The sequence below is a fragment of the Podarcis liolepis genome, assembly GCF_965112155.1.
Source record: "Podarcis liolepis genome assembly, chromosome: 8".
NCBI classification, from domain to species: Eukaryota; Metazoa; Chordata; class Lepidosauria; order Squamata; family Lacertidae; genus Podarcis; species Podarcis liolepis.
In genome coordinates this window covers 27,467,386-27,755,743 of record NC_139560.1, presented here as the reverse complement: position 1 = coordinate 27,755,743, position 288,358 = coordinate 27,467,386, and the positions used below count along the sequence as shown (strand labels likewise).

Sequence of the window (288,358 nt, the reverse complement as noted above, 5' to 3'; positions counted from 1 at the left end):
TCTGTCTTTACTGTGCTTCAATAGTTTCCCCATGATCGTCATAGCAACTGGAATCAAAGCTGTTGTCCAACTGTTGCACAAGCATATTATGTCATTCTTTTGTGAGACAAGAAAATGACAGCAGCAACAAAGCTTACCATCTTTTTTTAACTCTATAAAAAATGAACTTTTGCAAGTAAACATATAATATCATTCTATGAATGACAGCTTTCTTTTCACATCACCACACCACAGAAAAACTGACCATTAAAGCACACACACACACACACACACACATGCTTTATCAATCTACACAAAACCAATTTTTATTGTTAAAATCAAGAATAGGTCGAATACACTTTCAAAACAGAAGCACAAGTATTGTGTGCATGTGTATTTAATTTGGGTTTTTAACTCCATTGCTCCTGAAAAAGAACTGTATATTCTCTGATCACGGTTGAAACTATATTTGTTGTGGATAGCACCTTTGCTTCTTCCTATATACATAAAAATGTAAGGTTGTCATCACGCTAGTACTTGTGCACATGCACAGCCAGCAGAAGAGGGAAGAGCTTAGGCAGGCATGTGTGTGAGTCAGTGAGAGAGCTAATGTGTGGGAAGCCTTTCTGCCTGCAGTGGAACTTTGTGTCAAATTGCCTGGGGCAGCCCCACAGAGAGTTCCAGAAAGGAGCATGGCAACATTCTCTGCATTCTCAGAGGCAGCCACAAACAAGTCAGTACCTCCTTCCTTGGATGGGAGGAGGACAGGGTCCATGTGCTTGTTTTGTTGCCTAGACACTACAGAGCACATGCCTTTAAAGGCTACAAAAGAAGGGCAATGGGGCTGCCAGAAAGGTTGAGGAGCCAAAGAGGGGGTTATGTAGTTTGTAGGAGTGCACCTGCGCGCGCACACACACCCTGGCCAGGCCAGCCTTCTTGGGGAAAAGCAGCAACACCTCCTTGGTCCTTCCCAACTCTCTCTTTTTTTATTCCTTACACACACAGCCCACAAACATTTCCCCCTCCTGATCATGGCCTTAAGACTAACCTTCTGGATTAGGCCAATGGTCCATCTCGTCCAGCATCCTGTTCTCACAGGAGCCAAACTGATGCCTGTAGTAATCCAGCAAGCAAAACATGAGCTCAACAGCACTCACCCCTCCTGCGGTTTTTAGGTAGTAGTATTCAGGAGCATGTCATTGCTGCCTCCAACTGATTGTAACTAATGCATAGCCATCATGGCTAATGGTCTCTCCTCCATGCATTTGTCCAATCCTTTTTTAAAGCCATCTAGGTTCAGTGACTATCACTGCCTCCTGTGGGAGTAAGTTTCATAGTTTAACTGCACACTGTGTGAAGAAGTACTTAGTTTTATCTGTCCTGAATGCACTTCCTAAGCATGGGATGGAATAGGATGGGACAGGGTGGGACAGGAGAGGGAGGAAAGACCCACCTTGAGGTCTATGAAGGATGAAAAGTGGAAGAAAAATGTAAGGAAATAAATAAACTAGGCAGAGTATCAGGGGTTAATTGGTTTCATGTGATTTTTGAGTGACCAAGGAAGCAGGAATGACACAGAGCTCCTGGAGCAACACAAATCTACCTAATAAAATGGTCTGTCTTATCTAAACAAGTATAATTATCTGTCAGTGTTAATTATTGTGCTGTGGATTTATATTAATGGAATCCCATAAATTAGGTCTTTCTGCCTCTGCCTCTGTCTTGTTCAATTTGTATGTAAAACATCTCCCCTATGTTTAGAGGGTCACTGTCTAGAAAATTCACAGCACAGTCCTACGCATGTCTACTCAGAAGTAAGCCCCATTGAAATCCACTGGATTTCCTTCCAAGCAAGTTTATATAGGATTGCAGCCCCAGGCTTTTTTGAAAACAACACACACACACGGGTCTCCCAAAACAGATCAATACAAAGTGTTCAGGCTAGACTTTAAGTTTCAGCTAAAGTCACATATTGAGCTTTGAACTTCCTTGCACACAGCCGGAATAACTTCTCAGAGTCTCCAAAACTGCGTTGGACCTTCACTGCTTCAACCAGCTTGACACTCTCCTGGGAATGAAGCATCCCAGTTCCACCCAAACGTCAGTCTGTATCATAAATAAAAGATGGTTATCCTTGCACTATGTTATTTTATGGCTTCTGTAGTGAAGAATGGGTCAGGGATTATGAGAGTGGAGCAAGGAAGTGCCACAGGACAATCTGTCTTCCATCCTTTGCTGTGAGTGTGCATTCTGCAGCACTGTATACTGTCCTGGGTGATTAACTGGAGCAGTTCTTTGTCTCCGCTTTTCAGCAGAAAAGATAAGCCACTACATGAATCCCAGCAAAGCTTCCCACAAACTAGCTTGATATTTGTCACTGGAGAATCCATAACATTTTCCACATGAATGCCATGCCTCAGGTCCTCAGGATGCTGGAAGTTTTTTCTGGTTTAGGCCATTGTTCGCCTCTTAGGGTTTAGAATTACGCTCTGCTCCCAGTGCTGAATGAGCCAAAGAACATGGGATCAATAACTATATGTAGACAAAAGTGTAGTAAAGTCTTTATTGTTCACTTATTGCATTCATAGCCCACCTTTTTCTCCAAGGATCTCAAGTTGGTGTATATGGTCCTTCTCCATCTCCTCATTTCATTTTAGACTGAGAAACAATGACCTGCCCAAGGTCACCCAATGAGCTTCATCATGGCCAAGTGGAGATTGGAGCCCTGGTCTCTGGGGTCCTAGACCAACACTCTACCCATTCCTCCACACTGGCTCTCCAAAATGGTCAGTTTTTATTTGCTACAGCTCAAAAATTTCAGCACAACATAAGGCACATAACTAGATATCGGACAGCATGCTGCTGACCAGTGCCACCACCCAATCAAATATGGTGCTGTAAACATTGGTAGGGGGTAGCAGAAACCTCAGACCTGCCCAAGGTGGGCTCTCCCTACAAATTGGCTGAAGCAGAACCAGCATGGCTTCTGTGAGGAAAAGTTCTGTCTCACTAACCTTTTAGTGTTTGTTGTGATTGTGAGAACAAGATGCAAGAATGGATGGGTCTTTGCTCTGGTCCTCCTCCCAGCACCAGCATCTCATCAAAGAAGCACTGAGACTATACAGTTTTGCCAGTCTAGCTGGCCCTGCACTTGGAACTGGCAGCATTTCTGAGGGTGGTATTCAACTAAACACTTGGGCTAGCACATAGATTCATATTAGCACAATGGGATTCCCCCTCCTCTCCTTGTGAACGACCCACACCATCCCCAAATTTGCTCCAGAAGTTTGAGTGAACACCTAGAACAGATTTAGGGGGTGCATGAGGAAGGAAAGGGGGAGACAGTTCTGTCATGCAAGGAGAATTCCTTCCACTGATAGAATGCTCTCCTTAGTTCTACTTTGAATAAAACCCAGACAAATTATCTTATCTTAACTGACATAGTTTAGTTAGGAGATTACAATCAAGTAGAAACTGAGGCAGAGAAGGGGAAGGGGAAAGGAAAAGGAGGCACAGCAGGAGAGGTAACCTTGAAAGCTAATAGTTTATCACCATCCAAAGTAGGAGAGTTGGAGGATCAATGTAAAGAATTTGCAAAGCACTATGCAGTGGTTATTCTTTGAGAGTGAAGTGGTGATATGATTTTTGTTTTCAGCTAAACATCTGGAATCAGTTTCTACTTAACTTCTAGCAATCAAAATCTATTATACTGAAGATGTCTATAAGTTATATTAAAGCTGACAACAGTTTATTGGAATTTGACAGCTTTCAGAAGGTAAATGAAGGTAAAACCACTTTCTTAAAGGGAACAATATATTTAGCCCAGCAGGTTTTTGACCTCACAATGATCCATTGTGTTTACCTGCCAACCATTTTCTAGAGGGGGGTAGAATTGCCTTTGTCATAGTTGAGAAACACACCACTTTGTTGACCATAACTTTATATGAAATAACCTGCATCATTTTTCACCTTTGAAAAATGAACAGTGAAGCTGTTTGCTCTTTACAGGAGAGAAAGGAACCAAGCATTAGTTACAATCAAACATCTGACAAAATGCTTAGCACAGCACTGTGGGGCTGGCAGTCCAGGGTGCAGATGAAGATAGTTTCACTGGAGCCCAGAAATGCAAGATATGGAGCAGGGGGGAAGATCTGTTCTCGTTTTAATCTGACTCTATCAAATCCACACTTCCCAAACCAAGACACAAATTCGAATGCAACTATCCTTCAAAATTCACACTTCTCTGAATTTTGCAATACAGTTCTACAGTCAACAGATCTGTATAAAAAATGTGTGCGTGTGTGTGTGTATGTATTAATTTAAATTACACACATATACAAAGAATTTACAATCTCATACTACAAAAAGAAAATTAAAGAAAAAAGAAAAGAAGAAAAAAGAAAAGAAGAAAATACAGAAAAAAGAAAGAGGAAAAAGCAGATTTACGTGCATAAAAAAGACTTACGGTAATACTTAAATAAAAAAGACTTCTGACAAAATGAGTCCTCCAATCATTCTCATTGTACTGTTTATACTGTCATTTTCCCCCGCACAGTTTTATATTCTTTAATATTGTTCCCGTCTACTCCACAAACAGTATTTGTTGTGTTTACAAGTATCACTCAAGTTCTGCTAATATGGTGTGGTTGGTACAATATGATCTTATATAATCCTTAAATATTCTCCATTCTCCAAATATTTTCCGGATCAATACTCCTCTAACTCTTCCCATCAGTTTTGCTGTGTATGTGTATATTAGGTAGAACTTGATTCTGCAATTGTTGCTGTCCCAACCAAAGTGCCCAGTGCCATAGCCTGTGATGTGTTTTGGGATCACTTTCTGCTTATGCAGCCTGATTATATGGGTAAGGTGCTTGCAGCTCTATGCCTGATCCTGTGCTCCCTTGATCTTTGTCCCTCCTGGCTTCTTAAACTTGCAGAGGAGGTCTGTCTGGTTGGGTCTGCAGTGCAGTTAATGCTTCATTGTATCATGGGATGGTCTCTGCTACCTTAAAAGACCAGGTGTATGTTCATTCCTAAAGAAGCCAATTCTGGATTCATTGGTTTCAATTAACATATGACCAGTCACAACACCCCCTATTTAGAGAATGTGATGGAGAGAATTTTGGGAGAGCAACTGCATACATTCTTGGATGATACAGTCAGAGATGGATAACGTGGCTGAGACAGTTATATTGAATTTTATTTCCTGAGAGAGAGAGAGAGAGAGAGAGAGAGAGAGAGAGAGAATATATACAATAGAGAGGAGTTTAATAACAGCATTCTTATTATGCATACTGCAGTCATGTATTTCATTCTTGGTCCTAGTACTTTCCTAGTCTTCCTTATTTTCCGCCTATTGAAAGGATGCAAACATATCTTATAAAATTATAGCTGCATTTCTGTTTTAAAAAAACAAAAACCAAAGAAGTAAACAATAAACTACATTTTCATATTTTTTATATGAAAATAATAATCCCATGCATAGTGTTAATATATTGAGCACTACAAAGAGTTGAATATCAACATGTTTGATTCAGGATTCCTCTAACATTTACTGTCCGTAAACAGGTTTCAGTGTGCTGATGCAGGAGTCCTGATACAGGAGTAGGATATTGTTTTATTTGTCTTTCTGAAAGGTAACAAAGTGGTCAAAGAACTCAAAAGTGAAGTTGCTGGGGATGAGCCAAAAAGATATACATCCACGCAACTTAACAACTGTATTCACAAAAATGGGGCCCTACTTTCACTAAAACAAGTTAATTCAGTGAGATCCGGCTTGGGATAGTTCTACCACGCCCAGAACTTAAATGTCACCACCATATGTGGCTAATATGGAATTCAGTACCATCTGTAAACAGAAGTAGAAGGGGAAAAGCTCCAGAATTATCCTTCACACTGGATAAAGGGGAAATAGAATGACAGAGGCCAAAATACCATGCAATGTGCCCTTAGAGGCAACAAAAATCCTAACTTTAAAGATACATCAATGGCATATATGCTTGCTATAACTCTCCAAGAAAGTGATGGAGTCATACTAGAAGCTGAGTGGAAACTTCAGCTCAGTTTCCTAGGGCAGTGTGCTCAGATATGACATTTCTTTTTTAAGGACAACTCTGATTTAGCACTGTCAAAGTGAAAAGAAAAATTATCTTCCATTTTGAGGTGGTGTAGAAGGCAGGTTGGCTTTCTGTTTGAAAGTACCAAATCTGAATAACAGTTTATTTTCAAAGCATTTTCAGCAACAAAGTACCTTCTAAGCTTTCATTTCCTCAATTCTGGTTTGGAGACAAATTATGGCTTACCATAGTTTGTCCTATTAGTACATCATTAGTTGCCACAAATCAGGACACAGGGGAAGGAACTGGCACATGGGAGCAGGAAGGAGGGAGCTCCCATGTTCCAAGTTTTTTAATGATAGCCAAACCAAATGTTAGCAATGGCATCCAAACTGAGCCTATGAAATTCTCACTCACAGAATGCAGTGATGGCCACCAAGTTGGATTGCTTTTAAAGGGGGATTAGACTAATTCATGAAGGATAAGGCTATCAGTAACTACTAATCCTTATGGCTATCTCTCATCCAGTATCAAAAACAGTATGTCTCTGAATATCAGCTGCTGGGACACACCAGCAAAAAAGCTTCTGATCTTCCCATAGACATCTGATTCAGGAACAAGATGGTGGACTAGATAGACCTTTTCTCTGATCCAGCAGGACTCTTTGTCTGTTTTTTGGCCTATGTGTCTGGCTGCTGTTAAAGACTGGGCAGTCCTACCACACAAGCTTGTAAACCACCCCATTATAAAGGACTTCAAATCATCAACACATTTTGCGCTAGTTTTTTTTATTAGCCTGCCTTTTTTGTGAAATAGGCAGGGGGGAAGAAATTAAATGACATTAGCCATAATATTACTACTTCAAAGCAATACTGGCTTTAACAGACATATTCTTCTTCTATAACTCTGTGAAGAAAGGAGAGGAGAAGAAAGAAAAGATTAAAATCAGGTCACTCCTTCGCTGAGCAATATAGGCTACCTTAATTGGTTTGTGTCACTCGACAGAGAATAACAGCAGTGTAGTTCTGAGTAAAATACTTCAGCAAGTAATTACCATTTCCTAGAAATTGATCCTTCCAACCTGGCTCTCCCAGAGCAGCTGCAGGAGATCGCCTCTAAAATAACAGTAACAGCAGGCTATGGTGAAATAAGACTGTTTATCCAAATCTCATTCTGTGTGTGTGGTTTTTTTTTTTGTTCCTTCCCCCCCTTGCAAATGTGGCCTGGAGGAAATGAGATAGAATGAGCTAAATGAACCAGGTTTAACTTGCACAAAGGAACAAAGAGACCTGTCCACTTTGCATTAAGAGCAATGGGGGCGATTCTGTGTGCTTTTCCCGCCATGCTATTGTTAAGACTGCAGAAACAGGAGACTAATGTCAGGGTGGTAATGATACGAGAAAGGCTTGCAAGTTTGGAGCCTATGGGTTGTTCTATTAATTGCAGGCTCGATTATTGCACACTCTAAGCAGAAAACCCTGCACAGTCATTGGATGAGGTGACACAATTAGTACGCAGGGAAGGCAGCGTTTGACAGAGGCGCAACGAGAAGTGTGCACAGCAAATTGCTGTGAATTGTTTCTACATGGCATTTAAATAGACTTAATTTGCTTGCACAGCTCGGTAATCTTTCTAAAGGGGAGAGGTAGCCATGCAGGTTGTTCGAGGGATGCAATGGCTCTCCGATGTGGGCACAGCATCAGAAAGATTTCACAGCTGAACGAAAGGAAGTTTTGCTACCATTGAGTGCTAGAGGGAGAGGTAAGAACACAGGATTGGATCCACGGTGCCCATCTGTGAATGGAAGGGCTTTCCCCAATTTAGCACAACATCCTTCTATGAGAAAAGAGAACTGAACTCCAGTGGTGTGCTTCTTGTAGCCCTATGCCTTGCACAACATCTCAAGATCCACATCTGTACTCAGTCAGCATTGTGCATAGTCCCTGTCACTTGTGCGCACAGCGTCACTATCAGAATTTCTTCTGCATCCAGCCCACAGAAGACAGATTGTGATTGGCCTTTCTAGGTGTTCGAAACTCATTGAGCCTCAGAATTCACCTAACCAACAAATCAAAAATTTGAGAAGTATCTGTATTGGAACTGTAGTGGGACTGGTACTTTTTTACTTGGTCATCAACAGAGTGAGATCAGAGGGAGACGAAATGCAAAAGCTACACACAGTGCTAGTTATGCAAATGCCTAAGTGTATGCAAAATAATCATCTAATTATTAATGTTTGGCCTCACTCTGTACTCCTCACCATTCTCGTCCCTTGTTCTGCATGCAGTTGCTTGCCAGCTCCTGATAACTCTTCATACTTGCGATGAGTACATTTGCCACAAGAAATTTGTCAGTCATCACAGTACTGCAAGATTCTTGGTTACTTTCAAAATCAAGTTCCTCCCTTGATTTTAACCTCTGGGGAGAGCTTCATCTGAACAAAGTGGGAAGAAAACAACATGTGCATCGGTAATCACACATCCATTGGGCACACACATAATCGTTGCCGCCTGTGCTTTAATTGAATTTTAATTATGGATGATTATATTTCTGAGAAACCTTTTTGGTTCCGTGGAACAGATCCTTAGTAGTGTTGGCCTTGGGGACCAAATTTAACAGGTTGGGGGGCTGCCCACCTGGCAATCACATGAGGTCACTGTGACATTGCATGGGTGATAGGTGGTCAGGGCTGCTCACCCATCAAAAGCCATGCTGTGATTTTTGCAAAGCACCCCTTGAACTGGCTTCTGGCCTTCATTAATAGAATGGGTAGGCCAGTTCAAATAGCACGTCACTCTGCTTCTCCTTTAAGCAACCAGCAGCAGTAGCACCCCTCCATGGCCTGCTTAAACACGACCACCAAGCCTCACAATACTACGTTAATTGCATAGAGTCTAATGACTGAAAGGGACTACTGACATGTGGCTAACAGCAATTAGTGATTTAATGGGGTAAGTATAGGGAAGCTTGCTGCTACCCAAGGCATGGCACATAATAAGTGGATTTAAATGTAGCAGCTTTGTGTTTCCTCATTCAATAATAAGCCTACACAGCCTCAGTCATATCTTATACCTTCTATTATCATGCTCTTCCCACAAAATCTTTCTGTACCAACACTTTCAGAGTTGCATTCACTGCCAAACTGTTGAGAAGGTTTCTTTTCATGGCCCAGGGATCATGCAGTGTGCAGCAGATGAAGCTGATGAGGGTGATGTTCAGGCTACTTTCATAAGTGGAGAAGCACTAATGCCTTATCTGGAGCCCTCCCAACCGGAAGCAAATCACTCCAGGTCTGACCAACTTACACAAGGCCTCAGTTGGCTCCAGCTCCTTGCGTCTTCTGTAGATGCCTTTGCATAACCATTTGGAACTGTCCAAGGTGCTGTTCGAGCAGACTTTGACTGCTTCCCCTGTGAGTCTCAAGCTTCCATGGAACCAAGCAGTGTTTCCCAAACTTGGGTCTCCAGCTGTTTTTGAACCATCCCCGACCACTGGTCTTTCTAGCTAGGGATGATAGGAGTTGTCCAAAAACACCTGGAGACCCAAGTTTGGGGAACACTGAACTAGAAGATCTTCTACTCCACCTTTGAGTCCTCACTAGTGTTTCATCAGCCCCACCCACCTGTTCCCAGTCTATAGTCTTTCCTCAGTCTCTGTCTCTCCTTTTCTTCCTTCATCTCAGGAAACCAAGCCTTCTCTCTAGGGTAGAGAAACAGGTCACAGCACAGGCTGTTGGGAAATGTTATCCTAAGACTATATGTCCCTTTCTTATAATACAGAATGTGCCAGGTTCTTCTAGGCATCTGAACTTCCACTTTCTTTAGCACTAGCACCTTCCAGATGTTGTAGGACTACAATGCCCATCAACCCTAGAAAGCACAATAGTTCCAGCTGAAGCTGATGGGAGTTGTAGTTCAACCACATTCAGAAGGCACAAGATTGGTGAACGCTGTTCTAAGGGAAGCTGGGGAGTGATCATCTCAGAATATGTGATGGATCATTTAAACTATCATTAGTTCAAATAAGCCAGGATCAAACCATGGTATATTATCCTGACTTGTTAAGCAACCATAGTTTAAACCAGGCATCCCCAAACTCAGCCCTCCAGATGCTTTGGGACTACAATTCCCATCATCCCTGACCACTGGTCCTGTTATCTAGGGATGATGGGAGTTGTAGTCCCAAAACATCTAGAGGGCCGAGTTTGGGGGTGCCTGGTTTAAACTGTAGTTCTCTGAGTTCAAATGTCATAAGGAGCTTCAGTTCACTTAAAATCAGAAAACTGGTTTAGAATTTCAGCCTTCCTTATCTTTCCCAGAATCAGTCACAAAACAATCAAAGTTTGCAAGCTCATCTCTTGAATGAACCAAGGCATCACGTAAGAAGTTCAGCGCACTGAACTCCCCATTGCATTTTAGCTTGTTTAATGCAAGAAACTAATTTACTGGTTTTACTGCTTCTTGGACAATCCTTGGGCTGGTAATTCAATTTTACATTCATTTAGCTTGTATTGTGTAGGGGAACATCTGCAACAACTCCTAACAATAACTACATTTCAAAACAATTACACAGTAATAACTAAGCTGGAGGATACTATCAAAAACACACAAGAAAACGAAAAGAAGAACAAACATATGAGGCTGGAGGAGTCAAATTAAATTTGATCCTTAATCGGGAAAATGAAAATGTATGGAAGAGGAGACACAGACAGTAATGCTAAAAACACTGTTACCACTGGGCAGTACCAGTCCTGATTCCACAGAGTGAGATGCAGTGGAGCACAGAAGGCTGCAGATATGCTGGGCAGGTGCACGAACAAGGACAGTTGGAAATACTCCTTTTTTTCCAAGAAGGAGCATCTTTTACTCACTCATATATAGGGATGGAAATATCTCTTTATTTTGGTTGCTCTCTCTTCCTTTTTTTTTTTTCAGTCTTATGTTCAGTTTGCCACATTTCCACAACAGTTTCTGGTTTTTAAAAAGAAACCCTCCCCCCGCAAAAAAATCATCAATATGTCGGTGCATTTCTGAACATGCTCATTACTAGAGATTCATCCAGCTTTCTGGAATAGAACAGAAAGTTCTAATGGTAAGATTCAAGCATAAGATTAAAGCATAAGATTATGGTAGCATTTTCATGTTGAGGTCATCCTATTCCACAGACAAGAAAATTGCTGTAGCATACCTGACAGGTCTCTTCTCAGCTACAGTCATGCGTAATGATAATAATTAAGGAACTGTTGCAGTTCTGTAGCATTTCTCAAAAGAAGCCAGCAGTGCTGTTAATGTTCTTCACCATTTAGATTTCATAGCATTTGCCTTTGTTTGGGCCCACCCTCTTTTCAGCTGTAAACAGTGTATATTGGTGCTAGATCTTCAGGCAGCAAGCATTACAATAAGCACTAGGAAACTATGTACAAGGAGCATAGGCTCCAAGAATTCTCACTGGATTTCATCCGGGCAACCACCTTTCCCCTTTGTGTAAAACTCAAGGATCCACAACTGCACAGAAATTACCACCCTGGACACTTTTGTGAAAAATGAATAAATAAATATTAACATAGTAAAGATAAAGGTAAAGGGACCCCTGACCATTAGGTCCAGTCGTGGCTGACTCTGGGGTTGTGGCACTCATCTCGCTTTACTGGCCGAGGGAGCCAGCGTACAGCTTCCGGGTCATGTGGCCATCATGACTAAGCCGCTTCTGGAGAACCAGAGCAGCGCACGGAAACACCGTTTACCTTCCCGCTGGAGCGGTGCCTATTTATCTACTTGCACTTTGACGTGCTTTCAAACTGCTAGGTTGGCAGGAGCAGGGACCGAGCAACAGGAGCTCACCCTGTCACGGGGATTTGAACCGCCGACCTTCTGATCATAGGACTACTTTTAAAAAGGAGAGGGGGCTTACCTATGAATTGCTAGTCAGGCAGCCATCCTATGCACAAGAAGCTGGTGCAAAGCAAACTAGTATAAATTAAGCTGCCGTAAAGTTACACTAGATCCAAAATCCATTCTGCAGTGGGGCTGCTACTGCTCTGTCTAAGCCTGGCAGAGCGGACACAATCCTTTAAAGTAGTGTTCTATGCTGGGTTAGCTGGTCACATGGCCAAGCTGAATAGGTGTAGGATCCAACCTAAGTCCTCACTCTGTGGTTCAACCTCTGTCACCCCACCAGAATGCCTCTTTTTTGGCCTCAGCCCAACCATTATTATTATTATTATTATTATTATTATTATTATTATTATTATTTATACCACACCCATCTGGCTGGGTTGCCCCAGCCACTCTGGACAGTTTCCAACACATATAAAAACATAATAAAACATCCAACATTAAAAACCTCCCAATGCAGGCCTGCCACCAGAAGTCTTCTAAAAGTTGGATAGTTATTTATCTCCATGACAACTGATGGGAGGGCCTTCCATTGGGAGGGTGCCACTGCCAAGAAGGCCCTGTGCCTGGTTCCTTGTAACTTCAGTTCTCACAGTGAGGGAACCGCTAGAAGCCCCTCAGAGCTGGAACTCAGTGCCAGCTTCGGCTGATCCAGAATGAGCAAGTTACATTGATTGATCTGGGGTTGGGAATGTAATGCTAACTGAGCCTGGTTGAGCTGAGAATCAGCTGGCTGAGTCTGAGATCTACTGCAACCTAAGCTGCTCATCCTGAATGACCTTACCATAGGATTGCCCCCTTAAAATGATTATGGATAGATATAGATATAGATATAGATATAGATATAGATATAGATATAGATATAGATATAGATATAGATATAGATATAGATATAGATATAGATATAGATATAGATATAGATATAGATATAGATATAGATATAGATATAGATATAGATATAGATATAGATATATCTTTCTTAAGGAAATCAGCCCTGAGTGCTCACTGGAAGGACAGATCGTAAAGCTGAGGCTCCAATACTTTGGCCACCTCATGAGAAGAGAAGACTCCCTGGAAAAGACCCTGATGTTGGGAAAGATGGAGGGCACAAGGAGAAGGGGACGACAGAGGACAAGATGGTTGGACAGTGTTCTCGAAGCTACCAAGATGTGTTTGACCAAACTGCGGGAGGCAGTGGAAGACAGGAGTGCCTGGCGTGCTTTGGTCCATGGGGTCACGAAGAGTCCGACACAGCTAAACTACTAAACAACAACAACATTACATATAGATATAGATATAGATATAGATATAGATATAGATATAGATATAGATATAGATATAGATATAGATATAGATATAGATATAGATATATTCACCAAACATGCTTGTTTCGAGATTTTATTTTTATTTTCCTTCCAGAACATTCCCTTGCTACATTGCCGATTACTATAACAATGTAATCAAAGTTAACACTCTGCAGCCAACAAGCAACCTAATTGTTTTTCAATACTGGATTGTAATTAAACCGCAGGGCTGTGCTGGAGGCAGTGCAGCAAGATGGAAGGCATCTCCAAGATTTGGATTGTGGTCTATGAATAAGTAGAAATGGCACAAGAATAAACTGCTGGATTAACCAAAGGGGATTTTACTTTTCCATTTGATCAGAAAAGCACAGGGTTTAAATGCAGAACTTTGCAACCTCTCGTGGGGTTTGTTTCTTCTTACATAAAGGACAGCAGCTATTTTCTCAGGGCAAATCAAAGTATCAGCATTTTAGTATGCTGCTATGAAACATACGGGGATTTGTGTGGGGAGAGCACAAAGCTCTTCAAATTGAACTTCAGTGAAAGGATTATTTCAAAAACAAAGAACCTAATCTAATATCACTGTAAGTATATTACGAAAACCCGATCAGAATTCTTTTGGTGGCTGATCAGCAAGCATATGTTGCCTGGGATTCAGAGATTTATATGGGCCAAATATGATTAAAACATATTTGTTAACTTACAAATCTTTTATTCAAGAACTGAGGAATCAGCTGCCAGGTAGTTCTTTAAATTATGGAAGAAACCTCAAAGGACATCTAGACCAAACCCCTGCCAGTTCAGGCTCTCCACTACTACTGTGGAACGCCCTCCCATCAGATGTCAAAGAGAAAAACAACTACCAGACTTTTAGAAGACATCTGAAGGCAGCCCTGTTTAGGGGAGCTTGTGATGTTTAAAAGACTATTGTATTTTAATATTCTGTTGGTAGCCGCCCAGAGTGGCTGGGGAAACCCAGCCAGATGGGCGGGGTATAAATAAATTGTTGTTGTTGTTGTTGTTGTTGTTGTTGTTGTTGTTGTTGTTGTTGTTGTTTTACAGCATCCCTAATGTGAGGCCATCCAGCCTCTGCTTAAGAACCACTAGTGAAGGAGAGTCCACCACCTTCTGAGATAGCCTCTCCCACTGTTGAACAGTTTGTCAAGCACCATAATAAAACCCACATTATTTTGCACAATTAAGTCTGATATACCCATGTGTCCATGATAGTTGCGGTTCTATTATATTTATAACAGTACTATTTTTAATGTAATCGATCATAAGCTGAATGACTGAGCGGAATGCTTGAACAGAAGTTAGCTCTGCTGTAAAAAGAAAGGACTTTGCCTCTGAGAAGCACAGAGGTAAGCTAGCTTCCTTGGAAATTTCAAATGAGCAAGGCATCGATTGGCTCAGAATTGCACAGTCATGGCAGTGGTCTTCCAGAAAGTACAGCAGTATGCTGTTATGGTCAGAGATCCTGTAATCACGAGGTCAGCTTGCCTGCCATGTGACTTTGGGCAGAACAAACAGAGAAAAAATAAGCTTGGGGAATGGAACAAGTAGAGGTAAGAAAACAGTAAGAATTTTGGGGGCAGAGACACTCTGGGGCCAAGCCTTCTGCAGCATCCCACCTACCCATCATTCCTCTGAGCAACTGTCTTTGGTAACTATATCCCTGCAGCACAGGGGTTCTTGAACAGATTAAATTAAAAGTTTCCTTCTGAGAACTGGTCCCACTGCTTTGGCTTGTGATTTCACCCACCAATCCCAGGCTACTTTCATGGCAAGCTGATGCAAAAAATAAATAAATCCCCTCCAGGTAGCTGCAATTTGCCTCAGGAAAGATAGCTCCCTGTTCCCTCTGCTCAGTAGTAATTATGGTTTAAACTATAGTTATGTTCAATGACTGTAATGTGTAGTTGGCCCACCAAAGGGTTGGTTTCTATGCTGATACATTCTATTTTGGGGCTGTAAACTTAAACACATATTTACATAATCCGACTTGTGGTTCCCACAGGATTATTTCAGAATTAATGAGTAGTTGAGGATTGCAGTCAGATGCCAGGTTTCCATTAGAGTAGATGACCTAGTGGAAGTTTTCGCTTAAAGCGTCTTTCAAATCGCTTGCCACGGGTACCTCAATAGGAATAATAATAATAATAATAATAATAATAATAATAATAATATATTATTTATACCCTGCCCATCTGGCAGGGTTTCCCCAGCCACTCTGAGTGACTCCCAACAGAATATTAAAAACATGATGTCTTCTAAAAGCCAGATAGTTGTTTATTTCTTTGACATCGGATGTCAGGCGTTCCACAGGGCGGGTGCCACTACCGAGAAGGCCCTCTGCCTGGTTCCCTGTAAGCTCACTTATTGCAGCGAGGGAACTGCCAGAAGGCCCACGGAGCTGGACCTCAGTGTCTAAAAGGTGGCACTGCTAGTCAAACTCCAGTGGCAGGTGACCTCTGAGCAATTCCTCCCATAAGTGGAACTGCTGTTGATGGGAATTATTCCAAATATGTGGTCACTTAGCTGAAAAGGCTTCTACAACCTTTTGTGGAAGGTTCCTCAATTGGATGTGGGCAGAAATGAAAAATGTCGAAAAGCTTTAACACTTGCTAACCCTGTTAACTTGAGTCAAATAACTCAATTCCCAGCAACTTTCAGTTGGCATTTATATCTCAAGAAGGAGCACCAGTTTTAGTCTGTTGCACTATTTTAATCTTTGTTGTGCAGCTGTAACCAACCTGAGATCATTCGTGCTCAGTTAAAGTGCTTATTACCTCCTGCACGACAGTAACTTGGGGAGAAGGAAACCATACTTATTGGGAGGTCGTTTATGAATGGCAGTCTTTAAAATGAAGGGTTATCACAAGAAGTCAGACATTATAGCCGTGCAGGTATATAACCTTCAAAATACTGGAATTTTTATATTATTAATTTATTTAGTGGCCAATTATCAGCCCTTAGCACAAAGCAGCAAGAGGTCTTTTCTGTCAGGGGGAATGTACAAGCATCAATCGCCTGATGTGATAAGATGCACCTAAAATAATTGACCATAAAATCTTGGGAAACGAAATTATTTAAACAGACAATATAAAGACGGAACAGAAGTGACAGCAGTGCAGTTGAGTGGGGATGTTAATAAAGAAATCATAAACAATATGGATAGTGGAGCAGAAGCTGTAAGGATGAAAATGGGTATGTCACATTAAAGTTGCTAGAGAAAATGTACTTTGAAATATTTGTATACAAAGAGACGCTTGGGAGAAAGCCATCAGAAATGTTAGTTTCCCCTGTCATGTTATCCGGTCAAAATATACTGGGGGTCAAGTTCAATGTCACCTAACCAGAGAGAGGCTCACGCCAAGGTCTGTGCCAGAAACACTTCCCCGGCCTCTGTAGGTTCAGCCATTATGTGTGAGGGTTTTATGCATGCACTGATTTTAATTAGATAATTAATTTGTACATTTATATCTCTCCTTTCCTCCAAAGAGCTCAAGTGCCATGCCTGGTTCTCTTTCTCTCCATTTTATCCTCACAATAACCTTTTACGGCAGATTAGGCTGTGGAAACATCGGCTGGCCCACGTTTTGTGGCTGAGCGGGGATTAGAACCTTGTTCTCCCTGGTTCTGCAACAACATTCTAACCACTACAGCATTGGAAGACACAAGACCTACCCACCTTGGAAGACTGGCAGATGCAACTAATAGACTACATGGAGATGGCGGAAATGACTGGCAGAATTCGAGACCAGGGAGAAGAGTCGGTGGAAGAAGATTGGAGGAAATTTAAAATGTATTTGCAGAAATATTGCAAAATTTTTGAATGTTGAGGACATTGAAATGAAATGCAGGGGTTTTAGCAACAAGGTAAATTGTAAGATTGGATTAACAAAGAGAGAGACTAACAGGACATGAATTTGCTGAACTAACTTTTAAAAGGGATACAAAAATGGGAGACGTGAGGGAGTCAGGAAAATAAGTTAATCAAAGAGGAAAAATTAAGAAAGAAGGAATTTGTGTCTTTTTATATGTGCTTTTTTCTTTTCTTTTTTGTGTTTAATGTTTGTTTTTCTGTATTTTGTAATTTTGTATTTTTTTCGTTTTTTGTATTTGTTTAAACTTTTTTATGGATAAAACCTAATAAAATATTATTAAAAAAACATTCTAATCACTACATTGGATTTAGGTTTATATTGATCCAGAAATGTGCTAATGTACAGTGCTCCCCTCTACTCTTCCAGTCAGCCATGTCTTTCTCCATGATACTCCCACTCAGTTTTCCAAATATATTGTTATAGATGGGGGAAGGCACCCTAAACCCTAGAAATTAACAAATTGTAAGATTTTGACTATTTGGGGTGTGAAGGGAGAAATGCAAACTGCAGAGAAATTTTGCATGGGCTAGCCAATACCCAACCTCTCTCACCACCAAGGAAATACAACAAGTGAATAGTAAGAGAACTCATACAAGTAACGCTGACACAACCCCTCACACCAATTCATAAACCAAGAACTCATACATTGACTACTAATAATGAAACATACGTTGTAGATATTTTTCCACATTTATTATGCTACTTTTGTGATATACAAATGGTATGAGAAAACTTGGTAAACTTTTTTGTATAACATTATTCTTGTTTATAAAACCCTCTCTCTCTCTCTCTCTCTCTCTCTCTCTCTATATATATATATATATATATATATATATTAAACACAAGAAGGAAAAATAAACAAAACAAGGTCATTGAGAGCCATGGGCAATGCAAGAGAACTGCCCTCCCCCTTGCCCTGCAATATGAACAGAGACAGGGCTTTGCAAAGTTGCCAGGATAACTGTGTGTTTGAGGTGACAAGAAAAAGGAGTCTGCAAGGGGTTCTAGGAAGGAGGAGAAGGAAGGTTCTAGGATCAATATTCTGCAGGTTGGCTGGTAAATAGGTCAATAAACCATATTTCTTAAAGTTACAACAGTCTTCGCCATGTCTCAGTTCTCCAAAGGAACACAAACTCTGGGTGACTGCCTGGAACCACATGGGCTCTTGCCACCGCTCAGCCGAGAGAGGGGAGGTCACCCAACTTTTGTAACAATATATATGGACTGACTCTTCAATAGTCAGTCAGCATTCCTGGTTCCCCAAGCACACAGTCCAAACTGGGCCTATTGGGCATGGGCAATAAATTCTATTCAGTCCATTTAAAAGGAGAATGTGTGCTTTCCAAAACAATAAGTGAATAACTGACTGGTGGTACACTTACGTGTGCGCACACACACACACACACACACACACTGGGCCAGCCTTGCCCTTAGGCAGATTGAGGCAACCCTTAGATGGGTGTCTCACGCAGCTGATTTTGGGTAACATGAAAGAACAGCAAATCATTTCATATAATATTTCCTTGTGGGACTTTCTCTATCTAGGGTCATAGCAACTTGGCCAACTTTGGGTGCTATGCACTGGTAAAGGGCAAGATTTGCTATCCCTCCTGGGCAGCCAAACGTCTTAGGATGGCACTGAGCAAACAAATATATCTGGCTGGCCTCCCTCAGGAGCAGGATGTTGATCTAGCTGAGTCTGAATCTTATTTTAGCAAGGGAATCCTGACATTCATGCCCTGTGCTGTTGGCCCAGTCTGGATCTACTTGAGTTTTAAGTGTTTGGAGAAAATCTTGGCTCTTTAGATAAATGCTTTCAAGAAACATCAAACTATTTAACTGGGGAAAGTCACCTCAGCAAATGCAGCGCCTATTTATTCAGAAGCTACCTCGAGGTTTACCTTTACGCACCATTGATAGGGATTAGTCACAGCAGAAAGAGGAATGTATTTGTCTTTCTTCCTTACTGAAGGCCATTAAAAACATTTTTAAAGTCCAATAAACAGCATTGCATGACATCGGCTCTGCTTCACTCAAACTCTTTGTTCCTTTCAGTCCCGAGCAGAAAAAAATGGCACATCTTGAAACAAACATTTTTTAAAAAATGATGCCCAGGATATTGCCGTAGTGAGTATAAAAAAGTATTTGCACACAATCAAGTTAGGTAATGATGCAAAAAATTGCTCCATAAATCAATCAGCCAGCTATACTTGTTTCATTAAGAGATAATATAACTGTGATATAATTTCAGTAAAATTGGCAAGGCTGTTCAAATTTGATATCCATCCAGGGTTGTTTTTTGTTTTTTAAAAAAGGCACAACTCAGCACTTTAGAAACAAAGGAACTGGGGTGAAGGTAGAGATAGTGCAGATGTACGTTTTCATGATGTTTTATGCATAACAGCAAGGTTGCAATACATTCGTCATTATGGCAAAAGGTCTATATAGAATACTAACTATTGCTCAAAGAAAAGTTGCCCTTCCGTGCACCCTGAGAGGCTAACCACAAATTGAACTGAGTCTGAGAGACAGAGAAAGAGGGAAGAGAGAGGCAGTTAATTTATTATTGTGATACATTATGTGCCAGATTCTGCTTTCTTGGTTAAACATAAGCAATTATTATCAGGCACAAGTTAGATCCCTTTGCATGCAGCAGAGAGAGGATGTCTTGCAGAATGTGTTGTAACTCTCCAGCCTTGGGGGGGGGGGATGGGGAAGGGAGGACTCTGACAAGCTTGTGTATCTGGTCATACTGAAAGGGGGGGGGAGGATTTGTCTGGGTGACAGCTCACTCGTGAGAGATTGCCCCTGGATTACTGCCCCTTGGGTCTTTCCCAGTTCAAAATATAGACCCTGTTAAAAATGCATGACTAGCCTAAGACCTAGACCAAGGATGGGGAACGGGTGGTATTTCAGATGGTGTTGGAAGCCCCAGCCAGCATGGCCAATGAATTGGGGGGGGAGTCATAGTCCCACAACATATGGAGGACCACAGGCTCCCTGATCTAGACATTTCTATCCACCCATCACTCTCCTTGCTTGAACTGTGGCACTGAAAACTACTAAGATGTATTATTTATATATAGCGATCAAACAATATATTATATATAATAAATATTAATATGTAATTGTGAGATTGCACAATTAATTGAAGAACTCTTACCAGGCTTTAGCAAATTAGCTTTAATCTATTTAATGTGAATAAATGTGCCTGTTTCTAAGGCTGCAATGCTATACACATTTTCCTAAGAGCAAGCCTCGTTGAAGTCAACAGGGCTTCTGAGGATAGCAGTATGGAGGAGCCTTTCTTAAGTCCTTCTCAAAAGAGCTATTACCTCTTGCATTTTTCATATATTTAAAAGGGGTTTGAATCGCAGAGTTGGAAGGGCTCTCAGAGGTCATCTCACCCAAGCCAAAGTCGGAAGGGCTCTCGGAGGTCATCTCACACAAGCCATTGATCAGTGCTGGATCTGCCATGCAGGAAGTACCGGTAATCACAGCATCTCTGATAGATAGTTGCCTGCCGCTGCTTAAATTCTTAAGCAAAGGAAAGCCAACCACCTTCACTCCAGTGTTCCACTCCCTGATTAACTGATTAATGGTTATACTTCTACTCCAAATGAAGTTTGAAAATTTAGGGAAGGTTCATAGCTCAGTGGCAGAGCACCCATATGCAGAAGGTCCAGGTACTATCTCTGACATCTTGAGGTAGGGCAGGGAGAGACCCCAGTCTGAAATTCTGGAGACCCACTACCAGTCAGTGTAGGGAGTGATGGCCAAACTTGGCCCTCCAGCTGTTTGGGGACTACAATGCCCATCATCCCTAGCTAACAGGACCATGGTCAGGGATGATGGGAATTGTAGTCCCAAAACAGCTGGAGGGCCAAGTTTGGCCATCACTGGTGTAGGGGAACCTTTTTTGGCCTGGTGGGCCAGAAGTTTATCCAGGACCTGCCTGTTAGAATTCCTGCTCCATGATTGCAGTCATGGGATTTTTGTCTATCACATGACGGTGTATGTTTTGACTCCACAGAGTGGGAAGTGATGGCGACAGGATGTTTGTGTTACTGTGTTCCGTGAAGTGGGACTATTGTCCTTCGTTTTTACTCTTTGCTGTCTGATGCTAGAGAGAGAGGGAGCCATGTTGCAGTGCTCCATGTGTGTTTATATGTAAATAAAGTAGATTAACCAAAATGCTGTGTTGCTGAGGTCTGTTGCGAAAGCTGCGAAGACTCTGTGGATTCCTAAGTGTGCCGATGTCTGTTGGCATCGGTCGCTGTGATGTTCGGGCTGAAGAAAGCTTTTGAAGCTCCCGAACGAACAAGTCAGGCATAGGTCTCTACCAGGGTCCTACTCAACTGTAGGATGATCTCCTGACAACGGTTATGGGCTCAGGGATCGGGGCCACAGACCCAGTGCCAGCAGAGGAAGAACCGGGCGTTCTTTTTGTCCCGGTTGGGGTCTCCTGGAACCAGCAGCATGAGGCAAGCCTCTTCAGAGATGGAAGAGAAAAAAGCTGCACACTGGTCAAAGTTGTCCCACAGGATGCGAGAAGATAGTAACCAAGCAGTGAGTTTCTGGTAAGCTGGTCCCTACTTGCACAGCCCTGACTTCCCAGTCGCCTTGCCCCTCCCACTCTACCTCCTGGCAAGCAACAGTGACCCACCTGCCAAGAACTTGGGTAATTGCTGCTAGCCTACAACTGCCCCCTGTCCCAGGGGGTAACCAGGACTTGCAAAATGTGAATCCACAGCTGCTGTCTGCCCAGAAGTGTCAGAACAACAGATAACATCATTGGCACATTATGGGCAGTGCTTTGCAAGTCATAGGTATAGTATGTTCATTAATATACCTTCTCCAGAGAAAACGTAATAATTAAGCTTGTTGATGGTCATCTGGCCTGTATAATGCTGCCTGAAGCAGGATTTCCTGTTAAGCTTAATATTTTCCCCTTTTATCCACATGCATTTTTCTAATTGTGCTGACTAGTGTGCAGAGTATCCTTTTGTTCTCTGGTGTTTGTGTAAAGTATCAGTGAAGGCAGTTAGCAATGGCAACCTGTTTGTACTTACCCCTCACATCTGTACTCTGTTCACGTGCACTAGGCCTGATCTTGTAATATGCTGAACGCTTCTGGGGAGGTGCTCATCTCCCTCAGCATGCATTGATTTCAGCAGATGAACAGCCTGCCATTTTCAATATCTTTTATTGCGGCTGTGGGATGCTACAGGCTCCTTTATAAATCAGATTAGAGAATACTTGCAAAGAAATTTGGGTTGCATCTCAAATCTGAATAAACATCTCATCATCACAAGCAGCTCCAAACAGGCCAAAACAATGCCCAACTTGCAGGTTCCAAATTAAAATTCCATGCAACATCTTCATTTGCAGTACAGCCACTGTCACCTTTTCTCAAAAGGGCCCAAAAAGTATCATTGCTATAGATCGGATAATTTCTGCCAGGCTGCTTGTGGAGGGGTCATATGCACATCTAATATACCCACAGCCCATGTGGTTCCGGCTTTGTAATTTGTTAGTACTTGGTGGTTTCCTGTCAATTTGCACTTTAAAAAAATGAAAAGAGGGGGAATGTCATGTGATCAGCATAATGAGCCAATCTGCATGCCCTGAGAAACAGCAGTGACATGGCTTTACCCACTGCACTGATATCTATCAATATGGTAGCATTAACCATGTGATAGGGACGTGGGTGGGGCTGTGGATTAAACCACAGAGCCTAGGACTTGCTCATCAGAAGGTCGTGGTTTGAATCCCCACGACGGGATGAGCTCCCGTTGCTCGGTCCCTACTCCTGCCAACCTAGCAGTTTGAAAGCATGCAAAAGTGCAAGTAGATAAATAGGTACTGCTCCAGCGGGAAGGTAAACGGTGTTTCCGTGTGCTGCTCTGGTTCGCCAGAAGCAGCTTAGTCATGCTGGCCACATGACCTAGAAGCTGTATGCTGGCTCCCTCAGCCAATAAAGCAAGATGAGCGCCGCAACCCCAAAGTCAGTCACGACTGGACCTATTGGTCAGGGGTCCCTTTACCTTTACCTTTAACCATTTGATATATTTGCTTAGCTGAAGAGCAACAGGGCTGGTCTTACTTATGCAGGTGTCTACACCAGCCTGCCCTGAGCCCTATAAGCTAGTCTGAGGCCTTCTGTTGCAGCAGAGGGCAATATCCCCTCACTAGTGCTGAAGCAAAATTCAACTGCTTGTCCAATCAGCTTTTATTCATGGGATTGGAGGGACACCTCCTTGTCCTTTGCCCCAGGCAGCAAAATGCACTGCACTGCACTGGGCTGGCCAATCAACTCCCATTTGCTCCAAGCAGAATGGCTAGTGGTCAGGGATGATTATTCATTATTATCAGGTTTTATTAATTTAAATAGCACTTTACATACAGCTAGGCTACAAAACATAAAAAGCAGTTGCACAACATTGTGTAAATAATTTTTTTTAAAAAAAAATACTACCACCATTCAAATGCGCAATAAGCATACCCCGCTAAAAAAAAAAAAATTGTCCGTGATATAAATGTGCATTGAAACAATCCCATTAAAACAACAAAGCAATTAAAATAGGAAACCTGGGTCAAGAGATCAAGAGAATGCCTCTGTAAACAGGTAAATGCGCAGTAGCCAGCAGACCTGTCCTGATTGATTGATTGATTGATTGATTGATTGATTATTGATGCATTTAAAATCTGCACTTTCATGAAAGCATAACAAGGCAGCATACAACATACAAAAGTATAATAAAATCAGTCACAGCATCGTTAAAACATCAGTTGGAAAAAATTAAAAATAACATACTTCAAAGGCCAGTCTAAACAATACAGTTTTTGGAACATGTCTAAAGGAGGCAGGAACACCTGTATGGACCAGCTCTGTACTAAAGACTCAATCCCTAGTAAAAGCCAATTAAGCCTCAGTGGTGTGTGGAACCATCATATAATCTCAGTGATTGAGGTGGAGTGTTCAAATGGTTCTTACACAGTTCTTTGGATCCAAATTGTTTAGGGCTTTGTGGAACCTGGCCTTGTGGAAAGTTGGCAACCTGTGCAAATGGGATTTAAGAGTCTAACAACTTCTGAAGAGCACCAAGTTGGCTATAAAAAGAACAAAAGGAATTGGGATTTTGAACCAGCTGCATCTTTCAAACTGCCAAAGGCAACCACAGGTCTCTATCGCTTGAGCAATTTCTTGGGAAAGTGGAGTTTTCAGATGAAGCTGGTCATAGGAAGAAAGAAGCCACAGTTCTTGAGGAACCTCAGCTTCCTTGAATGTGAGAGGTTAACGAAGAGGAAATGGATCGAAATGGTAGTAACACTGGCCAGTCATGATAAAGAACAGTAGTGGCAGAGCACAGAGAAAGCCTTTCTAGACTTAAAGCAGTTGCTCTTTCTTGAAACTGCAACAGTTTCAGTGGAAGAAAGGAGGAAAGAAGAATGGGTTGAATGTGTCTCACCAATGCTGGGAGCACATGTAACAAGGCTGCTGAATTGGAAACATATGTTAAGGAAACATTGGCTTAATTGGAATGGCAGGGACTGGTTAAAATGAGATATCAGCCGCAAGGATAAAATATTGCTTGAGGGGGGAGGGTTTCTGATGGGCTTCATGGTAAAAAAAAACCTGCAGAACGAGCAAAAATATGAACAGAGGAGAAATGTCAGGCCCATTGAAAGGAGGGGGGAATATTAAGCTGAGACTGCAAAGACCATTTGGAATCAAGTGAAGGGTTAGATATGGGAAAAAATTGATCCTTGGCTATTGCCAAAAACCTTCTGGAAGCAAATAGACAGCAGACCAGGAAATGTTTGTGTGCAAGTAAAGGAAGTTTGTAACAATGCCAGGGCAGCAATTGTGCTGAGTTAAATGATCTACATATCAACTGGAAAGGCATTTAGAGGCGAAAGTGAGGAAGGAAGCCTGATCCTGCCTGGACCTGAGCTCCAGGACAGGGTTCCTTCCTCAGAAAATACACTGGACCATGAAATATTTATCCCAGTGTTTTGGAGAGGAACAAATGCTTCACTGCCACCAAGTAGGGGTGCTCGAAATTTTCATTCATTCTTAAGCCAAGAGACCTGATTCACACTTCCTAGACTAATACCTGGACCAGAATGCAGTTAGGCTTTTCACACATGGAATTTGTTCACTGTATATGTCAGACAGTTTCACTCCAGACTTGATATGTCAGCTGCATTTACAGTATTAGACTTGGGGATGAGGATTAACACTTGCCTGCAAAAGGCAAATAACTTTGTTACTCCAAAAGACAACTCGTTCAATGGACTATTTCCATTGAACTTGCATGTCAACAGAACACTATCTTGTACTTTTAGGTTTAGGTTTTTGTCATTTTTTATTCATTAATAAGTACTTACTAGCTCATATTGACTTTCTTGCATCTGGAATGATGATGATGATGACAACAACAACAACAACAACAACAACAACAACATGCAAGTAAAATGCATATAAAATTTGCATTTAGGATAAAATGTACAAAAAAGAGAATTTCAAGGTAGAATGCATCCAAAAGTCATATTTTGTTTTTTAAAAAATAATGTGATTTTTTGGTGCTTTCTTTTTACAAAAATGCTGATTGGTGTAGAACTGGGATGGAAAAGACTTATGACTAAACTTGTGAAAAACTGAAATAGTTCAGAAATGGACTTAATCCCTACAGCAAAGGCAGACCACTAACTGTTGACTTATTCAAAAAATGGAAAAACTGGAAAGTTTGCAAAGATGGAGAAATGAGTTAATGGACAAAAAATGGATAGCATATAGAAGGCTTCCTTTCAGGATGCTGGGAAAATCAGGTAGATAGAACCCATTTAAGTGGAAAGAAGACCAGCATGTCAGGGTTAAGAGTTGCAGGATGTGATATTTTTAATTAGTGTAGCACAAAGATTAAAAGATTAACCAGACAGTAGAAAAATGGTACTGATATAACAGACACAGTCAGCACCATAACAATTAGGTTGGGGGGGAGAATGTGAAATAGCTTAAGGAAAGCTGGCTGGAATACAGCCATGGGGGAGATGCTGAGACATATTTAAGATTCATTGGGGAAAGATAAAAACCAACACACATCTGAGAAATAGATATCAGAAAACTGAAAAGCAGACAGAGGAAAGTGTGTTTAAATATGTATACTACTTTGCCTTGTTCTGAAAATCCGGCTTAAACAGGTTTTGTCAAAGGTTTCTCTTAGCTAATGTCACTGACCATTTCCATTAGGTTGTATCAGCAACAGCAGATTCCTGCCCTGTAGCTGAGAAGCTTTTCAAAGTTTTCTTTTCTTTACCAATATGTCCCTTTGTTGCTTTTTCTGTGTGTGGTACAGCACGGAAGTGACGTGTGGCTGTAAATCCTACCAGGACACTTATAACTTGATCAACGGGCTACAGTTTTACATGACTACATTGCAGCTCAGGGGGTGCCATCGCTATGGGGCCAAGGTGCCTTTGCCCCCCCCAACAGCTGTTGAGAGGAAGCTGGGTGCCCTCAAACTTGAGGGGGTGGAGACCAAGCATGACATGCTTCTGCAACTAACATCAAACAGAGGTATCTTTTGCAGTAATGGAGCATATGCCCACACTGCCCAGGGTGGGCATGCTCCCAAGGGGGGGGCATGGTGTGGAGGGTGCCCTCCCAGGCACAGGATAGCCACTCAGGTGCCCAGAGCGGCACGCATGCCCTGCAGCCAGGGGCGGAACAAGCCACCCATAGTGGCTCAACTAGGGCCAGGGCCTTTTCAGTACCGGCCCCGCAGGGCCTGCAAGACAGAGCTGTTCCACCTGCCCTTTGGTTTGGAATCAGTCTGACCCTTATGTTTCCCTCCCCTTATAGTTTTGATCTATGGGCTACTTTTAAAATGAGGCTGCATTTTAAATTGTATTTTAACCTGTATTTTAAATTGGGTCCCCCCCCCTATTTTACTTTAATTTTACTGGGGTTAGCTGCCCTGAGCCCGGCTCTGGCTGGGGAGGGCAGGGTATAAATAAATTATTATTATTATTATTATTATTATTATTATTATTATTATTATTATGGTGGACATTCGGTGTGCCCACGACTCCCAAGCCTCCCCCAAGCTGTCAAAACAAAGGGGGAAGGTGGGGTGTCACCGGCAAAGCAGTACAGCTCCCCCCTTACCTCAACGGCTCGGGGTAGGCTTGGGAGTCATGGGTGGGCGGTGCACCAAATGTCACCCCCCTCAGTGAGGGCACCCAGAGATATCCACCCCAGCACCTCCCCCTCCCTATGCCCCTGGTCTTTTGGTGCCACGCTTCCCCACCAATAAGGGCTGTCAGATGGAAGAGGGAACATGCTTGTTTTCTCCTGTTCTGGAAGGTACCAACAGCTTCAATTTACAAAAAATGAGATTCCGACTAAACATTTGGAAAAACTTTCTGGCAGTAAGAGCTGTTTGACAGTGGAGCAGATGCCCTCGGAAGGTTGTGGACTCTTCTTCCTTGGAGGTTTTTAAGCTGGAGTTCAGCAGACCCACCACCCCAGACCTCAGGCACAAACGCTGGCAGTGGTGGCCAAGGCCCAGCCCTACATGGTATGCCAGCTCTGAGGGGCAGGCAGAGGGCAGGGCTGCCCTGGGTGGGAAGAAAGGGGAAGAAAAGCAGAGTGCAAGGAATCTTGATTTAAAAAAAATAATAAGAAAAATGCTTTGTGTGTCTGTGTCTTGCCCCTTGTGTAGTGGTGCTGACACTTGCCCTTCTTCTGATTGGAAGTTGGGGTGGGGAGTAAGAAATATTTCTATTTTCATCTGAGGAGTGTTGGAGGCTATTTCCCTCACAGAGCTACATTTTTCAGAGTCCCCTATGATGAAATATTGTTGTTAAACCACTCTGAACTATAGCTCTTTAAGGGGAATTGAGGAGGCAGGGTCTCCTAACAGCTCTCTGAATCCTTAACAAACTACAGCTCACTGAATTCTTTTGGGGAAAGCCCTGCCTGTGGTATCAGAGTCCTTTAACTGTATGGTGTGAATGTGGCCAGTGTTTGATGGCCTGGTTCTGGAATTTTCACAAGAATCACCCCCAGGAAAGGGTCACATGATGAGTCAAAAAGTATCAGGGATTTATGGCTGGAAGAAGAACAATTAAAAATAAAGACTGTTGTGAATCATGTTGACGAATAACAAACAATTTGGGCACTCTCCAGCCAGCGCGGAGCACTTTGAAATCCAGTGGATTTCAAGGAAGCTGAGTTAAGCACATGCTTCACTTGCCAAAGGCCATAAAACTGACTTTAATTTGCCTAAATTTGGATTGATGTTGCCCTGTGCCGGGTCCAGCTCCAAGTCGTTGGACAACCTGGGTGAGCTGCCTCCATCATCCTCATCTGGTGGTACCTTCCCTGCTTCTGTCCTCACTTCCACACACCCCTGTGACTTACTAGATAACGGGCAGACTCCCCCCCCCCCGGGAACCATTTCCAGTCCAAGAGCAGCATTCCCTTCTGAGTAACTTTTCAGAGGCCACATGGCATTGGAAAGTGGTGCTCGAGAGAGGAAAAAATGGGTGGACTAACACATGTGAATTCTATCTTTGTACCATAGGCTTGTTTCTTTTCCTCCCTCTCTATCCTCCATCCAGGCCAACAAGAAGCACTGCCAGAGTTCCAGCCAGGCACAAACACTCCAGGAAGGGGCAAAGCAGGAATGGCGAGGGGTGTGGCTTGGGAGAGAGTGGCCTGGGGAGAGACCCACGGGCCAGATAGAGACCAATGGTAAGCCCCCACTGCCCCTCCACTGAGGTTTGTCCCTAGTGAAGGGACAATAGAGTCACTTCAAAGGTCAGGGCCAAATAACACTAATGGCTTCTTCCCCCTTACCTATAAGGGGAATCAAGTCCTATCTAATCCAGGGCAAAAGGGCATCTGATGTAGTGGCTGGTCATCTTAGTACAGTGGTTCATAAGATATCACTGATAGAGGGGGAGGAAAGCAATGGTGAAAATGGTCCAGCGAGTTGGTGCAGGGGTGGGGATCATAGCGATTAGGCTTAAAGATTCGTATCTCACTAGCTCTAGGTGATATCAAACTGTGCTATGTTATAAATTTATATGCAGTTGCATTTCTATCCCCTACATAGCTTCTTACAGGATAGGGCAACTTGTTCCTCGCATAGACCTGCTCATTGAAATTCAATATATTCAGCACATTGGAAATTCAGCAGAAGCCAGAGGTTCACAGTATATTTGCATATTTTCATGGCTAACATCGTTTGCATAAAATTGATGTTAACATGTTGGGAACCAGACCATTGCCAGCGGACATGTTTCTTTTGTTCCTTTTGTGGTGCCATTTGTACAAATTCTGGAACAAGACTGGAAGTAGCATTTGTTTATGTCAGTGAAGCAAGTGCAAAAGTACTAGCATTTGTTGTGATATGTTCAAGGCTGTTTTATCAGTCAGCTGGACACCCAGGACAGATTCTGAGGGCTTTGCCGTTGCAATGCAGGAAGAAGGAACCTGGTCATCAGAATAATAATAATAATAATAATAATAATAATAATAATAATAATAATAATAATTTATTATTTGTACCCCGCCCATCTGGCTGGGTTTCCTCAGCCACTCTGGGCGGCTTCCATAGAAACAAAAAATACAGTAAAGTATCACAGATTAAAAGCTTCCCTGAACAGGGCTGCCTTAAGATGCCTTCTAAATGTCAGGTAGTTATTCATCGCTTTGACATCTGATGGGAGGGCGTTCCACAGGGCAGGCGCCACTACCAAGAAGGCCCTCTGCCTGGTTCCCTGTAGCTTTGCTTCTCGCAATGAGGGAACCGCCAGAAGGCCCTCGGCTCTGGACCTCAGCGTCCGGGCAGAACGATGGGGGTGGAGACGCTGCTTCAGGTATACTGGGCCGAGGCCGTTTAGGGCTTTAAAGGTCAACACCAGAATGGGTTGCTTTTCCCCCCACCCCCTGTGTGTTGAATATGGAGCCCCAGATTGCCCACTAAGAATATATGAACAAGCAGCTGGATAATAATAATAATAATAATAATAATAATAATAATAATAATAATAAATTTATTTATACCCCGCCCTCCCCAGCCAGAGCCGGGCTCAGGGCAGTTAACACCAGTAAAATTACAGTAAAAAATAATGGGGGGGGGACAATTTAAAATACAGGTTAAAATGCAATTTATAATGCAGTCTCATTTTAATAGTAGCCCATAGATCAAAACCATAAGGGGAGGGAAACATAAGGGTCAGACTGAGCCCAAACCAAAGGCCAGACAGGACAGCTCTGTCTTGCAGGCCCTGTGGAAAGATGTCAAGTCCCACAGGGCCCTAGTCTCTTATGACAGAGCGTTCCACCAAGTCGGGGCCAGCACTGAAAAGGACCTGGCCCTAGTTGAGACCAATCTAACCACCTTGCGACCTGGGACCTCCAAAATGTTGTCATTTGTGGACCTTAAGGTCCTCCACGGGGCATACCGGGAGAGGCGGTCCCATAGGTACGTGGGTCCTAGGCCGCATAGGGCTTTAAAGGTCAAAACCAGCACCTTAAACCTGACCCTGTACTCCACTGGGAGCCAGTGCAGTTGGTAAAGCACTGGATGAATGTGATCCCGCAGCAAGGACCCCGTAAGTCCAATGGCCCACCCAGTCTACCATCTCATTCTCTCAGTGACCAACCAGGTGGCTGTAGGAAACCTGCAAGCAGGATCTGAGCACAGCAGCACTCTCCCTTCCTGTGGTTTCCTGGAACTGGTATTCAGAAGCATTGCTGCCACCAACTGCGAAGACAGAGCATAGCCATTGTCGCTAATAGGCATCAATGACCCTCTCCATGGATATGTCTAATCTTCTTTTAAAGCCATCCCACTTGGTGGCCATCACTGCCTCCTGTGAAAGTGAGTTCCTGCATGAAGAAGTATTTTCTTTTACCCATCCTGAAGCTGCCAACATTCAGCTTCATTGGATGTCCATGAGTTCTAGTGTAATGAGAAAAACTTCTCCCTGGCCACTTTCTTCATGCCACATATAATAAGAAAAGCTTCTGCCTTGTCACATCTTATAAGCCTTTTCTCTAAGCTAAAAAGTTTCTAACACAGCAACCTTTCCTTATAGGGAATTCACTCCATCCCCTTGATCAATCCCCTTCAGATGTCCATAGATTGTGGGTGGGAACCTGAGGATCCTCCATGCCTCTCCATCTAACCCTCAAGACTCTTCCCAAGCCACATCAGCCCAGCTCCATCAGGTACTGTCAGGTACTGGGCAGAGGAGGAATGGTGGAGACCGCCTCCCCAGTCTGACTCTTCCGGGGAGGAAGAAGAGGAAGACAGTATAGATTTACAACAGGGGTTTTGTCAGGTGTGCATGCAGGAGCTAGGCCCTGTGACCAATAGGACTTTGCAGGACTGGGGCCTTCCTAAGTTTGTTCTGAAGAGGCAAGGTGCAGCCTCACAGGGGAGGCTGATTGGTAACTCACAGCACCTGGTGGCAAGAGCTGGGAAGGGATATAAGGTCAGCATTTCCCTTCGGCTCTTTCCCGCAGCAACACGCTTCCTGCCTTGCTGTGTTTGGCTTCTTGATCCTCAGACCCTCAGATTCTTGACTCCCAGGCCTCTGACCCTTGGACTCTTGGCTTCCTGACTCTTGGCTTCTGGACCCCCGTTCCTGCTCCCACCCCGCTATCTTGCCCCCAGACCTGACATCCCCTGCCGGGACTTTGATTGCCTGTGAACCGTACCGTGACAGGTTTAAGGGAGGTCACAGCTCAGAGGCAGATGAGGGGGGAAGTTGGGAAATCATGGAATAGCCAGAGCACCACCTGGCTGACACGTCATTAGAAAGCATTCCAGACCCTCCGTCTCCCAGAACCCAGCAAGCCTTGAAAGTAGGAGCGCAAAGAGCTCAAAGACAGAGAGCACGTAGATGAGGAAGTGGGAGAGACAGGGGGTGGCGATTCACTCGGGACAACGTCATTATCCAAGAGACTGGGTTTTATAGCCTCTCTCTGTAAATACTGACTAAAAAAATGGTGGTAAGAAATCTTCTCTTGTCTTTATACTCTCCTGGGCAACAGCTGGGAGTCGCTGACAGCATCCTGACAGGTACTTCGGCATGACTGGAATGTATTCATGAATTGTTATCTATGTTGCTTAGCTGGAGGATGGAGATTCTGAAGGGGTGATGGTAGAGGAACCCTACTGTACAAAGGCAAACATAACATGTTGCTCCAACCGATCCACAACTGGCATGCAGGCTTTGAAAAACTGCTTATGAGGGAACATGGTCCTGCAGCTGAAAAAGTTCCCCCACCCTTGCCATGAAACTTAGCGTACAGTGATCGCAACAATGAAAATCCCTATAGAAGAACAAGAGAATAAATAGTTGTTAGAATTAACCTTCTGATTACTCTTGGGAATAAAAATTAATATAGTGGACAGGCAGTGTCAAGGAGCTGTCAAGCGTGCCCAGGTCAGCCACAGGGCAAGGAAGAACAGGAGACACAGAATGCAATTAGCTTTTTATTAACAGAAATAGCAAGAGAGTCCTCTGGTTCTACTTAATCCAGCTGAGACGTTGCTGAAACTGACCACTAGCCCCACCCTTCCCCCTCTAGCCTCTCACTTTGGATCCCTCCCAAGCAGACAAAGGCTGCATCAAGAGGATGGGCTCCTCCTCTGGGCCTGTCTGGCCTGTTGCTCAGCAACATGCAGGACTCTCCTAGAGCAGTGTGTCAGAGGGGAAGGAGATACAGAAGGACTGGGACTGCCCTGCTGCTGGGTAGCAGGGGCAACCTAAGACTTGCTTCTGTCTAAGTCTGTGTTCACACTATGAATCTCAGCCTCTAACCCTGTCTTAGAAAGCCCTCCTTCTCCTGACCACCACCACCCTTGATCACTCAAATCCCCTGCTTCTTGCTCATCCCTTCCCCAAACTGCTCTTAAGCATTCCACCACCACAATCCAGGATCTAGGTCATCTTCTGTGTCCTCCCTGTGTCCTCTTGGGCAGGTGGAACCCACCACTCTTCCTCAGCCAGCCAGTCCCTGACAGGAAGGACCACAAGTCCAAAAGGAAGATCTCAGCACAACAGCATTCCTCCTACTCATTATTTCCAGAAACTGGCATTCAGAAGCATACTGCCTCTGACAGTGGAGGTAGTCTTAGGATATAGTTTCATTCCACCTTTAGAACAGATGTGTGGATTGTTGTATGTCACATGTCTGTTTACATTCCAGCACAGCCTACTGGGAACTTCCATTGTATATTGCTTTTGTTCTTCTTCTGTTTGCTGGGACATGAAGGGAAGCAGACATGTTTTTGGTTTTTTTCCCCTGATGCTGAATAAAATGCTGTAAATATGATTACACATGTCTCTGTCTGCCACTTCCATTGTAAAAAGTTATTCACTCTGCTGATAAGAGCATGCTTCTGAGGCTTGAGTCACTGATTGATACTGATCCTAGAACTGAAGTTTGCCCGGCTGCCGGCCGGTGGCTGGAGCCAGCTGGGGGCCTGCCAAATGCCCCCGTCTCCCTGGACGCATCCCAACAGGTAGAACATAGCCATCATACTGTAACTAGTAGCCATCATTATTATTTTTAGCCATTCTAATGGGAACTACCTTTTGTTCTATCTACTGTACCATGGTTTGCTCTGGGCGAGCCATTTTCTTGTCATTCTGCTTTGGGTTGCCTTTGTAATACCAATGAACAAAATAAGTACCGTAATTAACCAGACATCATGCTGGTGCCAAAACATGGGCTGCTTCCACCATCCATACACTCTGTTTCATTATATCAAGATGGACTGGAAGGAGCCCGCCAGCCAGGAGAAAACTGACATTGTTTTATGCACACCTGTGCTTATTTAATTCAAATGGCTTTCCAAAATACCATTTACTTCTTCTCTGTAATATATAAAGAATAATGTGTTTCTAAGCAGCTGAATTAATGTGCTGGGTTATGCAAGGGCTGCGGTACACTCAGGACAAAACAAAGAACTGTGAAACAAAAGAAAGGTTATTTGGGAACTGCTTATGAAAAGAAACAAAAGTAGTGTAGCCCCAAGTGCACTTAATAGGAAGTTAGCCCAATTTCAAGCAATATTTCAGTGTGAGTATTCTTAGGATCAGGTGGTTAGCTTAGGATGTTAAATGTGTCGTAAATCAGGACTTCGTACTTACGTCTTTGTTAAAACAAAACAATAAAACTAGACATGCTCGAAACCAATGGTTTTCTTCCCTTAGCCATGCTGAGAGCCAGACACACATACAGTTTGTAGCCATGGAAACAACCATTTCAGCAAACACAAACTTGAACATCCCTGTTAAGTGACAGCTCCTTTCTTATTAAGAGAAGCTGTTCGATCTGGCATGGCACTACAATCCCATCTGGGACTGAACCTATCGCAAGCAGTTGTGTGAAGTCTTCCAGATAAGAAAAAATTACTCAGCATTGGATTAAACTCAGGAAGGAAGATGACTAGTTGGAATACTCTGAACACATTTAGCCACATCTCCAGGGACATCAGTATAGGTATCTGGCAAGGAATGCTAGATGCAGGATCCAAGGGCAACTAGTGAAGAAGTTCCAGAGGGGTAGCCATGATAGTCTTCTCTAGCAGTAACAACAGAGTGGTTTAACAGCCAGTCCCTCTTCCCAGGGAATTCTGGGAACTGTAGCTCTGTAGAGGGAATATGGGTCTCATAGCAGCTCTCAGCACCCTTAGCAAACTACAGCTCCCATGATTCTTTGGGGGAAGCTGTCGCTATTAAAACGATATAATAGTGCTTTACAGGGTGTGTGTTTTTCAGGCAGAACTCACCAGAACACAGTTCCGGCACCTCTCAGGTAGGCCATTGCCATTATAAGAGAACAAGGGAAGCATTTATGGTGAGTTCTGGACCTTTTTTTTAGAAAAATAGCACTGGTGCTTTAAATGTATGGCATGGATGTGGTCCAAGGCAGAAAGAGCAGAAAATTTGAGAGTGCAGAAGACTTTCAGGTGTCTGGGGGTGATGGAGCTGAAGGAATGAAGTTCATGGGTGGGGGTTTAAGACCAGAGAGAGAAAGGAGGACAAAGTATTGGGAGGTAACAGTGGGATGTTTGCACTTGACAGGGAGGTGTTGTTGGTGTCGCATTCAGCAATGGTTGGCTGTGAATGGAGTGTTCTGGTTTCATAACCTCCATCACAACCTGCAGAGCTACACTTCAAGGAATGGGTCATTTTGTGAGAGGCTTCTTGTCCTCTGTCTTCCATTTCAGCTTCCCTAAGTAGACTAAAAACTAATTTTCTCCCTCCAGCAGTACTGTTGTGGAAAGTGAGTGAAAATGTCTGAGAAGGTTGGAGGGAGAAGGAAGTAGGGGGAATCCTGCATCTCTTTCAGCAAATTTAGATATGAGGGATAGCAGAGAACAATAGCTAGGAATGAGCAAATACACACCCTTCCCATTTTGCCAAAGTAGATAGAAATTTTGGTGAACTTTTGTGGCAGCAGATTTTCATGAGCATTAAATTTATCACCCAGGCAGAGTCATTTCTCTCAGTGACCCACAGCAGGCAGCTACATTTTCTTCCCTGTAATCCCCCTCTGAGAGAAGCTATTACATAATTTCCCCCTTATAATTGGCCTGTGGGAGATGTAATAGCATCCTGGAGTTTCATTCTGGGACAAAGGGGATGTCACCTCCTGCTTTGCACTTGCCCTAGAAAGCCCTTGTGAATGACACTTGATATAGCATCATTTAGAGGCATTGTGGGAGATGGAGTAAGGACTGCAGAGAAATTCATTTTGTTCACATCTTGATGTGGAGATGCCATACTCACTGTTCTCAACCAACATGTGAATTAAAGTACATCTCTTCTTTGAAATGTTCACTTCTCTGAATCTATCAATGCAGCTCTCCAACCAAAGAATGCACACAACAATGTATCCAGCAGGGGGGAGATTACAAAATTGCATCCAGTCAGTAGAAAAGAGCTTGTGCAAATGCATACGCTGGACAAAATTGTACATACTAGACAAAATATTCATATCAGAAGAAATACATTAAACATTATCAGGCAGAAGTTTTTTTGGGCTTTTAAAAAACAAATTCACACACGTTCAGAAAGGGGGTGAAAAACTGGAGACTGAGAGAAGGCCAAACTGACAGATTCGTCCATCCATGAGACAGATGGGAATTGAAGGCCACCGAAATGAAAAAGAAAAATAATAAATCTGCTATCACCAAAGCTACTGAAAAGCAAGGTGGCAAAGGATCAAATGAGTCAGTAGATTTCATCCCCACATGGGTCTCCACTTGGGCAAATAACACCAATCTTCGTCCTACTTCTAGTCACAGCTGTCTGATGTGAAAGGAGCAAATCACCAAAGGTGCATTGCAGTTGAGCCACTCCTAGTCATTTTCCTGAGGTGAATTGATTTGTGGTTGTGATGAGGTTGAGTTTGGAGCTTCTCATTCTCTTCCCACCCAAATGAAAACAAACAAAAAACCCCAAACCAAACTATGTTGAAGCTCTTGACACAAGGATTCCAAATCGAATAACACTGATTTGTCCCGACTGACGGAGTGTGTGTGTAACCCTGTTATTCATAGAGAGCTGGTGTAGAGAGGTCAATGAAGAGCCAGAGATTGTCCATGACAACAACCGCATTGGCCATTTTCTGAGCACTCCTCTCTGGTGCAGTGGGATTTTGCTCCTCTGTTATTTTTCAAACTCTGCAATGCGTTTATGTTCCAAAGTGAAGAACTTCATTTTGTGCTTTCATTTAAGTGTGGAAATTAATCACTGGGGAGTGTAATTAAACATATGATGCTTGAGGAAAGTAGAATAAAATTTGAAGTAGAACATCTTTAGCCTGCATTTTGTCCTCGACATGTTAGATAATGCTTAATGAAGCATTTTACATCCTATTAAAGCTTTATGGCACACAGTACCTCCTACTTTAAAAATGCTGAGAGCCAGCATATAATTACAGTTTAAAATTAGATAATACTTATCAACTGTAAACACATTATATAACTGTCCCACTGTAATGTAATAACAATGTTTATACAGCTTGTGGTAAAAAGCAGAAAGCTGCCATAAAACATGTGCATTTGCTGACACAAAAATGAATCACTGTTTTTTAGGACAGGCATATGGTGAGCAGCTACAACTTGATGGGGACCCCTGTGCAACACAAAGTCCAAATCATGTAGAAACTTCTTTGTGAGCAGCTGTGCACATGTATTTCATCAGAAATAATGACTCCCAACAGACTTCCACTCCAAAATATGTACTTCCTGGAGCATCAGCATGTCTGAGTCTGGGGCCCAAATTGTGGCTCCACTCTCCAGTCTTCATGTCTTGATCCCTGCGTGTGGATAACATGTGAAGAGGCTGCACAGGTTGTTGACTTAGAGCTGTCCAAGGTTCTGGAGCTCCAGTCTGACACTACCTTCTCGGTTGATTGATATATGGCTGGATCTGCCCAGGAACCTCCTCTTGGCCAGGCTATCATCCCACTGCTCTCTCCTCTAATGAGTCAATATGCTTTATTTCCATTGTTTCTGGTAAACACGTAATGTGCTGCTATCCAATAATAAAGTTAGCAATATAAAATATTTATTCTAATTAAGTGGTATTTTTGGTTTTTTATCACCATCATCATTAATTTTATTTGTTATCTGCCAAATGGTCCCTAGGTGACTCACAACAATTAGAAACAGTCTTACAATTTTTTTCTGAGGGGCAATGAATTGAAGAGGCCAGAAAATGAATGTAAAGATATATAATTTTTGTATATGGAAATGCTAAGGTATGAGCCTAGCACACATGTTCAGCAAAACTCTCCTTTAGGTCACATTCCCTTCTGGACAACTTTCCAGAGGACACATGCCACAAGTGGGCATAGCCAGAGTCAAAACTGAGTGGTATAACAGCTGTAAATTTTAGCTTTGTAGAGTACACTGGTTTCTCTTCACACAGACAAAATCCTATGTACACCAGCGGTTCTCAACCTGTGGGTCCCCAGATGTTATTGGACTACAACTTCCATCATCCCTGAACTCTGGTGTTGCTAGCTAGGGGTGATGTAGTTCAACAACATCTGGGGACCCACAGGTTGAGAAAGGCTGCTCTACACAGACAAGCAAGAGGCACTGTCAGAGTTTAAGAGTCCATCCCAGCCACACAGCCACACACTTGGAGTTACAAAGCAGAGCCGGTGAAAGGAGTAGCCTGGTGAGAGTACAGAGGGCTAAGTAGAGTGGTCTGGGTCTGGCCCCTGGATTCCCCACCCCCACCCCCCTGGCATATAGGATTACAACTGACATCACATTTCACTGCATGGTTCCTGATCCAGCAGAGAATTAGTGTGTGTGTGTGTGTGTGTGTGTGTGTGTGTGTGTGTGTGTCCACCACCTTCAATGGATTGGGGTCCATATTTTATTTTTTTACTTCTAAGCTCTTTCTGAGCTAGTGTATATAGTACAATGATACCTGAAATTTCCTGAAGAAATATATCCAAAATGTACTGAAACATAAAAGCATTGCACTCAACTCCAAATCTACTTGTGGATTAGCAGTTTTGCTTTTACGGGGTAAGATAATTATGTACCCTGTTAAAGAAGCTTATTTTGCTGATTAGACTCCTTTCAGATGACTACCCACAATAGCTACTAGGCTAGGAACAAATTGTGTTTAGAGACAATATGCTTTCATGACTAAGGAAATCATTAAATTCGCTCTTTTTCTCTTTGCTCCCTTGTTTTTGTTTTTTCTTTCACAAACAGTTGTGGGCGAGTGAAGATAATTCATTTGGAATGCTGAACAAATGCATACGAGGAAATAATATATAATGATTCATTACCATATTAACAGTCTGTCAACACTTCGGCTTTTTCGGAATACTGACGCGACACTTGTTGGTTTTACAGTTTTATAGTAGTAAAGCATGATCAGCAGAAGAGAAGAGAAGAAAAGAGATCTGGTGTTTGGTTTCCTTTTCATTTTCTTCATCCGATAAATGCTGCCCTATGAAGCCAATGAGCATCCTTGCCCTTCAGTTCACTGTTAGGCCTCATCTGCACCATACTTTTAAGGAGGCACCATACCACTTTAAGCAGTCATGGCCTCGTCCAAAAAATCCTGGAAACTGCAGTTTGTTAAGGGTGCTGAAAGCTGTTAGGAGACTCCAATTTACCTCACAGAGCTACAATTTCTTGAGTGATTTAACACTCAGTCCCTCTTCTCAGGGAACTCCTCCAGGATCAGAGAAAGTATGCTAGTGAGTGTGAACAAGAGAGTGCTATTGTGCTTTCATCCTGCTTGAGGGCTTCATATAGACATCTGGTTGGCCTCTGAGGGAACAGAACGTGGCACTAGATAGCCCTTTGGTCTCATCCAGTAGGTCCTTCATTTTCTTTTTTTTAAAAAACTACCAAACAACAGCAGGAGTTTAATGAAAACAGGGATGGAGTTACACTGAGGGGAGATTAGCAGTTTAAAGCAAGGTTTGCATACAGCAAGAAGAAGTTGGGAAAGGCTTAGTGGTGTTAGCATTTTTGTCTTACTTTCTGTGGTATACCCATTTTTGCTATTATTAATAACTGTTAAAAACACACACACCCTCAGTGTTTCTCCATCCCTGCTTTATTCAAACCTCTGCTGTTGTTTCAAACCACCACTTTTTCCTATTGGTGTCCCTGTACCCCTGTTTCACTCAAATGTCTGTCACTATATTAAACCACTTTCCCCCCTCTCAATGGGGAAAGTGTCACACAGAGTGACCCTTCTCGCCGCCACCACCAACAAGGCCTCTCCCCAAGGAATTTACTACAGACAAGACTTTCCTCCTTTTCCTTCCCCCCACTCCTAACCTCTAGAGCCTTGGAAACAGCCAATGACAGCAGTGCAATGAAGGAATAGTGCAGATATAGTCCAGAGATAAAACGTTTTTGGCACACTGTGTTGTTTTCAGGCTTTGGAAAGGCACCTGAAATTGCAGGGTTATTTGTAGCGAGTGATTTGCTGACCATTCCTTTTTTGTGTGTAGCTCCACTCAAGACACAAAGCCATCATCGTTTGTGGAATGCTTCTGATTTTCCAAGCGTTCTGCAGCCTTTATCATGTCCTCACAATAGCGCTGAGAGATGGTTCTCTCTTAACACATTCCAAAAGCATGGGGCATACACAGAAAGAACGCCTTTTTCATGGTAGGCATTACAGCCGATAATGAAATTCAGAAGCATATCTCTGCAAATATCCATTTAGGATGTGGAGAATTTATATGCTTTATATTCCTTTCTTCTCTCAGCTATACATTCACACTACACATAGAACCATTTAAAAAAGGTTTCAATCACATATAAAACTCCGTAGAAATTTCCATTTTTTGCCTGTAAAAGGCAAAAAAATATAAAAAGGCCAACCCTAGAATTAGATTTGTTCTCACTCTGCCAGCTTTTGTGTTGCTATGTTCCGTTTACTTTACTTTTAACATGGATTTGTATGCACCTTGATGGACAGCTTCTCCTATGGGCTATTTTAAATTTTGCTCTTTAAGTTCAATATACTGGCCTTGAAATTTATCTTTTAAACAGCTGTTTTCCAGCACTTAAATGTGTACCTTTCCTGAGGATCATAAAATACTTCAGGTGCTGAAATGTTGCTGCTGCATTGATCACTTCTGAACAGAAATTATTTGAATCCCTGCACTTTTATAACAATATGTTGTTGCCGACGTGGGCACTTATCTATGACTGATTGGCTGTATATTTCTATGTCATGTTCTTTAGTGGTGAAATAAACACTGGCTGGTCAAGGAACAAAGTATTCATCTGAATTCATTGACCATAGAAAAAGCAAAGCAAAAGCATAATCCAATGTGTAAACTGTAGGGAATGATCTGGTCTGTCATATTTTCTGCTTTTAAAATCTTACTGGCACTCCAGGCCACATAAATAACATAGCCTTTTCATACTTCTGCAATAGCCACAGTGGTGTAAATTGAGGAGTTAGATTACAAATCAGCTCTCTGGGGTCTAAATATGCTAGCACATAATAGGAAAGCAAGACTCAGGCACATTTTACAAGTACAGATGGACAAATCTGTCAACTTCAGTTGCTCTTGGTTTCTCATTTTTCCAATATTAACTTCAGTTTACCACATTTCCACACCCCTTTGCAAAGTGCTCTTGAAAATTTCTCAGCATTTTAGACTGCATTTCTCCCAGTAAACATATTTTTTTTGAATCCTAACTAGTGTCTGTATTTAGATTTTTATTCATTTTATGCATGTGCTGCATAAGTGGCAAATCATTTTGGGGTGCCTCCTGGGAAGTGACTTATAATTGAAATAAATAACTTTTAATACTGTATCTGTATGCGGTTGTTACCCACGCTGGACCTTGTGGTCAAAAGTGGGTAAGAAATCCAAAAGGGGAGGAGGATTAGCTGCTTTGATCACTGCTTTAGATGGTTTTTAAATGTTTATGTCTAATTGTATAGTGTTATCACTATGGTGTCTGCCACTTTGGGCTCTTTTGGGAGAAAAGGCAAGGTATAAATGGAATGAATAAATAAAGAAGTGTTGCCTCAGAAGGGGCTGGAGTGTTGGACTTTGGCTGGGGAGACATAGCTATGCAGTCATGTAGCTGAGCCCATCCTTAATCCCAGGGTTGTGTGTGCCCTGTGTGTTGTGTCACTGGAAACTTTTAGTTGTATGCCTCATGATGTTGTTGTTGTTGTTCAGTCGTTTAGTCGTGTCCGACTCTTCGTGATCCCATGGACCAGAGCTCGCCAGGCACTCCTGTCTTCCACTGCCTCTCGCAGTTTGGTCAAACTCATGCTGGTAGCTTCAAAAACACTGTCCAACCATCTCGTCCTCTGTCATCCCCTTCTCCTTGTGCCCTCCATCTTTCCCAACATCAGGGTCTTTGTTAGGGAGTCTTCTCTTCTCATGAGGTGGCCAAAGTATTGGAGCCTCAGCTTCAGGATCTGTCCTTCCAGTGAGCTCTCAGGGCTGATTTCCTTAAGAATGGATAGGTTTGATCTTCTTGCTGTCCATGGGACTCTCAAGAGTCTGTATGCCTCATGCAGAGGTCTAAAACACAGAGGCTCTTTTTCACCTTAGCTGTGCAAACGAAGACTGATTCCACGAGACTTCTGTTTTTGAATGCTGATGTTCAGAATCCACACCTTCTGTTCAGGCTATTAATTGCATTAATGACTATTGCAGAGGGATTGTGCACTGAACACAAACTGATATGGGCACGAGGTTAGCCAGACATGACTGGAGCATGCAGGATGCACAAGCAATGGTAATTTGTTAGTTACCACATGGGGGTTGTTGCTGTGCTATGCCATACATTGAAACTGGATATAGCACTGAGCTAATTGGAATAAATGACTCAGCACAGTTAGAGCATAAAGGTCAAAAAGAAAAACAGATTTCCTTAAGTGGAACTAACAGTGTGGTGAGGAACGGAGACAGGAAGAAGAACTGCCTGTGTGGAGAAAAGTTTATAATCAGGTTTTGGTCCCTGACACGGGGAAAATTATTGACTCTATATATTGTAGCTAACACACATGCATGTAGCTGCCTGTTCTGCCATGCGTAAACTAGCATCAAACTGCTTTGCTGATGGAAATTGTATTACGCAAGTGGTTCTAAGTGAGCTCACAGGCAATTGGGCTTATTTATTTATCTGGCCTGTTCAACATGCCCAGATTAATATGACATGGCATTAACAAAAGTCAAAGCGAATCATTATTTCATGGCTATTATGCTATCGGAATGGCAGTGGTTAGCAGGGAGGTCACAGACTTTGGGGTTGAGCAGAGATACACCCAAACTTTTCACCCGCAGCCATTACTAAGTTTATAGTGCCATTTTTCTGTCGTCATGGGAGTTTAGTGGGTGGGAGGATATCACCGGGTTTCATCTCAGGACAGCAACTAAAGTCTGGCTAGGTGAGCTAAATTTTTTTATTATTATTATTATTATTATTATTATTATTATTATTATTTACCAATAGCCCACCCATCTCATCTGGCCAGGCCTCCCCAGCCACTCTGGGTGACTTACAACAGAATATTAGAAACACAATAAATCATGAAGCATTAAAAACTTCCCTAAACAGGGCTGTCTTCAGGTGTCTTCCAAAAGTCAGTTACTTGTTTATTTCCTTGACATCTGGTGGGAGGGCATTCCACAGGGCGGGCACTACTGCCGAGAAGGCCCTCCACCTGGTTCCCTGCAACTAATTAATCAAGATCATGAAAATGACAATAGCAGGACAAACCAGACATTATTCTAGCTCTGATCCTGTCCACTTGTAGTACAGTATGTCAATGCCAGAAAAATTCCACTGAAGTGTACACAAAGCAGGCCAATTAGAAAACAATCCATCCACCCCCTGTTGTTCTCCCCAACATCTCAGAAAGCAAAGGTCATTAGAAGACAACAACTTCATAACAAACAAGACAGTGGTCCTCCCTCCCACCTTTTCCTCATCATTAACCTTTAAAAAGCTTGTCATCATGGGAAATCATGGCTGCAAACAGAATAGCAGAACTCAAAAAAGGATTAGGAATGCCCATGTCATATGGATATGCATTTGTGTTCATGGCTACCAGGCAATCTTATTTTTAGAATATTCTTATTGGTATCTATGTTGTTCAGGGGCGCTGTCTTCTTCTGGGTCACATGCCAGTGGTAAGCAAGGACAGAAGTAAAGGCAGGCAGAGCAACAAATAGGCTTGCTTGTACACACACCCATTGCTATCCTCCATCCAGGCAAGCAAGCAGGCAAGCAGGATTATCAGAATTCAAAGACCTGTTCTAGCCAGTCAAAAGACTCAAGAAGGCTCCAAAGCAGGACCAGTGAAGGATGTGGACGGGGAGGTGAGATGCAGCCTGGGGAAAGTCCAGAGGGCCAGATGGAAAGAACCAGAGGGCCAAATTAGGCTCCCAACCTGATGATTCCTATCCCTGGTCTAGAAAATGGAAGACACCAAACAGGGCAAAACTACTTGTGCATGTTCCAACCAAATTAAAAGATTGTCATCTTAAGCATGCTTACCTTGCAGGTATATCTTACTGAAATAAATAGAACTGAATTCTGCAAGTCTCACTGTAAACAAAGAGTTTGAAGGGATTTGTGAAGTGCTTGATTCTGTTTGGATCATGCCCATTGTCTGCTTATTTGCATCTTACTTGTCCATTAGGCAGATCTGAACAACCTTTTTTTAAAAAAAAAATACAACATTAAACAACATCAAATAGCATCATGGAACCAGGGATGGGAGTAAAATTAGTTTTTATTTGCATTTTATTGAGAAACTACCTAATTTGCACTTCTTGAATGAAGCAAAACACAAGTATTCAAAGTCTGCAATTATCTGAATTTTGCAATTCAGATTTCCAAGAAAACAATGTGTACCAAAAAAAAAATCTATATTAGGGGAAAGGGTGAATAAAAATGCACACATTCATCAAAAGAACATACAAGGAAGCATTGCATTAGGGAAATGTGCAGATAAGGAGAGATGCAAACTAAAATTCTGAACAATTTTCACGAGGAATTTTTTAAAATGCAAATTGCTGCAGAGATTCAGGGACCTGAATTCAATATTGGAAAAAGGAGAGAAACTGAGGGAAACCAAAACCGACAGATTTGTCCATCCCTAGATGGAACCAATAGCAGGAATCATGCAACTCAACCAGGCACTGTCCAGACCCAGACCTGCTTTGCAGCAGCAAGGTGTTAAATTCATGTGACTTCCAGCCACACCTTCAACTACAATCCCCTAGTCATTGCTGGCTCCTTTGTTTATGATCTTCACCCCACCTTGCTTCCTGATCATTAGTAATTGTTAATAGGAATTCTGGAACCAAAGGACTTTTCCCATTCAGTAGCAACCTGTACACACAATAGTGCCATCTACTTCAGATGAAGAATGAATGGCTCTTACAGAATTTGAGGTCTTAGTACGACATGGATGGACATGCTGTTTCACTTTAGTCGTATAAGCCTTGAGACCATTCCATGGACTGGGGATGTCAGTAGGCATGTCTTTAGTGTGGGATCAGGAGAGAAGAGAAAAAGTCATTCCACTTCTAGATTTTGATTAATTATTACAGTTGAAGGTTAAATTTATAGACACAGGGTGGGGGAAATGATACTTTCAGCAGGTAAAGGAATAAGTCTTCAGGAAGTTTGTCTGGGGCTTTCTGAAACATTTTAGCTGTCTGTAGCTTTCAGTTTGCCTTAAACCACAGCACTAGATGTTGAGCTGATGATTTCAGAGAACTACCTGCAGAGACACTAGGGTCTCTTTCATGAGTGGGTATTCGCTCTTCCGGGAATTCATGTAGTTTTCTTCTCATGGCCCTTTCCTGACATGAATGTTCTTTCAACTGATAATCCAGTAGCCTCAGTGACTCTCAGCCTGCCTTCTCGCTTCTGATACACTTCAAGGAGGGAACAGCAATGGAAAGAGAGAGGAAATACAAGGGAGATACTTTGTGAATGGGAAAGTCTGCAAAGAGAATAGAGGCTGTTTTGTTAGAAGTACTTGGCAGTCAAAGAATTTCAAATAATAGTGAGTCAGAAAAGGGATAGGTTGGAGAGAAACTGAGGAAAGGTTTCAAGCGTGCGTACATACACCAGGATTTGGATTCAATGTGTAGTGAGTTAGAGTGTTGGATTTAAAAAGACCTGAATTTGAATCCCTTATCAGCTATGAAGCTTCATGAAGGAATTTCAGCCAATCATTAACTCTCTCAATAACTTACAGGTGCAGGGGAGTTGTGAAGCTAAAATAAGGGGAACATGTTCGTTTTGAAGGATATGAAGTATATACATGAAAGGCAGGCAGGCTGGCTAACTAACTGAGAGTCAGTGTGTTGTAGTGGTTAAGAGCAGTAGACTTGTAATCTGGTGAACCAGGTTCGCTTCCCCGCTCCTCCACATGCAGCTGCTGTGTGACCTTGGGCCAGTCACACTTCTTTGAAGTCTCTCAGCCCCACTCACCTCACAGAGTGTTTGTTGTGGGGGAGGAAGGGAAAGGAGATTGTGAGCCGCTTTGAGACTACTTCAGGTAGTGATAAAGTGGGATATCAAATCCAAACTCCTCTTCTTCTTCTCTGTAAACACTGTGGTATTTGCCTGGGCTTTGGGGTACAGAGCTCAGAAGTAGAGTTGGGAGTAGTAGAACCCAGCATATATATATATTTGCAAGTCTAGAGATAAACCACAGTACAAAAGATACCTAGTTGCTTAAGATGATGTACAGGTAAAATAAAGCCTTGGCCCTTAAGCAAACCATCTGAGGGAGTTGACATCTTGTTTAATGAAAGTGCCCTAATCTGAAGAGGCTACTCACTCACAAGGCCTTCCAACAATGACACAGATCAAGGGGGAAATCCCATCCTTTCCTCTTATCTGCCCACACAGCAGAATTACTCTCACACTTGCGAGGTGTTAGGACTTTGCCTGAAGTTTCAGTCTAATTCTTTTGGTCCTCATTGAAAGAGTAAAATCTCAGGGTGGCAGGCCAGAATCAAGGGGGATGGAACTATGTTCTGCTTTTCTTAAGAACGTCTCCTCTCCATTTTGCTCCACCACCTAGGGATAAGGGACAAATGAAGTCCACAAGACTTCATTCGTCAGGTACTAGGCACTACCATGGTCTCCCTCAACCCACCAGGTGTCATCTGCGTCCATCAAATGCAACAGGGCTTTGACAATGCACTGTGAGACTCGATTCTCCTACTCTGCAGACACAACCCTAGTTTAATTCATAAGTTTGTGAGGATTTGAGCCTTAGGAGGCCTAGCAGTTCTGTTATTACTGGATCTAGAATCATCCCACCATGCTACTGAGGGCTCATTTGCTTATTAATGTTGTATAGTTAAGACCTGAGGTCCCAAACATGATATCCATGAACACCATTGCATTTTCATCTTCCCTTGGTGTCCTTTTCTTTATAAAAAACAAAACAAAAAATGAGCTGTGTGTATTTGACTTGGGGTGGGAAGGTTGTTTGCTGGGAAAGACTGCCTGTCCAGGGCTGTTGCCTAATTCTTGCCTGTATTTTATTTGTTTGTGGGTATATGTAGGTGTTTTGCCTGTTTGAGGAGCAGTGGTGATTCTGAGCGTGACTAGATTTTTCCTTTTGTGAAATGGGTATTTTGTGATGCGCATTGCATTTCTTTCGATTTCCAAATGTCCAGGTGCCAAAAGGTTGAGGTGGGGGCTGCTTTAAGCCAGTCATCTGTTTTTATCAACACAACAAGATAGTGCCAACACAAGTACAAACAGATACATAGTAGAAGTAAGAATATAGCCATGGGAACTGTTATTGACTTTCTCAACCATATTAGTACATATCTAGCAAGGGTCAGAACTGATCACATGGACCAAAATAAATAAAGAAGTGAGTGTATCAGCCTTTAAAATGTTCTTTCACTGGAGTTTTCCTTTTATGTTATATTAAGCAAAGTAAAAGATCCAAAATCCAAGCTGGGAACTTGATTTATTCATTCTTGGTACTGAATGTGGTTTTCCTTAAGTCGTTGGAAAAACTCTGCATATTTGCATTAACCAGTATTATTTTTCATCCAGATCTATCTCTTTTTTGACCCTTCAGCTGCTGCGAAAATTAATCATGCTATTACTCAAATCTAAAACCAAGATTTATCTCACCATAGAATAATAAATCTTGTTTAGAATGCAGCAGGGTTTTTTCCTAACTTAATGATTCTGCAGTCAAAAGAATGTTAAGGTTGTGACAAAATCAACAAAAGCCAGGAAATCCAAAGTTAATGCTGAATATCATCCATAAAGCACATCATTAACCCCCGTCATTGCATCGTGTATCGTTTCCAGGGACATCTGCAGTTGCTTACAATTACTGGGCAAGTTAAGGACAAGCAACTGAGCCAGGAACATTCAAGGCAGCATCTTCACAGGTTTTATGCTACAGTGGCGCATCCCAGCTATATCTTGAGCCAGTGCAGGCAGCAGAGTATGGCAAATTTCAAGCATACCTAGGAGGTGAATACAGTACATTACACTGGTGGGACAACCCAGTGATGTCCAATCAGCTGCTGTTCACCTGCCTTACCTATGTCCCCCACTCTTCTGTCTGGCCAACATTCCTCTTTCCTTGCCACATTCTGCTACTTTTGATCCTCTGCCTGTCTTTGGATATTACTTTGATTACAGAAAGCACAGGGAACTTGTGGCACTCTAGCCCCATCCATCTCAGCTGGCAGAGATGCTGGGAGTTGTAGTCCAACAACATTCCGGAGGTTCCCCAGGCCTGGATCACAGTATCATTTAGGCTGTCCTATACCCTGCAAGTGTCCCAGAAAAACCGGGACATCCTGTTTCTTATCAAAAGAGAATAGTGGCCATTTGGGTTGCTGCGATTTTGCCACCCCAAAAAATGTGCTTTTTCAGGACCATTATCTCATGCAGCACCCCAAAAAGACATGCTTTGTGGAGCCATGCCTGAAAAAAGTGCTTTTTTGTCAAGGGAAACCATGGTGTGAGATCAAGACAACCAAAATGGCCACCATGCTTTCATGATAAAAAATGGGAAGATGGCATATGGGAAGATGGGGTCCCAGATTTTGGCTTCAAAGTGTTGGAGGATATGTTGTCATTACCACAGACAAATGCAAAGAGTGACTGGGGAAACCCAGCCAGATGGGCGGGGTATAAATAATAAAATTGTTGTTATTGTTGTTGTTGTTCATCCTTCTGAGTCCTGGGACACTTGAAAGTACCTGTAATGATCTCTGGCAGACAAGCAAGCCTCGGTAAAAAAATTATTTAGAAAAAGACACACCCAGAGCCCGGCTTCTCACCTGCTCACATTTACGGTTGTTGGTCAGTCTGAAGTTTCGCCCTTCCCACAGCAGGAAGGATGCCAGACTCCTGCCTTTCGCCTCTTGCTCTTACATTGCCTTCTGATTTCATCCTGATGCATAGATTGGAAAATGAGAGGCTGACCTCCCCTCTCCTCCCCATTCTCACTCGACCCAGACTCAGACCTCTGCTTATCCGCTGATTGCCTAGCAACGCTCTGGCTGCCTTCCAACTCTTCCTCTCCTTGAGAGCTCATAGAATAAAATCATAGAATCATAGAGTTGGAAGAGACCACAAGGGCCATCAAGTCCAACCCCCTGCCAAGCAGGAAACACCATCAGAGCACTCCTGACAGATGGTTGTCAAGCCTCTGCTTAAAGACCTCCAAAGGAGACTCCACCACACTCCTTGGCAGCAAATTCCACTGTCAAACAGCTCTTACTGTCAGGAAGTTCTCCCTAATGTTTAGGTGGAATCTTCTTTCTTGTAGTTTGGATCCATTGCTCCATGTCCGCTTCTCTGGAGCAGCAGAAAACAACCTTTCTCCCTCCTCTATGTGACATCCTTTTATATATTTGAACATGGCTATCATATCACCCCTTAACCTCCTCTTCTCCAGGCTAAACATGCCCAGCTCCCTTAGCCGTTCCTCATAAGGCATCGTTTCCAGGCCTTTGACCATTTTGGTTGCCCTCCTCTGGACACGTTCCAGTTTGTCAGTGTCCTTCTTGAACTGTGGTGCCCAGAACTGGACACAGTACTCCAGGTGAGGTCTGACCAGAGCAGAATACAGTGGCACTATTACCTCCCTTGATCTAGATGCTATACTCCTATTGATGCAGCCCAGAACTGCATTGGCTTTTTTAGCTGCCGCGTCACACTGTTGGCTCATGTCAAGTTTGTGGTCAACCAAGACTCCTAGAGCCTTTTCACATGTACTGCTCTCAAGCCAGGTGTCACCCATCTTGTATTTGTGCCTCTCATATTTTTTTTTGCCCAAGTGCAGTACTTTACATTTCTCCCTGTTAAAGTTCATCTTGTTTGTTTTGGCCCAGTTCTCTAATCTGTCAAGGTTGTTTTGAAGTGTGATCCTGTCCTCTGGGGTGTTAGCCACCCCTCCCTGCAAATTTGATCAGGATGCCCTTGAGTCCATCATCCAAGTCGTTGATAAAGATGTTGAATAAGACCGGGCCCAAGACAGAACCCTGTGGCACCCCACTAGTCACTCTTCTCCAGGATGAAGAGGAACCATTGATGGGTTCGGTCAGTCAGCCAAATCCATTGAGTGGTAGCATAGTCAAGACTGCATTTTACCAGCTTCTTTACAAGAATATCATGGGGCACCTTGTCAAATGCCTTGCTGAAATCAAGGTAGGCTACATCCACTGCGTTCCCTTCATCTACCAGGCTTGTAATTCTGTCAAAAAACGAGATCAGGTTAGTCTGACATGACTTATTTTTCAGATCAGGTTAGTCTGACATGACTTATTTTTCAGAAATCCATGCTGACTATTGGTGATCACAGCATTCCTTTCTAGGTGCTCACAGACCGTTTGCTTTATGATCTGCTCCAGAATCTTCCCTGGTATTGATGTCAGACTGACTGGGCGGTAATTATTTGGGTCCTCTCTTTTCCCCCTTTTGAAAATAGGGACAACATTTGCCCTCCTCCAGTCTGCCGGGACTTCACCTGTTCTCCAGGAATTCTCAAAGATGACTGCCAGTGGTTCTGAGATCACATCTGCCAGTTCTTTTAATACTCTTGGATGCCATTCATCTGGCCCTGGAGACTTGAATAGAGTCTTCTCCGCAAAGGGTGGTCGAACTGCCCTTTCTCGATTCTGTCAGCCAGTTCTCATCTGCTGAGTCAGTCCCTTGTACACCTAGTTCAATTTCTGAGTCTGACTCATCCCCTGTGCTCTGGGGGACCACGTTCCTGACAGTGCCGGACCTGGCTGACTGCTGGCACCAGGGTTGGGTTGACAAAACTTGGCCACTTGTGAGCTCTAATACCAACATTCAGGCCTCCAAACAATCCATCAAATCTCACCATGTCCTCCATCGCCACACTTATTCTTTTACCTAAACACAGAAATGTTCTTGGAGTAAAGGAATACTTTTGGCCCACACTGCCTTACTTGCTTGCTTCAACAATTCTTTTCAAGACATAGATGAAAATCCTCAAACAAATAGGCTTCGACAGGACTATTGCACCAATGGGGCCAATGTTTGAAATAAGCCTTAGGATAGCTTGACTGCAGGCAATTACAAAGCAATCTACTGACTTAATTGAATTGCTCTTTTGTGACTTGAAGGGCGAGAATACTACTAGCAAACTTTGGGTTTAATTTTTTTTTCTTGGGGGCTGGATTTTTTAACAAAATAATTCTTACCTAGAATACAAAGTATAATTAATTGGCAATACTTTTGGATAGAATACTTCTGACTCATTTAACAGGCAATAAGTACTTCAGTCTGATAACATGAAGTAGTTAATTTGCTCGTAGGCATCCTTCAGTTGGAACAGGTAGCAAAAGAAAATACAGAGCTGTTTAGGTTGGAATGGTTTTGCTTGCTATCATTATGACTGATTTATATGTTTCTATAGTGTATCTGCCAAGTTGTTAATTAATAAGCCAGGGTAAGAAATCATGAGACTATATTGGCTGTGAGTCCTGGAAGATCTGCTCCCTGCCTTATAGGCCCCACCTGGCCTGAGGGGGTGGGGCCCTGACAGACTCCAGCTGCAAAAGCTGGCTCTGTGAACTGCCCTGAGACCCCTGGGTATAGGGCAATGTGTATGTGTGTGTAGTCATAAATAAATAAATAAATAAATAAATAAATAAATAAATAAATAAATAAGCAAGAGAACATCTTGGCTGGGAGTCCAGGAAACCTGATCCCTGCATTGCAGGCCTTTTTCTACCTGGCCTAGGAGGGCGGGACCCTGACTCCAACTACAAAAGCTGAGGCTGCTGAGCAGACTCTCAGGATAGGATGTTTTGTTAGTGGAGTTGTTGCAGGAGGGTTGTATCTTTTTTTTTTTTTTTACATCTTGTGATTTATGTAGAAATTGTTTAGTTAGGTTATGTATTTTTGGTGTTTTATTTATTGTTTATGACTTCTTTTGTAGATATGTATTTTTTAATGTTGTAAGCCACCCTGAGCATGTTTTGAACTGTGGAAAGGCAGCATACAAATAAAATTATACAGGTATGTGAAATAATAATAAAGACATTATATGTTTCTTCTTTGTCAACAACCTTTATCATCAAGACAAAGGAATTTAAATTAACGTAGACTTCAATACTACATCCAGTTAAGCTGGAAGGATTGCAGATTACTTCCGAGTAGACAGGTCTACAGGGTTGCCAGCCCCCTAGGGCTGACCTGAAGCCTCCAGATTTGCCTGCCTTTCCTCAAGTGGGTGGCAAGGAGAGGGCTTGAATCCCCAGGTGGGCAAAAGCAGCTTAAAATGATGATGATGATGATGATGATGATGATGATGAATGTGCATGCAGCTTGCAAGCTCTCATCCTCTCACAATTAACCACCATCTCTGCAGGCTGCCCCCTGCACCCCAAGACAGCCCTAGTTCTCAAATTAGGGCCCTGAAAACTCAGTGTCTGGGATACATGTGTAGACAGCATATTGGCTCAAACCAATGGGGATTTTTAAAAAACAAAACAGCACTGTGGGGAACACTGGATAAGTCTGCTCACCTCCCACCCTGGCTGGAGCAGCAGAACTTGGGAACTGGCAGTACAGTCATACCTCATGTTATGTTTGCTTCACGTTACGTTTTTTCAGGTTGCATCCCACAGCGACCCGGAAGTACTGGAAAGGGTTACTTCCGGGTTACTTCCTGGTTTCGCTAATCGCCCATGCGCAGAAGCACTAAACCACGTTTCGCACATGCGCAAAAGTGCCAAATCTCGCCACACACCTGCACAGATATGGCACTTCAGGTTGTGGGCTTTTCATGTTGCCAACGGTCCTCCGGAACGGATCCTGTTCACAACCAGAGGTACCATTGTATATCTGCTAGTTCACCACACTCTACCCCCAGCCAGTCCTATTCACCTAAACTCATATAACGATTATGGAGTTCTATATAGTTCAGATGAGTGAGACACTCCCTCTTTGTTCCCCACCCTGGTCTCTACTTATTTTGGTCTCCAGCCATGATTTGCCATTGTTACTTTTGCTGATAGGTTTCAAAATGAAATGGGTATCGACAAGCCTTGCATCTCCAAGTGCTCTTACGTCAGCAAAATCTACGCAATATATCTCTACTTCCATTCTGTATATATAGAAAGAGAAGTGTGATAGATGCTTACTCCGTGACATTTATCTTCACACCCATTAAAAAGATAACTCTCGCCACTGTTGTAAAGGAGCTGGGAAGATAAATGCTTCAACAGAGCCATTTTGTTATTAGGTTTTGGGGAAGAATTCTCCCCTCCTGAGAAGCTCCAAGCGGCCTGATGCATTTACTGGGAAAGACATGTCTTGGGAAACATCAGAGGAGTCAACCCCTAGTCAACTCCCCAATAAAATATTTGAGAGGACTGCCCCCCAAAAGTTGATGGGCATTGCTTTTCAAATGGGGGCTTACCTGGCCCCCATATTTTATTCAAGTTGGCACCTCTAGGAAACACTGAAATTGTTTGTGCACAAAGATTGATACAGTACTAATTTTTTTAAAATGCAAGACAAGCCCACTTAGCTCCTTCATGAAACTATACATAGGTATGCTGAGGTTATTGTTTATGATGGTGATGAGATAGACACTGTACCCATAATCCCTGTCCGCCATTGGTAACATCTCCCAAGCATATTCTTACCAATCTTCCCCATGCAAACCTCACTTTCAAGCATCCCCACCAACTGCACCCACAACACAGCTAATCCTCAGCCAACTGTATGTTGCAAAGGAAGTTCTGGTCTTCAAAGAAAAAAGAGGAAGCAGTATTAAGCATAATTTACAGGCAGCTCATTCAACCATCTCCATAGGGCAACACAGTACCATACAAACAACAGCAGTGTCATTCGCCCCCTGTCTTTCAACATGCAATGACCAGAGTGTTGGCTTTTTGCAGTATAGTGACGCTGCAGAGAGCTTGCTGGGGAGATCATGCATTAAAAGGAAAGGACTCAAAAATAACTTAAAGAAGGTTTTAATAAGAAAAACAAAAACTCCATTAACACTAAATACATTAACAAACAAACATGACCCAACCACCAACCCATCCCCCAGGGTAATGGGAGAGCTAGATGCTGCTCCTTATATACTCTACCCAAATGCTGACACACCTTAATCAAATACAACTCAGCAGCACCTGCTATGTTTCACAGCTGTAAAGCTGGGTCTCATTATCTTGCTCTGGCCCTTGCTCTGGCCCCTTAAAGACACATACACATGGAGTGGAACAATGATGAACCTTTACATTTAAAGAAACCATTCAACATTTCCCCTGTGGTTCATCATTGTGGAACAAAAACAAAGCATACTTTGTACATGTTTTTCATGTGTAACCTTTGGAAGTGCTTTAGTAAAAATGTCCGCAATTTGATTGTCACCTGGAACATATTTAAATACAACCATTTCATCAGCAATTAGTTTCTTTACAAATTCTAAACGTAATCTTAAGACTCTAGTGCGCTGCGTATTGGTCTCTGAACACAGGATAGCAAGTCCACTCTGGGAATCAAGGTAAACTCTTACTGGTAGTGTTACTTGCATCTGTAGGTCTGCAAATACTTGCAGATACCATTCTACATCACGAGTGGCCTGAACGCATGCACATAATTCACTCTCTGTTGTGGAGAGACAAATAATGTTTTGTGTCTGGGACTTCCATTCAAATGGACAAGCGTTGTAACAAAACACCATACCAGACACACCCCTGCAATTATTTTGTTCTACTGCATGAGATGCATCGCAGAAAATTTCAAAACCTTTGTCAATACATGTTGTAAACTGCAACCTATAATGTTTGGTATGTTTAAGGTACATCACCACTCTCTTAAGAGCAGAGAAACATTGCGTAGTGGGCTTTTCCACATTGTGATGCATCTTTTAACAAAAGCTTAACTGTTTCATATTTTACACTTGGTGAATAACACAAATCATAATCTTCGCCTGGAATTTGTTGAAAGCCTCTAGCAACTAGTCTTGCCTTGTACCTTACAACTTCATTTTTGTCATTCATTTTAACTCTATAAACCCATTTTGAATCAATAAGTCTCATATCTGGGGTTTGTGGTACAAGAGACCAAGTGTTATGCTCTTTTAAAGAAGCTATCTCAGAGTTCATAGCTTTATACCAATTTACAGCTTGGTGCTTAGGTAAATTCTGAACATCATTGTAGCTTTTTGGCTCAAAAACCACCTTATTGGCATACACAGTATTAAAATGTTCATCTGCAAAACGTTGTGGCTTCTGCCTCTTTCTATCTGAACGTCTCAGTCCGGAAGGAGAGTCAGACTCCTCAGACTTAATGGGACTCAATGAACTACTAGTTTCAGGTTGTAAATCATCATTGTCAGACTGAAGATGTGCCTGTAGGCTAAGCTCACGGTCAGAAAACTCAAGAGAATCTAACCTCCCCTCAGGTGCCTGTGACTTTAAGTCAAACAAATTATCAGATTCAACAGGCTTTTTGTCTTTTTCTATTAATTCAGAATCACCATTTCCTCCTGCTGCTGCTGCTGCTTCCTCTTCTTCCTCAGTATCATTTATACCATCGGTATCTTGGAAAACAGCAACCCCATTCCAATTTACAGTTTGTATCATGCTTCTGGTAATATGAAATTTGCCAGTTGCTGGTATGTAAATTCTGTACGCCCCCTGCTGGTAGCCCATTAATTTTCCCTGGACACTACGTTCACCCAATTTCTGCTTAGCAGGATAATGCATAATTACATCTGAACCCCAAATACGTAGGTATTTCAGATTAGGGCGTTTTTTAAACAACTTCTCATAGGGGGTGACATCTAAACCAGAATGATAACTGCGATTTCTAACATAACAAAATGCATGGAGCGCTTCAGCCCAAAAGTCTTTGGGCAGATTAGCATCGTGCAGATAAGTTTTAACCCCTGCCTGCAAGTCACGCTGCACAACTTCAACAAGCCCATTTTGCCAGGGACTTCGGGGGCAAGATAACTCATGAGTAGTCCCCTGCGCTTCCAGGAATTTCTCAAAATTTTCAGAAACAAATTCCCCGCCCCGGTCAGAAAACAGGTTCTTAATAGGTTTGTTAAAGTGCGTTTTTACCCAGTTGCAAAAAACCTTGTACTTCTCAAATGCTTGGGACTTCTCAGCTATTGCATAAGTCCAACAGTATCTACTATACTGGTCTATGAGGGTAAGCCAGTACTTTGAACCTCCTAATGAGGGTGGGAGTGGCCCAACTAAATCACAATGTACACGCTCAAATGGCTCAGTTACTTTCCTATCTGAGCACCTACCCTTGCGTGCAACCTTAATCTTATTCTTGCAACAGGATAGACACTGCATAAAGAATTTACATGGTTTTAAGTTGAGGCCATTGACAATATTCTTTGTCTTAATTACATCAGCAAAATTCAGGTGTCCCAGAATTCTGTGCGCCATGTGGACACACCCAGAATGTGGTCTTACATTCCTCAACCCCTGGCTTAACTGTGCTGCTCTGCAATTTATATGCGATTGTGAGTAGGTGCGAAAATACAGTCTATATAAACCATCAGATTCCCGGGCATACAATAGACGTTTGTTCCCCTCGAAAAACTCACACATAGACTTTAAGAAACGCACAGTTATGCCTTGACGGGCAAAGCACCTTACTGACAATAAATTGTCCACTGACGGGCAGTAAATGCAGTTCGCTATTGTAATGTTTAAAGAGTCAAGTTTAACGGTACCCCTGCCAAGCGACTGCAAGACTTGTGAATTGGCTAAATGTACATTACCAATTTCCTCTTCGAAAGAAATAAACAAGCTTCGATCATTGCAGATATGCTGAGATGCTCCTGAGTCGACAACAAAAGACTTCCACTTGGCACCTTTAATTCTTTTACGATCTTTAGTCCGAGCGTGAAAAGCTCGCGGCTCGTTTCTGTCTTTACTATACGATGCCGGCTGCTGGGCTGACGACCGTGATTGACGAACAGAAACAGGCTTGGGAGTACTTTGCTTTCTTTTGGATCTGCAGTCCCTTGCAAAATGTCCTTGCTTATTGCAGAACCAACAACGCTTTGCAGCTTTAAATGCAGTTGTATCACCACAGGTTTGCATATGGCGTTCCTCATTCTTTCTGGAAACAGGAGTGCTTATGGCACAAGCCTCCCTTCTATCCAACTCGCCCATTAATCTGGCCGTTACCCCTTCCACAGTTAATTGTGCTGGTGGAACGGCAGATATCTGGCTAGCTATACCATCAAAGTCCTCATTAAGGGAACAAAGGATGATAAAAACATACTGAATATCAGGTATCTCCATGTCCCTTCGAATTAACTCGCCGCGTATTGCCTCCAGACGTCTCAAGTGTGCTGCCAAATCACCACCAGGCTGCAACTTCGTCTGGTACAACTGCTTGAAAAAGGTCAATGCAGACGCTGACTCTTCTCTAACATGCACTGCTGCAAGACTGTCCCACATTTCTTTGGCAGTTTTCTTATTTCTTATATAGACTACTTGCTGGTCGCTGACTGCCAAATTAATTATCGCCCTGGCTTTCGCATCTCCTTTTGACCAAGCATTAGTTACAGGGTCAGGAGGGTCATCAGTTACATAGGTCCATACTTCTCTAGAGGTCAAAAGCGCCTCCACCCGAAAAGACCATAAACTATAGTTCTCATCTGTTAGCTGTGGGAAGACCAGAGCCTTCTCAGCTTCAGGAACCCGGTCAACCATTCTGCAACTCTTCCAGACCCACAAAAACTATGCTAACAGGAGAAGGAGTTTTCAAACCTTTCTCAGAGTCCAAAAATATGCAGTCATCCTCTCAGCAGCTGGGCCCATAACCAAAGATGTTGGCTTTTTGCAGTATAGTGACGCTGCAGAGAGCTTGCTGGGGAGATCATGCATTAAAAGGAAAGGACTCAAAAATAACTTAAAGAAGGTTTTAATAAGAAAAACAAAAACTCCATTAACACTAAATACATTAACAAACAAACATGACCCAACCACCAACCCATCCCCCAGGGTAATGGGAGAGCTAGATGCTGCTCCTTATATACTCTACCCAAATGCTGACACACCTTAATCAAATACAACTCAGCAGCACCTGCTATGTTTCACAGCTGTAAAGCTGGGTCTCATTATCTTGCTCTGGCCCTTGCTCTGGCCCCTTAAAGACACATACACATGGAGTGGAACAATGATGAACCTTTACATTTAAAGAAACCATTCAACACAGAGATGATGGGAACTGCATGGCACCTGGCTGGGAAAGGCTGCTTTAGGTGGACTACTATAGTCAGACAACAACAATTAACCAAGAGCACTCCTAATCTCTATTTTGGAAAAATCGCAATGGACAAACACCAGTTGACAAGCAACCATTAGATGTTTTGGTAAGGACACAAGACATGGCTTTCTACAGATGCGGAAGTGCAGGATCTGGACTAAGAGTCGAAGGTAAAGGAACGACCAGCAAATGCTTTCTGATATTCTCCAGGTTAGCTTGTCATCCCCCCCCCACCCCCTTAAGTTTAAAACATTGTACAGATTCTCATCACCCAAGCAACTGTGTCTGATAGATTGCTTGGCATTCAGTACTACATTCCATGATTAAAGTTAACCAGCATCCTGGTGAAAGGCAGAGCTGGAGATTCATTATGCTAATAGAGCAACTGAGAATTTGTTAGCTTTTTCAATAGGTCTGATATAGGAAAAATTATGGGGGCAGCACTGGCAAAACTTGTCACCTTCATTCTAAGAAAATAGGCGGATTCAATATATCTGAAAGCACAGCCAGTGTTTACCTTGTTAGCTTCACTGAGACTACATATCAGATAGATCTTTTGTATTATTCATACTATAAAAAGACCACAAGAAAAGCCATTCCTTTCTTTCCATCACCTTGTGCAGATGCTAAATGCAGAAAACGTGCAAGGGATTCAAAGATAAAACTTACAGTGCAATCCGTGTCTACTCATAAGCAAGTCCCATGGAGTTTTGTGAGGCTTGCTCCCAGGTAATTGGGTATCTGATTGCAATCTCAGGGAAATTTTATTTTCTACATCAAAAAATTATGTTAATCTAGGAAAAAGATTAGATATATCACAATTTAAATGACAACAAATCAATGATTGTGCAACTGTCAAGTTTGAAGCAAGGAGCCTCCCTGTGCAAATTTCTGAGCCCTTGAAAGTCAAGTTCTAAAATCAGAGGTTCCCCCATGAGTGGAGGAGATTTATTGCTTCATACAGTCACCCCAAAACTCATGCAAAGTGATGAGAACAATGTGAGCAAAGTTAGCACACTTGGGACTAATCTGCACTGGTCAGTTAATATGTTTAAAATGTGTTATAAAAATGTGACACCAGAGGGCGCTGTAGAGCAGCAATCGGTCATCAATGGGAAATTTCATTGAGAGCTATATTATGTGGGTTTTTAAGCATTTGGTTTTTTTTTTTCAGATCAGTGTAGATCCAGCCTTGGTCTCACAATGTCTCCCGTCTTGCATGATGGCCTTGCAGTATATGGTCTCGGAATACCTGAAGACATCTTGAATCAGCCACAGGAAATAACATAATGCAACAGAATTAAAAGTTATTCAAAGACCAGAGACAGTTCAAAACCAGTTCAATAAAAGCAAATAAACATTTTTTTTCAATAAAAGGCTTAGCAATGAATTGTTCCTGCTAATCGTAATCAAGGACTTCTGGTGAGTCACAACAAACCACACAACCTCTTATCAGATATATAGAAAGCCAGACTTCCTGTATCTATCATTTAATTACTGTTAAATGATTTCCCTGCTAGTGACCCAAACCAAATGTAAAAATTTGGAATCTCCAGGGGAGGAGGTGGAATGTAACATTACAGTAAACACTTTATTAGTCTGCTAATCATAAATGGCTTTTTAGAAATTCTTCAGTGAAGTATGGATGGATAGCTGTAGCGTAAGTGTAAAAATGTGGTTGTTTTGGTTTTTTTTAAAAAAAGTGCTGACTAGTATAAAACAAGAACATTTATAATGAACAGCATGTTTAATTCCCAATGTTGAATTCTGAGCTGTCTCACAGAAGATGGATTAGATTTGCTCCAGGGTGCAGGATTGGAACCAAAGTATGGAAACTGTAGAGAAACGGATTTCTGCTAAACTTTCGGAGAAATGTCCTAATGATACAAGTTGTTTGCCAGTGGAACAATCTGGAGATGGCAGCAGGCCTGGCACACCCAAGAGGCAAGGAGAGATGACTGCCTCAGGTGGAAGGATTTGCCAGGGCAGCAGAAACCTGATGTCAATCTTTCTTGTTCCTGGTGTAGATCTTCCCTCACCACTTCTTCCCTGGCACAGGTCCGCCTTACGTGCCAAAATGTCTTGGGATGCCCCTGGGTGGTGGACTGCCAGTGGCCAGAGGTATTTAAGCAAAGAGCAGATTATTTCAGAGGTCCATTCCAACTCTGTGATTCTCTCTATGTGTTGGCTTTGCCCTTGTTAAACACATACCGTACTTTTCCGTGTATAACACGCCCCCTATTTTGGGGGACTGAAAATTTAGAAAATAGGGGGGACCTTTTTGGGGGAGAGGATTGCCCACAGTTGTTGAGTTGGGGGGGCAATAGTTAAGCTTTTTTTAGGGGGAAATGCTCACCCACCAGACCGACACTGCCACTCACGCACGTCGACAAAGCAACCTATCCTCTGTCCCATTGCCGAAAAAAGCAGCAAATTGCCCGCCCAATTGCCACAGCAACCGCCAATCAACAACAGCCCTTGCAGCAGCCACCAATAACAATCTCCAACTCACACCAACAACCAATCCCATGGTCTCACAGTGCACTACCAATGTACAGTGGTGCCCCGCAAGACGAATGCCTCGCAAGATGGAAAACTCGCTAGACGAAAGAGTTTTCCGTTTTGGAGGTGCTTCGCAAAACGAATCTCCTATGGGCTTGCTTCACAAGACGACAATGTCTTGCGAGTTCCTGCGGGGTTTTTTTCCTTCCCCCCCTTTTTCTAAGCCGCTAAGCCGCTTATCAGCTGATCCGATAAGCCGCTAAAAGCCGCTAATAGCGCTAATAGCGCTAATCCGTCAATGGGCTTGCTTCGCAAGACGAAAAAACCGCTAGACGAAGAGAATCACAGAACGGATTCTTTTCATCTTGCGAGGCACCACTGTATAAGACGACCCCTAATTTTGAACATGATTTTGGAATTTAAAAAACCATAGTCTTATAAATGGAAAAGTACGGTATATGCACAAAGTGTGTAAAAAATCCTTTTGCAGAAGTGATTGCAACATGGTCCCATCTTCACCATACATCAGGTAAGCTGAAAAAAAGTGTATTTTCCTCCACTGCCAGCAAGGGCATTAAGACTGGCAAACGGAACTTGGTTGTTTTTGCCATGGCCTGATGATTAGCAGTTTGTGAAAAAGCCCAGAGGTGGGCTTTTTCAATGGTGGCAGCAGCGCCGTGGAATGCCCCTCACTTCTGAAATATGAGAGAACCCATCAGTACTAGCATTGGAAAAATGTTTGTTTCTCCTGCAACCAAAGGACTGTGACATCTCAAAGGGAGTAGCACCCAGACCAACCCAATCTATCATTATTTTGGTTAGAGAAGCTGACGCCAAGCCTGCCATCTTAAATAAAAATGCTTTAGCAGAGGACGAGTACATCTCCCCCCCCCCCCAACATGCTGGTATTTTCTAAATTTAAACTCACTCCGTGATTGAAGTGAGTATAGTTTTCCTGAAGGTTGATGGGCACCTAGCAACCAGATAGAGTAATTTATCACTGTTAGGAAATAGCAGCTTCCAACCACAGAAACAGTTGTTAGCAAAAGTGTGTTTGTGTATATGTGTTCTCATCATTTGAATTTACTCTAATTTTTTCTTTGAAAACCCCATGTCTTTGAAAACCTCATTTTGAGCTTCATTACAAACAGCAGGGGGAAAACTCACAATAATTCAAAAACAGAGTTCAGAACATTGGGTTCTCTGCTTCCTAAAGCATAGTAAATGGCAACATGTACAATTAAACACACCCTTCCTGCTCTGAGCTCACACTAACACCCCATGTATACATCATTCGAAGGCATCTGAGTAAGATTTCCAGTGATCAAATATTTATCCAAATTACAAAAAAGTAAAGGCAGCCTTGTTGACCCATCAGAATAATAGTAAAATCCATATTATGGCCAACTAAAGTATCACAAAAGATCAAACACATACACACATATAATGAATTGCAGGTGTTCCGGATGAATTATGTTAATGGTATAATATATTCATGTTTATGTTTTTAAATATGTTGCAAGTCGCTTGGAGACCTCTGAGTAACAACTGACTAACAAGTCTAATAAATAGTGTGTAAATGTTTGAGCTCCCCAGAACTCTTCATCAGGCCAGATCATAAACTGAGCAGGGAGGACTTGGCTAATGTTGAAGCCATGGAGTCTGAATGTGGTCACAGACCATCTTGACTGAGATTATGACCAGATGAAGAATCGGTGACTTTTTTTTTTTAAACGATTCTTGGCCTAATCCACTATTCAAAAAACTCATGTTCAGACTGTGGCCACATTCACACTATACATTAAAAGAACTATGATACCAGTTTAAGCAGTCATGGCTTCCCCAAACAAATTCTGGGAGCTGTAGAGCTACAGAGTTCCCTGTAAAGAGGAATTTATTTTTAAACCACTTTGAGAATTGTAGCTGTCTGGGAGGGGAACAGTGGTCTCCTAACAGCTCTCAGCACCCTTAACAAACTGAAGCTCCCAGAATTCTTGGGGAGAAGCCATTGCTAAAGTGGTATCATAGTGCTTTGAATGCCAAGTGTGGATATGGCTTATGCGCCACCTTTTGAGCACCAACTTCCCCAAGCCCCAATCTGGTGCCCATATCTGCTGAATCACATGTGTACAGACTGAGGCATAATATGTTGGACCTTGTTGTTGTTTAGTCGTTTAGTCGTGTCCGACTCTTCGTGACCTCATGGACCAGAGCACACCAGGCACTCCTGTCTTCCACTGCCTCCCACAGTTTGGTCAAACTCATGTTCATAGCTTCGAGAACACTGTCCAACCATCTCGTCCTCTATCATCCTCTTCTCCTTGTGCCCTCAGTCTTTCCCAACATCAGGGTCTTTTCCAGGGAGTCTTCTCTTCTCATGAGGTGGCCAAAGTATTGGAGCCTCAGCTTCATGATCTGTCCTTCCAGTGAGCACTCAGGGCTGATTTCCCTAAGAATGGATAGGTTTGATCTTATTGAAGTCCATGGGACCTTATAGTGCAGGAATAACTGTGTTGCAGTTTGTCCTATAAAAAGAAGTACACAGAGAGAGATGCAGGCCAGCCCAGCAGGAGAGGAGGAGTACACAGCCTCCAGCAAACATGCTCACAAGAGGTTCAAAAAGGGCACATCAATGAAGTGGCAAGAGCAAGTAAGGGCAAGTTGGTCTTTGCCAGCTAGGTGACCACGACAGCACTGCTTTTCCCAGCAGTAGGGAGAAATAATACATTTAAATGTAATTAAAACACTAGACCTTAGCAGGAGACAGTTGAGCAGCTTAGAAAGAAGATACCAGATGAAGTATCCAGTACGCTATCTATAACCCTTGAACAACCACAATCCACACCAGAATCACAAAAGGAACAAGTTGGTTAAAAATATGCAGGGTGGTAGACACACACACACTTCCCAAACTATGAAATACTGTACTTGGAATTGTGGGTAATAAAAGCAATATCTCAGTGACAATAGCATCCTGGGAAATGGTGCAGTCTGGAGCAAACACCACATACAACAAATGTGCATTTATTGTGGGACACACATGCCATGCACCAACTATGTGAAAATCCTAAGAAGTGTCCATAAATTCCTCATCGTATAGTTTGCATCTTCTGCTTGCAGAACGTGGGGCTTTCAGCACAGCATCAGTTAAAGTCAGCATTTTACGATGGCAAGAAACCGGGCCAGGCTTGGTGCCCTTGTTAATGTTACAGATGACACAATGGATAGGATCAATATTGTAATGAAAATAATATTAAATCAGAGCTGGGGGAAAGAACGTATTTGGGAGGGGGGGCAGGGTTTTGCAGTTACCTTTTGCTCATGGAATTCAACCAAGACTTTTTCAATCTATTGAAGCCTGGCTTTCAAGGAGGCTGCAAAAAGAAAATCTGAAGAACACAATAGAAAACTGCTACACTAGCAAGAATAATACAAAAGGGTGAATCAAACTGCATCAACCTTGTATCAATACAAGAGGAGCAAAGCAATAGGGCATTCCATTGAAGAGCTGGCTGAGATAACTGCAGGAGATAGTTCAGCAGATACAGTTGACCTTTGGTGATAATGATAACATTATGGGAGATATTTATTTGTATTTATGAATTTATGGCCTCACCTACACCGCCCTAAGCAGCTCAGCTCAGGACTAGGGAAGCTTATAAAATTATGTCCATCTGAAGTTCTCTCCAGATTTGGGTATTCCAAATTATTACTCAGGTTTGCAGTGCTCAGGTTTTCCATGCTTCAGTTCTGATGTACGAACATGGATCAGAATGTGCTGTTTGTTGCAGTTTTCTCTTCACATCTTTCTCTCTTTCATCCTTACAGATTACAGGTTACAGAAGTGCGCATACACATGGATGAAAACACCATGCGAAGGGAAATTTTGAAATGTCATTTCCTGGGACTTTACCATGTGTGTTGATAAAAACACAGCACCAAAAGTTGTGCCCATGGCATGCTACAGTAACCTATTGAGTGGGGAGGGAAGACATGTATGACACACTGTGCCAAATTGTGAAGTTAATTTTAGAAATTCTCTAAAGTGGAAGACAGGCAAAAACAATAATAGACCGCAGGAGAGCACACCTAAAGCATGCCTAACATGCATATATATGAGTGAAAATAACATACAAAAATTAATTACATATGGGGAAATTGTTCACTAAACATGTGTATTAGGCAAAAAAAAATGCATACAAACATATGTATAAGAAGAATTCTCACTAAAATGCTGATGGGTTTCTCATGGGCACCTGTGTAGAATTATAACAATACCAAAGGAATCCATCCCTTACTTGGGTCAACATTTTCAACTGCATATTATTTCATAATCCATATTTTAAATCTGTCCATATTGTCCATAGTACTTGTTACATTACAAGTGTTATTAAAACCCTGCTAATGTTTTCATCTGCTTACAGTGGTCTCCTAAATAAATTATGATTTTTCACCCCCATTCTTTCTTAAAGTTTTTGTCTTCTTGGTTCCTGAGCTTTCTGGTCAGTTTTGCCATTTCAGCATAGTCCATCAGCTTGGTTTGCCATTCCTCTCTGGACGGACTTTATCTTCTTTCCATCTCTGGGCTAGTAACATCCGCGCAGCTGTTGTTGCATACATAAAAAGTCTTTTCTGATCCTTTGGAATATCGATACCTACAAAGCCTAATAAAAAAGCTTCTGGTTTTTAAATAAAAGTTATTTTAAACATTTATTTTTTCATTTCATTATATATCTTTTCACAGAATGCTTTTATTACTTTACACGACCACCACATGTGATGAAAGGTGCCTTCATTTCAGGCATTCATTCCCAATCACCACGCAGTCATTGCTGCTCAATGTGCAAAGGTCAGGGGTGGGATGGGCAGGGCTGGCATGCACCAGGACATTGCGGGGAGACCAGTGTGTTTTCCCCCATGCCCTAATCTCCCTGGTCATGATGGGAATTCTCTGTTCAGGTGAGGTGCTCTTGTTGCCCACCAATCACTGAGGATGCTTTCACAACAGAAAAAGAACAGCTGCACTGAAAGGACTCTCGACAATTTACTAAATGTTCATCTATCAAGGTGATCTGCTTTACACATCCGGAATCAAATACTAAACTTCTTCTGCCCCCCACCCCACCATAAATGCCAGAGTTTTTTACTAGCTCTCTCCTATTTCCTATGGAACAACTGCTACTTAGATAGATGTTCCTTGTTTCAGAAGAGGCCTCTTTCCTGTGGTCTTGTTACATTAGACTACAGAAAGTGAAAGAGTGCTATCGGGTGAACCAATTTACACAGAGGAATTGTTTCTCAACAAGCACAGAAGCAGCTTAACAAGTTGTCAATTTGAAATGTTTCAACAGGAGACAGAATGGAAAATACTCAACTCCACTGCAGTGCTACCGCAGCTGCTGAGATCACTTAGGTGGGGGAAATGGAAGGCTCTTGACAGTAAGAAAAGGAGTACGTGGAACAAGCTCTCATTCCTGAAACCACCACTTCTACAGGAGTAGCACTGGGGGGCAGGGAATGAGCAAGGTGGAAAAGAAAGGGTTAAGGAGGTTTTCAAGAGACCAGTTCTCCTGCAAACATGAGCTGTTCGGAGAAGGATGTTCAGGAAACGCATCACAGGAACATAGGAAGCTGCCTTATATTGAGTCAGACTCAGAGCACTGGTCGATCTAGCTCAATATTGTCCACAAGCAGCCCTCTGGGATGTCAGACAGGGGTCTCTCTCAGCCTTGCTTGGCTCTGCCAAGAATTGAGCCTAGGAACTTCTGCATTCAGAGAAGATGCTCAACCATTCTGCTACTGCCCTACCCAAGTCTGTGTAACGGTTCAGGTGTATGCATGTATGCCAGCAATCTTGGGAGGAGATGAGATTGTACATCATTAGGGGGAGTTGAAGAACTGCCCACTGTTGGCCTCTCCTTGAGTTGCAAGTCTGATAACAAAACGGCCCTGAATATTGAAACATGCCCTGGAGTTGTTGAAAGTCAGGGAGGTGTTGTAGTTAGAATCTGGTTTCATATCTCCACTCACGAATAAAGCGCAGTGGAACTGCTGCCCAACCAGAACCCCAAAGAGAGCCTCCCCTGCTTTAGGTTAAGAGAAAGTCAAGGGTGAATGAACTGAATCAAGCCAGGAAGTCCCACTCAAAGCACCTGAATTCTGCCGACAAGCACTTGAAACCCTGCTGGAATTTTTACAGCACCCCTAGCTGGGTGAGGTCCACATTCACACCATACATTAGGCAAGAGGGGTTTGTTTCTAGCCAATAAGGCAAGATGACTCATCCCGGACACCCAAGAAGAGATTTCTCTCTCAGTAGGAAGATGAAACCTGAGAACTCAGGGTTTCAGGCCGTCAACCATTGCTGTCAACAACAGTAGAAGCTCAGCTCAGCAATCCTGAACAAGCAAAATGCTTGCATAGGATCTCTCTCTGGGAGCAGAGAGAGGAAAGTTGTTAAAAAAAAGACCGGACCACATTGACTGCTGTTAAAGAGCAATGTGTTACTTTGTATTTTGTAGCATTTATATGTAACTATTTTAATACTGTTTCCAGTAAAAATGTAATGTTATTGTGGTGGAGAGCAAATTCATTTCTACTCTACACAAGGTTCTGGTCAGAGATCCCATTTGCATCAACAACATATTTTATATCCATTTTGTGTTTATGGAGGATTTTGGATTCATGCCAGTGATGTCATACTGTAGCTGCCACTAGTTCCTCTTGGCTGCATAACCTCCAAGTCACAATAAAACACCACAAATAAGACACAAGTTAGATACTACATAGAATTGGGGGGGGGCATGTTCAGCTCAGACAGTGTAATCCTTCCTGACAACTCAGCTTACTGGGTGGTGTGAATATAATTGTGATGGCACAGGTAAAACCTGCATTGCAAGAAAGGAGGGAAGCAAGCAAACCAGTCACACTAGCCCCTCCACTTTCTTAGAGTAACCACTGTCTCCAAGTGGATATTTATTTTTCTCTGACAGCACACTAAGCAGCCTTTTCACCTTTTGGACTTTGTCCCAACTTACTCCAAATACTAGGTAGGGTGGTATGACAATTAGACATAATGTGACTATAAGGCCACAGACCAGTTCTTCCCCAAAGAAATTATGCTTTTTGTTTAAGAATGTAGACTGCAAACATACCCCCACTCAAGCACAAATAAAATTACTTCTGAGTAGACATGGTTAAGATTGTAGTCTTCGTAAGGTGACAAGTTAAACAGTTTGAAAAAATGAATTACCATATTTTAAAAGTTAATTTTACAGGAGGAAGCTTTTGTTTAAAAGAGACAAGTGCATCCAGTTATACCTATACTAGACCATTATTATTACCCCCCCCCTCAGTCTTTGAAAAAAGGTTGTGCATAAATTAAAAGGGGAAATAACTATTTATAAAAATCAGACTAAACGATATGAAAACTGTTCCTCTTCACCTCTCTCCCCACCTAGATGTCATCAATCCAAAGGGACTAATTGAGGTTTCAAGGCCGTTTAATCTCAATAGTCTGATTCCAGTGGCATTCATAATCATGTCTGCCTAAGTAAAGCTTATTGCACTCTGACTTTGGACAGTGTATTGTAAAGGTTACTTACTGCAGCTTGTTTGATGGCTTTTCATCCGTAATGGCTTCAAGGCCAAACTCATGGGCACTGGGCTTATAGCGGTGTATAGATAATTACTTGAAAGTCTGCACCTTCTGGCTCCCTGCTGTTTGAGTGCAGTTGCTGTCACTTGGAAACTTAAGCTTTTTTGCATGCCACTACAAACACACACACACACACACACACACACACACACACACACAGAGCAACTTGCAGTTTCAGTGGCAGTCCAAAAGCTAAATCCTAATAATTGCAGTAGTCTGTCTGGCTTTGAACAAGGGATGCTCTGCAAGCTACCATGGACCCAACTGCCACATGAGTCAGCCTTGGATCAGGACCACTGTCTTATTCTTAGAATGAAGGGCTCCATAAATGTGTGTGTGTGTGTGTGTGTGTGTGTGTGTGTGTGTGTGTATACTCACAACAGCTTTACCATATCTAAATTGTGATCCTTGGTGTGTGTGTGTTTTTGAACTACAGAATTCCTTCCAAACTATACTATTAGACTTCAGGAAGATGGATGTGTTGTTAGCCTGAGCTTGAACAAGGGCAAAGTTTAATGTCAGAAGTAATTTGAAAAAGAATGAAAACCATTTCAGCTTTGGGGGATGCTTTTTTAGCGCACTCTCTCTCTCTCTCTCTCTGCCAGACATGCCAACGATTCTTTTATGTTCCTATTAGGGAAGGTTACAGAAGGAAGCCAGCTGAGTCTGCCGAACTTCGCATGTACCTCGCGTGTCCATAGCTCCTATTCCCTCTGTCATCTAAGCATGCAATCTAGAGAGGAACAAAAGCAGAATATAATGAGCGCTGCAACCGGAGTTTCGACTTTAAAGACCTCCTTGCAGTCTGTCATTTGAAATAAGACTCCATCGTGTTAAGTGGCGCAGAAATGGATACTGGCACCCTTCAGCCACAAAGCAGATGATCAACCAGTTGCCCATATTCAAAGCTGAATGAGCAGCTGCCTGAATCTTTTTGCCACCTCGTTGGCCCGCCTTCCCCATGTGCCGCCTATGGCAGTGGTTTCCTATAGAATCATAGAGTTGGAAGGGACCCCAAGGGTCATCTAGCCCAACCCCCTGTAGTGCAACCATGCCCAACCTGATGACCTCCAGATGTTGCTGGACTGCAACTCCCATGCTGATTGCAGCATCAAGGCTTGACAAGGCATGTGACCCTCACCTGTTCCAAGCCTGCTGCAACTGAGGAATCACACAGCTTCTCCCAGAGCTAGCGAGCCTCACCTGGCCAGCTAGGCTGTGGGCTCTTGCCTTCCTCAACCTCCTAGAGCAGCCCTCTCTCTGCTCCCTACACCCCAGAGCCCACCATATTCGAGGGGACAGGGGCCACTCTGGTGATGGGTTCTGCTGCTTTGATTCCTGTGTATTGACTTCCACCCCTTTGCCATCCTCCATCACCCTTTAGGTACTTCCTTCTCCATCCCCAGTTTCCCCGGTGTGTCCCAGTCTCAGCTACACCCTTCACCGGGATCCTCTTTCTCCTCTCTGTCGTTCTGCCAGGATCAGGTGATGGATAAGTCCTGTTTGAGACACACCTGGAAATCTGCTGCCATTCAGAGTTGGTAGCACTGGGATAAGTTCCCCAGTGATATGATTTGTGTTCACCCTAAAGTGACCTTGTGAGCCAAGGGGTTGTCATGCTCCTGCAAACATGATAAAAGCCACCGCAGATTGAATCCAAATGCACTCGTCTTGAAGTGGGTCATGGAACTTCCCCCCTTCCTACTCCAGGCCATCAACACTGGAAGCTGGAGCTAAGTGCTGGAGGACATTTGTCTCTGAGATGCACTGACCCTAATAGGAATGCTTGTTGTCTGCGTTCTGACTCACCCCTCTGTATTATAAACTCTAGGCCCTCTCTTTCCCAAGCATCGGTATAAATGTCACTTATTTTCTTTTGAGGCATAATACACTTTAGTCGAGGATTTGTTGCTTTGTGGGATTGTGCCTATATGCATTAAATTAAGGAAAGCAGCCTCTAATCATAAAACTATATGCAGCCCTAAACAATGCAGATAACAATGTCAGTATTGTAGAACAGACAATATTTGCAGCACAAAACTAACAAACATATACATTCCTCATGGCCTCTGAAAACCCTCCTGCCCTGATCTGAGGACTTCTAATGCATGGAAATGGAGGCAGTCCAGCATGTTTCACCACTGATGTAGTGAGTCTTATTTCTAATCATTAATACCATTTTCAACAGGCTGAAGGTTTTAAATCTAATTTTAACAAGCATATTTGGATTGTTTAGGGGAAAATTCAGCCCAGTTCATTTTGATAATTATATGAGATGAGATGATTTCAGCAAAAGTTATTTGTTAGATGATGTTCCACTTTATTACTTTCTTGCAGTTATTAAATAAATCAATATTTTTTTTATTAAAAAAAAACAGAGTTGGAAACCAAATTAGAGACTCGGATTTGCCTTGTTTCACATGGGAAATGTGTGTGGAGGCGGGGAAATGACTAGACACCTAAACCATACAACAACAAGACATGTGCATTAGTAACATGATCCTTCTTCCCTAAATGCCACCTTTCCACAAATTGTCAATATATTTCAAAGGCATCTTGCCTGCAGTGACAGATTCTGAATCCTCAAGAGACAACTCCTTCTATCTGAGGGTGACTGGTGTGGAGAAAGAAAAAAATTCCACGGGTCCCTGGGCAATCATGTTAAATTGTTGGTGTGGTGCTCAGCTAAGTTTTACTCAGAACAAGCCCATTGAAATTGATGGACCTAACCTAGCTAGCTGAAAATCCCCTTTGTTTTTAACCACACTGCTCTGTTTTCTTCTCTTGCATGTTTCTTGTTGACTACAGTGACATCTACTGCTGTCAGGCAGATTTTAGGAAACAGCTCAAAAAAGATGCATACTATGGTGAGGACTCATGAGTGCCCAATTGGATTGATATCTGAACCACAGCAGCAACAGCAACCAATGCAATTTCCAGAATAGAATGGAGCCAGGATTCAGTGTATATATTCTTAGCACACTTAGGGCTAATTTGGATGGCTACTTAACACTGGCTCCTTAAGATCTGGGTCAACATGACTTTTTAATGGGTAGGTGTGTGTCAGTTCCATAATGCCAATGCATGCAACATTGTCCTATTGTCATGGGCTGGTTGGGCACAGAGGAGTGGTGGAAGGTACCACCTGGGGAACCCCTAAAGGACGAAGGCTCAAAACCTGGGGATTGGTGGTGGGACAACAGTGAGTGGTCAGAAGGAGAAGACAGAGAAGATTGGGAGGAGGCATTGGAAGCTGAAGAGGTAACAGGGTTTAGTGAGCGGGGGGGGGGGTCTGTGACAGAGAGAAGCCCAGAAGCAGAAGCAGGAGAGGGAGACCAAGAGGAAGAGATAAGTCAGGTCAGTGAAGAAGCTAGAGTGTCTCCCCCTCCTGCTGTGACAAGTTTCACTCCCCCCCCCCCGGTCTCTCAGAACCAGAAGAGGTATGAAGAGGGAGGAATAGAGTCAGTCATGCCGGCAGAGTCTCAGATTGCTTGGGAAGGACCCAGGGGAGGAGGAGATTTAGGCTGCTGTAGGAAAGCAGGGACCTTCAATCCTCACAACTGCCTCATAGGGGCAAGATCTACTGGGAAGAATTACTGGCTCAGTTAGGCCTAGCACTACTGAGAAGCCTTGTTTCTTCTAATAAAGAGTTAACTTCACTTACTCTGTGTGATCTATTGCTGACCCACTCCTGACACATACAACCTTTCTGAAACAACAGAAACCTCTTCCGAACAGGTGATCGCAAGAGGAAAAGCTGTCTGAGGTGTGATTTGGAGTGGGGGTGGGGTGGACATGAAAGCAGTTAAATAATCATATCACTGTGCTTCTCAAATCCCCAATGAAACTCAAGAACTGATGGATTCTGTTTAAAAGAAGGTGTCAGGGTAATGTTTCATATGCCCTTGTATAATCTCTAGTTTGACCCTGAGAGTAAACTATGGGAATAACATTACTCTAGCAACCCCTTTTTAATAGAGATGAAATACTAAAAGATGGTCTCTGCTTCTTAACAGAGCTTGAACCAGCAGTGATTTGGCATTGGCCTAGATGAGATGACAAAAATCTTACATTAGGACTCCAGTTTGTTTCCTTCTTTTTTATTCTGCACAAGAAGCAAAACTTTTAGTCAGTTTTCAGCTTTGTACAGCTTGCTTGGCAAAATGTACAATTAGCAAGGTTTATCAAAATGAAGTCTCTGAACAGACCACTGCACAGACATTGCAGGTTAATGGTGTATGAAGCATTAGTAAAATCAGAACTGAATGTGCTGATGTCTCAAAGCCTTGGCGGCTGCTATGAGGAGAACGACAGCAAGGGATGTTTTTGGAGGTGAGCCCCAGGGCACAGGAGGAGGGGTGGAGAAATCGCAGGTTGCATCTGCAGGATTAATTCGTACCATTGTCCCTCATTCACCCAGGCAGAAGTACACCTAAAAATCAGCACCTGTAGCAAGGAATCCTAATGCATCCCATGAGGACACGGGTTTAGAACCTGAGGAACCTGAGTCCAGCCACAAGTTCCCCATCCCCTAATCTAAAAAGGAAAACTATTGGCAAACCAATAACAATGTACACCTGGTTGTCAGAGCAATCCTAACTATAGAAAGCTTGGGACTTATCCTAGCATAAATTACCCCTGTTCCAAACTCAATTCAGGAGAAACTTGGAGGAACTTTGATCGCCCTTTGGCCAGCCTTTTTCTTTTGGGTTGCTAGGGCATGTGATCAATGTAAAGGGGGGTTGGAATAGGTGTAAGTCTTTCTTTGCACTGTCCTACCCCTGCAATGCCCCTTTTGGAGGATTTTCACTGGTGTAAATTATACCAATTTAAATTATGCTGGGTGAGCCTTGGATGAGTCCGCTGAGCCAGAGTGAGGGACTTATGCTAGCCCCAGCTCAGCCAGGAAAGCCCAGGATCTGATGAATCCAAACTCTCTCATCCCACTGGATTTTGGGTTTGGATTGTGCTATGAGTTTCTCATGGCCCATAGATGCCATTGGAATGCTACCTGGAAGCGGTGTCACCAGTAGGTAGCCCATCAGAAACAATATAGCAAACCTACACAAGCTCTGTCCTTTAGTCACCCATGCTGTAACGTTATCACTAGATCATCAACCACACCGTCCAGACTTCATTTACCAGCACATCTGCTAATGTTGTGCATGTCATTCTGCTGCAATGCCCTTTGTTAGATTAAAACAGAGAACTGGTTTAACCCTTATGTAAAATAATTAATGGATACTTGTGAGATGCTAGAAATTGGTGTATGTATAATGCAGTGGTGTGGCATTTCAGTCTCCCTGTATACTATTCTTTTCAACTTGCTTAAGAGTCAGCAAAATTTTATATATATCAATATTATCTCATTAAATGCTAACAGCAAACCAAACCACCTTCTAGCAGCTGGAAGGTAAAGGGTCACAAAGATGAGGCCCCTTTAGTTGTGGGGGCAACGTCCCATCAGTATAAGCTTTGAAATTCTATTATTTAAAATTATATCTGTCAAGCTAATCATTTGGCATGCACAATCACTTTAATGAAGTCTAAGAATGTGCCAAATTCCAAATCAAGCTAAACCAAATTTCCACAGGTGGAGCAAGTTAAAAAGTGCTGAAATTTGTTCACATTGACCCTTTTTGCATTGCACATGATCTGTTAAGTATAATTGGTTCAATTCACTCTGAAATGGGAATAACTGTGTATTGGTGAAAAGGTTTAACATGGGAAGAGTCCACTGGAGATAAATTAAAAGCAAGAATTGTCTCTGAGCTCCTAAATAGGTTGATAATTAACTTTTGTTGTTTTCTACTAGCTAACGTGAGTGTTTAACCTTAGATCACATGGGAGGCTATTAAATTGCAAATTGCCATTTTGAAGGGAGTTGCCTTTAGACTTTGTTCCCAGGCTCTTTGAGAGTGAGGATGTAAATGAAGCTCTCCAGGAAAACAGCTCCAAGCAAAATGGATACTGTAAGGAGAGAGGCCTTTGCTTATAGATCTATTTGGATTATTTCATATTTTGTAAGATACTGAGTGTATTCCTTGGACTGGCATATGTCTTATGGAACTGTCTGAATGTATCATTTGATGTTTTTGTTCTGTTTCTGAAGAAAATCATGCAAGTAAAGTTTTAATTAAAATTATGGGCCTTGACAATGTTTTATTTCCAAAAAGGACTCAGTTTTCATGCATCCAGTCACTTCAAACTGCACAATATTAATATTTGCAGAGACTGTGCCAGGCATCAGGCTCAGAGTAAGTGCATAACTTGCTGTTTGCTTTCTCTCTACTTATTAAAGGGAGCTCAGTAGTGGAGCATCGGCTTTGAATGCAGAAGATCCTAGATTCATTCCCTGGCAACAGCATTCCCTGGATGTCTGAAATCCCAGAGATCTGCTGCCAATCAGTGTAGACAGTAATATGGTGATCTGACTCCGGATAAGGCAGTTTCCCATGACACTGATCAAACAGCATTCTCCATCCAATGAAGCAAAATTAGCCTGAACCAGAGAACGGTACTGCATAATGCACTGAACAAATTTGCTTCCTTGTGCTTACCAGTTAAAATAAGACAGCATACATTCATTAGATGACCATGTGTTCTCTTCCCAAACCTAGCAAAACTCTGCAGGGACAGATCCTGCAGTCATTTGCAGATGAACGAGAAGCCAAATGAAGCATGAGTCATAGCAATGTACAAAGAAGTGTCACAAATGTTGACATTAAATACAAAGAGAAATGAGAAATGGTTCTGAGCAAGAGCAGCTGAACAAACAACAGCCAGTAAAGTCCAGCAAATACTGGGAAGGGAGATAATGAAAAAGGGGCAAATATTTGCGAGGAGGCATGAAAGAGAACAGTAAAAAACCATGCAGAAATAATAGATGAATGTCTGTAGAAAAGTTATAGAAGCGACATATCAGAACTTTAGGTTTTGCACAATTAAAGCGGATTATTGTGCTTTGTTGCTGTGTTTTGTTAAAAAAGCGATTTTTTTAACAAAAGCAAAAAAACTTTTGGAATTAGGAAAGTGAAAGGAAAATGGACTGAAACGTGTGGGGTGAGCAAATGATTCATGGGAAGATGTGTAAACATCCTGCAAGCAATTAGGATGAATGCAAGATGAATGCTCACTGCCATATAACTTCCCTGTAAACAAACCAGAATGAATGCTCAATAAAGGCCAAACATAAAGACCACCTTCTCACCTTTGTGCAAATGAGGATGAGCGCTGAATAAAGGAGGAGCCTCCTGTTGGCAGAACTAGGATTTTGTACTGTTGCAAACAGTCATGGGATGTGCGGATCGACAAGCAGGAGGAAGGTTAAGCATTTTGCACTGTGCTCTTTGACCACGTCCCCAAAATATCAACCCTCTGAAGTGGATATATTCACCAGTTTTTTAAAAAAAAATCCAAACTTGCGTCTCCTCACATCAGGGGTACCAACTTGAATAAAATATTTGGGGGGCAGGTAAGCCCCACCCCACTTAACTGATTGTGTGACCCAGTGCACGCACACCATTTGAATGGCAATGCCCATCAACTTTGTGGGGGGCTGTCAAATATTTTATTGTGGAGGCCGAAACCCCCTTGCCCCTAGGAGTTGGCTCCTATGCCTCACACTGGTGCAATACTGCAACAGCAAATCATACGTCCACAGTGGTACCTCAGGCTAAGTACTTAATTCGTTCCAGAGGTCCGTTCTTAACCTGAAACTCTTCTTGACCTGAAGCACCACTTTAGCTAATGGGGCCTCCTGCTGCCGCCGCGCCGCCAGAGCACGATTTCTGTTCTCATCCTGAAGCAAAGTTCTTAAGCTGAGGTACTATTTCTGGGTTAGCGGAGTCTGTAACCTGAAGCTTATGTAAGCTGAAGCGTATGTAACCTGAGGTACCACTGTACCTCCATTGGCATTACAGCTGGGACCACTGCCAGTGCCTAAATCCAAGGACCGAGACCGCTACAATCATAATAAATTGAGCTTGGAAGGGGGCCTTATTTACCATTGGAGTTGAGCCTTTGATACATTCCAGAGAGCAAGAAGGATCCTGCTCCACTAGCCCCTTTTGCAAATTGGGCAATTCAGCCTCCCGGTATTCCAGAAATAGAGCTGTGGGCCTTGTCATTATTTATGAGTTAGTCCATATCTCCCTCAGGATTAACTAGGCTTTGCCCCTTCAGAGCATCCAAGCAACCGCATCCTGGCACCTTCCCTCTCTTAGCCACATTGCTGCTTCACTTCAGATGCAAGCGAGCTGCACATACACCTGAAACGGGAGGGTCGATGCACATCGCTGGAGCTGACCCATGTCAGATGAAATGTTGTAGCTGCAAACGAAAACTGCACCTTTGACAGAATAAGGAACTAACGGATTTAAAACGCAAGCACAAAAACGTGAAAGGGGCACAGAAATTATGAAAGCGAGGGGGACTTCCTCCCATAAATTTTGCTAGACTTCCAAGAAACAATGGCAAGAGACAAGTCCAAAGTAATAAGACAAAGCTACATCCACTGGTCATAAATCAGAGGTGCTTTATAGTGCCATAATATCTTTTTTATACCTCTAATACGTTGTAGCACTTCCAGAGCTAAAGTGGATCTACAAGGGCTAATGCAGCAATGGTGCAGGCCCTCTTGGCTGTGAGTTCTGAAAGACCTGCTCCCTGCCTTGAAGACCTTTTCCCACCTGGCCGGGACTGACTCCAGCTGCAAAAGCTGAAGCTGCTGAAAGTAATATTGGGCTGGGGTGTTATTTGGAGGGTTTTGTTGAGGGACGTGGTTGTTGCTGCTTTTTAAAAAAAAATCTTGTGATTTATGTGGAAATGATTCAGTTTGATTATGTAATTTTTTAATGTTTTATTTATTGTTTATGGCTCTCTTTGCTATGTTGTAGTTATGTATTTCTTTCATGTTGTAAGCCACCTTGAGCATGGTTCAAACTGTGGAAAGTCATCATACAAATAAAATTGTGTATGTATGTATGAAGTACAGTGGTACCTCGGGTTAAGAACTTAATTCGTTCTGGAGGTCTGTTCTTAACCTGAAATTGTTCTTAACCTGAATCATCACTTTAGCTAATGGGGCCTCCTGCTGCTGCCATGCCGCTGCTGCGCGATTTCTGTTCTCATCCTGAAGCAAAGTTCTTAACCCAAGGTACTATTTCTGGGTTAGCAGAGTCTGTAACCTGAAGTGTATGTAACCCAAAGTACCACTGTACATATCCATACTATGCAAAGCCAGAGGTGGAGCGTCATGTTCCGGCACTAGGGGGCGGAGAGCAGGAAGGGGTGGGGCTGGCACATGCCCTGGGGGTGTGGTGCTCCACCCATAGGGGTGTGGCACGCCGCCTGGAGGCGTGGCACCCAGAACAGGTGGGGGGGAGCTGCAATGGCACCCCACCAGGATCAAGCTGCCAGGGGCGGTACGCTTCCCACGCACTCCTCTTCCTCTGCCACTGTCCAAAGCTCAAATTAATTACAATCCATAAAGCTGGAGGCGAAGACATTGAAAGTGGGATACAAAATACTTCATCTCAAACTCTGGAACAATATGTGCATTGCCAACCTTAGTCAATATTTTATGTCAATACAGAGGATGTTAGTATTGTAAATCACAGAGCAAGGAAATGTAATTTTTGAAAAGTACAATGAAAATCTGACAAAAGACTCAATGAGTCCTGTTTTCTCCAAACAGTCTTGTTTCTCAAAGGAATAAAGTGGCCCTAATGCAGAGATATGATTGTGTACTACAGGCTTCCTATGTTATACAGAGAATTCCTCAGCTATAATATACATTTATATGATGAATTCACCACATTATGAATTTGGTAACAGAACCATCATAATATATTCTAATTTCAACTCAATCCTTTGAGTGCTGTTGCATAGCTAGCCAAAGCGCCAGCAGCTATACATCAGAGGGAGGGATCAGCAGGCTCAGGATAATATCACAGCAAAAAAAGTTTTTTTTAAAAAAAACTATAAGAAAACCTAAGTCCCTCCCCCAGCCCCCACAAATAGTCCAGTCAAATACTGAATGTGCTTGGTGGCTATGGAAACTATGGGGAATGGAATTGAGTAGTTGAAGAAGAAGTAAGGAAAATAGTATAGAAAACCACCTTGTCTGTTTTATATATATTTTTACTATATTGCAAATCATAAAATCAATATCATAGAATCGTAGGGTTGGAAGGGACCCTGAGGGTCATCTAGTCCAACCCCCTGCAAAGCAGGAATATGCAGCTGTCCCATACAGGGATTGTTACCAGGACCACACTTTAGCCAACTGGGCCATCCAGACATTAATCACTTCAGGATGCCTCATGGAAAGTGATTAATAATAGTAATTAATATTATAATAATAGCCACAGTCAAAAAACATATCAGCTTAGGAAATGCTGTTCTCAGATGCTTTTTTCTTTCTTTCAAACATAGCAGCTCTATTTGGTGTGATTGATTTCATTAAGAAAAGGAAACGTGCCACCAATTATAAATTTAGAACAGTAAGAGCAAACGCAGCAATGTGTCAGAGGTTTTCCCGTTCTACTGAGAGCTTGGATAAAGAAGGGAAGAAAAATCCCACAAATCTTGACTAAAATATGGCTTCTAAGCAGAAAGATTCTGGTGCTCAGAGAGTGATCCTGTTATATAATTTAAAATGAATTTTAAAACTTACATAAAATATCTATCTCACAGTCACAAATGTAATGCTGTAATAAATCATACAGGGAATCTGACTTGCACAAAGTTGGTTGCATGAGAATTATGGCTGTAAGTAAGCTGATGCTCACCTGCCGAGAAGGTGTGGAGTTTTGTGCATGGGATTCTAAAACAGGTTTCACTAACCTGGTACTCTCCATATAGGACCCCTGGACGGTTAAGTCTAGTCAAAGGCGACTATGGGGTCGTGGTGCTCATCTTGCTTTCAGGCCAAGGAAGCTGGCGTTTGTCCACAGACAGCTTTCCAGGTCATGACAAACCGCTTCTGGCACAATGGAACACCGTGACGGAAACGACAGCACACGGAAACGCCGTTTACCTTCCCACCACAGTGGTACCTATTTATCTACTTGCACTGGTGGGCTTTCCAACTGCTAGGTTGGCAGGAGCTGGGACAGAACAACGGGAGCTCACTCCATCACGGGGATTCAAACCACCGACCTTCTGATCAACAAGCCCAAGAGGCTCAGTGGTTTAGACCACAGTGCTGGCTACATCTCATGGTAGTCCATAAACTTCTGGAGGGTGTCAGGCTGGTGAAGGCTGTACCAGAGCAACAAAAAGCCAGTGGTGAAATCCTAAGCCAGCTGCCATTTGCACTGACACTCTAATTCCCATCAGCCCAGCCAGCATGGCCAATGGTAAGCAGTGATGGAAGTTCCTCTACCCATGTGTCCACTGGAGGATTGCCTAGAAAAGGCTAGAAAAAGCTCCCCCAGCCTGAGTCTCAACATACAATGACTGGAGGTAGTCCATTTAATTTCATCTTCAATCTTCACATTAAGCCAATATGAAATTGATACATGCATCACCTAACCATTCCAAAGTGGCATTAACTTGGATTAGCACAAATCTTGCAGCGCTAACTGTAAAAAGAAACTTCTGAACAGCTCCAAGACTCTGAACACTTTAAGAGCCGCCACAATAATTGCTGATTGAAAAAACAGTTAAGGAAGATCAATGAATTAAAAACAGCAACAGAGGTTCGACAAGCACTTGAACCGTTTTCAAAAGTAAAGATGCGTTGAGCATTGCTTTAAACGGGGCCAATTTATTCTTAAAATGGTTATGAAGAGAGATAAGACCAACTGAAGATGTTGCATTCAAGTTCCTATTAATACAGTGTCATCATAAATGAGAGATAAATCTGGTTTAAAACAGGATCAGAGAATTTGTGACTACAGTGACACCATGTGGCTAGATGGAGTGCCGACAACAGCTCTCCGTTGATCCTCAAAAGTTTGCCCAGGCACCCAGTAACACACGCATCATCTGCAGGAGTGCTCTTCAAATTATATTTCAAAGACAACAACATAACATTCATTCTACACAAAATGCAGCAACAGTGTGAGGGGGGGAATCACTTTGTCGCGAGGACATAAAAAAGTAAGGATAGCCATGATGGATCAGACCAAAGACCCATCAAGTTCAGGATTCAGCCAACCAGATACCTGAGTGCAACAGCCCTCTCTTTCACTTGTGATTCTCAGCAACTGATAGCCAGAGGCAAGTAGTCCTGGAAGTATCACATAGTTGTCATGAGAAGGCGTAGCTGCTGGTAGCCTTATCCTCCATGAATTTGTCTAATCCTTTTTAACAGCCATCAAAGTTGGTGACCATCAAGTTGTAGGAGCAAATTCCATGGTTTAACTGTGCAGCATGTGAAGACAGACCTCCTTTTGTCTATAGAGAATCTCCCAACATTCAGTTTCGCTGGATGGCTCTGGGTTCCAGTATTATGAGAGAAGAAAAACTTCTATCCACTTTCTGTACACCAATGCCCTACTACGTCTCTATCATACATCGACTTACTATTTCATATCTCTAAGCTCAAAAGACCTATATCCTTAGAGGGGAAGTTGCTTCATCACCCTGATAGTTCAGGTTGCCCTTTTCTGATCCTTTTCCAGCAATCTTTTTTAAGGTGAGGCACGCAGAATGGTACACAGAATTCCAAGTGTGCTTGCACTAGATATTTGTATGATAGCATTATTAGTAGTCTTAGGAACACAGGTGGCACTGTGGTCTAAACCACTGAGCCTCTTGGGCTTGTTGATCAAAAGGTCAGTGGTTTGAATCCCCATGACGGAGTGAGCTCCTGTTGCTCTGTCCCAGCTCCTGCCAACCTAGCAGTTCAAAAGCATGCCAGTGCAAGTAGATAAATAGGTACCACTGCGGTGGAAAAGTAAACAGCGTTTCCATGCTCTCTGGCTTCAGTCACGGTGTCCCGTTGCACCAGAAGCGGTTTAGTCATGCTGGCCACATGATCCAGAAAGCTGTCTGTGGACAAACACTGGCTCCCTCGACCTAAAAGTGAGATGAGCGCTGCAACCCCATAGTCGCCTTTGATTGGACTTAACTGTCCAGGGGTCCTTTACCTTTACCTTTTTATTGGCAGTCTTGCTTTCAGTCTCTTTCCTCATGATCCCTGACATGGAATTTGAGTGGGGGGTGGGAGGGGGTTGAGACATATGAACACCCAGATCTTTAAAACATTAGGTGAGATGTGCAGTTATGAAAAGAAGGGCAGATCTTTTGAAAAACTACCGGTAACTAAAAAGTAGGTGCCACATTCTAAAGCCCTGATTTGGACATCATGCGGGATGGACCTCCTGAAAAGATGGGGGTCTGAAGAATGCCCTTTCTTGGAGAACAAGGTGATCAACTGAGAATATAGGGGTTAAGATTATCTTTTGGGTATAGCTGTATAGGACTTTGTACACCAGAACCAGCACATCAGACATATTCTGGAATTTCCTGCTCAAACTTGTAACTTTGCATACCACAGGTGATCAAGGAGTTGGGGGGGGGTTGTCCCACTATAATTGCACTATAGTGCTTCAGACAGCAATAATGTGGTGGTACTAGGGAAGCACAGAATAACTAATAAAGCAGAATAAATCTACCACATGTGTCAGGAGCATGTTTCAGAATGCATCTGCGACAAAACACCAGTCTAAAGGGGCTCATCGCTCACTGTACCAGAGAATCATGGAATCATAAAGTTGGAAGGGACCATGAGAATAATATGGTGTAACCCCCTGCGATGCTAGAATCCTTCACTCAATGTGGGACTCAAACCCACAGCCCTGAGATTAAGAGTCTCATGATCTACTGATTGAGTTTAAGAGTTATATCAATTACTCTGTCCACCTGTGCATCTGCTCCACCTCTGGCATGCAGCTTCCGAAAGTTCCCCACAAGCAAATTTTATCCCTAGGCTGAAATATGTTCTCTTTCTTGACTATAATGTTTCTTCAAAGTTCTCATTACTAGTTGTTATGGGAACTTTAAAAATAAATATATGCCAGCTTGTTTGTTCTCCCCATCCCCAAATTATTTTACACTTACCGGTACCTCGCTTGTTGCCAGAACAGCTACTTCATTGGAACTTGGGGTAAGCTCTAACCACGGGGCTAAGCAACTTCTAATGCAAACTTTTAAAACATGCAACATGTTTAAGCATTCTCCCCCCCCCAAAAAAAAAAAAAGAAACCTGATTCCCATTTCTTTGGTTAGCTGGACTGGGATGGCCAACCTTACACTTTTTCAAAAGAAATGAAAGTCATGCTGGCATTTTACCACAAGGTGGCAACCAAAACATACAAAAATCTATTGCGAGGAACACAAACCTCCTCCTCATTGATATATACTTTTCTGACAACTGTGCTCCTGGGTTAAAGGCAGAATCTTGCACACAACAGAATTTTTTTTTACATTTCCTGTACACACACACACACAAACAAATGTACAAGCAGATTTTAAAATGGCTTTCTTCTCTCTCCTTCACTATTATCATTTGCAGATATAGATAGAAAGGAAATTGGAAGTCTGCTGCAGGAGGCTGTTTGCCAAAGTGGGGGAGAAGCACTGATTCCCTGCAGTGAACGTCTGCCTGCCTGCCTGCCTGCCTGCTGTTCACATCCTGATTCTTTGACTAAATAATGCCACTTGTCTCCGTTCGGAAATCCTCCTGAGCCACTACTATTTGGCTTACGAAGACACACTTCCAATTTAACCTGAACCCTTATTTAACCACTGTAGAGCTCAATCTCTCTGTGCATAGATGCAGTCCTTTTGCATCAAGGGTGGGGAACATGGCCCTCCAATCCTCTCTACCAGGCCCTCAAGACTCTCCCCAGGCCACTCCCCACACCAGCTTTCCTCTGCTCCCTTCTCAAGTGCTTTTGCCCGGCTGAAATGTGTCTCTGGACTTGGATAATGCCATGTTCTTGTCTGGGTGGAGGATGGAGAGTGTGTGTTTTCATGTTTGTATGTGGAAATCTCTGACATGCACCCAGAAAGCTGCCTACTGTTATGAAGAGTAGAGTCATGTCCACTAGTCCACCCACTTTTGACTCTGGTCTCACCCACCACCTGGCATGTGGCCTTCAGAAAGTCCCCCATGAAGGAATGTGACTCTTCAGCTGGTACAGTTTCCTCACACTGGTCTTTCATCATGGAACCATCCTTTATAAAAGATTTCCTTGTAACCAAGTGACAAAGGAGAATAGCAGATGCTCCACATGTCCCTATTTTCCAGGGACAGTCCTGGATTTACAGAAGCTATCCTAGTTTCTGATTTGATCCTGGAATGTCCCATTTTTCCTTAAGACATCCCTATTTTCATCAGAGAAATGTTGGGTGGTATGGAGTTATGAAGACATCTGAAGGGAGCCCTGCATTGGGAAGTTTTTTTTAATGTTTAATGCTTTACTATGTTTTTATATATGTTGGAAGCAGCCCAGAGTGGCTGGGGCAACCCAATCAGATGGGCAGGGTATAAATAATAAAATTATTGGTATTATTAGTATGGAATAGGACGTCTCCATTTTCATCGAAGAAATGTCAGAGGGTATGGATTATTGGGGAATTGAAGCCCAGGTCAGGAGCCCAGGCTACCGTCTTGATAACACAGCACGCAAGTCATAATTAGCTCGAAGATTTAATGCAATACAAACAATTAGCCTCTGACGTCTAACCGAACATCCATGACTTATGAATCAGTTGACCCTTCTGAAGAATGCTTTCTGGTTCTGCAGAATATCCTGAACCTATGACCCTTACGTTTCTGGGTTTGTTTCCTGTCTAATACCTTTCCCATACGACGACTCCTTGGGCTCAGATGATTAATTGCCTCCTATTCCAATGAGGAAATGCTATTTCGCCTGCTTTCTAAGTCTGCCTGTGCTTCTTGCATGAGCTGACTTCTCACCCTCCCATTCTCTGCCAACTCCTTATCAACATTCCATTCTGTGTCAGAGAGAGGGGGAGAAGACTGCTTACTGACTCATGCTGTGTTTATCTACTTGGGGCAGATGTGTTCATGACACCCATTTTGCCCCCTCCCCAGCACCATTTTCACTCCAGAACATTTGCTTGAAAACATGACACAAGTTAAGGAAGTCCATTTGTATGATCAGAAGTAAAACAGTGTCTGGAGGCGGTTGCAGGATGGATGGTGGCTAACAGATTGAGGTTGAATTCTGACAAGACAGAAGTACTGTTTTGGGGGGACAGAAGGCGGGCAGGTGTGGAAGACTCCCTGGTCCTGAATGGGGTAACTGTGCCCCTGAAGAACCAGGTGCGCAGCCTGGGTGTCATTTTGGACTCACAGCTGTCCATGGAGGCACAGGTCAAATCTGTGTCCAGGGCAGCTGTTTACCAGCTCCATCTGGTATGCAGGCTGAGACCCTACCTGCCCACAGACTGTCTCGCCAGAGTGGTGCATGCTCTGGTTATCTCCCGCTCGGACTACTGCAATGCACTCTATGTGGGGCTTCTTTTGAAGATGACCTGGAAAATACAATTGATCCAGAATGCAGCAGCTAGACTGGTGACTGGGAGCAGCTGCTGAGACCACATAATACCAGTCTTGAAAGACCTACGTTGGCTCCCAGTATGTTTCCGAGCACAATTCAAAGTGTTGGTGCTGACCTTTAAAGCCCTAAATGGCCTCGGTCCAGAATACCTGAAGGAGCGTCTCCACCCCCATCGTTCTGCCCGGACACTGAGGTTCAGCATCGATGGCCTTCTGGCAATTCCCCCACTGCGAGAAGAGAAGTTACAGGAAACCAGGCAGAGGGCCTTCTCTGTAGTGGCACCCACCCTGTGGAACACCCTCCCACCAGATGTCAAAGGGGGGGGGGAACTACCAGACTTTTAGAAGACATCTGAAGGCAGCCCTGTTTAGGGAAGCTTTTAATATCTGGACTATTGTATTTTAATATTTTGTTGGAAGCCACACAGAGTGGCTGGGGAAACCCAGCCAGATGGGTGGGGTATAAATATATTATTATTATTATTATTATTATTATTATTATTATTATTATTATTAAAACAGGAAAACAAGCAACATTGGAGCTCACACTGTGGCCCTCAAGAACTAAGCAGATGACTCTTGCAATTAACTCACATTCGTCATCCAAGGAGCAGTATTGTCATCATCACAGATAAGAGCTTAGCAGGTAAAGGAAATGTGCTAAAAAGCAAGATCTAATGCTCGCATTAGAAATAGTCTTTTGTGAAATTATGAAATCCAGTTTGGCAATGGTTCTGCTTGTCACGTTTATGACATTTTTGCTAAGGAAGTCTAACACTATGCATTCTTCCTTTATTACCCTGGGCCTCCATCTTCCCCTTTCTCGAAGACTGTAAACTCCTGTAACCTCTGCCCTGAGACTTCTCAGATCTCACTGGGAAGGGGATTCCGTAGCTGTGGTGCCACCACAGACAAGGCCCTATCTCAGGTACCCACCAAGGGAATATCCACTAAGGGCAGGCCAGAGAACATCTAGTCACAGCTTGGGACCATTTTACTTGTGAGATCACCTTATCCAATATATATCCACTACAGTGGTACCCCGCAAGACGAACGCCTCGCGAGATGAAAAACTCGCAAAACGAAAGGTTTTTTCGTTTTCGAGTTGCCTCGCAAGACGAATTTCCCTATGGGCTTGCTTCGCAAAACGAAGCTTGCCCCGCAAGCTCCAGGGACAGCGGGTCTTCCCCGCTGTCCCGGACCTCTTTTGAAGCAAGGGGCGGTGGGGAGAAGCGATCTCCCCGCCGCCCCTTGCTTCAAAAAAGGTCCGGGGACAGTGGGGAAGAAGCGATCTTCTTCCCGCAGCCCCAGGTCGGGGGACAGTGGGAAGCGCTTCCCGCTGTCCCCGGACCTCTTTTGAAGCAAGGGGCGGCGGGGAGGCAAAGACTTTCGCCCCCCACCCGCTTTCAGAAGAGGTCCAGGACCTCTTCTGAAGGCGGGCGGGGGGCAAAAGTCTTTGTCCCCCCTGCCTGCCTTCCCAGGGGCTTTTACATCGCCCCGGACAGCGGAGAAGTCCTCCGCTGTCCCGGGTGATTTTAAAATGCCGCCCACCATCATTTTAGGATTGCCCCGGACAGCGGAGAAGTCCTCCGCTGTCCCGGGGTTTTTTAAAATGCTGGGGGTGGGAAGAAAAGCCCTTGTCCCCCCCCCCCAGCCTTCAGAAGAGGTCGGGGGACAGACTGTCCCCGGACCTGGTCTGAAGGCGGTTTCCCTAGGAACGCATTAATTGATTTTCAATGCATTCCTATGGGAAACCGTGCATCGCAAGACGAAAAACTCGCAAGAAGAAAAAACTTGCGGAACAAATTAATTTCGTCTTGCGAGGCACCACTGTAGATCATTTTGACCTGGAGAACTGGCACTTTAGTTAGCCTAACCTTGGGGATGCCCCAGGAATATTGATACCCCCCATCCTTGTGTGTGGATGGAGCTGTTTGGGCAACAAATGCACCAAACTTGGAGAATCACACAGAGAATCAACTTGCTATTGGCATATACCAACTGGGGCAGTGGTTTCCAATTAGCTAAGTACTGGGGAACTCCTGTTTTTCAGCAACCAAGCCATGGGCCCCCCAATTTTGAAAATGTTGATACCTCTATGGTAGATTTTGTTATGTGAATGGTGCCACGGATCCCCTGGGTGGGGGTCTGCAGACTACCAATTGGGAACCACTGGTCTAGGGTATATCTTCACTGGGCGACAAACAAGGTGCAGCATTGCAGAGTGTAAATCACTTCTGCCTACACAGTGTATAACTGAAACTTGAGGACATGGGTGGTGCTGTGGTCTAAACCATCGAGCCTCTCAGGCTTGCTGATCAGAAGGTTGGCGGTTCAAATCTGTGTAACAGGGTGAGCTCCCGTTGCTCTGTCCCAGCTCCTGCCAACCTAGCAGTTGGAAAGCACGCCAGTGCAAGTAGATAAATAGGTACTGCTGTGGTGCGAAGGTAAAGAGCATTTCCGTGCACTCTGGCTTCTGTCCCAGTGTCCTGTTGCGCCAGAAGCGGTTTAGGCCACATGACCCGGAAAGCTGTCTGTGGACTAACGCCGGCTCCCTCGGCCTGAAAGTGAGATGAGCACTGCAACCCCATGGTCGCTTTTGGACTTAACTATCCAGGGGTCCTTTACCTTTACCTATAATTGAAACTATCGCTAACTGTAAGTGGCTCCATCATGCAAGGGGTGCTGTTAAGTTTGTAGAATCTCAGATTATTCATGCAGTGTTTCCTTAAAAGTTCCAACGGTTGCAGAACTGTTTCCTCCTTTCTGTTGAAAACCTGCTCAGCTGGAGGGGTGGGGGAGCGAGGGGATTTCCCAAGACTTCTGCCCAGTTTGAAATATGTGCATGGTCACAGAATCCTCTAACCATGGAAACTTCATTCGGCTTATAAGCCTGAAACAGCAACACTTTAAGAAGGAGCCATTGCTCCTCTTCCTATACATGGTATTCTTTGTTCCTCTCACTTAGGACTTTTCCAGACAATCTGTGGAACACACATTCTGCTTTGTTTGCAGGAAAGCGTTGGATGACACTGTTTCAAAGCAAGTATTTTATCTCCTACACTTTCCAGTACATTTCCCCCTTTGTTCTCCTTATTGCAAAAACACCAATCTTTTGGGGAAGTGGGTTTGTTGCACATGACCTCCTACTCAACTGTAACTGGGTAACCTGAATTTTCCAGTATGTGGTGTGGAATCTCACCCCCCCCCCAGCAGCAAAAGTCTGGAAGCCCCCTTCAGTTGCCGCTTGCTGTTGATATGCTGCTCTGCACCAGAACCTAAGACAAGCCGGCTGGAGTGTGAGGTGAAGCTGAGAAACAGCGGCTGGTCAAAGGTCACCCAGCTTCATCAGTGCATGGAGATTTGAACCCTGGACTCTCAGATTCTAATCTGACTCTATTCTACTTTGGTCAGACCACACTTGGAATTTTTTTTTTTAAAAAAAGGGTAATGGTAAAGGACCCCTGGATGGTTAAGTCCAGTCAAAGGCGACTATGGGGTGCAGCGCTCATCTCGCTTTCAGGCCAAGGGAGCCGGTGTTTGTCCACAGACAGCTTTCCAGGTCATGTGGCCAGCATGACTAAATCACTTCTGGCACAATGGAACACCATGACAGAAGCCAAAGCATGCAGAAACACCTTTTACATTACCACCACAGCGGTACCTATTTATCTACTTGCACTGGCATGCTTTCGAACTGCTAGGTTGGCAGGAGCTGGGACAGAGCAACAGGAGCTCACCCTGTTGCGGGGATTTGAACCACCAACCTTCTGATCGGCAAGCCCAAGAGGCTCAGTGGTTTAGACTACAGCACCACCCATGTCCCAGTTACTGTGCCCAGTATTGTGCCCAGTTCTGGGCACCACAGGATATTGACAAGCTGGGATGTGTGAAGAGGAGGGTGACCAAGATGATCAAGGGTCTGAAAACCAAGCCTTATGAGGAATGGTTGAAGGAGCTGGGTACGTTTACCCTGGAAAAGAAGCGTCTGAGAGGAGATATGATAGCTATCTTCAAATATCTTAAGGGTGAAGATGAAGCAAGCTTGTTTTCTCCTGCTCTGGAGGGTAGGACTTGAACCAATGGCTTCAAGTTGCAAGAAAGCAGATTCTGACTAAACATCAGGAAACACCTTCTGGCAGTAAGAGCTGTTTGACTGTGGAACGGACTCCCTCGGGAGGTTGGTGACGTTCCTTCCTTGTAAGTTTTTAAGCAGAGGTTGGATGGTCATCTGTCCTGGATGCTTTAGTTGAGATTCCTACATTGCAGGGGATGGAACCGGATGACCCTCGGAGTCCCTTCCAGGTCTACAATTCTATGACTCCAACTACTACACCACACTGGTTTCACAACTAACAGTAGCACCATGAACTTGGCCTGGTAGCAGATCAGCAATCAGTGCAAGTCTCTGAGCAGATGTGTTAAATGCTGACCAGGTTACCACTTCTGTCAGCAACCATGCTGCAGCACTCCGTGCTAACTAAAGCTTCTGGATCAAGTGCAAGACAAGCCTTGCAGAGAGTGCATTGCACTAAGCCAATCTTGAAAATAGCCAATGCGTGGCCAAGCTCACCTGGTCCAGGATTAGCCATAGCTGCTGTAGCAGTCAAAGATGGTAGAAGGTGCTTCTCACTGTTGAGGCCACCTGGGCCTCCAAGGATAAGGCTGTATCCAGCAGCAACCCCAGACTATGAAGCTGGTCCTTTATGGGGAATGCAACCCCATCCAGGGTAAGCAATTGACCAATTTCTCAGACATGAGAACTCCTTACCCAGAGTGTCTTTGTCTTGCCAGGGCTCAAGCTCAGCTGGTTTTTCTTCATCCACCACACTGCTGCGTTCAGGCACCAGTCCAAGACACCAGTCCAAGGGATGTGGGTGGTGTTGTGGTCTAAACCACTGAGCCTCTTGGGCTTGTCGATCAGAAGATCGATGGTTCGAATCCCCACAACAGAGTGAGCTCCCATTGCTCTGTCCCAGCTCCTGCCAACCTAGCAGTTCGAAAGCATGCCAGTGCAAGTAGATAAATAGATACCGCTCCGGTGGGAAGGTAAATGGTGTTTCCATGCATTCTGATTTCCACCACAGTGTTCCATTGTGCCAGAAGTGGTTTAGTCATGCTGGCCACATGACCCGGAAAGCTGTCTGTGGACAAACACTGGCTCCCTTGGCCTGAAGGTGAGACGAGCGCTGCAGCCCCATTGTCCCCTTTGACTGGACTTAACTGTCCAGGGGTCCTTTACCTTTACCATTACCAAGGCCTACACAGTCCCTCCTGAGTCCAGTGTTGTGGATAAATGTAGCTTTGAGGCATCAGCATACCCAAGCAGTAAGCTAACTTCTAGAGGAGTGAGACAGCTGAAGCAAAGAACAGAGACCAAACATCTAGGCTTCCATCCAAGATAGTGGTCTGCCACTCCATTCCAACTGTACCTTCCCCTGCCCAATACCACTGGAACTGGAGCATCATCATTGTGAACTCCTGCTTCCTACCCACCAGACACATTTTAGCTCCCCATCACCATATACGGCTGGGAGATGAGGGTCACAGATGAGAAACTAAGGTCCAACCCCACACTGTCAGGAGGAAGATGGTAAGTCCCATTTGACAAATCAATGGAACATTTCATAAGAATGAAATGAGAAGGGGGTGGCAGAGGACTTTGCTTTCACTTTCCAGTTCTTTTCGATGTGTGGACATACCGACAAAAATTGCATAATTTATTTTTTTTTTAGACAGCTGTTTATGCCAACAGCTCATAACCAAGGTCAGCAGTATCCAGGCTGCCTTCCAAATTACTTAAGATGCCAAGCCACAAAGTAACCACAGTGGGGACTTTCCCAAGTTATCTTTGGGAATTGCTCAGAGGTTACCCTGTGCAAATTATACTAGTTTGCTGGGAATTTCCACTTTTTTCTATCCCCCCCCCCCCATTTTCAGCAGTGTGTTTGTCTGTTACATCAAAGTACCCAGAGATATAAATGACAGAAATTACGTAAGCTTGCAGTCCTAACCCCCTTATCTGGGAGAAAAACCCCTGAAAATGATTTTTTCAGTAGACACTGGACCATGCTGTAAAATTGCATTTTTTAAAAATATCATATACAGTATACAAATAGCAAAACTACAGTATTCTAGTGTGGATCCAAGCTTTGCAGAAGTATAGAACTGTTTTTAGAAAAGAGGGGAAACCCTACTGATGGTAGGGAAACAGCTAAATGAAGACCAAGTGTACTCTGTTGTCATAAATCACTTTTTGCATAGGGGGCGGGCAGTGGAAACAGAAAACCAGGGGAGAAGCAAAATGAAACGGACCATTCAGGAAGAAGGCATTGATGGCTGGCTGACACCCTGAACAGGATCACTCCACACACTTCAACACTTTGTTGCAGGTCCCACTTGTTTTAACTAAATGGAAAAGTTACCATGCTTTTGATTGCCATTCTGCATCAAACACAGAAATTCCTGGGTTCAGCCTATTCAAACTAGCCTGGTGGGGCTGGCTGAATGCAAGGCATTATGAAACAATGGCCAGACATCTACACATTAAAAAAGGAACCTTGGGTCTGTGCAAAACAGGGGTTGCCAAGGATAGGAGAGGGGAAGGTGTGATGTCACACAGGAAAAAATGTGCCCTTTTAAAACAAGGCTTGGAATAGGAGACAGAAGGGGAGGAGTTGCTTGGGCTGCTTCTGGGAACAGGAAAGGAAGCTGGCAAAACTCCCTGCAAGGGCTGAAGGGCAGAACCATCTTAGGGAGCTGGCTGAATGCAGGCTGAGACAAAGGCATAGAGATGTCTTGGAATGTGATGCTGCACTGCTGTGGCGAACAAGCCCTTCTTGAGATGCGAACCCTGCACTCCCTCCATCTACACCCAGGTATACAATAAACCCTGTTCCTTAAAGACATGCTCTCCCAACCCTTTCAAGTACAGTTATCTCCCGACCCTACCTGGAGTTGCCAGGAATTGAATCTGGGGCCTTCTGCATGCAAGAGCAGAGGCTCTGCAATGGAGCAAAGGCCCTACATCTGCTTGTTTCGCTATAAAGCAGGGAGTGAACATTTCTTATGAAAATGATCACGTGGGAGAAGAGGAAGTGAAACCTCCGATGCCCCTCACCTTGCCACATGTAGTTGCATCAAGCCATTCCCCTCCAGCCTGGCTCACCTCCAGAGTTGGTGCTGAGCTGGAGGAAATGGCTTAGAGCACTGGTCTTCAGCTGGTGGGTTGGGACCCACAAGTGGGGAGCATGACCTGATCCAAGGGGGACTGTAATAGCAGCACAACCACCATGCAAATAGATGGTAAAAGGTTAAGAAATGCAGAAAGAGGGTCCTGGGTCTGAAAAGGTTGACAATACAAATTTAGTAAATAATTAAGTAAGATACCAGGCTTAAAAGCATCTGTCCATAGCAAGGCGATGCTGAAGCTTATAGAAAAGTCAATCTCTGCCCCATTTTATACCTGAACATAGAAATGCATAGTGTTCTCTCTCTCTCTCTCTCTCTCTCTCACTCTCTCTCTCTCTCTCTCTCTCTTACACACACACACAAACACGTTTATGGGATGCTTCACACAAAGCATAACCACTTGTTTTTTTATTGTGACAGCTTTATTGTTTTTATAATTGTGTATTGCATTGCATTGCTCACAGGCAGCACTGATTACAATCAGCATGGTTCCAGGCTTGCGTGCTGAGCATTCTGCTTTAAGGAAGTGAGTCGTGGGCAACTTACAAAAGCCAGAGAAGCACCTCAATGCTTTCCACATGTGCTGCAATCAGGAAGGTTTTGGGCCTACATGGCAGGGCAGAGTCTCAAACAAAGATGCGCTCTCCCAAGCCAGCACCTCTCAGGTGAGCTCCATCACCATTATAAGAGAACCAGGTGAGTTTCAGCATCTCTTTTTCTAGAAAAATAGCACTGCTTATTTTACTCAGAAATAAGTTTCACTGTGATCAATATGCAGTTACATCAAAAGTCATAAAGAGAGAGGATTAAGACTGGTGAATAGATTAGCACTCACACAGATATTAAAAAATTAAAAGCAGGTTAACTGTGGTGAAGCAGGAAGTCAACCTAACAGAGGATGTTTGCCCAGATAAACATCGCTACTGCAAAAAGCCAGATGGGTGCCAATTTTTCCCCATTATAATTTTGGAATGTGGCCTCAGACATGACAGGACATAAAGTCTTACTAGTATTACTTAGTAGAGACATCACCTTGCCAACAAAGGTCCGTATAGTTAAAGCTATGGTTTTCCCAGTAGTGATGTATGGAAGTGAGAGCTGGACCATAAAGAAGGCTGATTGCCGAAGAATTGATGCTTTTGAATTATGGTGCTGGAGGAGACCCTTGAGAGTCCCATGGACTGCAAGAAGATCAAACCTCTCCATTCTGAAGGAAATCAGCCCTGAGTGCTCACTGGAAGGACAGATCCTGAAGCTGAGGCTCCAATACTTTGGCCACCTCATGAGAAGAGAAGACTCCCTGGAAAAGACCCTGATGTTGGGAAAGATTGAGGGCACAAGGAGAAGGGGACGACAGAGGACAAGATGGTTGGACGGTGTTCTCGAAGCTACCAGCATGAGTTTGACCAAACTGCAGGAGGCAGTGGAAGACAGGAGTGCCTGGCGTGCTCTGGTCCATGGGGTCACGAAGAGTCGGACACGACTAAACGACTAAACAACAACAAGTATTACTTATTGGAAACTTTTAAAAATGCTTGCTTATTGGCTAGAGGCTGGTTGATTTCATTTTTATTTTAAAGTCTACTCTCTCCACCTTCTTTAGAAGACAAAGCACATTGCTACTTCCCACTGAATGCTAGGTCTGAACCAAGTGGTTTTTTCCGGAACCTGATGCTTCCCTCCTCCTCCCAAGCTTGGTATGTGCATGTGATCAAAACCAGGCCCAGAGAGGGAACAAGAACTTCATTCATCTGTTTCCAGGATGCTCCGCTGATTGTTTCTAATTCGGGATAAAAATATTGAGCGGTCTCAGCAGGAATGAAGTGTCTGCTTTATCAAAAATACTGAAAAGAACAAGATTTAAAAACAAACGCTGGTCCCAAAAAAAAAGGCGGGGACGGACAGACACTTTCCCTTAACTAAAAGTTAGAAAGCAATCCTGTGCAGATTTACCTTGCCAAAAGTCCTATTGACTTCAGTGGGGTTTACTTCTGAATAGACGCGCCTAAGCTTGCCAGGAGCCGCATGCTTACTTAGAAGGGGCTTACTGCCCAGTAATGCACTTGACTGCCGCAGTCCTAAAACACAAGTACCTGGTTGGGGACACGCCCCATTGGCCTCAAACGTGACTCTTACTTCCGAGTAAACACGCGTTGTGGAAACTCTTACCATCCTCAGGGAACTAACTTGCAGGTGGAGCGACTCGGAGGAATAAAAGAACTCTGGAGCTGGAAAATTTACTCGAGAGTCGTCTAGCCCAACCCCGAAATGAAAGTTATTGTTGCCGAAACCCGGGATGGAACCAGGGAGCTTTGAATCTTCCAGTTGAACGATCTCCTAACTAAGCTACTTCAGCCACACCGACTGTGTTACGCTTACTCTTTGAAAGCGCGCGTGGGATGGGATCGCAGTCTGCAAGGAGTGCCCAAAAAGTGAGTGGATTCTCTTTGGAAACGCGCTCGTGAGTTCTCCCCAAAATCGGTGCTCGACAACAGAGAAAAATAGGAGTTATTTTGAACGAGGTAAGGGGGAACGTCCTGGAGCGTCCGGCAGCTGTGTCGTGGGGGCGCCCAGCTCTCGCTTTCAAACAGCGCCAAGGGAGACAAGGCGAGTGGGATGTTCACCTTCTCCCTGCGCGGCAGCACGCAACGTTGAACTCACATCACAGGACGAGCCAGACTTTCCGGATGGCGAGGCTGTTGTTTTCCCAGTTTGGGTGGGCGGAGTCTTCTAGCCCGGAGCCTTCGCCTCCTCCCTTGCTCTCTTCTGGAAAGGCTGGGCGAGGAGATTGTTGTTGCGCGCATCGAGGCGGGGCTCTCCAGTCGCCATTGACGTGTGGTTGGTGCAGCCGGAGAACGGACCGAGGTCCCACTCGTGTTTTATTTTTGCCCCGCTCATCGTCTTGAATTCCTCCGCCCTCATAGGCAGATTGGAGGATTCCCAAGATGGGAGAAGCACTAACGCATCTGATGTGGCTTCCTTGTGCCAGGGGATTATCGTCAGTGCATCTGGAAATCTGAGAAAAAAGGTTTATACACACACACACCCCAAAAAGTTGCAACGTTCCTTTGGATCTTAAGCCCTTTCAGACGAAAGATCGGGAAAGGAAGGGATCTGGACTTTTTACGACTGTCCGAACTTTTGTTCGAAGGGAAGGGAAGCGCAGGAGAGACGCGTCCGGCGGAAACTTTATTTCCATCGGAAGGTGGGGTTTGAAGAGGCCAGGCTGATGGTTGTGGAGGTGGGACAAAGAGCAAAGTTGAGCGGAGTTTGGGTGCGATGGCGAGAGAATTTGGCAAGGGTGACAACTGGGCGTTAAAGCGCAGGGACGGGTGCGAGCTGTAGAATTTGGCAGGCTCGCCGCGGGTACGTGGAGATACCGGTGCTCTCTAGAGAGAGAGGAACGGGTGAGTCAGGGCCGCTTGGACAGCAGCAGGATGTGAGGCGGAGAAATTGTGCAGCCCGGCGCAGAAGAACTTGTGGAAATCTCGGTGGATGTTAGAGGCTCTGGGTTCCGGAGAGGACCTTCTTGTTTCTTGGAGACGCGGCGCGCGTTTGGCCCCCTTTGGCTACTGTAGTGGAAGAGGCTCCGCGGCTCCTGGGCGGCCCCGGGGATTGGCTAGCGCGCACTTGGCATAGGCCAGAGCCGGCCTGACTTGATGGCTGCTGACGCCGGCATGAGGACGAACGGCGGCGGCAGGAGCGACGGCAGCTGCGCGTCCTGCGACATCAGCTACACGCTCCCCACGATCTCCTCCAACAAGCTCCCGGACTTGCGCTTCATCAGCCGCGGCGCGTATGGCACGGTGTCCTCTGCGCGCCACGCAGACTGGCGGATCCCAGTGGCTGTCAAGTGCCTGCAGGGACCCCTGCTAGAGAGGTAACGGTTGCGGGTCGGTGGGGTGGTTTGGTTGCCTCAACCCCATCTGCAGCTGTGAAATCGAGAAACTTTAATATTTTTTTATCTGATGTAAAAGGTCCCTGGCATTTCCTGCAAGAGAGCCACTGCCCGTCAGTGTGGGCTATACTGACCTAGATGGGATTTTGGTTCCTTTGGATAAGGCAGGTTCATGTGTTCCTAACATCTCCTCCTTTCTACAAAGGGTGGAAAACATGGTCCTCCCCTCTCCCTTTTATTCTCAGGACAATGGTTTGAAATAATGGCTACACTGGGATTTGGCCCCAAGATTCTCCAGTCCAAGTCAGTACTGAGTAATGTAAGCCATTACTCAGAATTGGCATTCTCTGCTGGGACCAGAGTATTGTCAACTATTTTGCCCTTAGCCCTTGCCTCACTCCTTTGGTTTAAAGAACCACACCCCCTCTTCCTGCTGCAAGCCTCGTCAATACAGTATTGTTTCTGCCCAGGATGAAAAGATCTGCAGGGCTTCCTCTGTTTGGAAGGGCCATGGCATGCAAAAGGTCCCAGGTCTAATCACTAGGCAGGGCTGGGAAAGACCCTTGCCTGAAACACTGAGGGGGGGGGGGACCTGCCAGTCAATCTGGACAATATTGAACTGATTGGACCTATGTGCCTGACAGTATGAAGGCAGCTTCCTGTGGTTAGTCTTCTTGTTTTTATTTTAGATTTGATTGGATTTTAAACGCTGTGTTCAGAGATTCTAGTGGTTCCTCTCTGCCCCTTCTCCCAAGAGCTCTTTATTTAGAAGAGATTAGAAATCTACATTGTGCAACACCCAAAGCAGTTCTCTCTGTGTTTACTCAGACATCCTTGTTCTTCACCCAAGTCTACACCTATATGTTTGCAACTTGCACGGGTCTCCTATTGAAGCCAATAATACTTCATTCTGGGAATACATAGAGGATTGGACTCAAACACTAAACACACTTACCTGAAAATCAGTGTTAGAAATTGAGATATAAAAGCTAGGAGCAAAATGGCACCTTAAACCTAAGTTATGGGAGCAACAACGGAATGTCTAGGCACACTTTTTTATAAAAAGAATACAAAGCTGAAATTGAATGAACTGTAGCTAAAATGTCGTGTTCATTTTTCACATGGTCTAGTCCAGGCATGTCCAGCTTTCAAGAGACAGAGATCTACCCCAGCTATAAAAAAAACTGGCAGTAATCTACCAAAGTTGTTGAGCTTTGTTAAGGGAGCCAAAGTTAAGTTGTTGAGCTTTTTGGGGGGGAGGGGCCAGTGATCTACCACGGACACTGCAAAATCTACTAGTAGATCACAATCTACCTTTTGGATATCCCTGGTCTAGTCCTTCCCCTGCCCATCCACCCACCCCCTGATATTCTTAAGAGGGTCTCTTCTCCAGTCTTCAGAGAGTGGGGAGGCAGTAAAAGGTTCTCCTTTCCTTCCACTGTGCAGTTTTAATCTGAAATCTTAGGCGCCCAGAACTCAGTAACTGCTTGCGCTAATGAAATCCCCTGTCGCAAAATGCGCCTAGAACAATGGGAGTTTCAAACACTTCTGAAGATGGATCCCACTGAACTCAGTGGGCCTATTTCTGAGCAAACCTGCTTAAGGCAGGCCTACAATGCATACTTAAGCAGGCACTCTATTCTGAGTACTCAACCTTCTTATCCATGTCTGCTTAGAAGTAAGTCCCACTCAGTCCAGTGGTGCCTACTCACAGGTAAGCAGGTTTGAATTGCAGCTGTATTAGCATTGCTTTAGGCATTTTGGAACTTCTAAGCTTTATCTTCTTAACTCGACCAGGGAGTTGTCTTGCTTCCTCGGTTCAAAACACAAATCTTGCATTTAGCACTCTAGAACTCATGCATTTGCAACTCTACCTTTGAATCTGTTCTGATGATAGCTGTTTCTTACAGCTTGGTAGCCCTGCGTACAAAATCTTCCCTCAAGGGACTGATTAGTCTAGGCCAGGGGTGGTAAACGTTTCTGAGATTGAGGGTCGTATTCCCTTTTGGGCCACCCTCAAAGAGCCACATGCAAATGGTGGGAGGGACCAGCAGCAAAGAGTGGGCAGGGTAATATGTGAATTTTACCTTTATACAGTAGGCGGATTCCTACATCTCATGCCCCTTTCCGTCCCCCATTTCACCAGATAAGAGAGGCATGGTTCTGGAGGAATGTTCCCTGCTTCACCTTGCATATGAATCTCAGAGAAAATGCCGTAGGTGATCCCAGCGAGATGCTGTTTAACTGCAGTCAGACTGAACAAAATTCATCCAAGGCTTTATGACTAGTACTGTCATTGCTAAGGCACTCAAAACCAGCTTATTCCCTATTGTGTGGGACTGGGTGGTTAAGCAACTCTGGGATTCCCTTGCTGACCCACGTGACAGCAACAGCACTGACCTGATCCTCTCTGATATGCCAGCCTGCTGGTTCCTCAAAGACTTGTTTCCCCACCCTCGGCTTCTCCACATGCACGCCACCAGCAGCCCTGGCCAATACAAGCGCAAGGGTTGTGGACATGATTCCTGACTGCATGGCCACTGCCAGGAGCTTGAAGCACTAGCCTAGGATCCACAGGTGGCAGAGAATTGCATGCCCTCAAGTGAGTGGGCTAGCAAAGAAGAGATGGGGTTTTTCTCATCCCTTCTGAATACCCAGCATAGAAATGCAGCAATTGCAATTCCTCCTCTGCCAGCCCCCAGCAATCTAGTAATTCTTTATTTTTTGTAGACTATTAACATTGTTTGGATTACCTATAAGGCGTTTTTGAAAAAAACGTGAAGCAAGTACAGTGGTATCTCAGTTTACGAATGATTCGGTTTATGAACTCCACAAAACTGGAAGTAGTGTCCCGGTTTGCGAACTTTACCGCAGTCTAGGAATGGAATCTGAATGGTAGAAGGGCACCAGAAGCGGGAGGCCTCATTAGGGAAAGCGTGCCTTGGTTTAAGAATGGTTTCGGTTTAAGAGCGGATTTCCGGAATGGATTAAGTTTGTAAACCGAGGTACCACTGTAGTTGTTAAGTCTGTTTGGGCTTGAGGTGGGAATATTATTGTTTATCTGGTTCTTTTGCTATGGTTGCTTTTCTAAAGTTATTGCATTCTCTGCACTGCTTATATTGGACGTTTTAAATAAATTTTATTGTAAGTCACCTGGAGACTTTGGCATGGGGCAACTCATACATTTAATGACTACTAATAAACTAGGGGGAATCTAAATAGCTGATCCTGGATGGGATGGTAATTTAATAGAAGCTATCTTGTAGCTTTTTCGTGGAGAAGGTATGTACAAAAGTACGCTGTATATTAATTGACCCTCCTTGATGACTGTGAGAAACCGCAGAACAACACTCATCTAATTAAATGGTTCCTACCTGACTCACCTCTGATGAGTCAGTTCAGCTTAATGTGCCTCATCAGTCACACACATTTCACTGTGTTGTAGTGATATTAGAGTGTTTGATCATATCTCCACCATACATTTAAGCCACATGGCTTCCCCATAGAATTCTGAGAACTGTAGTTTAAGGATGCAGATAATGGTAGCTGTTTGAGAGGTAAATGAAACTACCCAGGATTCTATGGGGGAAGCCATGTGTGCTGAATGCATCATGCAAATGTGACCTTAGCCTAGATCTTTGGAGACCAGGGTTCAGATCCCCACTGAGCCATAAATCTCGCTGTGGTGACCTTTGGTCATTCACTGTCTCTTGACCTAACCTACTTTATAGGGTTGTAGTGAAGATAAAATGGGGATGGGGAAAAACAACATATGCCACGTTGAGCTCCTTGGAGGAAAGATGGGATATCAATGTAATAAAAAATAAATACAGTAAGTGACAATAAATCAAATATGTACCTACTGTATTTATGCTTTTGAGGTGCAGAGTATTTAATATTCTTTTTAAATTAATCTAGATTATGGGTAGCTGGAGTCATATGAGGATGAAATGAATACTCTGAATTATCAGGCGCTTGCCTTTTTAGATCTAAGCAAACCACAGTCTGATTAAAGACATTTTGATTGAGCTATGATATGATAAACATAGTTTTTGAATTTGCGTGTAGGGGTAATATTTCTGGAGAGGTATATACTGAATAATCCTGGGCATATTTTTAGTACATTTTCTTTGGTAATCAGTTCAGTGTTGTAGCTCTATTAATATCAGGGTGCAAAAAATTGTACCCTCCCTATTGCAAGACACCCGGTCCCCATCTAGATGGAGTATTTCTTAAATTGTTATCATATACTGTGTTGTGCATACTCCTTAGAAACCGCAGACCAGGCCTTTAGGACTTCTGCAAAACACATGGTGAAATTAAAACCCTACTTTGGGGAAGTGTCTTATTTGACTGCATTTGTAAATTCACTTCTGGCTTGTATGACCAGATGATGAGGAAGGCGGAACTCCTGCACCTTCCTTAACTGCAAGGAGGAAGGAATTCTTCTTATGCAATAATGAGAAGAGGTTGCCCTGTCCTTCTCTCGGACACCATAGTTATGGCCCAGATTTCTGTATCACTGTCAGAATACACCATCCAAATCTCTCCTGCTCCATTAAAGGCATCACCTTTTCTCCTGATGTCCAGAACTGCCTCTCAAATGCAGGGGGCTGCAGGTTTCATTTTATTTGTTCATTACATTTATCTCCCACCCTTTCCCCCTAGGAGCTCGTAGTGGAATGCAGTGGTTCTGCTCCTCCCCATTTTATCCTCACAGCTGAGTACAGATTTGAACCCCTGTGTACATAGGTGGCCCGATATAAAGAACACAAATTATGTTGGGCAATATGGTTCCAGCAATAGCGATTCACAAATGCCTGGTCTCTTCTAACCACTGGCAAAGAACAGCATTTGGTAACGCTTTCTGGTCAGTTGGCTGCCACTCCTTGCTATGATACAACTTGGTATTCGCTTGAGAGTTGGTATTAAGCTCTTGAGGAGATACCAAATGTTGTAACCCACCTTGTGATCTTTGGATGAAGGGCGGTATATAGATTTAACAAATGTATAGATACCTTGTACCATCCCAGGGGCCTAGTTAGGTCCTATGAGTGACAGGGGACTGTCCTGAAGTGTGAACTGGCAACATAACTTATAGCACAACTGGGTGTGGCGAATGTGCACATGCCTTTCAAGACTGCGCTTTTGCTGAGGTGGCAGCATGGATAATGGGGAATGACTGGGATTAGGCGCTGTTTACCTTAACACTGAAACTGATGCAAAAGGTTGCATCCAAAGTGACTCCTACACAGAGTAGGTCCATTGAAATTAAGGGGCATGACTAACTAAGGACCACTCATTTCACTGGGTCTAAAAAAAGGGAAAGGGAAAGGATCCCTGGACGGTTAAGTCCAGTCAAAGGCACCTATGGTGTTGCAGCGCTCATCTTGCTTTCAGGCTGAGGGAGCTGGCGTTTATCCACAGACAGTTTTCCGGGTCATGTGGCCAGCATGACTAAACCACTTCTGGCACATCAGAACACCATGACGAGTGCCAGAGCACAGGGAAATGCCATTTACCTTCCCACTGCAGTGGTACCTATTTATCTACTTACACTGCCGTGCTTTCAAACTGCTAGGTTGGCAGAAGCTGGGACAGAGCAACGGGAGTTCAGCCCGTTGTGTGGATGGGTTTATATTGTGTATAACCAAGGACACACTCACACTGCAGATTTAAACTGGTTCAAAAATCAATCCCTCTTCCCAAGAAACTCTGGGAATTGTATTTCTACGAGGGGGATAAAAGTATCCCAAGAATTCCCAGAACTCTTAGCAAGCTGTAGTTCCCAGGATCCTTGGTTTGAAACCATTGTTCTGTTGAAGTGATATAAAATTTGTCTTAAAGTATAGTGTGACTGAGCACCATTCAAAATTTACTGGCTCCAGGTGTATATTGGCCACTTGTGACCAAGTGAAGATGCCTGGGCACCAAGATGTCTCCTGACAACTCCACCATCTAGAGGTGCATGCCTGGGGATCCTTGGATCTTGCCTGTCTTCACACACTAACAACACATCCTGTAGAATTCTATCTGTTGTATTTTATCTGCACAATGTGTTTTATTGTTCTTGTTACAGTCTTGAGAAGATGGCCACAGTCTGGCAATCCAGCAGGTAAAGACATCTGTCTCTAGGCCAGCCAAGAGAGTGAGCTAAGATTTTGGATTGCTAGTGAGCCTGTGGTTCTGGGTTGCAGCATACAAAACTGGAGAAGTTGGGACAGTAGGTGTCAGGGAACTGACATCGGAGCGAGAGGCGAAGGGGAGGCTCCCAGATGATGCTGGTGAAGGACCCAGCAGCAGGGGGAGAAACAGCTCAGTAGAGGGGGAAGCCAATCAGCGCAACACCAGGGATAAAGGGGGGCAGACGGGGGAATTGGAGAGAGGGCTCCAGGACTCTTCACTGGACATCAGTGAGGAGAGCCCAGGTCCTCCGCTACCCATGCCTTCCCTGCACAGAAGACTCCCGCGCAGTGAGAGGAGGAGGAGACTGGGTGTCAAACAACTTTTATGTTGGAAGAGGTTCAAGAAACGCCCACTGACGGATTCTGCCAGTGACTGAGGCAGCCACGATGAGAAGGGGCTGTGCAGTCAGAAAGGTTTAACAAGGCAATTAACCGAGAAAGGCACCAGTTTACGCACAAGTAACTCATACCCATTACAGTAGGGATGAGGAAACTATGGTCCTTCAGGTTAGCCATACTGGCTGGGAATGGTGGGCACTGGAGTCCAGCATCTCCAGCCCTTCCATAAAGGAAGAGGAGCAGAAATTTACCAGGCAGGAACTTTAGAAAGAATTATCCACTCCCGTACAGCATGAATGTTCTGTGTAGTTAGACAAACTAGGTAGAACTCATTGATCTTAATGGAATATATGAGATACCCCTATTGATAGTATGAGTGTCTTGTACTGTTAGTTATGCCCCTTAGTATGCATCATTCTTTAGGAAATATATGAGATAACACCACAGGCCAAATTCTTCCTCCTGACCTGTCCTTAGCACCATTGACAGTGCGAAATTCTGTTGGATCTCAGTTAGAATGGGTAGCTCTCTTATCAGCAGCCGTGCGTCTTGTATTAGCAGGTCATTGGGAAACCACAGGATTCTCTATGAAAGGTTGGTTGGCCAAAATTTGGGCTGTGGGTCTTTGGAACATTTAGCTTATCAAAACTGAGGGATAAGAGGAATTTCTAACAAGGAAAAAATTGACATATTTGGACTCCTTTTTTAATCTATGTGAATAAAGATGGAAATGCATAACCTCCTCCACCCAATAAGATAATTATACGGAGGGGATTTGTTTGCCAAAAGATGCTTCAGATATTTAGAAGGGGCAAGATTCAACCTGTATAGGTTTTGGATATTGTATGCCCATGTTTGGGGGTTTTTGTACCTATTGCATTTAAACATCTGCGTATATTGTTTTCTTTCAGGTCAATTTTTTAAAATCTCAGTAAGCAAATATAATTATCCAAGAAATGATTGCAGAGGTTGTCTTGAGTTCAGATAAAAGTATAAAATGTATGTGGGACAGGAAAGAGTGTGTGGCTTTGAGATTTTGGTGGGAATTGTTGTTTTTTTAATTGCCCCAGTAGACCAGCCTCTGCTGACCAGGGAGAAACTTGATCTAAATCAATTTTTTTTCCATCTAAATTCACTCTGAGTAAATAATTCACCCAGAGGATGATAGGCTGATTGTTTATCCTGACAACTCTATTGTGGCCTTTTGCCATAAAGCATGTTATGTTCTTTTTCTTTGAATGGGAATGGAGCCAAATGCTACAAATATGTACTTGCTAGTGGTTGCCAAGCAGTGGAAGGAAAGCAGGGAATATTTGCAGGTGTGTGTGATGGAGAAGGAGTGGCTGTTTGTGCTTTAAGGTAGCTCAATGAAGGAAGAATTTTATAGCACAATTCCGAATATTAGGTTCGTCTGGTTTCTGAATTTTCAGCATTTATTGATCACTGTTACCATAGCTGCAGGGGAGGGTGCTGTAGGCAGTGTAAGTTGAGCTTCTCAAGTAATGAATGCTTTGAAAAAACAATATAAAAACTAACAACACAGTGAAAGTGGCAACTGTGAAAGTTAGGTCAAGTCTGAAGAAATTCCTGAAAAACTAAGGGCAGCATCCAGCACTGGATTTAGGGCAGTGCATAGGGCGCTGAACCGAGGGGGGCGCAAAATTGAGAAGGTTAACAACTGAGAAAATCCATTTGGGGGTGCCAAATTTTGGGCTTGCTCATAGTACCGAAGTCCACCCCTGGCAGTATCCTACTGAACAAGTCTGCAAGTGCAAGGGGTTTTAGCTGCACAGTGGCACTTTAGTGTCCTCTCTTTTCCCTACACATCCCATAAATTTGGTCTATAAGGTATGGGGAACTTCTGTAACGTGTTGGAGGCAACCTTGGGACATTTCCCTTTCAGTGAGAGAGAGAGTTTGGATTTGATATCCCACTTTATCACTACCCTAAGTAGTCTCAAAGCAGCTCACAATCTCCTTTCCCTTCCTCCCCCACAACAAACACTCTGTGAGGTGAGTGGGGCTGAGAGACTTCAGAGAAGTGTGACTAGCCCAAAGTCACCCAGCAGCTGCATGTGGAGGAGCGGGGAAGCGAACCCAGTTCACCAGATTACGAGTCTACCGCTCTTAACCACTACACCACACTGGCTCTTTTGCCATAAAGGCACACTGCCATTTCAGTGTGATGTGTGAGTAGTCTTTCAGTTCCACTTGATATGGGTGCAGCTAATTGACTGTCCTTCAAGGGAGAAGCACCAATCCTTCTTCAGACATGGTGTTGAAATGTGAACAGTGGATGTGCAAGTCAATTACACGTCTCCCTGCAGCATCCTAGTAAGCAGAAAGTACATTGTAATTACTAATGGGTCTAATTCCATATCATAGTAATTGTGTGCCTTGCAACCACATCAGAAGTTTTATTTTTTATTTTTTTTCATCTTAGGAGCAGGACAGTTTCTATCAGGAGCACAATGTGTGAAGTTTAACCCTTTCCCCTCCAGGAATTACTGCAGTAGAAATTGCCTCCTCCTCCCATCACCCCACACAGTTAGCAATTATAGAGGGATTATAAATGGTGAGGAAATGGTTAAACTACCCCCCCACACACACACTGCAGTCCCACTGGAATTTTTTTAAAAAAACTATTAATTGCAAACAATGCAATTAATACAGCACGTAGCGAAGCCATTCCAACATGGGTGATGTTGCTAAGGGCTCACTTGAAAGCTAAGCTTGCCCACAAACACAATGGGCAGCTTTGAATAAGTCATTTCTTTCTACTGAATGTACTATGTGTGGTATGATGACAATCATAGCCTGCAATGCAGCATTGTTGTAAGAATTAGGTAATTCCTAGAAATAATTTCATGCACTTAATGACATTGTTTCTCAAAAATGAGTCCAACGACAGCTGGGGACCCAAGCTCAAGAAACACTGACTTATGAGAAGCACTGAGCATAATTATTATTTTTTTAGACCAACCTAAATCAGAAGAGGAAGTGATTATTTCTCTCTAATAATAGCCAGTTCAGTACCCCTGTGGCAATAGGATTGGAGCCCAAGGGGGCAACTGATAAATAAGAGGGAAGCATCTGAATGTCCAGGTGCATCCTCAGGTGTGGAAAAGTTTTTTAAAAAAACAACAACCCACTATTTAAATCAAAAGAGAACAACGTCCCACCCCAAAAAACACATTTAGTGGGCTCCAGAAGCTGTGAAATAATGAGTGTTGAATTGCAAAGTAAAACAGAAATTGGGCAATGGGGAGTGGAAGAGAGGAATTTCCTGCTTGAGGCCCTTATAGTATTCTGAAGGGGAGCTTGGCTGACTGGCTGGAACTCGAACAGCAAATATTCACTAGTGGTGGGGAATGTACCACAACTTGTTCATGAAAATGTTCTGCCTGGCGTTTCTTTAAAATAGTGCTTCTTGAAGGCACATGAGGTCGAGGTCTGGGGCTGGTCAGTGGCTGGATAGGAGACTGCCCTCATGAGGGTCACCAAACTTACTCTACCTTAAATTCTGTGAAGGAAGGAAGGTGCATGGAAATCTGAAATTTAGCTAGCTTTGTTAATTTAGCTAAATATAAATTTGTAGTTTTAGCCGGGGAGGTGCAATTGAAAAGTGTGCTTTTAGTCAAGTGAATCTGCAGTGTGGCTTTTGGTTAATGGGTGGCTTAGGGGATTTTCACTACCTCATTCTTGCAGGACTGGGCAGTGCTGGAAAGAATTACTCAGTGCTGTGTTTTCTGTTTTCTTTCCCCTTTAACCCTTAACTCTGCTCAATGCAAACCTCTCAAGGGTGCCAAAAGGTGAAGAAGAAGACTAGATCTCTCTGTATTTGTGGGCGATCCTTTCCCTCTTCTTCTTCCTCTGTTTGTCAGTCACTTTATACTAAAGAAAAAGTCCCAAAAGTGACTTAACAAGATAAACTGCTTTCATTTGTTGTATTTCAAATCCCTAAAATGCCAGTCCAGTAGCAAGACAAGTCCTACCCACTTCTGTGCCACAGTTAGTCTCTGCCAGAATGCTCGAGCGTTTTGTCTGAGGCCTGGTGCCTCCTTCTCAAAGCCCTATGAAATATTTCACCACACGCCACTGGTGCACCATTAAGTCTGTATATAATCTAGCCCGTGTGAGTTTTGTGCAAGCAGATTAGGACACATACTCAATAACTGGGTTGCTGGAGGCACCCTTGATATTTGTTCAACTTCATTGATTGCAGACCACCTTGAATGTGATTTCGTACAGAAAGGCCGTTAATGCATTTTTATTGGTATTAACTTACTGTTTTCCCCTAGTCATTACTTCCCTCTCACAGTGTGCGGTTTTCAGCACACTGCTTGAATGAACTCCTTCTGGAGCTTTAACCTACAGCTGCATATTTCAAGCTTCAAATGCGGTAAAACTGGTTTGTCCTTCTCTTCCTGTCCCTGCAGTGAGAGAGACAATCTTCTGAAAGAAGCTGAAATTTTACACCAGGCGAGGTTCAGTTACATTCTGCCAATTCTGGGGATTTGCAACGAACCTGAATTTCTGGGCATCGTGACGGAATATATGCCAAGTGGGTCACTGAACCAACTTTTACACAGCGTAAGTATATTGAGCCCATGGCTTTTTTTCCCCTGAGGGAGTGGGGGAATTAAAGAGGCAGTGCTCTTCAGTTGAACCCAACTCTCTGAACACCTGAGTAGGGCGTAAGACCCTTTCTGCTGGTCAAACAAATACAGCATTAGCCTGAAAGGAGGCACTGCTCTCAGATTAAGCATGTTGTGGGCAGGAGGTTCCACTCCCCCCTTGAAAATGTGGGCTAACCTATCACCCTCCAGATGTTGCAGGAAACCAACTCTTATCAGTCCCAGTCAGCCTGGCCACTGGTCGGGGTGAGCTGGAGCCAAACTAAATGTGAAGGGTAACAGGTTCCCCAGCCCTGCTCCAAAGGGCTATTGAATCTGTGGTTTAAAGGAGTATTTTGTAGTTTGAAGTACGCTTTTAAATAATTTTTATTGAGGTTTATTAAAATGCATAATAGCAGATACATAACATAGCATCCTCCCATACCAGGTATCAGGGTTGCATATTGACATGAATGATGTTTATTAATCCATACATATTATGGATTAATAATCCATATAATCCATACATCTCTAGTATTCTGGAGCCAGCACACCAAAAGGGCCTTGGCCCCCCCAAGCAGGGCAGAGAGCTTTTAAGCCAGTGTGGTGTAGTGGTTAAGAGCAATAGACTCGTAATCTGGTGAACCGGGTTCGCGTCTCCGCTCCTCCACATGCAGCTGCTGGGTGACCTTGGGCTTCTCTGAAGTCTCTCAGCCCCACTCACCTCACAGAGTGTTTGTTGTGGGGGAAGAAGGGAAAGGAGAATGCTAGCCACTTTGAGACTCCTTCGGGTAGTGATAAAGCGGGATATCAAATCCAAAAATCCAAACTATCCAGTATTTAATGTCCCAGGACAACCATCACAGATAGAATATAGCTCAAGCCGTACTGTTCAGGATAGCCATATCGACAAAGATGCTTCAGAGAGTTTTTCCTTATGACCAGTTCATTTGCATAGTGAAGAAACAGCCACCACATTGCATAACATTTTTCTGGTTCTTCTGTTGCTTTTATCGCTTTTAAGTTATGAGTTATTTCGCCTTTCAGTGTCATTTTAGTTTTGTGATACGGTATCATTTTAATTGTGTGGCCTTACTCCTAAATTTGTGTTTCTTCATTCTCTCTCTCTCTCTCTCTCTCTCACAAATAGAAAAATGTATATCCTGACATTGCTTGGTCATTGAGGTTTCGCATTCTTTATGAAATTGCCTTGGGAGTAAATTATCTTCACAACATGAGTCCTCCTCTCTTGCATCATGATTTGAAGACGCATAATATTTTGCTTGACAGTGACTTTCATGTTAAGGTATGAGCATCTTTCTCTCTCTAGGACCTGTGCTTCTTTACAGCAAGGGAGGGCACATTTTGGATTTTGGGGCTCTATTTTGTGTTTCACAAGATCTGTCAAATGGAGCCCTGTGCAGAAGACACTGAGGCTGAATTCACACCATACACTAAAAGCATATGGCTTCTCCCAGAGAATTGTGGGAGCTGTAGTTTACCTCTCCCAGGACTACAATTCACAGCACCCTTAGCAGCTACAATTCCCAGGATTCTTTGGGGGAGTTGTGTGCTTTCAGTGTATGGTATGTACATAGCCTTAGAATTAAAGAGCAATATCCCTCTGAACAGCTGCTGAGCACAGAGATTTGTGAAGAATACCAGAACTGAACTGAGCTCACAGTTCTTCCACACACAAATCCATTCTTGGTTCCCCTAGCTTTTTTCATTTCAGTAGTGTCTCTGTGTGTTGTCTGTTGTTGGTGTTGCGAAATGGTTGGGCGTCAGGAATTCTTGATGTACCACAAATCACTTAGAGATCTACCTGTAGATCTTAATCTGCTTTTTGCCACACCTACTCTGCAGTACATAGAGAGCAGCTGAACAGTTGAGGGTGGAATTTTGTAGAGAAGGAGATTACTCAAAATTACAAATTTAAGGCGGCACAAAGATATGAAGAATGACTCTTTCTCTTTCATCACTATAAGGTATTGCTGAACCCTAAAAGCCTGAGACTTCACCAGACAGTGCCTAAATGCTTATGAACCAATATTTGTCACTCATGATTAGAAACTTGGTTTTTGGAGGGGTTTTGTCATTAAAAAAAATGAACTGTGGTCACAAAATTGCCTCAGTGAACAAGAAACATTTGCCTTTATTGGCTTAAGAATTTGGGAGGCTTATTTGGTCTGGCTATTCATTAAGCGGCAATCTATAACGCAACTATGTTTTCTTAAGGGAAAAAAAAGAACGGTTTCCATTGTGTTGGTTTGGACGTTAGTGGGTGGAGTTAAGTCTTGCGACTCGTGCACTAAATATATCCTTGAAAAGTGAAGTAATAAAGCTGTGTAAGGATTTGGGTGGTCATGCAAGGGTGTTGCGCCATTTGCTGAGTAAGATATTTTTTAGAATGTTTATGGTAAATGGAACACCATAGTTGTAGTTCAGTTGAAGTTCAGCAACACCTGGAGGGCCAGAGGTTCCCCATACCTGACTGGCATCCACCCCAGTCTATGTGACAGGCACACTGGGCTCTATATTTGTGGATTGTCCCGAGTTCCTGTTTCTCTCCTTCCAGATTGCAGATTTTGGTTTGTCAAAGTGGCGCATGGTATCTATGTCACTGTCACGCGGTGAGAAATCAATGCCTGAGGGAGGGACAATTATCTACATGCCACCTGAAGATTATGATTTCAGTCAGAAAACGCGTGCAACTATAAAGCATGATATATACAGGTATTTATATTTTATTACAGAGTTAAGAAAAGATGCACACTGTTCTTTATGTTCTTTAAAAATCCTTGCATGTTTGGGCGTATTGGGTGTATCATAGGGTGTGTTGAATTTTTCAGCTTTCGAATTCAAAAAATGAGGGGTGCTAAAAGGTTGTAACATGACTTTGGAATTCAAAAGATATTTTGGTTAAATTAATATCATCCAGTTTTGGTTGGCAAATAAAATGTGTGTAAAATTGCATAGAAATGATTGCCAAGTACTTTGCAGTTATACTAAATATTAATATTATTATTCATTTATTATTATTGTTGTTGTTGTTGTTGTTGTTGTTATTTATTAGTTAGGGTTAGTTAGAAAGTAAAATTAACACTCTTTGGCTTTCTGAAAGCAGTTTATGTGCATCTTCATCAATTGTAAATTTACCAAGTGAAATGTTTTCCAGTCACTAAAATAATAGCAGGTTTGAATTCCTCACACCCAAAAAATATATTTTTATGACCTCCACATTGAAGAAATTTGCCAAAATTAACTCGCTAGACATGGCGAAATTTGAAACCTCCTACTACTTCAGGTTGCAATTGCATCTGAAATCACATTAGACTCATTTCTGAAGGTTTAAGCCAGCATGACACAGTAGTATACAAATATTTTTATAGATAAATGGGTGTCAACAAATTTAATAAATAATAGTTTTGCATCTCACCTATTCAATCTGCAGCGTTACCAGTTGATTTCCGGTGGCAGGACTGCACCAAATGTTTAGAATGGCTGCAGAGTCCCTGGAAGGATGAGTTCACACATGCATGTTTCTTCGCAGATGGCTGTAGCATCCAGTCATGTAGGCTTGTGTGAGTGAGGCTACCAAGCATGCATGTCTGAATCAGCTCTTCCCACTTTCTTTTGTACGTACATTTGCACAGGATTCACCCTTGAGTTGCACATATATGCAGGAAGGCACACCTCAGGTTGCAGCTGTGGAGGGCAACAGCCACTGAGTACATAATGCTTGTGTTCTCCAACTGCCTTCAGGATTCCCCTTGTAGCCTGTTCCCCTCAGTTACTACATTTTGAAGCTTACCAGGGGGTGGAGTATATTTTGTCCCGGACTGATTTACATTTATGTTGTACTTTTCTCTTTTTTTACTTTTGAACAGCTATGCCATTATTATGTGGGAAGTGCTGTCAAGAAAGCAGCCATTTGAAGGTCAGACTACTTTCTTTTGTTTCATTGCATAACTTCCCTTTAGAATCAGCAAGATTGGGTTTAACATGCAGCAATCGGGAGGAACCTGCCCCTTGAAATAACGCAGTGCTTGCCCTACTCAGCGGAGACCCATTGAACCTAATGCAGTCATCTTCATTCATTGTGATGGGTCTGCTCTGAATAGGGCCATATATAATGGGTCTTCTCTGAATAGCGTTAGATACAACCCTAATTATTACTGCTTTTTGTAATGACCGTTCTTTCTTGTAATGTAATGTACAAAGTCTTGTAATGACTTTGTTTTTCCCCTTTGTTTAAATAAATGACACTGTGAAGACTTGGAAAGGAAGGGAGGATTGGTAGCAATATCTTATAATTTAAGAGGGTCAACATTGTCTCTGTGTTCACAGGATTGTGTGTGTTGTTGTTGTTTTGCCACGGCGTGAGAAGTACACATATTTCTAATAAGTGCGCAATATCTACTTTTGACAGATGTTATAAACCCCTTGCAGATTATGTATAGCGTGTCGCAAGGAAAACGTCCGGACATTGGGGACGAGTATCTTCCGCTAGACATTCCTCACCGGGCCTTGATGCTGTCGTTAATGGAATCCGGCTGGGGGCAAAATCCAGACGAAAGGCCTTCTTTCTCAAGTGAGCTTCACCTTTTGCATAGCAGGGTAGGGAGCTTGGCAGGCGGCACTAAACTCTCCTGCTGCTGCATAATCTCTGTTAATTTCATTGAAGCATAACTATTGCCCTCCACCTAAGCCCCTCTTGGCAGTGAGTGGAAGCTGTGTGCCGGCTGTGTGATTAGGAGATTGCTCAATTTAGGCTGTGTACTCCACATGCATTTAAAGCACATGGCTTCCTCCAAAGAACCAGTGTTAGAAAGTTGGACATATAAGCTAGGCACGAAATGCTTAAACTTTGGTTATGGTCGGCACAGCAGAATGTCTATTTGCCAGGGGGTTGGATTAGATGACACGGGTCCGAATCTCTGCAACGGAGTGAGCTCCCATTGCTCTGTCCCAGCTTCTGCCAACCTAGCAGTTCAAAAGCATACCAGTGCAAGTAGTTAAATAGGTACTGCTGTGGCGGGAAGATAAACAGCCTTCCATGTGCTCTGGCTTCTGTCACAGTCCTCCATGCACCAGAAGCAGTTTAGTCATGCTGGCCACGTGACACGGTAAGCTGTCTGTGGACAAACACCGTCTCCCTCGGCCTGAAAGTGAGATGAGCGCCGCAACTCCATATTTGCCTTTGACTGGAATTAACCATCCAGGGGTCCTTTACCTTTTTACAGTTCTATGATCTCACTTTGCTTGACTGTAGCTTGCTCTTACTATTCACTTGTCCCAGTATGCGAGAAGGAGAAACACACACAGTGGAAATGGAAATGGTTTTAACTGTGGACTAAGGTCGAGGTTTTTAAACTGGCTGGGTGGAGATGTCTGACGCCAACATGGCACCCAGAAATCTCCACACTTGGACCTGCACCAGAAGCAAAATGTGCCCGCCACCCAGGGAATTTCTAACACTGCTCAAAACTGCAGTTTGTTAAGGTGCTGGGAATCATAGCTCTGGAACAAGTTAAGATACAGTTCCTGTGATTCTTTGGGTTATCTAAATGTATGGTGTTTATACAGCTAGAACAGTTCTGGAAGCATGCCAAGTGTCTGTGACCCCGACCCAAATTTGCATCTATTACAGTTGCAGTGTATGATTTGCATGAGTTATGTGAATGCCAGAGCTTCATTTATGGTACAGATGCAACTTATAGAAGACATCTGAAGGCAGCCCTGTATCGGGTTTTTAATATTTGATGTTTTATTATGTTTTTATATGTGTTGTAAGCTGCCCAGAGTGAATAAGCTAATCTTTCAGATTTCTCACTATGGGAGCTTTCAGGTGACTGCCGCTTCTGTTTTATTTTTTAGTTTTCTGCCTGTAAGATTTAACTGGGCTATAGACCTTTTTATCTTGCCAAGAACCATCTTTTAAATCTTGCTTTCCCCCATTTTTTTTTAAAAAAAACTTCTCTGCAGCTGCTAGCAAAAGCTTTGTCTGGTGTCAGATGTTGAAATGTTGAAATAACCAGATTCTCCTACTTCCCTTCATTTTGCAATAATCAGGGCAAAAGTCAGAAAGTTAAATTTCGTGAATAATGTGGTCTTGCCTTGAGTCATTTGCAGCCTGTTCTCTGACAGTTTGTTTTTCCAGATATGTAGCTGTACCATAAATGAAGCTCTGGCTTCATAATTCCGGAGTTTGTTTGATCCTTTTGGATGCCTTTTTGCCAATTAATTTTATGGAGAGCCTACTGTTTTCCCACCTCTCTCTTCAGTCAATCCCTCTTCCCAGAGAACTCTGGGAACTGTGGTTGTGGGAGGGGAATGGAGGTCTCTCAGCACCCTTAAAAAACTGCACTTCCCATAATTCTTTGGAGGAAGTCATGACGCTTAAAGTGGTATTAAAAAAAGGTAAAGGGACCCCTGACCATTAGGTCCAGTCGTGGCCGACTCTGGGGTTGTGGCGCTCATCTCGCTTTATTGGCCGAGGGAGCCGGCGTACAGCTTCTGGGTCATGTGGCCAGCATGACTGAGCCTCTTCTGGGGAACCAGAGCAGCGCACAGAAATGCCGTTTACCTTCCCGCTGGAGTGGTACCTATTTATCTACTTGCACTTTGATGTGCTTTCAAACTGCTAGGTTGGCAGGAGCAGGGACCGAGCAATGGGAGCTCACCCCGTCATGGGGATTCGAACCACCAACCTTCTGATTGGCAAGTCCTAGGCTCTGAATGAGGCCCTGGTAAAAAATAAAAGGAGACTGGCCAGTTACTAGCTGCCACCTTCTAGATCGGGGATCCTGAAATCAGTGGCTTGAGGTAGATTTACTCCAGCTGTAGTGGCAGAAATCCTGTTGATCTTTGTGTGGCCACTTGAGCATTGAGCATGCTAGTTTCCCAGCCTCCCTGCTATTTGCTAGGGCTTGGCTAGCTGCACAAGGAGGAAGGAAGCCCATCATCATGGCTGAGTTTGTTTTTCCTTAATGCTAAGTCATAAAAAGTTGTTAGAGCAGAAAGCATTTTGTGTGGAACGTAGACACAACGTTGAAAGCAAATAGCTTGCAGTGCCTCGCTAGATGCAAAGAGTCCCGCTTGCTATGAATTCCCCCCTCCTCCTCTCTTAGTTAACTAATAATATATAATTCAAAGGACTACATTGTCAGGTCCATTGTTTATTTCCTTCCAGTCCGTATCAAAAAATAAATTTATCCATAGAAATCTGGGTATTTTCCAACCCAAAGAGCAGTGCAAACAGAAAGCCAAGGTAACAATGACATGCTGGTCTCCCCAGTTGTAGGAGGCCTGAAAGCTGTGACTTTTACATCCCAATGGCCTGCCTATATAAATAAATAAATCTGTTAGTAACCCTTCTTGATGCATGGCTGTCGAATATCCCAGATCTGTGTCTGCGTAGTGATTTTTAAGCCTGCAATTTGCTTCTGCAGGGGGTTGGGGTTGGCATCCTTACAGTGTGTTTTATGGTGTGTGCCCTTAAGTCGCCCCCCCCCCATAAATGTGATTTCAAAAGTTCAGTAATTTACTGTTATAAGAGCTAATAGTATAGGACTGAATGTGGTTTTTCTCCCTTTTTCTTGCTTAGGGTGCTTAATAGAGCTTGAACCCGTGCTGAGAACCTTTGATGAGATACCTATGCTTCAAGCAGTGATACAGTTAAAGAAAGCCAAAGTAAGTCTACGTTGTAACCCAAAAAGTGAAACTACACAAAGTGAAAGTTATTTGTCCACGCAAAGAAACAGGATGGCCGTGTTACTGAAGCTTGAAATTGTATACCTAGAATGTATCCTCTTTTCACAGTTCCAAAGGTGACTGATACAAGCCTCCTAATGTCTCTTTCAGGCTGAATACGAGTGGCGATGTGTTCATAAGCCTAGCAAGAAGACCGATGGTGAATCAATATCTCTAAATATACCTTTAAATCCCAGTACGCAAGAGGTAAAGCAACCTTTTCTTTTATTATTGCCTTAGTATTTCTGTAACGCAGAGAATTGTAGTGTTGGAAGGGACCATGTAATATACTCTAAAGCACTTTGCATGTATTAAATCATTTTCCTTTTGTGCATTAACTCTATTTTGTGGGCCTTCTTTGCTCCTGTATTGAGTGAAGGGCTCCTGTATTGAGTGAAGGGCACTAAGTACACCAAGGGTCAGCAACCTAAGGCCCATGGGCCGGTAGTAGCCCACGGGGCTCGTGTATCCGGCATATGGCGACCCCTGCCACCCCCCACCACTGGCTCTTACCAGCACAGTGTGTGGACCAACTTCCAGATTGATGGCGCCTGTGCGTATGCGCACGGGCGCTCTTCCAACCCGGGTGCATCCTCCAACGGACGGAGCGTGGACCAGCCCATCGTTTGGTAAGCTTGGTGACCCCTGAAGTAGACTGACTGTGTGATGCAAACATCCGTAGCAAGCGGGTCTCTGATGAGGAAGCCATTTAGCCTGTGAGGCTGTTTGGCTAAGCCATGCCCACCTGCGCTACACCTGACATATCAGCTGTGGGACATGTAAAGACACATCTGGCCCAAATATGGTTGTGCATTTGGCTGACGTAGGTCCTTGCATAGATCCTTGCAAGCTCTGACAACCAGCTGATTGCCCACATGGGGTAAAATGTCATTCACCTACCTGTGAAACATAGCTCACAGGGTAGGGGGAGGTGATAAGGAAGGAGCCGGCCAGATCCAGTTCTCCACCTCTGCCTGCAAGGGCATAGCGTGAAGGCACATTATACATACAGTATTGTGGCTAAACTCAAAGCAGGCCCAACTCTGGTCTACATCTACCTGGGAGACAATAGGGAACTCTGAGCAGTATTCAACAAAGTTTTGCACTTTGAAATTAATGGACAGGACTTAATAATAATAATAATAATAATAATAATAATAATAATAATAATAGTTTATATCCATTGATTGTCCTACTCAGGGTAGACCCACTGAAGTTAATGAACAGGACTACCTCAGGCTTGTTAATTTCAGTGGGTCTGCTCTGATTAAAATGCAGTTGAATACCACCCTCTAGGTATACATCAAGTTGTGTTTATGTGCTGTGTATTAAAATGGGATAGTAATAATCCCTTCATAGGGCTTCAGGTGGGAGATTTTGCAGGGGAGGAATGCAATGTAAATACCATTATCGAATGTTTTCTCCATATGTTGTGATCATTCCAGGACTCTTCATCGCAATGTGATAGCTACCTTTCACGAAACACTGTCCGGGATACATTGAAACAGTGCAATCTCCTCTCGGAAGGTAAGCCCTCTTGACCTAGCACAACTTTATATTAAATATGTTTCTCTGCAATTTCCACCCATTGGTTCTTGTCCGACATTCTGGGACAACAAACAACAAGGGTGCCATCAGACGTGGGGATTATCATGTTAGTTTTCTGGGTTATAATGCTGTTCTAGTAATAATAATAATAATAATAATAATAATAATTTTATTATGGCCGTAGGCCCATACAGATAAAAACAAGACATAAATAACAGCTTGTGCACGTGGGGAAAAACAGCCGCTAAAACACTACTATAACAATAAAATACTATAAGATGGAATGGCATACTACGCCTTAATTAGCTTGTGGTGCTCCTTGGCAACGCTTTTGGGTAAGGACAGCGACCAGAAACCTAGCCACTTTTAGGGTCGTATGGGTATCCTTATCCTGCAAGATTTGGGCAAGGTGGAATTTTGGTGGGGTACCCTCTAGTTTCTGTATGATTGATCCCAACAAATTTGCCCGTGGCACATTGAATAAGGGGCAAGTGAACATAATGTGCTGAAGCGTCTCCGGCGTCTCCTTATCACATTCGCACATGGCGGAGGCTTGGCGCTGTTCTAGTTTCTAATCCTCATTTTATACTATGTTACCTTTTGGACAATATACTGCGATGACGTACAGAGTTTCATTCACACCAGTGGGTGTAGCGTGACACAACAGTGGACATCTTTTGACATGTCACAGAATCATAGAGTTGGAAGGGAACGTGAGGACCATTTAGTCCAACCCCTAACAGTATAGGGATATGCAGCTGTCCCAAATAAGGATTTTCACCCTTCCTGGCCATACCTGCTTTTGCTCTCCCCCCCTCCCCCTTCCCATGATTCACCCACAACAGTGAAGAATGAATCTCATCACATGGCATGAAACTGTAGGGACTAACATTACACACAAACACACCCCCCCCCCAAATCCCATTATTTTCCATGTTAACAGGGTTCCGGACAATTTTTTTTCTCAAAGCAACATGGAAACAGGTTGCTAAACTTTTGCAAGATTTCCAGAAGTGGCATTTATGTCATGTGACAGATTACATATACGGTAATGCAGAGATTATCAGATAAAGGAAATGTCAGAAAAGCAAAGTTAAAGTGCTTCCTGAATGCAGCCTCCGTCTGCTCCATTAAGGGATCCGTGGAATACTAATTGGTTGAAGTAGTAGTAGAAAAATGAAGGAAAGCTTGGGGGCCATGAAGCTACAACAGGTTTGTCCTGACTGTTCACATCTGGACAAGCTGATTGGGTGTTCGTTCTAGCTGCTATGTTACATTGTCATCATATGGCACTGAGTGAAAAAGATTGGAGTCAGCCCGGCCACACAAAACTTCAGACCACACTATTTCAGGGGCCAGCAACCTAAGGCCCATGGGCTGGAAGCAGCCCGCGGAGGTCATTTGACTGGCCCATGAGCTGCCTGCTTGCGCACTGCGCTAAATCAGCACGGTGCAGCACGGGGACTTGTCTCCGTGGTGCCGGAAATCGCATCTGCGCCCACGCAGATGCCGAAAATCACAGGTGCGCACACATTATCCAGCCCATGGAGGGATCTCCGCACGACTGATCCAGCCCAGGCAAGATAAGCCTTCCTGACCCCTGCACTATTTCTTGAGGTACCAGTGATATAGCATGTGATGCATTAAGTGTCCCCTCCCCAGACTCCCTCAGTGTTGCAAAGGCTCGTGGGATGCAGATTCCAGATCTTGCACAGCTACAGCAGACGATCCTAGAATCAGCCTCCTGCAAGACATAAAAGGGATTTGGAGCCACATCTCTCTAATTGTTCAGCTCTGCAGCTTGGAGCAGCACCATGCCTTGGGCCAGCCCTGGCAAGCTCCTCCATTTATGGGCTGCGGCCTCACGTTTGTGGACCGTAGTCAAAGCAAAGGGGCGCATCTACACTGATGTGACTCCATGACTCAGATAGTACAAGGGTAGACGAGTCTAAAAAGCCCCGGACACAAAATTTCATGGCCTTCTAGTGGCTATGGTGGCTGATAGTAATACGTTTGGCTTTAATTCTAGAGGTGTATACTCGATTCTGACCAAACTAAGCCTCTTAGAGCAAAATATAAATCCTGGTAAATGAGCCACCATAGATGCCAGAAGGGCTATGAAAATGTGTGGTTCCAGGCATTTTAGGCTCGTCTACCCATGTACACATCTGCATTGCTTGCCAGATGTGAATTTTTTTCAGCTTTCCTATCTGGGCTGCAGAACACTGGATGCATGATTAAGCATGCAAAATGACTTCTGGCTTTGTTTTTGGTGTGATTCGAATTCAAAATTGGAAAAAAAAACATACAAACCACTCTGTCTTCATTACAGGTAAATATGACTCGTTGGATGAACCTCACTCGTTGATTAGCTTGAAGCAAAATCGCTCGCTGCCGTCGACTATTCCGTCTTATGCATCTCAACAAAACTCCTGCTCATCCACCACAGATAGTTCTGATTCCTCAAATTCCACGCCATACCCACGTCAGCCACCAAGAAGTAACTCAGGTACAGAAGTGGAACCTTCGTTTCCCTTGTCTCCATCTCACTTTATCACTTGGAGTATTGAGTAACATTGCCATGAAGCATGGTGTGTAGTACAGCTAAAGCAGGTCTCTGAACACAGAAGCATTGATGCAGCTTATGCAAATTCACCCGCATTTCTCTCTTTTGCCTCTTTGATTATATTTCTGAGGATGAGTTTATACAGTTTTTCTGACCAGAAAATGTTACTCTGCAACTGTTCCCTTTCAAAGCTTCCTTGTGAACGTACCACAAATGACTTCTACTTAACCACATTCTGAGCAACGATATAAATAAAGTCCTTCAGACTGTAAGTTGGGGGTGGACTGTTTATTACTTTGAGGCTGCTGTTTCTGCAAACTGGGGGGTAAATTGCATTAAACACTGTGGGACCTCTTTCTGAATAAATGCAGGGAGGACTGGGCAGCATATGTCTGCAAAATAACTGGTTTGTGCATCTATTTAAACCATTATTATTAGTGTTCTGATAACTTGATTCACATCATTAAATACATTGCAAATTCAAGTGAATATAAAACAAAAAGAGGTTAAAAAGAGACACTGTTACAGATGGGAAAGAATTGCAGTGCAGGAAGGAGTTCGAATGTACTTGTAAATGCGTGTATTTCTTTTGAGAATCTGACTGATAAGCAATGGTTAGTTATCAAGATTGGAATCCTTGTCATCTAAACAAAAAGAGTCTTATCTGATTTATTTGAATGAAGCTGTAAATTGATTCAGTTGACTAATATAATACTCATTATAAACATTAGGCAGACTCCTTTGCACTCTCATTATCAGTTCCTGCTTAAGATTTAGGCAGACATACCCAGATAAACAGCTTTATTAATCATATTTGGTTTGGTTTTCATATTTTGATAAATTTTATGTCTACAGTTGTACCTTGGTTTTCAAACAGCTTAGTTCTCGAACGTTATGGCTCCCGAACTCCACAAACCAGTTCCAGTTTGCAAACTATTTTTGGAAGCCGAGCGTCCGACAGGGCTTATGTGGCTTCCAATTGGCTGCAGGAGCTTCCTGCAGCCAATCAGAAGCTGCGCTTTGGTTTCCAGGTGTTTTGGAAGTCGAACGGACTTCTGGAATGGATTCCGTTCGACTTCCAAGGTACGACTGTACTTGGTTTTCAGATTTGGGGTATTTTTTGTTATGAATATTTTGCACTGCTTTATGCAAGCTGCTTAGAGGTTTTTGTTGATTTGGCACTGTTGAAATGACACAGATAAATAATTCTGGTATTTTGAAACGAAGGCAATTCTCTCTCAAATAGTTCTGCTGCATTTTGATGCTCTTCGTATGCGTTCACACCTTTGACATCTTTCTCCCCTCTGCCCTTTGTTAGATTTTATGCTGCAGACTCTGCAGACTCTGCAGCAGCAGGAGCAGCAAGATGAAACTGTGGCTCACCAGTGGATCCAAACCAGAAGAGAAGACATAGTCAACCAGATGACGGAGGCGTGCCTTAACCAGTCCTTGGACGCCCTCCTTTCAAGGGATTTAATCATGAAAGAGGATTATGAACTTATCAGCACAAAACCTACAAGGACCTCAAAAGTCAGGCAGCTGCTCGACACGACTGACAGCCAAGGAGAGGAAGTTGCTCGAGTCATAGTGCAAAAACTGAAAGACAACAAACAGCTAGGACTTCAGCCTTATCCAAATATATCTGCTCCCTGCAGGTCCACATCTTTGAATTGATAAACATCCGTATAAAGATCTTGCAGTGTTTTCCTAAAAGTTGGGATTCCTGTTTCTGAAATGTCACTGCTACATGACTCTAGACTGAAGTTTGGAGTGGGTGGGTCAGGGGGCAGCCTGGCAAGTGAAAGTATTACATGACACCCTTGTTGTTTTTTTAAGTTCTAAAAACTGCTTTTACACTGCATCTCAGTGGAGACTTTATAGATCCATTTTGTGGATCTATAAAAATACATAAATATTAAAAAAAAATGGGGAAAGTGCACACAGCTTTACTGTCTTTATACACGTTCTCTCATCTGTCAAAACTACCTTTGTGAAAGAAGAACAAGATTACTGATTTTGTAAGTTGGCAGAATTGCTCTAAAGAAGTTGTTTTCAAGCCCTCTTAATGAAGGGCGAAGCCTTTCTGCCTTGACTCGTCTGCTGTGGGACCTACACCCTAACTGCTCCACTGCTGCTGTGCATTGTGGGAGATTATAGGGCATATTCTGAGGTTCCTGGTCAGTTTTCAGAGACCTTGACCAGACTTCTTGAGCCGTATCCCATAAGCAAGAGCACTCTCCCTGGAGAACATCCACTGCTGCGGCTGTGTAATATAGGAAAAGATCAGGAACCGTAGACAAGCTTGTGTACTGAGAATGATCTTTCCTTTGAAAAACATGGTAAGTTTTCAAGAAAGGCTTGGGACTGTAAATGGCTTGGGCCCCAAATACTTGATGACACTGGTGCAAGGGGCAGTGGTGGTTGGGCCTTCTCTATGGTGGCACCTTGTGCATGGAATTTACCTTTGGGGAAATTTGGTTGTCTCCCTGCCTTTTAAAATGCCAATAAGGTTCAAGCCTTTGGTCCATAATCTGAGGACTGCTTTGACCGCTAGTTGCTGCCATTTACCATTTTATGCTGTGATGGCTGTTTGAGTTTGATGGTTTTATTGTAATTGTGGATGGATGGATGGATGGATGGATGGATGGATGGATGGATGGAGAGACATTTGTATTTATATATTTTACATACCTGGGGAGGAAGGGGTTTAAGAAAAACCTCAAACAATAACAATAAATAAACCCCAGGGTTGCCCAGAGCATCATTTGAAAACCATAAATCTAAAAAAAGAAAAATTAAAACATTGTGGAAGTGACTCGTGTTTATTCTAGGCTTACTTCTTCCTTATTTCCTGGGGAAATCCACTGTGTGTTCTTTTTCCGGAGGTACTCAACGCCCCACTGACTTCAGTTAAAAGACGTTAGTGAATCATAGCTTGCTAAATGTTCTTGCTGAGAAATATAGATGTGTTGTAACTACCCAGCCTCCAACACAAATGCTTCATCAAAGCAGTAAAAAAATCCAAAAGCCAACACTGTAATACAAACATTAACAACCAAGCATTTCAAACTGGATGACAATTTACGAGTAAGGTCTTTTCCACACTTCTTTCTGCTTGTCTTACATTTTCTAGGCATGAGTCTATGCAGTTTTGCCTTTGATCCACCACTTTCCCCCAAAAAACCTGGTCTTTAGCACTAACTCAGAGCAAACACCAATCCAGAGAAAACCCGATAGATGTTTGCTCCAATTCAGAAGTGAAGTGTGGGTTTTCATGGGGTAAGCAGGTGTGGGTGAGCCTTAACTGACACATGGATGATGGAGCAGGAGTATAATCACTGTTATGAAACATTCTTACTGCAGCTTCTGGTTGGTTCAAGAGAATTGTTTCACAGTTATGAGGCTGTTTTCCACTGAAGAAGAAGAGTTTGGATTTGATATCCCGCCTTTCACTCCCTTTAAGGAGTCTCAAAGCGGCTAACATTCTCCTTTCCCTTCCTCCCCCACAACAAACACTCTGTGAGGTGAGTGGGGCTGAGAGACTTCAGAGAAGTGTGACTGGCCCAAGGTCACCCAGCAGCTGCATGTGGAGGAGCGGAGACACGAACCCGGTTCACCAGATTACGAGACTACCGCTCTTAACCACTACAACACACTGGTTCTGAAAGGAGAAGGCAACTCCTTTAAACAGCAGAGCTTTAAACTCATCTTCCTGTTGCTCACTGACCATGCTCTTTGTGGAAAGAATGTGTCATAGGACTGCTGTACATATTTACTGTCCTCTTGAGTGGTCTAACTGGCAATCCCTCCCTCTTCCCAGGGAATTCTGGGAATTGTAGTTCTGCGCAGGGGGGAGTCATCTAACAACTCTCAGCCTGCTTAAACTACACTTCCCAGGATTCTTTGGGGGTGAGGCCATGACTTCTAAAAGTGATATGATGTTGCTATAATAGCATTGGTGGGACCAATTATTAGCACTCTTTGTGTCAGATTGAAAGTTTGGGAGGGGGCACAGCTCTGCCAGGGGTGACACTCGGGGTTCATATGCAGAAGGTCTACACTTCAAACCTTGCCATCTCCTATTTAAAAAGGATCAGATTGTCGCTCTTGAGATAGATCCTTTTCTGCCTGAAACCCTAGAGAACCATTGCAAGTCAGAGTGGATCAGGCATAGGCAAACTCGGCCCTCCAGATGTTTTTTAGCCTACAACTCCCATGATCCCTAGCTAAGAGGTCCAGTGATCAGGGATGATGGGAATTGTAGTCCCAAACATCTGGAGGGCTGAGTTTGCCTATGCCTGGAGTGGATAATACTGGGCTAGATAGATAAAACAGACTGATTTGATATATGTCCTATTGACTGAAAGTGGGTCCCTATAGGGTGTAGTTTTACCAGCACTTCAATCAGAGCAAGTCTTTTCAATGAAGCACTGGAAATTCAGTCTATGTGGTTGTTTTTTTCTTCTTCTAATGTGTTATGATCTGCTGTGAAACATTTTACAACTGCATCTATCAATAGCATTAGCTGACTGGGTGAGATAGTGGAACCAACATAAACTTGAATGAGTTCTTGGAATTGGTAAGTACTCCACAGAAAATCATCTGGCACAGAGGAATAAATATCACATGTGGTAAGTTGTGTTAAACCCATTATGGTATTCCCTGCCCAAACTATGAGGGTTTAACTGTGGTGCTTGTCTGACAGGAAGACTGTTTTTGCTTTAATTTTATTTAACAAGAATAAGACAGAGATTGCAGGGGCTTTAACTGTACACTTTTTGGCACCAGCTAATAGCATTTTTGTTTAGACAAGCCCATCTAGATATGTAGAATGTCGACGTCTGCTTTTCAGCATGCTGTTGATTTTAACAATTTTTTATTTAAACAGTTGCTTTAAACTTGTTGGTTTTCTTGTTTTGCTAGTTTGTAAACCACTCCAAGGTTCCATTGCAACCAGAGGGGATATAAACCTTGTAAAATAAATACCACACAAATATTAGTGGCATGCAGCATGAGTCGTGCACGCTAGCTGAGGATAATGGCAGTTGTAGTCCAAATTACAGAGAGGACATCAAGTTAGGGGGAAGGCTGCTCTGCAGACATCTGCTCTCCCAGCCCAGACTTCGCTATTTCACTGCCTTGAGAGTTGCAGCTTCTCGCCTGCCCCTGCTACTTCCTTGTTTCCTACTCCTGTTGGTGGGCCAAATTTGACCCAGAGCTGCCTTCCTCAATCTGCTCACTTCCTCCCAATCTTTGTGAGGGCAGAGTGCTTTCCTTGCACACTGGCCTTGAGCCAAAACAGCTGCTTTACCCCATCATCCCAGCAGTGAAGAGACCCTGGAAACCCCCAGAGGATAGGTGAAGTTAAGCAGGAGGGCACATCTGATTAAAAATATATGATTGAGGACAAAATATTCCTCTCTTGTAACCTGTCGGTCTACTGTGATGTCAGGCATGCCAGCTTCTGTGACGCCCAACATATGGGAGCTCTGATCACTACACACATTCCAAATACAGTGTTAACTTGGAAGTCAAACAGAATCTGTTCCGGAAGTCCGTTCGACTTCCAAAACATTCAGAAACCAAGGCACGGCTTCCGACTGGCTGCAGGAAACTCCTGCAGCCAGTCGGAAGCCACAGAAGTCGTATCAGATGTTTGGGTTCCAAAGAACATTCAGAAACCAGAACAATCACTTCCAGTTTTTGTTAAAATGTTCGACTCCCTAGGCTTTTGAAAACCAAGGTACGGCTGTACCCTTTCTTCGCACTCCTCTGTAGAACCACAGAAGGCTGTATGTTTAAAGCAACACTTCCCACTAAAACAGGGGCAAGGAAACTCTGGTCCTCCACATGTCAACGAACTTTCATTCCCACCAGCCCCAGGCAGCATAGCACATGGTTAAGGATGATGGAAGTTGTCATCCATCGACACCTGGAGGGCCACCAAAGAAAACTAACAAATCATCTGTCATGAACTGGCAGGACAATGGAGAGGAGGCAGAGGATCCTTGCGAGGGGTGTAACTTGGACTGGGGACACAGCGGGGCAGGCAGGGGATGGGGAAGGAAGTACTCACAGGGTGACGGAGGATGGAGAGGGGATGGGGGGCAGTGCACATGAACCAGAGCAGCAGGACCCATCATCAGAACCAGAGGCACCGTCTCCACAAACATGGAAGGCTCTGAGGCATAGGGAGCAGTGGGCAGGGTGCTCTAGGATGTAGGCAAGAGCCCACAGCCCAGCTCACTAGCTAGCCAAGGGGGGCTTGCTAGCTCTGGAAGGAGATATGTGATACCTCAGCTGGAGTAGGCTTGGAGCAGGTGAGGGTCACATGCCTTGTCAAGCCCAGATGCTGCAATCAACAGGCAAAGTACAAAAGGAAAGCAGAGCTGAGGGGCTGTGTCTGCTCAGCTGCCCATGTTGAAGGACCTCAGCTTGGATGCTCCAGGATTTCGGTGGCACTGGGCTTCAGTTTGGACATGTGGATTGATCCTGGACTGAGGACTTGGCATGCTGGCTTGCTGCCAGGTAGGTCCAGGGGTGTTGCTGAACTACAACTCCCACTAGCCCCAGCAAGCATGGCCCAGAAGGTGGAAGCTTAAGTTCAGCAACATCTGGAGAGCCAGAGGTCCTCCACTTGACATAAGCTGGCTGTCAACCAACATGTGGCTGTCTCTTCCATGGAAGGGCTATGTTCCATGGAACATAGCTAGTGATCAAAGCTAGTGGTTTAAGAATGACATATTTTCACAGGAAAGTGATTCATCTACCACGAAGCTCCTGCTCATTACTGAGGAGCATCCTGAGTTGCATGCTCATCATGTGTGATGGGGCTCCCTATCACCCCACGTGAACTGAGAGTGCACTTACAAAAACCCATCACTTCCTTATAGCTGTGGGTTACAGGGGAAGATGTATTTATTTAGCCAGGCAGGCATTTAAATACTGCCTATTCAACAAAGTTCTCTCTGCGGTGGGAGGTGTGCAAGTATTTCAGAAAAGGTTATCGGTCAATGCTGTCAGTCAGAGCCTCTGATAAGTTTCTAAAGAACCTAAGGCTCCCCTGAACTACTGTTTCAAAATCACATATCTAAATCATGGAAACATAAAATTTAAATACAAGAATGGGCACTCCACTCTGGATCCTGGTAAATCTACCAGAGACATACTTGTACAATTCATATATGGCTAACACAACAAATGTTTTAACAACATTTCACAAACCATTAAAACTGGAATGGATGCTTGATATTTTTTTTAGTTACCTGGATCTCGTAGATGTCAGTGAAACCAAAGTGCATGAATCTGAGAAATCTGGTTTATCCAGTTTGTGTACTTTCCTCCTAAAGTTCTGGGATATTTTTTCCTTGATCACAACCTCCAGTTACATTCTTTTCTAAATTAGATTTTGATTCTTTCTGATGTCTTTCTACTGTGGCGATGGTATAGAAATAATACATGGCTTCTTATTTACAATTGGTTGAAAATATGTAATAAGTAAAAAATATGTTTTCAGAAAAAAATAAGCCATAGTGCTTTCCCCCCCCCCCGCCCCCGCAAGTCAACAGGGTCATGATCCAAAACTTCTAAGTGCAGGAGCTTCCTGTTCTCTTCCATGCCCTGTGTGCGTACATGCACATAAAATTTATTTTCCCATGGGAAGCTTCCCCCCCCCCCCATTAAAGGAACAGAAAAGCATTTGCATGAGCATACTGAACATGCACATTACAGTGACTGCCTAGATTTCCACGTCTAGGCTGCAAATGAAACATATTAATGTAATTCCACATCCATGATAGGAACATAAGGAGCTCCCTTATCCGGAGTCATCTTGGATAGCCACAGGCATCATTGGCAAGTGGAGCAGAAATTCACAATTCTTTCAGCAGCTGGCTCAGTTTAGGGAGCCACACTTTGGGGATGGGGAAACAAGGAGAGGCGTGAGCAGTTCCAAAACGGCCTTGGTGCTCAGGTGCTTGAGGGTTTCCCCAAGCATCCAGATGGTCCTTATGAGAACAGGATGCTGGCCCTGGATAGCTCAGTTGGTTAGAGCATGGTGCTGATAATGCCCAGGTTGCAGGTTCAATCCCTGTATGGGACAGCTGCATATCCCTGCAATGCAGAGGGTTGGATTAGATGATCCTCAGGGTCTCTTCCAACTCTACAATTCTGTAATTCTCTAATTCTAAGACTAGATTGGCCAGCTGGCTCTTGTTATGTACTTGGTAAGCCTGCCAACATTTGGTCTGGCTAATTTAAGGATAGATTTATTACAGGACCAGGTCACGACGAAGAGGCCAAAATGAGCAACGGTAGCAGATTCAGTGTCAATGTCAACTGCTTTGGGTCATGACAAGTGCCAGCATGAAGTCAGATGAAAATGTATTTACTGTTAGCGTTTTTTACTGTTGGGCTATTTTGAAGGGAGAGAATGTACCAGAATGCCCAATCAGATCTAAAGCTAAGGCCATTGAGTCCCCTTTTGTGAATGGGGCAGAGGGCCCTATCCTCATATAGTGTACTGGGCTCTGGAAATCTTCCTGGGACCTCTATGTTACAAACAAGGATTGAATGATCTTTTGAATTATAGAGCAGTAAGGTTTGGGCCTGCTTCATTAGAAGATGGTAGACTGCAGTGCTTCCTGAAGGAATGAAGAGAATTGTGAAGCACAGCTCAGCGAGTGTCCTGGGTTGTTGATGTTTTTGCATGCCTAAAAGTCAGGGAAGTTGTCTGCCTTCACTACTGCCTGTCTGCTCTAAGAGAATTCTGAAATGAACAGTTATAGTTATAGTTGTGGGGCAGGGGGGGAATCAAGGTATGGAAAGCTAGTTTGATTTCCTCACCATGTTGTTTCTCCATTCTCCCCCATTCCATTGCCGTACAATTTAGGGTGCACACATAGGAAATTCCTTGAGAGAAATGACACTTTATTTTGGCACACAGAACAATCTCTCAAAATGACCTCAAATATTCCTCTGCAGTTGGGGGAAGGAAATGGGGAAAGCTTCCCTCTTGTCTTCTCACTTGCAAATCCCGTTAATAAAACTGCCTGGGATGTAGGGGCTTACACCTCCCTGCAAACCCAGTCTGGCAAGTTTCTGTTAAGTTGTCAATAGATATTAGTTTGTAAATAAAGAATTTAGAAACTAAAAGCAATGCCCTGGCTGCCCAGGAAATGCAATATCAGATATTCTGGCAGACAGGAGAGAAGCCTCATGCTCAAATTTCTGTGGGACACCGCCTTCTGTGATGTATGTATGATGCTTTTGAGGTGGTCTTGGGCTAAGGAGTGGGCAATTTCAAAAGTCTTTATAGGGGCTTGCACACCATTGTTCTGGGTGTCTCCTACCTCCTTGCAATAAGGGGAGGGAACTCTGAACAGAGAAATAAAGATCTGCCTTGCTTTCCACTGGATCCTGCCTCCATCCATTCTGCTCTGACCCATCATGGACTTAGGGAACTCAGAGTCCCATGGGGAGTTGAGCAGCAAAAGCCAAACCCCAATTTTTATATCACCATATACTTCATCACTTTTCCTTTTTCCATTAGTATTCTTTATCGCTTTCATTTGTGTTCTCTATTCCTTGAAATAATGTAACAGAATAAATCTAGCAGCAGCAACAGCAGCAGCAGGATTTATAAGGAGTTTTGGAAGGTTTGGTGAGTCACAACCGTGGCAGGCCTGACGTACAGTGCAAGAATGCAGGAAGCTGTAGAGGGCAAAGGTTTTGACAACAGCAGTCTCTTGTGACGTAAATGGAATACAGAGTTTGGCTGAGTGAAGTGAGGCTTTGGCTCAATTATGGGGTCACCAAAGTGTGGTTCCCATGATACAATGTATCCTGGAACTCACTGCTAGACGAAGAACTCAAACTCCCAGCTTGGTTTCTGCCCAAGACTTTAGTGCATAAATCAGATCAGTACATAGGCAAAGCACCAGAGACGGAGCTAACTGCTCCGGCACCCAGAGCAGCGTGCACCCGGGGGTGGGGGTGGTGTCCCAGGGGACGGGGCTAGTGTCCCAAGGGGTGGGGTGAATGTCCCAGGGGGCGGGGCAAGCCTCGGGGGGGCGGAGCCATCCATCTTCCACGTGACAGTCCTTTTCTTCTCTTTACCAGGCTAAACATACCCAGCTCTCTCAATTGTTCCTCATAAGGCTTGGTTTCCAGACCCTGGTAATCTTGTTCGCTCTCCCGTGCAAACATTCTTGTCCATATCATTCTTAAATGGTGGTGCCCAGAGCTGGACACAGTACTCCAGATGTGGCCTGACCAAGGAAGAAAATAGCAATGCTATTAATTCCCTTGATTGGGACACTATACTTTGGTTGTTGCAGCCTAGAATAGCATTAGCATTTTTTGTTTGCTGTGTCACATTGTTGACTTATGTTTAGCTGGTGGTCTACTAAGACTCCTTTTATATGCCTCTTGTCTTTGTCCATGGAGTTCTCTTGGCAGGGATACTGGAGTGGCTTGCCAGTTCCTGCTCCAGGTGGATCACGTTTAGTCAAAACTCTCCACTATGACTTGTCCATCCTGGGTGGCCCTGCACAGCATAGCTCATAGCTTCTCTGAGTTGTTCAAGCCCCTTCGCCACGGCAAGGCAGTGATCCATGAAGGAGATCCTGAAGCTGAGGCTCCAATACTTTGGCCACATCATGAGAAGAGAAGACTCCCTGGAAAAGACCCTGATGCTGGGAAAGATTGAGGGCACAAGGAGAAGGGGACGACAGAAGACGAGGTGGTTGGACAGTGTTCTCAAAATTACCAACATGAGTTTGACCAAACTGCGGGAGAAAGTGGAAGACAGGAGTGCCTGGCGTCCTCTGGTCCATGGGGTCATGAAGAGTCAGATACAACTAAACAACAACTAAGACTCCTAGATTGTTTTCACATGTGTCTCCCATCTCATATTTGTGCAGCAGATTTTTCCTGCCTAAGTGCAGAACCTTACATTTGTTCTGATTGAAAGTCATTTTGTTAGCTTTGGCCCAGTTTTCCAACCTGTTAAGGTCATATTGAACCCCGATTTTTTTGTCAGCAGCATTGGCTGCTGTTTTCAAGAGGACCAGGAATGAGCTTTTATATTTATAAGTAACAGAGACACTGTATGTAAGAAGAGAATGATGGTCAGCTGCAAGAATGGACTTACAACAAGTGAAGGGTCAAGTGAATATTAAAGAAGAGATGTTGTGGCTACAGGAGGAGATGGTTATTTTTAAGAGATTGTATTAAATTAAAGTGATTTGGTTTGATTTGCAATAATTTTGAAAACTAATAAAAAATAATTTATTTATTTTTTAAAAGGAATGAGCTAGACAGCTGGACTGTAGGAACTAGAAAAAAGAACTGAAAATGTGCACAAAATCCGGACACAAAAATAAGCAGTACTTCCAATATGGGTCTTAGATATATCTATGTCTGGGTCTTAGATATATCTATGTCTGGGTCTTAGATATATCTAAGTCACCTCCAGACCTACAGAATTCAGTCACAAACTGGAAATTTTGCTCCGAGCAATTAAAGTCGACTAAAGTGACCTGTTGTTCTGACACAACAAATCCACTTTTTTTTTTTACAAAATGACTTTGTGGTTAAGAAAGCAATGGGGAAATGCACTACAATGTGTGGGATGAACATTTAAGTAACAGGAAAATGTATAACCAGTGTGAAAGCAAATCAAGGTGGAATCAGGTTGGATGCTCACTGTCATGTGACAGTCCCACAAACAAATCAGAATGAGCATAGGAGCCAACACCTCAGGGCCGAGGTCTCTTCAGCCCCCCAATAAAATATTTGATGGGGCCTCCCCCCCACACACACAAGTTGATGAACATTGCCATTCAGATGGGGTGTGCATACCGCATCATATGATTGATTATGCAGGGTGGGGCTTACCTGCCCCTCCAATATTTTATTCAAGTTGGCACTCCTGAGAACGAGTGCTCTATAAAGACTAGGCATCCTCTAACCTCCAGGTAAGCTTTGTGCAGCAAATCAGGATGAATTATATAATAAGTAGGTCACCCAAGTTCACAGACTTCAGCAAAAAAAAACCACCCAGCTTCCTTGTTATATGCAGGGAAGGATGGTGATCAGACAACAATCTGCTGATCATTCACTGTAGAAACATAGCTAGAGTAACTCTCCCCTGCAATGCTTGAAGAGAAGATCATCACTGCTTTCTGCTGGGCCAGCAGCATCATATGTGAGGTGTTTTGCAGCTCACACTTAGCGAGAAGTGTCCCCACAGGCAAGCAGGATTCACAGTTTCTTTTCCTGCTCAATGCATGTCTGTGTAGATGGGGGACACCCTGTTTTTTGGGTGGGAAAAGCTTTCTGAAACCTGAATCCTAGCACACATTTGCCAACCAAAGCAGGTGCAATACATGGTATTATTTTACTTTCATTCTTTCCCCCTCCCCCTTCTTGCTTAAAATAGGACAGCCATTATGGTGATACAGGAGGAATAGAATTTCTCAGGCCTAGAAATAGGTTTACAGCAATGAGCCCTCTCAAATTACTATTTTGCAATTGCCTTCGTTTTACTTTTAATTTTTTCTAAGTATTCCACATTATTGTGGCGCGCACTCTCTCTCTCTCTCTCCATATATATATATATATATATATATGCAGGTTTTGGTGTCCTCGGGTGTCTTCCCGTGTAAGAGTTGGGGTGTCTAGGCGACGTTTCGACGAGGTCTCACTCGTCATCTTCAGGCTGGTGCTTTCGGCTTCTTGTTACTGGAACAGAGCAGGATCTCAGTGTTTGAGTTCCTATAAATACTGTAGAGGGGTGTGGTGTATTGCCTCAAAAGTTCTGGGCAGAGGGGAAGTTCCCAGGCTAGTGTTCTTTTCTTCTTTTGTTCCTTAATTACTTGAGGGATATCTTGAGTGATTTCTTGAGTGATATTCTGAGTACCACTTAGGTGGGTCATTAGGTGTGGATTAGTTGCTAAAGCCTTCGTGTCTTGACCTCTTGAATTTGTGAAGAGTTTTTCTGGGAAGATGGCTGTACTGCACTTAGTTGTGCTTTGGCTTGGCTTCGTGTATAGGGGCGAGCTGTGGTTTTGTGCCCTGTGCCAGCCAGATCTGTGTAGGGATTGCAGGGGGGTGCAGCATCCGGAGGTGCCACTATGGTTTGGTTACTGGATGGTGTCTGTAATTTATCTGTGGAGAGGGTCTGGGTTTGGGTCTGGTGTGGTTGATTGGTGGTGGCGTTCTGTGTGCCTCTGGATCTGGTGTCGGTTTTTGTGGGGAGGGCTAATTTCCAGATGTCTGGCAGGCGGGACGTGTCGTCACGCTTGTTCATGTTGTGAGGGTGTTTCTCTATCTCGATGGCTTCCATGATTATTCTCTTGTGGTGATGTTCCATGTTAAAGAGCAATTTGGAATCTGCAAAATTAATTTCGTGTCCTGTTTCTTTCATGTGTTGGAAAAGAGAGGAAGATTTTTCTTCTTTTTTGACGGCATTCTTGTGTTCTGCGATACGTGCATTTATTCGTCTGTTTGTTTGTCCAATGTACGTGGCTGGGCAGACTTTGCAGGGTATTTCATAGACCCCTTGGTTTTCCAACTGGATTTTATCTTTGGGGTTTCTGAGGATATTGGCTATTTTTTGGTTGGTGCAAAAGGCTGTTTTGATATTGTGTTTATGGAGGATTTTGCTAATTTTATCTGTAGTGCCCTTGATATAAGGAAGGAGGGCCATGCCATTGTTTTCTTCCGTGTCTTGGTTTTTGGGGGGTGTTTCTTTTTGGATTAGCTTCTTAACCCTGTTTTGCTGGTATCCATTGGCGATTAACACATTTGAGAGATTCTGTAACTCAGTTGTCAAGTGGTCTTTGTCAGCCAGGCGTTTGGTTCTGGAGATGAGGGTCTTGGCTACGGAGTTTATTTGTGCAGGGTGGTGGTGTGATTGAGCATGTAAGTAGCGGTTGGTGTGTGTTTTTTTCCGGTAGATAGTGTGTCCTAGGGAGCCATCAGGTTTTTTGTAGATTAGGACGTCAAGGAAGGGAAGCTGGTTGTTGGCTTCTATTTCCATAGTGAATTGTATTTTGGGGTGTAGGCTGTTGAGATGTGTGAGGAAGCTATCTAGTTTTTCTTTCCCGTGTGGCCAAATTACAAAGGTGTCGTCAACATATCTGAGCCAAAGTTTGGGTTTGTGTTCTGACTTGTCTAAAGCATTGGTTTCAAAGTGTTCCATGTACAGATTTGCGATGACCGGTGAGAGGGGTGATCCCATAGGTGCTCCTTCTATCTGTTTGTATCTTTGTCCATTGTGGATGAAGTACGTGTTGGTTAGGCAGTGGTTGGTCAGGTCCAGGATGTATTCGGGGGGATTGTATTTGTTTTGAATGGCTGTCAAGGCTTCATTAATGGGCAAGAATGCCGTCAAAAAAGAAGAAAAATCTTCCTCTCTTTTCCAACACATGAAAGAAACAGGACACGAAATTAATTTTGCAGATTCCAAATTGCTCTTTAACATGGAACATCACCACAAGAGAATAATCATGGAAGCCATCGAGATAGAGAAACACCCTCACAACATGAACAAGCGTGACGACACGTCCCGCCTGCCAGACATCTGGAAATTAGCCCTCCCCACAAAAACCGACACCAGATCCAGAGGCACACAGAACGCCACCACCAATCAACCACACCAGACCCAAACCCAGACCCTCTCCACAGATAAATTACAGACACCATCCAGTAACCAAACCATAGTGGCACCTCCGGATGCTGCACCCCCCTGCAATCCCTACACAGATCTGGCTGGCACAGGGCACAAAACCACAGCTCGCCCCTATACACGAAGCCAAGCCAAAGCACAACTAAGTGCAGTACAGCCATCTTCCCAGAAAAACTCTTCACAAATTCAAGAGGTCAAGACACGAAGGCTTTAGCAACTAATCCACACCTAATGACCCACCTAAGTGGTACTCAGAATATCACTCAAGAAATCACTCAAGATATCCCTCAAGTAATTAAGGAACAAAAGAAGAAAAGAACACTAGCCTGGGAACTTCCCCTCTGCCCAGAACTTTTGAGGCAATACACCACACCCCTCTACAGTATTTATAGGAACTCAAACACTGAGATCCCGCTCTGTTCCAGTAACAAGAAGCCGAAAGCACCAGCCTGAAGATGACGAGTGAGACCTCGTCGAAACGTCGCCTAGACACCCCAACTTTTACACGGGAAGACACCCGAGGACACCAAAACCTGCATTCCTGTACCCGTGAAAATCTACGAAAACATATATATATATATATATATATATATATTCTCTTGTAATTTTGTCGCTGAAGCTTTGCAGTCCATTCAAACTAGTATGTGACCCAGGTATTTAAAATAAAAAGGCATGTGTGGTAATAAACATTTGGAAAGACCACCAAACTCATATCCCAAATTCTTCTCTGAGAACTTGAGGCCATTTTGAATGCAAGAACATTCCCGTCAGTTGTTAGATTCAGATATTTCATGTAAATTTCTGAGATATGACTACCTTCGAGGGTTATTCAGACCTCTGCCGCTTTCCCCTGGGGAAAACCTGAGGTTTAATGCTGAATCAGAACAAGTGGCAATTGGGTTTTTCTCAGATTGCCATTTGTTCCAATCAAGCACTAAAGAGCAGGTTTTCTGGGGGAAAGCAGGGCAGAGGCAAAACCACTCGAACCCATGCCTAGAAAGCATGGGACAAGTGGAAAACTGCATGAACCTGTGTTTTCTAGGCATTGGGACAAGCAGAAGTGTGAGTGAGCCCTTAGTTTAGCTAAACAAATAGATATTTCTGATTTTCCAATATGGCAGCTTTTCTCCAACATGGAGTTCTTAGAACTTTCAGGATGGTTATCATGACTGCGATTTTCAGCATTTACTCTAAATCAGTGTTTCCCAATCTTGGGTCTCCAGTTGCTTTTGGACTACAGTTCCCATCATCCCTGAGCACTGGTCCTGCTAGCTAGGGGTGATGGGAGTTGTAGTCCTAAAACCGCTGGGAAACTGTGCTTTAAATGGCTGGGCTGTGTTGGTTCAGTTATTTATTTTTGCAAATTGCACTGTATACACAGCAGGTCCAGTGCACCCATGAGGCATGAAGAAATGGTTGTCTCAGGACCACAGACTCTGGACAGGTGAGAGGGGTGACGGCAGGCATTGGCGCCACATTTTTGCATACCCTCACACCCATCCCTGGCCTCCTTTCTTTTCCCGCAAGGACACCTCCCAGCAACTGCAGAGAAAGAGGAGGCAGGGTTGGCATTTTCCATTGTGCCTGGAGTGGCTCGATTTCTCTCTTGACTCATAGTCTATTAAAAGTTGGGCGTGATGCAAGAGTTGGCTAGACAATAGCTGAAATCATCTCAGTAAAAGCACACCAGCAAGGGCACAGGGGAAGCCGCCTTAAACCAAGACAGATCATTGGTCCATCTAGTTCAGTACTGTCTGCCCTGACTGGAAGCAACTCTCCAGGTTGCACACACAGGCTAGCCCCTCCCTAACTCTGCCACTGAGTTGTGGCCATGCACACCAAACTAGAGAGCCATGGCTGCTGTTACTCTGGGGACCAGCAGGGGTGGGAGGAGAGCAGCCTGGGATGTGGTACCTAGTGGGAATTAGAAGCACCAATAAAGCATGACTTTATATCCCAGATCCGAGCCGTCTGATCTGTCCTTGGTTACTGCTGGGTTGATGATAAATCCTGGCAGCCAGTATGCATGAAGGAGAAGGTGGAAGTTGGGGAGGGAGAGCAAAAAGCGCTGGGAAAATAACCAACAGACGCTTGGGGAAAAAATAACCAAGGCAGGGCCTGACTGGCCTGGGTCATATCCCCATGGCTACAGGCTGCTCAGTAAGCTCCTTCCAGCTGCTCTTTGACTTTAGGAACACAAATGCATTCCTTGACCCTGGCCCCTTTGTTTTGACTGCCTCATAGCTCTCTACACTCATTAACTTCCTAAGCTGCTGCTCACAAGACACTGGCCAGGGCTGTTTTTCTGTTCGGTTTCTTCGACTGCATTGCACTTTGCTTCATTCTGGGCCTTGGCTTCCATCACATCAGTTCCAAAGAGGAGCCTTTATCGTTTTGGAGGACAACAGGTCAGGAAACCTTGGTAAGTCTCTCTTTCTTTTGTGAGCATGTGTGTGTTTTAAAAAAATCATAGAGCATTAAAAAGAAAATTGTAGGATTTCTCTGGTGGAGCATCTGTTTTGCGGGCAGAAGGTCTCAGAGCTGGTCCTTGGAGTGTCCCCTGCCTGAAACCCTGGAGAGTCACTGTCATTCAGTGTAGACAATACTGAGCAAGGTAGACCATTGATCTGCAGCTTTCTGTGTTCCTGTGCTCAGATACCAGTGTTGAAATGTAACATGCACCTGGAAGTGTTCCAACAAAAGGCAGAGAAAAGTAAGCTTTCAGTACTGCAAAGGTTGCATGGGATTTTTGTCCTGGAGCAACAGACCATGAGGAAAAGTTGTGGCATTTGAAACTTCTTAGTTTAGAGAGAAGTAGAGTAAGAGGTGACATGATAGATGCTTATAAAATGATGTGCTGCATGGAGAAAGCAGATAGAGAATGTTTTCCCCTCCCTCTTTCATAACACAAGAGTTTGTGGGCATCCAACAAAGCTGAATATTGATGGATTCAGGAAAGATAAAATTAAGTACTAATTCACAAAGTGCATAACCAAACTGTAGAGCCCATTCGCACAAGAGGCAGCGATGGCCACCAACTTGGGTGGCTTTAAAAGAGGATTGGACAAATTCATGGAGAAGACTTTGCAATGGCTATGTTCTACCTCCACTGTTGGGGGCAGTGATGCTTCTGAATACCACTTGCTGGAAGCCACAACAGGAGAGAGTACTCTTGTGCCTCAATCCTGCTTGCTGGTTTCCCAGTGGCCTCTGGTTGGCCACTGTGAGAACAAGATGATGGAGCAGATGAGCCACTGGCGTGATCGACAGGCTCTTCTTGCATTCTTATGTCATCTATGTGGACCAACCAGGGATAGAGATCTTCTCCCAATGCCCCAGTTTTTTTCCTCCCATCTGCTTGTCTTCAGATGAGGACACGGTGAACATTGGGAAGGGGGTGCAGTGACCATTCCACCACTGTTCCACACCATATTTGAGGGTCTGCATGTTGCGGATCAAATTGACCCAAGAGAAGAGGGAGGTTCCACCAGCTTAATTTGGGCACATTGAGCGGGCTTCCCCATTTGTCACTTCTTGCTAAAAAAAATATTGTGCCCCTCTCTTGTGGAACCCCATGTTTTCAACCTGTAAAGAAGATTAGTCTGTGTGAAACTGACTTCCCCAAGGTTACTGAGCAAGCTTCATACTTGAGCAGGGATTTGAACCTAGATTCCCTACTGGGAACAACATTTTCAGCAATGCAGCCGCCAGCAACCTAGCAACCAATTTAACCCATCCTAGGACCAAGTCTTGTGTTCCCTTTTTTTTTTTTTTTTTGACGGGGATAAAAAGTACCCAAATTTATATCAATTCCCATGCAATTCCACTGGAACTGGAATGTTTTACCCCCATCACAACCTTACTCTATGATCTCTGACTTAGAAAGAAACTATCCAAGTACCTGTGCACATTTCAATGGCTGGATTTTCCTGCAATAAGAACTGAAGTGGAGGGGACAGAGATTTTGCCCATTGCCATTTCTATTTTTATTGCAAGGGAACATGGACACTTGAACCAGTGCACCATATTCACATTTGATGGGGCTGCTCATCTTGTAGCTGACTATAAACAATTACGGTAAGTGGGAAGCAGGCTTTAGTGTAATCCCCCTGGAGTCCATAGGAGTGCTCCAAGTCTGCTCTGGAACGGGCCAACTTCTGCCAGCCTTAACCAACCTGGTACAGCTAGGCTTAAATATATAAAATGTACACAGTAAAAGAAGCATATACCCTTTTGCTGAGCAAGTTGTTATGAGCATGTCGGGACATTCTCACACATGTTGTTCAGGCTTGGTGTGAGATGCTTTTCATTATTCATTATCTCTCAAGTGACTCGTTTTGACCCATTCTTTTTAGACCTCTCCTTTATTTTGCTTGAATCTTGTCCCTGTAGTCATGTAGTTCTTTCCTCCTGAATTTTCCTACAGCTGTGTCTGTGGTCACCCCCCCCCCAAAGACATCGCAATATATTTCAGGTTGTTTTGTTTTCCCTAGGCTGTGTGCTGTCCTTAGGAAGTTTCAGGATGTTCCTTTGTGATGGAATAGACACCTATAGATCAATAAAGCAGCTGGAAAGTATACTTGAATGTGAAAGTGGCTCTGAAAATGGATCATGATTCTGTTCACGGAACTGAATCTCATTGATTTAAATGGGGTTTTCCATATGATATATTTTGAATTAGTGTCACATTTCCATTGTAACCTGGTTTACTGTGCCACAAAATTAGCCAATTCCTGGCCTCTCCACCTAATTCTGCTGATTTGAGTCTGAAGTAAGGACACACAAACGCTTTTCTGCCTCCTGCCCACACATAGTCTTACTTGCACTTGCTCTGGAAATTGATGTTTACACCAGCACCCTCTGCAAAATACAATGAGTCACAGTACCATCAAAGGTGGTCATGAAAAAAGATTCTAAGAATGTAGAGGAGGGGAAACATAATCGACTTGGCAGTTTCCTTTGTCTTCAGCAAACATCAGTGAATTTCCTAGAAATTCTGGGGGGAAAGGACTTGGCTGTAGCCCTGGCAGTTGTTGTTCATTAGCGAACTTGAGCTGCTTGGGGGAAAGCAGTTTCCTTGATATGCTGCTGCTGCTGCTGCTGATTTTGGTTACCCTGCTGTGGGGATACAAATAGCAGCACACAGAGAAGGGGGTATTCATATTCATATCACTTACCCTTCCTGCCAGGCAGCTGCTTGCTTACTTTCAGCCTTAGCTCACTCTTGAGTTCCTGAAGTTACAGCCATCTTCTTGTTAAACAGGGCAGGACATCAGTGATCCATGGGTAAGCATTAACCGTCCTCTGATATTTATTTACCAGCTGTAGATCAGAACAATAGCCTCCTTTTGATATTGGAGATGGGGCGTTTGAAGGGTAGAGCATGTGTCGATTTAGAGTTTACTTCTAAAAATTGTAGACAAGCTGGAAAACCAGGTCTTTTTATTTTCCTATCGTGGATGGGGGTGTTCAGCTTTTTACACTGGATAATAAACGTAAGTCCAAACTGCAATGTGCTTTTTGGATGGGCGGCTTATGATATGTCTTTGGGAGGGGGTTATCTCTTTATGACACCAAGCCTTGTTTTGCACACTTGGCTTCTTCCCAGCTTGGCCTGTGTCCATACAAGAAACATTATTCTTCCCAGCTTGCTTTTGGACATGCTCAATAGCTGTGTTTTGAAGTTTGATACAAGCAAGCACAACTGGCTTTTCCGCAGGAGGGCTGACGCCATGCCTGGCTCACAACAGCTGTTTTTAACAAACATTTACCAATCAATTACTGTATTGCATCAATGATTAAGGGCATTGAAAACAAAACAAAAACCAGAAACCCAAGGTAAGTTAATCTAGAGTACTTTCTTCTTCTTTGGGTGCACAGTCATTGGCATGAATGAGGTGGAAAGAATCCCTAGTTGATGATTCAACTTCCCTTGATCTTAAAGTAAGGGATGTGCTATAAGTAGGAAAAGCAGCAGTTACCTCGGATGAACTAAAGCTTGGCACTGCCAATTTGTGGAAAGCACACAGCGTGTCTGGCAGACATTTGTGGCAGCAGAAAACTGCTCCCTGTTCAGTCCATGACAGTTCAGTTGAAATAACAAGTCTGATTCACATGAACAACCTTGGGGGCAACCATCTGGAAACAACCTGGGATCACCTCTGATTGTGTGAACAAGCCCTATGTAATATTGTGCTACGGGCTTTCTTTCAAAATTATATTTTGATGCAAGATAGAATAGTGATCAGTAACCAGATTGGTCAGTGAGCCATTCCTCTACAACACCCCTAAGTTTACAAGGCTATAAACAAACTCTGGGGGCAGGGATAGTCTTTTTCCTTGCTCCACATGGCTGTGTTAAATTATGACGTGGCTGATGGCAGCTGCACAACTTTCCAGTTAACATTCATACCAACTGGAGTAATGGAGGATTTTGCAGGAGAAAGGGGAGGGTGAGATAATAAGTGAACAAATCTAGCTGATATGGTTCTGCAATGGCTGAAATGTTATCCAGGCAGAGCCCACTGTTGCAGGCAACACCAAGAGGTGTTTGATTAGGGGTGAGCAACATAGCTGTCAACGTTTTCCTTCTTTAAGGGAAATTCCCTTATTCCAAATAGGATTCCTCGCAAGAAAAGGGAAAGGTTGACAGCTATGGTGAGCAACCTCGAGCACAGGGACTGTTTGCGGCCCTCTAGGCCTCCATACCTGGCCCTCAGAACTCTCCCCAGACCACACCCTTCACTGGTCTTGCTTCCTGTCTTGAGTGACTTTGCCTTACAGGAAATTTATCCTTGAGTTCCGATAATGCCTCTTGATCACATGGAGCAAGGACAGAGTGTTATGTGTGTAGAAACTAATTTATGGTACGAAAGTAATTTTTTCATTAGTTGATTTACCCACATTTGCCTGTGGCCCCAACCACCACAGGTATGTGGCCCTCAGAAGGCTGTTCAGGTAGGAATGTGGCCCTCTGCAAACAGTTTTCTCACCCCTGGATTTGATGAAGTCAACAGTAGTAGCTGGTGGCCAATGGGAGTGGTGGGGCAGAAGGCAGGGAGTTCAAACAGCACAAGGAACCATAGCCAATGAGAGGCAGAGCCAAATAGTTCTGGCTTTGCTCCCATTCCAGCTCTGTTTGACAAGGACAACACTGAGATGAAGGAGGAAGCTGAAAGGCAGTACGACTTCTGAACTGATGGTGAGTAAGAAGGCAAGGCATTTGGGGTCTGCTTGAGGGCAGACTGAGGTAGGTGGCGCACTGCCCCATTCGGCCAAGCACTCTTTAGATCAGGGTTGTCAGCCTTTTTCGACCAACAGCATTTCTGTATGCTAATTTCACTAATATTATATAAGTTTTCATGCAAACTTTCCCCAAATATATGCATTTTTTATGTGCATGATTTGAGTAGAGAACTGCATCGCAAAATTTGGATAGAACAGTTGTATTTTGGTTCGTGTTAAAATACGTCTCAAATCAAATTTCCCCTTACACCACTATGCAGTTAAAACAGCTACAATACGATTCCTGGTTCTCTATGTCCTGCCAGCTTTCCAGACAAAACATTCTCTTCTTCTCCTCACTTCCAGGTAATGATTAACTGAAGATCATGACAGGCTCCTGGACGACGTGTTGCAATAAAAAGAGCATACCCAAGAATGGATTGCATGAATTGGATTCAGTGGCAGAGAAGAAGAAGGAAAAAATGCAGATGAAGCAAGAGATCACCTTGCTTAATGGCATTTCTTTGATAGTAGGGAACATGATCGGCTCGGGGATTTTTGTGGCTCCCAAGGGTGTTTTGATGTACAGTGGCTCGTATGGACTCTCGCTCCTCCTCTGGGCCCTTGGTGGGATCTTTTCCTTGTTTGGAGCACTCTGTTATGCTGAACTGGGGACATCCATTATTAAATCAGGAGCAAGCTATGCCTACATTCTAGAAGCTTTCGGAGGTTTTATAGCCTTTATCAGACTATGGTCTTCCTTGCTCATTATTGAGCCAACAACTCAGGCCGTCATTGCCATCACTTTTGCGAATTATATTGTTCAGCCGATATTTCCCTTCTGTGAGCCACCCTATGGAGCAGTTAGGTTGATTGCAGCTGCCTGCATCTGTAAGTAAAATTCTAGTCCATCAATGCAACAATTTATTTTGATTACGCAAGTTCAGGCCATGAACTGACAGTTTCATGTGTCTTCTGAGGGAAGGTTGCATACTAAACGCCTAGGCTCCTGCCACTGAATCAGAAGAAAAAGTCTGGATTCCAATAGACTTGATAGGAAAATGGGATGTGTGTGTGTGTGTATGTTAAATATTAAAGCAGTTTAGTAGCCATCTGTTAATTACAGATTTAGTAGCCATCTGTTAATTACAGATTTTTGCCCAAGACCCTGGAGAGTCATACATTGTAGGCAGCATGGGTCAGAAAGCTCCTGGTTTTCCAGGGTTTTTCTAGTGCTTCTCAGATATTAGAGATAAACAACAACAGTATTCACCACCTTTTTCTGAGGAATGAACATCTGTTGTTAATAACAGAATGCTGGGATAGAGAAGTCAGGAATGGGGAGCCTATGACCCTCAAGATGTTAGTGGACCACAACTCCCATGATCCTTGACCCCACTGACCAGGCTAGCTGAGGCTGAGGACATCTGGAGCAAAACCATCTGTTTCCCCATCCCTGAGACAGACAGCAGTGTGATCCAGCAAGACATCATTTTGAGGTGATGGTGGGAGGATGATGTTCTTATACTGTGTTTGTAGTCTAACTGCTTACTCTGGGAACTGCAGCTTTGGGAGGAGAATAAAGATCTCCTAAAAAAAAAAAGCTCAGCACCCTAAACAAACTACAGCTCCCAGAATTCATTGGAAGAAGCCATGCTGCTTAAAATGGTATCACAGTTCTTTAAATGTGGCCCTAAGACATGCTAAGGCATACAGGTTGAACAGTTCCCATAGCATTAGCCCAAAAATGCTATTTGGGAAGGATATATTTTTTGTCATCGGATATGACAGTTCTGGAATCTGTTTTCTTTGTTCCTTTTATTCTTTTACCAGTTATGAAAAACTTGAAATTTTGTTCTTAAAAGCTTTTTAAGAGCCCCATCATCATCTGAGGCCAGAAATTCCCAGACATATCAGGAATACTGCTGTCTCTAGCAGTGTCCGGGCAGAAATCAGTAAAAAGCTCGACTTTTCTGTCTTTTTCATAGCAAACTGCAACTTCGTCTCTGAATGCTAGAGGGCACAAAAAGAATGTTCTCATCATGCTCTTATCTTGTTAGTGAAATAATTGGAATTGTAAAAATAACACTTGCCCCCACCTGAAAACAGTTTTGGGTTATTTGTTTTGCACTCATACTGACAGCACTGTTTGGTGTTTTAAGATTTTACTTGGATTGCCAGCCAAAAACTGACCATGCATCAATCTTAGCTTTCTGAAAAGTATACCTACAAAATTTATGGGTTTTCAGATGCCTGTGTGTCGTACCCTTAATTTATATTTTTAGGCATACTTTTTAAAAAAAATGTGAATAAACCCTTTGTTCATCTTCATAACAGTCTTTTAAGGTAGGTCATTTATTATGTCTATTTTAAAGATTGGGAACTGAGGCTGAGTGACTTGTCCAAAACCAAGTCAGTGTCACAAGTAGGACTTAAACCCAGCCAGCACAATCCTATGCATGTTTATTCCCAAAGAACTTCCACGGTGCTCACTGTGTGGCACAAGTTCTCCAAAACCAGCTCTATCACCTGGGGCTGTATTGGGTGTCTGTGCGTTGACATCTTGGCACAGGAGGGAAGCCAAGATGATCAAGGGTCTGGAAATGAAGCCCTATGAGGAACAGTTGAAGGAGCTGTGTATGTTTAGCCTGGAAAAGAGGAGGCTAAGAGGAGATTTGATGGCCATCTTCAAATATCTAACGGGCTGTCACATGGAAGATGGAGCAAGCTTGTTTTCTCCTTTTCCAGAGGGTAGGACCCAAACCAATGGATTCAAGTTACAAGAAAGGAGATTCCGACTAAACATCAGGAAAAACTTTCTGACAGTAAGAGCTGTTCAGCAGTGGAACAGAGATGGTGGACTTTCCTTCCTTGGAAGTTTTTAAGCAGAAGTTGGGTAGCCATACAGTGGTACCTCGCAAGACGAATGCCTCGCAAGACAAAAAACTCGCTAGAAGAAAGGTTTTTCCGTTTTCGATTTGCCTCGCAAGATGAATTTCACCTATGGGCTTGCTTCGCAAGACGAAAACGTCTCGCGACTTTGTTTCCTTTGTCTAAAAACAAAGACATGTTTTGTTTATAAAGTTAATTTATTTTCCCTTCAATTTTTGAACTGCTCTTTACAGTATGTGTGACTTTAAAGAGCAGTTAATAAACTGTTGTTGTACCAAATTTGGCTTTGTTTGGACTTTTTTTGACCATAGGAACGCATTAATTGATTTTCAATGCATTCCTATGGGATTTCGTGATTCGCAAGACGAAAAATTCGCTAGACGACAAAACTTGCGGAACGAATTAATTTCGTCTTGCGGGGCACCACTGTATGTCATGTATTATCTAGTTGAGATTCCTGCATTAGCAGGGGTTACACTAGATCAGTGTTTCCCAACCTTTTTTGGGCAACGGCACACCTGTTTAATGAAAAAAAATCTCGCGGCACACCACCATTACAGCCCCGTGACGTCAGTGCGCAGTGTCACACCGGGAGGGACGCACGAAAGTGAAAGTTTTCAATTTTTTTCCCTCCCCCTTGCCGGGGAACCTCCAAGCTTTGGGGGTGGGGGGGAGGAGGCAGCAAAGCGAGGCAGGAAGGAGAGCGCGGCTTTGCTGAGTGAGCTTTGGCAGGGGCAGGGAATGAGAGCCGCGAGGCGGGCGCTGCAGACGGAGGCGCTGCCCGCCGAGCTCACAGCTCACCCGTCGAAGCCGGCACGATCACCCGCCGCGGGGAGCCGGGGGCGGCGGTGTGGTTGCCGGGCAGCGGGGGGGTGGTGGTGGCGGTGGCTGCTTGCCGCCCTCCTGGGCGGAGGCGGGCACGGTGGGCACCGGCACGGCCAAGGGCCCCTGCTTGGTGCCTTCGGATGTGGGAGCTCGCTCGCTCGCCGCCCTGCGTGTGCTCGCCGAGCGGCAATAGGATGTAGCGAGCGGCGATGGGGCTAGCCGGAGAAGAGAGGGCGAGCCCCCTCCGCTCCAGCCCTAAAAAGGGCAAGCCACGCCCCCTCCAGCCAGCCAGGAGGCGTGGCCGGATGGGATTCCCCTGCTCTCGCGGGGGCTGAGATGGGATTCCCCGCTCACGTGGGGGCGGATGGGATTCCCCGCTCACGTGGGGAAGGGCGTGATGCCCGCAACCCCACCTCCTGGGGCAGGCCCAGTGGCGAGCGGATGCGCAGGCCCAGTAGCGAGCGGCGATGGGATGTGGGAGCTCGCTCGCTCGCCGCCCCGTGTGTGCTCGTCGCCGCCGCCCCGCCTCTCACCGCCCGCCTCGCCCGCCTCCACGGAACACAAGGCAAAGTTCCACGGCACACTAGTGTGCCGCGGAACACCGGTTGGGAAACACTGCACTAGATGACCCTCAGGGTCCCTTACAACGCTACAATTCTATGATTCTATTATTTTTCTTTTCTTTAATTTTTCTTTTCTCCCTATTCTTGTTGAGTCTGTTGAGGCATGCTTAGAAAATGCAACACTATAAAACAGATAATATGCAGATCCATTGTTTCCTTACTGAAAAACTGACTTCATTCCAATGTCTCTCCAATCCTGCCTTCCATCTGGGAGGCTACAGTGATTAATCGGTGGCTCTCCAAGTATTATTAACTCCTATCCGGCCCAGCATAGCTCATGGTCAGATCCTGATTCAAATTACTGTTTGTTTCAGGTCCCCACCCCCCATTTAAGTCCTTATCATAGCCAGTTGATCTTTTCTGCCGTTCCAAAAAAAGGGGGGGGTTATGTTAATTGAAAAATGTCCAAGTCATCAGTATTCTAATGAAGTACAGCTAACTGGGTTTATCTAATTTGTATCCTGTTCTCTTATTAGGCTCCCTGACTTTTATTAACTGTGTCAATGTGAAGTGGGGAACCAGAGTGCAAGACCTTTTCACATATGCCAAAGTCATGGCCCTTATTGTGGTAATAGCTGTGGGTCTTTATAAAATCACCCAAGGTAAGAACTTACTTTCTGTGTGTAAATATGATAGCAAAACTGAACAGCATATAGACTCTGGGCTAGCTCATACTTTAATTCTGGGCTATTATTATTATTACTATTACTATTACTATTACTATTACTATTACTATTACTATTACTATTACTATTACTATTACTATTATGTTCTTCGCACATGAACCAAGTATCCCAGGTATCAAGTGAGAAGTTGTTACGTGAAGCAGGAATATTCACAGACACACCCTATAGTCAATGCTGGCAGGTTTGTGGATGCCATGGCACATGGTAAAGGCGATATGATGCTACTTTCGTTCAGCATTTTCATGTAGGGAACATTCTGATTCTCCCCCTGTTTCCTATAAGCTACATATTGGTTGTGTGTAGGCATGTAGATGTAAATAACCGCAGGCTTCTGATGTTTCCACAGGAGAAACTGATAACCTCAAGGAGCCATTTGAAGGCTCCACAGCAGATGCAGGATTCATTGCACTTGCCCTTTACTCAGCTCTTTTCTCCTACTCTGGATGGGATACACTGAATTTCGTCACAGAAGAAATGAAAAACCCAGAAAGGTATAGATGCCTGTCTTGGGTCATACCATTCTTGCATTAGGTGCCGAAGTTTTATGCCTATTTCAAGCAGGTCATTGTTATTGTTTTTCTAATGTGCCTCCCCTTTGGTTTACCCTTCAGTTGGTTGCAAATAACTGTTTTGTTTCCTTTTGCAGGAACTTGCCGCTCTCCATTGCAATCTCAATGCCCATCGTGACTATCATTTACCTGCTGACGAATGTGGCCTACTATGTTGTACTGGACATGCCTGCCCTCTTAGGGAGTGATGCTGTGGCCGTGGTACGTTGCAAGTCATGAGTTCATAGAATCGTAGAGCGGGAAGGGATCTCAAAGGACATCTTGTTCAGCCCCTGCCAATACGGGAGATTCACTGCTATAACATCCTTGATAGGTGGCCATCCAGCCTCTGCTTTAAAACCTCTAACGAAAGAAAGTCCACCACAGGCTCACCATGGACTCAAGGCTCAAGAAGTTGTAGTTTACATCATCTGCAGGGTCCAGGTTGTGGAAGGCTGGTTCTTGTCTTCCACTGTGTCATGTAATTCTGCTCAATATTGATCCAGGGCAGATTCCAACGTATAGTTAGCAGAGTAAAAACATAAAAACACGTCGCAGGATTCCCAAAAAATAGACCAGAGGCAATTAATGTTCCATCCAGCAGAGCTTTGCTGCTACTGAAGGCAAATGAGCATAATGGTCACAAATCCAATACATTCAGGGTTGGCACTGTCCATAAGAAATCCAGTTGCATCAAACTTAACTTAAACTTTAAAAAGGTAAAGGACTCCTGACAGTTAAGTCCAGTCACAGATGATTCTGGGGTTGCGGCGCTCATCTCACTTTACTGGCCGAGGGAGCCGACGTTTGTCCGCAGACAGTTTTTCCGGGTCATGTGGCCAGCGTGACTAAGCCACTTCTGGTGAAACCAGAGCAGCGCACAGAAATGATGTTTACCTTCCCGCCGGAGCAGTACCTATTTATCTACTTGCACGCTGACATGCTTTTGAACTGCTAGGTTGGCAGGAGCAGGGACCGAGCAACAGGAGCTCACCCCGTCGCGGGGATTCGAACCGCAGAACTTCTGATCAGCAAGCCCAAGGCTCTGTGGTTTACACCACAGTGCCACCTGCGTTTCCCAACTTAAACTTACAATAACTTATTATAAGTCTAAACCTTAACACTAAGCATACTATGTACAGAACACCACACCAGAAGGAAAAGAGAAAGTGAATCCAAGACTCCTCCTTGCCTATTATTATAACTATGACAGAAAAAGATAACAGAACCAGTTTAAGCCACCTGTACTCAGCTTCTGTGAAGGAATAACCCAAACATCCGGAACCTTCTGCCTGTTTCTTTCACACACAGAAGCTTCCAGAACCCTCTTGAATTAATTAGAATGGGAAAGATCTCTACTCATCAGATCAATACTTTCTGTACTAAGAAATGCAAACTGACACACTGCCCACCAGTACCTGACAAAAATGTCAAATTCTACCCAAACTTCCTTCCTTCCTTCCTTCCTTCCTTCCTTCCTTCCTTCCTTTCTCTATCTATCATCTATCTATCATTCTCTCTCATGTGCACTCAAACTTCAACAGCCAGGAAAACATGTCTTATTAGCATAACTGACTCCATTAGTGCAAACTGGCAATTTTAGTTGAAAATTATAAGCACAAATTACATATCTTGAAAGCATGCATTGGCATATGCATTAAACTGTCATTCCAAGTGTACTAGGCTTTAGGAAAGCATCTCTTAACCAAATTAGATTACTGTACATTTTATGCCCAGTTCTTAAAACTATTATAGGATTTAAGGAGTCAATGGGGGCCAACTCAACAATATTTTTGTGTTCAGCCGTTGTCTGAAACCCATAACTGTTGATCCATCAGATCCAGTCTGTTACCTAATATCCTGGATTGTGTGGCCAGCTCATATCCAGTTCTTGAAATAGTGGGAGACTTCAAATGTTCAGGCAATTATACATGGAAAGTATGGTACATGAAGATTTGGTTGCAAGCAAGCCTAATATGCAAGGCTGTTGCAGAATAATAAATCTGGGCCCATACATCTGTACTTGTTGACTGAATGCACTTGTAGCCTGATTTTCCCTGTTGTCTGCTTCCAGAGGGGTGAAGAAGGAACCCTTCCTTGCATCTTATAAATATATTGCAGAGCATACTGCAGAATGTACAGTTTATGTAATAATCTCCTCTGCTCTCTTGTACACAATTTAGGAGTTCACAAAATCCCACAGTGGTGATTAAATTCCACCACTGGGTTGTGATCAATCTTTTAAATACATATTAGTTTCACTTTCTCATGTTGTTTAACCATCCACTCACTGGCAATTTAGCTGTGTGTGACAGAAAACTGAAATATTATTAGTGTGGCTTTTAAAAAGCTGTTCCAAGATTATGGTGGGGCACTGTTGTCAAAAATGAGCTCGCCCGACTTTGTGCTTGAGCTGTAAATTTCCATGACAGTTGGCTGGCATTGTGAAACTAGCTGAGTGAGCCTATTTTCTTTTCTTCTTTTTTTCTTTTGCAGACTTTTGGTAATGAGACTCTTAGCCATGCTAAGTGGATCATCCCTATTGCAGTGGCGATGTCTTGTTATGGAGGATTAAACTCATCAATTATTGCGGCTTCCAGGTAGGTGACATTCAGAAACTAGGACTGTGCAGATGGAGCCAGTACCATTCTGCCAGAAATGATTTTGCTGAATAGAGTATCATACTGCTACAACTTAGCGAAGCTTCTGTCACTTTTTCTCTTATAAGCTAAATGGATTGTGCTCCCGCCCCAAGAAAAATCCAGCAGTAAAACGGCTGTAAAATACAATTGAATGTCAGTTAACATAGTCAGCTCTTAAATCTGAAATTCTGCTGTGTAGAGCTAGTCAGTTTTAGGCATTTAATAACAAGGATTAATTGGGTTTAATTCAATTGCACAATAATTATAAGAGGATACATAGCAGTGTGTATTCTGTTTATCTTTTTGAATTTCCTATGTGATTTTTTTAAAAAGCTGTTCAGAACTCCAGATCCTCATTCCACTGAAAGCTGAAGAGCTTAGAATACTGTTCATTGCATATTTTTTTTAAAAAAATGCAAATTAATGGTAATTCTGCATACACTGGTAACTCAGCAGCATGGAAATGACATGAGACTGAAAAGGACCTCAAAAGCACACTGCCACCTGGTGGTCTACTTTAGGAATGCAGAAACCTTTTACAGTGGTACCTTGGGTTACATACGCTTCAGGTTACATACTCTTCAGGTTACAGACTCCACTAACCCAGAAATAGTGCTTCAGGTTAAGAACTTTGCTTCAGGATAAGAACAGAAATCGTGCTCCGGCGGTGCGGCAGCAGTGGGAGGCCCCATTAGCTAAAGTGGTGCTTCAGGTTAAGAACAGTTTCAGGTTAAGAACGGACCTCTGGAACGAATTAAGTACTTAACCCGAGGTACCACTGTATTGCCATGCCTAATTCCACTTAGGCCAAGCATACAGCACCAAGCAAATGTTCTCTCATAAGCCGTATAAACTCTTGCCTTTTCATCACTCTCTGTGACAAATAATTCAGGAGTTCTGCAAAGAGTTCTGCTGGCGTAACAAGCTGTGGGATGTGAGTCCCCCTTGTCACCTGGCAACAGGTATGGAGAACCTTTGGCCCTTTTCTGAACTACAATTCCCATCATCCCTGGCCACTGACCATGCTTGCTGCGGCTCACAGGAGTTGAAGTCCAGCATCATCTGGAGGCCCAAGGGTTCCTCACAGCTGCCTTGTAATACTGATACCAAGGCTGGTGCAAGGCATTTTGCCGCCTGAGGCAAAGGAAAAGATGGCCAGTTCCACCTGGAGACGGGCAACTGAATTTCCCTTTAACACTGCCAACAGAGCAACACCCTCTGGCGTATCTGAAGACAGCAGCTTAGCTGGGGAGGGGACACACACAGAGAACTCTACCATCCAACACCTTGCCACCAATTCCTGCCCTCTGCATTTTCTGCCTCCTACAGTCTAACAGCAGGGCCGGCCTGGACTGAGACACATGAACATATACCATTATGCCCATGTTACACTGGTGCAATGAGATCCTACACTGATTTTTAGGGCGCATTTAGCCATTCCTTGCTGATAACAGTGACTATGGGCTGATTCAGAAGTTGTGAGTCTGGTGCAGTTATCATTTCCCCATGACCGGGTCCAGTAACAGGAATTACATGGAACGGATGACATGGGATCTCTCACCTTAGCACAGCAATTGTGGAGTAACCACTTTCCAACAGAGGAAAGTGTCTGGCACCAGAGGTGGTTTTAGGGTGGCACAGCCGGTGAGGTGGCACTGGGTGCCCAGGGCTGCAGGGGATGCCACAACAATGTTATAGACTGGAGGATGAGAGGTGGGGGAACAGATTTTAGAGTTGCATGGGGCGCTGCTTAAATTTGAGTGCCCAAAGTCTGCCACTGCTGGCACCTTCATCACACAGCTTTTGGCAAATGCTGAAGACACGCCTCTTTATTGTATGTATGTATGTATGTATGTATGTATGTATATTTTTAGGACCCGCCTGAGTTCTGTAAATTTTATTTTGAACTGTTCCTAATATTGTGTAATGTTGTTTTTTAGTATTTCGTTAGAGAGCCATGTCACATGTCACCTTAGAATATAATAGGACTGTGCACTGATAAGACTTTTTAAAACCTTGCGGCAGGCTTTTCTACGTTGGAGCCAGAGAAGGACAACTCCCAGATAGCCTGAGCTTGATTCATATAAAATGTTTCACACCTGTTCCTGCCCTCGTTTTTAATGTAAGTGATTACAAAGTGTAAGAAAGAAAAGCTCATTTTCATTTACAGTGGTACCTCAGTTTTTGGACATCTCCGTTGCCGAACATTTCGATTTTTGAACGCGCCTCAGAAGTCAAATGGCTTCCATTGCATGTTTCTCAATTTTCTCAATGAAATTTGCATACCACCCTTTGTACCTTGGTTTTTGAACATTTTGGAAGTCGAATGGGCTTCTGGAGTGGATTACGTTTGAAAACCGAGGTACCACTGTATATTTGTTTCGTTCTGAAATCTACATTTCAGAGAGCCAGTGTGGTGTAGGGGTTAAGAGCGGTAGACTCATAATCTGGTGAACCGGGTTCGCGTCTCCGCTCCTACACCTGCAGCTGCTGGGTGACCTTGGGCCAGTCACACTTCTCTGAAGTCTCTCAGCCCCACTCACCTCACAGAGTGTTTGTTGTGGGGGAGGAAGGGAAAGGAGAATGTTAGCCGCTTTGAGACTCCTGAAGGGGAGTGATAAAGCGGGATATCAAATCCAAACTCTTCTTCTTCTACATTCAGTGCATTCTCAATCCTACCGGTACTGCATGAACTCAGCCAAGCAAACTCACTCTGTTCTTACCAGGCCAGTTCCTTGTTGTCATCCTCACAACTAAGAACACACTCATGGTAATAGCTAAGTACAGTGACTTTTGGATATTCCCATCCCTATTATACAATTCCGAAGGGGATCACATCATCGGTCGTATATGCAGATCCTGATCACTCTGCGTGCAGTCTTGATTGCTGGATGCAAGCATCTGGCCAAGGGATCTGTTTATGCAGTGATCAGATGTGCAGGAGGACTCTGATCTGCTTTCTTGTTGGATCAGGGCACCTGTGACCATATCCAGTGCTCTTTTTCTAAAAAAAATGTTTAGGGGTACTCTCATTTTGACTCAAGAAAATCACCATTTTATAGTTCAAATCGGGAAAAATACAGTAAATGGACAAAAGTACAAAGATTCACAAAATGTTTAGTGGTATGCGTCCCCCTATGTCCCCCCCCCAGAAAAAAGCACTGCCAACATCACAAAATATCATGCAACCATAGAAAAAGAAAACAAACTGTCAAATGATTAAAAAAAAATCAAGGACAAACCCTTGGAAGAAATTAAAAAAACTGCATGTGCTTTTGCAGAAGATTCCCAAAATCTCAAAAAGGTTGCAAAATGTTTTTGTCAGGCTTTAAGCAAAGAACATTGTGTGTAGTGTGTTATCAAGTCTGTGTTTAGAATGTGGTGTTTAGGAAATTATATATCTCTCTCTTTTCTTTTTGTTATCTCTTTGTAGGGTTTAATGACTTTGATTTATCTCCTTGTGGAAGATGTCTTTCTGCTGATTAATTACTATTGCTTCAGCTATTGGTTCTTTGTTGGGTTATCCATTGCAGGGTTAATATACTTAAGATATACCCAGCCAGACAGGCCAAGACCCATTAAAGTAAGTAAATAGCAGAGCAGAAGCTTCAAAATGTGCGCATAGGTGTGAGTGCGTTGCAGCTTTGCTATCAAGAACGTGTAGAGTCACATTTTCTCCTGCTTAAAACCCCTTTAAATTGTGGTGCAAACTAAATTGGTCCTTGATACCCATCTTCTCCTGATAGCATTGAGGTGAGAGAAAAATTTCCTGGTCAGACCATGACCTAGAATTAGTCTGAGCATCAAGTACAGTTATTTATCTTTTGGAAGCTGCTCTGAAAATAGTGCTGCCAGCATCTCATGGAGGAAAAGGCTATCGATGGCTTCTAGGCATGATGGCTACAGTCTACCTCCACTATCAGAGGCAAAAGTGCTTCTGAATACCAGTAACTAGAAATGGTAGGAGGGGAGAATGCTCTTTCGCTCTTCTGCTTGCAGGATTCCCTCTGGCATCTGGTTGGCTATTGTGAAAACAGGATGCTGGGCAAGAATGACCATTGGCCTCACCCACAGGCTCTTCTTATGTTCAGCAGTGACACAGTTGTGATCAGGCATGCTATGGAGATTCCATTTTTAGTTATCATTGCTACTCTCCTGAGTTATCCTGCCTGAGTATTCATACCCCAGGACAGCCTTCCTCAACCTGGTTCCCTATGTACTGGGGGAAGCTGAGGGAAGCCATAGTCCCAAACATCAGGCTGAGGAAGGTCGCTCTAGACAGCTGTATCCTTAACTCAACAGTATTTCATGTGTATACTTAGTGTCAGGAGTTCAGCCTACACTCGAGTAGGACTTTGGCAGAGACACATGCATGACTGGCATGCTCCCTCCCTCCTGGTCAATCATTCAGGAGCTTCATAAGCTTTCTTCAGCCCAAACATCACAGCGACCGATGTCAACCGACACTGGCACACTTAGGGATCCGCAGAGTTTGCGCATTTCACTTGACAGAACTCAGCATTTTGGCTAATCTACTTTACATATAAACACACAGAGAGCACTGCAACATGGCTCCCTCTCTAGCATCAGACAGCAAAGAGAAAAAGAACAATGGACAATAGCTCCACTTCACGGAACACAGTAGCACAAACATCCTGTCTCCGTCACTTCCCACTCTGTGGAGTCAAAGCATATACTGTCATGTGAAAGACAACAATCCTATGACTGCAATCATAGAGCAGGAATTCTAACACCTAGTATATTGCAATGTTACCAGCTATAGAAATGCTTACCTAAAACGGCGGGGTTGTTGTCAGTTGCTGGGAATCACTGGCGGAGAGAGTGCTGTTGCAGTCATCCAGCTTGTAGGATTACAGGCAACTGTGAGAACAGGATGATGAACCAGATGATGTTATTATATGATGTGGTATCATGCTGCAATTTCCCCACAGCCTTTCCTATAACTTGCATTCCTCTTTTTGTACCTGCAGCTCAGCCTCTTCTTCCCCATTGTGTATTGCCTGTGCACCCTTTTCCTAGTCATAGTCCCACTCTTCAGCGACACAATCAATTCCATTATTGGAATTGGTATAGCACTCTCTGGAATTCCCGCTTACCTTTTGGGAGTCTATTTACCCGTAGAAAAGAGACCTTGGTACCTGCGAAGGCTTTCAGGTAAGAAATGTTTATTGTAACAGTGGTGCCTCACAAGACGAAAAGAATCCGTTCTGTGATTCTCTTCGTCTAGCGGTTTTTTCGTCTTGCAAAGCAAGCCCATTAACGGATTAGCGGATTAGCACTATTAGCGCTATTAGCATCTTTTAGCGGCTTATCTGATGATCGGATCAGCTGATAAGTGGCTTAGCGGCTTAGAAAAGGGGGGGGAGCAGCAGGAACTCGCAAGACATTGTCGTCTTGCGAAGCAAGCCCATAGGAAATTCGTTTTGCGAAGCACCTCCAAAACGGAAAACTCTTTCGTCTAGCGAGTTTTCCATCTTGCGAGGCATTCGTCTTGCGGGGCACCACTGTATTTAAAATGGGGGGTTTTTGTTATGTAATTGGAAGTACTCCGATGCATGCTGGACTGCTATTTAGGCAGCAATACATTATGGCTTTTAGTGGATTTTAAAGTATTTATGTCAACTGTTATCTAATAGTCATATCACTCATTATCCCAGGGGTAGCAGACCTGGTTTTCTCCTGATGTATTTGGACTGCAGTTCCCATATGACCCAGCCAACATGGCCAATGGTCAAGAACGATGGGAGTTGTAGTTCAACAGTATCTGGAGGGCACTACATTGGCTATCCCTACAATATCGTAGCTCCCTTTGCAATGGCCAGATTGTCCTAATGACGGAAAAGACTGCCATGCTCACTAGGTTTTTGATATTAGGCAGAAACACCCTATATCAGTGAAGTTCTTAATTTCATAATTTCATATCATTGTTTTATCTTGTAGCTACAGCCACTAAGTATGCCCAGATGCTGTTTTGTTGCTGCCTGACTGACCTGGATATTGAAACGGAGACATCGGAAACCAAAGACAAGTAGAACAAATTGGACTGTTTTCTCCATCTGAAGACTCCGGCGTCACTGGGACATGTTCCCTTTGTCTTCCTGTGCCATGCCAAGCCATGCACAACTGTATTGTGCATCATTTTGATGTTCCTTAATCTGTGCTGCACTCTTAGTCTTTCCTTTGTCTGAGGATGTCTCCATGCTGATTCAATAGCTGGTAATTATACACTATTTGAAAAATAGAAGGTACATTATATAGGAACAAGCAATAAGTGCTAGGATTTCTTTAAGGAGCTCATTATAGATGTCTTCAGGTTGCCAATTGAAAGTAGAGGTCTGGGAAGGAAAACGTAAAATGATGTGAAGAGGAGGAACTAAAAATAAATGCATTTCCAACCTCAACCTTTTCCCCAAAAGGGCATAGGAAAAAGCGTCCATGTATTAAATTTTTAGTTCTAAGGTGCTGCAGGGCTGCAAACCTATGCCCGGGAGCCCAACTGAACTCAATGGGACTTCTGAACAGAGCTGCTCAGGATTTTGACTTTTATACAGAGAACGTGCAAATTCATTTCATTCAGCGCTGGTTAAATCAAAGTAGTAACACTGCAGTCTGAATCTGTGGGGAACTGCATTGTGGCAATGGACTATCAAAATTGGTGGAAGGCTATCAGTGATACAGCAAGGAGTTGCCCTGTGCTCTTGAACTGATCTTTGTACACCTGATCTTCAGATTCAGCACCAGTGCAGCACCTGCCATTGGCTGTGTTGCACCCAGTACATTGCCTTACTGCAGCAGTAGCCAATGTGGTGGCCCCCATCAAGTCCCATCAGCCCCACATCCCTTATGGTCCATGGTCAGGGCTCTCGTCAGGCAACGACTGGAGGCCACCACGCTGGTGACTTCTGCCTTAACCCCTTGCAGGACACCATTGTGCTACAAAGGAAGGCATGTTCAGCGACGATCCAGGCAGTGTCTTCAGCAGAATGGAAAGCATTGTTGGAGAAGCACAGGTGTTCTGTTATGGATACAATTCTGTACTCAGGATTTATAATCCTCCTTGACATTTTTTTTTATTCCGAGTGTGGCTGAGCTGAGCTTGATGTCTTTATCCCACATGCCATGCTTAGAATTCTTCTTTTGCTACATGTCTCTATACTACCACAGCTAAAGGAGCAAATTGTGCTGCCAGTGATAATTATCTGTGCCGAACAACTACCACTTTTTCCTTCTGAATATGCAATTGACTGAATAGAATGAACACAAAGCATAAACTGATCAACTCCCCCCCTTCCAACCAAAGCATTTTATATTACAAGCAATGCATGTGGTATTTGCAGCAGAGGGTGACTGCCTGTTAAATATGCTTCTGTTTTGAATAAACTTGGGTTAAAAAATGATGTGAATGTTGTCTAGAGATGTCAGAAATAGTTGTGCCAAAGCACGTGCGATCTTTATGTTGTATCTTTTTTTCCCTTAAAGAATCAAAATTTGTAAGTAAAAGTAATTTATTTCCCCATCCCACCAAAAACACAACCACCCCAACTCACTTCAAAATTATAACTATCTTGATGAATGTTCCTCGAATATCTGCATGTTCAGAGAATATTTGCTATTTGACATCAATATTACATCCAGTCGTATTTGATATGTATGTAATCCTAGCTCGTCCGCTAACCCTGCTTCACAAGGGTACTTTGGTACCTGTGGTTCATGGATCAGGTTAGATCATAGAGAATTTCAGTGCCTCGGGTTCATAATGAATGGTGCAATCCTTCCAAGCCAATTGCTTCTGTGTCTCCCAACCAGAGGCTAAAATAACTCAGTAGAGTATGGAGTCCCACAGCAGCTAAACCAGTCCCAGCAGGAACCTACTTAAAACAATCACTACTAGATATAGTGTCAGTCTTCGTGGGAACAATATAGACTGGACTCCAGATTGGCCCTCATCTAATAGCATATTTGACTGACTTCTTAAGAAAGCTCACTGCTCCCCCCCCCAAAAAAAATATCCCCCCTTCAGCTGCTTCAGCCCCCACCCCCCATTATTCTTGTACTGTCTGAATGCCCTGAAGCTACTTAACTCCACTTTTTCCTCTGGCAGAGGATGAGGGAGAGAAAGGTTGACACAGCATCATTTGTTTTTTGTCCTCAGGTTTTAAAGAACAAATAGGCCCTGCTTATGTGGCCAGGGGATATGTGAAATCTAGATAAAATTAGCACTGTTGTTCTTTACCTAGTGCCAAACATTTTACAATGGGGGAAGGTGTTAAAACAAATAACCGCTGCTGAAAAGTTTACTTTAGTTGTTCTCAGAGTAACACCAGGGTGTGGGAATAGGGAACTTTGAGTCATTCTTAGAGAAAGCGTTCTCTCAGAATGTTGGCAAGCATGGAGAACATTTCATTTCCTTTGTAATAGAAGTTAAGTTGACTTTTGGGAAAAGATGAAAGGCAAATGTTGGCAGGGTAATAACTGACAGTGGCAGCCAAGACAGTGGCAGAATCAGATGCAGAGCGGCACAAGTTCGGATTAGTGACACTGTGGAGTAGAACTGGGAGCTCATTTTGTTGAAAAAAAGAGGGTTCAGAAATGGCTTGCATCCAATGGTGACTGACTGGTAAACAATTGTATATGCAGGTGGCGCTGTGGGTTAAACCACAGAGCCTAGGACTTGCCGATCAGAAGGTCGGTGGTTCAAATCCCCGCGACGGGGTGAGCTCCTGTTGCTCGGTCCCAGCTCCTGCCAACCTAGCAGTTCGACAGCACGTCAAAGTGCAAGTAGATAAATAGGTACCACTCTGGCAGGAAGGTAAACAGCGTTTCTGTGTGCTGCTCTGGTTCACCAGAAGCGGCTTAGTCATGCTGGCCACATGACCCGGAAGCTGTACGCCGGCTCCCTCGGCCAATAAAACGAGATGAGCGCCACAACGCCGGAGTCGGCCATGACTAGACCTAATGGTCAGGGGTCCCTTTACCTTTACCTTACTTACACAAAAGATAGTTAGCATTCATTCATTCATTTATTGCATATGTGCAATACGAGCTTAAAAGGAGAGTCCACTGCCTTCCAAGGGAATCAGTTCCACTGTCAAACAGCTCTTACTGATGTTTAGTCAGAATCTCCTTTCTTTTAACTGGAAGGAAGCCATTGGTTTGGGTCCAATCTTTTACAGCAGGAGAAATCAAGCTTGCTCCATCTTCCACGTGACAGCCTTTTAGATACAGTATTTGAAGATGGCTATTCTCTTTACCAGGTTAAACAAACCCAGCTCACTCAACCATTCCTCACAGGGCTTGATTTCCAGACCCTTGATCATCTTGGTCACCCTCCTCTGCACATGTTCCAGCTTGTCAATATCCTTAAATTGTTGTGCCCAGAACTGGACACAGTATTCCAGGTATAGTCTGACCAAGGCAGAATAGACTGGTACTATTACTTCCCTTGATCAGGGCACTATTCTTCTGTGATTGCAGCCTTTTTTGGTGCTGCATCACACTATTGACTCATGGTAAGCTTATGGTCTACTAAGACCCCTAGATCCTTTTCACATATACTACTAGCAAGCCAGGTGTCCCCCATCTTATATTTGTGCAGCTTGTTCTTCCTACCTAAGTGCAGAAGCTGACATTTGCCCCTAGTGAAATTACTGTAGTTTGGGCCCAGTTCTCCAAACTGTAAAGGTAATATTGAGTCCCAATTCTGTCTTGAGAGCCAGTGTGGTGTAGTGGTTAAGAGTGATAGACTCGTAATCTGGGGAACCGGGTTCGCCTCTCTGCTCCTCCACATGCAGCTGCTGGGTGACCTTGGGCCAATCACACTTCTTGAAGTCTCTCAGCCCCACTCCTTCAGGTAGTGATAAAGCGGGATATCAAATCCAAACTCCTCCTCCTCCTCCTCCTCCTCCTCTTCTTCTTCTTCTTCTTCTTCTTCTTCTTCTTCTTCTTCTTCTTCTTCTTCTTCTGCAGCATTAGCTTCCCCTCCTAGTTTGGTATCATCTGCAGATTTGATGAGCATCCTCTCAATTCCTTCATCCAAGTCATTTATAAAAACCTTGAACAACAACAGGCCCAGGAAAGGAGAGGTGTGAAAATGTCTTATTATCCATTACCACCCATTTCCCGCTTGTAATAAAAAGTCCATTTGCAAAAGACGGCTATCTACTATTCTAGCTGGGTAGCTGCAGACAGAAAATAGCAGTTAAAAAAAACAATCAAGGTTGAATTTCTTTTTATTGTAACCTATTAAACACCCTTTGATGCACATAAATGTTCTTTGCTATATTTAGGGGGGCAGATCACCAATTTGCTTCTTCTAATGGTGTCGGTGGATGAAAACCTAGCAACAGGGCATACAAGTTCAAACTGCTATTGGAATAAAACCTGCCACCACTGGAATGAAACTACTTTCATTAGGGGGAAATGCATATTATGCTTTTATGAGCTGTCCCTTATCTCTTGCAGAAAGCTTTCATATTGCTTATAAAAAATATGTGATGCCAAAGGAGTATTCTGAGTTTGGGGAAACCTCCTCAGCAGCAGAAGTAATTGCTAGGTGGAGAAATTCCTCTTCCTCTTCTTCTTCTTCTTCTTCTTCTTCTTCTTCTTCTTCTTCTTCTTCCAGAATCTTATTAATCTAGATTTTCAAGATAGCCTGCAAAAGAGAACTATAAAAAAAATGAAACAGATCAAAAACATCAGAAACAATGGCAATTATCGTAGCAACAGTAAAAATACAAAAAGCAGTAGATATAAAATCAGTTAAAATCATGGGGATTTTTTTTTAAAAAAATGTCTATAATGTGGCTCTCCAGGCACCATGTCACATAGCAGCTTGTAAATAATATTCATTATTATTAAGAAAGCCTACAGAGTGGCAGGGATATACAGAGAGAATGACCTCTGGTGGCAGACTTAACAAACAGGTAGGTTCCTTTTTTGAAAAGGGGACAAAGCTAACATTTTCAATGAATATATCCCCTCCACAGACACCTCTGTGGTGATGACGGTATTAAAATATCCTGTTGTTCTTCAATGAAAGAGAAAAGGGGAGACCAGATAGTATCAAAGCTATCTTTTTTGGAGATGCGCTTGATTAGTCACCAATGGTATGTGTGGCATTCTGATAGAGCAATACTCCAGATATTATTAACCCAAGCCTCTGTTAGTATATTAGAGGTTTCCTTCCATCGTTGGGAAAAGGAAAATTGAAGGAAAGAAAGTGGCAGTGATTTATGCAAGCGCTGCTGAATCCTTGCCTGGCTTGGAGCAACGCAAACACAAAACCAACACACAATAATGCAAATGTGGTGTACTAGAAGCTGAACCCACTAGAAGCTGTTCAGTGAAGCTTACTCCCTAAGTAAATGTGTTTGGGACTGCAGGCTTAGCTGCATAGGTTTTCACTCATGGTGGTTTTCGGTGAACAGACCTTTGATCCTTAGGAAGATGCAATTATTCAGCCATTTATATTGTGTTAATCAATTTAATAGAATGTGATCCTTGGGGGGGGGGGAATCAAAAGTGCTTACCAATTACAAATAGTGTCTATGGAAAGAAAGCAATGGTTTTGACCTTTCTACTGTTATTGAATGGTAAATAAAGGCATCTATTGTTGGAGCTACAAAAATGTCTCGTCTGTAGTGGAAGGGATTTGTTTATGGAATGACAGACAGTGTTCATTTCTATTTTTAACCAGGCTGCTTGTTTTTATGTAACTAAAGGGCCAATTCCTGCAATTGCTTTGGGGATTATTTATTTATTTATAAACATGAAGCCTTGCCACACAACCATATTATTTACACAATAAATCTGCTTTGTTAGTGCAAGATACAAGTATTAACACCTTTCCTTAGCAGCAAATCTACAATACTATGTTATTGTGCAATCTCTACTCCACAAACCAATTTACTGCAGAAGAGCCTAGACTACTTAATTTACTTTCCACATTGTTATCAGTCACTTTTTACATTATTGAATGTAATACAACCTCTGCATCACTTTTGAACTACCCATATTGGGTCTGGCTTCCCACTTGGGAGGAGGGAGCCTTGAAGCCAAGTTATTTAAACATTAGCCCGATCCAAAAGCCCAGTGCAAAGAGCCAGTGCTGAGACTGACAAGGCTCTCTATGCTGGCTATCAAATGTATTCTCCCAGAGCCAAAGCATTGGTAGCCAAAACAGAATGTTGACTCACTATTAGAGAGAAGGAAGAGGGCAGGAAATAGGGGATAGAATAGAATGCCCTGGAAAATGACATGGCTTGAACACAGGTCCAACTTGTTGAACCCTATTCGCCAATTTTATTACAGGTCCAACTTGTTGAACCCTATTCGCCAATCTAAAATATGTGTGAAGATGACCCTATTAACCCTTAGACTTGAACAGGAGGCTGTAAGAGCAAACTAGTAAGTCCTTGTTTTTCATAAATTGCTCAATTAAGATTCCATTAGGATTCATTCAATCCAAATTATTATCTTGAAACAAATCTTACAAGAAAATGTGTTAAAGGTTCTGTTTTTTAGGACTGATCAACCATCGTATTTGACTATTTGTGCTAGCATTTGTGTTTAAAGATTAGGCTACAAATTTTACTGAAAAACAGTAATGGATAACGTTCATAGCCCTTTAGGTTGTGTTTTTTTTTAATGCCCTAATCTTAATACTTTTAAGTCCCATCGCTTTGTCGCTTATATTCCGTGTGATATAAAGATGAACAAATGCAGAGGAATTCACTGAACACAGCATATCCCTCAGGAACTTGCATGGCAGACTAAAACACTGCTGTTCTGTTTACAGCATTGGGAAAGGAACAATTAGACATTGAATCTAATAATCCCCCAGTACATGTGCCAGGAAATCAAATACACAGAGAATTTTAGAAAAAAGGATAAACTGTACTACAAGGGATAGTAGAATAATGGATTTATTCTTCACCAGGGAAGCATTTATATTCCCATGACTTATTTGCATTTAATCTTCCTGAATATAGGTTTGTAAAAACTCTCTTAATTCAATCAATCTTAATTTTTTTAAATAAAACAGGTTATGACCATTTCCACTGTGTAGCTGGGTTCAGTCAGCTACCCTCCTATGCTGGTCACTAAAACATACAGATTTTGGTTACCTTGGCCTCCTTGCCCTGCTGCCAAAATCACACAACTGCCTAACTTGCTTTTTACCTTATTTGCCGCTGCAGCTGATGTCAGGAGTGAGCCAGCAGTAATCAGAATAAGTGAAGTCAGCTCTTTATGAGAAAAAAAACAGGATCTTCACAGGGGTGCCAGACCTAATGAGCACAGCAACTCTGCCTAAGTCCCCTCCTCTCCAGGGTTTTCCCCAAGCAATCTGGGACTGCACCTGTGTGCCTTTGCTCCTTTCACTTCATGCCTCTCTATGTCCTGGGAGCCTGGGGGAGGAGAGGAGCATGGTACAGGAGGGAGAGACGTGAGCTTCTATACCAGCCTGACTTATCTCTACCTCTTGGCCTCCCTCCTCTCCTGCTTCTTCTGGACTTCTCTCTGACACAAGACTTTCCCAGCTCAGTTACCTCTTCAGCTTCCGACACCTTCTTCTCCCAGTCTTCTTCCTCTGACCACTCATTGCCATCCCACCACCACTCCCTAGGCTTTGAGCCTTCTTCCCTTGGAGGTTCCTCAGCTGGTTCCTCCCACCATTCTTCTGCCTCCAACCAGTCCATGACATCTGAGATGCTTTGTCAGGCAGGGCTACCCTCTTGCTTGTAAAATGCTAGTATAACTGGCTCGTTATTTTGTCACTGACATCCAGATGATCCAGGGAAGATGCAAATGTGATATTCTATGGTGGTGCTAATAGTTTTGGTCAAGAACTGGTCTGGTTCCTAAATGATTGTGCATCTAACAGATTCCCCCCCCCACTAGGATACAATTTATTTAAAAAGCTCACGATTAATGCTAAATTTTACACAACCTGTTGTGATTGGGTGATTGCATCACTCTGAGAAAGAAAGGTTGGGGAGATCAGGATTAAAATTGGGGGGGGGGGAGCCATTACCAGCAGTGGGATATTCTAGAAGTTCTCTGATCATTGGTTTGGCACTTGGCAGAATAGTTAAAGCTTCTGTAATGGGTATACTTTTGTGATTATCTCTGCACTAATATGTGCAAGACAGCTGAGGAACTCGCAGCAGCCCAGTGTCTTTGACCCACACATCCTGCAGGAAGTGGTGGAGTCAGAAATGGTGAGAGTTGGTGGGGAACACAACCTTCACCTTAAATGCTGTTTCCTCTCTCAAAGGTTCCACTAAGTATCATCTGACACATGTAGGACGTTGCCCCACTGAAAACCCAAATTACCGTACTTAGTGGAAAAGCACTGACAAGATGTCAGGCAGGGGACATTCAGGACCCAGAAGCCCAGGTGCTCTCTCATGGAGGCTTCCACCTGCCCAGGAGGACAATGGGAAAGAGATAAAGGTGCTTAAAAAGATCCTTTTGGGAATTACAATATAGGGACAGCACTACTCAAACAGTATATAAATTTATTCATGCATGCAACTACAGCAGCAAGAATTTCACTTCTACCAAAATGGAAAGAAGTCCCAGGGAAAGAAGAATGGATACAAAAAGCTTATGGAATATGCAGAAATGACGAAACTTACCGGAAAAATAAGAAATCAAGATAACAAACTTTTTATATAAGAATGGAAAAGGTTTATTGAATGTTTACAAATAAACTGTAAACAGAAAAGAACACTGGCAGGATTACTGCAATAACCTGCAGTTTTTATAAGAGTATACATTTAAAGCAAATGAATAAATGAGGAAATGTTAATTTGGAATATGCGGGGGGGGGGAATTAAGAAACCGCAGAAAGAGGGGGAAGGAAGTCGAGTTTTGAAATAATAATAATAATAATAATAATAATAATAATAATAATAATAATAATTTATTTATACCCCGCCCATCTGGCTGGGTCTCCCCAGCCACTCTGGGCGGCTTCCATAAAAACCAAAAATACAGTAAAATATCACACGTTAAAAACTTCCCTGAACAAGGCTGCCTTAAGATGTCTTCTGAATGTTAGGTAGTTGTTTATCGTTTTGACATCTGCTGGAAGGGCGTTCCACAGGGCGGGCGCCACTACCGAGAAGGCCCTCTGCCTGGTTCCCTGTAGCTTTGCTTCTCGCAATGAGGGAACCGCCAGAAGGCCCTCGGCGCTGGACCTCAGCGTCCGGGCAGAAATGTCAAAATGACTGTAAAATTATTGACATGTATGAAACTGAAAATCATAAATAATAAGGACCACCATTTCAGCTGTAAAACTACAGCAGCAGAAGTATTTGCACCGGCTCCCTCAGGCTCCGCGTGGCTACACGTGAGAACGTTGTTCGGAAATGGGGAAGAGGGTGTTGAAAAGAAGAAGCGTGTAGAGAGACGGTGACATCCGGCCAAGTTTATTTTGGGAGGGGGTGGACAGAAACTAAGGAAACGGTGCCACTTATGGAAACCAACGAGGCGTCGATAAACCCCGATGCACCCCCCCCAACTTTCGGTGACCTCGTTATGTGCGCGGCGTATCTATTGCGCAACCCCCATAATTTCCCGCTCGCCGCCGACTTTCATCTCTTATCACATGGTGTCGCCGTCAAGCAGCAGCAGCGGCCGTTGTTGGGGAGAGCGGTGCTCCTTTCCCCGCCCCCCTCAGAGTAGCGGCTCCTCCGCGGAGGACCGCGAGGAAGGCGTTGGCGGGGGGCTGAGGCGCCTCCCTCCCCTTCCTCCGCCGCCGGTGCCAGGCGGAGGCTCCTCCCTCGCTCCCGTGTGACTGGCCTAGTGCCGCATGTGAGGCAAGAAGGCGGGAGGGAGGAGGAGGAGGAGAGGCGCCCGGCCGACAGCGGCCCCCAGTGCGGCGGCGGCGGCGGCGGGAGGGAGAACAAGAGGCGGCGGCGGAGGAAGAGCAGCAGCAACGGCCACATCCCCCATCTGCCGCCTCGACGCTTCTTCTCTTCCCCCTCCCCCTCCCCACCCCCGTTAATCCCTCATGACGGTTTGGTGCTGCCGGTGTTCTCTGGCCGGTCACTTCAGGTAACGCTTATTCGCCAGGCCGGCCGAGGGAAATAGGTTTGTGGGTCAAAGGGGGGGGGGGAACGGCGGGGGGGGTAGAGAGAGGGAAAGAAAAGGCTCCTTCCATCCTCCCCTTTCTCTTCCGGCTCCTCCCTCTCCTCTCAGAGCCGGCGGTTGACGCGATGTGGGAGTCCGCGCGGGATGCCTTCCTGCCCGCTGCTGCTGCTGCTGCTCCTCAGCCGGCCGGCCGGCTGGCCGGCCTGCGCTTCACTGAGGAGGAGGTGGAGGAGCGAAGGGGGAAGGTCACGGGGTCGGCCGGGGGCGCGCGCGCGCGCCCACACTCTGTAAGCGGAGGAAGGGAGAAGGTGAGGTGCTTTGAAGAGCATCCTGGAGGCGCGACTTGGGTGGTGGTGCTGAGGAGGGAGTTAGAAGGGAAGGTGCATGGTAAGGTGTGTTGCTGGCTGATGCTCCTAAAGACAGAGGGAAGGGAGGAAGCAAAGCAAAGGCCCACCCAGACGAGCCACACAAAAAGGAACATCGCCTTTCCATAGATGATGATGGCGGCGGCGGCAGATTTCTGAATGGCCAAGATGGGTCGTGATTTGAAATGTTGTTGCATGACAAGCAGGTAGGCTTGGAAATCGCCTCTCTGCAGCACACATGGCATTTATGTGCACACGTGGTTTTGTGTGTGTGTGTGTGTACACGTAGGGGTGTGTGGGTGGCACTGTGGTCTAAACCACTGAGCCTCTTGGGCTTGCCATTCGGAAGGTCGGTGGTTCGAATCCACACAATGGGGCGAGCTCCTGTTGCTCTATCCCAGCTCCTGCCAAACTAGCAGTTCAAAAGCACACCATTTCAAGTAGATAAATAAGTAGCGCAGCGGTGGGAAGGTAAACGGTGTTTTCGTGCACTCTGGCACTCGTCATGGTGTCCCGTTGCGGTAGAAGCGGTTTAGTCATGCTGGCCACATGACCCACAAAGCTGTCTGTGGGCAAACACTGGCTCTCTCGGCCTGAAAGCAAGATGAGCGCCGCAACCCCATAGTCGCCTTTGACTGGACTTAACCGTCCAGGGGTCCTTTATATAAACACTCACATGCCACCTCACTTGTTTGTGTATACAGTATATTTGTATTCTATCTTTCTTCCATGAATAAAACAGCAAAAGAGGCTTTGGGCACTTTAAAAGACTTAACACGTTCAGTATGGTGTAAGCTTTTAGAGATGAAGGTACGCTTCACTTCTGGAGATTCTTCCATGATGAAACTAGTTGTAAGTAAGATTCTTTGCAGTGCCATTGTTTAGGCACTGATCATCCCCATTGCTGCTTCACTTTAGTCTTTTAGTTCTTGAGACCATTCCATGAAACAGTATATGGACTGGGAATTTCTGTAGGCATGTCTTTAATGTTGGGTGGAAGAGAAGAGACAAATTCCTTTCTGTTCTTGGATTTTGATTAAATATTACAGTTGCAGGCTAAATTTATGGATATAGAATGGAGCAAAATGATACTTTCTGGTAGTCAACTGGTAAAAGAATGTCTTTGGAAAGTTAGGCTATCCTAGACTTCAAGTCCCAGACTATCTTAGAGCCATAAATAATTTTACCCAATGCCCATAACTCATAGCCTGTATCTCTGGAAATTTAAATTGATGGGTAAATAGTAGGTCAACTGTGAAAAGGTGTTGAATACCTCATCATGGTTTTCTGATTTTTGACAAATTTCATAGGGATCTTTCAGATGTTACTTATAGTAGCTGACACCACCCAAAAAGGGTATGCAGTCATTTGTTTTGCGGGTTACAGTGCAGCCTTTGCATTTTAGTTTCTGCTGTAATTTCTGGTGGTGTTTGGTGTAAGGTGGCTGGCTAGAATATTTGCTAGCGCTATCGTTCTAATTGTCTTGGCATAAGCAAGCATAACTTAACTGCCATATATTTAACAAACTCTTTTAAACAGATGTTGTGTTATGTCATATCCTGTATTTTAAATATCTGAAGATATTTCCTGTGAAGATGAATGTGTGACTGTAATAGACTGGTATAGTGTAGAAAAGGTGTTATTGATGCTGGTTTTTACTGGTGTAAGAACAGAGTGAGAGTCCTGCTGGAGCAGACCTGGGGCCCATCTAGTTGTGCATCCTTTTGTCCACAGATGCCTGTAAAAAGCCCATAAATACTTTTTCCCTTTAGCCTTTAATGTAAAACTCCATAGATTACAAGGGAGGACAGCAGAAAAGGGTACACTTGTCAGCGTGCAGACATTGTGGTTTTGCAAAACAACATAGCTTCCTTTAGTTTGTAGCCACAACAGAGATGTGGGGAACCTATTAAGCTTTATTGAGATATATTCTGCAGTAGAGTACCATAGGTGCCTATATTTAAGCCATTTAAATGACCTGATAGTTGACAGCAAGCATAGAATTGGTTCCAATTATCCATGGTTTCTATTATTTTAACCATGAATTTGCCACATGTATGGCACTGCAGGGTTTGTCATAAGATTAATCTGTATCTTTAGCTGCATATAAGTATGTTTGCATGCATGAATGTCCTGTGTGATTTTTGGTTCCAGGGAGGCAGACAACTGAATTCTGGATGAGGTTATATGAGCTTTACCAAGGAAAGGAAAATGCTTGAGGCTGACATGTGCCGACTGTAGGACTGTGCAAAAGCAGTCCTAGAGCCAGCAGTGCCTACTTAAATATTAGCTTAGAGGTGGATTTGATGGGAAATACAATTAGTGTCAGAGTTGGCAGATTCCTGGATTGTAGGAGGAGGGAGGGAACCAATTGCAGAACTGTACATTTCCATTTAAATTCTTGAGAAAGCGCTTGCATTGCACTTAGATTATGCAATGATTTATTCTTAGAAGCTATTTTGGAACCAATTCATACATTCTTCTTAATAAATATTTTGGTTTTGATCCAAAGATCCTTTGAGTGGCACTCAGTTCATGGGATACTCTCTCTGGTGGTAGGGAGAAGGCAATTTTTTCCTGATTCCCCTTGCAGGTGCCCCACCAAAATGTGCCCTGGAGGATTCAGGAACCATATGGAAGGTGGGGGGGAAGGGGAAGTCAGCAAAAAACACCTCCTCCCTTCTACCAATGGGTGTGTCCTCTGGGTTCAAAACACAAATAGAAGGAGCCTTCTGTAGAAGAGAAAATAAGGATCCAAGTCACAAGCATTAGTTAATATATCAAAAAAATAATATAGCTTCGTAGACATTTAAATGTATGACCAGTTACCCCTGATTATTAGTTATAGAAATTGTATCAGACAATTTATTGTAAAAGAAATGTGTGTCACTCAACATGCACACTCGTCTGTCCTTTTGTAAACATATATGGGTAAAAACCCCTACTTTTTCCCTGTAGGATTCCAAAATAGCAGTATCAGTTTAGGAAAAGGCAAAGTGGATTTGCGACTCTGAAATTTTCCTAAGTGCTGACAGACTTTCTTTTGCTTATATATCATCAGGCCAATGACTTTATATTAACTTAAGTTAATAAAGAATGTGTTGTAGTGATGAACTGATTTTTTCCCTTTTAAATAGAAACTACTGTAGCCCTGAAACCGAAGGACACTTTTTGAATTCCTTAGTGCAGTATTTTGGTGACAGCTTTGGGACAAATGTTAAAACAATGCCCTTACTAGAAGAAGCTACTCTACCTGTGGACCCACCACTGAGTTTGCCAGTGGTAGTAATAGGTGAGTTATTCTCAGAATTTCAGTATATGAATAAGAATCTAAAATATTGAATGTGTTTGAAATTTATTAATTATAATTTAACAACCTTGCCTTAGCACGGACTGCTTATTAAGTTGTGATATAATTGAGAGTCTAGTTATCCTATTATACAGGTATATTGTGATTTGATGCTGTTGGAAAAATATTTGAGCTATAATGGTTTCCTCCATAACTGGGAAAAAGATAATGTTGTATAGTAGAATAGGAATTGCCAAAGTGTACCTCCTTGTCACTGAATCCAGCCCTTTGGGGCCCTATATACCCGTTACATGCAACCTGGTCATGTCTGTGATGGAGCAGCTGCTCTAATACTCGCTTTCCTCTCCCCTCCCCATTTCTTTTTCCTTTTGTATCATGTCTATTTGATTTTGAGTCTAGCAGTTCAAAAGCACGCCAGTGCAAGTAGATAAATAGGTACTCCTGTGGCAGGAAGATAAACGGTGTTTCCGTGTGCTCTGGTTTCTGTCACGGTGTTCCGTTGTGCCAGAAGCGGTTTAGTCATGCTGCCCACATGACCCGGAAAGCTGTCTGTGGACAAACACCTTCTCCCCCGGCCTCAAAGCGAGATGAGCACCACAACTTCATAGTCGCCTTTGACTGGACTTAACTGTCCAGGGGTCCTTTACCTTTACCTGTGCTTTATCTTTTTGTATCTGAACAGCACTTCAACAAAAATTAAGCCCTTTTTTAAAAGTATCTAACAACAAGAACATAGAAACTCATGTAATCAAAATGAGAGGACTCAAGCTCCTCCACTTTTTAGGGAGAGTGTTTCATCCTTAGCTGTTTTTCTGTTTCCAGTTGGCCGCCCCTCCTACTTCGGGTCGGGGAGGAAACAACTTGGGAGGCCAGTTTTTGAATGGCAAAATAGCTTTGCCTCCATATTTGGTGACTGGGAGAATATCTGTAATTGGGACTTATTAAAACCATGAAACAGTGAAACAAATTCCTTGCTATACAATAATTGGAATAAAATATGTAGCCTGCAAAGATGTAGGATGTTTTATATTCGATGTTAACCTAGAAGTGAAAGTGGTTTGGATTATACTGTTGAAGGAGGAAGTACTATTATTTTATGATATCTGAGGCTCTGTGCTGCCCTAGGATCAGTTTCGGTGACATGATGCTATGCAAATATTATTCCAAAGTGCTGCAGATGGTTTTTCTGCCTTTTCACAACACAAGGTATCTCATTGCTAGGAAAAGCGTCTTCCCCGCCCACCCATAACACTCCTTCAATTTACAATAGCAACAAACTTGTTTTGTAAAAAGTAACAAAATAAATAGTAACACAGATTTGTAATCAAATACAGGTTCAAAGCAATTACATTATCAACAACTAATTACCTATAAACTAATTAAAACTATATTATATTGTGAAATAAATTTGTATATCAGCACAAAAAGCTGTCAAAAAGCCAAGAAACTTCATATTCAATGAAAAAGTAATCTGGCTCCACTTTAACAGTAAAAGTAAAATTTTATTTTACATGTCTGATTATCTAGCCAAATATGTGTTGACCCAAGGGACTTTTAGCTCTTCTGTCACTATTCAGAAAGTTAGCAACCAATAAGCAGATCAGTGTTGGTATAGTCAGAAATTTAATGATCAGAATCAAGGTAATATATTCTAGACTATATTTGCAAAAATACTAGGCATCCTATAGCAAAAGCTGAGCTCTCTTAAATTCCTTGATCGCAATGAGGGGAAGATAAGCATGTCTTTGACTTTCATGGATTAAAGTTATTATCTTGGTCCAGATTACAATTTTAAACTTTAGTAAATCTTATATCATTTTTAAAATACCATTAGGTAATGGACCATCGGGAATTTGCCTCTCATACATGCTGTCTGGATACAGGCCATATTTGTCTCCTGCAACAGAACATCCAAATCCTATTTTGCATAATAAATTAAAAGAATCTAGTCATCTTTCTATTGTTGATCAGGTAAGCTACCACTTATGAAATTACACATTTAATTGCATATCAGGACTGGAAGAAAAGTGCATTACATATATAATATACAATTACATACTCTTAGCTTGGAAAAATTAATTCACATTTCTGTTGTGCATCATGGTAGAAGCAAAGTATTCTGCTTTTTCAGGTTTTTCAGTGTCAAATAGGACTTGGGGATCCAAAATGCCAATTATTTTTTTATGACAATCCTGTGTATTTAAAATATAAGAACTGCCTCCAAAATATATTTTGTTTGGCACTCTGCCTCCGACAGCAAATGTTGCCAGGAAGTTCTCATTACCAAACCTGGTAATGAGAAATGTACTATATCTAAATACAGAGGCCCAATGTTTAGGCATTGTGTCAAATAACCATTAATATACCTGTGTTCCATGAACAACAGACTTGTATCACCTTAAAAACTAACAGATTTATTTTTGCAGGAGCCCAGAAAAGGGAGATCTGTGACCCTGCAGGTGTTGCTGGACTACAACTCCCATCATCCCTGACAATTGGCCATGCCAATTGAACTCTGACAAGAGTCCAATAACACCTGCAAGGCCACAGGCTGTGAACTTAGCTGATGGGGTTCAGTATACAACACTCTAATGAGTGATATGACAGGGATGAGCTGAAAATGGTTTTAGGCATCATGAAGCCCACTTGGACTTCCCCAAATGTTTAGTCTCTTTTCATCAGCTAAAAAGAGACTAATCATATGAAATACAGAAAACATACTATCAATTTCTTGTATCAATTGCAGCTCAAACTTGTTTCCATTAAAATCATTCCCAAGGGTTTAAGTGTGTAATCCGTGGGGAGAAGCCAGATGACATAATGAAGCTTGTTTGCACTCATTGTGATCAGGAAACCAAGGGATAAAAGCAAACAACTAGTACAAGTTTGGTACATCTGATATCTATATATAGCCAGGCCTGAGAAACATGGTATAGAGAGTTAAAGCTCTTTTACTGCACATTATTTTATATTCTAAGGGAAAGTTACATTGCCATTTAAAACTGTCTTCTCACATTAGGAGTTGGAGTACTTGGCGGAAGGTCTAGAAGGACGCTCTTCGAATCCTGTTGCAGTTCTCTTTGACACACTGCTTCATCCTGATGCTGACTTTGGATTTAACTATCCACCTGTTCTTGACTGGAAACTGGAACCAGAGCACTATATCCCTCATATGGTGCTTGGCAAAGGACCACCTGGTGGTGCTTGGCATGTGAGAACTTTTTCCATTTTGCTGTTGGAACCACACTTGATCAGAGAACTTCAGCTTACATGTTGGCTATGGGAGCAATGGGTACCTACCACACATTGTTCCTGATTGGTTGTAAGTCCTGTGGCATGTACCCATTTCAAGAGGTTCATGTTTTGGCGCTGCATCATAGGGAGTGTCTTAATATTTTAAATGAATAAACCAATGTGTAAAGAATTCCCAAAAACTTCACATACTACATACCTATTTTGTAAATGATCTTTGTGCTCACTTCCAAAGGCTTACATTTTTGTGCTTGCCTTTTGTAGAAAACTAGGTATGCGTTACACTCCTTGTATTAGATTTTATGGAGGTATATATGTTTCTAAAAGGATCAACACTTAGTTACACCCGAAAAGTGAAGTTACATCACTTGATTATTTGGGCCAGTACAATGATAATATAGCACAGACCATTTATGACCTTCCCACCCCCCAACAACTATCATCCTGCACAATTAACTGAGGGCATTTTTAGTAATATTTTTTGTGAAGATTGTGGAGCTGCATAGTTGGCAAAATAGACCATGGAAGGCTAGAAATGAAGCCAAAGGCTGTAGGCTACCTGCTGTAGGAGATTTCCTCCTGACTTTATTTCCTTAGCTGTAATGTCTAGTGTAATTTGCTGTCTGGATCCTCTGGATCACTCGGGGAGTTCTCATAACAGCTGCAGATGTTGGGAGTTGAAACTCCATGCTGTCCTGAAGGTGTGCATGGCAAGCTATCCCAAACATTACAACTGGAATAAGAAGAGTTGCCAAGTTGAAGCTTTCAGCAAAGCAGATAATATAGCACACAGGCTGGTCCTTTAGAACATGATTCATGGGATCTTTTTTTCTTTTTGTTATGAAATGAAGGTGGACTGAGATGACCTTAAGCAATATTTTAAATATTTTGTCCTGGTATTATTTTCTTTTCCATAGAATATGGAAGGTTCCATGCTGACTATCAGTTTTGGAGATTGGATGGAATTACCTGGATACACATTTAAAGACTGGACTGCTACCAAGCGAAGGTGAGGACTGTAACATTCTTGTAATGACTGATGGGGGGGGGGGGAAATTACTTCTGTTAGTGGATGGAGAATCGAAAGTTTCAATGTTTCTGTGATCTATTTTTCAAAAGTACAAGATGCTCTTCTACATGTAATTTAATAATGCTAACAGCATTATTAAACAATGGGCTACCATTTTGACACTTAAGCTTAAGACATTTGATTTGATTTGATTTGATTTAATTTAATTCATAGATTAGATAACCAGGGCTGCTGGATGAGATGGGACACCGAAGAACCGACTGCCAAATTTTCTACCTCCCCTATTTTTGAAAAGCTCACATAGTCTCGGCATTGACTTCTGTGTTTTTGAAAATTCAGTGATCAACTTAGCCTAGCATGTTTTGGCTCAGTTTAAGTACTTCTCGTAGTTGTGAGCAAAGGAGTGCCAGTGGGTTCCTCTGAATGTGGTAAAAATCCATGATTTCAGAATTTAAAGCTGAATTTAGCTGCTCATGATTTAAAAATTCCCTCTTGGGCAGCAAATTTAGGAATTTTTTTTGTTGTTGTACATTCTATAGACTCATTTGTTTTTTTCTGGGAAAACTATATCATAATTTCCCTGAGACCAAGTCTTGTTACTACATAATTCTTTAAATATGTTTGATGCCTGCATTCATAGCAAGATTGATTGCACTGCCAGTGGTTTTCAGACTTGTATGTTTAAAGAGCTAAGTAAAAATAATAAACTAGCTTTTTGGGGTTCCTGGGGTAGGACCTCAGGTATATGGCCTCACATTGTTATATATATTCCATATGATCTACAGCCCTTCCATTCAATACAGGGGCTGGAAATGTAAATACTAATTGAATTGCAATATGCGGTTGATTGACAGGTGCATATGCAAAAGTCAGAAAAGAGTTTGAGCCATCACTCACAAATGTCTGTGCCTTGCTTGGAACGTCATGCTTTGAGAGCCACTGTCTGTATCTGCGCATAACAGAAAGCCAAGAATCTTTGCTTAACAACCCATACTATACTGAATTGAACAAGGATGCAGGACCACCATTTCTCCTGCTTCACTCCTCCCCTGTGTGAGCAGGGAAACAACCAGGAAGATGATAGCTTAGCATTATGTCCAAACTCGTGTTCATAGGTTTATTTTGCCCTAAAAAGCCAGGATTCATATCTCAACAACAAAGCATACATTAATGCTGGTTAACCATCCTGGCTTGTTGGGGCAAAACAAATCTAGTATAAGCAGTGAAAATATTTCAAAAAATAAATCATGCCAAAAAGAAAAAACAAATGTACTGATCTAATACAAAAGCTGAAAATTCTTTCTGTAGCAATCTGACCTGAATATGGCCGTACAGTCACATTACAAGTTTAAGGAGGTGTTCCTGTGGTGAATGTGAACAGTAAACTAAATGTGAATAATCAGATTTGATCTTTATCTTTTTCAGAAATATAAAGTGTGACAGAGTTCTGCCAGAGCAAATTGCTAGCTATTACAAGCACTATGTTAAAGTCATGGGCCTTCAAAAAAACTTCAGGGAAAACACGTACATAACGTCTGTCTCAAGGCTTTACAGAGAACAGGACCATGAAGATGAAAGTGAAGTGAGTGAAGATGTTTTGCCACAACATTTGCAACTAGAAGAGCAAGGTGGACAGACTATACTGATCAAGAGAAACTGGGAAATCAGAGGTTATCAGAGAGCAGCGGATGGCTCTCATGTGCCATTCTGTTTGTTTGCTGAGAATGTTGTTCTTGCCACTGGAACTTTTGATTCTCCTGGCAGACTCCAAGTAGAAGGTGAAGACTTTCCTTTCGTTCTGCATTCCATATCTGAGTTTGGTGCTGCTATCGACAAAGGAATATTATGTGGGAAAGCAGATCCAGTCTTGATCATAGGTGGTGGACTTACAGCGGCTGATGCAGTTCTGTGTGCTTATAACAACAACATCCCTGTAATTCATGCATTCCGTAGGAGGGTTACTGATCCAAGTTTGATTTTCAAACAGTTGCCTAAAAAGCTTTACCCCGAATACCATAAGGTCTACCATATGATGTGCACTCAGTCAGTCACTACAGACTATAATTTGCACCATGCTTATACCAGTTTTCCAGAACATCGGGTCCTTTCATTTCAGCCAGATATGAAATGTGTCCTGCAGAGTGCCTCTGGATTGAAGAAGATCTTAAAGTTCTCTGTAGCCTTAGTGTTAATAGGTTCTCATCCTAACCTATGCTTCCTGAAGGGCCAAGGCCAGGGTATAGGCCATAACCCAAATGAACCAATTACCTGCAAAGGTAACCCTATTGAAATTGATCCATATACATATGAATGCACAAAGGAACCCAATCTTTTTGCAGTAGGTCCACTGATTGGAGACAATTTTGTACGTTTTTTAAAAGGGGGGGCACTGGGCATTACACGGCATTTGGTCACGAAGCAGAAGCATCAACTCATAGCTGAAAGAGAAGGAGATGGAGTTCCCTAAACCAAACAGCCATAGACATCATCTAAGGAACTACAGGCATATGCTAATAACTGACCCATAACATCTAGTCACTGGCAGCCTTGTTTTTTTTTATCCATAAGTGTTCTTCATACTTTCATTGCCTTGTAGAGAATGAGACTACAGTATTCCAGCCTGTACACAAATTGTTTTTACTGGAATTGCTTCCAGTTAAAAGAAACAGTAAATGATTATAAGTTGTGCAGATTTTATTTGGTTTTGTACGCTGATGAGAAAATATTTACCACTCTAGAGAAAAATGGTTTCTACTCATGAACTAATAGTTTTGCTATATAAACTAGACCATCGTTGAAATATAGAAGCTTTTCTTTAAGACAAAGTAAAAAAAATATTCAGCAGTTGATTTGCAGCAAGTACTTTATTTTACCCTTGGTTGTTGTGGGAAGTATTTATAACTTTTAAAATGGCCTGTAAAATAGTTGCGAACGGAAACAGTTAAATGATACTCCAGATTGATATTCCAGCACAGTTGGTAGTTGGAAGCAGTTGTCATAAGTACGCAGGCATGCCATATGAAATGTAGCACACTAGCCTCTTCTACAGTGGTGTAAAATGAAGTACTGCTTATGTAACATTGTTATGAGGGATCGCGTAATGGATTTACTGCTGTAGTAAAAACATTAATGTCTTGGAAACAAAGTGTTTTATATGAATAACCTGCTCTGCCACAGGACTTTTATTTGTAAAAGGTATTTTCATAACAGCTCAGCATGGAAGTCTTGTTCAGTTTGAGCATCACAGGATTCTCAACATCCAAGATGTGCCTGATCTCTCTGGTCTCAAACAGAACTAGTGTTGATTGGACGCACACAGCCCAGTCCAGAGATGACGAAACTCACCTTTAGGTCCTTTTGAAATTGCTTTTTACCGTGCACATCATGTTCCAATGTCGTATGTAAAGACAGGGAAACACCTGTAGTTTTCATTACTGCAGATCAACAATGATGAAATAAAAGTAGCTTGATTAAAAGAATTGCAGCAATAAAAACCACAAGAAAAAGGATGTGGTTCCTTACACACTACTTACTAAATGATGTGAATTATGAATACCTTAAGTTCTGAAACTTTGATTTCAAAGGGTATTAAGCATACTTTCTTTGGATTTGCCTGTTAGCTGCATTCCCTGTGTATATGTGTCAGTTTTGCATGTAAGCAGTTTCCCCTCACCTTCAACACACAACTCACACCTGCCTGCCTTCAGTAGTTTCCTTAGTCAGCTCCCCGTGCATACTGTTTAACTGTTGGGGTTTGAGAACTTTTAAACCTATGTTTGCTCACAATGGAGGAAACATGAAAAAATGTGATCCAAATATAATTTAACAGCAATGTGTTTAATTTTGGGGACTAGGATTGCTCTACCACTATGAAGGTTATCAGTCACTCCTAGCAAGGGAAAACATTTGCGGTAATTCAGATTATTCTCTTATGTGCTCTGCAGTATACAATAGTATTTCTGGGTTCATGTTGCACGAGGAGCCTAAACTGTTGTACAAAATTAAGTTCAAATTTCCTTTTCCTTTTTTGCAAATCTGCCAGTTTACCATTTTGGGAGTTGAACAGTAAACTAAAATCCCAATGCATATGGAGAACTTCAGGGTTTTTGTTTTTTTTAAAAAAAATTAAGCTGCCTTTTCTCTCTTACACACACAAAGCCTACTAGCACTTGGACTTGGAACTCAGGCTTTGAGGCCTCAGAGGCACATACAAGTTAAGTTATTGTAAGCCAAAGAGGCAACACACACTGTTCTTGATAGAGTTTGTGATTATACTGGGATAAATTGGGGGCATTTTGTTTTCTGCAGAGATCCCTTTCTGAGCAGCAAGTCACTTTTTAAGCCTGGGCAGTTTAAAAAGCAGATTGGAGATTTGGTAGTTTTTTGTCTTACATTCAAGGGAAAATGGGCCAATAAGCCCAAATGCATTTATGCATCTGAATGATAGCTGCTGTATATTTTGTTACAAACTACCTTTGAAAAGAATTGTGAAATAATTCAATAAATGCAAAAGAATAAGGATTACCCAAAGCTAATTCACTGGAGTACTTATATCTGCTCACTGTTCTGGCAGAATACAGCATTATACCAGTTAATATTCCCTCTTCCAAGCCTTTGGTAGTGCAGAAAGTTTTAGGATCTTGCAAATTTTTCTAAATCAAATAAACCAATAAAAATACTTAAATGAGGTTCTGCCCCCTGGAATAAAGCCTGCCCCCCCCCCAAAAAAATCCTGGCTGTGCCCATGACAATCTCCCTATAATATTGGTGTAATATTGTCTGTGGTGTTGCACTCACACTGTAGTGTTCTCAGTTTATTATTGCCAGGAAGAGCAAGGCTCTCTGATAAAACCGCAAGTGGAATGAAAAGGGTAAGATTGACTAATGAAAGCAATATAAATAACCAAGCATGTGCTGTTTTGCAACACATGACGCAGCTGAACAAGTTACATGAGTCTCGTTAGCCTCTTAAGTCGATACAGTAGTTCTCAACCACCCAGACACTAGTGTTAAGCTTCTCTTTGCAAAGGTGCTTTGCTATGAAATTAAATATGGATTGCAGGTTGTTAAATTGGTGGTAATTTTCAAAATAAGCCTCTAGATTGTGATTATTTTTTTTTACTGAAGTCATACCAAGAAATTATGCAAGTGCTTTTATGTAAGCGGAAATTAACTTAGGGCAGGAAAAGCTGTCAGTTGCTGATATTTTTAGAAGGATTTGGTTTTGTAAATTGACAGTCCTTATTTTAAATCCTTGGAGGCAATAATTTATAATTGAAAAATTGTAATAATGGAAGTCACATGTGTGACTCAAGACCCAATTAATGTAGAAGGACATTACATCTTTAAACTCCCTAGGTCAGAGTATTGTGAATGGAAAGCTATGGGTCTCTGGTAATGAAGGTTATTCCACTTACTTCTTTTAATAGAGCATTTAAAGGTTATCTAACTCAAAATGTGTCATGGTTGTATGTAATTTGCTTCTTTTTTTACAGAACGTAGTATTTCCCATCTATGCGTGTACTAGTTCAAGAATCCCCCACATCTGTAGTGTAGGAACAGTTTCTGAAATTGGACATACAGGTCTCAGAACCGAGGCAATGATCAGCACTTTCTCCCACATAGTATAGTACCACCAACTGACCTGTTTTCACCCAGGAATGAGGGAAGACTTTCTTTTACACCTGCTTAAGCGTCAGGCTCAACACCAAGAACAGCATCCTCAATAATGTTCTAATTTTCTAGTTCACTGTTCTACAGATTTTGTGTAGAGGTGGCTAAAGTAGTTTCACTATAATGGCTTGATCTGATTAAAAAGATGGAATCCTCTTTCCAGCTATTAGTGGCAGTTCTAATTCAAATATAAGAGGCATGATGACAGAACTGACTTTAGATCAACTTATTTCAAAACAGACTTGTTGCTAAAGCAGGGGGGGGGAAACATTTTAGTTACAGGTTAATAAATTTAGACATCTTGCAAAACACAAAATCTAGACATAACATGCTTAGTGGAAAATTCTAATGTGTCAGTAGACACAATAGTACTTTGCTTTCACCAATCAATTACAGGGACTTACTAAGTAATTTGAGGGAACTTACTAAAATGGAGTAGGTAAATGTGTAAGCATCTGAGCTAGCAAGAACCAAGTCAAGCGTACAGGAAGTGTACACAGTTGCAGAGGGGACTGTCATATATTTCCTGGTCAAATAGACTCAGACAAGTTGGATAGCTGGCTGTGGGTTTTCTGTTGCTGAGATCTGCTTTTAATAACTTATTTTCCAAATGATTAAAATGTGCTAGCTGCCACAATATTTTGGAAATGGCCTAGTCATTTCAACTGGCAAATGTAGCTTTTCTACACTTGGGTTATTAAGGCTAGCAACTTGCACACTGTGTTGGCCACAATTCAGTGTTGATCAATTGGAAGTGATTTAGCCACACCTGCAAGGAATGCTGTGCTAATAAAATATGCAACTCATTAAACTAATCTCCCTTGTTTTGTACAATGGTGGCAAGTCTGATAATGGCTGCCAAGGGGTGTGGTAGAAATTGGGGTGGTGTAATATTTCTAAAGGCAATAGGGAGGGGGTGGTAAACACAACTCCAGTGCTTAGCAACTATAATTGTTATTGCCAGTGCCTATACTGTGTGTGTATTTCAGGTTATCTCCAAAAAAAAGGGCTAGACGTTGAAATTTATCTACAGTCATACCTCAGGTTGACGTTGCTTCAGGTTGAGCGTTTTCGGGTTGCGCTCTGCAGCGACCCGGAAGTAACGGATGCCGTTCGTATCCAGAGGTACCGCTGTATTTATTTTTAATAGATTTTACTACATACAAAAATTTGCATGCACAGGATCTGGGAAACTATCAGTTATTACTTTAAGGCTAGAGAAATATAGATTGATAAACCCAGTTCTTTTCATATGTGTCTATGGCTACAGACTTGATCTACTTGTACAAAACTTGGTAGCCACTTTAAGGGTGCTGCTAAGAGTTACCCGGATGCAGGTGGCACTGTGGTCTAAACCACAGAGCCCTAGGGCTTGCCGATCAGAAGCGGGGGCTCGAAGTTCATGATTATGAAAGAAATTGACTAATAAATATTTGACATCATTAGCAGCCATATATCTTTCTCTACGGGTTGGTATATAGTCTGCAAACCAAGCAATTATGTGTGTACAGAATACTTTATTAGCATTTACCAGTCATTCTTACCTGTGTTTCTGGGAAGAGTTATTCTTAAGGGAAATCACCAAGCAGCTGCAACCCAAATAGATTTATCTCTCCCCCCCCCCTCCATCCAAGGGAAAGTGCTCTGTATGGGTACTTAAGCACAAAAATTATCCCCAGAAAAGGCTTACTGCTTAGACTGCACGCATGGACTGACTGGAAGCACGGAGCAAATGTTTAGTCTTCATAAGCATTCTTTAGAAGAGCCTTCCCCAACCAGCTGCCTGTTAGATGCTTCAGACTTCAACTTCCATCATTCCAGACCATTAGCCATGCTGGCTGAGGCAGATAGGTATAGTAGTCCAAAACATCTGGACAACATTGGCCTGCTTTAGACTCTTAAAAGGCATTACCTGTTTCAACCAGCTTGGCTAAGCCATGCATGGGAGCAGACATGCAGTATATGCTAGAGATGGTCAAACTGATACTTAACTTTCCTAAATCTAGGGAGTTTACAGGACACATCTGAGGAGAAGTATCCGTTTTACTTTCCTCTGATTTAACAGAAGTATGGCAGATTTGGGCCTATAGCACCCTGCCTCATGTAAGGCACCAAACAGATGTAACACCACTTTGGCAAAATAAACTAATTTGAAGACAGCTGCTCTTATTCCTATCTGCAATAGGCACAAGTCTTTGTAAGCATCAAAATTCTGAGAAGCAAAGAAAAGATTTCCCATCAATACGGAGACTAATAATTTACTAAAAGGATCAAAGCCAGTTTGAGAGATGCAAAACGGTACAGAAGTGAGCAATACTCATGTTACAAATCCCGTGTTGCCATTTGACAATTCTGATAGTCATCATACCATACAAAATATAGGTTAAAACAAATGTGTGGTTTTTTTAAAAAAAGAAACCGATTTGCTTTGATAAAAACAAAATTTTGGATAGATAATGCAAGTTGAAAAAGAATTTCAAAGGCTTTGTGTGCTATAACTATCGATGGGCAAATTCCTCTTAGTAAGTCTCTGCACCCTCCCTCTCAAACTCTGAAAATAACTTGGGCCCTTTCAAATCCAGTTCTGAGCCTATTTGGTCTTGATTTCATTGGTATTACAACAAGGTTTGATCCTTCCTGCAACTTTCCCAATGATATCCAATGCTCCTTCAACCACCTTTCTGTGTCCTCCAATGTTTCTGTCCCCTACACTTGTCTTTGTTGCTGCTCCAAAAGGGGCAGTGATGGCAGGACAAGTGAGGAGGTCTCCTCTCAGTTTCCTAACATCTGGCATGCTGCTAAGGCTAGATACCAGAAGTACTGTTGAATAATGTCATTTCCTAAGTGTTGCTAACATGAGTCAATAGCCATTAAAGCATGAAGCCACTGTAGTGTCAGGGATGGAAGAGATACTTCTTTTATTCACTGTCAGAGCAGCAAAACCTAGGAGGGGGTTAAATGACTTTAGTTCTACTCTAGTTTGAATTTTAATGCTATCTTTGTACTGAGCATTACAAAGTCAGCCAAGACCAGTCTTTCACGCTGAGGGCAGATGGATCCATCGCTAGCTGTAACATGTTTGAAGAACCGTTCAAAGTCTTGCATCCTTTCTTCAATATGAAAAGCAGGTTTTCAGGAGGTATGATCAGCGTAAAATTGACTCTGATGTTGCAATTTATTGCCAGTGGGCCAAGCAAGCTTTTCTTCTGCTGTAGGTCTGATTCAAGGCACACCTTATCTTCTTTTTACATGGGGATCATATCTGAATGGAACAAAACAATGCATAAATGCCTGGTTCTGAAATCCAGTAAAACTGAAAACACAGTCACATGACCTGCAAGTTGTCCATGAAGCTGACTGAGTGACCATAGACCAGTCATTGCTTCTTGGCCTAACCTGCCTCATAGGGTTGTTGCAGGGTCACAACAACCTGAGCTTGGAAGGAAGCTGGAACATAAATAAATAAAACCATTAAGGAGCAGTTGAATCTCAAATCCATTAGCAACAATGCAACCCACTGCTGAAACAGTCGTATCTTTATTGCTTGTTGAATATTAAGCAGTGATGAGGCCACATGGGGCCAGTGTGGGAGGACAGTCTACAGTTTAAGTATCAGAGTGACTGAAAAGGCCCACATGTCATACCTCTGATGGCAGAACACAGAACAGGGTCTCTGATGGTGATCTGAGCACATGTGCAGATTGTATCGGAGATACAATCTTCTGTCATTAAATCTCAGACCCCAAAAGGGTGCCGACATGCCCAGTGGGAATTTAGGACTGCCTGACCCAAGGGTCTCTGAATACTTGTGATATGGCATATTCCCCAAGCAGAGTGGTCTTTGCCAAGGAATACATAAAAGGAAACAGACTAATCCAGGGTGAATTAACATTTTACTTTACTTCGATACTTTCTGGGCAGTCTATTGCTGCACAGTGAGCCATGCATTATCATGCACACTGCTTCTTCAGATTTCCAATAGACTGAGTGTAGAAGTTTCCACCGTATGATCCGAGGCTTCCTGCCTATTATCACCCAACAGCAAGAGCAGTTTGCAACTGACAGCAAAAATTATTGTCACTTATCAAATTTGTCAATAAAAAAAATGTTAATTAAAAATTCTCATCTTTGGGTTTTCCTTCCAGAAGCAAAAATGAGGCAGAAAGTTGTCCTTGCTTCTTAATTCTGATTTTGGTCTGCTCTGAAGAACCAGGTATTAATTTGGTGTATTTATTTATATATTTAAAAGCTAGCCATGTCCATTCTATAGTTTGTTATTTGTTTGGAGGGAAGAACAGACAGTCACATGCAGTTTGAGCAAACATACAATGAGTCCTTGGACTCAGCTATATAGCTGCAAATAAAACGTTTTAAGTGCAATATACAGCACAATGTGACACTAGATGGCAATGGAGAGCCTTATGGAAAATCCAATGTGTTTTTTAAAACATTTTTTAAAAAAGGATTTTCAGAACATTTTTGTATGTGTTTAGATTCCACCCTTGAGTCCATTATGGGGAGGAGGGGAACCCTCACCTGAAGAGGTCATCTGCAAGCGAATCTTCTTTTGCTTGGCGACTCTGTTCCTAGAAAAATAAATGATTCTTTGAGAACTTCTGCCAAATATGAACTGCTCTGAACCAGCATGATTTGGGTGCAGTCAGGCATTTACACATAAATACAATGGGTGGTATCCAATACTGCATGAGCATAAGGAAACAAGGGATATTCCCTACCGTCTCCGCCCCACTGCATACTGCCTGCCCTGTGCCAAAAGGTCTCTTCTGAAGATCCTACAAAAAGGCCAGGGATGGGAGGACGGTGGGGCTGCAGTGGGAGTGGGGAAAGTGGGAAGAGGCCGCTTGCAAGCAGTCTCCAGCCAATTTTCCATGATCTTCCACTCCCAATGCAGCCCCTCACCCAGCCATGTATGAAACACTGACCTAGAGCTCATGATCATGACTGTGATAGCTCAGTTGGGTTAGAGAATGGTGCTGATAATGCCAAGGTTGCAGTCTATTTGCTTTTAACTACTTCTTGCTCCTCACCTCCATTTCTTGCCTCAACCATTCTTCCATCTCAGAATTCTTTCTAGCATGATGAGCTATCAGATCCGATCCCCCAATAATGTATGGAAGTTGTCCTGCTCCAGGATAAGCTACCTGTCAAATGGAAAGATGTATTAATCTCAACTCTATTTAACTCAGGTTTCAAACTGGGGCTTCAATGCATTTACAAGTCTCACTATGCAAAGATGGAATCCGAAACAGCTACTTACTCAATTCAGCTTCAGAGAAGCAGACAAGGGTGCCCTTTGTCATTATTGCATTCTATCATTTGAAGAAAACTCAGAATACATTAAATACAGTTGTTGAGTATTATTCTTTCATTCTAGGTTTGGGCTGTAGAGCAGGAGGGACTATACAAACTATGCAGGTTTCAGATACACTACAGGAATAATATAATACAGTTATAACTACAATTATCCACTTAAAAGTGTATATCTTCAATGTTTCTACTCAAGCTTAACAACATTACAAATGGATTCCGACTGATCTGCTCTAAGTTTGTCCTTTTACAATAACAATACCAATTTCTGATCATTCCCAAAGAGTGCAATATAATTTAAACATAGAAGCATTCTGCTTCAAGATACCCTTGCAATAGCTTTTAGGACTGCATTTAATTCAGTCCTCTATTCCCCAACACTGTACTGCAAACCTCTAGATTAAAAGACACACCCAACCAACCAAAACCAGAAGATGGTCAGATTTAGCTAATACAGATGTACCTCGAAAGTCAAAAGGAATCCGTTCCGGAAGTCCATTTGACTTCCAAAAAGTTTGGAAACGAAGGTGCGACTTCCGATTGGTTCCCGACTGCACAGGAATGCCGGAAACAATAGCAGGAGCTGCGTCGGATGTTCAACTTCCAAAAAAATGTTCGAAAACAGGAACATTTGATTCCCAAGGCATTCAGGAGCCGAGGTACGACTGTATTTTTACATATTTTCTGTATGTTCTACGTATTATCCTCTTGTGAGTTTAAAAGCACGTACCAACCTTTTTAAACTTTTTAAAGTTGTTCAGATGTCCATAATCTATTTTTGCAGTGCAACGACCATCTTTCCTTGGCTGACTAACAACCAATGATCTAAATTCAGTCAGCAGGAGCCTGCTGGGCAGATTGCTAGAGTCATTCGCACATCTATCAGGATTCTTATTTAGGAGGGAGGAAAGAATTAGAGCAATTACTGAGGTTATTCTAATCAAACTTGTTTATTAAACATTTATTCTTCATCATAAGATTGTAGGTACTTAGTCATCTATTTTCTGAGATGGTATTTGAAAACATTTCCATACTTTTTCTAACTAAATCAGTTTCTTCAAGGAAAATCGAAATCTCCCTTTAGCCATTTAATGAACTATGAAATATCTGCATCAATTTATACATTCACTATCTTCACACCTTTCACTCGTTTTCGTTTTCACAACAAACTTGCCTGTTCCTCCTACAAAGTAGGACAGGAAAATGGGTCTATTTCCTAGTTCTCTAGCAAAACAATGAAAGTTTGATAGTTTCAATTAATAATTGGGAGGGAAGCGAATAAATAGAATGCTAACAAAATAATTTAAAGACATACTATTTTTAAGATATATTTTCAAAAAACTAAATGTCACTAGCCTTAATATTGGAGTATCTTTTTAATTTAAAAGAATGCTTTTCCTACCACATTACCTATTGCAAAAATTAAATACACGAAACATTAACATGAAGATATTCCTTACATTGGAGTCATTCTTTGCGGAGCCTGGTGATTCTTCTCTCTCTTGTTTCTGGTTTAAAACTGGAAGCGACTGCTTCTTTTCTTGCTGTTTAACAAAAGGTATTGGTAAGTGTCTAACATATACTCTATACCACTACAGTAGAATTAGGCTGAATACTGTAGGCTGAAAGCTACTTGTTTGAACTCTAGCTAGCAAATGCTGAACTCGTCTGTCTCTGACTACTCCTCAAATAGAGGAAATAACAAATGGTTCTTCTGCCAAAGTGTGTGGTAGCTCCCACACGAGAGAGCTGAAATAAATTACTCTGAATGAAAGAGTTCTTCAGCATGGTTTCTCCCAAGCTAAAGAAGCCTTCTATTCATCAGCATTTATTTATGGTCACAGCTTGCAAAAACAGAACTTGACTTGTTACCTAGTTCTTGGGTTTCCACGTGAAATACTTTCACAGCTTTAAAGTATAAAATAAGAAATAATCTCTTTCATTAATGAGCAACTTTAAAATTGCTGTTGTGCAGAGCAGTGTGGCTGATTTACTGTGGCAGCACAATAAAAGATGGATGTAAAAGAGTCAGTACTTACTCACAAAAAATCTCTAGGAGAATAGTGTGAAGTTATTCAGGAAAACAATTCCGACCCAACAAAAGTAGGTTTTCACGAGAGGTCATTAAAATAATAATGGATAAAAGCTATTTTAGATAGTAATGTAAGAAAAACCCAGCTGGATCATGCCAGAGGCTCATGCAGTCCAGCATCCAGTTATCACAGTGATCAACTAGATTCCTATGGGAGGTCCTGCAAGCAGGAATTGAGTGCAACTGCATTCTCCACACTTGTGATTTCCAGCATAATTCAATATAGACTTCGACATACATAAACCTGTGGTTTCAATGGGACATAAATGCTTTTAATTGTGCAGCGGATTGTGACTAGTTTTGTTTTTGAACCTTAGGTGTACTAGGCGACCACTGTTCTTCCATGTAAAAGTTGTAAAGCTTTAAAGGAAAATAAACCTCTCTCTCCACTGTGAGTATAACAAATGCCAACACCGGCAGAAACAGGCACATTGCATCAATCTGTTTCATGTTCAATGAGCACATGGAGTTTCTGTGCCCAGTGGCTTCCTTCCATACAACAAGAAAGCATGTGCAAAAACATGAAGTACATGAAGCTGCACCACAACTGAAGCACATGGGAAAATCTGAGTATGCTAGAATGGACATGCACACATTTGTGGGCTAGGGAGGAAATGAGCACTACACAAAAAAATGGCGAAAGCAACAAAAAGGAGTCTCAACCTGAAGGGGATATTTATTGATACTGCCCGATGCACTAAATCAATGATTTAAATATTTTACCATGTTACAGAATATTTAGCTAATCACCAGATATATTTTTAATCCATCACTGGCTTGGCCCTGTTCTAAATGTCCCCCCACTTTGGCAGATCTGAAGAGTAGTTCTATGAAGCCCACCCTCTAAAATTCCAGAAGTCTGAGTACGATATATACCCACCTTGTTATCCCCTCTTGTAAAATAATATAAAGCATTTATATTCTTCCTTCTTTTATTGATAGAAATTCAAAATAATTTTATCTTTATGCTAATAGTCTAAAATTGTGGTTTATGGCATCTCTCTCTCTCTCTCTCTCTCTCTCTCTGTGTGTGTGTGTGTGTGTGTGTGTTTGTGTGTGTATGAGACAGAAAAAATGTCACTACCTGAAGTCTCCCAGTCTCCATATCTGAATTCTCTTTGATTTCCAATTTCCTTTTCTTCTTTGCACCTTGAGTACTGCCTTCACCATAATTTCCTATATCGTCTTCCCAATCCAGTTCTTGGTTTGCAAAGACAAGTTCTAACGATGCTTCGTCTTCTATTGAGTCTTCCAATTCTTTTCTCTTTTTTGATGCAATAATGCTTTCATTATTATTATTTTCTAACTGGCTAGTCTCAGCAATAGACTTTCTACTTCCACCTATACAGGACTCGTTTGTGTTCTGGTCCAAGGTACATGACCCCTTTTGAGATCCTCCTGCCTTGCTTTCCCACAGCCAAGAAGTTACAGGCTGAGTATGACTAGAAGCCAGTGATGACTTCTCCTCTATCTTTGCATATTTAGACTGTGATGTTTCTTCAACCTCATCCCTTTCCCTTGAATAGAAAGAAAAAAGCATTTTAGACTTTTTTTTCAGATTGAGGGAGAACCTAACATCGTGCAAGTGAACATGATAGATCTCCCAACCCTCTAGAGCAAATGTTGCTGGTGCAGAGGAGGGAGGAAAGGGAAGCTAAGTTCCTATTTGCAAAAGCAGAACATCACAAATGGATATACACAGAAAGATCACAAACACACACTTGTTCACTACTTATCTTTATGATGAATAGCTATGACCCCAGACAGACTGAATCCAATCAAGTACAACTCAGATGGCACTTGTAATAATCATAGCAAGCATTTAACTGTGCACTGTAGTGTCTCTAATTTCAAATGGGATTCATCGTGATGGCATCCTTAGGAGCAATCAGCAAAAGATAGTTTACTCATAAGCAAACTTATTTTATTAAAATGTTGCACTGATTAGCATTGTTCAGGCAAAGCTTCTTGGAGCCAGGATGTTATCAATATGCATTGTTTGTGAGGATTTTACTTATTTTCAGTTAACTATGGAACTGAAACATCTGAGATCTTTGAAAGCTAAGCAAAGACCAAAAATTAGGGAATAAATATTAGAACTAGCCTGACTGCAAGAGATTTATGTGAACATACCTTTTTTTGGTAACTGTCTGGAAGTAGTTTTTAATTGAATTCAATTGTTGCTGTGAATCTCCCTCTTTATTTCTCCTATTCCCTGACATTTTAGAGGGAGAGGGCGAAAGGCTACTCTGATTAGTCTCGGGCCTTGCATTCAACCTGGGTAATGTAGCCCCAACATTCACAGTGCCAGTTCCTGCTGGAGTCTCATTAACAGTAGTTATATCCAGTGGGTAAGGTTTTTTCCTTTGTTCCCTAATAGGAGTTGTTGTTCTCTTTCTGTCCTCTCCTGACACTTCCATGCTGTGTAAACAAGGAAAAAAGGAATAGGTCAGTACTAAGTCAATGACCAAAATCTGTACCATCACATTACATAATCTATAATCCGTTTCTCAGATTTTTGGTTATTCTGCTGATCCCTAGAAATGTGAGGTATTTGTAAGGTCCATGCATGGGTTGCACCTAAAGATGAGAATTTCTTGCTAGATTGAATTTCTTCTTTTTTTTTGCCAGCTCCCAGGAATTTGAAATTTCTCTACCATCATCTGCTATAGGAGTAGTAACAGGCCTGATGGCAGTGACTGATATAATCAGGCATTGGCTGAGGGTCCATGAGCTCAGATGGGCCCCTCATTAATCTCATCCTCACTTGGCCACCCACCTCCCTACCAGGACCCTGAAATGGAGGCATAGTAGTAACTGCATTTTTGAATGGCAGCTGCTGAGCTCCCCTACATGGGTGCATGCATCTTTGTCAGTTCCTTAAAGGGACTTGGGTACAAAGCACTAGTAAGTATGCTTGCAAACAAAGGGCATCGTCACCGGTGCTGCACATCTGAGAGTTTGCTCCTGCTAATCCTGGGTGGGTTACACACACTTAGCAAATGAAAAGAAAAGGAAAGCCATTTCTTCCCTTTCCATTGTTTGCTTGCTTTCGTCCACCCTCTTCCTCAACTTGCCCACCGAAATCACAGTGGCAAGGCAAAACTGCAGGAGAAGGGCAGGGCCTGAGGAAGAAAAATCTGCTCCTTTGCAAAGTAGGTATTACCCACCAGTACCGGTTGGGGTTGCTGGAACAAATTCAAAAGCGCAGCAGCACACACCTGCACACACTCTAGTAGTGCTTCCAGACACTATTTTTTTCTTCAATCTGGTACATACCAACTAGTTTGCTTTCTTTTTGGTTTATTGATTGATTGATTACTTCCTTTCTACCCTATTTGCACTTTCTTGCTTTTTTCCACCTGTCCCTCTGCTCATTTTTCTCCTCTCTCGAGCTTCCAATGCTCCCCTCCAGCAGCAGTTTCAAAAATGACTCTCTTCTTTTTTGAAAACAGCTGGCTGTGTCAATAGTAACTGTGTATTTTTCAATTTTCTCAACTGAATTTGCCAACAGCCTTTTTGCCTCGGTTTTTGAACATTTTGGAACTCGAACGGTCTTCCGGAACTGATTACGTTCAAGAACCGAGATACCACTGTAATTATGTAGCAGCAAATAAACACAACAGGATGCATTTCTGAGCAAACATGTAGGATTGTTTTAATTCTGTAGTGCTGAGTAATGGCTACCCTTGGTTCTGATTTTCCCACCATCTGCAATTCTCCCCTCCCCCACATTTCATGTGTAATAAACATTCCACATTTTGCACAATGTGGCTAGTGATAGTCTTGCTCTATTTCCCAATTGTGTGTACTTAATATACCCTGAAGTTATATGTCAAGGCTAACACTTGACTGCACAAGACCCTGGGCTGGCCTTGGACAGTGGCTAGAGTGTGGGCTGCACTCCTCTCAACTGTTTGGAAGAAGGTGGAATATGAATGAAATAAATAACACTGGTTTGTTGGGTGCATGTACACAGAAAAGCAGTATACAAATAAAATGACTGAAGTGTGTTTACATGAAATGTTGCATTTTTTTTCCTGCCTTAAAAACTCACCAGGCTTTTTTTTTATTTTACAAAAGACAAGACAGATGCAGTACTGAAAGTTACTCTCTATAAACTAGGAGTCCCTGTCTTTTGTAACTTCAGAAGATTAGAAACTCAAGAATCTACCCATGCAGTTTTTGGCACATGATGAAAGTTTTCATGTGAAAATAAAGGCATCACAGTCAGACTAACTGTGGCTGATGAAGCCATATTTAGAAAGAGCAAATCAAAAGAGCTCCTGCTGGTACCTTACCATGTGTCCATCAGTTGGTCCATTTCTGTGTCAGCTACGTATGCTGCAATGGTGGGCATTACTGTTTCATCTACTACACTTTGAGAAAGGTTTGGTCCTGTAACAAGTGGTGCTGATGTGGGTTTTACACCTGCAGTTTAAAAGCAGCAAAGAAGAATAAATGTTAACATTTTAAAACTATATAATTCATGCCATTTCAGACAAATATTATTCAAAAATATATTTTTGGGCAACTCTTCCTACTAAGAAGTGTCCATTTATCTCCCCATCTTGCTTCTTCAATACAGTGGAACCTCGGTTTTCGAGAGTCTCGGAAGCCGAACGTTTTGGAACCTGAACACCAAAAACCTGGAAGTAATTGCTTCTGTTTTCAAATGCGCCTTGGAAGTCAAACGGCTTCCGAGGTGCATTTCCCATTTTTTTCAATTGAATTCTCCAACCGCTCATTGCACCTTGGTTGTCGAATATTTCGGTTGCTGAACAGTCTTCCGGAATGGATTACGTTCGACAACTGAGGTTCCACTGTACAGTGGTACCTCGGGTTAAGAACTTAATTCGTTCCGGATGTCTGTTCTTAACCTGAAACTGTTCTTAACCTGAAGCACCACTTTAGCTAATGGGGCCTCCTGCTGCTGCCACGCTGCTGGAGCACGATTTCTGTTCTCCTCCTGAAGCAAAGTTCTTAACCCGAGGTACTATTTCTGGGTTAGCGGAGTCTGTAACCTGAAGTATATGTAACCCGAGGTACCACTGTATTCAATACCAAAACCTAAAATCTAGTATATCCTCTTACTTAAAATTCTATTGCATGAGGTGTCTGAGCATCCTAAAACTAAGGGCCAATCCGGAACTAATTCTATCCAGTGGTCAACCATACTTAATGAATTGGGAGCAAGTCACAGGACCCGTCTCTGGCCTCTCCCATATAAGCAAATTAATTAGATAAAGAAGTTACAGAATTATGCTGCAGAAACAGAATGGAAGTGAATAAAAGTGAGATTCAGCTTATTTGCTGTCAAAATTGGATACTAAAATCCTGGTGCTTTTTACTTTTCCAATTGAAGGCTATTTAAAATCTGTCAAATCTGCTAGCAAAAAAGATGTAGGGTCATCAATAACATAAGGCTATCTGTTATCCTAAAACAAAGCACTCTTAAATAATATGCTCCCTCTTTTAAGCTGTTTGCTGAATTCGGTTCCTTAAAATGCAGGACAAATATTTTTTTAAAATATAGATTTTAAAAATTACCTGCATCTAGTGGAGTTTGAGGATTACAGTATGTTTTTGTGGATGAAAAAATAACTGCTAGACCAATTTCTGCCTCAGATATTGTCCTCCATTGCTTCCTATTAGAAATAAAACACACTGTCAGAAAAACAAGTGGAAGTCATTCACCAAATAACATCCTTGGAAAATAATGCTAAAACATTACAGCTAGGAACAGACTATCATGCAGGATGCAACCTGTGAATTGGCAAGGGATGGATATCAGTATTTGTTTAAAAAATATATGGCATTCTAACAAGACTCTGGGCTGGGTTATAATGAAGAAGAAGAAGAAGAAGAAGAAGAAGAAGAAGAGAAGAAGAGTTTGGATTTGATATCCCACCTTTCACTCCCTTTAAGGAGTCTCAAAGCGGCTAACATTCTCCTTTCCCTTCCTCCCCTACAACAAACACTCTGTGAGGTGAGTGGGGCTGAGAGACTTCAAAGAAGTGTGACTGGCCCAAGGTCACCCAGCAGCTGCATGTGGAGGAGCGGAGATGCGAACCCGGTTCCCCAGATTACGAGACTACCGCTCTTAACCACTACACCACACTGGCTCAATGAAGGGTGAGCTAACAATATTTTAAATGAATAAAATGGTCCAAGGGAAATTGTCAGTGAAACATTTAATTCTAGTAACCTGCTGTTTCCTGCCTACATTCATTTATATTCAGACCGCACATGTATAACAAGTCTGGGAGACACTCCAGATGTTGTTAATTTATAATCACTATGTATATACTGCATTTTATTGAAGCACCTCAAGGTGACTTAACCCAATTTGCCATCAAACCCCAGCGTAAGTGCTAGGGGTAATAGGAACTGTAATTCACATCATCTGGAGGACCACCATCCAGTGGGGTCCAAACATTTTTCAAAGAGAGCCAGATTTGATGAAGTGAAGCGCTATGGGGGCCGACCAAAGTTGTTGAGCTTTTTTTTATTCTAATTCAGCTACAATCATTTCTTGCATGTGATAGAAATCTGTGGACTTACTTTAACATTAGATATGCACAGATATTTTACAGACCCTATTTGTATATTTGTATTCGTTATGGTTTCACAGCCCCTCCAACAACAAAAAAAACAACCTCTGTACTCTGTACTCAATTACTAACATTTCAGCAATCCTACCTTTGGAAGACAGCTGTGATTCTATCCATCCATTTCCTGTCCAAGTCAGAAATGGACCCTTGAGAGTTTGTCAACCCTACTTCAATGACACAAATATCAGGTGCTACCAAAGAAGAAACAATCTCTGCTTCCTCCGTTATCAGTTTCGCTTCTCCTCCTCCAAGTTTAATTGCTGCACTCAGTTTTGCAAACTAAAATTAAACACAAAGCCCAAAGGTTCAAAGAACAGAGCTCACATTAATATGACACATTTCTATAATAAGCATACCATTTTGTAACTTAAGAAGTAATGTAACCAATATGAGGACTCTACAAGTGACAATAAACGCAATGGTATATACAGAGAAGATTACAAGTGTGCTTATTACTATTTCAAAGGTTTCTTCTTTATTCCCATTTTATCATATTACCTTGTCTACAAAGACTATCAACTGCAGTATGGAACCTGTGATCCTCCAAATGTCACTGGACTACAAATGCTGGCGTGCTCTGGTCCATGGGGTCACGAAGAGTCGGACACGACTAAACGACTAAACAACAACAACATCTGGAGAGTGACAGGTTCCCCATCCCTGATTTATATCATACAACTTGAGTTCCTTTAGCAAGATAGGAAAGAGTCAGGCAGGTTCTGCATTCTAAAAAATGCCAGAGTACCCACTTTGGACACTACATTGCACACACAGTAATGCATGTGGGTGCATGCAATGCAATGGGGGGGGGGGGGAGACATGGGAGGAAGTGGGCAAGCCCAAGACCTTCTTCCAATCAGAGAACAAGCCCTTGGTGGTCTTTCAGCCAGTTCTCTGCTCACTTTTAAAAGCTGCATGTTCAATGTGCCTTTTGTTAACATGAATGCAGCTCAATAGATGACTCTGAATAAAGACAAGTAGAAAATTGACTGAAAAGTCAAGTTCTGAGCTCCAGTGAGTACAAAAGTCCTTAACTTGGGTTACAAATGTTCATATATCGAATAATCTAATTTAAATGTCTTTGTTACTTTTAATTTTCTTTGAGGCACTTGAGTGAAAAAAATTTTTGACAAATAAATAGTAGGGGCTCAAGTTTTTATAAGAAGAAGTATGGACACATCAGTGGCTCCACTCACAACATCACAACCCCCAGGGACCTAATCTCAACATCTGCACACTGAGCATGGACATCTGCAAAACGGCACCTATGAAAGAATAGCTGGACATGCATATGTAATCCATGTGAATGGGGATCCCTGTGTGCATTCACACACTCGATGTCCATGGATGTCATGAATAATAATAATATTATTATATATACCCCACCCATGTGGCTGGGTTTCCCCAGCCACTCTGGGCAGCTCACAGCATATATCAGAAAGTACTAAAACATCAAACATTAAAACCTGCCTTCAGGTGTCTTCTAAAAGTCAGAGAGTTGTTTATTTCCTTGACATCTGAAGGGAGGGTGTTCCACAGCCAATACTGAGAAGGCCATCAGTAGGCCAAGCAGTGCAAACCTTCTTCTCATTATTGCATGTGTACAACATTTAAGGAAGGCTAATGAGTACACAAAACCTGTGCTATTAAAATAATCTCTGTAGATAAAAGTATTTTAAATTACTTTTGTCAAATTTTGAACAGTGTCAGTTACCTGCTTAGCAGTTAGAAACACAAACGTTTTTCCTTTGAATATTGTTCTTCTTATGGGAGAGGTTGCCAGATCTAATTTGTTATTCTTAACACTCAGCTCATCAATAGGAGGGTTAAAACTGTGAATGGAAGAAATGATTGTAAAAATGTAGCTTACATTTTACATTACTATTAACTGTCATTCATTTCTACATTGCTTACCTAGTTTGAGTACATCTGTTTTTCTATCCAACATCTAGCTGGTTTACTGTGTTATACACAGTGTTGCAGACAGTAATCTTGAGGCATTATCCATTTGCACACAGGCTCAACAATAAAGGTCTGCTTCTTCCCCACCCATGTAGCATGTAGTCCTAGAGCCCAGGAATCACTGAACACATGTTCATTTTTTTCTCTATCCAGCCCCCCTTTGCTGAACGCAATCTTGAAGTCTGTCTTGGTCAAAGGCAAAGACCACAACCATGCAGCCTAATATTTGATTACCTATTTGATAATATATTTGATTAACAAAAATCTGAAAACTCCACAGGCACGTTTTTATGACATGCCCACTGTGTATAACCTGTCTGCAAAAAAAAGTTCAAAGGTTTAAATAAAAGTTGTGAATTCAAATTACATAAAAAATAAAAGCTGTTCCATACAGTTTATATGGACAGTAGGTCCTCTCTAGAGGCAATATAAATTTTAGTTTTAATTGAAGATCAAAGCATCACAAAACTGTTAATTTTATTCATCAGCAGAAATAATTTAACATTAACCTGATCTTAGATTGTGAATTGAGATGTATTTTACCAAGGCAATTATTAACTACATAATTTATTTTTAAAGCAATGTTTTGTTAATGTTCATATTCCCAAGAGTATTTGCACCACTTCAAAAGATATTACCAAAGATATCTCTATAGCAACCTGTGAAAATGAAGACGAATCAACTCGCATAACATCCAAAAATATCCTGTCATTTCCCCAAGAGCTCATAGCAACAAGTCAGCAGTACAACACTTTGCCAATTAAATATAATTATACTTAATCTTCCTCACCATGGGAAGACTTTGCTTCACCTAGTCTGAAAGAGGGAAGACCATAGCTGAGGAAGTCTTCACTGGATCGACATGAATTGGGAAGTTACAAACCAGTATAGAATCCTCCTTTCCTAGACAAATAAATAGACTTTGGCTAAGCAGCTCCAGATACCCCAGGGTGGTGTTTTATTTATTTATTTAGAATACTTGCATCCCACCAAAAGGCTCTCAAAATGGCATATATAATAGATTTGCACAATACAATAATTTTCAAAATGATTTGCACATGTAACCAGAAATAGCATGGTGAGAGTTGATGAGAGCTGGAGTACAGCAACATTTGGAAAGCCAATGATCCCCTACTTCTGCACTAGCAGATTACAGAAGGTGGTGCTGGGAGACAGATATTTTTCCTTATAGGAGTTTTTTTGTTGAGTTCCACACAAGTCTATGCTATTATTTGTTATGGGAACTTTCTTGTGGATTTCCACATGGGTCTATATAAAACTACGGAGAAATGTTGCCTGGATTTTAAAGTGGGTTGTCACCATGCCATCTAGCTATTTCTCCCTGCCAGGTGAACCAGGCACAATGGATGAATGACAGCCAGAAATCAGTAGTAGGTTTGATAAGGGTGAGTAAGTTATAATAATAACAACTCCAGGCACGCCTGGAAGAAGCGGACCATTTGGATCCCTTCCAGTCGGGATTCAGGCCTCATCATGGGACTGAAACTGCCTTGGTCGCACTGGTTGATGATCTCTGGCGGGCTAGGGACAAAGGTGAGAGCTGTTTCCTAGTTCTACTGGATCTCTCAGCAGCGTTTGATACCATTGATCATAACATCCTTCTGGACCATCTTGAGGGGCTGGGAGCTGGGGGCACTGTTATACAGTGGTTCCGCTCCTTCCTCCTGGGCCGTGTTCAGAAAGTGGTGGTGGGGGATGAGTGTTCAGACCCCTGGGCCCTCACTTGTGGGGTGCCTCAAGGTTCTGTCCTCTCCCCCATGCTTTTCAACATCTACATGAAGCCGCTGGGAGAGATCATCAGGGGATTTGGGCTGGTTGTTCATCAGTATGCAGATGATACCCAGCTCTACCTCTCTTTCAAATCAGAACCAGTGAAGACAGTGAAGGTCCTGTGTGAGTGCCTGGAGGCGGTTGGAGGTTGGATGGCAGCTAACAAATTGAGGTTGAATCCTGACAAGACAGAAGTACTGTTTTGGGGGGACAGGAAGCGGGCAGGTGTGGAGGATTCCCTGGTCCTGAATGGGGTAACTGTGCCCCTGAAGGACCAGGTGCGCAGCCTGAGAGTCATTTTGGACTCACAGCTGTCCATGGGGGCACAGGTCAAATCTGTGTCCAGGGCAGCTGTTTACCAGCTCCATCTGGTACGCAGGCTGAGACCCTATCTGCCTGCGGACTGCCTCGCCAGAGTGGTGCATGCTCTGGTTATCTCCCGCTTGGATTACTGCAATGCGCTCTACATGGGGCTACCTTTGAAGGTGACCCGGAAACTACAACTAATCCAGAACGCGGCAGCTAGACTGGTGACTGGGAGCAGCCGCAGAGACCACATAACACCGGTCTTGAAAGACCTACATTGGCTCCCAGTAAGTTTCCGAGCACAATTCAAAGTGTTGGTGCTGACCTTTAAAGCCCTAAATGGCCTTGGTCCAGTATATCTGAAGGAGCGTCTCCACCCCCATCGTTCTACCCGGACACTGAGGTCCAGCACTGAGGGCCTTCTGGCAGTTCCCTCACTGCGAGAAGCCAAGTTACAGGGAACCAGGCAGAGGGCCTTCTCGGTAGTGGCGCCTTCCCTGTGGAACACCCTCCCACCAGATGTCAAAGAGAACAACAACTACTAGGCTTTTAGAAGACATCTGAAGGCAGCCCTGTTTCGGGAAGCTTTTGATGTTTGATGTATTATAGTATTTTAATATTCTTTTGGAAGCCGCCCAGAGTAGCTGGGGAAGCCCAGCCAGATGGGCGGGGTATAAATAATAAATTATTATTAGTAGTAGTAGTAGTAGTAGTAGGTTTGATAAGGGTGAGTAAGTTGAAATCCGGGCAACATGGTAGGAGGTTCCAGAATCTGAGAAGTTGTGAAGGTGTCTGTTCTGGATACTCTCTACTTAAAGAAGTATACAGATGCAAAAAGAATTGCAACCAGTCAGTAGACAACAGTGGGCCAGAAATAGCAGTATAAAGAGTAGCTCCTTATAGACTTTCCTAAGGAAAAACCAACTATAGCAGCACCATTGTATAAATTTACAAAATGTTTCTGCTATACTTCAAAAACGTAAATGTTCCATATAATTCTGAATGTGTGTAAACATATAATGATTTAATCTGACGACATATAAAATTACACTATGGCATAGATATCTATAGCGTGTATGTTATGCATTATATTCAATTCATGAACGTGCATGACTTGAATATGGTTATATCCAGTGCTTTCTTTCTAAAAAATAATGTTAAAGGGTACTCTCACTTTCCTACTCATATTAAAATACTGACCCTCAATGAGGCCAAACTTAGATTCACAAAATGTTTAAGGGTATGTGTTCTCCTGCGTCCCCACAGAAAAAAAAAGTACTGGTTATATCTAAGCAGGGCATACTCCAGGAGTTTTTAAAGCCAACTGCTACATAGTAGAACATAATAGTCCAAATTATAATTATCAAATCCTTTTTAAATCTAGGGTGTGTATTATAAGGTATTACCTTTCAGGTGTCGGTAACTGCTGTTTCGCCTGAATTGCTTTGATTAATTCATCAAAATACTCTGGCTTCACAATTGGTCGACCACAGATCAAGGCACATATTGCCTAAAGATAAAGCAGATAATCACTACCATAATTGACAATAGTACAAAAACGCTGCACGCTCTCTCTAACCTGTCTTCATTCCCAGCCTTTCACTCACATCTCTCTACCCCAGTCTCACAACCCACTGGTTAGTGGTACCCTCTTAAAACAGAAAACTACAACCCTTTTGCTGCCATTGTCTGTGGACACCATTCTCACTGCCTTATCAATTCCTCCCATCAGCAGCACACCTTAATGCCCCATATAACAATGAACTCTGCCAGGATGTTACCTTCCCATCACTCCCAAACACATCAATACCAAACTGAGCCCCAGAAATTACACCAGGCTTCCTCAACCTCGGACCTCCAGATGTTTTTGGCCTACAACTCCCATTATCCCTAGCTAGCAGGACCAGTGGTCAGGGATGATGTGAATTGTATGAAAACATCTGGAGGGCCGAGGTTGAGGAAGCCTGAATTACACTCAACTCCTAAGTACTTCTAAATCACTCATCTCCTTTACTCATATGCTTTACAGCAGCTTTCTTGCTAACTCTATACAATCTTGCTAACTCTATACAATTCAACTTCTCTTCTCACTCCTGCACTCAAATCCAAAGATTTATGCCAAATCCACACCCTCCTATATCCTAACTTCGTTGTTTTTATCTTTCTATTAAATTGTTCATTGCATGGCCATCAGTGTCAGCTCCACATCTTCTGGAATGCCAAAAATACACTCCCTCTTATTTGACTCCATAATGGCTATTTGTAATCCACTACACACCTCTAAGAGTAAACCCCAAGGAACATATTGGGACTTCCAAGTAATTATGTGCATGACTGCATTGTTAAAGCACAAAGATGCCTCACAAAAAATGTCACAATACTCCTGTGCCTGCTGCCAGGAAGTCTCAATTTTCCAATGAAATATTAAAGTGAATTGACAGGAAAGGGAATATGAAAGAACGGTTTGCGGCATATAGGACTACAGACCATTTTACTGCAATGCACAGTTCAGAAAAATCAGTATTACGCTTGCATATCAGATGCACTTGAAATGTCACAACTCACCTTAACTGTAAGTTTGACTGAGTCCATAACAAGATGAGTACATCCTTCTTTCCACTCATTCACCACATGGCCTCCCAGCTGTAGAATATTTTTACTTAAAGCACTTTTCTGTGAAACAGCTAAGCACGAAGAGCACACTACCAAAGGCTCATAGAATATTCTGCAAAGTAGTGTTAAAAGAAACACACAATATTATTACTTTATTTAGTTAAATAATAGCAACTGAGTGTGTGGTCCTTTACAAGGAGAGGTCCCTGCCCTGAAGAGCTTATCAATCTAAATTTGACACGGGAAGCAACATAGTGGTTTCAGTTGCATGTAAAGGTAAAGGTAAAGGTAAAGGTAAAGGTAAAGGTACAGGTACCCCTGACTGTTAGGTCCAGTCGTGGACAACTCTGGGGTTGCGGCGCTCATCTTGTTCTATAGGCCGAGGGAGCCGGCGTTTGTCCTCAGACAGCTTCCGGGTCATATGGCCAGCATGACTAAGCTGCTTCTGGTGAAACCAGAGCAGCGCATGGAAATGCCATTTACCTTCCCTCCGGAGCGGTACCTATTTATCTACTTGCACTTTGACATGCTTTCAAACTGCTAGGTGGGCAGGAGCTGGGACCGAACAACAGGAGCTCACCCCGTCACAGGGATTCGAACCACTGATCTTCTGATCAGAAAGCCCTAGGCTCAGTGGTTTAGACCACAGCGCCACCCGCATCCCTCAGTTGCATGTACTTAACCTCAATTACAGGTTCAGCTACAGTGAAGCATAGCATCTAAGGGGCTGTGGCAAAGGTCTTACAGAAAAGGTGGATTTTGAAAGAATTAAGAGTTGGCACCATGACAGTGTTCTAGGAGGCATTTCCAACTGTACAGAACAGCTAAGGTGGAATATCTGAGGCAACAGGAGGCCTTCAGACAGTGGAGGGAGGCAGAGCTCCTGAAGCAAAGATTATGGCAGGAATGTATCATGATCTATGAGTAGAGACATTTGCAAGGGAACTCATACCCTTTGTAAGATTCACAGCTGACAATGACTATTTTTGTCCATTTCTAATTAGTCCTCAGACATATTCCATGACATTCAAACAAGCATAGCCATGAACATTTTAAGATGAGCACAAATTGATCTTACCTGTACTTGCTTCCAAAGACTCCAAAAGTGACTCTGTCACCGGACCTCAAAGTTCTAGTAGTACCATTTGCTAGTTTTTCTTCATTAACAAAGGTACCATATTTAGAAGTGTCTTTTAAAGTTAACACAGGAAATGTAGAAGACTGAGTCTGAAAATAAAAATAACATTTCAGGTACCAACAACAGCAACCGAGTTCATTTTATCCAAACCACACATCGTGGTTTGTTGGGAGTGTAACGATCTATAGGCAATATTTACTCTTGGCTTACTGATTGTGGTTTGTTGAAGCAAAATAAAACACAATTATTCGTTTGGATGTAACACTAAGCAAGGGATCAAATGATTTCCCTACGTTTCACTCAGACAGAGGGGTTGATGGCAAACCATTATCTATAGTTTATTGTGATACGCAAACTGGGTCATTGTGTTTTTTGTTTCTAGCATTAACCCTCTATCTCAGCCTTCCTCAATCTGGTGCTCTACAGGTGTTTTGGACTATAGTTCTAAGTGACAGCCAGCACAGGAGTCGTAGCCCCAAATACCTGGAGGATGCCAAGCTAATAAAGGCTGCTATATCTGGTAGCTACTTTTTTCATTTGGTAAACATATTGAGTAAAACACATCCAAAACATAATCTTCTTAGATGAGGTCTAAAAATCTGGGAGCAGTAAGAAATCTGTGACTTGACTGAGGCGGTGCTGCACATTCTATAACTGCAGAAATTATGATAAAAATTGCATGATGCAATTTCATAATGTTGTACATTTGGTACTTACAAGGTTCACTTGAGGGTGACTAACTGAAAGGACTGCATGGCTTCGGCTGATGGACTGATCCGCTTGAATTAAAATGGCACAATTTTTACGTCCGACAACATACTCAACACCAACTAAAAGGTGGTATGACTGTCCTGAAATGGGAAAAACACAACCAAATTTTAATTAACCTCTGATGGTATAACGCTAATTTTAATCTTTATTCATGTGGATGGAGAGTTGGAGACAGGACTTTAGCCACCGCTTCCACCTTACAGCAAGGATGTGGAAAACCTGCGCCCCCCCCCATGTTTTGCTGGACTACAACTCCCATCATTCCTTGCTCTTGGCGATGCCTGCTGGGGCTGATGGGAGTCGTGCTTCAGCAATAGTTCCCCACACCTGCTCTCAATGCGAAGCCCATCTCCCCTCCCCCCCCCAAGTTTTCCAAAGTAAACATCGGCTAATTGGCTAACTGCCGCTTCTCCAACCCGCCCAAACGCGGCAAGCCAGGACAGGCTGAACCAACCAATCAACACGCAGAAGCCGGTACAACCAACAGGCGTCAAACCGGAGTGAGACTAGTTGCCCAGGACACGCCTCCTCCCCCTCAGGCTCCGCTCCTCACCTGGCCCGGACTCGTCAGCTGGGCTCAGCTTCCACATCCTGAGCCGGAAAGAAGCCGGAAGGCCCGGCCCAGCCCAGCCCGTCTCGTCTCGCCTTTGTATCTTCACCAGCTTCCCCAGCCCTTCTTCTCCACCTCAGAGTAGCTGCCCGAGGCGACGCACCTCTTCTCTTCACACCGCGCATGCGCCTTTCGAGGAGGCTGGCACAGCGACGACATCGCGAGAGCCCAGACTGAGAGAACAACAGAGAGCGGAGGGAAGCCCTCCGACAATTGAGCGCATGCGTGACCTTTTCTCTATTTTTTTTTTTTAGCAAGTTTAGTAGTAGGATAGTTCTTAAGGGAGCAGAAGTAGGAAAATAGTTGGGACGCGGTTTCCCGATTCCCTTCGTTTTCCCGGAATGTTGAAACCAGACCTGTGTCTCAATCAGAAATATTGCAAGTCTATCCCTAGATATGGGATAGCTAAGCGGGGGAGGGGGGGTAAGGGCAGGGCGGTTGGTGGACGATTCCCCCCCCCCCCAATTTGGTAGTGAAGTGACTTCAAAGCAATCCACTTCAATTTATTGCAGCCTAACAGGATGGCCCCTCTGACATTTGTCGCGCACGTACTCGCGCACACGCGTACACATAAATTTGTAAATCTGTCTGTGCTTGGCTACCTTAAATACATGACCTTTCACACACTCTTTCAAACACGTGCATTTGGAGAGGATCCCTAACTTGGCAGAGAGAGAGAGAGAGAGAGAGAGAGAGAGAGAGAGGACCTGAAATACAAGACAAAACTGTATCATTACAGGATGTAATATTTTACATTGAAATACGGGACAATCCTCGGTGAATACAGGACAGGTGGCAACGCAGGCAGATGACGGTTACTCAGTGGCCAAGAAAGACAGCTTTCCGCACATGGTCAAAGGCACTCCTGCTCTCCATATGACTCCACTTCTGCGCCTGCTTGCTTGAAAAGGTTGGATTGCTGACTCGGGGCCTGGCAGCTCTAGATCAATTCAAGCTCATTGATAAATCTGCAGGCAATAAATACATCGGCGCAGTGGTCATTCAAGTTTTCCGAGAGGTGGGGCGTGGCCTCTCTGCCGAAGGGGGCGTGGCCGAAGCGTGCGCGTTCCATCGAGCCCCGCCCTTCAGCTTCTCCTTCCATCTCTGATTGGACTTTGGAGGGGCGGGGCAGGAGGGGCGGGGCTTAGAGGAACTCCCTGTTCGCAGAGGACTCAGAAGTAGGGAAAGATGGCGCTGGCGGCGGTGCTGTGTGTGTCGTGCGGAGTGCGGGCCAGGCTAGTCCCGCGGCTGCTTCCTTCACCTGTACGGGTAAGGTGCTCTGTGCTGCGCCTGGATATGCATACACTGGAAATTTGCCGCACCTCCCGACGGGAATAAGCCCTTAAATAGAAAGACCACTCCTCTCCCTGGCTCTGCTAGTTTTCTGCTTGCAAGGCGCTGTGTGTATATGCAGGGGTGCCAACTTCAATAAAATGGGGGGGGGCAGGTAAGCCCCACCCCGCATACTCGATCACATGACATTACACACGCACACCTCATTTAAATGGGAATTACCCTCAAACTCTGCCCCTAAGAATTGACTAAGAATAGTGTGTGTATATCTATATATCTGTATCTTAATTATTTAACTAAAGGTAAAATGTCAAAAACAAAAGGTAGGACAGCATAAAATGGGACAGCCTTTAAAGGTGCTGAAAAATACGTTCATTCGCAGGATCATGCCAAGATTAATCCACTTATCAGCAGATGTACCAGCAGCAGAGAATCTTAAGCCACCACTGCCATTCTTCAGTGTTTAGGGGGCGGGGTATCAGCTGCTCAGATTTTCATTCCAAAATTCCACAGTAGAAAAAGCTCCTTATGCAGGCTGAAGCAGCTTTTTGGAACCCCCACCCCCCACCCTTGTGGCTAAATAGGAGGTTGCTTAACTGGCATTTGCTCAGTACTTTTCCAGAGTCCGGAGCTCATTGTAATGATCTCCATTGGTTTCAGTGGGAATTGTATCAATACTGAAGTCCACAGCATTTGAACAGTTTACTGAGCTCAGTTAAGAGGCTCATTGGCTAATCTAGAGCTATTTGTTTGAAGCCTGTGCTCTAAATGGAGATAAGATCAGGCTACAGGAATGTGAACTTTGAACCTGGTGTTTGAGAATGACAGTTTTCTTTTAAAAGTTGTTTTCTTAAGCTGTTATCAAATGTGAGGTGGCATGAATATCCAGCACTCATTCAAATGGGCAAGGTAAGATTTTTTGCATTTGTTCATAGAGAGTTGATATATGGTTAAGAGAGAAGCTCATTAGGCAAGCAACTCTCAGGTCAATTCTCCCCCTCCCACAGTATGGGGAATTGCTGGTAGGGCGAGTGCTGTTGTGTTCAAGTTATTGTGAGCTTCCCATGGGCCGATTGACCACTGTGAGAACAGATGGGCCGTAGGCCTGATTCAGAAGGGACTAATAAATAAATCAGATTTACTTTACAGAGTTGATATAATGTAGTTGTCGAGAATCTCTGCACCACAGCACTAATTAACCCCCCCCCCCAGGCTTCCTTACTTCAAACATCCCATGGGTGGGGTGACAGGGGGGAGATTAAGGATCTGGTCTGCTGGCCAGAGCCAATTCTTCACTCATGCTGTAAAGTTTACAATTAGATAATGCACATAAAGCAGGGGTCAGCAACCTTTTTCAACTGTGGGCCGGTCCACCGTTCCTCAGACCATGTGGTGGGCTGGACTATATTATATATATTATACAGTGGTACCTCGAGTTACATATGCTTCAGGTTACATACACTTCAGGTTACAGACTCCGCTAACCCAGAAATAGTGCTTCAGGTTAAGAACTTTGCTTCAGGATAAGAACAGAAATTGTGCTCTGGCGGCACGACAGCAGCAGGAGGCCCCATTAGCTAAAGTGGTGCTTCAGGTTAAGAACAGTTTCAGGTTAAGTACGGATCTCCGGAACGAATTAAGTACTTAACCTGAGGTACCGCTGTACATGCCCCACAAATAACCCAGAGATGCATTTTAAATAAAAGCACATATTCTACTCATGTAAAAACACACTGACTGTCCGCGGGCCAGATTTAGAAGGCGATTGGGCCAGATCTGACCCCTGGGCCTTACCGTATTTTTCGCTCTATAACACGCACCTGACCATAACACGCACATCGTTTTTAGAGGAGGAAAACAAGGGAAAAAATATTCTGAATGAAACAGTGGACGTATCATTTTTGTGCTTCATGCTGTGGCCACAGACATGTGATCTGATGGTGAATTTGGGGTGACCCAATGCAAAAATCCTGAGAATCCCTGTGGATCCATGCTTTGTAACCACGTTTTTGCACCATTGCAGCCCCAGGCAACAGTGGGTGCATGATTTTTTTTGGGGGGGGACAGGCTGTAGCCATGGACATGCTATGTGCTCTGATGGTGAATTTTGGCTGACCCAATGCAAAGATCCTGAGGATCCATGTGGATCCATGCTTTGTAACCACGTTTTTGCACCATTGCAGCCCCAGGCAACAATGGGTGTGTGATTTTGGGGGGGCAGGCTGTAGCCATGGACATGCTGTGTGCTCTGATGGTGAATTTGGGGTGACCCAATGCAAAGATCCTGAGGATCCATGTGGATCCATGCTTTGTAACCACATTTTAAGTGGGGAGGGAAGGAAAAACACAGAAGGCTAAGAATGCAGGAGAGGGCTATAACGTGAGGAAAGGAAGGCAAAAGTTTCCCCCCACCCACCCACACAAGCCAGCCACTGTTTAAGGATTTCATCCTTTTAAATGGAAGAAAGCATATTTGAATGCTGTGTGTCTCCAAAAACAAAAAGCAGGAAGTCAAATCAGAATTTTAAGCCGAACCTGTAATCTCTCTTCCCTTCACATACATTGTTCCCTCCGGAGCAGGGACAGGATAGAGCGAGGGACGCTCTGCTTTCCCCTCTACTTGCCTGGAGGGGAGGGGCTTTCCCTGCTCTTTGTTTGGACGCTCTGCTTTCCCCTCTACTTGCCTGGAAGGGAGGGGCTTTCCCTGCTCTTTGTTTGGACGCTCTGCTCTCCTCTCTACTTGCCTGGAGGGGAGGGGCTTTCCCTGCTCTTTGTTTGGACGCTCTGCTTTCCCCTCTACTTGCCTGGAGGGGAGGGGCTTTCCCTGCTCTTTGTTTGGACGCTCTGCTCTCCTCTCTACTTGCCTGGAGGGGAGGGGCTTTCCCTGCTCTTTGTTCCGTTTGAGCAAACACAGCAACGAAACAGAGCAGGGTGGGCAGAGAGACCCTGAGGCAGAATGCAGGAAAGCAGCAGCTTCCTGTCTCACGGAGCTCCCTTCTCCCTGAAGCGCGGTTTGATTTTTGCCTTATTTTTCGGCTCCAGGGACCACACATTCGCTCCATAACACGCACAGACATTTCCCCTTCCTTTTTAGGAGAAAAAATCTGCGTGTTATAGAGCGAAAAATACGGTAGTTTGCCTACCCATGACATAAAGTTTTCAACTTCTAAGTTCTATACACAGATGTTAAGTATTGCTATTGGTATTCACAGCAATGGTGGTTTTTTTTTTAAAAAATAACTATATCCACAGTAGCTTTATAGCTGAGAATTATCTAGGTTTTATTAACCTGTAAAACATAGTAAATTATCTTCTTTCCCTTTTTCAGCTTTTAAGCCATGGAACAAAAGTAATGTATCAAGCTGATCGTGCCTTCGCACCACTTCAGAAAGTGATGCTGCCATCAGATACTTTTCATGGCAAAGTGGCCTTTATCACAGGAGGTGGCACTGGCATTGGAAAAGGGATGACAGCTGCTCTTTCTGCTTTGGGAGCAGAGTGTGTTATAGCAAGCCGGTAAGAGCATCTATTCCATTTTGCATGATGTAGTCTTTTAAAATGGAGAGTACAGTTCTCAGTATGGAGTCCTCTGCACACTTACTTGGCAGTAAGACCCGCTGAGCACAGGGAGGAAGCAAACACATTTAGGGTAGACATGTTAGTCCTACTCAATGGCGCTAAGGTAACTTAGGCCCATTCATTTTAACTTCGTGGGATACAACTCTAGGATTGCGCAATGGATTCTTCTGGTTTTTTTAAGCAGTTAGGCAATATTTGAGAAATCCAATTTCACTGAGCAGTGTGTTGTGAATTGACACTGAAGGACCGTTCAGAAAACCACACCAAGAATCAATAGTGGATTTTTGTTCTGTGGGGTCCTTTTGGGGGCGCCGTTTGTTTACCTAAATAAGTGTGACTGTGCCCCAAAACATGACTAAATTCATAAGAATGAGTTAGCTCCATTTTCCGCCCCTGTTTTAACCTTCACCTCCATGTCATCGCCTTCTCCCCTCTCTTTTTGTGCCACAACCCCACACCACCCCATGGTGACCTGCATCTTCTTATGTTGTTCAAAACTGAAAATTTTCCTCTCAGTGTGCTTTACCCAAATTTCTGCTGTTGTTTTTAAACATCCACTTTTCCGCTTTCAGTGTTTCTCCATTCTTGCTTTGGTCCAACTTTTCTCTCTCTTCCGTTCCTCAGCTGCCTCATGTGAGAGAGATAGAGGATGTAAAACCCTCAGATATTCTGTTGTTTGAAGCTAGTTTACTGAAGCCTCTGCTGTTGTTTGAAACCCCCATTTTCCTCTCTGTTATCTCCATCCCTGCTTGATTCAAATTCATGCCATCGTTTTAAACTACCACTTCTCCCCTCTCAGTGCCCCTCCCTTCTGGATTGTGCAGCCTGCCTTCTCTTTGGCTCCCACTCTAACTTCCTACAAATCCATTAGGCAATACAAATCCTCCAATAAGGGCTGTGCAATGACATCCTTATATTTTTATGTGTACAGTGGACGCTCGGGTTGCGAATGTGATCCGTGCGGGAGGCACATTCGCAACCTGCAGCATTCGCAACCCGCAACTGCACGTTTGCGCATGCGTGGGTTGAGATTTGGTCTTCTGCGCATGCGCAAAGCGTGATTTAGCGCTTCTTCACATGCATGACCGCCAAAACCCAGAAGTAACCCGTTCCGGTACTTCCGGGTTTCGGCACGTCCGTAACCTGAAAAAACACAACCTGAAACGTCTGTAACCCGAGGTATGACTGTATAGGAAAATATTATTAAACAATATTTTTGTTTCTGTTTAATGGTATAATATTGAGAGAGGCAAAACACTTCATCCAAACATGAACTTTTATTTGAAGGAACAAAAAGGAATAAAAATTATTTTAAAAATCGTAAAATCTTCATAGATGTTAAATGCTCCTGGGATATAGTGGAATGTAAGTAACTTTTTACTCCTTTAAGGGTGCAGGTAATATTCTGCCCAAAGTTTAACACAGCCTATGGGGTTTAAATTGAGCAGGGGGAGGGGGGACATGAATTTTGAGCCTCAGAAATAAAAGAGCAAGCACTAAGTGTATCTGCCTCAATAATAATAATAATAATAATAATAATAATAATAATAATAATAAATAATTTTATTTATATCCCGCCCTCCCCAGCTGAAGCCGGGCTCAGGGCGGCTAACAACAATAAAACAGTACAAAAGTACAGCATAAACAACACTCTAAAATCATTCATTATAAAATTAATTAATTCAAGCCACTGGCAACCATTGGGCCAGAGCTCCGCGAAGATTGCTGAGAATGATTGCCGCGAAGAATGAGAAACCTCTGGTTGTATTTAATAAGATGTTTCCACAACAGTAACTTCAGTCTGAAATAGAACTTACTGCGTTGCGTCCAATGCTAGTCCTACTCTGAGTACACCCACTGAAATGAATTAACATTAATAACTTAGATCCATTAATATCAGTCAGTCTGCTGTGAATGGACAAGCATTGGACAAAGCTCTTCATTGTCAGTCTGCCACCTCACACATGGAATCACTGCTAAGCTTTTACCAAAACGCTAAGAAAGAAACCCCAGAAGTTTGATGTACAGTATATGGCTGTAATGGAAACTCAACCGTAATGTGTAATTATTTATAGGAAACTTGATGTATTGAAACAAACAGCAGAAGAAATTTCTTCTAAAACGGGAAATAAGGTATTGTTAAATAACAAATGTTATTAATGGTGCATTCAGTCATGGGATTTTATGCATGTAAGAATATATTTAATTCTTTCTTTTTCTCTTCTGCTGCTGGTAGTGGTATTGATATTAGTTTATTACACAGGTCCACGCAGTTCAGTGTGATGTGAGAGATCCAGCATCTGTTAGCAATGCAATTTCTCAATTAATTGAAATGGCTGGACATCCCAGTGTGAGTATCCTAATTCAAAACTTTAATTAATCATTACTGGAAAAATCCAACCCAGTGTGCATTTAAAAAAAACAACAAAAAACTTCTAAATGTAAGCAAGCTAATGAATTGAAAAGGATTCTGAAAGAATTTTCAAAAGTAAATGTTCAGTTGAATCTACCCATAGAACAAAATCCATGGGAATAGGTCACTGCAGTATTTTGAGGAAGCTGTGGACTTTAACTGCCTGGTGTCGACATGACCTTGATGTAACTGGGATGGGCACCAGTGTGTACACATGAACCCCCAGCCCTCTCCCACATCCCAGTGAGGACTGAGCATGCTCAGTGGCCACACAGTGCTTACTGACAATTGTGAAGGCAAATAGATTGGACTATCCTGGAAGAAGGTGTGGCTAGTTGCCTGGAGCTCCGCATGAGAGCACTCACCGCTTCAACATTTTGCTGCAGCTCCAACTTGCATCACAAAGCTGTCGGAATTAGCTTGTTAAAAGTTTTGAAAGCGGTGGATAGGAGATTTATTTTTCGTTAATGGAGGGTTCCACTGCTCTAATATACTTCTTACTGGCCAAAGGGCAGTTAGATAAAGTCACCATCTCTTTGTTCGTGTCTTGTGAGTGGACAAGTGTGGTTGACTGGCGTTGCTTGCTTGGTTGGAACACATACTGGAATTGATGCAAAAGCTTTTAAAACCAAAACGGTTACTTGGTTTTTCTCTGCGCTGCTGATCTTTTGCTGTTGCAAAAGGTGCTGGTAGGTTATACTGACTCGGAGTGTGTGTACCTTTAAGCCAAACCGTGGCTCAGCACACATGAACCAATATATGGTTTCCTGGACTGAAATTGTCACCTGAAGCATTGCCCCCCCAGTCCTCCTGCTGCCTCCCTAGCTGATGTTAAGCCACAATTTGGATTAGCATTACATCTGAACCTAGGCTCGTAGTTTGTCTTGCTCCAGACAAACCACGAGCCCTAGTTCAGTTCTAGCACAGAGGCAAACCATGCCTTAGCCCCAAGCAGTGGGGTGGCGGCAGGACCAGGGAATGAGCAGTATGGCTCTGATCTTCCCTCCTGGAACCTGCACTCTTGTCATTTGTGCTAAACCATGTGTGAACTGGGCCACTCTGTTTTTATGTAAAAATTCTCCTGGAATTTCTGAAACCACCACCAACTATCTTAAATGTGCAGAAGACCGACTTCAGCAAATATTTAAGCTTTCTTTCTCCCTTTCAGGTTATAATAAATAATGCAGCTGGAAATTTTGTATCTCCTTCTGAACGTCTTTCTCCAAATGCGTGGAGGACAATCACAGATATTGTTCTTAATGGTACTGCCTATATAACTCTGGGAATTGGAAAAGAACTGATTAAAGCACGAAAAGGTAAATTGAGATTGACAGAGCTTGTCCTTTTCTTGCTGAATACCATTTTGGACAAGAAATAGATTTTTAGGGGGGTGGAGCCTTCTTAGAACCCTGAAAACCTCAAGCTTTGTTTTCATAGAAGTAGAGAATTGTAGAGTCCAGCCTCCACTGCCTCTCTGTCTCTCTCCTTCGTTGATTTGACCTGTTTTAGGAAACTGATAATTTGGAAAGGAGAGCAATACATATAATTATTTTTTTTAAAATCTTGCATCTTCCAGGAGCAGCCTTTCTAGCCATCACCACAATTTATGCAGAAAGTGGGTCGGGGTTTGTGTCGCCAAGCGCTTCTGCCAAAGCCGGCGTTGAAGGCCTGTGCAAGTAAGTAATCTGTCAGCACTTGTCCCCCTCATTTTTTTTAAAAAAAACACTCCCTCTTAAGGCTGAAATAGACCAACCCAAAAGAGACAAAATTGGGGCGAGAAGCGGCTGTTTGCCATTGTGGTGGGTTCAAAAAATTCATATTTCATTGGGTTTTTACTTTATTTTAACAAATCATATACCATTTAACCACAGTACAGTGGTACCTCGGGTTAAGTACTTAATTTGTTCCGGAGGTCAGTTCTTAACCTGAAACTGTACTTAACCTGAAGCACCACTTTAGCTAATGGGACCTCCTGCTGCAGCTGTGCCGCTGGAGCACAAATTCTGTTCTGATCCTGAAGCACAGTTCTTAACCTGAAGCACTATTTCTGGATTAGCGGAGTCTGTAACCTGAAGCGTATGTAACCCGAGGTACCACTGTAACCTCAAAATGTTTTACAAGGAATACAATACAAAAAAGGCTAACAGTGGTTAGAACTATAAAATCAGGCTTCAGTTAAAATGCCTGCTGGATTAAACTAATTATTCAGTAGGTGCCGGAAGTTCAAATCCCAATGGCTTCATATAGATGTTAAACAGCATTGTGGACAAGATTGTACCCTGCTGTAGATCATAGTACAAGGACCGTGGTGCTGAAACAGTCTCCCATTGTTGCTTTCTGGACATGACCCCGTAGGTAGGGCAGGATAAAATATTAACCCCAATACCCATTCTGCCTAGGCAGTCCAAGAGGATACTTGATCAAAGGTATCAAAAGCAGCCAAATGACCAGAGTCGCATTCCAGCTGTCGAATGCATTCCCCAAACTGTGCTTGAATTAGAGGCGGACTTTGGCCTTTCAGTGCCCTGTGCAAGAACAGAATTCAGTTTCCCCTGCCTCTTGCCTCTGTTCTGCTCAGTTCACCAGACCATAGCTGTGTTGCCCAGCTGCGCCCCTTAGGCTCAGCACCCAGTGCAGTAGAACCAGTCCTAAATCTGCGTCTGCTTGAACTATGATTAAAACAGATCCATGTGATTCATAACCTACAGGAATTCCTGCATTATCCTCAGTGGACGAAGCCCACAAACAGGGTAGGGTTACAGCACAGAAGGGCAACCTTTACCCTAGGGGCAACCTCACTTCATGTTAGCCCAACACCTGCTGAAGCTGCTTCATTTGTCTATCCCATCAGAGTTCCTTCTTTCCTATTCACTTTCTCCTTATTTCCCCCTGGTTTTTGGGGAAGTGTTTTCTCCCTCTCTGTGTAGTTCTTCTCCATTGGGAAGGGACCTATGAACAGAAAACCTGTAAGCCCAGATACATTTTTATTTTTACTTCTCATCCTCTTTATATGCCGAATACTTACAAAGTCTCTTAATGAATTTCTAGGTCTCTTGCAGCGGAATGGGGTAGATATGGCATGAGATTCAATGTGATTCAACCAGGCCCAATAAAGACTAAGGTACATGATCATGTTTTGTAGCCATTAAAGAATTGGCTGAGACATCAGATTGACTTTAGTGACTGGGTCTCTGAGCCTAATTTAAGTTCTACTGGAGACAGATCTCATAGCTGCCTTGAGCACCATTTTGTGAAAAGGAAAGGTGCAAATAAATACTGGTTTAAATAGAACTTGGAAGCACATATAATCATTATCCACCTTCATTCTCTCTTTAAAAAAAACAACTTTGTACAATTATATACCACTTCATCAAAGGCCACAGGACAGTTTACAATGTAGCATAATAAATAAAACATAATAGGTAAAAAAAAGGTAAAGGACCCTTGGACGGTTAAGTCCAGTCAAAGGCGACTATGGGGTTGCAGTGCTCATCTCGCTTTCAGGCTGAGGGAGCCGGCGTTTGTCCACAGACAGCTTTCTGGGTCATTTGGCCAGCATGACTAAACTGCTTCTGGCGCAACGGAACACCATGACAGAAACTAGAGTAAACGGAAACACCATTTACCTTCCCACCACAGTGGTACCTGTTTATCTACTTGCACTGGTGTGCTTTTGAACTGCTAAGTTGTCAGGAGTTGGTGCAAAGCAATGGGAGCTCACCCCGTCACAGGGATTTGAACCGCCAACCTTTTGATCGGAAAGCCCAAGAGGCTCAGTGGTTTAGACCACAGCGGCACCCACGTCCCGAAATAGAACATAATAAACAATATATGTTAATAAGTAATATAACATATTTACAATTCAAAAAATAAAATTATCCTATAGATGCAATTTATAATAATAAATACTTATTAACATAGATAATCTCATGGCATAAATTATTATCTACTTACCCCAGTTATTATCTAACTTACACGTTATACATATCTAACATAGGTTTTTTGTGGTGTTGTTTTTCTGGCTCATTAAGGAGTATTTTTCTGCGTGATATGGTTGCCTGGGCGAAATGTATGACATTTAGTGTTTCAGTAGATACAAGTCTACTAGAGTTACCCACATTATTTCCCCAGTTGACACTTGCTTGATCTGTGCTACACAGTCAGTTTACTTTTACCCATGATTGTTAAGTATAAAACTTTTTCAGATGGCCTCTAGCAGAGTTCCGAAAGCAATAGTTTCTCTCGATAATTTTCTTCAGGGAGCTTTCAGCCGTTTGGACCCAGAAGGTGTGTTTGAGAAAGAACTGCTCAAGAGAATTCCTTGTGGGCGTCTGGGAACAATAGAAGAGATTGCCAATCTTGCCACCTACCTCTGTAGTGATTATGCAAGTTGGATTAACGGAGCAGTAAGTTATGATTCTAGTTGCTAGGGGTGCCCGAAGCTCATTGCTACTGATGCTAGAATATTGTGATCCAGAAGCCATTTCCACCTGGTCCCATTAGAGGGGGCTAAATGCTTTCTTTGGGGCTAGACAAGCTCCATGCAAATTCATTGGGAATTTCATAGAATCATAGAATCATACAGTTGGAAGAGACCACAAGGGCCATTGAGTCCAACCCCCTGCCAAGCAGGAAACACCATCAGAGCACTCCTGACATATGGTTGTCAAGCCTCTGCTTAAAGACCTCCAAAAATTTGACTTCTTTAAAATTATTTGCGGCTTTAGTTGATGGAAAAAGCAGTTTGTGCATATTCTAGCATAACTAGTTCTGTTGAATGATGCTTTCCATTTTGTTTTTACTAAATAGAAAACATTAATGACTTAAAAGTACTTTATTTGGCCATACTAGGCTTCCTTAGCATATTGGTTCAACTGAAACCAGTTCAGATTATTATTGGGAGTGGCTTAATGGGGGAAAATGTGCTTTAATCTTGCAGGTCATTAGAATGGATGGTGGTGAATATGTCTCTATGGCTGGAGAGTTTAATCACCTAACTAAGGTAATAAATTGCAAGTCGGATCGGCAAAAAAAAATGTTGCAGTATGATCTGTGCCTTTTTGAAATTGTCTCTCTGCCTTCCAATGTCACCAAACAATGCTCAGTTTTCATTGGGCAGTTTTTTCAGGGTGTTTGTGTCTTCACTATTTTTCTCCCTTTAATGAAGTTTGTAAGCCCACCCCACCCCCACCCTTCTAATACCTCCCCTCTTGTGCATGGATCATGTTGTTTTGGCGATGTAAGCACTGGCACTCACACCTGAACATCAGAAATGTAGAAAATTATATGTTTAGGGTTCAATCCCGCCAAAAGTAAGCTTTTAATCACGTTCATTTCAATGGGGAAAGATGTTTGATTGTGCCCATTATGTCTGCATAAAACTCAAAGACTGAAAAAACCTGTAGTATCTCATCTAAAATGTTTTATTTTCTATGCTAGGTTACCAGTGAAGAATGGAATAAGATGGAAGAAATGATAAGGAAAACAAAAGGCTCATAACTTTATTTCAAACTATATTTTTTATATAGAAATTCAAGCATTATAAATTTCACTAATGTTGGTATTAATTGACTGACTTTTATACATTTTCAAGGCTGAACAATTTTTATTTACATACAGCACAATATTAAATGCTTTTTAAATAAGCATCATAACAGAAATGGATCAATAAGGTGTGGTTTCATTTGGGGGGCTGGTTTGGTATGTGATATTAAAAAAAAAACAACTTTGTTTAGCATGCCAGTTTAGAATGAGTCCTCGTATCTTGCCTGAGTTTTGGTTTTAGAGTTTGAAGTCAAGCAATTGCGCCAAGCAGTTCTGCATCTCAGGAGAAACTTCAGTTATTGTCAGGCAACTACGTATATGAGTAGGAGAGAGACAGCACTTCATCCCACCCACCCACCCACAACTCCCTATATTTGTGGCAATATGGCAATATTGTGAGAATATGGTCATCATCTGATCTGTGACCCTGAGATGCAGTGATATCATGGAACGATTGTTGAGGTGACTGCATCAGTAATCAAATGCAGTGGTACCTCGGGTTACAGACGCTTCAGGTTACAGACACTTCAGGTTACAGACACTTCAGGTTATAGATGCTTCAGGTTACAGACTTCGCTAACCCAGAAATAGTACCTCAGGTTAAGAACTTTGCTTCAGGATGAGAACAGAAATCATGTGACAGTGGGAGGCCCCATTACTTTCAGGTTAAAGTAACGTAAAGTAAAGTAAAGTAAAGAATGGGGTTTAACCCCATTCAGGTTAAAAACAGACCTCTAGAATGAATTAAGTTCTTAACCCGAGATACCACTGTGTTGACAAAACCACACAGCTTCTATGAAAAAAAAATTAAGGTGAATTTGACTGGGGAGAAACTCACACAAGAGCTGGAGCAGCTGTACTATTAGAAACAAGGATGTGGAACCTTTCCTAGTTGGCAGACCAGATCCTTAAATCTTTCCACAAAATTTGACAGATGGGCAGGAGCCAAACGCAACCCTCCAGACCTCTGTTTCTGCCCTTCAGAAATCTTCCTGGGTCACACCCCTCACCAGTCCTGCTTTTGCACTTTTCTCGAATCATGGAATTGGAAGGGACCCTGAGGGTCATCCAGTCCAGCCCTCCTGCAATGCAGGAATCCCAATACGTGTTCCCCCATCCAGTATGAAACAGTACTAGACCCTGCTTAGCTTTGCAAATATGCCTAGCAGCTTTATTGCAGAATGTATGTTTGAACTGTGACAATGCTTTCCTGGAGAGAGGATATAGAGCAGGCATAGGCAAACTGCCCTCCAGATGTTTTGAGACTACAGTTCCCATCATCCCTGACCACTGGCCCTGTTAGCTAGAGATGATGGGAGTTGTAGTCCCAAAACATCTGGAGGGCCGAGTTTGCCTATTCCACAGGGAATATGCACCTTCAGCTGAAACGGGTTTCCCACCTCTGCCCTAGAGATTGGTAGGGATTGTTGTTCTTTGGGACCGGCTGTACTCCTATGAAACTTCTTTTATTTAGAGTTGAGGCCATTGGTCATTCCAGGATTGTCCGCTCCAACAGTAGCTTCCCATAATCTCAAGCTTTTCCCAGTTCTGTTTTTCTTAAGACAGTCCTTTGAACCAAAGATGCTAAGGATTCGTTCTTGGTCTTCCGAGTCAAAAGTGGCCACTAGGTGGAACCATAAGACAGGAAGGAAAACCTCCAGAAGTACATTTCAGGTTATGAAAACTCATAAAGGTCTTACACAACCTGTGCGATTTTCAGCCTCCCTACCTATGCAAGCTGAATTGCTGTAGGGAAATGAGCCCAGTAAAACGTAGGTGGCATATTGAGCTGGCACCAGCGTAATTCCATGGTACTGTAAATGTGTAGAATATTTGAAATGAGATTTTAAAAAAAAACCTCGCAGAAACACAAAACAGGCACTTAAATGTGCTGTCCAGCAGTTAGATATATGGGAGGACCACTTTGAAAAGCTAAACCTCTCTCTTATAAAAGCAAACAGCCAGTAAGTCCCTTTGTCACCACAATGTCCATTCACTCCTATTGCCTCTAGGTTGGCAACTGGGAGATGAGGCACAATTCATACCTTGCAGCAGCCAATGTGTGCTTTAACAGGAAGGGGCAAACTTTCGATATAGTTGAGAGCTACCAAGAGTCAAGTTAAATGGAATGAAATTGACCGGAGGCAATTGACACACTGGGGTTATATGTGGCTTGCAACTACCCACCACATCAGTGTGGGTAAGTGAAACCCTATTTTCCTGGACTGGAAAAAAGAAAAACAGCATTTGATGTTTCAAATGAGGGGGGGATGTTACCACGTGGCTTTCTGAGTTCTTGTGGAGTTTCTACTTTTTCGTATGAATGTAAGTTGGACTTAACTACTAAGCGTAGTGTGACTTGCATCCTTATAGTTTAACTTGTAGCCATAAAATGCAGTAAAAGAAAATGGTAAATGATCTGCCTTGGCCTGATTTACAGAGATTCACAGCATTGGCTGCTCCCATTTCATGCCGGTGGGATTTGCAGCCACGCAGCAGCTGGGGAAAATGGGGCACTTATATTTAGGTGCTTAATTATGGATTGCTGAGCAACATGTTGCTCCTCTAGAACTGATGGTTCTGATCGGCATGAATATTGATGCCGGTTGTGATTGCTAAATGTTAGATGGTAATGTATAATTTTTTAATAGCGCAGGTGATGAAAATGGAAGCGAGATTTTGCTTCACCCAATGACATCCGCATACGCAGCTTTTCAGTCTTCTTGCTGATGTTTCGTGTCATTTATCAGCCAGCAGAAAAGTTGCACCATAGACGTATGATGGATGTTTGCTGGAAGCATTTAAGCAGAGGCTGTCAAGATACCAGGCCATCTGCAGCAGTGGAGGACCTGTGGCTCTCCAGATGTTGGTCTACTCCAAGCTTCCTCAACCTCTGCCCTCCAGATGTTTTTGCCCTACAACTCCCATGATCCCTAGCTAGCAGGACCAGTGGTCAGGGATGATGGGAACTGTAGTCACAACACATCTGGAGGGCCGAGGTTGAGGAAGCCTGGTCTACTCCCATTACGCAGCTCCAACAGCTGGGAGAACACACTGAGCTGCTTTCAGACTATTGTTTCGTTAAGCCAAATACTGTCTGCTCTGACTGGCAGGCTCTGCTGCCCAAGAATTAGAACTGTAGAGTTGGAAGGGACCCCAGGGATAATCGAGTCCAACTCTCTGCATGGCAGGAATATGCAGCAGGCCCATGCTGGGATCGAACCCACAACCTTGGCATTTTCAGCACCACACTTCAACCTAGTGAGCTAACCGCCACTGGTCAGTGCTTGAAGGACAGCAAAGAACAAATTGAAGAATGAAGCCCTTAATTTTTGTGGCAACTACTTGGGGTGATAATTCAGACCTTCCCCACCACCAACACCATTCTGCCTTAATACAGTCACAATAAGTGTCAGCCTCTGGAGGCCTAGGCTAACTTTATAGAACATGATCCTTTAAAGGAGCCAGAGTCATCAATGAAAATAAGGTGGGTGTCTTGCACTCTTTCTTCCATGTTCAGACTTCTCGTGTTTTCTTAAGATGACGTCTATTTGAAATACTTAGTTTTTGCATAATAAAGTAGCACCCTAATAGTTTTTTATATCCCAGGGAGGCAGTGGGGTCCAAAATATCCTTTTCAAAGAAAGATGGAATCCTATTTCCAATGCTTTTCATTTGGGAAAAAGTTAAGCCCAGCACTGCTCTGATCGGTCTTGCATCATACACATTCACAGCATGAGGTTTCCCCTTTTCAGTTGAGCATGAAAAGACAAATCGATGGTTTAATTGTCAATCTAAGTTTAATCATATTGCCATTCATAATCATGCCTCTAGGCAGATATTCAAATCATTGTATCTCTTTCAGAATACAGTCATATTTTACATTGCATAGAGAAGTTAGAGGTGAGTGAGAAGGTGAAGAATTAGCTCACTCGGCTTGTAGCGGAATTGTCAAAATAGGCCACCGAACTTAACTAAGCCTCTTAATGCGTTAAGCCTTTTTTTTCACCTAGAGACACTCCTAATTTAGTACATATTTTCAGAAATGAAACAAGGCACTTGCTCGTTGGAGGCCATTTTGTATCTTTGCGAAATGACTTCTAGCTTTCAAAGAATTGTAGAGTCGGAAGGGACCCTGAGGATCATCTAGTCCAACCCCCCCCCAGCAATGCTGGGATATGCAGCTGTCCCATACGGGGATCGAACCTGCAACCTTGGTGTTATCAGCACCACGCTCTAATCAACTGAGCTATCCGGTGGTGAAAGGATAAAATCAGCACCCTTCAAATATATATATATTTATTTATATAAATCTCTTTGTAAGCATTTTAAATGGAGTAAATTTAGCCCTGTTCATAAGCAGCGACAACCCCATTTATGGTAATTAACACAAATATGCATGATTTCATATCCCTCTCATTTCTAGATTTCTGGAGAAATTACATAGATTTAACTGGGATGTACAGCCACCACCTCTTTAACTTTCTAAAATTGGGCCCACGTTTTAAACCAAAGAACTGAACACATTGCACACATGGGAGTTCTAGAAGTAATGCAATTTTAAATGCTCATACAATTGTTAACGTAGTCCAGAAATCTTACAGGATGCACTTTTTCAAAACGTTCAGGGCAATAGTACTTGGATATCAGCCATTGTGTCTCCTTTTGCAGCCAATGGACATAATCCAGGGGAAAAATGAAAGGTGGTTTAAGTTTCAGTGCTGATAACTGAATGGGATGCCCAGCTCATGAACAAAATTAGCTGTGCTCATATAAAGATGCATAGGATTTTCGTAACTTAGTAAGTCCTATGAATTTCAGTGGAATGGTGCCATGCATTGTTGAAATGAAAGGACTATCCCTGATTATCTCTCTCATGGAAACAAGACTGTGGCGACTGAGATTAACCTGGGCAAAATGCAAGCTTAACCGTGTTGTGGATCCTAGCTGTATAAAAGCGCAAGTTATTTCTTTATCACCTGCCAAAGTAACAGAACATAGGAAGTAGACAGACTAGAGACCAGCAGTCTTAGTATATTAAATTTAATTATAGATTACACAGAATGATGTAAAAACAGCAGTTTGCTAGAATTATAATATTCTGCAAGTGGAAATAGTTTTTAGAAAATGGATTGTTATATTCTCTGACACAGCAGCAATCATTAAACGTTAAAAGTTATAAAGAGGCCGGCTTGTGGTACCTTTTCTGCCCGCCTATCCTTTGTTGTACACTTTTCTTGCCAAGCTTGCAGTTTATACAGTAAGACATCGTTGTACCTGTTAGGCTACCAAGGTAGCTTAAAGGCTTCTCATGGAGTTAAATTCCTCAGTGTCCCAAGGTACCTGTGGCCTTGGGATCCGAAGTCAGGGGGAAATGGAAAGCTGTAAGACTGATAACTCGTTGGGAATTAACGCAATTAACTACAGCGCTGCTACATTCTCTAATATCAATGCTTGTTTGCCAGGAGCCTCAGACCTCCCCCCGCCCCCCAGTTGAAACACTGCGTCTAGCATCGTTTGCAAGGAACAGACTTGCTTTCTTGATCATTTCTTTAAAGCTTCCAGTAACTCCAAAGTCAGGGCTAACCTTTTCAGCAAGTATGCCATGGGACAAGTCTGAAGTGGGCATGATTGCCACTCCAGGACAGCTTATAATAAGTAGCCCTTCCACGTCTTAAGAGTGGTTTTCCCTATGGTCCACTGACTTGAGCCGACAGGCAGCAGGGCAGCTCTGGAGAGGTGGATATGAGTATAAGCCACAGGTGGGGCAGCTGCAGTCCTCTAGATGTTTTCGAACTACAACTCCCATCATGCCTAGTCACGCTGGCTGGGGCTGGTGGGAGTTGCAGTCTGACAACTTTTAGTTTCCCCGCCCCAGAGTTTCTCTCCACCATAGTGAGAAGAACCATTTCATTAATGGAGATCATTATTGCTGCTGCAGCCCCAAATGTCAAAGTACATAACAAGCCAAAAACAGTCTCAGTGAAATCTGAGTGTTGAAATCTCCCACTCTTCTCCGTCTTAAGAGTCATTATTATTATTATTACTTTAAACGAATCGGACTGGCCCAAACATAGACATCCTCTTTATCAACCTTGTAGTTACAAAAAACTGTACATTACAAACAGTATAGAAACAAGCTGAAAAGAATGCGCCACATATCCTGGCTAATTATCTATATGCAGTGTTAAATTTACAAGATATAAAAGAAAGTAAAGCCTACCCTCTTATAGTGCACAGTTATTGTTGTTGGGTTGTTGTTGTCGTTTTTTTAAAGATATAATATATCACTAGTTAAGTGGAAGTAATCAGAGGGCTCTAATTCCCGTCAGCAGAGAGAATGAGAGCAAGTTCTGTTCGGTAAAGCTTTCCTCCGTCGGACAAGGCCATGATGTTTTTCTTGTATGTTGCAATGTGGTTAATGTCTAATTCCTGTGAGGTTTGTTTTTTTTTTTGGGGGGGGGGGTTGAGAGAGAGAGAGAGAATGCTTTATAACCCAGTTCAGTTACTAACGTGGGTACACAAAGTGTTACTGCTACACGAGAAAAGACAGTAGATCCCAAGCGCATGCACTTTCAGTATGGTTGAGAACAAAAATGGTTTTGAGAGTATCATCAGTGCCCACTTAATACAAAGAAAGGTATAAGATAAGTAGTGTTTTTTCTACTCTGCCTGTAGACAAAGGTCAGAGGGATGAGAACAGTTGCTCACTGAAATGGGAAATAACTTGGGAGTAAAACTACTGCTGTTTGATAGGAGAAAGGGCTGTAACTCAGAGATAGAGCATCTGTTTTGCATCCATAAGGTCCCAGCCAGTTGTTGGTGTCTCCAGGTATGGCTGAGATCCTGGGAAGCCACGGCTAGTCAGTGTATATAAGGCTGAGCTAATGGCCTGACTCAGCAGAAAGTAGCTTCCTATGATACCATACCATCCAACCTTTGAGACCCTGGGCGAGTCATATGACCCACGCCTCGCTCTCACCCCCAAAAACACTTTTTTCAGGGTGAGATCTTGCATGGCACTCAAAATGGCTGCCTTGATCTTGTGCGAAAAAACAGAAAGTGCATTTTTTTCCAGAGCACATGGCAGGTACGTGAAATTAGAGTTATCTGTACACCTTCCTGTAGGACTGACATACGTCTGGATTTTCCAGGATATTACCAGGATTTCAAAGGGGGAATTAAAATGGGGGGGGGGGTCTCTGAAAGGTGGCGCTTTGTCCTGAATTTTAGACAAGCTAATTGAAAAATCATGTTTTCTTGATTTCTCAATGACTTGGGGTTTTCCTGGTTTTATCTTTTTGAAATATGGCAACCCTAGCTTTCTGTTATATCCAGAAACTGAAATATATTGAATTCAGAGCAACCGCCTTAACTGACTAGATGGGGAGGGCAGAGTTTAAGTGCAATTTTAATGGAAATAAAATTAGAATTACCGTTTTGTTCTTTTCACAGAGATCTTTCAGCAAAGCATCTAATTCTTGTTCATCTATGTAGCCGTTCCCATCCTGAAAACAAAAGACATGAGCAATTATAACTTTGCTTTCAGCTGCTTTCAGCTACATTGTTTTGTCTTGCAGAACACGTAAGATCAGAGATCTTTTAAAAATAAAAATGAGTTATAAATATTGTAGGTAGTCTACTTACTGAATCAAATGTATCAAAGGCTTTATTAAATTCCTTCCCACACATTTTGACACCCTAATTTTAAAAAAAGAAAACAGGTATTAGAACAGTAGTGGTTTGGATCACTACTCACACATATAATTTATATTATGCGTGTTCAAACTTTTAGGAGTATCGTGTTACAAACCTGAAATTTAAGGAGAAAGTTTTCCTGTACTGGGAGTAATCTTTGGAGAAAAACACAAGCAGAAGTCAGAACAATTGCTGAGTGGTTACAGTAGGAACTTGAATTGCATATCTGGAAAATGTATAAAGGCAAACCTTTTCAAGAAACAAGAGAGGAGATGACCTTGACAGCTGACTAGGAAATGGTTTACTAAAATGAGCTGCAAAACCCCAGTACATTTTTTCATGTAAAATCCTTCTTTGTTGGCTGCTTGTCCCATTCAAACTTTTCCTTAATTTTTATTTATTTAATTCACTTGTGGATTCTATTTTAAGGGGGGAGGAATGCAATATGCTTTGTAAACTGCTTTGATAAGCAACATACAACAAAAATATATATTCAGCACATTTTCTTTCTACAATACAGGATTCATCTTTGTAATGAAAGGGTTGAATACTGAGAAGAGAGGTTTCTAGCCCAAATTTTTGCAGTTCATAGAAACTGTTTCTCAGCCACATGTGGCCATTTCCCCCTCTTGTTTCATCTGCTGATTGGTGCTCATTTCATTCCCTCACCCTCTTAGAAGAATACATACCTGGCCATTTCAGTCAGTTCCAGTTTCCCATCATTGTTTTCATCAAACATCTTGAGCTGAAAATGGAGGGGTTGTGTGAACATTTTTTCTCTCCAATACCAGCAATAAACAACAACCAAAAACAGTTAACATCATCACCTGTATCTTAATGCCTGTTTAGTGCAAGTGAATTGGCCTCTAAGAGACAGGTGTGTATTTTTTTAAAAAAAATGCCTTGTTTCTGTGGTCATTTTACAGTTAGGGTTCCTCAAATGTGCTTTCACCCTATGGCTGCTTTTATAACTCTCTTCATTGGGCTGGATCCAAAGTTCATTGAGTAAAGTCCTGCTCTTGGCTTCTGCCTGTGTCCCCAGAAAATCTGTTTTGAAAGGTTGACGCGTCCTCCAGAAAAGCATGGAAGATGGTGGAGTGATCAACAAAAGGAAGTGGCAGGTATCTACTATCTGGGGAAGGACTGTAGCTCATTGGAGAGCCACTACCAATCATTGTAGACAATACTAAGCTAGATGGACCAATGATCTGACTTGGTATACAAACAGATTTCCTATGTTTCCCCTCCACTATTAATGGAAACCTCTGCTGCATCCAAAACCATTTGGTTCGCAGAAGGGCACTTTTGGATCCAATCTATTACAGTTGTACCTCTACTTAGGTATCCCTCTGGATACAAAAACTTAGGGTTGCGAACATGGCAAACCTGGAAGTGTATACTTCCGGGTTTCAGTGTGTGTGCATTCGCAGAAGCAGTGCCTCCGGATACGGACTTTTTAGGTTGTGGACGGACCCCCAGAACGAATTAAGATTGTATCTGGAGGGTCCACTGCATTTTGATTTGGAATAGTCCATCTTCATTGTCTTACCATTTTTTTAAAAAACAGACACCTTAAGCACATGTCAAAACATTTCATATGCAATAAAAGAAGGGACGGAGATCATAAATATCACAGTCAAACAATAATTTGCTGATTTAATGAATCTATTAAATTTGCCTCTTTTTTGGCCTTGTAATAAAACCAGCCAGACATTCACATGCACTGATTTTCCATTGCAAGAGAAGTATTGTGATCTTGCAAAAGCAATCTGTCTTAAGGCCATTATATTAAGATTTAACCAGGACACTGAATGTGTGCCAAATAAATTACTAGAACCTAGGAAGCTGCTTCATGTAAATTCAGTGTAAGGCATTGTCCAAACTCCTGAGTTTCAATCTAACAACATAACTCCTGTCTGAAGTGTATGAGAACTTGCACACACTTCGTTGAAATGAATTAAGGCTACATTGCAGCCATACCTGCTATATTCCTTCTAATTATGGTATATCTATCGGAGTCTCCTTTTGCTTCTTGGTATCTGTGAAGCCTATGCAGCAAGCTAGTTCACAATTCAAATAAGGGATGGGGAAAATACAGCAGTGAGAGAAGATCCTAGCTTCTAGGACAGATACGCCTTAATATGTAGACAGGGAGCTAAGTTCCCTGAACGAAATAGCTTCCTCCTCTTACCATGATGTCTGTATATTCTGACAGCTTTGTATCCTCAATCTGCTTGTTTGCTTTCTGCAATAGGTCTTTCAAAAAACTCTGAAAGAAAACAAACACGAGTGGTAAGTGTAAAAAAAGACAATTAAACCGAAGGAAGGCAGTAAGTTGCTTTGCTGACCTTTGAAAAAATACTGTTTTTCATCTAGGAAATGACACTTGTTTTCCCAGGAGACCAGTCAATTGTCCTAGTTCATAATGACATTTAAAATCCTTATTAAGCAAGAAGTCTAGAGAGCTGGGGAATTGCAAATGCCTATTGCCTGGAAGCATCTCTCTCTCAAGCACACACACCTGCTCTAACCTCTTAATATTATTCTTTGGAGTATTGCTACTTTTCCTATTTCAGACAAGATCTTCTGCTTGTTCTGATAGTTGGGGGTGGAGAGTCTTGCACTAAATGGAGCAGAGATTGATTGGGGGGGGTACAAGGCCCACGTTGCAGCATGAAGCTGATGGAACAAGTAAGCAGTGATTCCCACGAAGCCATTCCTCAAGAAAGGCTTGTCAGCGTGGATTTGCTTCACTGCCATGTTCCAGCTGCTTTCTTCTTCACAAGAGAAAAAGAGCAGCCAGTCTAATAACAGTTTTAAAACCAGGCCACTCAGTGGAGGTGGGGCAGGTAGATTTAAATCTAGAGCTTTAAGAACATTCAGTGAGGGCAGAATTTACCCATCGGACAGCTGATTTGTGCTCTTCTGGCAACTGCCCATTCGAAATTTTGCACCAGTGTTTCCCAACCTAGGGTCCTCCAGATGGTTTAGATGTCAGCTCCCAGGGACATAGACAATGGGCAGGGGTGGCTATAGCTCAAAACATCTCGAGAGTAGCTGGTTGGGGAAGTATTAAGCCCACAGTGGCATCAAGGCAGAGTAGTTTCCCAGGCCTTGAGCTGCACCAAGCAGCCTGTAGGCAAACTTGGTGGATATATGAAGCTTCCTTGGTCAAGCTTAGACTATTAGTCCAAGACTGTTGGCCTTACAGCAGCACTTCCCACATCTCAATCCCTTAGCACTGCTTCCCAAGATCCTTTCAACTGGAGTTGCCAGGGACCTTGTACAGACACAAAGCAGGTGCTTCATAGTGAACTATAGGCCTTTGCCGCCTTCTTCTGACAACTATGCAATCCACTTTGGTTTGTATCAAAATATCCAGAAAACTCGGGGATAATCAACAGGGATTTTCCTAGACCATCAGTGAATAACTTTCCAAATATTGGGCAGCCAGCCAGCCAGCTTGTAGCTCAAGACTCTCTAGATCAGCCTTTCTCAACCTTGGGTCCCCAGACGTTTTTGGACTACAACTCCCATCATCCCTGGCCAATGGTCCTGCTAGCTAGAGGAATCATTTTGTCAATTTGTCATTATAGGGAAGGTAAAGGTAAAGGAACCCTGGACGGTTAAGTCCAGTCAAAGGTGACTATGGAGTTGTGGCACTCCTCTCGCTTTCAGGCTGAGGGAGCCAGCGTTTATCCACAGAGCTTTCCGGGTCATGTGGCCAGCAGGACTAAACCGCTTCTGGTGCAACGGAACACCATGACAGAAGCCAGAGTCCATGGAAACACCATTTACCTGCCCACCGGAGCGGTACCTATTTATCTACTTGCACTGGCGTGCTTTCGAACTGCTAGGTTAGGCAGGAGCTGGGACAGCAACAGGAGCTCACCCTGTTGTGCGGATTCAAACCGCTGCCCTTCTGATCCACAAGCCCAAGAGGCTCAGTGGTTTAGACCAGTGTTTCCCAACCTTTTTTGGGCAAAGGCACACTTGTTTCATGAAAAAAATCTCAAGGCACACCACCATTAGAAAATGTTTAAAAAATTAACTCTGTGCCTATATTGACTACCCTATTTTTCGCCCTATAGGACGCACCGGCCCATAGGACGTACCTAGATTTTGGGGGGGAAATAAAGGGAAAAAAATTATTCCCCCCCCCCCCAGACGCGGGGCTGGGGTGGGAGAAGCCCGAGCTTCCCCCGACCCCAGCCCCCAGAATGGGAGCCAGAGTGGCTCCCGGAGCTTGCGGGACTGGGGGTGGGGGAAGCCCGAGCTTCCCCCGCCCCCAGCCCCCAGAAAGGGTCCGAGAGCGATGGCAAAGGTGAGCGCACCTTCGCCATCACTCCCAGAGCTTGCGGGGCTGGAGGTGGGGGAAGCCAGAGCTTCCCCCACCCCCAGCCCCCAGAAAGGGTCCGAGAGCGATGGCGAAGGTGAGCGCACCTTTGCCATTGCTCCCGGAGCTTGCAGGAGCTGGGGGTGGTGGAAGCCCGAGCTTCCCCCGCCCCCAGCCGCCAGAGCAGGTCAGAGAGCGATGGCGAAGGTGTGCGCACCTTCGCCATCGCTCTGGGACCTTGCGCGGGCTGGGGGCGGGGGAAGCCGGAGCTTCTCCCGTCCCCAGCCCGCAGAGCAGGTCAGAGAGCGATGGCGAAGGTGTGCGCACCTTCGCCATCGCTCTGGGACCTTGCGCGGGCTGGGGGCGGGGGAAGCCGGAGCTTCTCCCGTCCCCAGCCCGCAGAGCAGGTCGGAGAGCGATGGCGAAGGTGTGCGCACCTTCGCCATCGCTCTGGGACCTTGCGCGGGCTGGGGGCGGGGGAAGCCGGAACTTCTCCCGTCCCCAGCCCGCAGAGCAGGTCAGAGAGCGATGGCGAAGGTGTGCGCACCTTCGCCATCGCTCTGGGACCTTGCGCGGGCTGGGGGCGGGGGAAGCCGGAGCTTCTCCCGTCCCCAGCCCGCAGAGCAGGTCGGAGAGCGATGGCGAAGGTGTGCGCACCTTCGCCATCGCTCTGGGACCTTGCGCGGGCTGGGGGCGGGGGAAGCCGGAACTTCTCCCGTCCCCAGCCCGCAGAGCAGGTCAGAGAGCGATGGCGAAGGTGTGCGCACCTTCGCCATCACTCTGGGACCTTGCGCGGGCTGGGGGCGGGGGAAGCCGGAGCTTCCCCCCTCCCCAGCCCCCCGAACAGGTCAGAGAGTGATGGCGATGGTGTGCGCACGTTCGCCATCGCTCTCGGGGCTTGGGAGGCTGCGGGCGGGGGAAGCTGGAGCTTCCCCCGACCCCAGCCCCCCGAACGGGTTGGAGAGCGATGGCAAAGGTGCGCGCAGCTTTGGCATCGCTCTGGGAGCTTACGCGGAGCTTGCGCGGCTGGGGGGATAGCTTCCTTAAGCCTGGGGAGCCTCCCTCCCACGGCACACTAGGCAACGTCTCACGGCACACTAGTGTGCCACGGAACACCGGTTGGGAAACACTGGTTTAGACCACAATGCTACCTGCATCCCTAATTTGTCATATGACATGATTAAGTGATTTCCCTATGCATAGAAACTAGACAGGCAGAGAGAAGGCTAGCACAGTGTTTAGCTTTCTAGTTAGCTACTACCCATCCACCTCTGCAGTGGTGACTACTCAATCATATAATCCCCATCTGTGATCTGCAGTGGGATAGTCATGAACAGTTAATGATGATGATGATGATGATAATACCAACAGGGCCATCTTAAGCATATCTGGAGCAGTGGTGCAGAGATCCCTCTAGCGCTCCACCCCCCCCCCATTTCCCAGAGTTGTCGACCTTTTCCCAAGCCTCTGCGGGGATCACTCTCCTCCCACAGAGGCTTGGGAGGCAAGCTGCCCACCCACCAGCCATATGGTTGACGGGGCACAGCTGGCGGGCGTGCAGGAGGGAAAGGGGAGGCTGCCAGCAAAGCCGCGCAGCTCCCCCACTCACTGGGGCACCCCTGAGGGGCCGGTGCCCTGGTGCAATGCGCCAGTAAACCCAATGGGAAAGATGGCTCTGGATACCAGGAGGAAGGGAGTAAATTGACAAAAACGCCAATGCTTTAAAAAAATGATACAGAGGTATGTGAGTTATTGTTTTGCAACACTGAAGATTCCTGTTGTCTTTAAACATTCACGGTTTTGTGTCACTGGAATGGGAAGAGCACAGTATTAAGACTGCATTGGGTTGTGTAGCCCTCTAATTTGAATAGCTTCGACCCAAAATGCCTTGGAGACAGTTTCTTCCCAGGCATCTTTCAGATCCTCTGAAAGTGCCTCTTATTAATGACACCAGCCATCACGTTACAACAGCAAAGATACAAAAAGATGCATGCCTTGTGGGTCCCCACCACTATCGCCACAATAAGGGAACTCAAACTCTCTGCAGAACTGCCCAGACCCTGAACACCTTAAGAAACACTGCAAGACAACCAGGGTCATTTTGAGGGGCTCAACAGTTAAGTCAGGAAAGGGCTTTAAAAAAACCACACCAAATTTCTTTAATATATTGTATGTTTTGCTATGTCTTTCTGTTCTTGCAATTTATTCTGCTACCACCCCTGGAAAAAAACCTTTGGAGTAGGGGCAGGAAATGCATATTAATAAATAAACATAGATAGCTTCTTACCTTAAGTTCTTCAGCATCAATATAGCCACTATGGTCACTATCATATTTTCTCCATGTCTGGAATTGAGAAGTTAGCCATTAAAACTAAATCAAGCACAACCAAAAACATTTCTTTCAACCTGGCAATTTAATTTTGCAAAATGCAAAAATGTATATAGATTACCTGCATGAAGTCTTCACTTGATTTCAGCTGCTGGCACCTAAAGAATAAGAGGAAGTTTTCTTCTGTTGGTAATATCTGAGCAAGCTGTAAAAGATTTAAGACTGAATTAAATCAATTGTTCATCAAATAAATGTAATACATACTAAGGCTTTAGGAGAGAGAAAATGTTTTAAAAATTCAAATAACTTGCATATTTATCAATGGTCTGTAAATACCAAGTACAATCCACCAGGATTTTATGTGCATACCACATTGAAACAAACTGTTGCACGATAAACTGAAACTTTGAAATATTCTATGTAATTATGCTGCCAAAGGAAGGAAGCAGAAGTTCAGTCTATAATATTTGCAGACAGAGTCTTCAGTGGAAGATGCTCTTCCATTCCACTTTTGGCTCCAAGCTGCTGAAGAACTTTAAAACTGCTGCATGTTTTCCTTGAATAAACCTGAATTTTGTCACAATATTCTCTCCCCCCCCCCAAATAATGTAAAAGTATATGAAGAATATATCTAGTCCAACATTTTGCTCCCCCCAGTGATTAGCCAAATATCTAGGAGAAACCCACAAGCAGGACATGAATGCAATAGGCCCCTTTTGCTGTTGACCCCCTGTAACTTCTGTTCAGAGCTATATAATTTTCATGACTGAAAAGGCATAAAAAATATAGTTTGCATTGAATTATTCAGGGGCGGGGATGGTGTTTGATGGAAAATCAAAAGCAAGGCCAGCCCAATGCATTTTTGCATTTGAGGAGAACAGCAAAATGGTGCCTCCCTCTCTCCTCCAGAGAAGAAGGGGCGAATGAAGATCTCTATCAGGAAAAAGGTGGGGGATAAATAAATATCTACATTGGGGTCTGTTGCCCCATGGATCCTGCTGCCTTAGGCAGTTGCCTTGCCTCAGGAGTGGGCCAGCCCTGATCAAAAACTTTCTTTTGAAATGGTCTAATGGTTTCAACCAGCTTCAGATATCCGTATCAAAGTGATATTTGGGAGAATCTTCACTGCATTCCAAGAATCCCTTTTAATTACAGTTTTTGATGGGACACAGATATGGAGGAAAAGGAAGTGCCCTGTAGTTCTTCTACTGTCTCATAAACTTAATACAGTGGTGCCCCGCAAGACGAATGCCTCGCAAGACGAATGCCTCGCAAGACGAAAGGGTTTTGCGGTTTTTGAGCTGCTTCGCAAGACGAATTTCCCTATGGGCTTGCTTCACAAGACGGAAACGTCTTGCGTTTTTTGCAAGTTTGTTTCCTTTTTCTTAACACCGTTAATACAGTTGCGACTTGACTTCGAGGAGCAACTCATAGAACGCGGTGTGGTTGCCTTTTTTGAAGTTTTTGGTGATTTTTGAAGCTTTTCCAAAACTTTTCCGACACCATGCTTTGGAAGATGAAAAATTCGCTAGACGAAAAAACTCACGGAACAAATTAATTTCGTCTTGCGAGGCACCACTGTATTCACATTTCACATCCAGCAAACTATTCCTAAATCGAGAGCTCCTTTCTGCATCACCAGAACTGCAGCATGTGAATATTCTATTTCAGACAGGATGGACATGAAAGGGAACAGGAAGTACAAGGTCGCTGCACTTCCTGTTCCTCCCTCCCTCCCATCAGTGCCATGTCCAAAACTGTCCTGCAGTGACTTCTGAGATTTGGACTTAAAATTATGTCACTTTTGACCTTCTCCCTTGTCCCAACCCCAAGTTCAGTTCCTTGCTTATTGCCTTTACCTGAGCTTCATGGCTGCAGTACACTGGGACCTTAGTTGTCCCCAGCTCCCGTCTCCTAATCCACAGGCTCTTGCTTTAACACATTTAGATGAGCTAGAAATAGAATGCCTTTGTCTGGAGGGTTGTCTTTGCAAAGGGTTTCTTATAAGCACAGTTCTCAAAGCATAACCTCAATATCCTCATGCTTTCTTAAGTATTTCAGAAAAGAACTGTTCAAGTTGCCCAGACCAATGGGAAACGCTGAAAGCCAAGTACTGAATTGCAATGTTTGGTATTTAGATTTTTTTTTTAAAAAAAAAGTAAACTCAAGGTTTTATTTCACATAAAAGAATACTTGAAATGGATGCATAAAGTCTGAGAGAACTAAACACTCAGGCAAACGAACATTCTGGCAGCTGACAAGCTTCTAATGCCACACGGGAATTCAAAATATTTAATTTTCTGCTTCAAATTAGACTGGTGAACCAATGTTTTAGTAAAATCAATGCATAAGCTGACTCGAGATACTTCTACATCAATATGTCACTTTATCTAATGATTATCCTTCAAATATATCGATATATATAAAGAACATTTTCATTGGTTGATATCAAGGCCCAACTTTCTATCTGTATTTTTAAAGAATGCTGCTTGACAATGAGATGGCAATCTTTTTTTCCACCTTTTCTTGAGGCGGTGGTGGTGAAATTGACAAAAAAAATTAAAATACAAAAATAACAAAGTGTGCACACACACACAAAAAAACCCCCCAAACCAATAAAAACAGAAATGCTAAAAGTGCTCATCCACCATCATAGAGAAGTATCCTTCCCCGCCCTATTAAAAGTCGAGCACCAAAACAGGCTGTAAAAAATCTCATAAAACAATCTTAAAAACCTGAGAGTACAGGAAATGTCTTTGGCCTGGTGATTAAAAGTTGACATTGTTGGTGCTGGTTGAACTTCCACAGGGAGAGCATTTCACAACTGGAGAGACGCCATTGAAAAGACCTGTTTTCTCTTTCTATTCAATTAACGAGAACAGAGGAAGCCCCACCAAAGCTACCAGAGCTTGGCATCATTGGGCACCTGCTGAGCCCCTCATCCAGTAGGGATGGGGAATCTGTGGACCTTCCAACGTTTCTGAATTCCAGTTCTACTTCAATCCCAGCTAGCATGGCCAATCCATAGGCGCCGACTCCATGGGGCCTGAGGGGGCCCGAGCCCCCTCAAAAATTCGTTTGGGGGGCTCTGCCCCCCCAATAATTTAAGAAAATTATTTGGGGGGGGCGCGAGTCCAGAGGGCCCAGCCGTGTCGTGCCCTCGGCCCGCCCCTATTGTCAGAGGCTCAGCATGGAAGTGTTAACAAAGTTTCAGAGGGGGGAGCGAGTGGGGGGGGACGCGGGGAGGGGAGGGGGTCCCCGCTTCTCCGGCTGCCTTGCAGAAGCGGCCACCGCCCGGCGGCTCTGCCTTTGCTCGCAGGCCTGCCTGGGGGCTCCCTCGGCTCCAGCGCTGAGCTGGCGGCCCCGATCCCGGGAGCAAAGAGGCGTCGCGGGAGCGGCTAGGCCTGCGCCAGGGCCCTGACCCGACAGCTTCTCCGGCTCCCCAAGCCGAGGACAGCTTCGGCTGTGAAGCTGTGCCTTCCGGGCTGGCCCCTTCTCGGCTGGGCCTCGCCTCTCCAGCTCCCGGTATGTGTGCTCCGCGGTGGTCCCCGCTCCTTCCAGACCCTTCCACCGCCCCCTGCCAAACTGGCTGTAGATACAAGAAGGGCAGCTGGGGTGGGCTATAGAGGACCCTGCCTCCCCCTGCGGGTCTCATCTCTGGCAATTGGCTCAAGGAGCCCCCTGAGTTTTGGCATTGTCTCTCCGCGCCCCCCCCCACCCCGCCTCTCTCCAGGAGCTTTATGGAGCCGCCTGGATCGGGTCTGCTTTGGAGGAGGGGAGCCTTCCTTGACCAGCATGGCCCCCCCCCAATATTTTTTATAAGTCGGCGCCCCTTCCAATGACCAAGGATGATGGGCGCCTGTCACATTCCCCATCCCTGAAGTCGGCTGCCCTGCTGCCAGCCCATGGAGTCTCTTGGCCCTGCTGCTGCTCCACCTTGTGATTTCTTCATGTTCACCTGCCCTCTCTGAATGAGCAAATAGTGAAAGGAGCGAGGAGAAGGAGCAGCAACCTCTGCACACATGGTTCTCTCTGTCTGGGAGGTGGCCCCCATTGGGCCCCTATGGAGAACCAAGCAAATGGCCAGTGGCAACACAGGAAAGGAGGAGGGCGGCTCCCTGAAGCAAAGGTCCCACAAAATCTGGAACTAGCACAGAAGCACGAGACAACATCCAAATGTCACAGTTCTGGACGTTTAAATTCAGGTGTGGGGAACCTTTCGCCACCCAGATATTACTGAACTCCAACTCCCACCAGCCCAAGCGGGGATGAAGGGAGTTGTGGTTCAGCATTTTTGGGTGGCTAAAGGTTCCCCACACCTGTTTTAAAGAAATGAATGTTCCTTTGGTTTACTTATTCAATACTGTTTCCGAAATAGATGGAGAGACAGACATCTTGCAAAGTTTATTAGGGCTTCTGTGCTACTGCAAGTGACCCCAGTCCAAACAGTCCACTGCTGTGTATGTGTTCTTGCACAGAAGCTGCACAGAGTTCGGTAATATATGAATATAGATGACAAACCATGCTAATTAAGTCATCTGTCTTTACATCCCTCTCAGCCTGCAACAGTGAAAATGCAGCAACTGCAGCAATTTTGCCATCAGTAAGGAAGCAGCTTTATGAATCGGTATGGATATGACTTTTAAAAATTGCTCTTTATACAGTCTTTCTTGGAATTCGGCTTGAGAAAGATGGATCCAGCAGCCAAGATTACTTTTAAGAAACAGTCTCTACCTTTTAATTGAGATTACAGGATTCCGCTGCTGCCCATCTCCGTTTACCAAGCTGCAGTGCAAAACTCCAGCTGAAATATTATAGCAATAGTTCAGAGAATCTGCTTTGGTATAACCGGAAATAAACTGCTGCCAAGGCAGTCTTGTGTATCTCTTACTTTCAGCATTTTAATTTGTCTCTCTGAATGTGAACTTTTGTATGTTTCAAAGATTGGAATGAGTCCTTGTGGGAAGTTTTGGTAGAGCCAAAACTCTGGATTATATAATCCAGAATGGATTCATAGAATCATAGAATCATAGAGTTGGAAGAGACCACAAGGGCCATCGAGTCCAACCCCCTGCCAATCAGGAAACGCCATCAGAGCACTCCTGACATATGGTTGTCAAGCCTCTGCTTAAAGACCTCCAAAGAAGGAGACTCCACCACACTCCTTGGCAGCAAATTCCACTGTTGAACAGCTCTTACTGTCAGGAAGTTCTTCCTAATGTTGAGGTGGAATCTTCTTTCTTGTAGTTTGGATCCATTGCTCCGTGTCCGCTTCTCTGGAGCAGCAGAAAACAACCTTTCTCCCTCCTCTATGTGACATCCTTTTATATATTTGAAAATGGCTATCATATCACCCCTTAACCTCAAATTCATCATGGCTCAGATCTCAGTGTGACAGGAAGCTAATAGTGCTTTGTACAGCCTGAGTCTTCTGAGTAACAACAACACTCCTTTGCTACTCTGGATACAAGCTGGCCAGGTCCTCTCAAGACAGTGTGTTGCCCAAGTCAAATACAGGAAAATGCCACACTCATGTACATCCATGCACATCCAATGTACAGAAGATGTACATTTGAATCTTATTTGTACATCGCCAATGGCACACACAGCATCCTACACTGCACCAGAGAGCAGCAGGCTAGCACAGAATTACACTCCCAGCTCTGTCCGCTCATCACTCCTTAGCACCAGCTGCCTCACTCTGTCTAATGGTAGGGCTGGCCCAAATGGCACTGGGGAAGATAGGGAACCAAATGGAACCACAGTATGCCTTCAAAGTCTCCAAAACACCACCAATATATTGTTGCCTGTTGTGCCGCCGGGTATTGTATTCTCAGTTACTGTGCTATTACTCCAAAGTTCCAAAACCGGTTGAGTCCTGGATCTGCTGAGGAAATAGCTGCATCCCAGCCTAGATTCAAACTGGTGACTAGTAAGAAAAGATGGAGGGAACGATAGAATTAAGATTCTAATGCAGAGAACTGGGCCAATCAATTACTGGGCGTGGATCATAGCACGTATTTCACATGGAGGAGGTTTCTGGTTCAATCCTCATTACATAGGAACCTAGTAAGCTGCCTCATACCAAATCAGGCCATTGGCCCATTTAGCACAGTATTGTCTATGCTGATTGCCAGCAGCTTTCCAGAGTTTCAGGCAGGATTCTTTCCCAGCCCTACTGGATATGCCAGGGATTGAATGCAATGCAAAACTGGTATTCTATTGCAAAACAGGTATTTCTGCATGCAAAACAGGTATTCTACTGAGCTACAGGGTATACTGAGCTACAGTATACCCAGTCTATAGGATTCTGTATTTTGGCAACTGGAAACGCATCTGAGAACTGGAGAGATGCTGCCACTCAGAATATTACGCTAGATGAATAAACAGAACTGGTTTAAAACAAAAACAACAACCCAACTTCCTATATTATGGAAGGGTACACTTGGTAGAACAGTTCTTCCACCAACACATGTATTACAGATCAACAAATTATCACTCATTTCTGCAGTCCCAGAAAAAAATCAGAACACTGATTATTAGCACCTTATGACCCACACCAAGTCATACGCAATCAACTAGCCACATGGCAGCCTAGTAGGGAATCAGCCAATCTCATGGCTTTGCCATTTGGCTGTATCTGAAAAAATGACAGGGTTTCCAAGCACCACATAGGTACCATGGATGACTAATGGGCTACGAATTATACAGGTCTGCCTTTAGGAGTGAAAGTGCTGTGAAAAAATGTTATTTCTAGAGAGGAATTTATTCTGTTCTGTAGTGAAACAGGTTTTAAAAAATACTTCTTATGTGGATTACTAAATGAACCTCTAGTTTGCATTCTGTTCTGTCGTGAAATGATTAGATAGATAAATAGTGTTTGTGTACACCCTTCTAAAAAGCAAAACAAAACAAAACAAAACAAGGAAAAGGTATATTTCCAACATTACATCCCTTCCTCCTACCACCCAGCCACCTTTCCCTAGTAGAAAAAAAGCTATTGAATCATTCAAACATGGAATGATTGCAGGTTGAGAATGTGAAAGGATGGGCTTTTGAAACCCCATCTTGGTGCAGGCAGTGACTTGAACAAATAAGCTGGAGTGCTGGGAGGGGGAGCCTTTTAGAAGAACAAGTGGCTTGTCAAATTCTACACATTAGCCCGAGGGCAATGGATAAAAGCTCAGGGAAGAACCACACTAATGCTGGCTCCTGAAGATGCTCCCAGAATTTCCTTTAACTTGAGCAGCAGCAGCGCTCAAAACGTCTTAAACTATTCAGCTTGCCTTTTAACAAGCTTAAATATTGTCTCACAAGAAAACATATTTTGGAAACAGAAGGTATCTTGGGCCACCTTGGAGGAGGAGAAAAATCACAGAAAGCGAGGGGTGAGCTAGCTTGCATTCTTAAATGCTCCTTTAAATTAAAACAAAGCAAAGCAAACTGCAACCCACACCCTCCTAAAACTGCATTTAGATGATTTGTGCTAGGAAATAAATTATGCCAGTCTCATTTTCTATTTACTAATCAAGAATGATGGTTGTACTAAAGATTACATAATTCTACATCATTATCTTTTCTCAGAGGTAAGTCCCAGTGAGGTAAGTCCCAGTGAGTTCAATTGGTTTTACTCCTAAAGAAGTGATTCTTAATGCTATTTACTGCTTTTATCCTGCTGTATGGTTTTCTTTAAATTAACCTTCTTCTGACATTGTTTTTAGTAGTTCTGATGGGGTTGTTCTTGTTGCCTGAAGATTCATTGCCTCCGTCTTTCATAGGATCTCTTCCCTTTGACTCTCCACTTCCCTTCATCCTTTTTCAAAGGATGAGGCTTTGCATCTAGAGCTGTCTTTTTAAATATCTGTACCATAAGCTATTGAATCTGCCTTGAACTTTTGGATTCATAATTCACTGCTGAATCAATAAAAACAAATACATCACTCTATGAATGTATTTATAGGACTTTACATGCACAACTCTTGTGAAGTTTCATTCTATGCATGTCTACTTGGACAAAAGTCCACATTTATTTACAGTCTACATCTTAGTTCTCAATGAATGGCTATTCTAATATTCAGATTTATATCAGCAATCAGATACTTGGTCCCTATTAACCTTTCTTACTGACAGCAATGGCTATTGAGAGCATTCACAAGTGAGATAATCACATTGTTCGAGAATCAACCTGGTATGGTTTTACCAGTATCCAGTGATAAGTTATTGCAGCAAAATTAAAAACAAGAACTCTCATTTCTTGCCTATTATCACAATGACTGGCATCTTTCTTGAGTGAACATTGTATTTTTACAGTTATTTTAAGCAACAGGAGCAAATTTCAAGATGAAGCTAAGCTGGTTTGCAAAGTAACATCTACTGTTTTCTATGCTTCAGTTTCAACGAACGTTTAAAAAGGGCATTATATAACCAGTCAATGGCTGAAGCTGCTATACAAAACCATATCCAACACACTGGGCATGATTTTGCCATACCTAAGCATGTTTAGGCCTCACTGAGCAATATGCAGCAAACTCCAAAAATGAAACAATATCATTCTTCATATCGTTGTTGACTCAAATTAAGTCCATACCAGAAAGGTTTTTGCTGTGAGGTTTCCATTGAAAAGCAGTTTTAGAAAATGTCAGCCTAAGCAAGATACTATTCAAGCAGCTAAACATTTTTGGTCATTTGAATTTCTTAAAAAGAGACGCCCCCTTTTTGTCTCTGTTTTGATATTTCTAACCTGTTTTCTGTGATGATTTTGTTTATGCTTGATTTTGCATTTATTTTGTTGTTGTTGTTGTTATGCAAAACAGTCTCAAGATTAAATGCCATCAAGAACTGAGTTGTTGTTGTTTACATGGATAACTTCAGAATGAAAACACTGAAATGTTTTCGTAATAAAATGATGATAAGTTCATAAATTTCATAATAAAAGATAATAAAATGAAGAAAACCATTTCCCAAGAAACATCAAAGGCAAATACAGTGGTACCTTGCAAGACGAATGCCTCGCAAGACAAAAAACTCGCTAGACGAAAGGTTTTTCCATTTTCGATTTGCCTCGCAAGACGAATTTCCCTATGGGCTTGCTTCGCAAGACGAAAACGTCTCGCGACTTTGTTTCCTTTGTCTAAAAACAAAGACATGTTTTGTTTATAAAGTTAATTTATTTTCCCTTCAATTTTTGAACTGCTCTTTACAGTATGTGTGACTTTAAAGAGCAGTTAATAAACTGTTGTTGTACCAAATTTGGCTTTGTTTGGACTTTTTTTGACCATAGGAACGCATTAATTGATTTTCAATGCATTCCTATGGGATTTCGTGATTCGCAAGACAAAAAATTCGCTAGACGACAAAACTTGCGGAACGAATTAATTTCGTCTTGCGGGGCACCACTGTAATACAAATATTTGCAGACAGGCTTATATCACTGCAGAGCTATGACCAACATGAATAAACAAATTCATTAAATGGCAGTAAGTAAACCAGTTAGCTTACCTCTACAATTCCTATCTTTCCATCAGAACTTGAAAACTGGTCCACAAATTTTTTCATTTCTGGGGTCAGGTCCTATAAATGTGCAATACAATGATTATTACTTAAAAGAAAGACACAATCCATTGCAAGAATATCTCCTGCACAATTTCCACAGAAATGAATGGTGCTAAAGGAGCTTCCCAGTAGGTTGTACCCTATGCAGTTTCTTAAAACTAAGGAGTCATATCATTAATTACGAACGTATCCTGCTGGTTCTGCCACGTCTAGTAATATCCTGAGCCCAAAACCACGTGCCTTAAGGGCTTTAACTGCTCCAAAATTAAACACTAAGCTGCAGAATTTCTTCTTTCAGGTTTTCCAGAATGTTGTTAAATATAAAGTTATACACAGTGGCATATAATTTTTTTTTATATCCAGCAATGAATGCAAAACATTGACTATTGTGCTTTCCCGCCATTTAAAGTCTCTGCCCCCCTTCTTGCTGATATTTGCATCGCTTTGCAAAAAGGTGTGAAAAACGGGCCACAGCCATGTTGCTGAGGCAACCAGGTGAGCACTCCTTCAGTCCTTCCTACTTGACTAGTTGGGACAGGATATGGATCGGCATGTGCATTTGGATTCATATCCAAATGAATATTCCATTAGAAATGATGCAGTCAGTATGGGATACATCCTCACCTAAATATGCATCTCTATCATTCATTCTACCCCAGATGGGCAATGGGGGCAGGGTCCCTCTTCCTTCCCCATTGAGAGTGTGGGCAGTGGGAGGGTTCCATTTGCCCTCAGTGATATTGTCACACAGTAAAATCTGATTGGCTACATAGCCCCATGATGCCATCATATTCTTGACAGTATCTCCAAGAAGAGAATCATGCAATGAAGAGGACTTTTCCAGTAAAAACAAAAATCAGCACTGACTGACAAAGAACACAAAGGACACAAACAGGCTGGAGGAAATGTGCAAAAGAGGAAAAGGTAGAGGTTTTCCACTCACAAATTCACTTGCCTTACAACAGCTGTTTCGTTACAAAAATTCAACCTCACAAAAATTCAGCCCAATTTAAAAATGCAATTGCCCTCTCTCGCTACATGCTGCTAACACAGAGATGATTAAAACTATTTCCAAGCAAGTAAATATATAAAAGCTATTAATTTTCTAGAGCAACTCATAAAACAACATCAGTATAATTCATTTTATGTTACAGTGAACGTCCAAAATTTGTCCTGGTTTTACATTCATGCATGAATTCTTACCATCTCAGACAAATTTAATAAATGTATGTGGAATGCCATTTTATGAACATATAGCAGTGAATGTTGACAATCACATTGAACCGACTGTCAACTCTGACAGATGTATCTCTGAGTCTTTTGACGTTTATGAAATTTGTCTGGGCTTGTCCACATTCACTTGTCACTGTTAACATTGATCAAATTGTGGACACTCACAGTAGCATACACTGTCTCTCATCATCACTACAAATTTCATTCAAAAGGAGTTTGTTCATAATAACCATCGGTGTTTTCTTCAGTTTAATAAACAAAAACCTCCCTTCCACAGTTCCACTACCTGGCTATGAGATGAATCACATATCTAAGACGAATCACAAAAATGAGACAGTGGTTCATCATCAGCTGAGTGTCAATGTCTGTATAGTCTGAGCCTGTGTATGGACTCAAAAGTGAGTCCCACTAAATTCACAGGGACCTCTTCCCAAGCAACTGTGCATGAGACTGCAGCCTTTGGATGCAGAGCCAAGGATGTTTTTTTTGGAAGTCAGTCCCACTGAAATCAGGGGCACTTCCTCTTGAGAAACTTGCATAGGACCAGGCTGCTAGATGCCCTGCACCACTGAATTCACTTCCATTTTCCTACCAGAAATCCACACTAGTTATTTCAAATGTGCAGTGAAAACAAATAACGCTGTATTCTCAAAGATACTGAAGTGAAAAAGATTGCTACTGGCAGGTATAAAATTAGCACAACTATGGAAGGCATCTACAGGCGCCGCTGAAATATTTTCTTAGATCTTATTTGCCATGAATAATAGATCCCTGAACAATGCACACTTCGCTATGGTCTATTTCCCAATTCTGTGGTGAGCAGTTTGAGTTTTTAATGTGTGTCCCCCAGCCCCATAAGAAAGGTGTGTTTGTATCCTTGCATGCATTGTACTGAAATTCAAGCAAGTACAGCAAGGTGGGTAACTCAGCAAGGGGACCTCTACCACTCTTTGTATTATTTGGGAGGAATGGAGTGTTCCACATGGAGTTCAGGCACCTATACTGCAGAGGCATTAAAGCCCAGAAAGGCCATTGGGTCAGCTCCAACATCTCCATCTCCTCCCTGATGTCCACATAGTGAGGCCAAACGTCTGAAGGAAAGATTCTTCATGTGTACATTTGAACATGCTTGGAATCACCTCTCAGATCAGGGACTCTAAGCAATCAGAACCACGATTTCAGGGAGGATTCTAAGGGAGTTCAGTTGAATGCATGAAGATCCCTTCCTTCAGGCCTTCCTGTTCAATGTTGAGAGGTTAAAGAGGAGCCCCTAAGGAGCTGCCACCCCAATACTCCATGCTTTATTCCTCCATACATTCTTTGAATGCCCAAGCAGGGCTTAAGAGAAACATAATGATTATATTATATCCAAGCTATAACTAGTTAATGATTAAGCATCAAGTTGTTACTAAGCAGCTGTGTTCACACTTCATTGTACTGGGCACTTGTCAGTCAGGCATAAAGCACAACTGAAAGCAGATCTTAAGACAAATCTTCCCCAGAAGTCTTTGGGAATTGTTTCTGGGCAGCAAGATGATGCACAAAGCAATACATTTTCAGAATTTATTGATGAGGTAAATTTGAAGCGTGGAAGATTAACTATATAGATTTTTGGAGCTTCTGAAACATCTTCCTTTACTATGCATACAGTCCAGTCCTATGACTGTTATAAATACTTAAGACTCACCAAACTCTGTGAGACTTACTCACAAGCAATCATACATAGGATTGTAGAAGCCTTATTTTCTTTAATTTATTAGGGGTTAAGAATTGCAGAAGGAAAGAAGTTCTCCACAGGGTGGGGAGGGGGCAACTTTGGCAGACCTACAGAATATACGCTGTATATCTTACAGGGGAGTATTCATTTTCACCCATTAATCCTACCCACCAAGTCTATGCCAAAACATAATTAAGACAAATATATTACAAGTCATAAATATTGGGAGGAAAGAGAATTAAGCAGTCTTTTTTAAACAACAAAAAACAAAAACAAAAACTGGAAATATAGACAAGATATGCAAGGTGAATGAGATTTAAATTTAAGTTGTAAAACTACATTAAGTACTGTTGTTAAGGGAAAGGAGCAAGAGCTTTCTGAAATGCAAGCAAAATTGAAGTTTTTGTTGTGTGTATACGAAAATAATGGTAAAACCACAAAAATTGCTTAGAACATACATTAATTTTGCCACACACCGCTTTTGAGAAAGGACATGAAACTCAAAAGCTGCTTGAAATAGTATCTAGTGAAACAAGTTGTGTGAACTAAAGAAATATCTGCAAAACAAGCCTTTCAAATCCAAGAATCAGCTTAGATTTGAAACCACTGATAGTCTGACATGCATTAGTCCAGGAAAAGAGAAAAGCTTCAAGGATCAAGAAGCTAAGAATGATCCAATGAGAGAACTGAACTTTTGGTGCTGTTCTTTTCAGAAAATTCCAGAAATAGTCTTGTCCAGAAGCAATGTCAATGGAAAACTGAACAAGAACACCTGAGCACTTTCAAAGCAGGCATAAAATGGTACATATAACACTGTGGGTGGCACACAAGAAAGTGCCTACAGAGATTTTTTTTTATATATCACTTTGAGAGAACTTGAATTTGTTAATAGGAGTCTGACACCATTTTCAAACCTGGGGGAAAATGGGACGAATGCCTTATAAAAAATGCAATCTTTTCAGTTGAATGAAGAACTTATTAAACAGAGAGTAGATTTAATAGTGATTGCTTCGAAAAATAAATTATGAATCTATTTTTCTCTTATGGAGATGTAGACAATGACTCATATTGCAAAGCCAAAAGTGAAAACAGTGCAGAAACCTCAAAAATAAAAAAGTGTATGATTGGAACCAGCCATCACTTCATTTGAAAAATAATTGAAGTTATTACAAATCCATTTTTGCATCACATCTTCAAGTCCTTGATAGTAATCATAAATATGTATTTTATAACGCTTGATTACAATTTTTGTAGGCAGCCTCAACTGTATGCACATAAATTGTAAACTTGTAGATAGACTCAAACTTTCACTTATGCAGTCAACTCGCAATCATTAAAGGACAGCTCAAATGTATTTTAATGTTGGAATAATCTTACAGGAACTGTGTAAATATTTTACAAATACACATCCTTGGTAATATACAACATCAGTCAAATTTGAAGTACACTGATCAGTTGAATTCAATGATCTTAAATTCATTGATTTCAGTCAGTCTATTCCAAGTGTGACTTGGTCAGATATCACTGGATAACTTCAGCTTTATTTCAAGGGACACTGACTATCTTTCAGAGCTGAGCTCTCTTAATTGGATTTTCATTGTATTTGGCACATAATCTTAAGCCTGACTCTCAATACTTCATTTTTCTTTTTTCTCTGAATGATATATTCATTAACTAGCAAGCCTATTTTCCCATTTCCTTTTCCGATAAGAGATAGTTTCTTATTTCAAACACGGACAGCAGTTAATATGTTTTGCATTATTTTAAAACTTTTTGCTTAAAATTCCCAAACATCTCCTACCTTTAACGCCAAATAACACATCAATGATTACCATTTTAATCCCCCCCCTTTTTCCCCAGTAAACATGTTCATCACCTACAACAGTCAGATAGCCCTGTTTTGGGCTAATATTCCACTATCCTAAAACGAAACTATTATCTAATATCTAGTTAGTTCTACTTACAACTAATCTGCAGATCTGTTTATTGGCCACCAAGGGGCAGAAATGTATTTCAGCCAACATATTAACAATGCATCCAGCTAATTTTGAATTTCTTCTTAACCACTGGGGTGGGAAAAACTGAGGAAGTAACAGAACAATCGTTTCCTTGCACATTTTTGTACATCACTTTAAGAACTCCAGTATCACCTGGCTTGCTCTTATAGAAGGATCCAAGAAACTTTCTTATCTAGTTTCCATCTCCCCCAGATTTCCCAAAGTCACTTTTCCTTTGATAATCGCTAGGTCATATTCACCTGCACTTTACACCAGAGGTATGCACCCAGAAGGGGTGCCGCCTCGTTGCTGGAGTTCACCTGAGGATAGTTCCTCTTCTTTAATGAAGATGAGATAAAGCAACGGGGGAAAAAATCTTAACCTACCAAGCCCGCTTTCTTTCGCGCCTGCTGCAATTCCTGGATAAAACACTGCAGCTCCTTTCCATCCATGTACCCATTGCCTGCAACACAAAGAAAAGGGAGAGCATCGCTCGTTACAGCTGCGGAGGTTTAGCTCACTCTCCCTTACCAGCTGGAAAAGGGGGGGGGGGCATTTGCGCGTTGAAAAACAGCGGTGCCTTTCAACGTGTTTACAGAACTTTCATCTCTCTCTGTCCCCAAGAAAAGCCACATCGCCAGGTAACTTCTAAGGCTATGCATTCTTTATTGAGTGGGTGCGCTTGAACTTTTGAGGTGCCTCCAGAGAGGAAAACGAGGAACCCTGCTCCCAAGAGGGTCCGCTCCCAAGGCACCCAGAGACAGACAGACAGACAGACAGAGAAAGGGAGGGAGACAGAGAGAGAGAGACGAACGGTGCAGTTAAGTCTTCGCAAACGCTTCCCGGTCGTTGCAGCTCGCAGGCAAAAGTTCTGGCACGCGCGCGGGGCAAAGTTTTCCTGCGCGCGGCAGAGGAGTGGCGAGGAAAGTCCTCTTCCCCCCGGGGGCCTCTGTGTCCCCTGCCCAGCTGAGCCCTCGGAACCCCTCTCCACCCGCTCTTGGGTGCCAAGGTGGGACAGGTTGAGAAGAAGGGGTGGGGGGGTTGTAGTCACCATCAGCGTCGTAATGACGCCAGATCTCGAAAAACTGGCTTGCTGAGATCTCCACGCCTTGTAGGTAAGTCTCCGCGGCCATGGCGTGCACCTTTGGGTGGAGGAAGGAGAAAAGGCGGCGACTGGTGGTGGCGGTGCTGCTGCAGCTGCTGGAGATGTCGCTGTCCGCGGTGCTGACTCTCCGCCCGGGCTAGTCACTCCTGGGCGATCTCCGCTGAGCGCGCTCTATTTATCCAGTGCTCCACTCGCCGAGCCACGCCTCCGGAGCGCTCCCTCCCCCTTGCTATCTCCTCGCATTGTTCCACCTCGGTTGCTCTTCCCCGTTCACAAAAGGAGAGGAGGCAGCCTGACCCTCCCCCCCCCACACCACTAGGGACCCAAAAGTGTTAATAATTACACCGGTGACATCATGGAGGTGTTGGGTGGAAAGTGATAAGGATGGCCCAATTCAGTTTTTCCCTTCCTCTTTGCTTACCAGTTCTGGTCTAGGTCAAAGGTCCAGCTAGACTAGAGTAGCCAATGCAGTGCCGTCCCGCGTTGTTGGACTCTGACTCCATCAGTCTTAGCCAGCACAGCCACCGGTCAAGGATGATGGGGATTGTGGTTAGTACCTGAAGGGCACCACATTGGCTACCTCTGATCTGGACCAGCATCCTGTTTGCTGTGTTAACTAGTGAGATGCCCACCAGCAGCCTTCCTATTCTGCACCCCAGGAAGAGGAAGCTCGTGGTATACTGCCACTGAACTTGGAGGTTCTGTATAGCTGCTATGGCCCATAGCCACTGATAGACTTCCTCTCTGCAAAGGCATCTTTTGAAGACATCCAAATCATGTACACTTGAGGACTCTGTAAATTCTTAGGGAGACCAGCTGTCCGCCTCAACTACTTATCTGTGAATCTGGAGTAACAGTGGCCCACAGTACAGAGCTGTTATGAAGGTGAATGAAAAGTTTATCCACACCAAACCTTTAGCCACACCAAACCTTGATGAGGAGGTGAGCTATGCATCTAATAAACATTGTGTTCTTGCCTACCACTTTCACTGGTGGGCATGTTCTATCTTCGCTGGTGTGCATGCTTTTTGTCTCCTCAAAAATCTTTTATGACTTACACATCCATTAGTCCTTTCAAAGGAAGGTTACCCTGCTAGACAACTTCCGATAGCATGTGAAGCAGAAGCTCTAATTTTTTCGTCTCTCTGGTAGATTTAGCCAACTGCTCAAACTGTTGCTAATAATAATAATAATAATAATAATAATAATAATAATAATAATAATAATAGCTGCCCACTGTTTTCCTTGAAAATCTGATATCACAAAAATGGATGAAATTAGATGTAGGCATGCACTGGCAAATGAAAAGGGCCCTGGAGAATTTAGTTACGGTAGTTTTGGAAAACACCTTGATGGGTTTTGTGGCTAGGATGTTGACATACTGGAGAAAGCCATCTGCACAATTGATTGAATTCTGTCTCAGAGCTTTGTGCATCGCATGCCTGCATCTCATAGCTTTTTTATTTCCCATTATATTTAGCAGTTCTGACTAATGCCTGTATAAAATTAGGGTGCCTACTTGAAACAGCTGAGTGCATATTAACTACCTTTTAACACATCTAAACCACTTTGGGGTACTCATAATTAAAGCAATGAAAGGTGGATTTGATTTCTTGCTACTCTTCTATGAATATTGATAACAGATAAGGGATTATAACTGGTGTTACTGGTTGTATATGTAGAACAGAGTTTGCCTTCCCCCCCCCCCGCAAGGCTTGTGGGTACATTTGAGTCACACTCCCCCCGATCCTGAGTCAGAAAGAGAAAAGGGGCACACATACTTCATTTTTACAGGGAATCTGGGTAAAAATTAGATCCAGTAATCTGAGAATCTAAAAGCACATACAACTGAAAGAGAGTGTGGAGAAGAAGGTCACTCTTTCAACTTCCTCCTGCAGACTCTATATACTGTTCAAAGATAAAAGGTGAATGACTCTCACCACTTCATGACCAAGGAGATGTGCCATGGCTCAGAGACTTAACAGACACCGGGTAAGGGCTCAAGGGCACCGTAATGCCCATGGGTGTCATATTGGAGACCCCGATGTAGAACCAGGAAGGAACAGTTATACTGAATTCATCAATACAGAAGGTTCATGATCTCATGTGTGCACCCTCAAGTCTAATTTCTGAAGGAGAACTCAAGGCTGGTACTTCTGTGTACCATAAAGCACATAGCACATTGTTAAAAGCAGTAGCTGAAGCTTCACAAAGAATCTGCAAGTAATTTTGTTTGACATCAACACAACACTCTCCACCATCTCCTTCACAGTAAGCCTAAAGCAATGTCTCAGAAACCCTTAAGGTTTCATGCTGGTACTGCACTGTGCTAAGGAATGGATATTTCTATTAATTGCAAAGTTCCCTCAGCACAGGAAATTCTCCTGGCCACTTTCAGGCATGTGATAACAAAACCATAAGGAAAAGGCTGGTGGGTAAGGGTTCGAGTCCATAGCTGGCTTAAGGATGTCTCACCACATGTTTACTGGCTTAAAAGTATGTTAAGTCTCACAGAGGAGCGGGGAGGAAGGGTAATATAACAATCATCTGCTCCAAGAGCCCAAGAGAAGGACACTGGCAATGCAAGAATGGAATTGAGTTTGGCAGCAGGCTTTCTGGGACCAATCAGTGTGCCTAAAAGACAGCGAAAAGTTAGAGGGGTGAAAGAAGGTACTGGAAGGTGAGAAAGAATGACAGAGTTGGCATTTCCATCATTTTTGTATGAAACAGGCCCCTTCCAGTGAGGTGACCTTTTATATCAGCCAAGTATATTGAATTTCCCAGTACAGTGCAGAATTTCATCTTCTAGCAGCATGTCCTAGTGGAAAATCAGCACTGAACCAGTTTCTACTGTCATCTTACTTGTTGTTGACATTGGTACAACTACTGGCGGCACACTGTTCTGAAATGACAACAGTGAATGCGTTGTCTTCCCTTGAACTCTGATTTGTAACACAGGAAAAGCTGGGTCACTTCAAATCTATTACTCCTAATAATAGTTATACTGAACTGAGTATTTTATCTGTCATGGGTAATAACTGCGATCATTCTAGCTGATTCTGGGTTGCTTGGTTTTTTCTTAAGGTTGAAGAAATGAAGGAAAACATCCCATTTTACATATGTTTCGGTTGCAATTTGGAATGCAACTAGAGTTGCGTTTGGTTTAATAGGCAGATTATTCAACAACAAAAATCCTCAATTAACTGACACATTGCCTGCATACAATGTGCTGGAACGAAACTGTTGTGGCAGGGAGATAATAAAGCTTCCTATAATGAGGCAGAGTTGAATCACTGTCTTGTTAAATGTAAATGTAAATCAGGACCATCCTATCACTGCTCTCATGCTACCTTTTACTGTCCTCCTGCCTCACCTTCCAACACCTTCTTTTCACTTTATCTTTCCAGGCCTCCTCTTTAAATCTACCCCAGAATGGTTAAGAATGGAAATTGCAAGTCTTACACTGCCATTATGCCTTTTCTACTGTGTAATGAAATCATGTTCCTTGTTTAACCAGACAAAGAGGTGAACAAGTTCACTAGGGCTGGGCTGACACCAGCTTACTTATTTTTTTACGAAGGCATAAAAAACAGTCACTTAGAAAAATAATCACTTCTGTACCTAAGCTGTGATCCACATATTCTTCATGCTTAATGAATTTTGAAGTGCATTCCATATATAGTGCAAGTTAACCCTGCTTGTAGAGGTCAAACATTGGAAAGATTGCTAAACAGATATAAAAGAGAAAATGCATATAGTAAATCTTCCTCATGCCTCACTCAGCTTCTGTCATTCCAAGGCAGCGGTCGCCAGCATGAGGCCTGTAAATGCAGATGTGCATGGAGAAAACTCCCCTGGTACCCACAGGGTCCCCTCTCCCCTTTGAAATTAGACCTATTATGGTATAGCCAATAGAACTGGTCAGGGGACGGGTGCTCACAATAGTTTCTCCAGTTTGCAAGTGTGACAAGCGTTCAAATCAAGTACCCCAGCTCTAAAGAAACAAATGCAGTATTCTTAAGGGCGAAGCTATATATGACATCAAAGATATATGAATGCATCACCCAACTTTTGTGAGTATGTGGCTAAAAGCAACCACAGGATGGATCCAGTTTGGACTGGAACCACAACGTAGGAGATGGTGCCAATTACTCAGTGCAAACTGTACCACTTTGCAGGTTCCTATAAGTAAGGGATGTTCAACAGGTCGATCACAATCTACTGGTAGATCCCCGTGAGGTTTTGGTAGATCGCGGTCGATGTCTGGCTCCCTTTCCTTAGCGTCGGTAAAACTGACTCCTGCCTCGCCCCCTCACCTCACCCTCCATTGTTGTTTGATCTCTGGAAGGGAAGACGGAGCTTTCTCTGTGCTGCTGTTTTCATCTATATTGATCTTTTTGTGAGTGACTTTACCCCTTTGTCCCTTGCCTTTTGTTGTTGTTGTTTAGTCATTTAGTCATGTCCGACTCTTTGTGACCCCATGGACCAGAGTACACCAGGCACTCCTGTCTTCCACTGCCTCCTGCAGTTTGGTCAGACTCATGTTTGTAGCTTCCAGAACACTGTCCAACCATCTTGTCCTCTGTCGTCCCCTTCTCCTTGTGTCCTCCATCTTTCCCAACATCAGGGTCTTTTCCAGGGAGTCTTCTCTTCTCATGAGGTGGCCAAAGTATTGGAGCCTCAGCTTCACGATCTGTCCTCCCAGTGAGCACACAGGGCAGATTTCCTTAAGATTTCCCTTGCCTTTAAACCCCCCCCAAAAACAGAATTCCCCCAAAAGCTTTTTCTTTAACCCCTAAAAAATGGGGGTTTGAAATGACACCCCCCAAATGGGACTTTCCTTCCCCAAAAAAGGTCAACAACTTTGAGCTGGTAGATCACTGCCAGTTTTTAATTAATTCTGAAAGTAGATCACAGTCTCTTGGGAGTTGGCATTATAGGGCTAAATGAGAGTACAGTGGTACCTCTGGATGCGAATGGGATCCGTTCCAGAGCCCCGTTCACATCCTGAAGCAAATGCAACCTGCGCCTGGGGGTCGTGATTCTCCGCTTCCGCGCATGCACAAGCGGCGAAACCCGGAAGTAACGCGCTCCGTTACTTCTGGGTCGCCGCAGAGCGTAACGTGAAAACGCTCAACCTGAAGCACATTTAACCTGAGGTATGACTGTAGTTTGCTTTTTGGTACATAATGGAAGATGCTGTGGTAGTATCTGCACATATGTGAAATCAATAGTGTATGATGCTATCACAAAGAAACCCATCCTTATACCAAAGAACACAATGAATTTTACATCCACACCATGCATTTAAAAGCTCATGACTTCCACCAAAGAATCCCACAACTGTAGTTTAAGGGTGCTGGGGACTATAGCTCTGTGAGGGGTAAACTACAGTTCCTATGCTTCTTTGGGAACTGTAGTTCACCCATATTCATTTATCATCAAATGTATAGTATGGATGCAACTGAAGGCACAAAAACATGTTCCACAGCTATTATGTCTGAAAATAGTAGAACTTCAGGTGTCGTCCTATAAAAAATGATAGGTAGTAGGATCAGCAGGCACAGAAGAAAGTCCTTGCACAACACAATAAAGTTTGTAACTTCATTGTCAATGGGTGCTGGCAACTATTTCTCACTTAATAGTGCAACCCTGTTAATCAGAAATCCTCACGTTGAGTGGGACTTATCCCTAAGTATAGAACTACAGATTAACTGAGTCTCTAGAGCATCTACAAAATTTATATATGCCATTATCTTTTCTGCAAAATGACATTATTGGAGGTTGAAAGTCATAACTTAAGCTGCTTTGTTTGTTAGCAAACTGAATTCTAACCTTTTTCGAGATACCTGGCACCTTGCCTGCTTTAGCAAACAGGGCTAGTTCTAATTGCTTTTTCCCACTGCGAAAGGCAAGTGTAAGCCTCTGCAATATAATCATTTTAAGGCAACAGCACAACCTCAAAAACAATGAAGGCAATACAGACCTTCTTTTAAGGAAAATGAAAAGACCTTGATTCACCTTATCTATAGATCAGTGATGGAGAACCTCTGACTCTCACCCCCATCAAACTCCGTCATCATGGCAAATGGAAAGGGGTGATGGGAGTTAGTCCTACAAAATTTGGAAAGTTACAGGTCATCTAGAACGATATCCATCTAAACCATCTTCAGAGTAATCTCACTGAAATAAATAGATTTAAGTTAGTTAAATCCACTGGTTTCAATAGGTATTTTTTCAGAATATGACTTAGTGGGATAACTTAGTTGGGTACCACTCATAGTATACAAATGACTATAGGAAACTTTTCAGAAGTTACTTAGGCTGCAGTCCTAAAAAACAAACAAACAAACAAACAAACCACTTACTAGGGAGTAAGTCCCACTGAGCACAGCGAGACTTATGTCTGAGTAAACAACTATACAGCTGGGCTGTGTGACATCTCTCATACCTCTAGAAATCAGGTTATGAAGAGAAAAGTCCTAAATTTTAATCAAAGCCTGTCTTTTCTTTGAATACCTGATGGATTTCCATGTGGGCTTCATGCTATTGAAGCTGAGTGTGTACATAAAACATCTGTAGTACTGGAGCTGAGTTTGAAACCGTTTTCTAGAATGAATCTCGTTACTTTTCAGGTAAGAGAAGGAGTTCAAAAAGGCAATGAATAATATCGGGATGACCTGACTTGGTAAAAGATTGTCCCCTTCTGAAAAAGTCTTTAACTATAACTGTGTTGTACAGCATAGCTTCCAATTCAAGGCTGAATGCTTAAGAAAGTTGTGCTTGGATCCTCTGCATTAGCTGTTTCCGTCTAAATTTATCCTCTGTCATTAATTCTTTGGTTAACAATCACTTACAGGGTGATCTAGTAGCAGAGTGTGGTGGGGGAGAGAACAGAAGGCTCACACTAGCAAGGCAGAAAGTGGGGGAATGCATTTTGGGGTGTTCGTGTAGCTGATAGGAGGGGGAAGAAACTGCCAGATTCAGCACCTCTTTCCCATCATTCTCCCAGAATGCTTTGTTTTGCCCTCTCAACATCAGAACACAATAGCGTTGGAGGGGCACCAACTCAGCTTGACAGAGGAAATGCATGAAGCTGGTTCTGCGTCTCCAAGGCTGGGCGCCTCTCTATTGGACTTCACCCATGCCACACATTTAAAGCGCGCACACACACACACACACACACACACACGCCCCAAGAATTTTGGGAACCGTAGTTTACACTTCATAGAGCTACAATTCCCAGCACCCTTACAAAACTGCAGTTCCCAGGATGCTTGGGAGGCAGGGATGTGATTTAAAGGTATGGTGTGTATGCAGCCTTGGAAAGTTCAGTCCTGAGAATCCTACGGCCCCAGGGATCATTGGACTGCAGCCTTAATTACAATACTTATCTTTTGCTCCAGGCTTTCCTTGATCTGTAAGACTGGATCCTGTTATTAGATTTGGGTTCTTTTATCTCTTTTTCTGATACTGTTTTTACTGTTTTTATGTTTGTGCTTTCGTGCACGCTGCTTAGAAATTCTAAGCACCGAAGCAGTTTACAAATGCTTTTTAATTAACTAAGTACACACTCATAATAAAGTACATTTTTTTCTATCACAGTTTTAACTGTCCAAAGAAATTTTGCAGTGGCATTGATACAAGGAAAAGAGTGGTTTTTGCTGTTTTCTTTGTGGTTTTGTGATTTTTGCAGTTTCTTGTGCATATTTTTTGAACAGACTTCTAATAAAGTTTATGAGTGAATAGGGAGTGTGTCCTGTGATTGCTAAGCAACTAGACCATGTCTCTTACCTCTCCTGGTGATGTATGAGCAGGGAAAACACAATTCAAATTGTACTAGCAACATGGCTTCAGAGATAAAAAGTGATACACTTTCTTTCCTCTTTAAAGCTGACACCACAAAAATAAAAATGCATAACAACAAAATGTATAAGGGCATCTCCAGGCTGTCAGTATTTTGTGGAAGGGTGTCAAATGCATGCTGAAACTTTAGGCATGTGCAATTAAAGTTCAATAAATCAACTTTTAAAAATGGACTTTTTGCAGCTCTGTAAGAAATGCATTAAAAGGAAAAGGGGTCATTAGTTCTTTCCACCTCAGATTTCCTACTCTCTACTGCCTCCTAGGAAGGGACATGGGTGGCACTGTGGTCAAAAACACTGAGGCTCTCGGGCTTGCCGATCAGAAGGTTGACAGTTCGAATCCCCGCGATGGGGTGAGCTCCCGTTGCTCTGTCCCAGCTCCTCACAACCTAGTAGTTTGAAAGCACACCAGTGCAAGTAGATAAATAGGTACCACTGCGGCAGGAAGGTAAATGGTGTTTCCGTGCACTCTGGCTTCCATCACGGTGTCCCATTGCACCAGAAGTGGTTTAGTCATGCTGGCCACAAGACCCAGAAAGCTGTCTGTGGGCAAAAGCCGGCTGCCTCGGCCTAAAAGCGAAATGAGCGCCGCAATCCCATAGTCGCCTTTAACTGGACTTAACCGTGCAGGGATCCTTTACCTTTTTTATCTTTACCTTACTACTTCCTACCACATATATAGTAATTATAGTGGTTTTAGTGGTGACATGTTGACACTTATCAGCTGGTGAGGCAGAGGACAGCCAGATGTGCTTAGCATTCGCCTGGTACCTTACTATCAGAAAAATCTGCTAGATGTTTCAAGCAGTAAACACTTTCTGCTAACCTCATTGAGTTCCCTAGTTCACTAACTTCATTGATCAGCACATGAACAGCTGGGGGAAAATGGTGGTGATCCAAATCCTAGACTGGGGTAGGAAACCTACTCCCCCCCCCCGATGTTATTGGACTCCAGCTCTCATTGGATCCAGCCAGTGGCATAGCATGCATTGCCAGCACCCGGGGCCACACAGAGGGGGTGAGTGAGAGGGACAGAAATGGACACACATGCACATTCAACTGCCTAACGGTGTCCGCGTCACCCAGGTGGTCACAGTTGCAAAGATAAGAAGAGACGAGTCATTCCATTGTCTGGAGAGGTCATGTCCTAGTTTGCATGGCGAAGCCATTTTCAAAGGAGCCCAGTGAGCAGCTGTATTGAGGCAGCACCAAGTGTTGAAATTTTGCACCCCCTAACAATTTTGCACCTGGTGCAACTGCCCCATGCTACACCACTGGCTCCAGCCAGCATGTCCAATGGTCAGGGGTTATGGTAGTCATAGTACAGCAACACCTGGGGAGGAGACAGTTTCCTCACCCCTCTCCTGGAGTCAAACTGAGATCAAGAGATTTGGAGTGGGGATTCCCGAAGGCATCTGGCTGTTAAGAACAGAAAACTTGATGAGGTTTTATATGGCCAACAGGAAGAGCCAGGAGTGAACCAGCTAGAAATGCTGCATAACCAGCATTAGGCTAAAGAAAGCAGCCTGCCTGAACATGGAACTGCAAGCACAAGGCCAGGAAGAGTATCCTAGGTGACTGAATAACCCAATTGCCTTCCAGGGATTTGGAGAAATGAATCTTTTATTACAAAGCATGGCTACGAGCATCAGCAGGGAGCAGGGAGTTTGAATGGAGCGCAGTTAATTGCACTCTGCAGTTGTATTAACGGAATATGGTCGGTGTCAAAAAGAAAGCTGATGGTGCAGAACTGCCTTTCAGGTGTATGTTGACATCGCTGTCTGCATCCTGCTCCTCTTTTTAAATGCATCGTATTATGCAAGGCTCTCTCCCCGTACCCTTTCCACTAAGAAGCAACTAACTGAGCCAAGGCTGCAAATAGAGGATAACCAGAGTCCCCCCCCCTTCCACTTTTGCTATATTCCAACATGTGCATCTGTACCATTGATTTTTTCATAACACCAGGCTACAGAACAAACTCTGTTCTTTCTTTCAGGGTTATTATGAGGATAAAATGCAGTGAAGGGACTTCCTGTATACTACCCTAAGCTCCTTGGAAGACCATATTATGCTCATACAGTGGTACCTTGGGTTACAGACGTTTCAGGTTACAGATGCGTCAGGTTACAGACTCCGCTAACCCAGAAATAGTATCTCGGGTTAAGAACTTTGCTTCAGGATGAGAACAGAAATCACACAGCAGCAGTGAGAGGCCCCATTAGCTAAAGTGGTGCCTCAGGTTAAGAACAGTTTCAGGTTAAGAATGGACCTCCAGAAAGAATTAAGTTCTTAACCCGAGGTACCACTGTATTGGTATGGGGGGGTTCGCTGTGAGATTTATGAACTGGGTTCTCACTGTGGGTTTACCCTAAGACAATACTTGGCCAGAGTCTTGCAGTTATTCTCAGAGTAAACCCACTGAAATCAATAGACCAATGTCCATTTATTTTAACAGGTTTAATTTAAGTATGGCTACCATTGGCTCTCATCCATACACTTTTTAAAAATTGCTACAAACATACAGCAGCAAGAATTCTTATAGCCAAATATTGGAAGGCACAGGAGCCACCCACGCTGGAAGAGTGGCATACGCAACTGATGGACTACATGGAATGGGCTGAAATGACTGGCAGAATCCGAGACCTGGGAGAAGAGGCAGTGGAAGAGGACTGGAAAAAATTTAAGGACTATTTACAAAAATACTATAAGTTATATGAATGTTGAGAATTTGCTAAGTTTTGGGAAAAACAAGCTTCAGTAATTAGATTTGAATATGGTGGAAACTAAGTTATGACTGTGAAAAGTCTAAATTTTAGAGTAATGTTCCTTATTTGGGATAGATGATGGGAAAAACTGAGTTAACAACACGTACCCTAAATCTAAAATATAATTAGATGAAAGTACAAAAACGCATGAAACAAGGTATCAATTTGCTGTTATTTTTTATTGTAAAGAATGCAGGGTGTGGAAGATGTGGGGAAGTCCAGTAGATCATGAAAAATTGTCTGAAGACGGGAATCTTTTCTTTTCTAATTTCTTTGTTTTTTTTCTGTAAAGCTGCTTTTGTTGAGTTTTTGATGATGTATTTGACCTTGGAAAAAAGCAATAAAAAATATTATATAAAAATAAAAATAAAAATTGCTACAAACAAAGAATATATGTGGTACTCTTACCAGTGTGATACAGTCCTAGACAATCCCTGCACTGTGTGAATCAGGTTGGACATAATTATTGGTTGGGAAAGCACACATTCAAGCACTGTTATAAAGCAAGGCTGTATTTTAATAGATATTCCAAGCCCTCCAAATGTAATGGGGAGGGAATAGTGGTTTATCTCACCCCAAATTCCTTTATTACAGGTCAACCCCGTGTGACTTAGGAGTGGAATTGACTGACTAAAGTCTCAGTAAAGCGTAATATGGAAAAACCAATAATGAAGGCAAACAGTCTGTATGGGTGAATAGGTTCATCTCATAACACGGATGAACTTACAACTTACTCAGCACAATATCTTAAGTGCTGCCAGCGATCATAAAAGTCTCTTTAGACTCAAAGTGCTACTTCCCAGCAAACTGGGTTGCTTGCAGTGATGGAAACTTGTGTGACAGCTTCAAGGTGCAGCTATTAAAGTCATCAAAGAACTTCACCCATGGTTCAGCAGCTGAGATTTGCAAGAACATAACTTCTGTGTCCCTGCATTTTAAACATGAGGGAACTCAAGCACATGGACATTCCTGGTTGCCACTGCAACCCCCTCCCCACCATCCATAAACCAAAGACACTGACAGTGTGTGTGAATGCGAAGTCCCACAACCCTGTGTGCCATGAGAAGTGTGGCTATCTGCTGCCATGCTGAGTATTACTACTATGAATTTGTTGGCTGCTTGCACACTTTGGGTTGTATCCAGCATAGTGGTACATGAATTGTCCAGCAGCGCAAAGTTTTCTGCTTGCACCATGGGACATTCTCCCCCCTGTGCATGCCTAAAATGTGTTCTAGGGGTTCCCCCAACCTTCTGGAGAAGATCTGGGGGGAAGGGGCAAGCATGGGGGGAAGAGATGGAGAAAGACCCATTGCACAAGTGGAAATACTTCTACTAGTTGAATACTACCCCATACATTTAAAGCACATGGATCACACACTCCCAAATCCTGGGAACTGTAGTTTACCACACAGAGCTACAATTCCCAGCACCGTAAGTAACCATTTCCCATGATTCTTTTTTTGGGGGGGCATGTCCTTTAAATGTATGGTGTGTATGCAGCCCCAGCCACTGGTTTCTGGCAAGAGATGTAATATACCATTTTCAGTCTTTACTTTTCACTATTTAACGTATCAGTTTTAATCCTTTTCTAGAAACTAGGGTCTTTTTCTATGGGTAAGCTCATTCTAAAGCTACCTTCCCAAACTTTCAGTCCCCATAAGTTGCTGGACTATAATTCCCATCATCTATGAGCCTTGGCTACCCTGGCTGGAAATTATGAGGCCCCATCTCAGTAGTAGAGCAACTGCCTTGCAAGCCAAAGGTCCCAGGTGCTCTCCCAAGCATGTCTAGGTAAAGCTAGAAAAGACTTCTGCCCGAAATCCCTGGAAAGCTGCTGCCAGTCAGTGCTGGCAATGCTAGTCTAGGTGGGCAAGTATTCCCATACTTCAGGTGAGGAAACTTTTGGTCCTCCAGGTGTTGCTGAACTACAGCTCCCATAATCTTTGGCCATTGGCCATGCTTGCTGAGGCTGGTGGGTGTTATATTTCAGCAACATCTTTTGGGCCATAGGCTCCCAACATTGGTTGCATTCCTGTTTCTATGCAGAAGGTTCAGTCCCCAGATGTGGCTGGAAAGATCCCATTGGAGAGCTGCTGCCAGTCCTCATAGACCAAGTTTCTGACTAGCATCCCTACCCATTGACTATCAGTTAGGGCTGATGGAAGTTGGACTATAACAAAAGCTGGAGGAAGAGGCATTTGTGATCCCTGGTGTAGATAGTGCATGGGGAAAGGGGGCAGAGCTACAAAATGGTACAGACATGCCCTCCTCATCTGCCCACTCATCAATGGTGGGGAGCAGCTACATCAGCCACTACCATGCTAGCTCACAGAGAAAAGCTCTTTGCACCACTTCGATAATACAATACAATACAATATCTTTATTGTCATTGTCCCATACAGAACCATGAAATTGAAAAATCGACATAAGACATTCAAAACCCCCTAAAAACTCTGAAACCCCATTTTAAAATACAATATACTCCTATAGGGACTCCTTATACTGCATTTAAAACCAGAATTGCCTTTGTTCAAAACAGAAGCGATGGTGGGTGTGCAGTCCCAGCATCCAATGAAAAGAGGGCAAGTTGATGTGAGTGCGGGCCATTTCAGAGAGACCAAGTCAGAGTGAACAGGAACTGAGCAGAAAAAGCAAAGCATCTTCTGTGCAGAATATTTGCTGATACTTTTCACAGGGAACCATAGTAGGTCACAGGGTCATTGTCGTAGCCCTATGCTGCCAGCCACAGCAGAGCTCAGTGGAGGGAGAAGCCAGTGAACCAGTCAAGTCTCAGGAGGCAGAGTTCAAATACAAGGTTCAGTCCAGTCCTAAGGTCTCAGTTCACATAGTCAGATGATCCGGGGGTCAAGAAAGCCAAGGGTCCATGGTTGCAAGAAGCAGCAAAGTCTGGCCAGGAACAACAAATGTTGTTTCCAGCTACTGACTGAGACTGGAGACCCTGCTTAAGAAAGCTGGAGCCAGCTGGTTCTCATCAGGAGCAGGAAGGCCGATCAGCAGCAGGTGGAGTTACTGCGCCTTCTGCTCCTTCAGGCTGCTGCTCAGCAGGTGAAGCCAACTCCTGGCCCGTGACAGACATAGACATAAACTGGAAATAACTGGAATATATTTCTATCAATGTAACTTTCCTATACTTTTCCTGTGGCTCAGTGAAAAGGCCGCTTTTTGCATAAAATGTCAATCAGGTATCAGTTATGTAAAGTGTGTGTCGCATCCTGGATCAGCTGCGCCACAGATGTCGTTTCCGATGGTCTCAATATGACAGGGATAATGAGCAGGTTCTAAGTCCAGCAGTCGGCTCTGCTCATTATCCTAGCCATACTGAGACCCATTGGAACCGCTTCCAGGAGGCAACTGATCCATGATGTGAAAGACACTTTAACTTAATTTGACAACTACAAGCCATCCTAAACCTCGGGTAGCCATCAACATGGGGTATTGGGATTGCACTCTAAGAGTTGCAAAGGCTCGATTCATTTTGTTTCCCAATCGCAGGAGCCAACTCGTGGGTGCTTGGCACCCACAATAATATAATTGTGGGGGCCAGGCACCCACAAAGTCAATGGGCAAAGCCAGAGAGGCAATTTAGCTCCATCCTCTGCAGCCAGCCAGCAAGTCACCCTTTTCGGGGGGCCAAGCTCAGAAGTGGAGGCAGAGTCTCTCTGCCTCCCAGTCTGAGCCCCTCCCCATGGAAAAGGGTGCCTCGCTGGCTGTGGAGAGAAGGAGGAAGAAGAACCACCACCCCCTCCCAAAACACAACACACCGTCACACGCACTATGTGCAGAAGTGTGCATGTGCACAGCCGCGTTATGGCGGTGGGCACCCACAATCCTGATGGCGCCCCTGTTCTGAATCTGAAACCGTTGAATGTTTAATCTGATTTCATTTCCTTAGCTATGCTGGAGTTCATGACTTTGTGTCTTTCCTGCAGCAGATAAATGTCCCCAAATATAGAGAAACTTACGTTGTTTTTTTAAAGAGAGAGAAAGAAAGAAATGAAGAGGTCACAGGTACACATGTAGTGGCAGAACTGGATCCTTTGAGAGCAAGGATCAAGACACAGCCCTATGTGCTAATGGAAAAGAGTGACCTTTACAAGATTCTTGGAATGGAAAATGTAAGTAGCAAGTTTAAACAAACAGAAGGTGATGAGAAAGTTCCGTCAATGCTCTAGCACAGTGGCAAAGTGTTATCTGGCTACTGGTGCAGTCCCAAAGATTCAGTATTCAGTTTATCTTTATTGCCTATTATATCTGGATTGCTATATTATTCCTGCAGTGCTGTTTCTAATGGCCCTACCATCCACCGCATCACAAAGTTAACCGTGCTGCGGTGTATTTTATTGCTACAGTATTGTCAATGGCTAATGGGAATATTTCCTGCAAGGCACCAGATCCTATGCTTGCAAACTCACACACTCGCCCCAATCCAGGCAGGAACTACCGCAAGGTATGGTAGCATCTTTCACATTTAGCCTGAGAATCTGTGCACAAGTGCATGCTCCCTGTCATTTTGTTACCGGGTCAAATTCAAGACGTTACTTTAGTATATAAAGCCCTTAATGGTTTAGTTTACTTGAAACGTAGCCTTACTCCATATGTGCCCAGCGGACCACTTCGTTCTGTGCAACTGGCACTTCTACAAGGGCCACATAATGCTTCTTTCATACTTGCAAGAAACAGATCTTTTAGTGTGGTAGCACCTATTCTGTGGAACACCTTGCCTATAGATCAGGGGTCAGCAAACTTCTTCAGCAGGGGGCAGGTCCACTGTCCCTCAGACCTTGTGGGGGGAGGGCAGACTATATTTTTTTTTGGGGGGGTGAACAAATTTCTATGCCCCACAAATAACCTAGAGATGCATTTTAAATAAAAGCACACATTCTACTCATGTGAAAACACGCTGATTCCTGTACCGTCCACGGGCTGGATTGAGAAGGCGATTGGGCCGCATCCGGCCCACAGGTCTTAGTTTGCCTACCCATGCTATAGATATTAGACAAGTACCTTGAGGTTCCTGTGTCTTGCTGGCTGACTCCTCTGTTCCTGTGTCCCTGCAGGTGGTGGCTGTGAGAACCAGCCAGGAACCCAAACAACTGGTCCTGAGGCATCTGGTTTTAGGGTGAAAGCTCCCATTCACTCCTATGCTTTCACCTCCCATGAAAATTGAGAGCATTGGGGAGCAGGGAGTACTGATCCTGAATGGGACTGCAGTAGGGCACAAAGGGTTAAAGCCCCCTAGCCCCATGCTCATCTGAATTTGAACTAGCCCTCCCCCAAATACTGGCTATTTCCGCAAGAGAAATCCTGCATTTAAGGGCAAACTATGCGATCCACATCACATGCATTTTCGTCCTAAACCTGCATTTCTGCAAATGTGAACAGGCAGCCATCCAGGGCTACAATTTATAGCGTGGGTTGGCAGCCTCCATCTGCAGACTATAAAAAGACACTGGACATCTCTGGTGGGGTAGCGATCATATGTGAATATGCACCAGTTTTAGCTGGGATTTTCAGAAATTTTGCAAGCCTGCACTAAACTGCGGAAATGTCACGATATCTGAGACAGTTCCTCCTCGCAATGTGCTGAGCTGCATGAAGCTCCACAGTTTTGCAGACAGCAACATCCTCCATATGCAAAGCTACACAGCTAGTTAACTCAGCTCAGCAAATTTCAGGAATGAGCTGTCTAAAATACAATGACACATCCTCCGTTGAATGCACATGTTCACAACTTTTGAGAGCCAGTGTGGTGTAGTGGTTAAGAGCGGTAGTCACGTAATCTGGGAAACCGGGTTCGTGTCTCCGCTCCTCCACATGCAGCTGCTGGGTGACCTTGGGCCAGTCACACTTCTTTGAAGTCTCTCAGCCCCACTCACCTCACAGAGTGTTTGTTGTGGGGAAGGAAGGGAAAGGAGAATGTTAGCCGCTTTGAGACTCCTTAAAGGGAGTGAAAGGCGGGATATCAAATCCCAACTCTTCTTCTTCTTCTTCTTGATCAACATAGCCCACTGGCCGTGTATAGACAAAGCCCATCAAAGGTTCACTCAACTCAAGGTTTTTTTTGGGGTAAGACTGCAAAAGCAGAGGCATTATCAAACAACTGATGGCCTACAGAACATAGCTGGTATTTTCAGCACGTTATACAGGTTGGTTTACTATTGGGCAGAGTGCGGGAGATGGAATAATAGAATTGTACAGTTAGAAAGGACTCCATGGGTCATATAGCCCAAGCAATGCAGGAATCACAGCTGAAGAATCCCTGTCAGATAGCCATCCAACCTCTGTTTAAAAACCTACAGTGAAGGAGAGTCCACCACCTTCCGAGGTAGTCTGTTCTACTGTCAAAAAACTCTTCCCATCAGAAAGTTCCTCCTGATGTTTAGCTGGAATCTACTTTCTTGTAATTTGAATTCATTGGCTCAGCTTTGAATCCATTGGTTCAGGTGCTGGAGAGGACAGTGAGCAACAAGGAGGTGTCAGACAATAGCCTATCCTGCACCCACCCCAGCCAAGCTCTCCTTATGAAGAACACTAGCCCATCTTCAGTATCAAAACAAGATTGAACTGGTAGTTGAATCAGCTTCTATACATTAAGTTGATGTCACCATCTCCTCCTCCTCCTCAGGTGGCAAAATGTTTGGTACCAGCTCTGCTGATTTAGTGGGAGCCGCACTCTTACCAGCCACTTCACAACATTCTCTACAATAAATCAATGAGTCTGCAACACCGTGATTCATGGCCAATCAGTCCATGGGCACTTTATCAAACTGTGGCTTTCTGCAGCCTCCTGTGCTGTCCTCTACTAAAAACAGAGAGGCCGAGATGAACAGCTAAAACTAGCCCGGTCAGATATAGTTAACTTCACTTATCATGCAAGATCTATTTTTAAGGTCAGATTAACAAATTAGCAGCGCTACAGGCAATGCACCAGCAGGCTGGTTAACACTAGTTGCTCTCTTGGCCGCTGCCCACAGATTAACCAAGCATGAATTAATGGAACCTAAATATACACTCCTTTTTTGGGTGAGCAAGGGCTTTCCCCCACTGTGCAACATTATCAACAGATCTCCTCCAAAAGAACTTTTTCTATGTATGCACAGTACAATGAAGAGATTAGTATGTGTTATATTATGTTTATATTTTATGGTGAATCTTTGCCATAGCTATACTTTTAGCATTGGCTAAGCGGTGCAGAGAACTGATTGGCCAGAGAACGGGAGATGGACAGAAATGCCTCCATTAGCCTCCCTAAATTCAAAGAAGTGAAATATGTGTGGGATTGGAAAGAGTTTGTGTGGTGGGGCTGGGGTTGGAAGGCTGTGAAAAATTGCATGACATCCTCACTGAGAGAGCTGTGTCTCCGTAACCCTTGTGCAGGAGTCTCTATTGCACCGAATCCTTGGGTTTTTGGGGTTTTTTTTGCCTTTTATTCCATTGTCACTTGTTTCATACTTCATAGTTAAAAATATATGTGTTCTCAGCACCAACTGCTGGCAGTCTGGGAGATCTCCTCCCCATGCTCTCGTATTCTACAAGCAGAATTTAAAGCCATTGTTTACAAATCAATGGTTTAAGAAAACTTAAATAGGATCCAACACCGTGTTTGAAATTAAAAGACTGAAGATGACCCAGCTCTTTAAAAGAAAATGCCTGAAATGAACATTGTAGTAAAAAATCTCAGTGTGCAACCAAGCTAAGCCACATTAAGTTTAAATTTGTCCTTTCCCAATCATGTGCTTTATGTAAGGTATGAGTCGGCCTTGTAGTTACATGTATTGAGCACAAACAGGCAGAGATTCCTCTTTGTTCTTCCTTATAATTAAAGAGAGAAAAAGCTCCCTCTTTAAAATGAAAGCTTATTCGGAACTAATAAATGCAATTAACGTTTTAATTAGGGTAGCATTTCTATATTTAGCATTATGGAAAAAACAAAAGAACCAGACTATTGACAGAATCTCTAATATGGCTTTAATTCCCATCCTTTAGCAGTGACAAGGAAGTACTTGGTCAAATCAAAACATGGTACTCCAGTAGTACTGCTATAAAGGCTACACTCCTGCCCTTCGTTACATTTAATAGAGTTTACAGAGATGTGCATGAGTGTGCTGTGAATTGTATATCTACCTCTCTGGGTGTTCTGATAAATGCAGACAAAGAATTGACCTAAGGAGTAATTCAGTACTGGTATAGAGAGCGAAGTCGAGAATTCCATGAGCTATATTCTTGTTGAGGTTCATGGGCTGGAACCAGTGGTGTAGCGTGGGTTGTCAGCCCATGAACCTCAACAAGAATATAGCTCATGGAATTCTCGACTTCGCTCATCTCGCTCTATAGGCCAAGGGAGCCAGCGTTTGTCTGCAGACAGCTTCCGGGTCATGTGGCCAGCATGACTAAGCCACTTCTGGCGAACCAGAGCAGCACACAGAAACGCTGTTTACCTTCCTGCCAGAGCGGTACCTATTTATCTACTTGCACTTGACGTGCTTTTGAACTGCTAGGTGGGCAGGAGTGGGACCGAGCAACGGGAGCTCACCCCGTTGCGGGGTTTCAAACTGCCGACCTTCTGATCAGCAAGCCCTAGGCTCTGTGCATTTAAGAGGCTGAAATTTATTTATTTTTCAATGCTATTAAGTGGGTTCCGTCACTTCTGCCTTGTTTTTGACAGGCTCACTTACAATTCCTGCATACATGAATGCCCTTTATGTATTTTAGTCTTTGGTACTAGAACCATCCACATGATTGTAGTTATTCAAACTTTTGTGCCACATCCTATGGCATAACATGAGAATAAAACCATCAAGCCCATGTTGTAGAGCAAATGTGATTGAGCAGTGGTTTTTTTCTGAGGGTACTCAAGAGTGTGCAGTACCGGCATTTTTTTTCTAGAAGAAAAGCACTGTGAATGACACATGAACATGACAAAACAGCCTTTCGTTAAAGCAAAGCATTTTTCTTATTGACAAGGTTTAGCCAAAGCTACTGCCGTTCAAAATAGCTGACAGCTTTTTCTGTGGGAACCCACTGCTGAAGATCAGTAAACAGAACTGTTTAATGAACTTAAGCTGATGCCCCATAAAGATCCTGAATTCCATGAAGCATGTACCGTTTGCCCTTTTCAAATATATGAATCAGCTGTCACACGTTGATACGTTGCTGGTATAAAATTTACAAGGAGGGGCCTGAGAGTAAGTAGTGGTGCCCATACTGAAAACAGCTAAACTGTACATTAGGTAGACTTTAAAACCTCTTACAACATTCACGTAAAAGGATTTTGCTGCATATGTAGCCACAAAAGTTCTGTTGACTTTTGAGGAGCAATAAAGCTTTTTCCCAGGTTTATTGGCTTTACGCCATTGCCGATAGCTAACTTGAGACTTTAGACTGATTTTATCCTTGTGACGTTCAATGGAACAAATATCCCATAGTTTGCAGATAAGGATCATTGAAGGATCAGTTTCTGTTTGACACAGTTGTTTCAGAATTCACCTTGGGTATAATTTTCCCTTTAGGCTGGATCTTCAAACAGCCAGCCTCCCTCATTACTCTAAAGAGATCCAGGAGAGGACTATGCACCTTCTTCTTAACACACATCTATTGATTTCTATTCATCAAATAAACATAGGACATGCCCCGCGCTATATTAAGTAGATAAACTGGTGTATATCATTGAGAATTCTGAGCCAGATAGCACAGCCTGAATAATCTAGGGTTGCTAGATTTCCTTGACAGATGTGCTGAGGCCTGGAATATCTGCATAACAAACAGAAAAGAAATGCACAGGCTGCGTTCACATCAAACATTTAAAGCACATGGCTTCCCCCTCGCCAAGAATCCTGGGAACTGTAGTTCACTCCTCACATGTGTACCATTCTTGGCAACCTTTAACAAGGTTGGAGATACAGCACTTCTGTATTTCCTTACACCATTTCTGCTACAGTAAGTAGGATGCTCAGCCTCACACCCCACAATCAGTAATATTGAAACCAGTTTTACTGCTGGGTTACGGTTGGCCATAGCTGTCAACTTTTCCCTTTTCTTGTGAGGAATCCTATTCGGAATAAGGGAATTTCCCTTTTTAAAAAAGGGAAATGTTGACAGCTATGCTGGTGGCATTGGTGAGTCATTTATGGCTGTTAACAGACTGGGCTGTTAATTACTCTTCATATATCTGGGATTAACCAATCACTCGTCTATGCAAAAGATGGCTGGCTAAGTAAAATCCATTCATTTTTATGGCATTGTATTTCTATGCTCCCAAGGGCTTAAGGTGATTTCATTTGCGTTTTCCTGCAATTTATTACATGACCTTAATAGCATCACGTGTCAAGACTTGATCTCTGCCATTTTCAAGTCTTGATTTTGCCGCATTGTGCTTGTTAGCATTGAAAAATGGGGAGCAAATGGAGCTAAGTGCAAACATCCACAGGACATTGCTATGGAAACACTTCCTCTGTGCAATGCTTCTGAGGTAAATCGAGTGGTGGGGGGATATACAAGACGACCTGTTTGCATGCCGGCCTGCTGGAATCGTACTTTGTGTAAAGAAGTATGTAAATTTGATCAAATGCTTCTGTCACTCTCTTAAATTGTCACCGTCACATAACGGCAATGTCATGCTGTCTTGAGGAGCTACCCGCACAGTCTGGTCTCATAGCAACTAAAAGAGCAGAAAAAAGGAACAGCATGTGAATGTGAGTGCACACACACATACACACCTGCGTCGACATTCAGCTCATGAGAACTCACAGATGAAAAAATAGGAACACACTTAAGCCCATAGTTGAGCCCTGTTAAATCCCATTGATTGCATTGGGGGAAATTAAGCACATGCTATCAATGACTACTAGTCATGACGGCTATGCTCTGCCTTCACAGTTTGAGGCAGCAATAATTCTGAAGACTGCTTGCTGGAAACCACAGGAGAGGAGAGTGCTTGAATCCACTGCTTCCCGTAGTTTGGTTAAACACATTTTAGTAGCTTCGAGAACACTGTCCAACCATCTCGTCCTCTGTCGTCCCCTTCCCTTGTGCCCTCCATCTTTCCCAACATCAGGGTCTTTTCCAGGGAGTCTTCTCTTCTCATGAGGTGGCCAAAGTATTGGAGCCTCAGCTTCACGATCTGTCCTTCCAGTGAGCACTCAGGGCTGATTTCCTTAAGAATGGATAGGTTTGATCTTCTTGCAGTCCATGGAACTCTTGAGAGTCTCCTCCAGCACCATAATTCAAAAGCATCAATTATTCGACGATCAGCCTTCTTTTGTCGTCCAGCTCTCACTTCCATACATCTCTATGGAAAACCATAGCTTTAACTATACAGACCTTTGTCAGCAAGGTGATGTCTCTGCTTTTTAAGATGCTGTCTAGGTTTGTCATCGTTTTTCTCCCAAGAAGCAGGTGAACCAGCCTAAGCACTCTTAAACCTCCACATTTTTAGGTTTGTGGTTTTCTTTCCTACCCCAGCTGTTATTGCAGATCTTTTAAGCATTGAGTACACATGCTATATCATTAATACTCTTTCCATTTTAATTCCTTTCTGGTAAGGGTGGGCAAGTAGGAGAAAGGGGCAAATTTGCTCCCTGCATACATGGCAGTGGAGCAACCTTTTAGTTAGAGAGCAATTCAAAAGATTCACATAAATTCCAGCCTCAGAGATAATTTTAAACACATTGGTTCATAATAAAAAAAAACCTCATCTCTGACCATTCATGGTTGTAACTCAAAAGTTTTTTCTCTCTCTCTTTCAATGAGAAATCAAAGGGACAATTTAGCATTAAAAACAGACACTTGTTTGTTTGTTGTTTTTAAATACTCAGTGCATGTTCAACAGCGAGTATGAATTATTCAGTATGTATCGCCAGTCTCAGGTTTTTTAATGATGTTAGAAACCAGGAGAGCTTCACCATCTTTAGTTTCACTATGAAAGTTCTCCATTGGTTCTGGAAGATCTGTTCCTGACATTTCAAATCTCCACTGTGAGAAGTAGTCATCCAAAAATGGTTTCCGTCCTTATCCACTGTGAAGTTGTTCAAACTTTTAATAACCACCCAATGAATATTTCTCTTGGCCTTAGCCTGACATGTTCTTTTATTCAAATTGCCCATTTCCAGAGGACTGTGTATATCTACCACAATTATCGTGTTTAGCCGGGAGTAGACTCAATGTAAACAAATAAGGAGCATTTGTCAGTGGATAATTAAATGTTGTCAGAACTCTCAATTCTAGAAAATGCAGCTGGGTTTGACACTGCTCATTTCCATACAAATTAATGAAGAGCAGATTAATCAAACACTCTTGTGTTAGTGTATTTATTTTAAAGTTATATAAGCGTTCCTCACAGAAATGAGTTTTGCTAATGAGCTGAAACTTGCCTGAGAGAGCTCAATTAGACAGAGATGCTAAGATACCATATTTTTTGCACCATAACACTCACTTTTTTCCTCCTAAAAAGTAAGGGGAAATGTCTGTGCGTGTTATGGAGGGAATGCCTACGGGTGGCATGCCTACGGATTTTCCTCCTCTAAAAACTACGTGCGTGTTGTGGTCGGGTGCGTGTTATAGAGCGAAAAATACGGTAAATATAAAGTAAAATAAAAACCTCCTTGCACTTGAATGTGCTGCTTGCAATTTATTAGAGTTCTAAACGTATTTCTGTGCCAAAGAGTTATGAGTGTCAATCTGCCATTTTTTAAAAACACATTAATGTTACAGATGAATTGATTTGCCAGGCTGAATGGCTAGCTGGGTGACTACTTAAAACTACAAAAAGCTTCTTAACTTTGGGCTATAAACACAAGCAGAAGTGGAAGAAGTAAAATATTACTCACCCAGGTCTGTGTGCAGATGTTCAAGCCTTGCACAAGCAGTGGGCACTATTAACTATCTGGAACAAATTTGTATGTGTGGAAAAGATTATTTATATGTAGTATGATTTTTCTTGTGCAAGAATAAGAGGTACCTGCCATGCAGAAGACAGTGTGAGTGGCACCCATTGCCTCTGGATTTTTCATTATTCCCTTAGCTCTTCAGTGCTGAGCCAACAAAAAAGAAACGGACTGATTTCCAATGCTGATTTGTTTATTTTTAAATTATCAACAGGATTGTTGGACTACTAAACTTTAACACTTCCTCACAATAAGTAATATTGTTGCACACCATTCCAACCTCTAAGCGGTATGAGATACCATAGTGTGGTTTCCTCGGAATGAGGGACTCGGGTGTCTTTATGGTATATGGTTCATTTACACATATATACAATCTGAGCCTAGGATGGAGGGGTTCATGGCATTAAAAACCCCATAAACTCTTGCTTTCCCCCTTGTCACAGTGTGTCCCTCACTCTCTGGCTTCTGCCTGCTTCTAGCCTCATTCACACACAATCAACTCTGACTTCTGTCTTTCTCCATACCAACCAGTTGAGGGAAATGTGCCCTTTGCCCCCTGGCGCAAAGCCTTTCTTACCATGACATCTCATACTTAGGGGCCATTAACTCACCAAGAAGCTGGTCTGGCTATTCCAACAACTGAATCATTTCTGGATTAAGGAGTTAGAAGGGGCTCGGGCATACAGTATACCCCGCCCCATAAAAAAAACAAAAAAAACCCTCACAGCAATATATAGGGAAGTGCTGTGTAGAAAGGCGTTAGACTTTGTTGCAGTTTTACAACTGGAGCCAATTCGGCTTCAATAACTTTTCGTTCTATTAATGATATGTTAAGAAATGGATCTAAGGTTATCTTATGGCAGCAGTAGCCAACATGGTGCCAGCAAGACATTACAGACTCCAACTCCCATAATTCCTGGCCATGTTGGCTTGAGGGTGATGGAAGTTCTAGTCCCTCCAAAGGGTACCATTTTGGCCCCTCCTGTATTATGGAGTATTGACTGGGTAATGTCAGCAAGTAAAGTGTGGATTGGAAACAACTGAAATCCTTCCATCTAATCATTCAAACACTACGGTACATGTATGCCTTCTAAGCTTTTGATGCACAGCTGCTGCTCATTAAGAGATAACAACGGTCACTCTTTTAATTGAAAAAAAATATATTTATTTAGGTTAGGTAGATGCCATTGCCATTTATATTCAGCAGTCAACTCTAATTCTGATTAAGAGCGATTTTGACCTATGCCTTGCTGACTGCTTGGAAAGATTGTTGAGACGTGGTCATTTATAATAAGGTTGAAACAGCAGAGCTGGCATTAAAAATCAGTGTATGCACCACCAGTTTTGCAAGCCCTAAAATGTGGGCACTGGGGGAAGCATGATGGACTGAGCTCCACTTTCGGGGGATGTTCGATGTTTGCATTTAACGTTCAGGTTATCAGCACAGCCGCTTCAGGGTGAGGTTAATTGGGTCATCTTGGCATGAATCCAAGGCACTCCTATCTCTCCTCGAAAGACTTAATAAGATTGAAAGTTCTTCAGTTCTTGTTATCTGTGTCATACGCCTGAGTTTTACAGTAGCTGCCCTGCCAGGGTGTGGGAAGGAAAAGGAGGGCAGGACACCTCTGGAGCAAAATGCAATCAATTAGCAGCTTTGATCATTTCTGAATGTTCACTTATAAGAAGCAGCTCATCAGGAGGTCTCGGAAAACTAATTGCAATTGGATCTCTTAACATGTTATTTTAGAGATCAATTGTGACTTGCGTTCTGGTAATATGGCACCTCCCAGAACCAAATGGTACATTTAAGGGCAAGTTCGCACCTTAATAGTTTCACACATGCATATTTACTCTGGGAGGAACTTTAGTGCACCTTATTCCTTGGTGCGCAGACCAATCCCAAATGGGGTTGAAGTGGCTATTTCCAAAGCCCTTGTTCCTTCCAAAGCCCTGCTGGCTGGCCATGGCAGGAGATGTGAAGACTACAACAACGTTTCCCCTTTAGATTGTACTGTCAAACCTTGGTTGCCAAACATAATGTGTTCCAGAAGCCCACTCAGCTTCCAAAACGTTTGACAACCAAATCATGGCTTCCGATTGGTTGTAAAGGCTTCTTGCACTCAGCGGAAGCCGCGATGGACGTTCGGCTTCCAAAAAACATTAGAAAACCGGAGCATTTACTTCCGGGTTTTCAGCGTTCGGGAGCCAAATCATTCGAAAATGGAACCGTTCGGGAGCCAAGGTTTGACTGTACAGTGGATCTCTACCTGTCAAAAGACACCCCTTATTGAAACCCATTAACTACACCAGCAGATCGAAGGTCAGCCCTGCTCTGCCCTCAGAACACCCTCTTTGAGGTCCTGACCATGGCAACTGTGAGCAAAATTGCAACAGTATAAGATCTACTGGGTGTTGGGTAACTCCCCTGAGGGTGAGACTCCTCGCTGCCCATTGTAACCCCTTTGGACCTGCAAATTTGGGGGTTAGGACTGCACTCACAAGACCACAGCCTTAAACTGCTATCAAACAGCTACATATTGGGTCAGGTGCTGGATGCAATAAAGGCGGGGGCTTCATTTTTTCTGTAAGGAAGCTGCTGGATTTACAAACAAGAGAAACGGCTGCTTGACTGTCAGGAAGAAAAAAAAAGATTTAAATAGGACACACAAATGGCCCACACATCTATAATGTGTGAGATCCATAGGTGACATGCAACTTTTCACTGAGGTCAGGCAGGCCTTTGTAATACAAGCAGTGCTCCTCTGAATGTAGGGAATATATCGCATAGGGAACAAGAACAATAGGCAATGAGATGGAGTAGAACCTCTCTACCGGGCAGGGGTGGAGGAAGGGGTGTGTGGTGGTGGTGGGGCGCCCGGGTGTCACCACTGAAGGGGGTGACAAAATGCCAGGCGGCACTCACCGTGGGGCCTGCAACGCACCCGAGCCATGCATCTCACCTGGGAGTGACGCAGTGTCTTGGGCACCTGCAGGCTCTGTGCTGCCCCAAACGGTCCGCCCGCTACCCCTCCCCATTTGTAGGGCTGCTGAGTGGGAGCAGGCAGGCAGACTCCTCGGAGGCCCCACAGAGCGTCCTGTCCCGGCTCACCCTGCCCTGCAGGCAGCTGGCCCCACCCCTGGGTGCATACCACTCCAGAGACCCGATCGGCTTGCTCCGCTGCTGCTACCAGGTATTCATTTTTTACTTGCAAGAAGTTGTTGTTTTTCCCCCATGAGGGAGAATTTGAAGTCTTGCGCTCCATTCTCTTTCTGTAGTTTGGAATGGTATCACCCCCTCAGAATTCTCCCCCCCCCCCTCGCTGCTGCATTTATAGAGCAAGCCTCTGGCATTCACACACATCGTAACTTGGTTGTGCTTCTTCCCCAAGCCCCGAACACAGGGGTTAGCATTCTGGTTAGGGAGAGGAAAGCAGAGGCTGCATGCTTAGCTTCCAGGTGGTTAGATCTAGCTTAGCCACAGTCATTAAATGAGCTCTGAAAGGGCTATTGAAATGATGCCCGTAAGTCACTTTAGGCTTCTGTTACTGGTGAAGGTGTGAAAACACAACAGATTTCTCAGGCAGCAACTGAATTTCAAGTTGAAGTTAATGATCTAACCAGCGAAATCCAAAAGCAAAAACAAAAAAACACCCCACACCTTTTTTTTCCTAGTCAAGGCAGCATTGTGACAGACAAGCTGTGTCCTACTTATAGCTGTTTATAACTCCCACAGAAAGCTATTTTATATTTGGCTTAACATTTACTCTTATTTTTATATAAGGGCAAATATACATTTTTGTCTCCATGAAGCCAGAGGAGTTCTGTAATTCACAAGGCTAGGAGAGACTTAAAGATCATCTATTCCACTGGTTCTTAACCATTAATCCGTTACTGCCCACCATAAACATTATCACTGAATGTTCCCCAAACCCTGGGTAAAACATTAAGACATAAAAACAGCACTTCAGGCAAGGCAAATTTAGTCTGATATATAGGTCGGTTTATGATACTACATTTTAGGGTTTTTTTATATACTTGTTATTGATATATGTTTTTGTAAGTTGCTTTGAGTTCACCTCAAAGTGGGGGGAATGATTAATCTTCATCAATATGAAACACAGTTCTCAGGCATATATTCAGTGAGACACCGACAGCCACAAACCAACTCTTTGGTGCTACATTTGATATTAATACGTAGGCTTGGCTTGAGCCTCAAGCCTCTTTGAACTAGGATACTCAGGTGACTTCATTTCTTGCCAAGCAGATCAGTCACAGTACTGAAGGTACACTAGACAAAGTACAACATTGGGAATGCCCAAAGCAGGCTCCATACATGAGCCGTTGCTTTGTGATAATTTTCAGCAAGTTCATTGCTGGGTCTTTATCCTCAGGGCAGCTTGAGGAGGCTCCTCTGCTGGCCATTGCAAGAAGGGAGAGAGGGCTATTAAAATCTTGAATGCCCCCATGAATTCTGAACCCCCAGAATGGTTGATCGAACTCTGTGGCCCACTGTTGGCATCCGTCTGTTTCGAGAGACAATGGAGTGTGCCTCGGGAGTCAAGCCAAACCACTGCATTAACAGCACTGAAGTGACCTCCCCTGGGCACAAGCCTGGGCAGTGTGTATGGAGGTCCTGGGCTGCTTAGATGATGATGATGATAATTTGTAACCCGCCCTCCCCGATCGGAGCTGGGCTCAGGGCAGCTAACATCATAAAACTAACACAGTATACAAAGAACATAAGAACATAAAAAACAGGCAATCAATTAATTAAAATTAATAATAATAATAATAATAATAATAATAATAATAATAATAATAATTTATTTGCACCCCGCCCATCTGGCTGGGTTTCCCCAGCCACTCTGGGCGGCTTCCATAGAAACCAAAAATACACTAAAATCACACATTAAAAACTTCCCTGAACAGGGCTGCCTTAAGATGTCTTCTGAATGTCAGGTAGTTGTCGATTGCTTTGACATCTGATGGGAGGGCATTCCACAGGGCGGGCGCCACTACCGAGAAGGCCCTCTGCTTGGTTCCCTGTAGCTTTGCTTCTCGCATTGAGGGAACCGCCAAAAGGCCCTCGGCGCTGGACCTCAGTGTACGGGCAGAACGATGGGGGTGGAGACGCTCCTTCAGGTATACTGGGCCGAGGCCGTTTAGGGCTTTAAAGGTCAGCACCAATACTTTGAATTGTGCTCGGAAACGTACTGGGAGCCAATGTAGGTCTTTTAAGACCGGTGTTATGTGGTCTCGGCAGCCGCTCCCAGTCACCAGTTTAGCTGCCGCGTTCTGGATTAGTTGTAGTCTCCAGGTCACCTTCAAAGGTAGCCCCACGTAGAGCGCATTGCAGTAGTCCAAGCGGGAGATAACCAGAGCATGCACCACTCTGGCGAGGCAGTCCGCGGGCAGATAGGGTCTCAGCTTGCGTATCAGATGGAGCTGGTAAACAGCTGCCCTGGACACAGATTTGACCTGTGCCTTCATGGACAGCTGTGAGTCAAAAATGACTCCCAGGCTGCGCACCTGGTCCTTCAGGGGCACAGTTACCCCATTCAGGACCAGGGAATCCTCTACACCTGCCCGCCTCCTGTCCCCCAAGAACAGTACTTCTGTCTTGTCAGGATTCAACCTCAATCTGTTACATCTTAATCTGTTATCTTAAATACATCTTAAAATTAGTTCAGAGCAAATTAAAATCTGGACAGACTGCAGTCCATGGGTAAAATTGAGAGTGGTTAATATTTTCCAGGGCCAACTGTTACCACTGGTTTTCTAAAAGGCCTATGAGAGGGCTAGTAGGCCTCTTTAATGCCTGTTCTTATACAGAAAGAAAAGAATCAGACTGAACCCTGACAAGCCCCCCCCCAATATCTTTAATATCTCCTTATAACATGGTACCAGTATGGTCATTTTCATCTCCTTTTTATGAATGGAGAACTCAGGTCAACAGCGATTGGCCCATGGTCACCCAGTGAGACCCTACCTGGAACAATATCTTCCTGGACCAAATCCAACATTTTGTGCACTGGCTTCCTTTTGTAATTAAATTCTAGAAATAGAGCTCTTCTAAGCACCGTGTGAGAGATTTTGCGTTGTTTTTTTTTCAAAGGAAAAAACAAAATTAAATAATGCAACTAAAGAATGATAATAGTTTCCCACTGAGTACAATGCACAGTATGTGCATGCGGGAGTACAGAATACAACCCCCCTCTCTTAGGTATAATGTGTGCTTTTGTTGGTAGGTAGCTTGCTCTTTAACATGTCAGTATAAAGTGTCCGTCTGGACAGGGCTATTAGAGCTAATTATTTTCTAGAGTCCCTACTACAAAGTCAGCAGGATTGTTTTTGCAGTTTGCTGTTTATGAGCTTCAGCAGCCATAAACACCACCCCAGGCTTCAGCGCTGGGTGTGTTATGTGACCATTAGCTGCTAGGTGAGTGGAGATTACAGTGAGCAACAGCAAGTGCAGTTTAAGAATCTAGAAAGCTGCCTTGTACTGAATCAGACCATTGGCCTAGCCACCTCAGGACTGTCTACATCAGGGGTGGGGGAACTCAGTCCTGGGGAGAGCATGCAGCCTCCAAGGCTGGTCCTCAGGCCAGACCCCTCCCCAGGCCATACCCACCAGTTGATTAGGTTAGATTACTGCAACACGTTATACATGGGGCTGCCTCTGAAGATGGTTCGGAAACTTCAGCTGGTGCAGAATTCAGAGGCCAGGTTGCTCACTGGAGTAAGGTGGTTTGAGCATATTACATACTGACCCTGGCCCAACTACACTGGCTGCCAATTAATTGCCAGGTCCTATTCAAAGTGCTAATTTTTTACCTATAAAGCCTTAAATGGCTTGGGACCACAATACCTCAAGGACTGCCTCTCTCCATATGAACCAACCCGAACTCTGCAATCATCCTCTGAGACACTCTGAGGCCCGGAGGACAGCAACATGTAAAAGGGTCTTTTCTGCAGTGGCTCCCCACTTATGGAATGCTCTCCCCAGGGAGCCTCACCTGGTGCCTTCATTAGGTGTCAGATGAAAATGTTTTTTATAACCAGGCCTTTGGCTGATGGAACATTCTATGACCTTGTGGGAGGAGGGGTTATTGGGTTTGTTTTGTTGTAGTTTTATCGCGTATTTCGTGTTCTCATTTTGTATTTTTGTGTTGTGAACTGCCCTGAGATCTTCAGATGAAGGGCAGTATACAAATTTAATAAATAATTATATTACCTATATTAATATAACACACTCAGCCAAGGGCCAGTTTGGGGATTATATGCATAGCTGGCTTTTGGATAAATACACACTGCTTTCAGTGTGCTGGAGAGAGCAGAATTGTGCCCAGCAACAGAATTACTTTTTCTAGTTATCTAGAGATAGATATCTGGGAGAAATATGCACATGATTTCTGTCACTGGCTTGTAAGGATAGGTTCCATAGCGAGGTGCGTGCTGATACAGAATGAGATTCTGAAAGCCCCACAATCTGTTTGGAATTTGTCTGTGAAATATCGCAGCCTTTGCCACAGCTGTCCATTTCGTCTTGGGTTAAAGTAGCTGCCTTCCTGACATAAATCAGTCTCCAAACTGCAAAAGAAGAGGGTGCTTTGTTATTCAGAGTTATTTATAGCCGTGTGATTTTTGGAAAGCCCGGCATCTATTAATGAAAGATAAGCCCCCGGTTCCTTTGTGCCTTACCATCCGAGGCTGACTTCCATCTCACCTTCTACTCGGAAACTTGCCCATTCGCACTGCTGAGAAAGTTTTCAAGGTTTCATGTTCAGGAAACTGATGTGGTTGCATTTTATTTCCCACTCTTCTCTCCCTTTCCAGTAATGCCACCAGATGCAGTATTTACAGTTAAGCGAAAGGTATTGCATGGATAGGGTAACGCTCAAAGGGGACGTTAAGAGAGATCTCAGGTATAAGGTAATGAAGGACCAGGGGCGAAAGGCATTACATTTGGAGTGCAGTGTAATACTGTAGCTGTGCTGGCCAGTGTCCACTGCTATCTAGTTTCCTTTAAAAGTAAATTATAGATTCCTTTCCCCTTTATCACCCAGCTTTTTTACTCTGATAGGGGAAAAAGAAAAGAAAAGAACACAGGCCTGCTCTTCATATAAATGTAAGGTGAGCCTCTTCGTGTACTTTCACACGGACCCCAAACTGGCTCTGGATCAGCCCATTGTGGCCAAGCCCTCGAGCAGGCTTCGTGTTCCATCTATTCACCAAACATACAGCAAGCCAAAGACTGGGTTGTGACACTTGATCCACATTGTGGCATGAAGGCCACTGCCCAATTCACTCATTTGATTGCTGAATACAGATGTGCTGGTCCCGGGGGCTAACCAAGAGGCAAGGTCTGAGTCCAGTCCGAGGTCGATGGTGAGGTATGGAGGCTGTCCGTCGAAGCTGTAGCTGAGTCCAAGGCAGCTGGGTGGGGTCAGGAACTCTGGCAGAAGAGCAGGACAGGGTGCAGGCAGGAACAGGCTAGCAACAACATTGCTCCCACAACCTGGGACTGGGGCTGGCCAGCTTTTATTTGCCCCGAGGCATAGGGCGGCCCTGGTCCACAGGTGATTCGCCTCTCCTGGCCTGGAGGCGAGCACTCCTCCTGCAGGAACTTAGTTCCCTCCGCCTCTCTGCCCTGAGCCTCTGCAGCTCAGGAGAGGCTGGAGGGTTACCAGACCCAGAGGCAACCTCAGCTTCCCCTGACGGGGCTGAGAGTGGAGCACCTGCAGGCAATGGGTCCTCCATCCCCTCAGGGGCCAGAGCAGATTCAGCTGGTGCCTGCACCTGAGGATCCAGCACAGGTGAGGACCCTTCAGGCTCAGGCCCCAGCCCTGGTTCAGCTGGCTCTGGAGGCCGGGACTCCTGTGCAGGCTGGGATTCCTCAGGTTCAGCCTCTGAGTCCGAATCCCAGGCCATCACAACAGAGAGTCAATATCGCCTTTCCATGATGCTCACATGAAGGGAATCCACATACCAAAAGCGAAGTAGGGCTGCGCCACTGAGCCTGCCCCCAATATCATCTGGCTCTCCAGCCTTAGCTCCCAAGTCAGGATGATCACCTGCAAGGTGCCCCCTAGGTGTTATTGGATTGCAACTCCCACCATCCCTAACTAACATGGGATTCAAGTAGTCCAAAAACATCTGGAAGGCACTGTGTTGGCAGTAGATGCCAAATTGGACAACCTAAGTGTGTCCTTGTTGAAGCAGGCCCAAATCACAACTGGACCAGTCTTCCAAGAGTTGCCAGCCAAGTGCCTCTGGATCAGCCTCCTGCAATCTAGTACCCTTCAAATGTTGTTGGATCCCAACTCTCACCATTTCTAGGGCACAAGGTTGGTGAAGAGTGCTCCAAATGAAGTCAAGCCAAGGTAGTGCCCTCCAGCTGTTGTTGGATGCCAACTTCCATCACCCTTGGCATCCATGACCAATGAGAAGGGATTATGGGATTTGCAATTTCAACCACATCTAGAGGGCATCACATTGGGTAACTCTACTAGAGACTAGAACAGGAATCGCCAGTGTAGTGCCCTTCAGAGACTGCTGGACTGCAACTCCCATCGGCCCCTGCAAGCATGGCCAATGGTCAGAGATGACAGGAGTTGTAGTCCAATAACACCTGTAGGGCACCATGTTAGCTTCCCCTGGCCTAGAACTTCACAAATGGGGCATGGAATAGATTGCTTTGTTACATTTCATTTACCTATTGTGGTTAACAGCAGTAGATAGATCTGTTTTCCATGACCTTATCCAATTCAGTCATGCAATTTGCTCCTGATCTTTCCAAAAGAACAAATGACCATATCCATGAGTGGGGAACCACTGGCCCTCCAGATTTTTCTGAACTACAACTCCCATCATCCCTGGCCATTGACCATGTTTGTTGGGGCTGGTGGGAGTTAGTTTGGCAGCATCCGGAGGTTCAGTTTGCAACCATCTTTCCATCATCTTAGAACCAAGAACAACAGTGTCATCCCTCTGCCCTTCTTCTCAAGTGTAGCATGCATACTTAGGGTGGGTAGTTGCCTGTGATGCCAGTTTCTGTTCACACTATGGCAATTAAAGTTGATTTCTTCAGAATTAGGTTGTCTCATTTTTATCATTCATTTATTGATTTGTGTGTGTGTGTGTATCACATAAGCTGTCCCAAAAGCCCATACATAGTGAAATTAGCTCCAAAAGAGGATTATTCATTGAAGCCCCCTGATCCTTGGAAGATCTTTTTAAAGTTTTTGGTTGGAAGAACTCCCAAGAACTAGAGAGAAAGCAGTGGGCTGAGTCTCATATTATTTTGCCATAGAGGAAAGGAGCTAGAAAGGTGATACGATACAAATTTGAGAACAATTGCACCAAATATACCAACAACTTATTTAAGTACCAGGAGTGGGATGGTGTGCAGGAGAACAAGGCTTAAGTAGTACCTGACAAGATTAATCTCCTTCCATGTGGAATTCACAGCCTGTGAAGTGCCTCCCACCAGGCAAATGCATTACCTATACAGCAATGGATGCGCAGAAGTAGGGCCCCTGAATTATTAGTACAGTACACATCATTAACTGAAAGCACACCTTTGAAACACACCTACAGATATATTATGAAATTCTCCCACTGAACTTTACAAGCTCATTATTGAGGCTCCGAGTGCTATATTTCCAAATGTAGAGACAATTTTTTAAAGAAACCCATACTAAATGCAGTCAGTGATAGTTCAACACCCTTAAAAGAGTCAAAAATTAATTATGTTGTACTGTTTCTCAATGGCATTTAAAGAGTTCCGCAGTTTTAGCGATTGAAGCTTCTGCAACAGCAATATGTAAATTTTGACAAGTTAATTGATTTTGTGCAAAACAAATGTTGACTAAAACACACAGAGAATTTATATCTATGAATATTCTACAGAAATATTTGAATTTCCATTCACTTTTGTCTTTGAAATTAGTTCATTTTTGGAAGAAGGGAAGTATTTCCTCCCCTCTCTCTATATAAGCATATCATTACTTAGAAACAAAAACCAATTTTTTGTCATGCAATTTTCCAGCCAGGTAATGTATTCTAAAATTCATATGTTATGAGAAAGTCTGCATAAGAATGCATATATAAGTATAAATAGCACGTAAATATTAATTATATTATTTATTTTTTAATAAAAGTATTTATAAACCACCCTCTTATAAAATAACAGAACAATGGATAGCAATATAAGAACATTTTAAAAAAACCATCAAAGCAGTACAAAATATCACAGAAATTTATTTTGCAAAGATGTATATATTTTGTATATTATACAAAAAAAAGTATATTAGGAGAAATTGGCATGGAAATGCTGGTGAATTTTCATGAGGACATTTTCTAAAAATTACGAACTGATGTGAAGAACTGAATTTTTGACTGGAAAAATTGAGAAATTGAGAGAAACCAAAGATGATGGATTTGCCAACCCATATCTTGTGGTGACAATTCTAACCAAAAATCCTCAAAAAAAAATATTATATGTGATCCAATCAAGGGATAAAAACAAACAAAAAAACCCCCTGAAGAACCACAAGCCAGCTGCTCTAGAACAGCCCGACAGACATCAGTGAATTTGAGTCAAATAAAACAGAGGTGGGAAAAGTATTGCCAAAGTAATTCGTTTAGAACCCAAATAATTTTTTCATTCACCAAAACAGCTTATATGCAATGTACATTTCACATGTTCCATAAAACAACAAATCAATTTTACAATAAGTTTACAACTCAATCGATTACCCAGAATCATTCATGAACAATTCTACAATGTGATTAACCAGCTTTCTAGTTAAATGTCACAATGAAAAGGTTGACCTCCTGTTTTAGCTGTAGCTCAATTTCACAGTCAAAACCTTTGGACCCCGTTAGATCCCAATGGAAAATGTTAAAGCTTTGCATTACAGATAATAATGTGGGGGAGTCAAGTGTCACGCATTCCTGGATTCCTTTCCTTGTCCTTCCTGACAGAGATAAAAGCTGACATGACCAGCTCTGCAAAGTCTTGTTACTCCCCAAAAAGTGAGTCATCAATATGAAAAGAGGGGATGGGGAGAGAGGTTATGTCATTAAATTCCTTCCAAAGATACTAAATAAACACAAACATGATCACAAGTGTTGCTTTTCAAATCTGCACACTGCATTTTCCTTGACATGCACCTTTGTTTCAGTATTGCAAAAACATGAAACATATTTTTGCAAGACTTGTCCCCCACAGTGTTTACCAGGTTAAATTAGCCTTGTAAAAGTGACCTATGTGGTAAGATATTAGCTCTCCAGATCTTGAAAACAGCAAATCTACTGTGAGACTGTGATAGAACTCTGTCATTAGGCAGAGTGAGGCCGCCACCTCAGGCAGCTCAGTTTGAGTTTCGTGAAAGGGCAGCCAAATGTTAGCTATTAAATTTATTGTTGTGTGTGTGTTTTTGTTATTGCCAGAAAGAGGGAGTAGTGCTTGGGGAATACTCTGCCTCAGGTATCAAAATAATTTAGCTGGTCTTGGGTACTAGTATGTAGCTTAATGGCGAGGGGTACCATTTGCTTCTTCAACTCAGGCAGCAAAATGTCCTGAGATGACCCTGCAATCTGTACAATGCTACTATATTAAGACCCTTTCACAATATTACTTTGGATGCATATTCTTCCTACCTTAAAAAATTGGCCGAGTGAAGTTACTGGGAGGTCCCCTAAGTGAGGGATGTGATCTTTTTTTAGTCCTCACTCAGAATATGATTTAATGACGTTTACATTTTCCACATTCTTAATTTCAGTCACTTGTGCCTTTATCTGCATTATGCTGAAGGTCTCTGACATTTGATCCTTCCACAGACGGAAAGCACAATGCAATACATTTTGGCTAAGTACACACCATACATTTAAAGCACATTTTCCCTGCAAAGAATCCTGGGAAGTTTAGTTTGCTAAGAGTGCTGGGAATTGCAGCTCTGTGTGAGGAGGACAACCAAGATGGCGATCATATCTCCTCTCAGTCTCCTCTTTTCCAGGCTAAATATACCCAGCTCCTTCAAGGCTTGGTTTCCAGACCCTTGATCATCTTTGTTTATATGAATCACAGGCCTGATCCTGCAGGCTCTTCCTATGTTCTTACTGGGTTGGCTTTTAGGGCAAGAAATATCCATTCATCTTTTTATCGGTTGAATGTGCAGCTCATATTAACTGGCATAAATAGTTTTGTCTGATAAAGTATGGGTGGCATTTGAGGGTGCGTTTATCTTCAGCTGTTCTTAGTCACTTTTTGGTTACTGTGCAGACATGAGTGAGATTTGCTCGTCCTCCACCAGTTTGAAATCCAAGAGCTTTAATGGCAACTTTGAGTCTCCCCTTCTTCAAAGACACCTATAGTGCAATTGTTCTACAAATAATAATACTCTGCAGTCTTTATGACTGCAAACTGTGAATCGTGCAGAACTGGATCCCTTCGGCAACAAAACGTCTTGCAGGCACAACTGGTAACTTCAATGAGGACAGAACAAAGACGAGCTTTAATGCTGCTGAGTCGCCTGCATTTAATTTCACCTGCCCTAAGTCAATCTTTCTCTCCCATAATTAAATTCACTATGCAGGCCACCATAAGACTGGAAATTCTTTGCAATGTGTGAGTCGAGTGAGGTCAAATCAAGGACCTTCTGTAGCCTTGACAACTTATTTATTTAGACAATTTCCCATCATGCTTTTCCCTCCCAAAGGGAAACCCAGAATGGTTGTTAACTACTATAAATGCAACAAAGTGTAAATAAAGATGGCTCTTAAACCACAAGACAGATTCATATCCGTAAAATTCATCTGGGTCATGAAAAAGGAAGGCTTTGGGTTTCCTCTTGAGAAGTGGGTCTTTAACAACGCCATAGAATCTGAAGAGTTAAATTCATAATGCCCCCACCCCTTGGAAGGAAACCAAACATTTCCAAATAGGCTCTGCTTAGAGCACCTGTGTCTCACCCCTTACTTATGGGAAAAGGCCATCACTTGAAAAACACAGAGTGTAAGGAGATTCATAGGTTTTCTAGTGATGCTTCAGTGTTGTTGCTAGAAGGATGTTCTGTATTGAGGATGCACATAAGCTCCTTTAACAGCAAGGCTATCATATCGCAATAGAGTTCTAGTATTGTAGAGTTGGAAGGGAGACAGAGTGATCTAATCTGACCCACTGATCAATGCAGGATCAGCAACATAAAATACAACCACAGCATCCCAGTCAGGCAGGGTCAGCAACAGCACCATGCATGGCAGTGAAGCCCCTTTTCTATGTGGTGAAGTCAGAACCAGAAGCCCCCTTCCCAGACAAAAAAAAAAAAAAAGGCAAAGGGGAAGCTGGGAGAGGCAGTGGCTCACCCCATCTCCCCTCCCCTTTCCATGAAGCATGAGAAAAAATGTGAGTCTAGCTGTGAAGCGCTGCTGCTGGCACCTGCCATTTTAATCCCACCCCAAGTGTCTCTGGGGCCACAATGGAGCCAAGTACTTTGTGGGTCCTGTGAGTAGGCTCTGAAGTTCTGGAGACATTGTAACCATGGACCCTCAACCTACATCACAGAAATGAGAATCTCTCCAGTATAACTCTTCCACCTTGAATCCCCACCCACACTCATTTCTCACTGCTAGTGCAGAGCCGGTGGCTACCGTATTTCTTTTGGAGGGGGAAGACTTTGGACAAGGTGGCCTCAATGGAGCCACCCGCTTGCCATTGTCACAACTGTCCATTCATTGGCCAAGCAGATGTAGCCGACCTGGTTTTCTCCAGGTGAGCAGAGATCATCAGAGCTGCAGTCCAATGACACCTGAAGGCAGAATGGTGGCCAAACTAATCTAGAGGGAGAAATCAAGAGAAACAGAGGCTGCTGTTCTCCTTCATCTTGCTCTTGACATTGCTTGTGCACTCAGAGTGCAGGTAAACATGAGGACTTAAGAAGCTGCCTTTTACTGAGTGAGGCCATTGGTCCATCTGACTCAGTGTTGTGTATTCTGACTGGAAACTGCATGCAAGGATGGCAGATGCTTGCATGCAGGACAGATAAATGAAATGACTCTTTCACGTAGTACACTGCTAAATTGTGGAACTTGCTCTCACAGGAGGCAGGGATGACCATCAACTTGTGCAGCTATAAAAGAGGACTGGATGAATTCATGGAGGAGAAGGCTGCCAATGGCTACTAGCCACAATGGCTCGGCTCTGCTTCCATGGCTGGAGGCTGTGTTGCTTCTGAATACCAATTGCTGGGAACCACAAGACAGGAAGAGTGCTCTTATGTATGGGTTCTGCTTGAGGGTTTCTCAAAGGCATCTAGGCGGCCACTGTGAGGACAGGCTGCTGGACTAGATGGGTACTGATAGAGAAGGTTCTTCTCATATTCTTATGCTCTAGCACTAAGCTATGGTCCTTCCTGTAGAGTGAGGAAGGGAGAGCAGGGTCAAGGGGTTCCAGGGGTGAACATTGGGCCCTGGTGAGGTGTGGGCCTCAGCAACTGCCAGACAATTCCTTCCCTTGACATTGGTCCTAGAATCATAGAATCATAGAATCATAGAGTTGGAAGAGACCACAAGGGCCATCGAGTCCAACCCCCTGCCAAGCAGGAAACACCATCAGAGCACTCCTGACATGCAAGGAATGGGTCCTCATGCAAGGAATGGGACCAATACAACATAGTAACAAGAGCCAATATGTAGAATAGCTGACGAACTCACAATTGAGCTATAGCTGTACTGAGCTGTTGGGTCCGGGCTGCATGACAGAGCTTATAAAGATAGCTCTTGAACTGATCTTGTTGTCTACAGAAATTGGAGGAGGAGAAGAGGTGATTTCAGGAAGGTCTGCCACATGCTGACTGAAGGAATGGGATTACGAGCCACTTTTCACCTTTTCTCTACTTCAACAATACAGCAAGCACATATTTTCCTTCTGAAGGGCTTTATTTGAACCTTTGCCCATTAGAAGAAAATAAACTAGCATCAGCAGCAGCATAGGTGTGATCTCAGGCTAGAAGGGAGAGCACAGGCAAACACTAATATGTAGTCATTGGGGACGATTAAAGTTCTTTAAACAAATGTTAGCCCTAATTCATTTCGTTTGCTTTTACTTCTAATCTTATAGCAGCATCGACCAAGTTTGAATACCCTGTTAATGGCAATGTTTCAGATAGCTGATCATTATGTCATCTATTGGAGGGTTAGGAGTAAAGGTCAGAAAGTATATCAAAAACACCAGTGTGAAATTAATGCTTAGTAGCAAATATCTATTTCTTAAGAAAAGTTGTTGTCCTGAAGTATTAAAGAGCAATTTTCTGTAGAATCACTGGAAAATGATAGTGGAAGACACCTAAGAACATAAGAAGTTAGTGAAAGCTGCTCATATTCACTTTCATGATTTCTACTCCTGTTCTCAGACATATTTACATTTCTGACAGGATTCTCTAACATACCTGCTCCCTATTACAGGTAGGTAGCCGTGTTGGTCTGCTATAGTCAAAATAAAAAAAATCCTTCCAGTAGCACCTTAAAGACCAACTAAGTTAGTTCTTGGTATGAGCTTTCATGTGCATGCACACTTCTTCAGATACCTGCTCCCTAGTAAGTGTGTTTAGGATTGCAGGGCTAACTTGTTTGTTTTCAAGTTTAGAAGTATTCAAACTGTTTCCTTTTCACTCATAATGATTTCATTCCGCTGCATGCTTGACTGTACTGGAATTTGAAAGGTAACACTTGTTCCCTGGTCCTGTCAGGGAACAAAAGATCTTCCCAACTTATTTCTGAAAATAGCTCCTGGGAGCAAGGTGAGGGCTCTGTTTTTCTTAAAAGTCTTCAGATGACTTGGCAGGAACCAGTGGGCAGCATTCAACTAAACATTTACACTAGTGCTAACACACTCTTCTACCCCCCTCTTCTACCCCACATTTGCCCCACCCCAAATATGAAGAGATTTTGGGGGCATGCTGGGGAAGAAGAGGGGAATTCCTTGCACTGATGGAACATTTTGCTACACTGACTACATCCCAACAAGCTCAGAATTTTATAGCTATCAGACAAAAAGATGAACAGAAGAAGGAACATGCATACTATATTGTTACGCTATTGCCCTATTTTTACAGACGTACCATTTTTTTGGGGGGGGGGGGTTGTTTTTAACATTGACATATTTTCCACCCCCTCCCTCTTAAGTTGTGAAACGGATCACAAGATAGGAAAGAGCACATTGGTGTGGGCTAGCCTGACAAAAGAAATAGCTGAGTTTAGACCTCTCGTTTCTCCTCAGTTTTCATTCCTGCCTCAGTTCTTATCTACTTAAGAACCTGATACATCACGAACTGCAGCATCTACTGTTCTTAACAGCTAAACGCAGAAAGATCACGTGACAAGCAGTGACCTTGTTCTTCTGCCACAGTTGCTAATTACCTAAAGCTCTCCCAGACTGCGGACAATATTTTCTTTGGTGGGATCGGCTGGAGTGCCTGATTTGTGGCATACGAAATGTCAAGTCAGGCTACGGAAATGCTGAAGGGAGAGCCACATTCCTGTACTAGTAGGTCAGCATGCTGAAATGCATGTCTCAGGAGAACAAGGGTGCCCACCGTGACATAACTGGGTTCATGCAAAGCATTTCCCAAGAACACTTTAGTAAAATGACTTCACCCATTGTGCATTTGATATACACCTCTGCTCTGCAAACCTGAAGAAAGCAGCCTTTCTATTACAATACTTGCTGACACTGGGGGAGTTCAAAAGAATCTATTCCGGAGGGGCTCTGGAATACGTACGTTAATGTCCTAAATTGGGAGGTCACAGAAGCACATGCAAGTGATCATGCAGTGTGCTTCTCCAAAACAATTCATGATTTTGCTGAATGTGCAGTTCAGCCTCAAGGGGGAAAAACGTGTCCATGTTTTGGTGCTGCTGATTGGAAAACTGGCAAATATCATGAACATAACCTTGTTCTACACTGGCTGCCAATGGCTCTCCAGGGTTTCAAGAAAAAGTTTATCTCAGCCGTCCCTGGAGATAAAGGTAAAGGTAAAGGGACCCCTGACCATTAGGTCCAGTCGTGACCAACTCTCGCTTTATTGGCTGACGGAGCCGGCGTACAGCTTCCAGGTCATGTGGCCAGGATGACTAAGCCGCTTCTGGCAAACCAGAGCAGCGCACGGAAACGCCGTTTACCTTCCCACCAGAGCGGCACCTATTTATCTACTTGCACTTTGAACTGCTAGGTTGGCACGAGCAGAGACCGAGGAACAGGAGCTCACCCCGTCACGGGGATTTGAACCACCAACCTTCTGATCGGCAAGCCCTAGGCACTGTGGTTTAACCCACAGCGCCACCCGTGTCCCTGGAGATACTGGGTCCTAAACCTGGGACCTTTTGCATGCAGAGCACGCACACTTTCACTGAACTCACCTTCTACAAAACTTCTAAGATGCACACATACAGTAGATGGTAATGGACAGCCCAATTGTTACTGCTCCTGCATGCTAGCACACTCTAGACATCATTGTCACTGCAGGTTACCTGGAGGGGGCTGGGCAGCTCAAGGTGATGGTGAGATCAGGGCACTGTGGACTCATTGGCTGGGATGCCAGATTAGCTGCACCTCTGCATCTTCCCAGTCCAAACAATACCTCCACCTTGCCTTACCAGAGACAGAAGGGGAGTCTCCATGGCTCTGCCCTACCACATCTGCCACTATCTTCTGAACTCTCTTGTTTTCCTGTTCTGCCATTTTAAAATCTATTCCATCTCTCTCACACACAAAGTTTTAGGGTAATGTGACCGGTTTGGCAGCACTGGGTGCCACAACAATCCTGGAATCCTAGAATGGAACAAGCAAATCAGGGGCATCACATTTTAGTGTCACACAGGGAGCCACTGAAATTTGAGAGCCCAAAGTCTGTGGTGATTGCACAGTTGCCTGGGAATTCAGTGCAATCCTTCTTCGTGTCAAAATGGAGCTATGATGGGAGCAGACAAGCAACGTTGCTCCCAACTAAAGGGGGAAAGGACAAATCACAAACAAAATGCAGGTGCCACTTTTTGGCATGGAATGTCAAACTGCTGTGTATTCATTTAGAATTTGTCGGTAGTGCAAAAGTGTGGCCCAGACCACCTGTTTTCAGCCCTCCAGAATTAGAAACTACAGATTGCAAAGTTGCAACCTTCACAAAAGCATTGCACTTCCAGTGCATGCTAACATCGACACTTCCACAAAATAAGCTTCCTTTACAAACATGGCTGCTTCTGCTTCTACAACTGCTCCATGTGAGTTCAAGTTCTGTACATGTAAAGGCCAGTGTCTACAGTGTTTGCATACCATGCAACTATCCATCTAGCTTCTTGAATTGTCTTTTGCTTCTGTGGCATGTAAATGAAGGGAGAGCCACATGGTGGAATGGTACATACATACATACATACATACATACATACATACATACATACATACTGTACATACTTTTATTTGTATGCTGCCTTTCCATGACCAAAACCATGTTCAAGGTGGCTTACAGTACACAACCAAATTCAACCATTTCCAGACAGATCAAACAAGATACACGAAGATACAAAATGACAACAACAACAACAACAACCCCGTAACAATACCCCACCCCTAAGGCCAGCATGAGAACAATTATGGAGGCAACAGTATTCC

General features: G+C 43.1%; 6 protein-coding genes and 4 long non-coding RNA genes across 19 annotated transcripts; 6 read left to right on the top strand and 4 right to left on the bottom strand.

Annotated features, from left to right (window-relative positions):
* Positions 1-62,275: 62,275 nt before the first annotated feature.
* Positions 62,276-94,831, bottom strand: LOC310713451. The gene is made up of 2 exons (XR_014529261.1): positions 94,732-94,831; positions 62,276-63,486 (listed from the first exon to the last, which is right to left on the bottom strand). It is a non-coding gene; the product is annotated as an uncharacterized lncRNA (long non-coding RNA).
* Positions 94,473-121,197, top strand: RIPK2 (receptor interacting serine/threonine kinase 2). The gene is made up of 11 exons (XM_083517318.1): positions 94,473-96,232; positions 107,213-107,366; positions 108,540-108,695; positions 109,968-110,125; positions 111,280-111,329; positions 111,822-111,983; positions 114,999-115,084; positions 115,256-115,351; positions 116,590-116,671; positions 119,025-119,201; positions 120,577-121,197. Exons 1-11 carry the CDS (start codon positions 96,012-96,014, stop codon positions 120,930-120,932), a joined length of 1,698 nt encoding a protein of 565 aa, XP_083373444.1. The 5' UTR covers positions 94,473-96,011; the 3' UTR covers positions 120,933-121,197.
* Positions 96,280-105,939, top strand: LOC310713454. The gene is made up of 2 exons (XR_014529264.1): positions 96,280-102,477; positions 102,918-105,939. It is a non-coding gene; the product is annotated as an uncharacterized lncRNA (long non-coding RNA).
* A 14,984-nt stretch (positions 121,198-136,181) lies between the features above and the next one.
* Positions 136,182-156,902, top strand: LOC310713329 (Y+L amino acid transporter 2-like). 5 transcript variants are annotated; one of them, XM_083517334.1, is made up of 10 exons: positions 136,182-136,372; positions 141,541-142,065; positions 145,991-146,116; positions 146,547-146,691; positions 146,847-146,970; positions 149,245-149,348; positions 151,416-151,512; positions 152,824-152,973; positions 154,382-154,565; positions 155,352-156,902. In XM_083517334.1, exons 2-10 carry the CDS (start codon positions 141,561-141,563, stop codon positions 155,441-155,443), a joined length of 1,527 nt encoding a protein of 508 aa, XP_083373460.1. In that variant the 5' UTR covers positions 136,182-136,372; positions 141,541-141,560; the 3' UTR covers positions 155,444-156,902. The 5 variants fall into 5 exon arrangements, with proteins under 5 accessions (XP_083373460.1, XP_083373457.1, XP_083373459.1 ...); XM_083517331.1 differs by lacking the exon at positions 136,182-136,372 and adding an exon at positions 138,995-139,236; XM_083517333.1 differs by lacking the exon at positions 136,182-136,372 and adding an exon at positions 139,564-139,788.
* A 2,720-nt stretch (positions 156,903-159,622) lies between these two features.
* On the bottom strand, positions 159,623-163,763 carry LOC310713434. Its single transcript, XR_014529241.1, has 2 exons — positions 162,591-163,763; positions 159,623-160,062 (listed from the first exon to the last, which is right to left on the bottom strand). It is a non-coding gene; the product is annotated as an uncharacterized lncRNA (long non-coding RNA).
* A 1,195-nt stretch (positions 163,764-164,958) lies between these two features.
* OSGIN2 (oxidative stress induced growth inhibitor family member 2) lies at positions 164,959-177,990 on the top strand. Of its 5 annotated transcripts, XM_083517321.1 has the most exons (7): positions 164,961-165,071; positions 165,102-165,473; positions 169,012-169,166; positions 171,019-171,155; positions 172,204-172,395; positions 173,354-173,445; positions 174,892-177,990. In XM_083517321.1, exons 2-7 carry the CDS (start codon positions 165,430-165,432, stop codon positions 175,931-175,933), a joined length of 1,662 nt encoding a protein of 553 aa, XP_083373447.1. In that variant the 5' UTR covers positions 164,961-165,071; positions 165,102-165,429; the 3' UTR covers positions 175,934-177,990. The 5 variants fall into 5 exon arrangements, with proteins under 5 accessions (XP_083373446.1, XP_083373447.1, XP_083373448.1 ...); XM_083517320.1 differs by having other exon boundaries at positions 164,959-165,473; XM_083517322.1 differs by lacking the exons at positions 164,961-165,071; positions 165,102-165,473 and adding an exon at positions 165,623-165,817.
* A 3,391-nt stretch (positions 177,991-181,381) lies between these two features.
* On the bottom strand, positions 181,382-202,520 carry NBN (nibrin). 2 transcript variants are annotated; one of them, XM_083517261.1, is made up of 16 exons: positions 202,308-202,516; positions 201,701-201,834; positions 200,924-201,072; positions 199,798-199,957; positions 198,639-198,742; positions 194,888-195,005; positions 193,262-193,452; positions 192,110-192,207; positions 190,861-190,990; positions 188,693-188,980; positions 187,644-188,076; positions 185,928-186,011; positions 185,202-185,357; positions 184,188-184,301; positions 183,676-183,725; positions 181,382-182,401 (listed from the first exon to the last, which is right to left on the bottom strand). In XM_083517261.1, exons 1-16 carry the CDS (start codon positions 202,342-202,344, stop codon positions 182,374-182,376), a joined length of 2,274 nt encoding a protein of 757 aa, XP_083373387.1. In that variant the 5' UTR covers positions 202,345-202,516; the 3' UTR covers positions 181,382-182,373. The 2 variants fall into 2 exon arrangements, with proteins under 2 accessions (XP_083373387.1, XP_083373388.1); XM_083517262.1 differs by lacking the exons at positions 181,382-182,401; positions 183,676-183,725; positions 184,188-184,301; positions 185,202-185,357 and having other exon boundaries at positions 185,970-187,581; positions 187,627-188,076; positions 202,308-202,520.
* Positions 202,521-203,503: 983 nt separating this feature from the next.
* DECR1 (2,4-dienoyl-CoA reductase 1) lies at positions 203,504-215,309 on the top strand. The gene is made up of 10 exons (XM_083517395.1): positions 203,504-203,633; positions 206,986-207,173; positions 209,312-209,369; positions 209,500-209,586; positions 210,818-210,965; positions 211,226-211,325; positions 212,698-212,770; positions 213,909-214,055; positions 214,589-214,651; positions 215,089-215,309. Exons 1-10 carry the CDS (start codon positions 203,553-203,555, stop codon positions 215,146-215,148), a joined length of 1,005 nt encoding a protein of 334 aa, XP_083373521.1. The 5' UTR covers positions 203,504-203,552; the 3' UTR covers positions 215,149-215,309.
* Positions 215,310-220,225: 4,916 nt separating this feature from the next.
* CALB1 (calbindin 1) lies at positions 220,226-245,321 on the bottom strand. The gene is made up of 11 exons (XM_083517429.1): positions 245,107-245,321; positions 244,442-244,518; positions 239,055-239,126; positions 229,678-229,761; positions 229,515-229,571; positions 225,083-225,160; positions 223,581-223,636; positions 223,007-223,046; positions 222,841-222,894; positions 222,630-222,701; positions 220,226-221,625 (listed from the first exon to the last, which is right to left on the bottom strand). The coding sequence occupies exons 1-11, from the start codon at positions 245,186-245,188 to the stop codon at positions 221,512-221,514; spliced, it is 786 nt and encodes a 261-aa protein (XP_083373555.1). The 5' UTR covers positions 245,189-245,321; the 3' UTR covers positions 220,226-221,511.
* Positions 221,668-222,821, top strand: LOC310713435. Its single transcript, XR_014529242.1, has 2 exons — positions 221,668-222,283; positions 222,649-222,821. It is a non-coding gene; the product is annotated as an uncharacterized lncRNA (long non-coding RNA).
* Positions 245,322-288,358: the final 43,037 nt, after the last annotated feature.

Excerpts from the sequence above, each read along its gene's own strand:
- RIPK2 (XM_083517318.1), top strand. The coding sequence starts at position 96,012 with ATGGCTGCTGACGCCGGCATGAGGACGAACGGCGGCGGCAGGAGCGAC. Across the intron at positions 110,126-111,279 it reads ATAAAGCATGATATATACAG|CTATGCCATTATTATGTGGG; the intron begins GTATTTATATTT and ends ACTTTTGAACAG. Across the intron at positions 111,330-111,821 it reads AAGAAAGCAGCCATTTGAAG|ATGTTATAAACCCCTTGCAG; the intron begins GTCAGACTACTT and ends TACTTTTGACAG.
- LOC310713329 (XM_083517334.1), top strand. The coding sequence starts at position 141,561 with ATGACAGGCTCCTGGACGACGTGTTGCAATAAAAAGAGCATACCCAAG. Across the intron at positions 151,513-152,823 it reads TTCCTGCCCTCGTTTTTAAT|GGTTTAATGACTTTGATTTA; the intron begins GTAAGTGATTAC and ends ATCTCTTTGTAG. Across the intron at positions 152,974-154,381 it reads ACAGGCCAAGACCCATTAAA|CTCAGCCTCTTCTTCCCCAT; the intron begins GTAAGTAAATAG and ends TTGTACCTGCAG.
- OSGIN2 (XM_083517319.1), top strand. The coding sequence starts at position 166,034 with ATGGCCAAGATGGGTCGTGATTTGAAATGTTGTTGCATGACAAGCAG. Across the intron at positions 166,081-169,011 it reads TGTTGTTGCATGACAAGCAG|AAACTACTGTAGCCCTGAAA; the intron begins GTAGGCTTGGAA and ends CCTTTTAAATAG. Across the intron at positions 171,156-172,203 it reads ATCTTTCTATTGTTGATCAG|GAGTTGGAGTACTTGGCGGA; the intron begins GTAAGCTACCAC and ends TTCTCACATTAG.
- NBN (XM_083517261.1), bottom strand. The coding sequence starts at position 202,344 with ATGTGGAAGCTGAGCCCAGCTGACGAGTCCGGGCCAG. Across the intron at positions 199,958-200,923 it reads GTCTTTGGAAGCAAGTACAG|AATATTCTATGAGCCTTTGG; the intron begins GTAAGATCAATT and ends ACTACTTTGCAG. Across the intron at positions 188,981-190,860 it reads GACCAACTGATGGACACATG|CATGGAAGTGTCAGGAGAGG; the intron begins GTAAGGTACCAG and ends TTGTTTACACAG.
- DECR1 (XM_083517395.1), top strand. The coding sequence starts at position 203,553 with ATGGCGCTGGCGGCGGTGCTGTGTGTGTCGTGCGGAGTGCGGGCCAGG. Across the intron at positions 209,370-209,499 it reads CTTCTAAAACGGGAAATAAG|GTCCACGCAGTTCAGTGTGA; the intron begins GTATTGTTAAAT and ends TTTATTACACAG. Across the intron at positions 211,326-212,697 it reads GGCGTTGAAGGCCTGTGCAA|GTCTCTTGCAGCGGAATGGG; the intron begins GTAAGTAATCTG and ends ATGAATTTCTAG.
- CALB1 (XM_083517429.1), bottom strand. The coding sequence starts at position 245,188 with ATGGCCGCGGAGACTTACCTACAAGGCGTGGAGATCTCAGCAAGCCAG. Across the intron at positions 223,047-223,580 it reads GAACTGACTGAAATGGCCAG|ATTACTCCCAGTACAGGAAA; the intron begins GTATGTATTCTT and ends TTTTCTCCAAAG. Across the intron at positions 222,895-223,006 it reads ACTTTCTCCTTAAATTTCAG|GGTGTCAAAATGTGTGGGAA; the intron begins GTTTGTAACACG and ends TTTTAAAATTAG.